Below are 238,878 nucleotides of genomic sequence, written 5' to 3'. Positions count from 1 at the left end.
CGCGCCTGTGGATGAGTCAGATGTGACATTTAGTCTGTACTTCAGAATGATGTGAGAAAGCCATCATCACAAATACAGCTCCTCTCTCATGCAGAAGAATCACATGAACCCTGTTCAGGTCACTTCCTACATACCCTCACAAAATAAGGCTTACATCAGCTTCAAACTAGCGTGTGGGCTGCAAATTTCTCCATTAAAGGTTAAATCTGGGTTAATGTGACACCATCTCTGTAACTTGCCCATTCGACATGAGAACATGCCGCGTGTTTGCCAGTGCTTGAGTGCTGTGTAGCATGGCTGCATGGGCAGGGCCAGGAGGGAAAAGTCATCCTGGGAACCATGGCAGCCTTTATGAATAGGACATGCCTGTAATGCTACCTCCTTGTACAAGATAAGAGTTTCGTTAAGCAGAATTCAAAATCAAACAACATTGTAATCATGCTTTCCATCAGCTTTCCATCTATAAAAGCATCTTGGTATAATTGGAGTCTAAAAAATAGCAAAAGGCTGAGACTGATAAAGATGCTGTCATTCATTATCTTTAAATAATTTTAAATCCTCCAGTAAGAGTTCAATAGGAGGCAGTTCATTCCTGGTCACAGATACATCACATCTGTTGTGTGAGTTCCATTAACTTTGAGAAACACCGTCCGTCCTGCCCTCGTGTGCCATAGCTTCAATCCTCTCCCAGTCTGCTCAGGAAGCTCAGGAGCTGAATGTACCCAAGCCTGAGCGTTGGTAAACCTGGTTGGCACTGGGCTCATATTTGCAATATTTCAAAATGAGTGAGTTGTTCTGTTGGGACAGCATGAGGCAGGTTGTTATGAGTCTGCTGTTTCATTTGGTGGCTGCTGCAAGGCTGGGTCTGAGTATCAGATACAGGGACAGAATAGAGAAGTTCAGCGGCCTCTTGGCTACTGGGACAGCTGGAAAAAAACCCTTGGCTTCTATATACGGCTATAAATTCTGATTGCATGAATGAATTTCTAACTACAACCCTCAGTACAAATAAAATCTTTCCAAATGTGTTTAAAAAAATATCTACTTCCCTGGAAGGCAAAGCTCAGTGCCGGCATGATGATACAGAGACAGGTTGAACCAGTTTGGCGTAGCTGAACTTCTGAACCAGCATTGGATCCCATCCCAATGCTTTGAAGCACAGAAGGGTGTAGCCACATGACTTTCCCCACCAAACCACATAAAGATACCCTCACAGTCAATTGTGACCCGAAGGGCTGTATGGGACACACGAGCTGTGTCTGGGAACAGCGGCCTGGACAGAGCAGAAAGGAAAACTTATGGTGTAATGGTGGGATCAGTGGGGACAGCGGGAGGGCAGGGAAATTGAAAAGGTCTTCAGTATCTGGAAATCTTCAATGCCTGTATCTGATGGGCAAGAGGGAGTTAAATGAATATGGCTTTGATGCACAGTGTTGATTCTTCCTAGCAAATCTCAGCGGAGCCAACAAGAGTGCTTTATGTATACGTGCCTAAAATCAACTGCCCTTCATATCTGAAGAATATAAGTGGTGGAGAACAGGCCGGCTCATAGAGTTGACACCAAGAGAAGGCTCTTTCAAGACCCACTTCACCCCCAAGTAGTTTGAATTGCTGGGCTCACACTAAGAAGCATCTAAGTGTGTCAGTACTGAGGCTGTCCAGGGGCAAGGGTACAAACAGACTGATTTACCCCATGCTTCATCTGTGAAGAGTACAGAGGTGCCTCTGGCTAAAGGAATCCTCAGAGGTTTGGCTTCAGGCTGTCTGTGAGGCCCATCCCTGCAGAGGGGTGTTGCTTCCTAGAACAGTAACTTGAGGACTTCAAGGGCCTCTCCTGCTTTCCATGGTAAAGCTTTCATTTAGGTTGTTTAGTGGCAAAGATTAGATTTGGGGTTTTCTCCAATAACCTACTACATCATCATTTACTTCCATTACTAATACTCCAACAGATTTCAGTGACCTTTATGAAAATAAAATCGGACTAGATTGGCATATTTGCTTTAGAAGATACTAATCAATATCTATTTTGTTAGCCAATATGGTCGTGTCTCCTGTTATTGTGATTTATTTCGCTTTTGTTGACCAAAGGTGGTTGAACGGGTGACAACAGTATGGAAAGTGGCAAGGGTTAATAAATTCAGATGAGGTTGTCATCTTATTACCAGAGTGCAGGAAGTGAAGCACAGCCATTTAATTAACCTAGTCGCAATGAATTTCATGCAACATGCAGTTAACACTCCATCTATTAAAACGGCAAAGCAGATGGTAGCGAGCAGTTTTGTGTGCCGTAAATAGGATACCAATTTAAATTACTTGCTGCACAGGATTTTATAGGACAAAATTATCTAGATATTAAATGGTGAGATATTTAATAATCTCTTTCTTTTAAGTCTGCATATGTAAGGCTTCTGGTCCAAGAGTAGAAAACTCGATTATTTCCATGAAATCCCCAAAACAGAGAGCTAAAAATAAAAAAGACAAAACTTTGATTAATTGGCATTTCTTCAAAACTTCAAGGCCTTCAGTAGTCCTATCTGCTGGAGAATAAATGCCCCATTATAAAGTTTTACCCAACTTTATCTGCGTACAAGATTTCAATTATTCCCACAATAGATAGTCCTAGTCAACTATTAAAAGACCACATTTCTCAACACACCAATAGTTTCTCTCTTGTTCTTGAGAAATGAATGAGATAAATATTATCAAGTTTAATATTTTCCTATTCATTTCTCACAGTTACAAAGATTTATGTGAGCTCATGACTGCATAAACTGGCAAGGGACTATGCATCAAATACATACAGTGAGTGGCCATTTTGCTTCCACTGGTAGACAAACTGTCTCTTATCCCATAGAGAGGAATGAACACTTTAAAAAAAAATGTGATACAGCTGCATATGCACATAATGATTGAGATGTTTTCGGATCTTACCAGCTCTTGCAATGTTTTTGTGTTACAAAATTGCTGCCCTCACAAAAATACAAAGTACAAATACTAGGAAGAAGCAAAGAAGCTCTCCTAAAACCATCATTGCCTCAGGATTGCATGAAATTCATTTGCCAGCAGAAAAGCAAATGTTTGTTTGGAATCAGAACAGAATCAGAGGAAGAAAATTGAAGCCTGGACCAGCAGAGCAAGTAGGTCACTGCACTCACAGGAGCTCTCGACTTCCCAAATCCAAGGGAAGGGCAGAAAATTGCCTTTTGGCTCCTTCAGAGAATACAAATCTGGTAGACCAACCTCTTTTGACATTCTCCTTCTTCCTTCGAAGACAGAGGCTTGACAACAAGGCTCTGCTTATGGTGAATAAGGTTCATTAAGCCCGCAGAAAGCTAGAGGGTGTGCATTCATTTATTTGAATGACTCTCCGAGACTCCTTTATTTGAATGACTTTTTCCTTAGAGAGGCAGAAGGCAAGTGTGTCCTTTGTCACCTCCTCTGATTGCTCTGTCCACTGAACCGCTAGCAATAGCTATCAGAAAGTCTCCAGAGATTCAGGGCATCACAATCCATGACAAAGGACATAAATTGCTCTTTTCACAGATGACATCCTGCTTTATCTCAGTAAAACACAAATCTCTGTTCAATGCCTAAAGAAGACCTGGAGCATTACTTCACTGGGTCCAACCTTCACGTAAATATGACTAAATCAGAGGTGATTCTTACAAAATCACCCACCAAGATGGGTTTTTTCTTTTTTCTTTTCCTACATCGCTGACCCTCAGGCACATTCTAGTTCTTGTTGTGACCAGATCCACCTCATTTCAGCAAACTGCCACACTCTTCTGTTAATCCTACATATCTAGATCTATCAAGGGCAAAAAGAGCTTTAGTTGCTGCTGTACACAGAGGAACAGTTTTGGTTTGACTTGATAAAAAATGGTTCATATGTACAGTACTAAGCAATGAGTGACACGCAAAAGAGATCAGGACTCAACTTTTTGAATCTCGGGTAAAAAAGAAAGAAGAAACATAAAGCAAGCTTTCCGCCCATAGGGAAATTTTGTTAGTGGGAAGTTTTACCCATGCCCTTGGAAAGGGTGTGCAGAAATCCAGCCCCCTGCATAAGGAACTGTGGGAGCACTTGAATACACCTTGTCCTTCCTGGGTTAACTGTGGCTTATGGACTTCTTGAGGAAAAGAGGAAGATCTATGGACTACCAGACTCTTATGGGAAAAGGCCACTAGCATTACCCTTTTGTAGCCACATCACCTCCAGGCTCCCACTGGTCACTACAGCAGCACGGTGCTTAGAAGATGGAAAGAAGACTGATGAAAAGAACATGATCTTTGTTCAAGACCATAACCTGCAGACCTTTGGCAGTTCAAAATTACATTTGATTCTGTTTCTTTTCAAACATACCCTGAGCTATTTCCTTCCTGGACATCACCGCTGAAGAACAAATAGATGGACAGAAACCAGGAGGAGACAGAACCCTAAATCCTAAAAGGAGGTTCATCCTAAGTGAGGAGCTACCACTGCTGCAGGTAGCATCTCTCTGTCCTTCTTTTTTACTCGGAAAAAATAAAATAAAATAGGCATGCTAATGCCTCAGGTTCAGGAGCAGCAGCTTTTGAGCTGCTATAAATTACTGTCACTCCATGGATACCAAAACACATTGATAACCACAGCTTGATAATACCTCTGCTCTTAAAGCATTATTAGCAGGGTTTCCTATTAAAATGCTTTAAAACTTGGAAGATTTTACAGAAAGGCTATAAAACAAAGAAAAACATTGGTAAGATATCAGTGAATATTGATTCATACCGACATTGATTATTGCTTGGACATTGATGCATTTGGTTAAGACCTCAACGTTATTGGGCAGCCTAAGATAGTGAGGCATCTAAAGGCAAAGCAACCAGCTCAGGCCAACTCAAAAGGTCAAAATCAGCCCTAGAAAAAAATGCTGTCCCCTGCCTGCCAAGTCAGTGCTTTGTCAACAAAGCACATTGCTTTCTAGTATATTCATTTATAATGCATATTAGGTGGGTGAGAGGGAAATTTAATCATTTAGAATGACTAATAACTATGCTAATGTGTTCAGATAAAATAAGCATTCACATATGCTGAAAGCCTTTATAGTGCAATAAACTTCTGTTATCTTTTGAGGCCTGCAGTACTTTGGTTTTCATATACCAACTTCTCTTTATTTCAAGTGCAATAAAAACATATTTCATAAAGGAAAGAGAAGCTAGCAACTGCTGATCCTCTTATCAATAATTCTTATGTGAAGTGCTGTCACACTATGCAAAACAAAGGTCTTGGGGTTTTTTTGGCTGGTTGGTACTCTGTACTGTCTGGAAAAAATTGTCAAACCAACTCAAAGACTTGGGTTTCAGAAGTGACAAAAAGCTTGGAAGGTGCTGATTTCATAGATTCATAGAATCATCAAAGTTAGAAGCGGTCCCTGAGATCACCAACCACCAACCCATCTGTGGTGGAAATGCTGTCATGGCCTGAACCAGTGAGTGAGAGCCTGGTGGGAAGGCAGGGCCAACCCAGGGGAGCTCAGGTACATGCAGTGCATCTGGCTCTTGTCCTGATGGGGGACTTCAACCATCCGGATATCTCTTGGAAAGACCACGGTGAGTTGCAAGAGGTCTAGGAGGCTCCTGGAATGTTGATGATAACTTTCTGGTCCAGGTGTTGGACAGAGGTGAAGCGTTCCTGGACCTGCTGCTCACCAATGCGGAGGAAATCATTAATGGTGTTAAGGTTGGAGGCAGCCTGGGTTGCAGTGACCATGCCCTGGTTGAGTTTGTGATCTCAAGGGATGTGGGCCTGGAGAAGAGTGGCATCAGGACCCTGAAGTTTGGGAGAGCGAACTTTAAGCTGTTCAATGGACTGTTGGCCAAGATCCCTTGGAATGTTGTCTTTAAAAACAAAAATGCTGAGGAGAGCAGGTAACTCTTCAAGGATGCCTTCCTGAGAGCGCAAGAACTCTCCATCCCTCTGAACAAGTTGTCGGAGGAGGTAGGAAGCCGGCGTGGCTCAGTAAGGACCTGCTGGGCGTGCTGAGGGCGAAGAAAGGTGCGTACAAGCTCTGGAAACAAGGGCGTGTCACCTGGGAAGAATACAGGGATGCCGTCCGGACTTGCAGATGTGGGATCAGGAAAGCCAAGGCGCAGGCGGAACTGAACTTGACGAGGGACATGAAAAACAATAGGAAGACTTTCTACAGGTACATTGGCCAGAAGAGACAGGCCAAAGCGAGTGTACCTCCTTTGGTAAATGTAAAAGGAGAACTGGATTCAACGGACAAAAAGAAGGCTGAGGTACTGAATGAGTTCTTTGCCTCGGTCTTCACTGGCAGCCAGGATTCCAGTACTTCTCATGTCCCTGAGCCCTGCACCCCTACACCTCTGGGTGGGGAACGGGGTGGTAAATCCCCTCCTGCTGTGAGGACAGAGCAGGTCCGAGACCGCCTCATGAGACTGAATGTGTACAAGTCCATGGGGCCAGATGGCATGCAACCCAGGGTTCTGAAGGAGCTGGCTGAGGTGGTTGCCGAGCCGCTCTCCATCATATTTGAAGTCGTGGCTGTCAGGTGAGGTCCCAGGTGACTGGAGGAAAGGTCACGTCACTCCCATTTACAAGAAGGGGTGCAAGGAGGACCCCAGGAACTACAGGCCAGTGAGTCTCACCTCTGTGCCTGGGAAGATCATGGAACAGATCATCCTGGATGACATGCTTGATCACATGAGGAAAGGGCGTGTGATCCGTGACAGCCAGCACGGCTTCACCAGAGGAAGGTCATGCTTGACCAATCTGGTGGCCTTTTATGATGGAGTGACGGCATCGGTGGACAAGGGAAAGGCGACCGATGTCATTTACCTGGACTTGAGCAAGGCCTTTGACATGGTCCCCCACCACATCCTTATCTCCAAACTGGAGGGATGTGGATTTGATGGGTGGACCACTCAATGGATAAGAAACTGGTTGAAAGGCTGCAGACAGAGGGTGGTCATCAATGGCTCTATGTCCAGGTGGAGGCCGGTAACGAGCGGCGTCCCCCAGGGATCTGTCTTGGGACCGGTGCTCTTTAATATCTTTATCAATGACATCGATGATGTCAAGTTTGCTGACGACACCAAGCTGAGTGGTGCGGTCGACACGGTTGAAGGAAGGAATGCCATTCAGAGGGACCTTGAGAGGCTAGAAAGGTGGGCCCAGGCGAACCTGATGAGGTTCAACATGGCAAAGTGCAGAGTTTTGCACTTGGGCCGGAGGAATCCCAGGCATCCCTACAGACTGGAAGGAGCGGTCCTTGAGAGCAGCCCCGTGGAGAAGGACCTGGGGGTCTTGACAGATGAAAAGCTTAACATGAGCCAGCAGTGTGCCCTTGCGACTCAGAAGGCAAATGGTATCCTGGGCTCAATCAAAAGAGGGGTGGCCAGCAGGGACAGGGAGGTGATTGTTCCCCTCTGCTCTTGTGAGGCCCCACCTGGAATACTGCGTCCAAGTGTGGAGCCCCCAGTACAAAAAAGACAGGGAGCTGTTGGAGAGGGTCCAGAGGAGGGCCACGAAGATGATCAGGGGGCTGGAGCACCTCCCCTGTGAAGACAGGCTGAGGGAGCTGGGCTTGTTCAGCCTGGAGCAAAGAAGGCTGCAGGGTGACCTCATTGCAGCCTTTCAGTACCTAAAGGGAGCCTACAAACAGGAGGGGAATCAACTCTTTGGAAGGGTTGATAACTGCAGGATGAGTGAAAACGGTTTTAAGTTGAGGGAGGGGAGATTTAGGTTGGACGTCAAGGGGAAATTCTTTACAGAGAGAGTGGTGAGGTACTGGAACAGGCTGCCCAGGGAGGTTGTGGATGCCCCGTCCCTGGAAGTGTTCAAGGCCAGATTGGATGGGGCCCTGGGCAGCCTGGTCTAGTATTAAATGAGGAGCTTGGTGGCCCTGCATGTGGCTGGGGGGTTTGAAGTTTCATGATCCTTGAGGTCCCTTCCAACCCTGGCCATTCTGTGGCCATCCACCCCTTCCCAGACCTCATTTAAGGTTGGAAGTCTGCAGCAAGGGCATCCTGCTGGAAATCCCTGCCTGCCTGAATCCTTCCAAAGGTAAGCAGCTTTTGTTTTTTTTTCCTTTTTCCTTCATTTCTGCATCCTCAGCTGCTGCATTTAGGCTCATGCTCATTTGCTGCAGCCAAAGACTTTACAATCACACTATTACCATGATACTTTCCGTCCCATTTTGGTGTTACACCATCACCACCATGCCTGCTAACTATGCCGCTGAGTGCAACATCTCCATGTTTCTTGAACAGCTCCAGGGATGGTGACTCCATCACCTCCCTGGGCAACCTGTTCAATACCTTACCACTCTTTCTGAGAAGAATTTCCTCCTAACATCCAACCAGAACCTCCCTTTCACAACTTAAGGTCATTACTGTTATCCTATCAGGTCAACAAATCTGAGGGTTCACTCTGTGTGTACGGGATCATGAATCCCCATTGAGTTTATTTCTATTTACACAATTCTCACAACCCTCCTTTCTTGAAGATGGCTGAACACCCACTTAGATCTTTTAACCAAATTCCCATCATTGTTAGCCATAATGCAAACACACTTTCATGTCAGGCACCACACAACGTTTCAACAATTTTCCTCTATTGTTGCAGATGCTGTGGGCCCAGGATCACATCAGACCCTTGCAGCCTCACCTGTGCTTACAAGTTTCATTCTGCATCTCTCACACTTCAGCCACAGATCCCAGGGTTAGAAGCTGAGACAGAAAACAGAAGGAAGCCTGGACAGGAAAATGCAGCTCTTAGACAGCTTGTCAGGTGAAATTGTCTGCATGTTCACATCTCCACAGTGATGCACAGGTTGTGTTTGGTACTTTAGATTTTGTCATTTACACCCCACTAACTATTTGCTTCTGAGAACCTGCATCTGAATTGCATGGTTCATCAGTCATGCTGGAAAGCAGCCATGGGAATGTATGAGTAGATGGAGTGACTGACATGTCCGAGCCTTTCTTTAAATAGGTGCTGTTAGCATTTTCTAAGCTAATCTAGTTTTAGAAAGATGATTTGAAGGACTAAAGGGATTCAGAAAGATGCGCTCAGGTAGACTTGGCAGCTATCCCTTTCCTAACACTTAAATTTGCCTGTGAAAGGCATTTGGATGCACTTCAGTCCCTTTACTGTTGTCCAGTTTTATAGAACTGGGGACAGGACAGCTACCACATACCATTGAGTTGGATGGTGAAAGCTGACCCAACACTTAAGTATATACATTTTCTTAATTCCACTGCACTGACACCTTCTTCACTCAAAGGAGAGCTACCCCTAGATTCCTCCTGTCCCTTATGTTAGGTGAAGAGGTTTGGCTGCTGGGAGCCAAAGCTGATGCTGATGCCACCACCGATGCCTCTCTCCTTCTGAATGAGACTTTTGTTTCTTTGGAGCTTTTGATGTACTGTTTTCATCTCAGGCTGTGTGCTTCCAAATTTGCTGGTAAGCTTACAGTTTTAAAATCCAGATTGCAATGGCTGTATTCTTTGTGCAGAAGGTCCATGTGAAATGAAGGGTAATGGAAGAATTTTCATTATGAAATGCTTTTATGCAATCACAAAAATAATCAGGAGGAAAGCCAGCGCTCCCAGGCAGCAGGCAAGCTGAGGACAACAAAAGCTCCCAGCAGAGCCCTGTGCTGCCTGCTTCGATCTGGCACAGCCTCACTGGACAAGCAGAGATAACAGTCTTAAAAAAGGTGTTTCTTTCACCTCCTTAGCAGAAATGTCATAAGTAAATGCCAGGTGGGAGTATTTAGGAGGAACATTTCCTTATCTTTTAATTAGGAATGTTATAGAATCATGCTTTTTTTTTTTTTAATTTTCCATTTTGCAAGGTTGTAGAGTGGTAGATTTTTCCAGTCCAGCCTTTATAGGCCAGTCATGTGATATGCAGTGGGAGCTATGAGAGGCATTTAAATCATCTCGTCTGAGCTCTTTTTATCCTTATTTTAGTTTCAATGGAATTGGGTCTGTTCTGTATGTCCTGATTCACTCCAGGATGCTTTTTTTTGTCAGAGGAGTGGCTCTGTTTGATCAAGCGGTCCTGACCTCATTTGTGAAAGCTGAGCGTATGGGGAAAGTGTCAGCCTTGCAGAGCTTCTAGCCAAAAACCTTTAAAAAAGAACAATTTATACAGGTGTTACTCAAACTAAGCTAGAAAGAAAAAGGCATTATGCAATGTCCTATTACGTGGACAATCTTCTGTTCACTTGATCAGAATTTTAATCAGAAAATAAAACTCTTCTGGTGCTCCAGGCCAGGTTGAACAGGGCTTTGGGCAGCCTGATCTGATGGGTTGTAACCCCGTCCACGGCAGGGGTTGGTACTCAATGTCCTTTAATGTTCCTTCCACCGTATGCCATTCTATGATTCTTCACTCTGGCTTTTGTTAATACACAAGGTGCCAAAATAGTAAGGTTGAGTAGTTCTTGGTCTTGGCTTTGTATGCGTGAGAAAATAGATGTTACTTTTATCTGTCTTTTACTATTCCCTGTGCACAGGTAAGGAAACAGAGGCAAAAATTGCACAATCATAACTGACAAAATATTACACAGGTAGATCACTAGGTCAGCAGCTCAGCCCTTTTAACAGCTGTAATTTCTTCAAAGCTATACCACAAATGGTAAAAAAAAAAAAAAAGTTAAAGATATATCTGGGGTATCCTCGATAAAGAGTCATAAAAATGTTGATTAGAATACAGCCTAGTACTATATTTAGATATATCCCTCCCTAAAGGGTGCAATCACCAAGTTAAAGTATTAACAGTGGTTTATTATGCTGCTATTTCCCTTTTACTTCCTCACTCATGTGCCCTGAACAGACTGAACACTCACTGGGGCTCATGGGGACAGAGGAGGGGATGCCAGTACATAACAGCACATGGGTTCAGCGTGACACAGTGCCCACGTTGTATGGCACTCCTCCTGCTCAGAGAAGCAGAGCAAAGGTCTCCTTCCTTATGGCCAAGGTCACCAGCACAGGCAGTACGGAGCTGCACATATTAGAGCAGATCCTTTTCACTCAGCTTCTTCATCCAGTGGAAGCCAAAGGGCAGGGCTGAAGGCTCGTAAAGCAGGGGTGGTTCAGATCAGAGCAGACCATCTGATCAAAAAAAATGAAGCAATTTTTCCCCATAAGCTGGCCCTGAGGGCATCACAAGGGCTATGTGCCCAACACCATCCTCTGTAAATGTGCTGTGAGGCTTGGCAAGGGAAAAGCACAGCTCACAGCTGCATCTCAAAATAGCTGTGGCAAACTATTCTTCCTATCTTTCCATGAGAAATAAGAGACAAAATACTTTGTCCTTCTTGGCTCCATTCACCTGAACAAGTCCTGCACAGATCTGGTGCCACAGCACATGCATCTCTGCTGCTTGCAGTGAATCAGCTCTGAAAAACAAAAACCCTCAACTTGAGCACGCAGCCCTCAGCAAAACCACCACACACTCAAGTAGCATCAGCAGCTGTGAGCTCTTCCCACTGCCTGCAGCTCCGTGTGTCCCCTGTCAATGTGCAGTCCCAGCGAGCGAGTCCAACTGTCCATGTGCCCAAGCACCCTTGTGCAGTTGTGATCCAGCAAAAAGTCTGAAGGAAAATCCTCCTGGCACTGACAGATGGACCCTGCATCACCTGCAGCAATGAATGTGGCAGTTAGTTTGTAGGAGGGAGGGAGTAGTGGCACTCTTCTTAACAAGGAGCTGGGAACAGAGAGGCCAATTGCTCCATTTCTCATGCCTGAGCATCCTGTCATAACCTGCTTTAACACAGGGAAAATAAAAAGCATGCATAAAATCCAACAAATTATGCAGAATAAATCTCCAAAACAGTTATGCAGGGAGGAGATATTCACAGGGCCTCCTTCCCTCATGACCAAAGAGGGGCTGCAAGAGAGTTCCTATAAGTGCAGCACTGCTAACACAGCCCAAGTCTAGATTTACATCCTTCTGCAAAGCATCCATGCTTGGCCATTGTTAGAAGCAATACAGTTTGGATTTGTGGCATACTCTGCTGTGGCGATTTCTGCTGCAATGAATTTCCAGGAATATGGAGAGTTTTGTTAATGCTGGAGCCGTGGCAGCATCCTCTGAGCTGCCTGTCCCAGCTGTTAAACAGAGAATGCTTTCTGCCTTGTTTCTTCATGCTGATTTTATATGTAGGAGATGCACCTGATTAAATAAAGTGTCTGGTGTACAGAGATCATATTTTAACTTCAGGGTCTGTGAGAGGGAGACAAGTAGAATGAATTATTTTTTGAATTAGTGTTTGTAACAGCCCCACAAACCCTCAGACAAATTCATAGTCAAAAGGAGAGTGTCAACGTTTTATTTAAAAGCTTCTTTAAGGAGTTTCACTGCCGTATGTTGAGAATCTAAGCTTTAAAAATGACAATGTCTGAAAGTTTGGCTTAATTCTCAAATGTGTCAATTGATATTTTCCTTCATTTGACCTATTTATCTTTAAACATTTATAATCTGTTGGGGAGACGTCCATATCTAAATGTCCAATTTGGTTTGTTTGTTTTTTAAATCTGTCGTTCTGTTGCCAAGAAATTAAACAAACAGATGCCACTCTTTTTGAGGGGCTCCATTAAATACAATGTCTTACGCACCATCTGCTGGATCTGCAGCAGCAATTAACAGATACGCTCTATTCCCCGGGCAGGGCTGACATCAATTGATGGTGCTGGGATGCTGGCAATTTCTCCTTCCTGCTCCTTGTCCTCCTTCTTCCAAAGTAATGCAATATTTCTGTGTTTGGGTCTGCTGTAAATAAAATAGTTTGATAGTGAGCTCGAAATACCTGGATGAGCCACCGTGAATCATGAGTACTGGGAGTGATTGGTGTGTGGTGTTTGACAGACAGGAAGCTTCATACCAACAAAAAAAAAGTCTTAGAGATTGAGGTTTTATTGGCAAATGGCCTTCTTGGTCACGGGATCACATGGAGCTCATGGGCTCACTGTACTGAGTGGGTGCCAGCCCATTGCCCACTGCCCAGCTCCTGCCCAGCTGAGTGGACAGACTGTCCTAGGGAAAAGTTCACATGCTCTTATTCTCAGTGTCTGTGCCCACACCAGTGTGACTTTTCATGGTGTCTCAGTCCTGAGAGATACACTCTGCCTGCTCCCAGCCCCTGATTGGAACAAGTAGGCTCTGTGGGCTTCTAAGGGCACCAGAGGGCACTTTATTAATGTACTAAGAGGCAATTGCAAAAACCTCAGCATACCTGAGGCTTCAGGTTTCCTTTCAAATTGACACAGTATGTACCGTTCTGAATACACCAGACTGCCTGTTCCCATAGCTGCTAACATATCCCTATGACCAGATGCCTTCTTGCCTCCAAAATTCACTTACAAAGCTCTTCAGAAGAATGTAAATCATTCCCGGGGCATGGGCGTGCTGTTTTTACTGTGGGTCACAAATGCACCTGCATTATTTTCAACAAATTGTTTGTATTGCTGCTTTAGTGGAAGGATTTCTTTGCCTCCATTTGTCAAGCCTACACTCAAGAAAAATGATTTCTTCTCTGAAGCATGTAAGAAATAGAGTGATCTTGTGGTTTGACATCTCAGATACTGGGCATGGGAATGGGATTATTGCTGAAAATGAGTCCTCACCCCTGTAGTATCTGTGGTCCAACACTGTGGCTCTGGGGCCACGCTTTTAGTGTGGAAAAATTTTGTCTGATGGGATTTTGGTGGGATTGATGTTGTAGCCCTGCTCTGATATTTCTGCCTTCCTTATTCTGAGGCATCTTAGTTTGTATGGGATAGGTGTACTGTGGTATTCATACATTGTGAACAGTTCAAAATAGACAGCTGGGTGTTATTTTGGAAATGAAAATTTCCACCCTAACAATAAATCTGTATAGTAATTATTTTTATTGCCCTGTATGGTGGCCATCTGCAATGGTGATCTGAACTTTGAAAGAGTGTCTCATAAATCAGATGTAATCTAAAATCTTCCAATAGTTTGTAAATCTACCCAGGAGTTAGGAATTAATTGAAGGAGACAGCTTAATACATTAACCTCTCACCTCTGTGGAACTGTGCTCAAAAGATGGCTTTGGCCAAGAAGTGAAAATGGGATTGGTAATTTCATGGTCATTGCTAAGGGACATGGCTGCTCTTGTAAAGTCAGTGAAGGAGCCCATGGCAATTCACATGCAGTCCTCCTATTGTGGCAACAGGAGACAAGGAGGGAACAGAGCTGCCAGCTGCGTGAGTGGGGACATCAGTAGAAATCTTTCAGAAGGATGACAGGATGAGGCATAAGGGCACACAAACATGTTGCAGTTCATAAGAGCCTGGCGTCTTGCTAATCTCCTCCACCCACTCCCAACCCACTTTGTGAGGGTTTGCTTTGGGGCTCTCAACATCCACCAAGGCACTCAGGTAGTCAAAGTGGCACCCACTGTGTGGGGCCAATGGTGGTTGGCCCTTGCCCTACGCCAGCAAGGGGCCACAGCCTGTGGTCCTGGTCTGTCAGCAGCACCTTCACAGTGACTTAGTGCTGACTGCTAGTGGCAAAGCACACCAATCTGTGTCGAGATGGGGGACAGAGATTGAGGAATAGCAGTGTCAGAAGCAGACCTCTCTGGGGAGCTGAGCACTCCCTGAGTCCCTATTAAATAGTTTGCACACGGCTGGGAGCCACTTGACAGGACCATCCCTGTCTATCAGCCTGTGAGCATGCTTGTGTGGATTTATGGTCCTCACAACCTCAAGACCACCCCTGAGAAATACCCATCCAAACAAAAATCACCCGTGACCCTTGGCTTTGACTTGGTGACCTCTCCCTTTCCCTTCCACATGCCCTGTCTGCCTGTGATTTGTCAGCTGACTAACCAGGTCGCGTGCAATCTCAGCTGTTAATGGACATTTGAAAAGAAAATGTGATTCTCTGGAACCCACAAGCACCTGCAGAAAACCTACCAGTACATCTCTGTGTGGGTTTTTTGGAGGTCTGCTTGGAAAGAATGTCATCCTGAAGAGTTTTAACCTTATATCATTATGCTCCTGCTTTGTGCAGGTTAGGGGCAAGAAGGAAAGCATGCTCTGAAACACAGTAATAGAAAACTTAATCGTATTTTTTTTACCTCATATCTTTTCACTTTTTCCAGTTGATTCTGAAGCTCTTGGAGTCTACTAGCAAGGATTACGTGATACAAAACAAACCTTTGCCAGTAGTAGAACCAGATCAGCAGAAACAAGACAATAGTCTTTTTCATGCCACAAAAATGCAACTAAGCAGCATATAGTTTCACGTGTGCTTCCATTTTTCCCCTCCTGATTAAGCTATGAAATGCTATTTACTCACAAACATTATAGTTCACTTTTTAAGGGAATTAATATGATTAAAGGCTTGTTTGGAAGCGATGATTGAAGTTCCAACTATTAAAATGCACATCAGTGTGCAGGGAAAATAAAAAGGCACGGAAATTCTTTTCAAACCCAAGCACCAGGTGCATTAATTACATTTCATTGCATGTTGGTTTATTACTGCGGTCACTTGTGCCTTATGATCTGCATTAACACCTGCGTTCTATGGATATCTTGGTATTTCACTAAACAAGATGAATATTGGCCAGATGGTGACTCCAGTAGGAAGCATTTCACATAGATCTCCCTGCTCTGCACAGTTGCCTGTAAAGGAATCCTGAATGTCACACTAAACCAAACCAAACAAAAACCGCACAACACTAAATTTGAGATTAACTGCCTTGACAGTGAATTTGCAAAGGATCAGAGGACAGTGGGATGCAGGTCCCCTAACATGGACCTTGCTAATAAATCTCCTGCATGTAGTGTGCTGCCACCATTTGTACAAACATTTCCCTCCATGGGGTGACCCTGCCTTGTACAGAAATTCTGCAGAAAACTGGGTCAGCCTGGCTCTCAGACACATAGCACAGATGACCTGGTGGTTTCTTGTGTGTGTATTGCTTTTAAGTTGCATACGTGACCTTTCTTCCATGGTACAGGTTAGTTAATGTACAACAGGCATTCAGTCCTGGAGAACTGCCACAGCAACGTTAGTGCCTAAACCTGACCACCCCTGGCACCTTGCCCTTTGACCAAAGCAGACAGTGCTCCAGGTACAGAGGAGAGGTGGGAAGGGACAGACCTCACCAACCTGGGGCTGCAGCTGCCTGGCTCGTGTCTTCTTGCTGACCTGCACAAGAAAATAGCAACAGGGCTCAAATTCCACATTAGCATGCTATTGCACTATTAAAACCTTGGACAAACTTTTCAAAATATGTAATCAATGCCTACATCAAACCCACAATGACTAGAAAACCCAGTATCACTCCAAGTGATAGGAAGCTGGAGCACAGAAATTAATAGCAGACCAATGTCCTGCTCTTGGGGGAGTGTGGGCAAATCCTATTACAAGTTAAGATTAACCATCAGTCAGGGAACTTACCAGTGTCGAGATCAAATATAAAAAGATGTATGTTCTGTGTCTTCTGTTTAGCAAGCTTAAATTAGCTCGCATGGGTGGATGGTGCTGGCCGAATGGCAGCACATGTGCTGGGAATGGAAATCAGAGTCAGAACAGAATCCTGTGGGATACCCCAAGCAATTTTAAAGCAGCTATCTTATTACCTAGGCAATTTTCAGGGACAAGCAGAATTCAGACCCAGCCGACACTGCTCTCCGATCCCACCTTAGTGAAACTACTTCATTATTATTTCAGTGGTGCCTGGAGAGCCCTGCCTGGCGCTCTGGATTCTCTGCAAAACCCCTCCTGACAGCCCACAACAAAAGGCATCTCCCACAAGGAAGGGCTTACAGTTTAATTTAAGGCAAGATACAGCAAGTGGAAGTAACAACCAGACAGATTAGCAGGGGAGAAGGATGGAAATGGTAAAAATCAGTCATCCCTAGTGTCTCAGTGTGTGTACACATGCATGCTACATATTGATTAATGTGTACACAGAGGTTTCAGAAGCCCCTTAATGTGAATATCAGGCATTCAGAAAGAGTTAATAAAAGAAATACAAGCATGGATGGAGGGCTGGAGGATGCCATCCCCAAAGGGTTGCACACCAGCCCACTGGCCACACAGGGAGTCAGCATGTGCTGGACCTTCCATGGGGGCATAAGGGGCACAGAGGGGTGCAGGGGTTTAGGCCAACTTCTCAAGGCAACAAGGTGTGTTGAGCCCTCTTGCTGCCACCTCCCCTCTTACTGCTACAGGAATAGATATTTCAGGCACACATATCTCAGGAAGGATGCCCTAAAAGTGAAAAGCAATTTGCAGAGGTACTGATGGCAGCAGGATGCTTTGAGCATTTCTAGGTTTGTGTTTGCTCAGGGCTCAGAGATCCTCAGAGGAAGCACGGTAATATTACTGAAGTGCAAACCGCTATGAAGGTGACTGATGTAATCAAAACCCAGCTCCAGTTTAGAAGCAACATCTTAAGATGCAAAGAAATAATTTTGAAGAGGTCACTTACAGATATACTTATACATAAATACATAAATATATATCTATATATAAATTCCTCCGAGTCAAAAGAATCACATGCATCACTCCCAGAGGAAGAGATTCCTCCTTGCTCCTAGCTCAAGGAGCACAACATGCAGGCGTTTCTTATGCAACCTTGACTGTGTGTAATAAAAATTCACTTTGAAAGCAGAGCATCTCCAGTGGTGCCTACATGCTTTTGACTTTGCTCTTTCCTTCAAACACCACTCATGATGCTGAGCACTCATTCTCTTGGCCTATTTGTTCCTGGCAAACAAAGAGCAAATTCCCCTGGGTACAGCAATCCATTTTTAACACTGTAATTATTTAGAAAAATGTTTTGATAGGAGCAATGAAAAACTGGGGCATTTCAGGTGTCCCTGAGAAAGTTCTCAGAGCACTATGTGAAATGGGAACATGGAAACACTTCATTTATGGCAGTACTGGGGGGGGGGGGGGAAGGAAAAAAAAAAAAAAAGCAAAACACAGAAAAGTAAACCTTTTCAGCTGTGGTGTTTGAATCTCTGGATATTTGCAATTCATGGAATAGCCCCATCTGCCCTGTCACCTCCAAGTGCTGAAGGCACCAAACCCCTGAGGGTCCACTGGAAGGGGGGAAGGGGGAAATAAGGACTCTGCCCCTTGAGGGCTGCCAGCAGGCTGCACAGACAGCGACTGGGGTCTGGAAATCTATCTGTCTTTGAGCAACTGTCTCCCTCTGTCCTCCCAAAATCTATGGGGCTTCATATGTTAATGTACCCTTTTGGGAAGCCCTCTGATGGAAGGCATTACTGCAGAAAATGTCAGAGTCCTTTGGTGGAGGCTTGCAGCACGATGAGTTATATGGCCCAAAGGCACGTGAGCTTCATACAGACAAGGAAATGTGTCTCCTGACGTCCTTTGGCCAGCAGAGAACATCAAGAATGAAATCTAGATCCTAAATGTCAATCCCATTTTGAAACAGGGGTGCATTTCTCTTTGTAGAGGGAATGGGCAGAAAATCAGCCAGCTGGTAACTGCACACATAGTGCCTGCCAGCTTCCATGAGTCACGCACACTGTTTTTCCTTTCCCAAGTGTTTCTGTTCAGCTCCTGCAATGCTGTTTTACACCAATCTGTAGGGTTTAGCCACGCATATCAAGAAAGTAAATGGTAGATGTTGGGTGAAGGAGACATTATGCAGAGGAAGGAGTTATGGGGAGGTTATAAATATGAGCGATGGAAAAGGAAAATTAAACAGAAACGAAAGCATTATAGCTCAGTTGTCCTCAAAGGACCCGTTATCTTTCAGAGAGTACAGACAAGTGAAATAAAGGGGGAAAAAACCATACTCAGCATACTCACTGCCATCTCCTGGTGGACAGAGAAATAGCCCTATTCCTCCCTGCCCCATTAGCTGCCCATATCCAATACTGCTTTTAGGTTTTTTTCAGAACTGTAGATTCAAATACTGTGGTTAGGAAAGGGCACTATTCATATTTTGGATATGTGTCACGTGCAAAAAGCAAAAGAGAATCAGGACTCCAGGATCCTTTGCTGAATCAAATTCCCCTGGAGCTCAGAGGGATCAGGGCAGATCCCAGCGCTGACCATACAGGTCTCTGTGATGACTGTGGTAGGAAGGATGTTTTGGCAAGAATTACAGATCTGTCAGCAAGTTTTTCACCTTTTGCTGGCAGATTTTCAGCCTTTACATATATTTTGTTGTTTAGAAAAATTCTTGAATGAAATCAGGGCCTGAGGAAATGTTAAAACAGAAAATAGATGGTCCAAGATGGATGACTTGTGCTGTTATCAGTGGATTGAGATGTCACTGTTTCCAGCAACATACAGGTTCTGTGGCTTTATATGGATCAAAATGAATCTTTTTCCATTACATATCTTGCATAAAAACATTGTACAGATGCAGAAACTGACACAGGCAGGAAACTGGTGCAGAGTTGCAGGACATAAACACAGGGGAAAACCTGGATTCCCCAGCTCCTGGGCCATCATTCCTCTCTGCCTCTGCTTCCATTTCCCACCTCCGGAAAAGCAGCTTGAGGAGCCAAGATCAAAGCCAAGGAGGAAGGATTTGACTTTGCCCCCAAGACAGGTATTAGAGTAAAGGAAATCAATGCTTGCAAACACAATTCAGCCAAGCTGCTGCTGCTGGCACAGTTTTCAGAGCAGGCACTTTTTACCCATCTCTTCCCCATGGAGGCAGCTCTCAGGCATTTGCTGGCTCCCCAAATCCAACCACTCCATGTTTCTAGTCATATCAGCAGTCTGATAGTGATAGAATAAGCAGGAAGGACTTTAAACTAAAAGAGAGGAGATTTAGATTAGATGTTAAGATGAAATCCTTTACTCAGAGGGTGGCAAGACAGTGGAACAGTCTGCCCAGAGAAGCTGTGGATGCCCCATCCCTGCCAGGTTCAAGGCCAGGTTGGATGGGCCCTGGGCAGCCTGAGCTGGTGGGCGGCAGCCCTGTCCACGGCAGGGTGCTTGAAGGGCTTGAAGGTCCCTTCCAACACCAACCATTCTGTGATTCTATGATTCTATGACTCCATGACTCTCTGAAGTGACCTTCTGGAATGCCACCCCTCAGAGCTGGCACAATGCCGCATTGGCACGTTGCTGCAGGGCAGACCCATCACACAGGAAGCCATTTTACACCTTCAGTTGTCACTTGCAACTACAGGAGCTGGTGTTTCACACACCTGCTGAGACATGAGAACTCCTAACTGGTGGCATTGGAGGGGAAATATTGTAGCAGCTTTTATTTCTGGTGAAATACAGCCAGGTAACTGGGTGTGAAAGCAGAAGGGCAGACAAAAGTGGATCTGTGGTGAGGGAAATCTGTTAGAGCATTTTCCCGCTATTGCCCTTTCCCTCTCATGCTGTTCGCAGTGTTTCCCTTCCATTACTTTAGCCTCTGGATAAAAATATAGAGAGCCTTCTAAAAGAGAAGATAAATCCTTTCTATAGTGAATTGTAAGACATTGATATCACCTGGCTCCAAAAGCAAGCTGGGATCTCCAACTGAGGAAAACTTCTGCATTGAGAAAAATCAATTTTCCTTGGTCTGCTGTGGTAACTTAGGCCACATCTCCATACCCTTGGGTGACAGTGTCCTCCATAGGGAACCCCAGAATGGCAGCCTCTGCCTTTTGCTCCGTGCATCAGTTTGGGCACCAGAGCACTGCCCCGATGAGCAAGTTCACTGGGACATTGTGATAGCAGCTCTGAGTTGTTAGGATTTAGGAAGAAGAGAAGCTCCCTTCCTTTGCAGCTGTACTGACGTTGGTGCCTGCAGCTTTGGAGCCAAATGATTTCACTGCAGTTCTGATCTGATCAGTGCTTTCCACCCCCTTTGCTTATTTTGCACAGTTGCAATTGCTTTCATAAAGATTGGGCAGAGCTGAAGATACTGCAGATCTTAAAAGAAGAAATGATGCATTGCTAATTTCTGAGCATTATAGAGAGAGGTCATATCTCACTGATTAGGTTAAACCCTGAGAGCCCCACTCATATCATACAGTTATCCTAATTAATGTAGTTACAGCACAAGTACGGATTCTACAAATATCCTAACTGTCACAGTTCATCATGCAATCCATCTTACAGTTCCTGATTTACTTGCCCTTGCAAATAAAATACTTTCTTACCCTTTTTTTTTTTTTTAAGCTTTTCACGAATATGTCAGAAGTCTAAGCTCATTTCTGTTGGCTCTTCTGTATTTTGTTACTCTTTCTGTTTTACAGAAGGCTTTAATACTGGGTTCATCCAGAAATATACATCTTGGAGAATACTGAAAGATGTCTCTAGGCTAAGTTACTGATATGCCAGAGCAATTAATCTATTTGAAGAAATATGAATTTGTCAGCAAAGGCTTCCTCTGTGCTGGGAGCGGGTCAGAGCCAGCAGGCACTGCACTGGGTGCTGAGGCAACGTGCAGCCAGGATGAGATGCTCCAGGAAACAGTGACAGCTATGTCAGAGCCAGCAGAATGGTGTTTGTTGCACACAGATATAAACTTTTCCTCTCCTATTTGCTAACAGGAGGAATGTGCCCAGCTGAACAGGTCAATAGTCTTGATGTCAGTGATATCTTGTGGTTATAAGCACTGTAGGAAAGTTTTATTAGAGCTGCCCTTCCCCATTCATGATGACTGAATTAAAAGAGACTGCTACTTTATATGGTTTGTTATGTTGTATACCATCCTCATACTCTTAAAGTCCTCCATGGCCAATCTTTCATGGTTTTCAGTGGAGGCAGAAATGAGGCTATAAAACAGGGGAGGAAAGATGGCTCCTTGGTTTGTGCTTTGGGGGATGCTCAATGACCTGCAGGAGATGGAAAGTCAGGGGAAGATGAGAGGAAAATCATGGAATCATAGGATTATAGGATCATTTAGGTTGAAAAAGACCACTAAGATCACATAATCCACCCATCAACCCATCCCCACATGCCCACTAACCATGTCCCTCAGTGCTGCATCTCCACATTTCTTGAACACCTCCAGGAACAGTGATGACTCCACCACCTTCCTGGGCAGCCTGTGCCAATGATTTATCTATCACTCTTTCTGATAAGAACTTTTTCCTAATATCCAACTGGAATCTCCCCTGGTGAAACTTAAAGCTATTACCTCTTGTACTGTCAAAATCTGGGAGCATGGGTGTATAGAATAGTATAGAAATCTCTCCCTGCAGCAGCCTTCTCACAGCCTCATTCCTGCAGCAGTGCTGACTTTCATCACCATTCACTCTCCCTTCTCTCAGATACCCTCATGTTTTCCCAGCTGCTTCTGTATGGGGAAGAAGAGAGGAGCCTATGTCATAACTTCACCTGCTGCACAAAAACTTGATGCTGCTCTGACCCTCCTGGCAAAGAGTCAGCTGTCAGACTAGCCAATTACAAACCCAGACTGTTGCTGAACGTTTTGCAAAGGATGCTCCTTTCCTTGTTATTCTGTGCTGTACATAGACACTTTTCCCATAGATATTTTTTATCTGCAGATTACAAATAGCTGGTATAACCTGCTGATGAATCTGCAGGTGTTCAGGTTTTGGGCTGGGAGACTGCTGGCTCCAGCTGTGCTGCAGTTCTGTACGGTGCCTGTCAGGCCATCTCCATGGCACAGGATCTTTCCATTCCAGAGAATTTTACCCTTTCTATTTTGCCAGGCGGCCAGCTCAAAGACAACTCAGTCACTGATCTGAACTCTTAGATGTTGCTATAACACTGTTGCTGAGCAAAGGCAGGCTTTGATTTAAACAGAGTGGGAAGAAATGTCTCAGGATTCGACAGTCTGCCTGTTTTAAAACTCATTCTTAGTGCCCATAAATTATGTTGATATTAAAAATCAGTTTGGAGCAGAATGAATATGTTGGGGGATGTTGTCCCCCCCCCGTGTCCTGTTCTTCCACCTCGCATTGTGCTCACATCTTTCCGTGGGATGCAGCATTTCCAGGGTTTCATGCAAGAAGATTTTGTGCTTCCATTTGCGGTTTCGGATACAATTTTTTTTAATGCTTCCATTCTGGGTTTGGGAAACAGAAACACAAACCACTGCAGTTCCTGTTTATACCAAATGAATTTGCTTTAACCTGATATTTTGTTTAATTTACTGAAGCTTTAGCTGTAACACCTGCAAGGCACAACCTCATATAATTTTCCAACAAGGACAAAATAATCCAATAGGGAAATGAGTTTCCTTTTTTCTCCTTTTTTTCTTCTTTCTTTGGTGCAGCAAAGCTGCTTTTCAGTAAGGATGCCAAAAATTTCTCTGCCCCAACAATGAGTTTAGTGTGTTTGGCTTTGGGATGTATTTTCATACAGTTTATAATCTAGTGTTATTTACTAACAGTTTTACCCAGTTTTAGGCTTTTTCCCTATGCTACTTGGAGACTGTGGACAGCTGACAAGAGTTCTCAGCAAGTTTCTGTGTGCCTGCTATTTGCCACGTACATTTGTGCTTGAAAATGTGAGGGCAAATTGGGCTGGGTGATAGAAAGCCTATAACTCATAGCTACAAAGAAAAACCTGAAAATATGGGCTGATTTGAAAGACTCAGAAGCCAGAAGGAAAATGAAGACTCTCCCATTTATTGTACTTAACATTTTATCATTTAGGGATGGGAATAGCTGGATTCATGAATTCTGAATGTTTGGAAGTGCTGTTGTTATAGCCTACATCAAATGCGAACAGCAATAATCAGATCTGTTTTCTGGAACTCATAGACAAGGGGAAAAAAATAAATTACTTTTAAGTGTCCAAATGAGAGCTTTTCAAATGATCAGATGAGTAAGAGAGAGAAAGAGGGAGAGAGAAAAGAATGACGCAAAGTAAATTTCAATTGGGGCTGCAAACAGTTTGATCATATATTCCAGGCATGTACGACCAAAGCTGTTACAATAAACCCTTGATGCAAAAAACGGAACACGCAGTACAGGTCTGCACATCCAATGCTAAAAAATAGACACGTTTTTTTTTTTGATAGAGGTCTATCTTATCACTGCATTTCAAGGGGTAAACCAAAATATGTTATGCAGTAAAAACAATGCATTTAAATTTTCCAAGGCTCCGAGCTGCATTTAGCCCTGCAGATGCAGCATGCCTGCATGCACGCCAGCCAGAGCAGGCTGTTGTTGTAAAACTGGAGCTCTCTCCTGTGCACATCACTGGTCTAGTTTTGCTTTACTTGTTTTGAAGATAAAACAGCCTGTCAGCTGCAGAAATTAAAGGTATTTGAACATCACTTTCACTGTAATTAAAAAGTCCTTCAGAGATGTCACGTAGGATGTGCCTGGGATATATCTTCTTTGCCTTCTAATTGAATGACTTTTATATGTGTTATAATTAATCTATCACTTTTTTAAGCTAAATGTTAAAATAGCTGTATTCTAACACATTCTACATTTTTTCACCATTGTCACAAATAAAGCACATACAGTAGTACCACATCTGTTGTATATTCTACGTCCTGTTTTGGCATGAATATCCCAAATTCAGTCTGAAAACTATCATCTCCATTTCTCTGTTGTACCCTTCAGAACTTGTGAATCTCGTAACAGTTTATCTGAGTTTTGCTTATGCTTTGATTTTCTTTTCTTTACTCTGACATGGCAGTGGGGCTTTCACAAGCCCTCCTTGCCAGCCAAACGCCTCAATAATTTGAGTCTCAGTGATATGTCATCCTTTTTAAATGAGCTGTTGAGCTGGAGATCATGTTGCGCACATCTCCAGGTCGTCCTAGAGATCTCTCAGCAATCCACTGTGTCTTATTATGTAAGATGAACTGTAATTATACTGCATTCCCAGATTTGGACTAGACAGAGGCTGGGTTGTGTGTCTAGCCCTCCTACCTTTCCAATTTTACTGGATAGGAGGTCATGGGGGTAGGTCTTGTGGGTGGTAGGTCACAGCGTCAACCATTCCACAGCAGAACTGCACCAAAGTGTCCTAGGGGGATGAGTAGGGAGTAGCTGGACCGTGCAGTGAAATTTCTTGCCTCTGCTGCTCTTTCATAAAATGAAGATAAAAGCACAAGAGATGTTGTAGGGAAAGATGGTATAAAGATCATTAAGTGCTGTGTTGGGTTTTTCAGCACCTCAGCCATTTTTTCCCATTCTGCATGGGACTTTAGTGTAGTTGAGTCTCTCTTTTGTATTTGCAGTTTGTCCTTTTCCTCCATACCCTGACCTCAGCTTCCCTAATTCACTTCATTTACAGTGAAAAAGGAAAGTGCTACTTGCAACATTTTGAAGCTTAAAAATTGCTTTTCATTTCTTGCAAATGGGCAGTAAACATATACCCATACCGCTTCTTCCTTCTTACTTCTTTCATCCCAAAAAGCAGATAACATTGTTTTTCTGCATGTGGAGGTCAAATTGTTGTGTTTTTTTTAATGATTAACTATAACAGCAACCTGACGTTCCACTTTCACAAATAAGTTTATTATTGAAGTTTCTGTATCATGTTACTGATTTAAATTTTTGTAAGAAGAAACCACAACAGAACACTGTGAGCTTGATATTACAGAAGTAAAATAAGCATTTGATCCTACTCAGGAGACTTCCAGGTGCTGGCAGGGACCTTGAACAGCTACTGAATTCACATAACTGCATATCCAGAAATAAAGAGAGAGCTCTGTGATACACTAAGACCATTCTTAGAGTCAAATGACAAGCCAAATTACATCTTAGCCTTCACTGGCAAGATAGAGATGTGCCATTTTGCTGTTGCTGAAAATACCAGGGGAGATTAAAATCTCAGATCTCCAAATGATAAATTGGAGATGTTAACAAAATTAGAGAAGAATGTACTTCTTTGAGCACAAAGGCTTTGAAGCAGACTGATGACCTGCTTTCTTCCTCCCCTGTTTTAGAAGACCATGCTGTATAACGTTTCCCTGATCTAAACTCCAAACCTAACTAACCCCTACAGTTTATCCCTGTTATTTGAAGGTCGTGCCGTCGGCATATTCATCTCCATAATCAGGAATTAATTCCCCAGACTAGTTCACAACCTTAAGGAATACGTACAGATGTATTTTCTGCTTTCTCTCCACAGGAGAGGATGCAGCGTGGGGATTCAGATCTGTTTCACATGCACACTAAATCCCCTTTAAGGTCTCTCTTTCCTTTCCTCTGCAGCTTTGCCTTTTTTCCCTCTCCAGCCAGCAGATGCCTCTTGATCCTTCCAGGCATCTGTAAGCTCCTCAGCCCTTTCTCTCTGCACATCTCCCGCAGCTGCATATCTTCCATCTACTCAGACCAGCACGTTTCCTTCAGTTCTTTTGCTTGAAGACTCCCACCAGAAAAGCACCACAATGTGCTTTTCTCACTCTGATCCAAGGCATTCCCTCATTCAGCCTGAAAGCTGAGAAGGTGTCTCCAGGACCATCAGTCTTAGAAATGCTTGGCTGGCTTTCTTCAGGTGTCCCCTCTGGGCTAGCACAAAGCAGGGCTCAGATCCGAGCTTTGCTTCTCTGCTTCTTTTTTTTTTTTTAGGTCTGAACCATGACTTAAAAGAAAATGTTATTTTTATTATTTCTGAACTTTTATGAGAGAGGTAAACAGGTTGGGAATAACTCAGTTAAAGGGTTCCAACTGGAAGCCCAGAAATACATCTTTATTGAAAGGGCAGATCTGCTTTGCAGCCCCAAAAACAAAGGACAGTGTTGGTGTACTAAGACAGCTTGGCTGCTGTCTCATTGCTGGAACAGAGAAACCCATATCAGCTGTTTCATTGGGTTTACTGCTTAACACAGTTAGCTGCTAGGTTTCCTGTGCTGCAAAGAAAAGTTCTCACCTGGCTCTGGGCAGCCTGGTCTAGTGGTTGGCGACCTTGTCCACGTCAGGGGGGTTCAAACCAGATTATCATTGAAGTCCTTCTCAACCCAGGCCATTCTGTGATTCAAAATGACACGTTTAAGGCAGGAGCAATGCTGTGGGCAGAGGTATTGAAGGTAAGGCCAGCCTCACATATCATTTCATATGAAAATTTTCTAAGCTTTATTTTACCTAGAAAAAGGATGCCTAGCTGTTTCCATGGTGCAGTGAACTCCTAGTTTTGGTCCTGTCCAGTGTACAGAAGTTATGCCACGAGGATGTAATTCTCTGTTTGTAAGGCAGATCAGCCCCATCCATCTTCATCAATGTACTGGAGCAACCAGTTCATTATTACCTTCAGACTTCAGAAAAGTTCTTTCAGAAACTGTTTGGAATAGAAACCAATAACTGCTCTCAGCTTGTACACAGGATGAGGGAATATCCTTTAAAGATTGTATTTAAGTGCACCCAAAAACAAGGAGAGCTGGCAGAAGGCAGGTTGACTGCAGGAGTTTCCACCCACAACTTATTAAGCTGTTGAAACACCAGTTCAAAAGCCTTAATGATTAAAAAAGGAGTTTTTAAATGCTGGTAAGAACAGAAAATATGTTTTATCACCTCCAGCCCGGGGTTCCACAAGCTGGCAGCGCAGTCAAATACAGATGTAAGGGGAAAACATAACGGCCGGCTAAATGGCCTTGGCAGTAACAACTACAATGTTGATGGTGTTTTAAAAAGTGCCAGCAGAGGGCAATACTAGGCAGAAAAAGAGCTAGCCTGGCCTGCCGGGCACGGGGTGCTTCCCGCCTCCCCTCCAGGGGCACCCAGAGCCCCGTGAGCCCACAGCCGAGCCCGGACAGGAAGGGCTCGGGGCTGCAGGCTTGATGCTGTAGGGGAAAGTGGATTCTCATGCACACAATGCTACTTTTATGCCACAACCCGCCCCTCCCCTGACACAGCTCCATGCCGTTCCCTCGGGCCCTGTTGCTTTCACGCAGAGCAGAGCTCAGCGCTGCCCCTCCACTCCCTGTTGCGAGCTGCAGCCGCCATGGTGCCTTCCCTCAGTTCCTCTGCTCTGGTCCCTCACCAAGGGACTTCAGACACTGCTCGTGCATCCTCTAGACTCTTCCCCATCTCTGGACACTCTCTAACAGCTTTATGTCCTTATATTGTGATTCCCAAACCTGCATCCAGTGCTCAAGGTAAGGCCACACTTGAAACATCCCAGAACTTTGAATTGCATTGAAAAGCCAGGGTCTTATTGAAATATTCACTGCATGTTCCTGCTGCTGCCCAGGTATCTCTTTTACTGCCAGCCACAGCAGGAATTGTGAAAGGCCCACAGGCCCACACCTCTCCAGCAGGACAAGGCCCTGCTGGAGAGAGACGTTTGAGTTTCACATTTTCAGAGATTTAACCCACAGATGGTGTCTGTGAGATTTTTGGGAGAGGTGACTTTGAAGGCTCTTTAAAAGAGATTTGGAAAGCAGAGAGAAATACCTGCTTAAAAATAGCAAAGATACCCCATAAAAGTCAGTCAATTTTCCAGGTATTCCATCCTCACACTGAGGACAGGCTTTTAGATGAAGAGACAGTGTCTAAAGAGCTACAATTAGAGCCATGGCCATGCTGTCTACATTCTGGGGTCATTTGGGAACCAATTTTGTCTCTCAAAGATGAGCCTCATAGATGTGAGCCCACTCAGGTACTTCTGCCCCAGTAGAGGAACCCTTAATGAGCCCTCTTATATGCTGCAAAGAGGCACAAAGAGACATTAGTGCAATTATTATTTCTTAGCAATTCCTAATGATGTAACTTCTGACTTGCAGTACTATTACTCTTGGGCTGTTTGGCTGCAGCCACTCGGGAAGCTTCAAGAAACTCTGAAAAACAGCACTACAGAAATGAACAGTCTCTCTGGTATATGCAAGGATAAATATTCACAGAGCAATTAGTTACTGTGGAGTTGTACTGTCCAAGAAATATAAGGGGTGGAGAACAGGGAAATTCTGGAACCAGAAGAGAAAGAAACTTAGAAATTTTTAAAATAGAAGCCCTATAGAAAGCAGGTCACATGGGACAGAAAGAAAAAAAAAATCCTCATTTTTCATCATTAAATGAAATAGCTTTGTAATTAAAAACAGATTCCAGAGTGCTGGTCTGTTTATTCACTGTAGATGAAGTGAATAAGCAATTGTTTAGGAAACACACAATGCAAAAAACTGGACATAAAATAAGCATATATAAGGCTGTATTTTTCCTTTTTAGACTTCCACATCCACATACACGTCTTTTCATCTAGGACTGTACTTTCCCATTCCTGCTGTAGTCAGCTAGCTGAGTATCTCAGCACTGGCCAGAATTGCAACAGAGATGGTCTTTGCAGCTTTCCAGGGTTTGTTACCATTCCAACTACTGCCTTCTACTTTTCCAAATTCTTTGCTGTTGTTCCTGTTACATTGTACCTTCATTTCCAAACAGTGAAGCCCCAGCAGGACTGCTGGGAAGCCTGCATGGAAACCTGCCTCCTACCCCAGTTCCACTGTTCCTTCCACATCCCAAAACAAAAGCCCAAGGGAGCCCTAGGCCTACCTGGAGACACAGAAGCCCTAGGATTGATGGAAATCCTGCTTGGGCCCCTGAAGCCTGGGGAAATTTGTATGTTTGCTGTATTTTGCTAGGAAAAATTTTTGGATTACCTGGAGTCCATTACAGCAGTTTGGTCTGCTTTGTGCTACTCTTGTCCTTAACCCTATTTGAACCTTGGATTAAGTCCACCTGTGGACAGCAGCCATGCTCCAAGCTTTGTTATGGGAGCAGTGGACTAGGAAGGAGCAGGGTTTTCAAGCCCTTTCTCTTGTGGTACAATGTCCTGGCCAGAGCCAGGCTGGGCAGCCTCTATCTCAGAAAGGGATGCTAAGACTCATGACACTGTGGAAATAGTACTCTTCTGCTCGAGGCACTTCACTGAAAACCTGCAATTAATATTAGAGCCTTCAGCTGTTCCTGCTCACTCAAAGGACCATGAGCTGGGGTGTCTGTGCCACTCTTGTGCCTTGCGGTAAGAGATAAGCTTGTGCATTTGGCTGTTCCTCCAGGCATGTGTCACTTTACATCCCTAATTTCAACTTCTGTCCTTTTTGATGCATGTATGAACAAGTGAAAGAAAGGCCTTTCTACTAATGAAAATGTATGTTCCAACTTTTTAAGATAAATTACTCGTGCTGATCAGTGCTGCTATGCTACCTCTGTAGTTTTAAGTAGTCAGGCTAATTGTGACAACAGTGATTTGTTTGTTTTGATTCAGATGTTTCATTTCAGAAAGTTGTCAGCTATATTTTGTTACCATTAATGTCAGGGAACTTGTACAGGTCAGGAAATGTGTATAGCCAACAGCCTACTCACTTGGAAAAGCATCCATAGACAATAAAGTTTTATGAACAGAAATTTAATGGCATGGATCTTTCCAGACTTTCCAAAGAGACTGAACTGAATTGATTGTTTTTGATGCTGAGCCCTTGTAGTTAGGTATTCTGCTGCTAATGCACATCACATCCTGTTCCACTGCTGTATAACGGTGCCATCTGTAATCAATCGTGCTTTATCCACCCTTAGCTCTGGGGGGTGGTATCAATTAACAATTAAAAGAATCCTCTTTCCATTTAAAAGAAGAAATGGCACCCTCTGATAGCAGCTCAGCAGCTGGAAAGTCAGCCTATCAGACAGATGGAGAAGGAACAGCAGAAATGAATATACATGCATATATTCATATATAGCCTTTGGTTTTCTTGAGCAGTTGCCATTTTATCTTGGAGTAACCCTTGAATCATTTGCAGGAGGATGTCAGATAATGCTCTCTTCAAACCCAAGCAAGCTGTATTTGCAGTCAGGGAGAACCATAGGGTGCCTAATGTGCAAGGCTGATATTTACTGCATTACGAAAATAGCTCTAAAGACTGTCTGGCTGTATCATTGCATGAACACAGAGCTGTACTCTGCTGCTGCCCTTTCTGCCCAGGAAGCATACTGATCAAGGGCCACATGAGGTGGGTTGGAAGAAGGGACACTTTCTGAATTGTGTAGAACAACTGCCCTTTTTCAGGGAAGAGGACATTTTCACAGCAAACACTCTCATCAGATGAAACAAATCTATATTTTTTATGTTTTTGCCCTCCTGGTTATGCACTGCATGAATTCAAAATGATTCCTATCCTTGTCTGAGGTAAACAGTCTTCTCTTACCCAATTCTCTTTGACTGTAGGGAATAATGGCTAGAACATAATTGTAAGATTTGAGACCAGGTAACTGAACTATGAGCCAGCCATTCAAATGCCATTATTTCTGGCAGATATTCAGTACAAATTGTCATGTACACACAGTTCAAAATTCACTTCTTCTGTGTTTGAATTTCTTTCACAGTGAGTTTTTTACCTATCCTCAAGCTTGGTATTACTTGAAACTCTTTCACAAACAACGGTTTTGAGAAGTTTATGATGTTTCTCTGCATTTCCTTTACTCTGAAGAGCCTACTCCTCATAAAACATGATTAGTACAGATGCAGCTCTCCACATCCAAGTGGTAATGTTCTATAAATAACATTTGCCCAGGCAAATTTTATATGCAGGTTTAGCACTACCCTGAGCCTGAGGAAGCTCAAGTCCAGACCTCCTGCTGTTTGGAAGGTTGCTTGGCCACCAGCCTATGCGCTCCTCTGCCAACAGGACAGCCCCTATCCCTCTATTAAAGCTTGGTCATTCTGCAGAGGAGAAGCTGTGATTTATTTGCTCTATATCATTTTTTCCCCTCTTCACATTTCTGGACAAAAGTGAGGATGGAATTGTCAAAAGAAATAGTTTGAATTAGACATGGCTCACCAAGGAAATTACAGAGTTTGGTCTTAGCTATGTTAAATGAGAGAAGTTGCCAATGTAGTCAGAAATGTACTAGATTAACTAGTAGACCTTAGATCACCGTGGGAAATAGAAATGTTGACTGCTTTCTACCAGAGATTTCATAAGATTCTTTTCTTCCCAAAAAGATTTTTCAAAAAATGTAATATAGTCATAATTTGTCATCAGCCATGAAGTTCAGGCACCTTAGGCACTTTTTCAGATTCTACATAATCTTCAATGTCTAATATACTATGGGAAATACAATGAAATATACCCTGCTCCTAATTGATTCCTTTTGCATCACATTTTTCACACAGGCTTGGCTGTTGGCCTTTCTTTGCTAAGTGAGAGTTTCAACAAGTAGAGAAGATGGATGGCCAAACCAATCAGCTACAGAATATGCAAAAGGTCAAAGCACTCAGCTAGCACATTGCAGGCTGCTTCAGATAAATGAAGCATAATAAATCGAATAACTTTCTCTTTGAACAAACAAAATAAGGAAACTTGAAAGTAGTTCAAGCTGATGTTTTCTTTATGACTTGAAGTGCTACATGTATAGTCCTTTGGAGTGTGGGATAGGATAAAAGTCTTTTCCTATCCTGTCTGGTTGAAAGAGAAGATAGAAAAAATAAGTAGTTTGCATATGTGAGGTTGAATAGATTTGTGTCATATAAATTAAGACTGGTGTGTGCATGCAAGGAAAAGTTGTCCTTTGTGTATGTATGTCTGTAGCATTCTTCTTCATGGGGATTTTGAATGAGGAGCTTGTAGAAACAACCTCACTAATGTACCCTTTCGTCCTGGGCAATAAAAAGAATAAAACCAAAGGTTGCTAAGTTCTTCAGTACAGCTGTCCTCACTATCTTTGTTCATGATCTCCAATACCCGTGGCCCAACATTTCTGTAGAAATGTTAAAGCCCAGGGTTTAATGTGTTGGAGGAACAGCAGTGGGGCTGGTACTTCACCCATATTTGTAGGGCACTGACAATGGTATCATGAGCAGAGAGGATAACAGTGGAGGTACCAAAACAGCAATGCTATAGGGCCAGCAGAGGTGGCTTTCCTGCAGGTAGAAACTTCTTATTTGTATTAGTGAGAACTATTAATGGTGCTCAGAGGAACTGTTTTGTTTCCCAGTACTCCCAAACCACTGTGTGGGCTAATTTTAAATGAATCTGTTACTTTCAGGCTTATCTTTCATTGCTTCTGGGCTTGCACTTGGCAGAAGAAAAATAAATATAAGCTATTCTTATTACACTTGCTTGAATACCAAGCATGTTTTCATTCCATCTAGCTAATATGAGTAGAAGATAAACTGGTGGCCTATTTCCTCTTTCTCTTCCAAAATAAAGGAGAGTGATAAGCTGAGGCCTCTTGGAGAGGAAGCTGAGATGCCTCTGGAGGGTACAACTGTTTAGCCAGCTATGAAGCAAAGACAGTGACCTTGTTCTGCAAGGGATGTGAACTGACAGATATGGACTTTATTTCCCTTTCCACCATAGACAACTATGCCCAGTGATACGAACATGACATTTTCTGAGTAACATAAATGCCTAGAGTTTGGAGAACTATTGGTCTGGAGTACAACATAGTGGAATGCATTAAGATAAATAAAAGAAAAATAATAAGCAAAAGACAGAGAATTTTACTAACTGAAACCAGATAGTTCTGTAGTACAAAAGTGTTATTTCTGCTGTTTGTTTAGTTCTGCATTTGGAACAATGGTCACTCTCTGTGCTTTGTGAAAACAGATTACTGGAGAGAAAAAATGAGATAGGTGGATAGTTTAGCTAAAGCATTGCTTTTTGCTGATGTTATTTTACAAAACACTATGCATTTCAGAAGCCTTTTCCTATTTGTCAGTCTCATTGAATTTCCAGCAATGGCTTAAGACATCAGTACATTTCTGCAATTCTGTGCTTTGGTCTGTAAGACTCCTGATGGAAAAGTTTGCCACAGAAGAAAAAGAGGGGAAAAATAGCAGGAGAAAAGCCTTCCTCATCTTGTGGAGAAGTATGTAGGTGAAGTGGGAGTCCTACTGACCTTGTAATTACTGATAAATAGTGGAGGAGATGGAGCTGCAATGCTCTACCCTAGTAAGACTCTAAGCCTTACCACTGGGTTGATCTGATTCACTGGAAGGTGAGAAAAGGAATGTGCTGCACCACTTGCAACAAATGGCACTCCATTTCAGAACAGTACAGTATAGCACTGCTGTTCCAAGCTGCACCAAGCAGATAAGATTTAAATCCTGCTTGTTAGCTCTACATTGGTGACTAATGATTGAATGGAGGTGCAGAGCTGAGCTGATTTCAGTATGGTAATCTCATTGGGTAAATGAGCTTTAGACTAAGTTTTCTAGCAAATTTAGGCTTAGAATAAATTTTACTCATTTGAAAAATCTCAAGCTCTGTTGGAGTTGCAGTTTGCATTCCATACGGATACAAAAATACATATGTGGAATTAATCTATTGGTATCTAGATGCCTCCCTGAAGTGTGTGGCCCTAGCAGCTGCCAGACCTGTGCTGTTCCTCATGGTCATATCCCACCCTGTAGCCATTCACCTGTTGGACTTCTCCAGGTGGATGCACCAGCTGGGGGTTATGAAAGCAGGACTCCTTAAAAACAAAGCAAAAACTGTTGTGTGTTTTAGCATAATATTTTCTTGTAACATTTGATTTTCATGCAGGGCACTGGACAGTGTCATATTTCTGTTTACCTGAATGAAGTTCATCTTCATTCATATCACTCCAGATGAGGAGAGAATAAGGCTTCTGGCTGTTAGCAGCTTTGTGACTTCCTAGAGTGCACTGTGCTATATAAACCTTCTCCTTCTCTCAGTACCAAGATGAGTCCTGAGCAGTTACATTAGCATTGTGACAATTGGATTAGATATTATCTGGATGTAAATGCATTCATCCATAACAGAGAAAATCCTAAATCCCAGCATCAAAGGATACTTCATTTTTTAATGCCTCAAAGTTGTAATTCCTTCCTGCCAGTAAATCTGCTGCCTAGTGGTTCACTGCAAGAGAAAGGTTTTGTTTGATTCCTGGCTCAGATACATGTGTTGGAAATGTCCTTGATACTTATTAGAACCTGCTGAATCTTAAAATACTTTGGTCAGAGAAAGAATTAAAATAAGCCATCAGAAAAACATCCCAGCTGCTTTTCTCATGAGAGGACAAAAAATGACAATTTGTCAAGGATCTAATGACTATGTTCCTTGGAGCACATTCTCTCTCATTCATCTATTACATGAATTTCTATTTTTTTGTATTCAAGACACAGCAAACTGTTATGCAGTAGATGTTCGCATGTAAATGACCATATGAAAACTTGTATTCATCAGCAAGACAAGAAGATAAATCCAGATAAATCCAATATAAATTCCTGCCAGTCTTCTCTAAGCCACTAATAAACATTTTTGTGTTGTTTTTTTTCCTCTGTGACAGCGGCGATATCCTCTGCTGTCCCAAGAAATGAATAGGAGTAAGATGCAGCAGCTCATGTTTTCCTAGACTGGTGCAGAAAGAAGCAAGCATGAGAATGAGGGCTGTGTTCTCTGAATGATCTTTAAAAATTCAAGGTAATTACTATAAGCATACCAATACAAGTTTACAGCATTGCCTGTGCCTAAAAGGATATAAATAATTCCTGCTCACAAAATTAAAATTGAGCAGGAGCTTCTACTATACATTAAAGTGATATGATAAGGACAGTATTAGTATTTCACTATACTTTCATCTGCAACTAAGTTCACCAACAGATCATTAATTTCTACTCCATTGAAATAGAATTGGCTTTCCTGAAATCCTTACTCTCATCATTGGCAGCAATATTTTGTCTGTATTGATTGAATGCACAGGATCCTGTTTTTAATTCTTAGTAAAAAATATGAAATATTTAATACATAGGTTGCTACAAAGCTAATGCCTCCTATTTATTTCCATGAAATCTACAACAGATACACAGATTAGAAAACACTATTTGATAGAGCAAATTCTCAACAACAAAACACTATTTTTCAACATAGTCACCACCATTAGCTCTGCATTTTTGCCTGAGATGAACAAGAGCCTGCGTGCTGCACTTGTAAAAATTTGTGCCAGTGGAAGTGGTCTGTTGTTATTGTCACTGCTGCTGAAAGGCACCACCCAATGCCTCACTGTGCTCACATCCACTATTCAGCCTCCATAAACATTCAGCAAGCATCGATGAATGTCACTGGGGGCAATTTTTTTCCACCTGGAGGAATTCAGTGACAAACTTTCATCTACACTTCCATGAGGAGCCATTTTGTCAGAGTGCCCCTCTGCTGCCATCTGTTGCATGGTAACAAGATGTAACAAAATACTGGTGGGATGGTTCAACCTTTATTGCTATACCACCAACATCTGCCTCTGGTGTCATAGGCCACCATAATAAAATAGGAGGCATTACTTTTGTAGCAGCCCTTGTATTTAGGTGTCATGTGAATTAGCATATATGAATGAACAAGATCATCTATATTACTTCACAAGTTGCATTTTGACTTTATCTGATTCTGTCATATGAGATTGATTTCCTCTTTCAGGTGCCTCAAACACTTGAAAATTTCAGTTTAATTCAGTCTAATGAGCCCATCCTAGCTTACGTTAGTTTTGCAAGAAAATATGGCTGACAAAGCAAAAGTCACTTAATAATGACAACAGTAATCCTTATGTCATGTTAGCATGAACAGATCTGTTGCACAGATTTCCAGAAGTGCTCGGTATTTTGGTTGGTTTTCAGGATCCTCATTTCAAGACAGTACCCAGCATAAGTGTCTGCAGAAGTTTGTTATCGTACTAACATGGAATTTGGGTGCTGAGAGACTGAAATTTCCAAAATCACAATGTATTATAGTTTAGGCCTAGATATTGATGCCTTTTTGTTTGCTATTTTTACCTGTATGTTAAGATTCTATAGAGAACTTGTATTATCAAAATGGGAACTTCATTCATTCATAAACATGCTTCATGTCATGCATGTGGCTGGTTGAAATAAATTCCTCTCAACAAGGAGGAATTATTCTCCTTCCACATGAGCTCAAACAGTTCTTCTGCTTGAATTACATTTCATGTGCTCCACTCTCTTAATGTGAGCAAAGCAGAACAGTCATCTCCAGTATGTTGATGCCTTTGAAAGTCATGGTTCTGTTATTAAAACTTGACGATGTCTCAGAAGATAGAATAGCTGCCATGACTTTCTTTGAAAGTCTCTAAAATCACAAAGGACACGTTTAGGACCTCAGTTCCTCTGCTGTGAGAGGAGCATCTTGTATTGCAGCAGAGGAAGCCCAGGAGAAAACTCTTGGACCTGTCCCCAGAGCCTCAGAAGAGGGACTGCCGCCTCTGAAAATACGGGGAGCCTCCTGTCTGAGTTGGGGAGCAGGCTCCTTTGGCAGCTCTGAGCACTTGGTGCATTTGAGGCTGTTGCGTCTTCCTTCTCTTTGAGGCAGATGGTGCTCCTCCCACACTGAGCGGATGACATGCCAGAAAGAGTATGATTTTTTTCCTCTTCTGTGTCTTTACTGAGGAGACAACTTAGCTGATAATGCTTTCCAAAGATGATATAACGTTACCTCGGGGAGGCTATGCCCCACATCCTGCTAGGAATCTGTCCCACCTCTTCAGTCCAGAGCACACACTTGATCGTTGCTCTGCAGTACACATTGAGCTCCTTCCAGCAGGAGTTTTATAGCGAGCAGACAGTTGCTTTAAATTAGAAAAGTTGGCAAGTGTCCGAGGAAAGGAGTGGGAACTTATTTAGCTGAGACAGGCAGTTACAAAGCTCAATACAAGAGCATCAAGCTTCAAATAAGTTTTTGTGAAGTACATTATCTGTCATCGAGGCATTCAAATTGGCTTTAACGGATTTGGAAATACCAACAATTACCTGTTGGCTTCAATTTACAGCTCCTACGGCACGACCCAAAAGAAGGGTGTTGCTTTTCCTGGAAAAAGTAGGTGTTATCTACTCAAATGTAAAGGTAAGTTGCAACAGATTCTGTTTTCCTATTCTGACTTCCTTTCAAAGAAGGGAATATAACTTTCAGAAAAAATGCGGGTTTTTGCTGGGATACACAATTCCATTAAAATCCATTGCAGTAGTTCTTCTGTTAAATTTCTTTATGTATCTTGTAAGAAAGAAAGACTTTGACATGTATGCACGTAACCTTCCTGTCAGACATTACCAGATAGATTTTTTAAAAATCAAGGACACAATTTTCTGGTAAAAAATTCTTTATAAATGTCTACCTTTCACAAGGCATAAGGTGATGTAACTGTTTAAGATCTTTTGAAATATTTATTTCTATTTAGCTTTAATCTTACATTCCATCAACCCAAAATAGATATTATAGGCTTTTTCTCTCGTGAATGTTTCCAGCATCATTCCAAGTATTCACTTGAACCTTTGTTGCTATGGTTTCATAGAAATTTGTTTTGCAAAAAAAAAAAATCTATAAATACCAAATAAATCATTTTGCTTCAGGGTTGTGGTTTTGCAAAGTTAATCTCACAATTTTAATTTAGTAAGCTCTCACAAAAAAAAAAAATATCCATTTGTTATTCTGGTGGGGCATTTATTCTGTTGCAGTTTTCCTTCCCAAGGTCATTTAACTTTTTGTGTTTCCACTGCTACTGGCAGCATGTTTTGTGGCTATGTGCTACAGACAGTGGAGAGAGTGGGTGTTGTTAAATAGAGTGTAAGTGATTGAACACAACCATGGTCTGAGTAGGTGAGAGTGTAAGTGGATAAGCAGTTTCTTGCTCTCTCTTCTCCCCTGGGTCTCTGGTTACCATTATTTAGATGAAGCTGAGGCAACGCTTGCTTGCATGCCAGCTGCCCAAAACATGATACTCACAATGGTGACTAGTTTTTCTAACCCACTCAGTTTCAAGGAAATGATGAAGATTTTCATGCTGCTGAAGTTTTAGGAAAATATGGGTGTGAGCACAGCATTACACAGTCCTTAGAGCTGTGCACGCTATGGTAATTTGCTATTACCAGCTCTTCTGGTGAATGGAGAAACAGCAACATGCTTCAGAAATCACACAAACATAGTGCACAGTGAGTTAAAGAGACAAACCCCCTCCTTCCTGCAATCCCCTGCAATCTGTTCTCCCTGACATAGATAGTTTCATCTGTGCTACTGGAGTGGAGTTTCCCTTTCAGAGTAGGTGGAAATACAAGGCTATCCCACTGAACTCCCATGCAGCCCAGCCTGTGGCTTGTCCCCATGGACAAATGCTCCAGCTAAGGAATCTATTTATGAGTAGAGAAATGTGGAGTGGGAAGGGCGGGGGAAATGGTGTGGAAAAGCAAAATTGGATGCAGAGAAGCTGATATGCCTGGCCCACTGGAAAAAAAAAGGAAATTCTGAGAGCCTATTTTCCTCTGAGAATCCCTGAGTTAAATTTTGTGCCAAGAGGGAATCCCAGCGTCACCATTCTTTATGAACTGTGGAAAGATAGGACTGGAGGTATGTCCGACTAAGATCAGATGGGCAAAGAATATATGGCTCAGGGCAAAGGAAGTTCATTCCCCTTCCTCCATGGCTGTCTATTCCTTATCCTGGAATTCATATTATTCCTTAACCTGGTATTCATATTATTTCATTTCCACTGTCATCTCCACATTTCACTGTAATGCTTATATACGCTTACAAGTAGAGAAGGTGGACAAAAATCCACATAGGAACAGTGTCCTGGGGGCTGAATTGAGTGTCCTGTTCAGTGTGATGAAGTTGACATACACTTAATTCTCTCTAGTGTGTCCACTCACAGGTATGTCATGTGTGCTGGAAAACCTGATGTTCAAGGTACTTTCACCAGTGCTAAAGCAACATTACACATACTGTCACTGCATGATGAAATAAAATCCATGTTCCCAAAGAGACACACTGCAGATGATAAAATGCAGAAAACTTAACCTCAGATCTCACTTTCTGATTCCTGCAGGTTACTTATCACAGATACAAGAAAGGTCAAACCCCTCTTTTAACTGCTGATGTGGATTTTTTGTTAGTTGAAAGGACAGCAAAGCAGTTAGTGTGATTTCCTTGGCAGAAAACACTACACACTCAGCAAGCTTGCCTTTTGTGTTCAAACAGGAAAAATAAAGGCTGTATTTGAGATAATTACTGGGCATGCTTACATTTTAATGATGGGCATCAGGCTGCAACTGTCAGCAAAATGTTTTCATCTCTGCTCATAGGCTGTATAAATTAAGAAGTGCAGATCTGTAAAGCAGTTTCTTTCTCTTTGGAGCTGAAGAAGAAATCCAGATTAGTCTGATTTCACAATGCTAAAGTAAATTGTTCCAGTTCTTCATATATTAGGGTTTAATTTTTATTTTGGAAAAGCAGCGTGGATCTGGTTTTGGGTGTCTAGTCCTTATACTAGATGTGAATTGGAAAGTAATGAAGGCATTATTGTGAAGGACCTGACTCAGTACTTCAGAGATGTTTTACAGTTTCACTAAATGTTGAGTGAGAAGGGATAGAATCATAAGATTAAATAGTCTGTACAGTTCTGTCAGGTGTAAGCCTTGGGAAGGGCAGCACTGCTAAGTATAAAACCAGATCTTACTACAAATAATAAAGGGATTGGATTTAAAGGGAAAGATTAGGCTGTACATAATGGCAAAATGCTTCTGGCAATGAGAGGTGTGTGGTTATAAAACAATCATCTGAGAGAAAGAGGGGAAAAGTCTCAGTGCCTGGGATGTTTCACTTTGGGCAAACCTGGAAGAAGTCTGTGGGGAGAAATCTTTCCAAGGCTGATAGATGTGAGAGTCCATATGTTGTGCTGGCTTAAATTTATTGGCTTGCGATCAGTCTATCTGCTGGATTTGTCCATCTGTATAGCATCTCTCAGCCCCAAGCATGGTGCAGCCTACAGAAGTGGAGGCCAAGTCTCCAACAAGATCTAATTGAGATACTTGGCTGTGTTTGAACACCATCAGGCCACCCATCCTACTTTTAGCTTTATGCTCTCCCCTCCCCCTTTGGAGAGACCCCAAACTCAAAATCAGACACCCTGCTATAAACAGGAACATCTGGCAAGAGTCTGAGGTTAAAGCTGGGGAAGGAAGGAAACAGTTCCGCAGTGAGAAGCTTTTTAGTATATATTGTAATGCACTCTGTTTTATTTCTCTGAGGTTTTTTATATTCTTTCAATAAATATATATTTTTATTCAGCAAAAATGATAGTGGAGAGGAGATATTAATAAGGAAACAGGACCTGAAACACAGTTTAAAAAATGAGCAGTAAGAACAGGGAGTGATACTGCTGTGAAAACAAAAAGGGCTCATAGGGCAGAGCTAAAGAGGTATGTGTCAAGTCTGTTCACTCCACCTCTTTCCTGTTGTCCTGTGAGCCTCATCACTGGTACCAGGCCAATGCGGGGGACCTGATTTGGGAGCTGCTGAGTGGGACCTCCCATTTCTTTACATTTGGGGGGAAAAAAAAACAGAACTTTTTCTGTGTTGGTCCAGGAAAACTCTCAATTTTCTTGGAGGGAGAAGCTCCCTCCTGATGGAACACGTGCTTTCTGTTCTTGCTTGCTGTTAGGACTGAAGACCAAAAGTCTTTTCCCTTTTCAGCAGTCTATAAAAACTTGATGTTACGCCAGTCTTGTTAGCCCTGCACTGATGTTCCTGCACAGCTCTGGTCTGCTGTGCTTTCGTGTACCCAGGGAATAATTCCACACCCTGACAGTGTTGATTCATGTCCTTTTTCATATATAATTTCTTTTCATTGTCACTGAACAGTAGAAACATCTCTCTTAGGACTTAACAGAAAAACACCTAAGTCACTTTCTGCATCCATTGTTCATTCTGGACACTACATTTATGCTTTGTTACAGAGCAATTGACTCCTTTGAGACTTTCCAAGGTCCAGTTATGCATGGAAATGCTCTGCAGGTTATCTGCCAGAGCCTGCACTTTTTTGGCCCTAAACCACAAGAACAGCCTTTGATCACAGCCCAACTTTAGAAACTCTCTCAGTTCCACACGTATTTATTTGTCTCCAATACGTCTTCAATTCCTCTACCCTTTTCCTTCCATATATTACCTGTATTCTCTTTTTTGTAGTTCTACAATTTTCCTGATGCCTCCATATACTCACCCAGGGATTTCCCCTTTACCACATCCTTGATAGAGCCCTGGAGAAGAGATCCTTTTGGCATCCACTCTTTCCTGAAGCCATGGTAGTAACTGGGAAACCCTGTAACCCCCATTCAAATAATGTGGGAAGGCAGTGTTGCTCTCAAGCTTCCAGTTGGCCGATTTCCCAATGGCTGGGAGGAAGACCCAGGCTGCTTTGGCCTCTCTGAGTTGCTGTTGTTATTCAGTGCAGGAGTTCCTGCTAGAAAGTGGCCAACGTGTCTTGAGCACCAGCTTTGAGGTGTGGCAGCAAGAAGTTGTTCCAAAGAGAGGTAATGATTTTTGGATGGGAATAGGATGGTCTGTGCTCCTGCAAAGCAATTCCCATAAAGACCTGGAGTGCAGGTCTTCTCCTAGTGGAAGAAAATTTTCACTTTTCTCCTCAGCCATAATGGAAAAGAAGGGAAATAAATAAATAGTTCTTTATTTCAGTATTACTTGAATATATATCAGAATGCTCCCTGTAGACATGCAAAGACAAAACTTCCCCCAGGTGCATTGCAGCATTTAAAAGTACATCATGGGCATTCAGGAAAATAGTTTAAGCACAACAAAAAGTGATTCTAGCTGGCTGTGAAACGTGACATCACACCTGCCTCTCCCCTCCTTCCATCCTTTACCCTCTGAGAATAGGTTCCCTCAAGGGTCTCTGTTTCCCACTTGAGTGGCTGAGTGATGCTTTCAGTGTTGAAAGAGAGCATTGCACCAGGCAGTGAGGCTTTGGCTTCTCTAGAAGAGTATCAGCTACATTTCACCATCTTTTAAATTTTATAGTGGGGTTACACTGCTTTACATGAGGTTTTTGGAGACTGCATTTTTTTGAGAAAAAAGACCTTCAGTATCTCAAGGAGAATGGAGTTTTCTCTGTATTACTGAATAGGGCAGCTCCCCGCACACAGCTCAGCTGTGATTTTCTAGCCTTCTTTAAGCAGAACTGTGATTGAAAATTCCTATGCCTGGCATTTCTCAAGTAGAAATGATTTTACATTCAACACAACTCAGTGATGCCTCCTAAATCTCCAGGAGGTGCCCAGCTCATCATACCTGTACTGTACAGCCAACATGCAGTGACTCTGCTAGGGGTTTCTTGCGCTGACAGAAAGAGACCTAATGGGTTATTTGGAAACCTTGGATAAATGCACAATATACTCAAAGCTATCTGGAAAAGACAGCCAGGCAGAGAAATAGGGCATCTTAGGAGCAGGAGCTCTCTGTTGGAAACCTCCTGGCATCACAGTTTCTCCCTTTCTCCAGGCATGCTCTGTCCTTGCAGTCTAGGGCTGTTGATTGAGAGTTTTGATTGTCAAAAACTGGAGCAAAAACCTGACGAGTGTGTGTAAAACATCTGGTTCTGCTGCCCTAGTAAAACTCTGCAGTGAGATCCAGGCGTCTTCAGAGGGGCCACATAAGGGGATGAAAGGATTGGGTTCATCATGGGTGCAGCTCTGTGGATGCCCAGGTTATATTTGGGTTGCTGCATCTGGCAGGATTTTGCCCAAGCTTTCCACTTTGGCTGATAGTGGCACACACCAAGGAGGGCTGTTCTCATACCTCCTGCATGAGGTGAAAGCCTGTGCAAATGCTTTAACACAGTGCACCTCCTGGCCATTTTCAGCCTGTCTCAGAGATCTGGAAGTTCTGTCATCCCTCAGGAGATATGCCAGGGCTGTAAAACATCTTAGTCCTCTAACCTGGCACCTTTTCCCTCATTACAGGAGATGGCGGGACAGTGCTCTCTGCATATGATCAGTGCCATCACTGCTTATTCTTGAATGACCTCTGTGATTATTCTGGAACAAGGTCTGGATTCCTTGTGATTAAGACTAGATGATCCCATAGCAGAAACAGTTTTGCTTGCCTGGAAGAATTGCCAAGATACCCTTAAAAGGCAGGATCTGTCTAGCACACGCTGCTGGAAAACTTCACTGCTGCTGCAGCCTGCCTCAGACACCAGCCAGGCACAGCCCTGCAGCAACCGTGGGCCTCCTCTACCCAGGGAAAGGCCTAATTTTCCTAGCCTTCACAGCTGGAAATGGGCAGGACCATGCCCAGTCTCTGGGACCCAATCCCCTCCAGCATCCCAGCAGCTCGCCCTGCAAGTTTGCTGTCTGTGCTTTCCTTCCCAGTATGTCAACGGAAGCAGATGTTTCTAATTTATTACTAAAAACAAACAATCCTAAAAATATGCAGCAGTGGGGGGAGAGTTGAGAAGGGGCTTCCACTTAGAGCTCATTTATAAATTGGATGATTAATATTAATTTGTCCATGAATTAAGTAAATGTGTGTCAGATATTGTTACCAGTGCTTCCTCCTTGTCATTTTTGCAAACCCTTGGTACTGCTAAACGTCCAAAGTCTTTGAAACCTGAAGTAATGAAACACCTTCCTGATCTGCTGGCCAAAAGTGCCTGGCACTGCTTCCTTTAACCATTAACTATAATATTTATCTATTCAGATTGTAGGAACGTTATTTTTTGTATAACAGGCACTTCAGCCCTCTGTCTCGTAAGTGTCAAAATCAGACCTGAGTGCACAGCCCTTCTCGCTCCTGAAGACATTATTTCATCCCCAGCTGTCTGAGAGCAGCAAAGCACACTGCCCAGGGAAACCCAGACCATTACTGGTATCACCTGTAAAAAGAAGCAAGGCCAGCAGGTTGAGGAGGTGATTCTTCCCCTCAGCTCTTCTTTCAGGAGATCTCACTGGAGTGCTGCATTCAGCTCAGGTTGGAACCAGATAATCTTTAAGGTCCCTTCCAGCCCAAAACATTCCATGATTCTCTGATATTGTAGCAGTGTTGCAGACCTCAGCTAACCTCAGAGAGCCTGAGCATTTGCACTTATACTGAACCTTTCAGCCTACAAACAATATATGTACCGTACTTATGCTGACACCTACTTCACACCATCATTCTCTACTGCATGAAGTTTGTTTTATTATTCATTATAAAAGGCTCTTTTCCAAGAAGCTTGGCACCCAGCCATACCATGTCTATCATGCACAGGCAGCATTGAAGTAAAAGCATTGCAGTAACGTTAAAAAGACCTTAAAAAGACACAAGAGCAACACTAGCTCAATTTTGCAGAAATGCTTTATTAGGGAGCTGCTACCAGAGTCCTCTTCACCTTGGGCGTCTGCAAAAATTGCTGCGCTGAACAAAGCTTATTTTTTGTAAGAAATGGATGACCATATTTACTGACTCCTTCAGTCACAGAATCATAGAACCACAGAATGGCTTGGGTTGCAAGCAACCTTGAAACTCATCCAGTTCCAACTCGCTGACATGGGCAGGATTGCCACCCCTCAGATCAGGCTGCCCAAGGCCCCATTCAAACTGGCATTGAACACCACCAGCAATGGAGCATCCACAGTTTCTCTGGGCAACCTGTGCCAGTGCCCGGAATAAATAGTTTCTTCCAAACATCTAATCTAAACCTCCTCTCATTTAATTTGAAACTCTTTCCCCTTGTGCTGTCATAGTCAGACCATGTAAAAAGTCATTCTCCCCCCATCTGTAAGTTCTCTTTAAGAACTGGAAGGCTGCAATCCTAGGAGCCTTCACTTCTCCAGACTGAACAAGTTTAGCTCCTTCAGCCTTTCTTCATAGCTGAGGTGTTTCAGCCCTCTGACCATTTTCATGGCTTTCTCTGGACCCAGTCCAATAGCTCCCTTACCCTCGTGGCTACCCCTCTTTAGATGCAGCCAAGGATAGAGGAGGCCTTCTGAGTTGCCACCTTACAATGGAACAGTACTAAGGCTGTGGAGCGATGCTGCAATGACCAGAACTTTTCTCAGCAATGTCCACTGTGGTGAGCAGTGTTTCCTTGATGCTCCTAACCACTTGGTCTCTGATGAAGTAGCAGTACCTTAAAATGAGTTTTGCTTTCAGGTGAAGATAAGCCTCACAATAAAAGAATGAGACTGTTCTTGCTTCTAAGCATCTACAGTCTTCATCCATACCTCTAAAAGGCAGAGCAGTTTATTGCAGAATCCTTTGACCTTTGAATGGAGGATTGCACAGTTCCTGACAGGCAGATTCAGAACATTTGTGTATGATTGAGATGTGCTTCTGATGCATTTGAATGGTATGTGTTTACATTCTTAAATTATATACTCAATGAAGCATTCAAAAACAAATGTTCAGCCCCTGTGAGGTCTGATAAAAACCCTAAAGATGAACTTTGATGTATTTATAAATAGATATATGTATATATATATGTATGCTTCTGCACATTTTTGAGCCAGTACTTCAGCTGGTGTGAATTAATTATGCAGCCTTTGCAGTCCATACAGCTGTATCAATTTATGCCAGCTCAAGATCTGTCCATTCAGATTTCAAGACTGAGAAGTTGCATGGACTAGATAGAGTATACTATGGGTTTAAAAAAGAAATGCCAGAATTCTTTTTTTTTTTTTTTTTTTTTTTTTTGAATACGTAATTTAAAGCCTCAAGAGGAATTTGCAACTCTTGAGTTCTTGACTGTTAATCATTAGTTCAGATACTAGCTGAGACCACGTGAGTAGCATTAGCATCTCACCTTAATTGAGATATAGCTACAGTCCTGACTTTGATGGCTTGGCAAGTCTGAGCAGGCAAGTCTGAGCAGGTAGCACAAGTTTGAAGACTGGGGATTGATAGTATGGAGGATCCACATATGGGTTGCAAAGAACCTTACCTGGATAGCTCCAGGAAGCAGAAAAAGTCTAGCATAGATCAGTGACCCACACTATATTTCATTTTTCTCCAGATACAACAGACACTGTTGCCTAGTTACATGTAATATATTAGAGGAAACCATGCACAAATAGTCCTATTCGCCAAAAGCGAGATGTGAGATTGAAGTGAGAGTGCCATGCATATAAAGCAATTATTTAAATGCTTTCATTCTGCATTCATATTTCAAGACTGTATTGTCTTTCAGTTTGTTACAAGCCCTCCTTATGTATGAACAGAATTTCAAAATAGAAATTGATCCCAGATGTCTTAAGTATGTTTTTCCAGGCCTGCAATTTAAACAAGTTACAGCAGTATTCACCTTCATATAGTTTTTGATCATTATAGTATGAATTCTCACTGACAGCAGTGGAGATTGTGAGGACCTTTCCTGGTTTTCAACACCAGGTTTTACTTGTTTGGATTCCGTTCCAGATTGTCAGACGTGCTGTGTGTTAAGGAAAACCACTCATCTGATGATGTGTAGTACAGCTGCGTACCACATGTACAGCAGCAGCATTAGCACTTTTTAATTTTCCCCCTTTCAGCTCCAGCCCTGGAATCCATTACATAGCTAGCATCTTACCAGTGCTATCTTACTTTGACCCTTGCCTCAGAAAATGCTCCTTTAATAACAGGCTGGCTTACAGCCTTCCTCTAGCCTCTAAATTTAAGAGAGGAGTGTCCAGCAGGTAGAAAGCTGTTGGATGTCTTAGAGATGAATACTCAGTTTCTTTCCTTGCACAGTCTGTGATGTGTGGCAAATAAGGTCATCCTTGTGCCCTAGATCCATATTTGTAAAATCAGATACTTTTTTTCTCTCTTTTTTTTTTTTTTTTTCTGCTTCCATGATGGATAAGTATAATCAAACAATCAGATACTGCAATAACCAAGAGTTTGCAATTACCTGGGATAAGGTGTGCAAAATGCCTCTGAATAATAATAATCATTGAATCGTTGATCTCAAGAGTAGTGATCATGGCACACTTGAAAAAGCCTGCCTCTGTCACAGATCAGCTACATCATGAACACACTGAACTCATTCAGTGTAGCTCTGTGTCTTCACTAAAAATATGTTTGGCCCCAGTCTGATACTAGAAACTGTGTAAATGCTCTTAGGTAGGAATGTACCTCCAAGGAGCCAATGCAACTCTGAATCAATGACATAGTACTTCTCCAGATGAACCACCTAACATACTGAAAATATACTGCACTGGGAAAAAGCTCTCTAGTTCATGTTTACCTGCCATGTTATCTGACATGGCCACAGATTCGATGTTTCAGCCCTTCTAGCCCAGCTTTTACAGGCAATACTGAAATTGAGCCTAGAGGTTCCTATTGACTATAGATGTTGTATCTCTCACTATGTAGCCAAATGTGGACTTCTTAAAAACAATCGATGTGACACTGGAAATAATCACAGAATAGTTGAAGTTGGAAGGGATCTCTGGAGGTCATCTGGTCCATTCCCTCCTAGCTCAAGCAGGGCCATGCAGTGCCAGATCCAGATGGCTTCTGAACATCCCCAAGGAGGAGACTCCTCAGTGTCTCTGGGCAACCTGCGCCAGTGCTCCATCACTAGCACAGCATAGAAGTCCATTTTTGTTGTTCAGAAGGAACCTCCTGTGTTCCAGTTTGTGCCCACTGCATCTTCTCCTGGAGCTTGCTTCATCTTCTTTGCATCCTCCCTTCAGGTATTTCTATACATCAATGAGATGCCCACTGAGCCTCATCTTCACCAGGTTGGACAGCCCCAGCTCTCTTGGTCTTTCTTCACAGGAAAGCAGAGCAGTGCTCTCAGCCTGCAGGTGGCACAACCCACTCTGTCTTCTAAAGAGTGTTCAAAAAATGAATGAGAAACATAAGTCTTTAATTTATATATGTCTTAACACTTATTGTAAGAAAGAAAAAAAAAAAAGAAGAAAAAGAAAGATTTTAAGCTGGTGGTAGATCATGGTACAGGCTTCACCTGGCAAGTCTCAGACACTTCTGTATGCATTACAGCTTCTGGGGTCCTGGCCAAGCTTCCACTTTCATATTTCACATGACAACTGCAATTATAGCTGTGACCCTTAGTTTGTGAACTGTTATCTTAACTCCTATATAAATCCATGTCTGTGAATATATATACAATATGCAGTAAAGTCAAGAATATTTTCAGTGAGGGAACAGCGTGCAAAGGCCACTGCTGTTTCCTTTTGTGAGATATGATTACAAGCAGCCACAGTAAATCATGATGCCCTGACATTCACACAGCTTAGGCTGTGTTAGGGCTGAAACAGACTGAGGTGCAATGCCACAGCCCATACATGTGGTGCTGCAAGTGCAGTGCCCCTTGGCTTGACACATCCTTTGAGTAATGCCAAATCCTAGGGTCAGAAGCAGAACCATATCTGGAAATAATTATCTTACACTCAAACTAGTGGTGTATATACTGAAAATATCATTCTGAACACAAGATTTGGTTCTCAAAAGTTAGGTGTATATTCTGTTTGCCTCAAAGGCATCACAAAGAACCAGATAATAGATCACAAGCAAGTTTTGGAGTTTAGCCTCTTGTGATTATGGTCAGCAAGATGGATGAGATCCCAGTGCTCCATTCATGCCTTCTGCAACCTGGGTGTGTGTGAATAGTCCTGCCAAGTATTGTCCCTACAAACCAGGTCACAAGACCTCTGTATCATCAAGCAAGGTAAAAGAAAAAAAAAATCTCAGCTTTTTTCTAAAAATAGAAAAGCTGTCCTGTGAGAAAAGGGAGAAAATGCTTATTTGCTGACAAGCTAGTGGGGAGGGGTCTGCAATAACGATTTACAATAGCTTGTCAATCAGAAGCCTGTAGAGACGTGGGTTAACACATGTGACAGTGAAATCAGTGAAGTCTGTGTGAGCTCCAACCCAGATGCTGCATGTTCCTGGTAGCACACCATGTCATGAGATATGCATATATTCTCTGATGGTAATTCGTATTCTGAAAGCACAAGTGGAGAGAATGAAGGGAAAACAGTAAGAGCTGTTGAAAAGAATTAAAATGAGTTTACTGTAGACTTAGAGTTTCGGCATTTGACAAAGGAAGCGGATATAAATGGAAACTAAACTGAAAGTGAGTGAGGTTCCCTTTGGTCAACACAGTATATCAGTGCTACTAGTCAGCTACAGCTGGGAGTGACTGTTTATTTATCAATAAACAACTTTGAAGTTGTCCACATGTTTCAGTGACACTGTAATCCTGAAAAAAAGAAAAACAAAACAAAACAATAAAGTTGAACTGAAGTCTGAGGTTCAAAAAAAAAATGAACTTGAAAAAACAAATGGTAAATGTGCAGGAGATCATTCAAGTACATTGGCACGCAAAAGGAATAACACAATGGACCAAAGATCATTTGGCAATTTTTCATTAAAGATACTTTTCTTAAGCTAGGAATCCTAATTAAAACTTTTGAGGGCTTTTTTTTAAAAATCCTTATATTTTATGAAGCCAGGAATTTTGCATTTACAGTATCTTAAGGTTTGATTTCACACTGTTTCCTTTTTTCACTCATTTGCAACTGAATACAAATGAGGACGGAGGTTTTATTCCTTTCTTATCTTTTTGCTATTCCTTTTATTCTGCCTAAAATACTATTTTTTTTCATCCTCTCCACAGCACCTCTGTTCTCATTGTCTGGGATTTGAATGACTACTTCTAAAATAATGCTTTTATTTTTGCAAATATAATTTTACAGTGGAGCAGGGAACTGCTTCAATGCTGAAACTTTTCATCTGCCTGTTTTAAGCTACATCATTAACTTCTCGTATTTGTCCAAGTATTCATTCTACAGAATGTTCAATAATTTTAAGCAGACCAAAGGAAAGTGAGGGGGAAAAAAATGAAGTAAACAAATATTTCAAAGGATGAAAAAAAAAAAGTCTGGAAAAAAAAACCTCTTCATTTTGCTTGCCAGTAATTCAGTGCATTTATGATGTCATAAATGCTCAGTTTTATTTTGGGTTACATTTTCTGGCTGAGATACAGAGATTCTCAGAAAACTGACATTTGAAATAGAAAGTCAGCAGTAACCTAATTTGGAATGTAATGAACCTAAGTAGAGGGGACAGAACTGAAAGCTCTGCCACTCGGGAGTTGCAAAATGCAATAGAAAAGCCTGTCATCTTTGTTTTATTCTTAAAATATGTGAACAAAATAAACACTGGAAACATGAATTGTGTTTTCATTTTGCTGTGCCTTTGTTAGAAGCGTTGTTCACACACCCTACCAATATATAACATGACATGCCACAGTTTCTGCACTCAGATCGTTCACTCTTATGTTACTGCTCAAGTATGCATTCAGAAAAAAGCCAACAGATAGAGTAGATTTATTCGAGTTGTTGAGGTCAAGGGCTCCTTTTTTTTTTTTTTTTTGGATTCAGCTGAGAGGGAACTCTTTCCTTAGTAACAACAGAGAGACTTTCTGCTTTGCAGTCCACTCTCAGTGTGCAGCACTGATAAAGAAAACTATCAGAGAGTATTTTCAAAGGAAAAATCAGGAGATTATCTATCAATAAGAAGTACCAGTGTGGTCTCCAGTGCCAAAGCCAGGGGACTTTCTGCGAAGCACAATATCTGCATCACTGTAATTCAGAGACTGCGGCAGCTGGAAGTTCTTGCAAGTCATGTAAGTAAAGGGCTCTGCTTTGCTGGAGCAAACTTCATACAGTCTCTTGTCTCATAAAAACTCTTCAATAATCTAAACTTGTGATGAGTGTCCTAATACTGGTAGTGTTGTTTTATCTTGCTGTGTTCTCTTGAATAATGCATGTGTGGAGGCACAATAAACAACTTACCTTTCTAGACATGTTTTGCTCTGAGCAGTGTGAGGAGCAGATCTGTATGTGGCTCAGGCAGACTCTAATTGCTTTTATGATCACTGGCAACCACAGCTCTCCATTTATGATCAATGTGGAGAACAGTCTGATTTCTTATAGTTCTAGACACTGTTATTTCAAGAACAATGGGAAGCTGGCAGTGAAATACAAAGTCTGTGCAAAGGAAAACACAGAGCAGCGGGATTGTTTATAGAGCAGTCAGTGAACCCGAAATTGTTGTGCAGCCCCAAAGTTGAACTTGTCACCTTGTGGGAGTTTATACCCTTTCTACAGAAGTTTAAGGGGTCACAGATTATGTGACGCAATAAATATTTCAGTTGCTTTATAAAAATTTGTCTTGCTGATACTTAAATTAGTCACTTCCTATGTAGTTATTTGGGATTTGTTGCAGGGGATGGATCAACTTTCTCTGATCATCACAACATGATTTAAGATCACAAAGTATTTCCTTGTTCTCTATTCATTTCATGTACACATTGCACTAGTAGCAACAGGTAATGAAATCCCAAAGTTCTCTTGTAGCTGGTGGGATTTTCCCTGTCCCAATAGCTGCCCAACTGCAGGTAGCCTGGTAAGTTAAAGAAGGGTGGCTGTTGTGCCAGGAAAGCTTGATTAGCTGCACCTGGACAGAGTAAGAAATTTAACGGTTCCAACTGCAGGTAATCCAGGTTCTTTCCCAGTTAACTTGTGCTCAGAGCTTCTAGCTGCCCTCCAAACCCACATTTTTGAAAGGTGCAAACTCTGCACACAAATCCGCAGGGCAATATCAACTTTTTCCTTTTTAAAAATAGGCATATTTTTTATACCTGGATGCCAAGATAGTGAGGCAATTAATAGACCTACTGCAGTGTGGTGTGCTGTTCCTAGAGAAACAGAGATGTTATCTCCTTGGGTGAGATTGGGTCACCAGTAGACCGATTACATTTGGGTGAAAATCATCATGTTTGGAAGGTATGTTGGTAGGAGTTATTTGGAGAACAAGAGAGAGTGTGACAGCCAGATGCCTCTTCTGCTGATGGAGGAAGATGTTGCTTTTCAGGAGTGTTTGGAAAGTGACAGAAAGCTAATTGGGAGCAGAGGCAGCTCTTTTATTTTCTTTGCAACTCAACTTTTGGAGAAAATAGCAGTTTGTTATATTTTTGGAATTTATATGTATTTGTGTGTTCCATTAGTCTCTTGGCAAATGCATCTTTAGCTCTAAAACTTTCTGAGCCTTTCATACAGTTCTCTGCTTTGAAGCAACAGATGTCTGCGATAAGCAGATGGTTATGGCTTTCAATGTGAACATCTTTAAATACGTTGTTGTGTATATTTTATGGGGAGGAATGTACTCAATCTTACTATGCAGAACTGGTGCATTAAATGAGAAGTATCCATGTCTGGATACTTATGTCACTTCCTAGCTTGCAAAGCAATAAACCACATCTTTCAGGATTTTTTGTTGTGGGATACTTTCACCCTATCGTTCTCCTTGTGTTTCAAGGCACAAGTCTGATGTGGGCTTGGTCAAAGCAAGCAAGCAACAAAAAGGGCTGGAGGAGCTACCCAGGTCGTGAATTGCATTCTCACTCTAATGCATATTATGAGCAGGCTGAAATCTTCCTCTTGTGAAATTTCCCCAAGGAAATAACATAGCACCTATAACTGAGAAGAAATCTTTTATCTTTCTTACACTAAAATTTCATTTTTTTTAAGAGGTATGAAATTTTATGTGCAAGGAATCTAAGAAAATAAAATCTTAGACCACGAATAAATCTAGTAATGCAAATGGAAAGAATTAATCTTAAATAAGAATGCAACTCTAACTTTCTTTCAAGAAAAAGAAGTCAGATAAACAGATTTCATCCCAATGTTTTGCTACTGGGTATTCATTTGCAGCTCTAAAGAAATATAGTTCTTCTTTCTGTCTCCATCTGACTTTCAGACTTTAAGAGTTTGTTTTTCAAAGAAACTTCTTCAGACAGCTTTTGACATGTGAGAACACTGTTTAAACTTGAATTAGTTGATCTTACGAACGGGTTATTGCACAGATTATCAGAGGCTTTAATCATAATGACACGAGATGTTATTGCATGTAGTCAGTGCTTACTCAAGGCTCCAGCATGACCTGAAAGAAGAGAAACAACTCATTTCAACCAAGCTTAGGAATTTTTACTTCCACCTTTGAGAAAGAACAAGGCTGTTGAAAGGCTTGTGGTGGTGGAAGGGTATTAAAGGGTTCCATGTTGATGCAGGTATGCTGTGCCTTTCCTTTTTTGTTGTCTCTCTGGGAACCTTCTTTCTAGCTACTCCAGCATGTAGTAACCCCTTGTGGCAGGCTGCCCCAGAATGCATTTTTTCTCCTTTGACACATCAGATCGACCTTTGTTTGTTCTAAGATATTAAGATTAGGGATGGAGGAAGAATCTGATGAGGATGCCATTTCCATGGATAGCTGGTGCTCCAAACTATCTGCAGCCTGGATGTGAGCAGCTAACCACAGTTATAAGCAAAGAAAGCCCACATGTGATTAACATCATTATTGCTGACCCTTGTAATCTGTTGCTCAGTAGCTATGTAGGTACTTTAATTACTGTCATATTAGTTGTGCACTTCCTGGTGGCTGCCTCAACCAGATGCCTTTTACTAAGGGACTGGTCATTACCAAGATGACAATGAACTAACAGAACCAATAGCTTCACCAAAGACAGCAATACCTTAAGATCTCTTCAATGTCCAGTACTGTAGGGTTAAAAAAAAAAAAAAAAAAAAGAAGCAATGAAGGGTTCTGTTTCATAATCTTGATAGCTGTTATGTAATGATAGCAAGTTTAAAAATCTACATATAAATGAGAATAAGTTGTGAAAACTTACGATTGATGTACTGTCTTTGTTTTTGACAACTCTAATTTGATTTTTAAAATTGCAAATCATCATAGAATCATAGAATGGCCTGCAGGACTCTATGTGACAGCAATGTAACTCAGAGATAGGTTTCTCCTAAATAAATGATATGAAGATATTGCATTTTGATGCATCTTGTATTTTTCTCTCTCTCTGTGGAGCCCTACTATGGTATGGTACAGCACCTCAGCACATGTGTATTTCTCTGAATGGCACCTTTGGGGCTTACATACCTGAGGACTGAGGCAAGGCTTAATGGCAGTTGAACTGAGATAATACTTAGTCTGCGAAGATGTGAAAAACCGAATGTAGTTTTCCTGAATTATGGAAATCTGTGTCCATCCATCATCACCCATAAATAATAGATCCTTTGTAAAGAGGGAATGGAAACAGCTTTCAATCTTTGCCATGCTGCTGTGTGCCTATAGTCTTTCTGGTGGATTAGAAACAGAAACAAACCCTCCAAGACAGCCAGAAAGCTCCCAACCTTAAATGCTGAACAAGACAACAAAAGATCAGAAGGAGCAAAGAATTCAGAGCTGCCTAGTATGGAGAACCCAGACAATCACCACTACTCTAGTTCTGCAGGAAGCTCTTGGCAGTTGGGGTACTAAAGTTTGCAGCCAGAAGAGAAGCCTGGAAGCTGCTCTAAGCAAGCTGTAGAAACAGAGGATTGCAAAGGGCATATGCCCTTTCTGCTCTTAGGGAAATCAGCCTGCTGGAATAAGTACAATCATCTCTAGCTTATCAATAGAGCTAATAGCTAACATAATCTATCTTTGAGTGATGGCCTATTTCTGGAGTTCAGTCAAGTAACTGACAAGCTTAATACCGTAAATATAGATATGGAGGGGAAACTGCCTGTTCTAATGTTCCAGAGAAAATTATTTCCGTTGTATTTTTAACATTTCCTCTGTGGCTTTTAGTATGTTTTCTAAAATCTATGATTACTTTCATGTAGCATTTGCCTCCAGTTTTTTCTAAAGTAGTGGTGAAGCAGACTATGTGGTAATTAAAATGATTATTTCTCTGAACTTCTCTCTTTTGGCTTATCAGCTGATTCTCTAGCATGCTCATTCTGCCTTGATGGGCTATGGATAAATAGCTCACTGAGATAGCTTATAGTCTCAGCTAACTTGACTCTCCTGGGTCTGTAATAAAACTGAGAGGGGAAAAAATGGGTGCTCACCCCAGACTGACTCAGGCAGCTGTCAGTACTTCAGATCCTGGACAGCACAGAAAGCTATTGGTAGAACATCTAGGAAAAGGTGACAGTGCAGGGACTGCCTTGGATTCTTTTTGGCCATGGGGAACCAGCATCGTGTTGTTACAGCACCAAGAGCACTGCCAGCACTTCAGTGCATGAACAACCTCCCACCTATCTGTAGAGTGACATTAGCAAGTCCTCTGAATCTTTCTCCTCAGAGGAAAAAAAAATCCAGAACAGAGAATCCTGGAAGATGACATAAAATCTTCAAGATTCAAGAGAGCCACAGCATGAGTTTCTGAGCATTCCAAAAGGGCAGAACTATTCCCAGTTAGAAGACTAAATATTTAGACATTATGTGAACACGTTGTGTTGGCCATAACAGGGCGGCTTCAAGACAGTGCTCTGTATCTGTGGCCATTCTTTGTTCAGGAAGGAAACTGTTCAGGTTTCCCAGTTAAAGTGAGCACAAAAGGTTGTAAAGAGGGTAAAAATCCATAGAAAACCAAGGTATTTTATCATTATGACTATTGACAGCATACTCCTGAATTTCTGTAGTCTGCAAGTGGGGATCAGTTCTTCTTCTATTTATGTATGCTTTTGAACATCATTGAAATTCTTGTAGGCAAAGGAGGAATTAAAAAAAAAAAAAAATGAAGCTTTTGGAGGTTTCTTCTTGAAGCAAAGTAGTTAAGGCTAAGGAAGGAAATATAAATGAAGATAATACCTATGGGATTGATCGATGATTTAAATATACTATTTTTTAAGAAAAAGCAGACTCGGCATGTGAGAAATAGAGTCCTCTTCATGTTGATCTTCCTGGTTGAAGAGCCTGATTGCATGCAGAGATGCTTGGATGAAGGCATTGCCAAAGACCATCCCAATAGTGCTTCTGTGCCATGAATATCACACTAGAAATTAGCCAACAGCTATGTCATCTTGATTTGCATGCTAATACAGATGATGTGGTAAGGCTCTGGAGAGATGCATCCATGGTTAGCTGGCAATAAAATTTGTGGCTTTTATGAATCACTGGAATTTCAAAACTCTCAGGAGAGTATTTATCAAATGTTGCACCTTGCCTCTTAAATGAAGAAGCATCTCATTATGGCCACATCCATGATGTCAACTCTTTAAGGAGAAAAAGATGTCACGCTTCTTTCTGAAAACAGCAAGTGGAGAAATGGAGTTTCAAATGTTTTCCATTTATATGACATAGGACAAAAGCTTGATTGCTATCAGACTTCTGGTTGAGAAATAAGCCTATGTTCAACACTACCAGACCCTGAAATAGAAAGCAGGTCCAGTCCCAGAAAAAAATCTACTGAAGGGGAAATATGCAATGTTTTTTCATGAGATGAATGCTATTTTTGAGAAAATCCCAATAGAAAGTCTTTGAGCTAAACGGCCATTTGAAAAGTGTGAAAGAACCCTCTCTCCATTTTATTTTGTGGATGGGAAAGGAATGTGAAGATCTGGAGAGGCACTTCTGAATGTAAGGTGGTGGTGACTGGTGCCCTCCCTCCTTACGGCAACTTATGGAGTTTTTTAATGTCTTCGGCTCCCTCAGTAGTTGACCCTTGTTATAATGAGGTATTGAGTGTCTTTTTCCCTGTTAGTTCAGACCAACGGGTGGTATTTTCCAAATTATGGGTGTTTTTTGTCTAAACTGACAGTGTGCTACAGATTGTAGTTTTGTATCATTTTATCTCCTTGAGGACTCAGCTTTTTGCAAGTGCCTAAAGCAACTCTTGAAGTTCACGCTCTAATGTAGATGGACTGGTTGTCCAATTTCTGCTTCAGATGGCTTCTACCATCAACTCTTCGCTGCTGCCAGTGTTTTCTCTGGCTTCCCTGGGGACACCAGATGCATTGAATGATTCCAGTTTCCAAGCTGAAACAGATCATGGACAGCAGCCATGTGTCGTTCACATGCTTGCATGGGAGGGAGAGATCTTTCTCATTTTTCTCTTCTGGACCAGTTTGCTCAATAAGAAATTGTTTCAGATCAAACTGGTATCACTTTTAGCTAATTCCAACCTTTTCTAATTGTTTTTCTTAAATTCTTCTTATTATATCCAAAAGGACAAAAGATTATTTGAAAGGGAACTGGAGAAATGGGACAGTGTACTTTGCTCCTAGTTTACGTGATAGGACAAGAAAAATATTTAAACCTACAAGTCAAAAGCTGTAGCCATTGAAAAATAAGACAACAGCCACAAACATGCTTGTCTCCAGTGTTGCATAAGTAGACATAACGCATAATGTACTGCAACATCACAGCAGGTCTCCCAAATTGAAAACAAGGAGGAATAAAACACTACCGTACCTTGGCTCTTAAATCCCCTGAATGTGTCATCTGTGTTGATTAGTTACTTTGATTTGTGCTTCCCGGAACAGTTCATTTTTCCCTTTAATAAGAGTTTGGGTTGTAAATTGTCACTTGGATTGATAGTATTTGCACCAAACAGTGTAATTAGGCTGGAGCAACAGAATATATTACATTGTTTGTTTTCCATTATGTTTATTCCAGATGGTTTTTGTCACTGACTCTTTTTCTGAGCTGAACTGTTAATAAACATAGGATAAATCTAAAGAATAAATTTTCTGCACTTGGTATCAGTGGTTGTGGCTGTGGTGGGGTTATGCCATGAAGTAATGGGCTCTCATTAGAACTGCAAAAATGTTAATTCTCACTAACGTATGAACAGGAAACAGAGTGCATGGGTAATGACTGGTTGAAGAAGATGCTTTCTTTTTCCTTTTGGAAGTCATCTGTTTTGGTGATGAGTTCAGTTGTAGTGCTTTATTGCTTCTTTGGACAAAATAAATCCTTAATGGTAAAGCTGCAGAGTGAGTACCTGAGTTCAAGTCTGTCATCTGCTGGAAAGCTCCTCCATGCCCCTACACAAGTTATTTCCGTCTGTACCTCGATTACTATACCAGCATTCTGAGATACTTTTTCTCTTCTGCCTTTTGTTCAAAGTTCCTGTTTAGGATGGAGATGCAAAAATGATTTTAAAAAGGAACACTTTAGAGAAGAAAACTCCATACAAGATGGAAACACAGTGTGGAAGTTATATGGCACTGAGACTGTCTTAATCTGTTCATTTTCCAAAGTAATGTTGATTGGAGAAAACTGAAAGCAAACTAAATGATGTCACAGAAGACTTGGAAAATTCATATCACTTAAGGAGTTTTCCAGTTGTAGCCCCTGTAGTTTTTCCACCAGAAAGACACATAAGAAAGCACAGGATGAAACAAAATAGGGTCTATCCTATCATCTTTTGAAAGCTTTAATAAGGTATCTCTATCTCATTAATATCCCAATACTTCATCAGGTAAAAAAGGTGAAAATAAAATTGTGGCTACAAGAGTGTTGATTTGCCAAGGTTAGGAAGAAGAAACTGCCTTGTTGGCTCGCATAGGCTCATCAGCAAAAGGCCAGGAAGCTCAGCTGTTGCCCTGAGCTCGGTGGCAGTGGGTCTCTGTATGATGGATCTCAGACCTCTACCAATGTGGCTGCCCTTCACCAACTGGAAGAGAAGGGAACAGAATTTTCACTTATGAAATGGCAGAACATCTTCCTTTATACGTTGCTTCCAAATGTCTCCTGGAACAAGTAGTGACAGATCTTCCCCTCAATAAACAATAAGGTCTCCCCTCAGCCTCCTTTTCCCCAGACTGAACAGCCCCAGATCCTTCAGTCTCTCCTCGTAGGGCACATTCTCCAAGCCCCTCACAAGCCTTGTTGCCCTTCTTTGGACCTGCGCCAGCACCTCAATTTCTGTACTGAGGTGCCCAAAACTGAACATAGTACTCGAGGTGAGGCCTCACCAGTGCCGAGTACAGGAGCAGGATGACTTCCCTAGTCCTGCTCACCACACCATTCCTGATACAAGCCAGGATGCCATTGGCTTTCTTGGCCACCTGGGCACGCTGCTGACTCTCATTCAGCCAACTGTCCATCAGTACACCAAGGTCCCTTTCCATCAGGCAGCTTTCCAGCCACTCCTCCCCAAGCCTGTAGGGTTGCCTGGGGTTGTTGTGACCAAAATGCAGTGGTGAACTGAGAAAGTGAGAGCATGGCTGTTTTGGTCATTGAGGTAGTAGAAAAATGAGGAGAGCAGCCTGTGCCCATGGTGCTGGGTGTCCCTCCCAGCCAGGCTCTAAGGCATGAAAGTGTTAACCCTTTTGGAATCAGGACAAGACATTCCAGCACTTGAATTCACACAGTAAAAATAAACCTCTTGCAAGGCGTGTAGCCTATGGGGGTTTATGCTCTGTCTTTTGATTCAATCATTTAGGAATGCAAAGCCTTTCTACCAGGTCTGGGCTCTGAGACAGCCTTTGCTTTGGACTGCTGCCGAAGGTGAAGCAGGCCTGCAGCAAGGGCATTACAAAGGTCTGTGTCTCCCTGCAAGTCACTTGGTCATGCTATTTCCAGTGGACTGATTAGTCTATGGCCAGTGCTGTAGAATCTCTTTTTCAATACTGAGGAGAAAAGGCTTTCAGTCCCCTGTGCAGTACTCACCATGTTCTTCCCAGTGTTCACTTACATGGTAGGCAGTGGTAAGACAGTCATACAATGCTATTTTCTGAGAAATAAATGAAAGAACAGCATAGTGCATCAAACCCATGAGTGTTTAATTGTTTGGATAGGATAGCTTAACCATTCTCAGGCAGCTCACTATAGACAGTGTCAGACTAACGTGCAGCAAGGTGTGAGTTGGATAACAGCTTTTCCCAGATAGACAGCAGCTCTGCGTTTTTTTTTTCTTTTCCTGCACTGGCCAGGATAGGACTTGGACTTCATGTTTTTGAACAACAATAATAATAGTTCTAGCTTCTGGCATGAAAACTTTGTTTACTGCAATTCCCAGGGCTTACAGACCTCCAGTCAGAGTTCCACTTGGAAGACTTTGAGACAGCATCTGTGATTGCAGTTTGAGCTGGCCACACAGCAACAGCAGTAGGGAAGGCACCTGCTTACTGCTCAACCCTCCTCTGCCTCACAGAGCTTCAGCCCAGATTGGCAATGCTGGTGAAGGAAATCAGGACTGGGGAGAAACTTCTGCCCTAGTTGATGTTGGGAGCATGTGCAATTAGATGGCCCAGTTCAGATTTCCATCTCAAAACCAGCTCATTTAACATCTTTCCCAATTACCCTCCTCATTTTCCAGCTGACTATCATCAGACTGCCAAAATGTTTTTCCTTACTCTCTGCTTTTTTTTCTGTTCTTCCTGGCTCCTCTCTGCTCTCCTTCACTGCTTCCTACAAGATACTTGCAGTCTCCTACACTGCAAGTTACTGCTAGTTACTTAGCAATTCCTATATTCTAATACTGAGAGATGGTCTACCAAGAAGGCACATGGAAAAAATGTTGTATTTCATACTGCTGACAAGTGGAGAGCACACATTATGGAATATTCTCATTGATTTATTTGTGGGTAGTTTCTATGCAAGAGAGTGGAAGAGAGAGGCTAGGAACATTGGATCAATTTCTGTTTGGTTACTCATTGGAAAACTGGAAACAACTATGTAGTTCAGATGGCTTACTCTAGACTTAACACAAGTGCCAGTAAGAACATAATTTAGCCCACTGATTTTACTTTGCATCCCAGTGGACATGGGCAAAACACACAACATGTGAAAACCTGAAGATTATATAAAAATGCATTTTCTTCCTTCATGACTTCCATTCTCCTTCTTTTGGTCTTAGTTAGCGTAGTATGGTGAGGTTGCAATTGGACTTGATGATCTTTAATCTGAGCAATTCTATATTCTGTGATTCTATGTTATTGTCACCATATTGTCTAAGCACCTTGGTCACAGAAATGAAAAGCAATTGCAAAGCCATTAGTCAACTTGATGAAGTATTTTGCATTTCTCATTTTATTTATCATAGTGTTGTGTTGTCACCTTAGATTTTCCTTGTCTTGTCTATTTAGCTCCAGAATGGACTTCTGTATTTGGAAATTTTTCATAAGGAATCCATAATATGCAATAGTTATATCATGACTGAAAAAATTATTTTCTCTCTTTGTGAAAAAGATATCCACAAAATTGTAGCATAAGAAATGTTTGTAATAATCACTTGATCTCCACATTGACCTTGCTAATACCTTTCAGGGTGATATTTAACAACTGTTAATGAAAATAGTTTTACTTAAAGATCAATTGCATAACAGCTTTTGTAGCAAACTCAAACTGAAAAGTGGTCTAGGTCTATTATTAGCTCTCTCCAATTCTACTTGTGCCACTAAAGATGTTTCCAAAAACACTGTATGCCTGATCCAAGTAGCTTTGCTGCTTACAGATGGCATAAAATCACAGTGCACGTTCACATCACTACACTGCATATTGATGTGTGGCAGCACATGCTGTGGACCAGAACAATGAATACCTGCAACTGACAATGTGTTGACCCCAAAAAACAAGAAGGAGGGGAAAAAAGCCCATGCTTTCACAGGAGTAGAAAGAAGTTAAAAAATAAAAGAGAGCAGAAGCCCTCTCTGGATTTGGAGGTAACAAGACCTGCACCTTGCAGTGAAAATTTTGTGAGCCTTCTCCATTTAGTTTCATCTCAGTGGCATGCTAATGTGTTAGCTTTGCAGCATTAGTATGCTGTCAGAACATTGCAAAAATTATGTTCAGCAACAGATGCTAAGAAAGCTTATTGAAATATTACTAAATAAGGTATTGTGCATGTTCTACATGGGAAAAATAAGTAAATTCTCTGAGTAGCAACAATAAGGGAATCTCTTCAGTCTGTTAGATATTTGTCAAATGCTTATACTGCTTTATAGTGTTTTTCTTCCTTTCAATTTAATTCTCCAACTTTCAATCTCCACTTGATTATTTGGGGGGGAATAAAATCTTTTCTAATTTGCTATCGCTTTATTACAGTCTTAATTTGAAATTCATGTTGAGCAATTTAGAGGATTAATGACATATCAAGATTTCAGTATCTAGAAAAAAATAGCATCAAAAGACAAATAATTTGGAGCAAAATGATGCTAAAGTCTTAAAGTTAGTATCATTGCTCTGTATATTATTATATTTCATCTACGAAAATTATATTTTAGGATCACAAAACACTTTCTGCAGGTTGCCATTAGGTAACTCTGCCTGTCACAGTCTTTGGCGAGAAAGAGAATGCTGCACTCACTCCTGAATTTGGCAGGAACTGGATATGAGGACAGGACATGTCATGGTTCCCAAAGGACCATGAGGCTAACATCCAAAACTGGAATCTAAGAGAGATTTTTCCATAGCAGCATATTAACTGCTGGGGATAACTCAGTGGCAGTACATCCACATCGGCCTGGCTCACAGCCCACTGCTGGAGGGACTGTGCAATGCTCAGCCCCTTCCTCCCACACCATTTTCCTGCAGAAGACCTAAGGGACTTATCCAGCCCTCCCAGAATCCACATAGTACATAGGTGTCCAACCTTTTGGTTTGCCTGGGCAGCATACACAAACATTGCTCTGAAAGTAATGCCTCCTATGTTTCCATGGAACTACAGTTGATACAAAGAACACAACAATACTATTTGATAAAGCAAATTCTCAGTTACAAAACACTGTTTTTTAACAGTCACCACCATTATCTATGCATTTTCACCAGCAATAAATAAGAGCCTACACACCACGCTAGTAAAAGTCTGTTCCAGCAGAGGTGACCCACTGTCACCACTGCTGAAATGCACCACCACCACCTCACTGTGCTCACATCCACTGTTAGGTCTCCATACATGTTCACAAGTGTCAATCAGTGTCAAGGGGCAATTTTTTGGCATTTTTTTCCATTTGGAGGAATTCAGTGGCACACCTTTTCATCCACACTTCCATGTCAGGAGCTGTTTTGTCAGACTGTCCCTCTGCTGCCATCTGTTGCACGGTAGCAAAATGTAATGGAATATTGGTAGGAAGATTCAACCTCTATTGCCATACCACCGACATTCACTTCTGATTTTGTAGGCTACTGTAGTTACATAAGAGGTGTTACTTTCAGAAGAGCCCTCATAAAACGTATAATATAGTTAATGTACATAAGTAACCAAGCTTATTTTAATTTTTAATATTTTTAATTAAAACAAAGAAAGAGAGAAACAGAAACATAGAAGTAAAAGAATATGTGACCCTGTTTTTGTGAAACTAATGCATAGTTTGATGGCAGTGGCTGCAATTCTTAGTGAGTTCTCAAGGTGTGTGTTTGTATGGTAACTGTTGAGTCATGGCCTGAACCACTGATTGAGCACCTGGGGAAAGGACTGGGTCAGCCTTGGGAGCAGAGGTGAAGGCAATTCAGCTGTGTGACCAGAAGGGGTGGAGCCTGGCTGCACCTTTCTTAGACCTCATTTAAGGGCTTACTAGCACTGGGGAAGGTTCTCTGGTTGGAGATCCCTCTCCTGTGGAGTTTTTTCTGTGAGCCTAGATCTACAGAGGTGGGGCACTTTTCCTTTGAATCACTGTTCTGTCCATGCTAGTCCCTTTGCTGTTATACTCCTGTATCACCCTTCCACCATGTTAATCTTTCCCACTGTAGCAGTGTCGGAAACTGCTGATGAAATTTTGCTCTTCCTGTGCTTCATCCTTTATAATAATTGTTATATTAATATAACAATTATAATATATATATAATTATTATATAATAATTATAATAATAAATGTACATACTGCCAAAAAGCAAGGACATGAATCAGGCATGATTGTGAAGCAAGGAATGTTTTTTCTCTGCTAAGATGGGGCTTATAAAAGTAAAGAGATATGGTCAGATTTTTGAGTTGAATGTCTGTTAGCAACTCTGAAAATTTGTGAATTGGACATGCCTGTCCTAGCATATGAGCAAAACAGGGCTTGTGTCACTTGGGTGTACCATTGGACCCACTCCTCCAGTGCATGCAGAGCAGGCACATCACGATAGCAGACAACCTTCCCCATATGGCCACCCTTCAGCATAGAGTAATGCAACGCAGCCTATGAGGCCTAGGGTACCATAGCTGTTGCAGGACAAGAAAAAAAGCCATTAAGATACCTCCTTACATTTCCCATCCATGTGAAGGACTTCTGTATGCTTCTGAGGGTGTGTGCTGCTGACTGTCATCTGGCCGTGCTTCAGCTTCAGTGACAGTGGCGTGGGCCGAGTTCGAACTAAACCTTTGTATAATCTAATTTCCACACACCTTCTCTCTACTGCATTAGCTCTCCCCACAGGCTGCCAAGATTACATTATTTGCTTTTAAAAGTCTTGCATGGAAATCAGAAAGTCTCCAGTATCATCACTAAAATGTGCAATGGGGACAAGCAGAAAAGCTAAATTTATCATTGGAAGAACAAAACTGATGTTCTTGTGTAGTTGGAAATCATTTTGGCATGTAGTTATGGCACTTCAGTATCTTATTTTTGTTATTTTTTTTCTTCTGTTTTCCTCAAGGCCAATCACTAATCATTTGTTTTACTGAGTGTGTTTTGGTCTGACAGTTTTCAAGTCTCCTTCATTCACATTCTGATTCCTCAGCTTGCTAAAGGACAGCTTATAAAACTCAGTTTCAGATAAACCAAAAATCACATTTATGCCATAAATACCCTCTGTGATTATGGGAAGATGTACAGTCAGTCTCTTTTCATTGGCAGTGAAATAAGCATACAAAGCATGCTTGAATAGCATTTTTCATTGGAGCTGCATTGTTTTCTCAGGGATGTCATGCCAAATTTTCTTTCCTCAGTATTGTCCTTATATGAACCTGCAAATCTTTTCTTTCTAAATGATGAGATGTTCCAGATACACCTGTTAAATCCTTTGGCTCTCCTTTGGATATTCACATCTGCTACACACAATAAAGAATAAAAAGAAATACGTCATCTCATGATCATAGTAGTCACACAAACTGCTGTTGTGAGTCACTGGTAATTTACAGTGGATTCCCTGCCCTTTTCATTTATCTTCAGAAATGTCCTGGTTTGTGGTCTGGCAATATCAGGAGCTGCTATAATCAGATTAAATATTTCAGAGGTAAAATCGTCCAAAACCATCGGGCTTAATCCTGAGGTATGCAAAAGATGTTACCTTTGACAAAAGCTGCAAAGCCTTTTGGATAATTTGTAGTTTTAATTATGAATAAGCAACTGAAGCAGAGACTGAACCAAAGTTTCAGATTTCAACTTGAGATTTCAGATCAACTGGAAGGAGAGAAGCTGGACCACAGGTGTAAATCAAAGGCAGTTCCAGCCCCAGCCAGACTCATCTTTAACTCTGAAGGGGTTTGGAGAGCAGCAGTCAGGCTGTTTCTGTTTGCCATGAAATTTCCATAATGAATTACATGGAAAACACAACAACAAAAAAACAGTTCTTTCAGTAGTATTTTGTCCTTTGAGTAGCATTCAGTAATATTTCTTTCTGTATGTCTTAAATTTATTCATTCTCCATAGTCTTACTATAGCTGTCATATTGGCACAGCACCAGCTGGATCGTGCAGGAGAGACAAACCTTCCCTGCAAATATCTTTCAGGAGTCATTAGTATTTTTCTTCTCTCCATTTGTGCTTTATGAGTGTTAACTCCTCTGGCACCACTGCAAGGGAGCAAATCATTGCCCTTCATATGGGAGTAGAGGAATGAAGTGGATTATGTGATTTGCCTAAAGCTACAAAGAGAATCACCATCAGAACCAAAATGAGAATTAATGATTTACTTTAGTGCTTTGTCCTATAATCCAATTAGCAGAGAAACCTCCTTCCCCCTCATCTTCTGCTGTTTTCCTGCACCTGGGAATGGCACTTACTTCAACAATGCTTGTTATTTGAAACTGCATTTTGCTGGTAAAGTTGATTTCCCCTCAAGAGGATAAGTCCTACCAATATATTTTTACATCTAAGAGAAAAAATAAAATATACTTTTGAAAAAAAGCAATGTAACAATGCACTTTAACTAGTGTGAATCAGACATTTCATGATGTTTCAGCAACAAGCCGATGCAGGCAGCTGCATTCTTTATGCCATCTGGTGGTCAGAGACCATCAAATGCCAAGCTCAAAACAAGCATGCGACCCATGAGGGGCACCACTGCAAATTTAGCTTCTGCTCTGATGATGACTTCTGAGCTATTTATGTTTTCATTTCTTCTGCCTTTCCTGTTCCTTCTCTTTCACTTGCATGACTGCTGGGCTGCTAAAACTTTGGAAAGCTTCTGTAAAACGTGACCTGAAAGCAGGCTTAAGTACATGCATATTCTCAGGAGCATTCCCAACTTACAGAAATGCCATATTTCCATGGAATAAGGAACACACTTTCTTCACTGCTTGGAGAAGGAAACTGACAAAACAACCAAATAAATAAAGGTAGCTTCTATACACAGAAGATTAATCACTTGTGTTCCAGAGACAGTTGAAATGAGTGGGTTCCTTAGATAATGAAGACAACCAAAGTGACTTGCATTGCCTTCTTACTGTCATTAGAAATGAACAGACACAGAATTTTATTTTATTTTTTTCCTGCAGAATGAATTAATGACTTCCTGCTGCTATACCTTAATGCTGGGTAGGGCTGTGATGAGTTCTGCTCCCTGTCCTCATGCACTGACAGCTCCTCAGGGCTGAGGCCTTCCTGTGAGGACAAGCAACAGAATGGCAGGACCTCAGGAAATGGATCCATCTTTTTGGATTCACCTCTGGAAGAACACAGGGAGGGAAGAGAGAAGAGAGCCTTCTTTAATAATAAGCCCATTCTTTGAACAATGGGAAGAAACTATAAAGTTGAAGTAGCTGATAGATCAGCTCAGCAGCCAAATGCTATTGCCATAAAGCTGTGTTTGCAAGGCAGTTAAAGTATCTTTAAGCTGATACATTTCAATTGAGAATTGTTGAAATAATAGATATGATAATCCCTAATCCTAAAGAGTTTAAGATGTGAAGAGCATGTTAATTTTCCACAGTTTACATTACTATTACGTAAAATGTACATTACTGTCTCCTAAGATCAGCCAACTGAAGACAGCTTCACACCAGACTCGGTCAACGCTGTGTCATACCTTGTGCACATACTAACACATTTGGTAAAGATATAACAACTAACCAAGAAAAGCTTCCTTGTTTGGACTGGACAGCCTTTAAAGTCCTTCATTACACCCTGCAGCCCTAGCCCAAGTCAGTGCCAAGGCCTTGGTATGTGAGCAGCCTAAAGCAGTTCAACATATTGGGCAGAGGCTGTGGGTAGCTCTTTCAGTGGATGTCCTTGATCAGGTCCAGCTAAGGCTAACAGACTGTCCCTTGTGGCTTTGGCAGCAGGACAGGTTTCTGCTCCTATCTTCTGGACCCAGCTGGGCCAAGCCTAACTCACCTCAGTATTTCCCCCCATCCCTCACTCCTTCCCAGGCACAACAAACCCAAGCAAATGCGAAATCTGTCATTCCAGCTGCCTAGGTCAACCTGGTCCATTTTGTCTAAAACAGGCCAGAAGATGGACCCTGGTGAGTCCGAAAAGCCTGATGCTGTGCTAAGGAGGCCAGTGTGCACAGGGAGCTGGTAGCCTCTCCAGCTGTCACCTCCTGAGTAGTGTGATGTCATGTGTGCACCTTATTCAAGCTCAAGAGGGTCTGGTATGGCTCAGCCAGCAGAATTGTGAGGGTAATAACCTCCAGCAGCTTGGCTTGTAATCTTCTTCTGGGATGGCTCTCTACAAAATGAACATCTGTCCACAGCCTAAAGATATGTTTCAAAACTGATTTAATTAGACCAATGCAAGCACCCATCTGGATACTCTTAGTGCTTTGGCTCCCATTCACCTAGCAAACAACAGTGGATGAAAATTCTTATCACCTGCCCATGTTGCAAAGTGGCCAGAAGGAAATAAAGATGTATCAACCACTCCAGAATGGCATCCTTATGATTAAAAATTCTGGTGAATCCCAATGAGGTTATTTAAGAAGGTGCTGTCCACTGAGGTCTCCTGGGTACAGTGGCTACAAGCAGACGGACCATCTGACCAGGGCAACATGAAGATCCATGTCATAGCTGGAAAAGCTGATTTAGTGGACTCACTGAGTGTAGAAATGGTTTATACTGCATTATGCCCTGGTCAGTTACTTACCATGTGGGAATGCTTCCCTCCCTTACCCAGCTGACTCTTGTGTTCCCCTACTACTGGACCACAAAGTCCATTTTAATACACAGTCAGATGGGCTAAAGAGCCCATAGGAGAGGCTGATCCACAAAGAGAGCCCAAAGGAATGGCAGAAACAAACTGCAGACAGATAGTTACATATTAAATTGGTGCACACATTTCTGCTGCCAGTGCCTAACTTAGGCCGCATAAGAATAAATTGATTGATTCTAGTTCAATTAAGTTATCCACGAAGGATCTGGCATTTATTTACATTACTACATTATTTGAAGATAGACCAAGGAAGTTTATGTATAAATGTTAGGAAAGCGTATCATACAGATTAAATGAGAAAAAATCATTTTGACAACTGAGAGCACCATCATTTTTCAGAACCATTTGGAAGCTGAAGGTCTCTAACAGGTTTTTTCTAAACCTTTAATAAAAAAAACACCTCAGAATTTCAATTGCTTTCATTTCACCTCATGCTTACTACCCAATACTAAAATTCTTTTTAAGAAAAACAATTGGAATTTTAACTAGTTACAGATAGTAGAGATAAAAATGGTCCTTAGGAATCTGTATTTGAGGTAGGATTTGCAGGGAAAGTCCTGTTTATGTTTGCTAATGTTATCCAGACTGTCTATTTGTAAACAAGAGTCAAAGGTCTACAAGTTTTTGCCTGTGGTGAAAATAAATCAAAAGAATGAGGGAAGACTGTGAGCTTTAGAACCTCCTGTAGCTGGAGCTGCTTTATCTAATAACAGCATCTTTGACAGATGCACTTCAAAAAATATTCGTTGTCTTTATGAAAAAAACAGTTCTGGTAACTGGTCTCAATCTCTGGCTCTATTCTCTGGCTACCTCTGTTTAATAAAGGTGCACAAAACCCAGAAGCTATGCCCATTTGTTGCTTTGAAATGGCAGAGGCATCATTGCTTTGCACCTGCTGCGAGGAGCAGGTCTTGGCTGTCCATCCAGCTCCACTATTGGAGATTTTCACCTCCAGGCTCCCTTGGCTTCTGTGTGGCATTCACCAACAGGGCAAAACTAGGAAAGTTTGGAGAGAAAAGGAATATATTAAAAAAAAAAAAAAAAAAGAAAAGAAAAAAAAGAAAACTCTGATGAAACTCCAAAGCAGAACAATTTCTTTACTTAATGGGATTCTTGTTTTTGCCAAAACCACTACTTTTGCTAACACGCTGTGAGTCATTATTGCCCTCTCTGCAGTTGAGGGCCTCTGGAGAAGAACTTGTTTTGACTGTGATTACTTCTGCAAAAGTGGTACCACCTGCACAGAATCTCCATTTTCATGGTCTGCAAGACACGATTAGTCTGTAAAAGTCCACAAATGAGGAGAGGGCAGAGCCAGCACGTTGGGGCTTGGGGCTATACTGTGCACACTGTGGCTTTCCACCATATTCATCATCTGTAACTGTTGGCATGCTACATCCCTATTGCAGGCTGAAGAGAGATCTCAAAGAGAGAGAAAGGACTGTGATATCTAGGCTCATCACAGCATGAATATTCACTATAGCAAACAGTCTACTTTAGCTACATTTCTGGCAGGAAAGAGAGTTCCACATCTGAGATTTCCATGTAAAGACTTTTCTCTTTCAGCTTGGCCAGCTGTAGCATCACTCAGGGTGGACAAGGCTTTTCACTGACACAGGCAGTCAGCTCGTCAACACCTTTCTGCTGCTCTGTGGACCACTGCCCTTTTCTTTCTGTCCCATGAGGACACAGAGGCAATCTGGAGGGACATCCAAAGTCACGCCAATACAGCCCTCACAGCTGCTGCATGGTGATGCATCTCTCCTTCATTCTCACCTTCATCCTCAGTGTCTGGCTATTGGTGAGAAAATCTAGAGCATTCTATATCCCAATAGACTTGGGACAAAGGGAAAATGGGTTTTTCTACCATATGTCTTCTGGGAGCAGGACAGATTTTGATCTTTGCTCCTGATGCTCCAAGCATCAGGAGGAGAGCTGCTCAGCAAAGCTCAGGAGCCTGGCAAGGAGAGGGGACACAGGAGGAGGATGAGGAGGGCAACCCTGACAGGGATGGTGAATGTCATCACCCCATAACCATCCAGTGCTGTGTCTGTGAGGACGTGGTCATCAGTAACACCACTGCTTCCAGCAAGATACTTTCAAAAAGCAAAGCAAGGACTGGCATAATTTTACACTGTGTGGTTAAAACATTAAAATAAGCAAACTTCATTTTGAATAACGATATACATCTGTATTAAAAAACCATAATTATTTTGTTAGAAATATGCCAACAAAAGCAATATTTTACAGAGTATCCTCAGAACTATCCTTACCGCCATTTTAGGAAGCACATGACAGTTTACACAGCTTTAAGAGATTCAAACTGGTGTTGTTCTTTTCTATAAGGGCCATTTATGTCTCCTGGAAAACATTATATTTGGGTTTTATTACTTTTCTTAGATTTAAGTACTGCAGAATGCCAATCACTGCAGCAGTGACATCTGTCCTATGATGCACATCTTTGGCAGAGACAAGATAACAGTCTCTGTCTGCTGCATTTTTGCAGCTGCACTTCTGCATCTTTGCTAGATACAAGGAGTCTACACTGATCCAAGGACATGGTATGAAACAGTGAAGGTGCTAGACCTGCTAGACTTACACATCTTTCAAAATCTTGATTACTAATCTTAATACACCAGAGGAAAAGAGCAGATGATTCTGAAAATTCATCTGATCACATAATTGATACAATTCTTAATTGCAAATTCAAGTTATTCAACAAAAATGTTTGTGCCAGCCACAAGGAGTTTAAAGTTACTGCTTTTCTGAGAAAGATAACACATTAAAGAGCGGGCCTGTTACTGTCACTGCCCGTCACAATGCAAAAAATACAGGGATCCAATGAGATTATCATTTTAAAAGATCTGTGGAAGACAAAAAGCTTGAAAGGTGATAAATGTGTTCTGTATGTAATTAAACAAACAAATTTACTAATATGGAAAGCCAGAGTTTAAACTGGTTCCAGGTTTATGGATAAAGAGTCCAGCAAGGCTGACAGAAAGCAAAGATTCAGAAAATATCTCCAGTTCTTAGCTGCATACCAGAAGTAGGAAGACAGCCCCTGGGCAAGGATCACCATATGCTTCCCACATCCTCAGGAAGGAATGCAAGAGCCTGCTGAAGGGCTGCCAGGAAGCAAAGGCACTGGGCTAGAAGGGCTTTTGATCATATTTAGCAGAGTCATTCAGATGTAACATTAATCCCAAAAAAGAGACATCATGAAATGTCTGTTATGGATGACTTCATAATTGCCCCAAGAGAACAAACTGGGATAGCAATTAATTTTATGGAGAACAGCAGAGGCTTATGAACTTCTGCAGAGACCTACTTTCATGCATTAATAAAGCAAGTGGAATAAATAAAATTTTGGGATAGAAGATGCATCAATAAAACTGTCTCCAAATTGTGTTTCCACATTTTCCCACATAAGCTAATAAGTTCATAAATCTTTTTTTAAACTTCATAGTGTATGTGTACACACATATATACATATGTACATTTAAACTTTCCCAAAGAGTAAGGAAAACCAGAAGCCTCACAACACATCACAGCATCTCACAGAAAGAAAATGGAAATTCTAAGCAGGAAAGACATGATGTTTGAATACAAGAGACTTTTCAGCTGCAATTATCCTGTTCAAGATATAATGTGTATTTTAAGCCATAAACAAAATCACAAATACTAAAATAGCACTTTACGTAATACCCAATGAAGATATCTATCACAAAGATAAAAAGAACAAAGCAGTTTATTACATGCCAGCTTACTGCTGTTTATCAGCTAGAAACAAATCTAAGTAGATCAACTGAGGATATCAGAGAATAGATCTGCGTTAAAGAAAATTAACTCCATCAGTCAAAGTCAAATAGAAAAAAAAACTTTAGTAAATAGATTTGACATTAAATGCAACCACCATGCTTCAGAACCTTAAAGAAAAGCTAAGTGACAATCAGAACACCTTTGGCAGGCTGAGATCAGGCCAAATTTAAGTGAAAATGAGATGAAATTGGTTGCTTCTCTTCTACTTTCTGACCACCCAGAAATGCTGACTTATGTCCTGAGTAGACCCTGCAGAGGTCACTGTGCAGAGCCACACACATGCAAAGTCAAGGCAAAGCCCACTCTCAGCAGGCAAAGGATTCCCTTCCTACTATCAAGTGTCAAGCCAACTGGCAGCGGCACCTTCTTCATACTATTCCCTTGGAGGGCCAGGGAAACAAGCAGATAGGATGCATGACAAAAAGCAGGAAGGTTAATGCCACGGGAACTTAAGAGAAAGCACACCTTCAAGGCCATTTATAAGTATGAGGCACCTGTTTCAGTGGTGCTATGCCCAGATACGTGAGGCCTGAATTTTGTTCCCAGTGGCAAGCAGGGGTATGGCTGATGCTCTGATATGAAGTCAAAATTGACTGTCAGATCCTAGGCCTCATGCTAGAAGGATGTAGGAAGAAACTACAAGAATTATGCCTACTGCATCCATTTTAATCTCCCATGAGATAATTGATTTGAAATACAAAATGGTGGTCCCATCTACTTAGAAAAACCAGAATCTGAAAAGTGCTTTTGAAGTAACCAGATTTTACATCAGCAGAAAAATACTATTTCTATTACTATTTATGTTGTTATTTTACTGATGAAAAAATAGACGCACAAAGGAGTAAGTAATTGCCACAGAATAGATGTTCAGATGATGAAAGAATGTATCTCCTGAAAAAAATTCTGTGCTATGTTTTCTTTTTTCCTCTCTGTGAGACTGATGAAACACCTTTAATAATAAGGATTGGCATTTGATTTCAGTATGTACTGAATCAGGCTGACAAATGATCACATATGTCAAATTGATGTTACCATATCACAGTAAAACTTGCATTCTTCTAAGTGAATATATCAAACAAAACTTCCCTTCCCTTCCCTTCCCTTCCCTTCCCTTCCCTTCCCTTCCCTTCCCTTCCCTTCCCTTCCCTTCCCTTCCCTTCCCTTCCCTTTTTCTCTTTTCACTTTGCCCCATCTTTTCAGTATCTTATACACGTTAAACTCTTTTTAAAGATATATTGTAATTAGTATCTGTAGTAGGTTATAGTAAGTTGTCAGAACAGATTAATAGACTCATGCTTATACAACAGCATGAGTCTGTCCCTTCCAAGGTCTGGGTGCAATATAAAAACGTATAAATGAAACAATACTTTTTTTTTTCTTCATAAGATTTCTCTATAGAGATTTGGAGCTGTCTGCTTGAAATGCCCAAGTCAGAAATACAAAAGGAAAAAGATTAGGCAGTGTTAGAAATTCAATAAGCAAAAAGCTCTTGTAATAGATTTTGGCTTTTTCAATGTGTTCTAAAAACAATCCAAACATTTCTTCATGTCAAGGAGTTTGACATTACATCTTCACAACCCAGAGAAGCTTGTACATTTTAAAAACAGAATTTAGACTGAGATTCTGCAAATCCAAACATTCAACCACAGAAATGGTTCTCATCAGGAGGCTGAAAGAGAGCAAATCTTGAAGAGCAAGAGTTGGCCCTGCAGCTCAGTGAATGCCACAGCAGGGAGAGAGGAGTAGGAATCCAAATGGAATTAAATAGATCTTTGTAAGCCTCATGCTGAAAATTGTTATTTCCATATGTGTACAGTGGATGCAAGCTGCCAGATCAGGATCATAATGCTTTTTTTTCCTTCTTTCAATCAGTATCAACTCCTAGAGTCATGAGGGCATTAGTAGGATGGGTTGTTCCCACCCTGCCAAGGCGCAGGACCCCACTGCAGTCCAGCTGAACCTCACCCACGGGCTGATGTCTTAGCTTGGCCTCAGCCCATCCCACAGATGTTCCTAGTGCCCAGAGCTGGGGGTGCCACTGTCCTGCTCCCTGCTGGGTTTGTGGGATGGGCAAGATCCTGCTCTGCCGCCCCATAGGAGCCCGTGACATGCCCAGATTCAGGGAGCAGCCAGCTCTTGCCTGATGAATACACCTACACAAAATGTGGAGCTGCAGAAAATCAAGCCCATAAACTAGAAACACAGGAACTGTGCAGCTGCCTTCTGGGTATATAAGCTGGGTTGGCAGAGGGTCAGCTTGGTTGGAGCTGGCATTTCTGAGAGGCATGATGGGGGCCATGAAGCATTATTCTGTCTTCTACATAAACACAAGTCTTTCTTTCAGTGGATGACACTATAATATAGAATTTAAATTTTTTCTTATTTCAGTGCTCCAGACTGTTTGGAGCTGTCTTTCTAACATGCACGTCCTTTTGTCTCACAGACAGAGCTTAATTTCATTGGAAATCAAGTTGTTATTTACAGATTTGATTTAATCAGGCAGAAGTATAATTAAAAATGTGCTATTACCCAAAAGCAGACATTACATAAATTTCTATTTTTCACTCTTCCTGGCTCCTATCTCCGGAATCTGACATTAACCATAACAAACACAAAAATGGATAAAACAAGCCAAATTTCCCTTTCTCTATTCCAGTGTAAATGTAGGAGTAATGCTGTTGAAGTAATCAATTTGGGGTAGAATCACTCCATGAGACCAGGATTTTCTCTGAACAGCCACTAATTGTCAGGAAACTTTGCTGATCTTGAGGCCAGATTTTTATCTTGTGTGTTGATAAGTTCCATGTAAGAGCACTGGCGCGGATGGGACCTCTGGGGTGCACACTGTGGGACAGCCTGGAAATCCCAGAGCTTGGGGACACCTGCTGACATGGTCCTGTGTTTGAAGACGTAACTCAGCTTGTGGTGTGGCATTCTGAAAAGCATATAAGGCTTCAGTGCCCTGGTGCTGTTTTCAAAATGCATTAATTTCTCAGAAGGTTGAGCCTCATTTATTTACATTAAGTTTCAGCTTTTACATGCTTGAAAATGCATCTATCATTTCTGTAGAGACACGGTCTCCTGAGACCTACACCTTTGTGAGATTCAACTTCACAGCCATCACCTCTCCCTTAAGTTGCACTTAATGAAGTTCCATTTTGAGGTTCTCCCTGTGGTATTTCTGAGCATGACAACGAAACTTGATGTCTTTCTTGTAAAGAGTGGTCCAAAACTGAACAGAGTACTTGAGATGTGGCCTCGCCAGTGCTCAGTACAGAAGGATGATCACTTCCCTGCTCCTGCTGGCAACACTATTTCACATGCAAGCCAGGATGCCATTGGCCTTCCTGGCAATCTGGACACACTGCTAGGTCATGTTTTGCCGAGCGTCGACCAACATCCCACGGTCTATTTCTTCCATAGACACTCTGCCCTAAGCCTGTAGCATTGCCTGGGGTTGTTGTGGCCAAAGTGCAGGACTCGGCATTTGATTTTGTTGAACTTCATCTCATTGGCCTCAGCATGGAGATCCAGCCTGTCCAGATCCCTCTGCAGGATCTTCCTATCCCCAAGCAGATCATCAGTTCCTCCCAACTTGCTGTCATCTGCAAACTTACTGAGAATGAAATCAGTCCCCTCAACTAGGACATCTGTAAAGACAATGAACAGGACAGGCCCCAATACCGACCCCTGGAGAGCACCACTCGTGAGCAGTTGCCAGCTGGATTTAACTCCATTCACCATCACTCTCTGAGCTTGGACATCCAGCCAGTTCTTAACCCAGAAAGGAGTGTACCCATCCAAGCCATGGACTGCCAGCTTCTCTAGGAGAATACTGATGGAGACAGTGTCAAAGGCTTTGCTGAAGTCTAAGTAGACTATGTCAACAGCATTTCCCTCATCCACCAGGCATCCCTCATTCCCTCATCCACTCAATCATAGAAGGAGATCAGGTTGGTCAAGCAGGACCTGCCTTTCATGAACGCATGCTGGCTGGGCCTGATCCCCCAGTTGTCTTGTACATGCCAAGTGATCTCTCTCAAGATGATCTGTTCCATAACCTTATCTGGCACTGATGTCAGGCTGACAGGCCTGTAGTTCCCCAGATCTTGGATACACGAGTCACAGTTGCAGACCAAAAGCAACTGACTTAACTTCTCAGCTGTCAGTCAAGACAACTTCTATCAGATTTTATTTATCTCCTTGCATTTTCTGGTACACATCGAACCAGACCTCATGTGAAAATTCCCCCCAGGTGAGGCAGTCTATCTCACTGATAAATGCCTTTATCATATTCTAGGGCATTTTTAGTAAAAATGACCTTGTAAATAATAAGAATGGATGGATTTCAAGTGAGAGACTGAGGAATAAAATGAATCCCACTGCTTTGATATTTTGAAAATCAAACAAATTGATCTTCTGGGATCGACTATAAGCTCTTTATTTTTTGTGAAGGCATTAAGACATGGTTGAAGAATCTGACCACATTCAACATAGTTATGAGGGAGACTATTTAAACATGACTGAGTGCACACTGAAGCAAATCAGACCATTAAATGTCAGCACTGCTAATAAGGCCTTTATGGATTGTTTTCTCAGAAATATTTAGCTAATGTTCTTTTCCACTGGCTGATCCCTCTGGGCACCATCAGTCATTCTGGGACTAGCAATCACAAGTTCAGACAGCTCAGAAAGTTTCAGGTCACTCTCCCTCTCTTAAGGGAAACAAAGACAACATAAAACTATGTGAAGATTGATGGCTCTATAGCTAACCCGCAGAGTGTGGCAATGGCCAGCTGTGGACTTGATGTGTACACCCCACAGCAGGGATACAAGGTAGTGATGTGAGGTCTTAAGAGCCTCTGCTGTCTGAGAGGCACAGATGCACTGACTGTTGTGTTCCGCACTACTAAGCCATTGTGAATTTTACAGATAAGAAAGGACAAAAAGTATTAATATTTCTCATCTACACCTTTTTGCACAAAGAAGTTAAATATATCTTTCCATCCTACTCAGATGCCTGTGTACTTGTCCTGGAAGTGAACTCAAAGCTAGCAAGGAAACATAAAAGTAAGAATACAGCCAAGATAGCTTGTGACTAATAATCGCTGGCTTTTGACCCAGTTTTTATTTATAAAAGATTGATGGGAAATCTCTGATGATTGTTTCAGAACAATGCCAATTAGTAAATTTAAAAATTAAGATGTCCATAGCTGGATAAGGGAGGAAGATTAGATCATATACCAAGAAGTCTCAAGACTGGGAATTTGCTACAATTCCTTAATTCTTAAACTTAAAAAAAATGTTAATGAGTACAATCTGAGTATATTGGTAATGCATTGAGATTTCCTAGAAACTTGAGGATACAGATCCTCAGTCCAGCATGTAGCTTCAATAGGAATGTAATACATGGAGTATCTTTTCATGGTAGATCTGTCATGTCAGCAGATCTGCAACAACATATCAGAATAACTTTTAGAATACTTTTCTGACATTAAAAGAATCAGATGATCTTTCATGTTCATGCACAAGGGCAATGACTCTGCTACTTGTGCAATATAAAAGGGATGAAACAACTGCATGTGCCACCCTCACTTAGAAAAGCTGTTCTAGAAATCACCTCACATTAGAAGCGATGAGCTTGTCTATAGTTTTCCAGTGAAAGCTTTGGCATGTGCTCATGCTCCGATTTGGTACCTATTGAAAAGCCACTTTCTAAACTTGGAAGAACATTCTAATCTTTGTTCATATCATTCTCTTTATTATCTTTGGTGCTGGCTTCAGTGAAGATAATTGTAATTGTTGTTAACATGAATAACATCTGCTTGTTCTGATTTTTGCTATTTGGATAAAAAAGTGAACTTCTCAAGTGTTGTTTTTCCTTGAAGAAACATTATTTGGCACATATAAATGACATTGTTTCCTATTCCAACTTACAGACAAAAGTGTACGTTTTTGAAAAGGACAACTAGAAAAAAAGAAGTCTAATTTGTGACTCACTTTCTGCCTAACATTTAACTCTATGTGATCAAGTACTGCACTGGAATATAGGTGACTCCTGAAAAAAGAATCTGGGAAGTCTTACTCTACCTTCTAACTCCGTGAGTCTCAGTGAACTGAAAACTCTGATTTTGGCCTCCTCATTCAGCCTGAAATTTCAAAAGCATGGCCTTAAGTTATTGTTCACCTTCAGACTAACAGTTTATTTTTTAAAGCAACGCCCAGGAAACAGGAGGTGTGGGTTCAATGCTATACATCCTCTCTTGGTCTGAGGTGATTCACACTTCCCAAGAGGCTGCTGCAATAAAGTGGAGACGCATCCTTCACTCCTCCTTTTAAAACAGGATTGTTATGCGTGAAGAAATATAAGAGCCAGAAGTCAAGGCCAAAACAGGTCCTGATTCTGTGGCCTAACACATGGCTTCCCAAAGGTCATTTGTTTGGGGACCACTGTTGGAATTAGCTGCTTCTGCATTTCCCCTAAGCCTAAATTTTGGACTTTGAACATCATCATCTGAACCTTATTACCATTTTCTCCTAATCTCATCTCTATTAGCCTTCCTACAGTCCCCCTATTTTGGTTCACAGCCCCATCTTTCCTTAAGAACCGCCATCCCAGTGCTGAAAACTTTTCCTGTTCTTTATTTTCCAACACCTGTGTGCCCTTCCCTGGCCAAACTCACTCTCAAACCACAATGTCCCACTAAGGAACATCCTTATTCCAACAACCCTGTTCTCCCTGCCTTCCCCAAACGAATTTTTCCCAGAGCCTTAGCAGAAACACATGTCCCAGGCTAATTTATTTCCCATAGGCACATGAGAAGAACAGCAGGAGAGATATGGGAACTGGAGACAGCTTCACACATCAGTAGGTTACTGGCCAGCTGATGACAGGAGCAACTGTGTGCCAGCTCTTGTTGTGTTTTGTCAAAGATCTTGGACAGGCAAAACCAGCAGTTGCAGAAATTGTTTCTGCTTGGCTGATGCACAACACAGTGTGGGAACACCTAGCCTACTGATTCAGGCTTTGATCTGGCAAAAGGTAGTTTTTGTTCCCATCCTTGGTTCTTAGGTCATGTCTGCTTCTCGTCCATCAGCTCTGTGTAACATGCATAGGCAGTCTTAGGCTTCAGTTCCCACCAAGATGCTCCCTCCTGGCCACATGATTAAATTGTTCCTCTCTGCAGACAGCATTGCTGTCCCTGATTTAAGTCCCATGAAAATCCTTGAGCCTTATTTGGGTACAACCAGTAGTATATCAAAGCAAACACTGCTGTAAAGTTTGTGCTTATAGTTAACTACTGCCTTGGAGTCATCATTTGCTGTTCTCCTCTAATGCTGTACATTCATATGTTAATTCACTCTTGGAAGCTGTTGTGCCTGCCTACACTGTAAGCATTTATCAAATGACAGCAAAATTAATAGTTTGGTTTCTGCCAATTTGATATAAGATGTTTAATATGAAAAGAAGAAATATAAATCACTGAAGATAATTTTGGAGCATCACTTACTTCTCTTCAGTAATCTTTTCATTCTTCTTTCTTCATTGCATCAATATCAAGATGTAGCCTCTCATTTCCTACTCTTGGTAAAGAGTGTGGATGTGGAAGTGCTGGTCTTTTTCCCTGCTGAATAGTTTTGGTCATGCCATAAATCACAGCGTGGCCGTGGAGATCACATGAACTTTAGGTAAATATGACCATTTGGATTTTCAAGTCAATCAGCAAAGCCAATCATATAACAGAGTAGGGAATGAAAAGGATTTCTATACTGATTCATTTTTTAATATAATTATGAGTTTGAGAATGAAACTGATTTTCACTGTAAAAAGAGTTTTATGGTATTTCACAGATATTTTTTTGAATCCTTGACCCATTTCTTCTCTTTCTCCCCACAGAAACCAGTGGACTTCAGTTTGCTGTGCTGTAAGTTGGCTCTGAAGGAATGGACAACTCCAATAAAACCCCCCACAGACATGCTCTGAGAGTCCAGCAAGTGAATTAGAAGAAACAACTCAACTCACTCTATCTCACCTGACTCATGACTGAATCTCAGCTAATGCAACGCTAGTTTTGAGCACCTTTGTATATCAGGTACTGCAACTCCTCAACACATTTCTGTTTGTGCAGTGTTTTTTTCTTTAACCCCTCAGTATATATTATGCAACAGAGAAATCCAATTTATTGAATTGTTCATGAAAACATCCAACCACAAAATATAATGCTTTAATTTTCTTGCAAGATATTGTGATGTAGTTCATTTCACATGGCAATCCAGCTTAAAAAGAAAGCCCTGTTAGCACCAGAGCCATAGGACAGTGGTCTGCTCCCATCTGGCCCATTACAGCGAAGTAATGGTGCTGTGGTCACCAGAGTGTACAACCAAACAATGAAGCTGTAATTCTCTTACTGGTGTCCCTTCTCCAAACTTGCCAAATTCCTGCTACGGTTAGTCAGGATTTAGATTCATTTGCAAGGATAAGGGCTTCAAAACGAAGTAAAGGTACATGCTTTTTCCTCACTAGAAAATGCTGCTCCCATTGGCCATCTGAATGGAATCAGAGTATCATCATATACATAAAGTCTTCTCCATATGCACTTTTTCCAGATTCAATGATGTTTGTGTTGCTGTACATTACAAGTTTTGCCATCTACACCAGTGAACAACCTCTTCAAAACCAGTTCAAAGGAGAGAACTACCATACCAGATACATCTGCAGTATCCCTGGGTTGCCAGGTCCCGTGGGCCCCCCTGGAGCTAATGGAGCCCCAGGGCCACATGGACGCATTGGTCTTCCAGGAAGAGATGGTAGAGATGGCAGGAAAGGAGAAAAAGGTGAAAAGGGGAGCGCAGGTATTGAATATTTGTGTCAACTAACATAATAGTGCATCAAAATCATTACTATTACACATATACATATGATGAACATGTGTGCGTATGTATGTGCCTGTGTGGGTTTAGTGTGCATGTAGTGAGAGAAAGAAAATATCCAGATATATTTTAGATATGTCTAATGTGCATATAGTCTAACGTGTGCAAATAAATGTAATTGCACAGTCTTCCTGTGCACAGATCCTAAACAAAAAGGGGACATTGCAAAGGTATGTGTGGCAGCACTGGTGTCAAATAATTAGTCTCATTTGTGCTGTTAGCCAGGAATCAGAAATTAACAAGTTTGTAGGTACAGAATAAAACCACTGAAATAGTAAGTAATATTTAGTGCATTGGCATAACTGTATGGGTAACCATACTACTGTCCCCTACACCAGCAGTACCCATGCAATGTCTGCAATGGATATATAGTTCTTCAGTGTTTAATCAAGGCGTATGAAGAAAACTAGGAATATAAAACAAAGGACTCACAGGCTGTGTAGTCCACTGCTCTGCTTCAACTTGCTATTCTTTTCACAAACTTATTTAGAAGGTTTTGAAAGTATTTTTGAAGTATTCTGAAATTCTGACCTTGCTTTTCCTGTCTGTTCAGATATACCCAGTAGCCTATGCAATCATTTACTGAGATGATAATTGAAATGATTAACTAACTTAAAATGTTTTTGAAGGTTTAAGAGGAAAAACTGGGCCATTAGGACCAACCGGAGAGAAAGGAGATCAAGGTCAGTCTGGGAAAAAAGGACCAGGAGGACTGATTGGTGCCAAGGGTGAAGTAGGTCCAGCTGGACCACCAGGACCTAAGGGAGATAAAGGAGACCGAGGAGAGCCAGGTGCACCAGGGGTCTGTAAGTGTGGGAAGATAGTGTTGAAATCTGCCTTCTCTGTTGGCATCACCACCAGCTACCCTGAGGAAAGACTACCAATTGTATTCAATAAAGTCCTCTTCAACGAGGGTGAACATTACAACCCTTCCACAGGGAAGTTTATTTGTGCCATCCCAGGGATTTATTATTTTTCTTATGACATCACTTTGGCAAATAAGCACCTTGCGATTGGGCTGGTTCACAACGGGAAGTACCGCATAAAGACATTTGATGCAAACACAGGAAACCACGACGTAGCTTCTGGATCCACTGTGATTTACCTTCAGCCAGAAGATGAAGTATGGCTTGAGATCTTCTATGCTGACCAAAATGGTCTCTTTTCAGACCCAACATGGGCAGACAGCTTGTTTTCTGGGTTTCTCTTATATGTTGATACAGATTATCTTGATGCTTTGTCAGACGAAGATGAGCTCTGAAGCAGATAATGTCAAATCACAGCCAAATGACAAGCCAGCACATGACTTTATCTAGCTGTGTGTGGGACACAAAGTGGAAAATGAATAACCCGGGAATTTATTTTTGCTTTGACAGGAATCAAATCTGAGTTCAGATGGAGATTTGTAGAATTGAAGCTGGATTCTTTACCGAGCAACAGGGATATCAAAGGGAACTATAATTAACAAAAGACTGCATCACTCCAGGACAGACTCCTCATGGAAGTTATGTTTACGATACTATTTAAACAAATTTAAGATACTGTACATTGGATTTTATATAAAATATATTAAGTTACAAAGTAGAATTGATATTTTGTATACGGTATTAAAGAAAAATTGAACAACTGACAGCAATATTGTCCTTGGTCATTATGAGACAGGTAATATATTAAAAACAAAGAAAACTTAAACTTTTTTTTTTAACAAAGGAAGAAAATAGAGATGTCTGCTAGACAGGTCAGAGGCATGTTCTAATCTGATACTTACACCAACAAAAGATATTTGTGAGCAGTTAACCTCCTAATATTTCATGAAATTTTCTACCAGCTGAGGACAGCCTAATTGCAGTCCAGAAAGTACAGAATAAATATATTAAACATACAAAATAATTAAAAGTTGACTAAGCTAAAAGCACGTAGGTATCAAATCAGTATTCTGCTTGGTATTTTCAGTGTAAGTGGGTTTGCTATTATTGCAATGTTATTCAAAATCTTTTTCAAAAATGTGGAAGAAAATATAAACCTTCTGCTGGAAAAAAAAAAAAAAAAAAAAAAAGCCAAATAACTGATAGAACAGTAACAGTAAGGAGAATAAATTATATGGAACAAATTGAGTTGCATCACTTAAGCAGACTTACTTGTACTCTGAGATGGCCAAATGCAATAAAATAACTTTAGGTCACACATGAGATGGAATACTGAATTCAGGAGATCAGTGAACCTGGAAAAGATACAGGGGACACTGTGGATAGTCAGCATACAGGTCATAAGAGTAGGCTGTTGCTACAGTGCTTTGGATGTATGATCAGTGGAAATTCAAGTAATGAGTAGTATTCATAATAATTCATAACGAGTAGTGTTACTTATGAGACTGCTACTTATATTCATGTTGTGCTTATAGAAAACTGGGGGAAAAAAAAGGCTGCAACTCTACTAATGTACTCAGTAAATCTAACAAGGCCAATTTATTTTTCTTGTCAGTGGAATAGTTAAGAAGTGATGTGCATGATTTCTGGTAGTAGTTGTCACTTCATTCTATCAGACAAGGGCATGGCAAGATCCACCACTGAGAAACTATAAATTCCCACTGGAAATCCAGAGCACATTTTACTAATGGTAGTATCAATTATTGTGAAAATTGGCTAGGAGAATTGTGTGTTCTTCAGCAGTTAACACTTGTAGGTCAAGACTGGCCATCTATAACTGCATATTTAGAGACGTACTTGCTTTGCAAGAAATTACAATCTTGTTTTATTATATTAGTTCCAGATTTACAGAACTCTGTTATTTCTAACAGTTATGCAAATAGTTTTCAATGCACTACAATTACATATGGAATATCAACCTGTGCACCCGGCATCTAATTCCTTATTTTCCTATGCAACAACACACATGCCTTTGAGAACATGGTTGTTACTTATGCAGTGAACAGGTGCAAAGTTCTGCTAACAGATCAAACTGCCAATGCCTGTACAATCCTCATTTTATTTGACAGTACGATAGAAGATGAAAGTGGATGTTTTTCCAACTTGACATCTAATTTATTAGTGTTATACATGTGCTGTTTCTTGTGGAAAATATGGAAGAGAACATTTACAGACTCAGTTTATCACTGTACTGTACAATCATTTACGCATCTGCAAGTCTAGCATAAAATGAGTGCAAAATGCTGCCCAATCATCATTTTTACATCAATGATTTATGCCACTTTCTCACAGACAGCACTGATGATACAAGGCACAGACAACAGCTCTCAGCAGTGATGTTCCACAGGTCAGAACAGACAGTCACTATGCACACATAACGTGCAGGATGCATAACTCAACAGATAAAGGATTGGACCTATTCTGAAAAAAAACCCAACTAATGAAAGTATTTCATTACATGTTTAATTTACCGAAGTAATATGGAAATAGTTCTACAACATTTGACTCAACAGAAAGTTTATATTAGGAGTTGTAAATTAATTTTATTATGGTGAAACTTACAGATATTTCAGATCTTCAAAATTAAAAAATTCCTATAGACCATCCTTATGACAGCACAACAGATGTTCTTCAGACTGTCAGAAACATATTTGATGGTTATAATAAATCTGGACTTTTTCAGGAAAAACAAAATTTTCACCACTGAATAGAGAAAGAATATGGCATTAAAATGACATTTCTAATTAAGAGCAAACTGCTTCCCTATGATACAAAAATGAATGAAATATAAGAGATATATTTTAACCATACCTGTGTTGAAAATGACATCATGAGTATAAGCAAACCAAGAGTTATTGCCTTCCTTTGCTTAATAATTTTAAATTTATGTTAGTACAATCATAGAAAAGTCATTTTAGCTTCCCTAAGTTTCCCTATTTGGGTTATGTAGCTATTTGAATAGTCTGATATTTTGGCATGAACTGTTAAAAACAAGTAATTCTGTTGAATTATACCTAAAGGTTTCTTGCTAGAAGTTTTTTATTACATGAATGGACAACATATGTACACAAGTACCATGTGTCCCTGCCCTTATTCAGAATCTCAAAACATTTTCCTAAAGTAAATCATAGTTGTAACTGCTATTTTTCTTGAAAATAGATCAGCTTTGATGACATGATGTTTCCTTAGACATATTCCCTCTCTCTACATTTGAATTTACAGTGAAAATATCTTGGGCTGAAGTCTCCCCACTGTTTATGCTATCAGGTGAGGGGATAGGTTGGGTTGGTTTCAAGATGATCCAGAATAACAAGGAATCTCTTTAGGATTAAATCTGAGCTTAATTAGGTCAGTGCATGTGCCGTAGTGGCACATGAAGTTAGGCATCTGTTCTACACTTGTCATCTACATCTTTGTCTACAATCAGCAGAGAAAAAATATTATCAACAGGAGAAACTCCCAGAAGAAAGCATTATTTGTTGTAGCACAATCTCTTAGGCTTTCTGAAGGAAGATGCAGAACTCATACAAACCTGATACCACCCAGGAGCTTTCAATCTCAGTGTTCCTGAGATTCCTGAGATTAAAAAAAAAGCCCACATATACTTACCTGGGATATATGTATGGAGATATCCATAAATAAAAATAAAGTTGTTTGAAAGAAAATACCCCCCACAATCTTTTAATCTCTCAAGCTTTCTTTATACATGGTAGAGTGACAAAGAAGATGTCAGCTGCATGTTGATAAACATTTTTAACCTAGATAGCTAATTAAACATTATAATCATACTGAAAACTTCATCTTTAAACTTACATCTCTTTCTTTGAATAAATACCTTCACTTTCCTCACTACTGCTTTTCATATCCACATGATTTATACTGCCATAATTTTTTTCAGATGCAGTAAATATAACCAGTCCTAAAGAATTTTTTTTCTATGCTCACAAAATACAGAGAAAAAAAGCTACTAATGCATATCAGGATTGAAAGTATTACCTACATTCTTCAAAGCTTCATAAATCTGCCTAACAGCATTTATGCATTTTGGCGATGGCAAAGATACAAAAATCTGAAAAGCACCTTAATGTGTTCCCTACTGAGTATGTTTCTATAGTTGGTGCAGTTCATATAATACTTCATTTTTATTTACTTGCTAGGTTATTATTTACCGAATACAGTTTCACATTTACCAAAATATTCACTCATCAGTCATCGGTCTAATTTATCCATTGGCACGTACTTCACACTCAGGATAACTGTAATGTAATGCAGGCAATTTAGCCAGTAGGAACCTTAGTTTTATGCGGAAGCATGGCTTATTTAATATATGTATTTCAGTAGGTGGTGAATCCCATCCAAGAAATAATACAGGAGAGCAAACAGAAGATAAATAGAGTTGAGAAAGCAATGCATCACAGAGGCTGATGATATTTCACCTGCTCAGCTGCACTGTGCTGCTTCATTCAATAGGTGTATCTTTCTCAGTGAGTAATACATTGCTTTCAAGAAGCAATTTATTCATTTCAGAACAAAGCATTTATACTTCAGCTTGCAGAGCATTCAGAGGTTATGTTCTTTTCCACATCACTCCTAAACTCAGCACTCCAAATTGAGGTTATGTCAGTATTTCTGAATTTCAGAGGCATGATTTGTCCCCACGCTGATGTGCACAATGTTCCAAGCACTTGGATGAAAACCTCAGTGTTCTCAGAGATGCTTTGTTTTATGCTGGTTGCAAACATCTGATCAATTCATGAAAGTTACTTCCTAAGGCAAAAGAAAAATTAATTAAACATGTTATGCAACTATATTTTAATATCATATACATATACAAAACTCTTTTGGATTATTTGCCTTTAGCTTATATCCCTCAATTCTGCATGTAATTTTTCTTACATGATTGAACAACTACCTGTTGGAAGAGCTGTAAGGAAGTTTTTTCCTATATGGAGATTGTTCTTGCAGCACAAATCATTAGTGTGAAATTATCTTCTCTGACATTAATGTCTAAAACATCATTGCCTAGGCTAAATTAGTTGCTACCTTTCCTGTCACCAGTGCAGAGAAATCATATAATTATAGAATGGTCTGGGTTGAAAAGGACCACAATGATCATCTGGTTTCAACCCCCCTGCTATGCACAGGGTCGCCAACCACCAGACCAGGCTGCCCAGAGCCACATCCAGCCTGGCCTTGAATGCCTGCAGGGATGGGGCATCCACAACCTCCTTGGGCAGCCTGTTCCAGAGCTTCACCACCCTCTGCATGATTATCTGGTACAACTGAAAATACAGCTGAATAGACAAGAATCACTTTGATTTAGAAATAGGTGGGATAAATCTCAGTTCGGACGTATTCAACACCTGCTTTAAGAAAGGAAGGGGCTGGAGATACCTGATTCTTCATATTACCTGTATCTAAGTGATGAACTGAGGTTAGCATTCAACTTTCGATGGCAAAACTATGATTGCTGCTCTTAGACAACAATATAAGTGGAAGAACTGGTGTAATTTAATACTGCAATTTACACGTCTCTCAGTTAGAAGATATGGATTGATGAGAAGAACACAGCAGTACCTTTATAATGATGCAAATGACCTCTTGGCAGACCTTTCATGAAGTAATGCTCCAGTTCTTCCTTGGACAGCTTCAAGTGCAGTAACTTGGCTGTCCTCCCGAAGGTTTTACCGTATGTGAAGGTGGGCCAGATAATGTGCCCAAAGTCAACATACTTAAGAATTTCTAAGGATTATTAATTACAAATTACAAATAAATTACAAATAAATAATAAAATCATTGCTTTTCAAATTTAAGGCGCCTGTCAGAATCGTTAATACAATATAAAGCATAACACCTTGTTCATGAAGTTGCTTCTGTGAAAGAACAGCCTTGCTTTTGTCACGTTAACAAAGGGATAAGAAAGACTGAATTACTGAAAAACAAAATAATTGTGTTTCTCAAGAGTCTCCAAAAGTGAACTCTTAGAGAAAAGCAGATGAGATTTCTAGAAATGAGTGAATCATATTAAAAAAAAAAAAAAAAAAAAAAAAAAATTACCAGCATTCTCTTTTCGTTCCTTACTTTCAAACAAGCGTTATTCTTAGGTTTGGAAGATAGTGGAAGGCATTTAAACTTTGAGTTGAAAAACAACCTCTTTAATCATCTGAAAACTTGTCTACCACTGCTGCTGCTGCCAAAGCAGCAGGCTTTCCTCCTTTCCACACCACCTGCATCTTCTGGCAGATGGTCTGATAAGTGAACACTGATTTTTCCTCCATGTGTGACAAATTTCAAGGAATTTTATTTGTGAATTCAGTCATGCTGGAGTGAGGTGCAATCAGTTTAAAATAATCACGCTGAGCAGAGTTTGTTCTCCCTTCTTTGTAACCTCTCTGAAGTTGAGATCACTGCAGAGCTGCCTATAGTAGTCAAAACTTCTATTTTAATAACACAACAACATGTAGTCTAATTTGGGAAGATCACCCCGTGGCCTGCCTCATTTGGGGCAGTCAGCACAGCCTCTCCCTGAGCAGCAGATGTAAGGTGCTGTGATGAGATGGTAGTACCAAAAACAGGGCCCACAGCCATGGCCCCAGCCATAAAACCCGAAGGCTCTCTTTTTCACTAAAGATCAACATTTTGCTTTTTATAATCATTTCCTTCTAGAAGCTCCCACAGTTTTTGTCTGCTCCAAAGGCTATGCTTGGCAAAACATCAGTGACAGTGCTGCACCTAACAAAGCAAAGCTTCTCACATCATCTCATTTAGAGCACTGCATCTGCTGCACGGTGCAATCAAAGACACTGGGCTTCCCTGTTTTTATGATGCTGACTGAAATAAATGTGTTTTTCTCTCCTCCACGAATCAATATGGCTTAAATTCTGTCTTACTTCTGGGAGTGGAATTATGTCTGTCCTGACATATGTTTTTAAGTAGCTTTTCATCCTGGTAAGCAAATGTTCCCACTGTTCCTTTAGGGTACTACTTTAATGTTCCTTATATAATGCTGTTCATATTTGTCCATCATTTAAACTGTTTGCACAACTGTTTCTGAGAACTGGAATAGATAGCTGGGAGACAGGCTTATTAGCAAAACGAGATGTTTCACCTGAATCGTTGCCAAAAGCCTGTATGAAGGTTCACCCACTGGATGACTTCCATAGTCTCAGATACAGTGAGACTTTGCAGATATCAGAAATTGTGTACTGGACACATCATCTTCAAAAACCTGACACTTCCATTCTTGAAAAATATTCTCATGCCAGCTCTTTCTAGCTGTGATAGTTCCACTTAATTTAACTAAATGTCCATACTACAGATCTTTTATCTTCTGTGACTGTTTACTTCTTCCCATGACTTTTTATAACAGCATTCAGAAATAGGAAACAATTCAGCCATCTCTTTTCATGTGATTCCAGCTATTAAAGCTTTGCAGAACAGACCTTCAAAAGTTATAGGGGCTGATTGTACAGGGACAGTTACAAACAGGTCTAGTAACAACTCCATTTAGTACCCACAGAGTTGTTTATTCTGGTTGTTATAAAGATACTGCTGCAAATGTTATTGTAAGAAATTACTTCTTAACAACCTGGCTCAGCAGAAAAGATCTGTCCAGATTTTTTAGGAATACTATAAATTGCTTTGTACCTATAAAAATTAGGAACTGTATGTAAGACAATCCACATTTCTACAAACTATCTGATAGCACTGACAGCTTTCTGCCACTGATTAGGATAAGGTACTGTCAGCAGGAGCTGCAATCACTTCTTCATCTTCCCTGTATTTTACTTATAGCTTTCTCTTTCCCTCTTACTTAAAAAAAATTGTCTACAAAACAAAAGAAGTCTTCCCGAATGGCTTTAGTGGTAGAAGGAGCAAAATCTGAGCCTTTCTCTTTAAAAACCAGAGCAGCCTGTTGCTAGGGGAGGCTGCTGTGCTTGGCTGCTGGCAGTCCCACAGCTGCTGCATCAGAAAACCCAGGTAGGAAACAACTATTTTCCTTCAGATATCATATCACAGTGATCTGGATGTTTTCATGGGTGAGAGATTTAGAAATCCAAAACCCTCAGAGCGGTGTTCCATGTACTTCTGATGTAACTCATTTTGAGAAGAGGAGTTAAAGGAACTTCTGTTTGTTTTGGGGTTTTACTGCTTTGGAAACAGCCTCTGAGCTAATGGAGAGCTTTAGTGTACTTGCTTTCAGTTGTTCACTACTTCTTTTTTTTAGTGCTGCTCTTGTACTTAATTTCAAGAAATGATAAAGAATTGTTAAAGAAAGTGGCCATAAGGCCCTTCTGGTTTGTTGCCAGCATTCTCCATTTTCATGTGCCTTCAGGAGATTGTTTAAATGTGATACATAAAAGTTTGATATGAAAAAGAAGTTTATGAGCTGAGCAACGAAAACACTGCAGTTTCTTGCAGTGTTATAATTTTTGTGCCACAAAGCTGTTATCTAATTAAACTCACGTGCAGCCAGGAAACACTGCAGTTTGCAGGCACATCGTGCTTAGCACTTGTGCAAGGTGCTGGTGTAAATGGTGCTAAGGTGAATGCAAAGGTGCTTAGGGAGCGTCCTGTTTGCCTAACAAAACCACTATCTTAGGGCAAGTTCAGTTCCCTGTGCAACCTGAAGGTGCTGTTTAGCAATCTGAAAATCCTTTGGGGAGAGCAGGGAATACGCTTAGGTGGAAGATAACAAAGTCATTTCTCCTCTGCCTGTTCTGCCTTCATACTCAGCATTTTCCAACAGTTAAAGAGTACTGCCTGGTTTGGATGCAGTTTTGAGGAAAGCATGCATGAGCTTACATATCCAGTACAAAGAATGGATGGTGAAATAGAATAATTTGTGTAGGTGCTCTTGCTAAAGGAGGTGCAGCAGGGTGTGGAAAAGCTTCCTGTGTTTTACTCCTGTGAGTTATTTCACAGGATTTTTAAAATACAGACTAAATTATGCTGTTGGGTGGTAGATCAGCACAGTTGGTGCAAGCTTTCTGTGGGGAAAAAAAAACAACAAAACAGCTGAGGTGAAGCAGTAGTAGCACTCAGTGAAGGCATGCTGTGCTACTGCAAAGGGAAATGGTTTCAAACTAAAGGATGGAGATGTAGAGTGGATGTAAGGAAACATTTTCTTACAGTGTGGGTAGTGAGGCACCATACCAGGTCACCAGAGATGTGGTGGCCGCCCTGTTCCTGGAGACACTCAAGGTCAGGATGGATGGGGTTCTGAGCACCTGATCAGCTGTAGGTGTCCCTGTTCAGTGCAGGGTACTTGGACTAGACAGCCTTTCAAGGTCCCTTGCAGCCCAAATGATTGCATGGTATTTCACTGAGCGACAGGCTCCTGTGAAATATGTTTGTATATGCAAGAAAATAATTAATAACTCAGTAGTGTCCATTAGGCTCTTGTAATCCCCAGATCCATACAATCACTACTACTGTCGTAACGCAGGTTTGCAGTTACACTTTATTCCTGCACGAGCACATCACTATCAGCCACCATAATGCCGTGAATTGCATCAGTGTAAAACAGAACTAGTTAGAAGTATGTAAGTTAGTCGGTTACTTTATCTTCCGATCGCTAGTTAAACATATTTTGTCTCAAGTAGGTTAGGAGAACAGTTGTCCTGCTTTCTGATCTGTAGAACTACTTTAGAAATAACTGTGCTCGAACTGAGAACTCATCAGTACGGCAGGAGGGACAAAACCCTCCATGGACACAGGCAGCCGCTGCGAGGAGATAAGCTGTAAACAACGATGCCTTAGGGATGTGAGAGACAAATGTACGGCTGTGTTTTCTAACTGCGCTGAGTTCCAGGGTTATGGCCTACTAAAGGCCACAGTGGGGCAAGCACAGGGAAGCTCCTTAGCCGGGTTCTCACAGACCAGCGATGACACCTGTGGCAGGACGGGGCACACAGCGCCCTAAGGCTCGGCGCTCCGGAGGGCGAGCGCAGCGCCCCGCGCACGCGCACACGGCGTTGAGGGCGACCCGCGCATGCGCGCTCGCGCTTTTTTCCCCTCCCCTTTGGGGTCGGGGGTCGTGCCGCCGGCGGCCGGCCTGCTGAGGCCGCGCCCCGTCCCGTTCCCTTCCCCCCCCCCCCCCCCTCACTCACGCGTTCTCCCCTTTGTTTCTGTCCCGCTCCAGCTGCCGGGACCTGCCGGCCCCCTCGAGCCGCGGGTGGAGCGAGGGAACGCCGCCGACATGGCAACGGAGCCGGCGGCCGCTGCCCCTCCGGCGCTGCGCAGTGAGTGACTCCGCCGCGCGGGGCGGGGTGGGCGGCGCTGCTGGCGTGGCGACGTGGGGGGACGCGTGCGCGGGCTTTCGCGACTTTAACGATTCTACGGTTTTCAGACGCGCTCTTTTAAAAGAGTTTTGCCTTGGGCAGAAAGGATTTGCGTGTTTGAATGCAAGGCTCGTGCTTTGTGGCTGAAGCGTTCGGTGATCTGCGGTCGCTGGCGGCCGCTCGCCTCCGTTCTCAGCGGGATGAGGGGCGTGCGGGAGCGCGCGGGAGCGGCCGTGGGGGGCGAACGGCCCGCTGCGGAATGGGGCGGAATGGGGCCTGCTGGCACCCCGGTAATGGTGAACTTCTGCAGCGGGATCTCTGCGATATTCCTGCTGAGCGCTTCGGGGAGCCTTAACCTTGTGAATCCAAGTGCTGAGCTTTATGGGCTTACGTAAATAGGCGCAATGAAAAAGTCAACAAAACCCAAACCCGTTTCGGGTGTTCATCATCAGTGCCGAGGTGAAACGTATTGTCCTCAGGCTTATTTTACCAGAGTGTGGTATTTGTTGTGGGCACCTGCGGTGTGGGAGTGTTTGCTTCTCTTTGAAGATCTTTGTGCCTGCCTGTTCCAGGAAGGGACGTGCTGCAGGCACCTGGAGGCCAACAGCTGTCAGACTGTTGGATCCTGTGAGGAAACCGAGAGACACCCTCTAGTGACGGTGGTTTTATTTTGCAGAAACTCCTTTTTCCGAGAATAAAAAGCACAGCAGTGCACTGAAAGGAGAATTGGCCGCTAGTTCCTTTCTGAAAAGCGTTTTGTTTCCTCTGAGATTCTACTCAATAAAAAGTCAATTTCTTCTGAAATCCCTCTTCTCTGGAATTCTGTTAGCTTTGTTGTGATGGAGTGAGAGCATGTGGTGATCTGAATTAAAGTGGTTTGCTTAATAGCAGTACAGTTCATCCGTCTGTTTTGTTTGTTTTCCAAAGACTCTCATCTTAAAAAAGGAATAGCTCTCTACTTCTTGTATTGCTTCCTTGTTTGTAGTGCCTCTGTGGTGTTAAAATACACACACACAGACCTTTTTATGAAAAGGGAACTGTATTTTAATGCAAGTGGGTGATGGTAAACAGCTGCAGAACTTTCACTTCATGATGTCCCTCAAGGGTTTGCTTCCTTCCATGCTTGTGTTATATGTTCACATTCTCTTTCTGCTCCCGTTATGGCAAACTTTCCTTAAAAAATATAATGCAGCTATTTCTTCTTCTCATAGTCACGGCAGATGTTGTTTGTTCCTGTTGGTCTTCAGCAGTTCAGTTAGAAAAATAAAGAGAAAAGACTAACGCAATCAATGGTAGAACTTTACTGTTTTCATTTAGTATCATGTTGTGCCATTTTAGATGCCTGTCTACCTTTCTTAAATTGAAAAATGTGGCAATATATCAGTCCAGTAGTCAGAATAACAAATCACAATTCCAAATTTTGTCTGTGTAGCTAGCTCATATCTGTATGGAGTGAAATACAGAGATATTGTAGGATAATGGTGCTTCCAATGTAAAACATGGTGTGAACTGCTTTGATGCAGTCCTGAAAAGATGATCTTGCAACATAGTGCTTTTGTAGATGTCTGTCTTCTCCCGCTTCATAAATATATCTTAAAGCTAAGAAGAAATTAGTTGGCTGTAGAGCCCGTTCACATAAGCAGGATAAAATTCCATGCACAGAGAAATAAAGTAAACATTTGTGTGATCTTTCTTCCAAGGAACTACAGAATCTCACAGTAATTGATGCATTGATTTAATTTTGCCACAACTATTAAAGGCTTAAAATGTTTTTCGTTTCATACAAAAACCATCATTCCCCTGTTATCACAAGATATTGATTCATTTATGAAGAAAATCTTCTACATGCGGAACATCAGTTCTGCAGATGCTGTAATTGATGGCTGAGTATTTCTGCACTATTTTTGAATGTTTACGTTGTTCACTTTACCCTGACTTGTCTGGAAGCATTTGTGGGGAATTGTCACGTATTTCAGAAAATTGAAAGCAGATTCTTATCTGTTGCTTTGCATTTTTCGTTAATTGGGATGAAATTGAAATGAAACAGTTGCTCCAATGAAGTATAGTATGTTTTTGCACACTGGATTAGGATCGCTTTAAACACAAAAAATACCATGGAGACTTGCAATGATGAATATTCCACAGCTGATTTTAGAGGCTTGTTATATTGTAATTAAGTCCATCATTTCCCTCTCTGGGAGACACACAGCCTTTCTGCGTGCAGGAACTTTCTGTAGGCTTCAATTTCACAGAATCATAGAATGGCCTGGGTTGAAAAGGACACAGTGATCATTTAGTTTCAATCCCCCTGCAACGTGCAACCACCAGATCAGGCTGCCCAGAGCCACATCCAGCCTGGCCTTGAATACCTCCAGGGAGTAAAACAAACAGAAAATAGAACAGAGTTCTGTGAAAAAGGATTTTATTTTTTTTTCCTTAGTTCCAGTAGCTAGGAGTGAAGTCTGTCAGTAAATGGGACTTCTGATACTTTTTGCCTGCTCATCTTGTACACAGAATCTTCATTTCAGCAGATTCTGAGAATTCCTAAACAGTATGGACTTGGAATTTAATAACTGTTACTTGCTCATCTTTTTAAATGTAGTTTTCTAGTGACTTCCAGGTCTCAATCTATATGCACCTCTTTCTGTCAAAATATTTCCTAATGGCAGACATTTTCTGTAGTACATACTCAGAACCTGTTCTTTTCCTAAACCATCTCAGGGCTGGATAAAATGCCTCTTGAAGAACTCTTGAAGAACAGCTGGCTTGACAACTTCATCTTGGCTCATATAGGCCTGCTGTTGTTTCTTACTGTCTTCTAAATATTTACAAATAGGCTGGTTCAAATTGGCAGATGAGGAGAAAATGATGCAACTAGAATCTGTTTCATTAATGAAGAGATTAATGAATTCTTTTAATAAGAGAAGCCTTAAACTGATCACTTTTCAAGCTGTTAGGTTTCTAAGCGATGTTCAGCTAAGATATTCTAGAGGGTTTTGTGAAGAGGATAAACGTGACCCTCTTAATGTGGTGGTGCAGCCCAATCAAAGGGAAATGGGTGCTGCCTCCAAGTAACGTGTAGAGCACAAACGTAATTCTGCTCAGTACGGAAAGTTGGTGGAACTTCACTCATTTGGTTACACATGCAATCTCATTTATAGTATACACTGAATCATTTGACTTCATATGAGAGGGTGGGTTGTAGGCATCCACTCCTTCGTGTTTCTGTCCCCAAGACCGTAGTTTTTTCTAAACAACAGGATAATTATTTATCCTTTCTATTTAGAAATTGAGGTATACAGTAGGGTATGAGATCACTCTACAGAAGTGGCTTGAGTCTGCCAGAAGAGATCATTATTTATTTGATGTAGAAGGTAAGGGGAAGGAATCCCATCAATCCTGAAATTAAAATGAGGTTTTGACAAGTTTGATTGGAGATGAGTTCTCATTCACTTTAAATTTTGGAAAGAAAAGTCTGGACTTTCTGGGAACACTAATTTAAAGGCTACAACAAATAGGAATTCTGTAAGAGCATATTGTAAAAGCTAGATTTGTTGCCACGAAAGCATTTAAATTAATGGTCTGTAAGATCTGAATTGCAAAAACAAACAAAATTCTATTTCCTCACGCTTTTTGTTGGAACATGGGAGTCTGTGGGCTATAAATAGGCTTATTTTACGTAATTTAAGATGTCTTTTACAAAACAGTCCATTTAATCATGTCACTGTATGTTTTGTCTTTCAGGCTTGCCCCCTGTGCCTTCTACATCAAGAATGGGATTTTCAGAACTTTCCATCAGGGAGCGTATGAGAGAGAAGCTAAAAGCAGCCAGGGTGCGTGTCCTTCAGAAGTCCTCTTTGGTTGGCTATCTTCTTCGAAGTACCAACAGCTTCAGTTTGCTTTCCTAGTGTTCTGTGTGACTGATTGGATTATCTGCTTTTTTATTTCTAAGGCTGAATTAATATTTGATTGATTCTTTGGTACAGTTATTTTTCCAGTGACTTTCTCATGCTTTGTTTTGTTTTTGTTTTTTTTCCTGAGGTTTATATTTCAGTTGTTTCTAATACAAAAGTTATTCTTTGTAGTAATTAAAATTATGAAATTGTTACAAGATTCTTGTATATTTTCATCAAAAATGTTGTTACGCTCTTTTGAAATGAGTGGATTTGCTTGCAAGTTTACTCTGCAGTTTAATAAAGAGTATTAACATCTAGGTCTAAAAAGCACTTAAGCTGATTATTATGGTTAAAAGATTCAGTCCTTAATGCAAGCATGCATGAGATGTTGAGTTCCTGGGAATTACTGTAGCTTTGGTACCATTACATTTTATATTACCACTGAGCTTTTTTTTTTTTTTTTCTTTTTGCTTAGACAAAAGCAGAAGCTGCTTTATCTCAAGAAGACCTGGGTCCACGGCCAAGGCATTTAAAAAGCATCAGAGAAAGGAAAGCAGAACTCAGACTGGATGAAGGGGTAAGTGCTCTAGGGCTCAACTACAGAAGATCAGTTTCATTCACTTTATTGTGACTAAAATTATATTGTTTGCTTTTGTTGAAAGGAACCTCTCCAATTACTGCTTTTAATGTGGTTTTTTGCTTGCTTTTTTGATGAACAGTTGTGTTAAAACTTATATATTTTTTTGGTTCAGTCTGGTGATAAACTTGGAGAGATGCAATGGGATGAATCTCTCTTATCATCAAAAATGAAGTTTTCTGATTCTGTGAAAAAACTCAAGCAGAAGTCACAGGTAAGTACCAAGTCTTTCATTTCAATAACTGACATTAATTTTATTTAAGCATTATATGGCTTTGTGATTCTGTTTGAGTAAGCAAGCAGAACTTGGTCTTTAACAGTGAAAAGGAGTTTGTGTAATTTAAAAATTCTCCAACAGTATGTGCTTAGAATTGGAGTATGAGATAGAAACCAAACATAAGAATGACATGGGGTTATTTAATTTTATAAAATGAAGTATATCCATTTGTACACAATTTGTGGAGCTTGGAGGAAAATGTTCCTTCTTTTAAAATCCTCTCAATTGAATGCATCAACTCTTAGTTAAAGGAACACAAATGTTTATAGTCAAAAAATGTTCATGTTAATTCTTCTAATGGAGCTTTCATCCTGACACTCAAAGGTGCCTCAGTCTTGCACAGGCAAAATACAATTATAAATTTATTCTTAGGTGATTCATCTGCATTTTTATTATCCATCATTATATAATGATATCTGTATTATAGCCAGAATTTAAAACATTGCTTTTCTCATTGATAGTGTATCATTTAAAAATGTTTCAATCATATAGAACATTTGTGTGGGGTCTCTTTCAGAACAAATAGCTATCCAGTAGCAAGTGTTTATACTTGCCATTACTGTTAATATTAGTGGAAAGATAGTTTTGCTTGCCTTAAGTTTCTTTAAAAACATTTTTATGTGACTTTTTTTTTTTCTTTTCACAGGCCCAGAATGATTATCCTTCTGCTGAAGAAGCATATAATTTCTTTACCTTAAATTTTGATCCTGAACCAGAGGGTATGAAGGTGGGAGCACAGAAAAGGAGTGAATTAAATGAAGAAGAGGCAGAAGAATATGTAGAAACCCATGAGGAAGAACAAGAGGAGGATGAAACGGTGTGAGCTATGGAATAAATGTTCAAAATTTTAATCAGACTTGAATTAATTTTAATTATCTGATACAAAATGGCAGCTTTTGTTTCCTTAGAAATTCTGGAAGTATACTTTGTAAAATTCTCTACTTTAAGAAATAGGTGAACTAATGGTAGTGTTTGCACCTGAACCATAGGATGAAGATGCACGCCTAGTTAAAGATACTGATCTGTTCATTATGGGACAGACAGATGAAGATTTTCTAGTAATGAAGCCTGCTGAGTGTGAAAGATACTCTGAACAACTGCAAAAAGAAAAAGAATTTCTGTTCATTCCCAGCATGCAAACAGGTATGAAGATGGTGCATTCAATTTTCTTTCTGGACTTTGCATAGAATTGCACTCTTTGATCTACTGAAAAATTGTGTTTCTGACTGGCAGCAGGGAGAGATTTAAGGACTGTGTTTGACACTGATCATCCAGGTAAGTCTGTGTTTGAAAAGATCTGACCAAGTGGGCTAACAGTGATATGCAAACCTTCACAGATCACCATCTGCCATGCTGGCACATTGGTTGCTCTGGAGTATAACATAGTGCCTTCTGTGATAAATGGAAGGTGGCTGGCCCCTTTTTCACTGGGCTTTAGCTATTATGCTATTTAGCGTATACAGCAGGTTACAGTGTACGGTACTAAAAGTGATTCATGTGCTCCATAATATATGGTATTTACTTGAACACGTCTGTAATTTTTTCCATATGACAAGCTTGCCAAGAGTCGTTTAATGATTCTGTGATTCTATGTATGTAACATCAGGATTTCTGTGATTGTAAGGGTATCACTTGCTATTTAATATTTGAAGTGAAAGAAACAGAAATGAGTTTTGTCCTGGTATCATTTTAGTTATCTACCATTACAGCTTGGAATGAAATACCAAAATTCTGACATTTGGTTCCTCTCCTTTTTCGTGTCTTAGTCAGAGTTCTAACTGCTTCCAGTGTGTTCTGCTGTGTTCTGATGTAGGGGATTGCTGTACTTACTGTATTTGTTGATATAATTACTCACTTCTTGGATGTAGGCAGAGTGCGCTCTTTAAAAAAGTACTGAGCCCATACACACCAGTGAAGTCATGCTGCAAATCATGTTTAAAGAATCCTGCCTGCTGTTACTGGTTAACATGAATTTTTATGCATGTTCTGTGTTTTGTACGAGTAGCCTGAACCAAACTAGCAATAGTAGTTAAAGCTTTACTTTGTCTGAGAGTGGCTTCAGAATGTTTGTGTAGTCAACTGTTACTGCTAGAAAGGTTTTACAGGATTAGAGAAGAAACTATTAAAACAAAACTCCACTGAATTATTAAAAGAATATTTAAAGCAAATGTTTAATTATCTATTTGGAGGATCTGTGATACTTTCATGATAGAATTAACCTGTGGATCTGTCCTGATAAGAAAAATGACCTATTTCAGTTGTATACTTTTTGTTAGTTTTACTTAAGAATATACTCCTGGCAGTATGCTTAATATGGAGTACCATTTGTTTAAAGAATGCACAGCATAGGCTGTTACAGAATAAGCAGACTGGAATGGCAAGTTTAAGATATTTTACATGCTTTTATGTATAATTTCTTATTAGTGCCTACTTCTCAGAAGATGCCTGAAAACATGCAGCCTAGATACCTTGAGGATGAGGGTCTTTATGCAGAGGAAAGGCCCTATGTATCACCATCTAATCAAAATATTTTGGAAAACAGAATTCTAAGACAGGAGCAAGTAAGTCATCATTGTATTCTTAGCTGTCTTCTTCAGACTTCTTATTTATCAATATTTGATTTTGCTATTGTAGGCCATCAGTAAGTAGAACATCGTGGTAGTTTGGGGCTTCCATCTTCAAAATGTATAGCTATGTTGGTCTTCAAGCAATGTGGATTTTTGTTGGAATGTATTTTAGTGTTTCTCAATACATAGAGCATCAGACTGGGTCTTAGAAAACTGGTGGTTTCATGGCTTTACTCAGAGCTTGTTGAGGGACAAATCACTTTGCTTGTACGTGCCACAGTTTATTTTCCTCTAAAATAGGAGTAAATACAACTTAATTTTTTAATAAGAGAGCTAGTGGTGTGTATAAAGACTTAAAGTCAGGACAGGGCACTCTAGCCCTGTCAAAAGCAGTGTGGAATATCATCCATGTTCACTAAAGGTAACATGAATGATGTACCTGTAGAAATTTATTGATCAGACTGTAAGTTTAATTAAATGTTATGTAAATTATCTGGTTATGTTTAAGAGTAGCTGATAGGATAGCCTGAGAAGGTGCTTTGGGTAGGTTTTATGCTGTACTAAGTGGTGTGTAGGTTAGTATACATTTAAACTAGAACATAGCAGTTGCACTCTGTATTTTCTTATGGTTCATAGAATAACTGAATTTGGAAGGCACCCGGAAGCTCACTAAGTCACTTCTTTAATTCTGTCAGAAGTGACTGTGGCACCAAGCTTTTGTGAAGTTCTTTGACTTTCTCCTAGGAAAGGTTCTTTCATGAAACAGTTCAGGTCTAAAATGTATGACTGTTTGGTTTCAACCACTTAATTTTCTGGACTGCTTTACTTTGTGACTACATCAGTGTATTTGGCTCTAGCTAGAGTCAGTTTAAAACAGGTGTGCATAAGAGGGCAGCCTAGCATCTTTCAGCAACTGCACTAGTTTAAACTTTACTTGGATTCTGTTCATGAGAGCAAAGGGATGAATTAGGTCAGTGGTTCATCTGTGAAGCATGGATAGCAATCATCACCTCATCTGCTTTTATAGATGCTGCTCCTTAATTAGTTCAGGTTTCAGGTTCTGGACTGGAGAAGTTGAGAGATGCTTGGATAGATGATCCCTCTGAGCTGTTGTGTAGTTTTATAATCCTTTGCTTTATAATTTTTATAGTCCAATTTAAAGATGTGGGTGGCAGTCTTGTGTAAAACTACAATTCTTTGAATTCTAGCCATTTAACAAAATACAGTGTTTAAATATTGTGTTGATTTTTTTTTTTCCTTTTCTGAGTCTGTTAACGTTCAACATTGAAAGAAAAAAATTAAGTAAATATATTTGAGCAAGCTCTTGGTCCTGTGACTTCATAGCTTATCTTTAGTCAGAAACGGTTCATAGTCACCTTTTCTTTCATAGTTATTTTTTTACAAGTCACTTAGATATGGAAGAAACAATATATTTTATCTTCATTTGTAGGGGAAAGAATGGTTTGGTGATGATGGCAGAATCTTAGCATTGCCTAATCCAATCAGACAGTCTTCTACTAGGCCTCCAGTATTTTCAATGGAAGAAGGCATTCCACCAGAACTTGAAACAATCTATAGAAAGGTAGGTGTTTTTAATTTATGTTATTACTGAGAGCCTGAACTATTTTACAGCTTAAGTCTCAGGACTTGTAAATCCATTTACTACTTTATTTATTTACTTTCAGGCAATAAAAACAACAGCTGCCAATCAGTATCTCGTTGGACCTGGAGATTTTCAGGGGCCGTTTCAACTGGATATTGATATTTCTGGACTAATATTCACACATCATCCCTGTTTTAGTCGTGAGCATGTGTTAGCAGCTAAACTGGCTCAGTTGTATGATCAGTATTTAGCCAGAAAACAGAAGAATCTTACTGAACTTCTCACAGACAAGGTATTTTTGGGCCTTCTAGTACTTAAAGGGAGTGTATAAACAGGAGGGGGAATGACTGTTTAAGTGGGTGAATAGTAGAAGGACAAGGGGGAATGGTTTTAAACTGAGACAGAGGAGGTTTAGGTTACATATTTGGACCTTTTGGTCCTTATTTTGGAATCAGTTATTCTTTGTTTCAAAATCTGTTTTGAAATCCTCTTTTTCTTCAAATGCCAATGGGATTCATTTGTAGTAGCCAGTGTATGTTTTCAGTGATATGCTTACTTTATTTGTACGATCTCTCAAGTTTGTTCAGTTTGTTTAAACAAACTGTTCCTTGATTGTTATTTCATTGTTCCTACTTTGGTTGTATTTGCTTTCTTTTCCAGCAGATCTGCTAGCCATTCTGGTTTTACATTCAGTATTATTATTAAGAGAAACTACAGCCATGTGATAACTATCATTTCATTTTCTATCACACCACTTTTTCTTATATTTATCTCCTATAGTCAGTCTTCTGTTTTCTTTTGTCTTCACAGCTGTGGATAGTTTTTGGACAGCTTTTTTAGGAGAATGCATCTTGTATTTACTCATTCCATGAGGAGATCTCATCGCTATTTATAAATATCAAAAGTATGGAAGACAAATGGATGGGGCCAGGCTCTTTTTAGTGGTCAGCAGTGACAGGGATAACAAGCAGTAACTGGAACACAGAAAGTAGGAATAAATTGTTTACTGTGAAGATGACAGAACATTGGAACAGGCTGTCTACAGAGAGTGTAGTCTCCTTCTCTGGAGATATTCAAGATGTGCCTGGACCTCTCCCTGTGTAATCTACTGTAGGAAATGTGCTTTAGCAGAGGGGTTGGACTTGATGATCTGCAGAGGTCCCTTCCAACCCCTGTAATTCTGTGATGCATATCTTCTAGTCATAATTGAAGGTGTGGCCCCTTGCAATCAAAATATGGTTTCAGAAGTATATTTGAACCCATGCTGTTGTTCCCAGGCCTGTCTTGTCTTCACACCTTCTGGTCTTCCAGTTGTAAAATGCAGTATGTTACACTTAAACTCTTGTGCTGTTGCCCAGCTTCTGTAACTCACTCATCATGTCCCCTCATTTTTCTTGTTTCTTCACTTCCTGGGCTTACATCCTGGTACATTTTCATCCCAAAGAGCTCTTGTAGAAGCTTCTGTTTTGTTGTGGTTTGTTTGTTGGTTTTTTCCAGGCTCACCTTTTATTGTTTTTCTTCTCTTTGCTGAGCTCTCATAATCTGTCTTGCCACCTTGTCTAGGTCTGACACAGTGGTCTGAGGCAGAAGATGTCCCTTGTGTCTAGGGATCCAAATTAGAATTTTACCTTAAAAAATCAGCACCTCACTGACCTCACATCAGACATGGCAAAACCATAATCTTCTAATTAAAGAAGCAAGATAATTCAGAGATATATTGTACTGTACGCCTCATAAATGTCACGTTATCTGTTAATTCTTTTGTTTGTTCATTTAAGCTGCGTGCTTTGAGGAATGCTGTGCAGCGTAGCATAGACAGTGCTGGTGCTTCTGGTCCTACAGCACAACAGAGCATACCTGAATACAAAATTGAAATCAGGTAGGTATGGATTTGCTAACTCAATGCTTCTAAAAACTGTATTCCTTTTCTGTTCTGTGCTGGATCAGAATATAATTTATGCCGAACTTTTACATTCTTGGAAATGGTTCTAGAAGAATTTTGAAGGCATAAGAAATTTTACCAATAAGTTGATTAAAAAAAAAATATGAAGAAAATATAGTGTGGGTAGAAATCTTATATTCAAAAGTAGTCTAACTTGTTTACTACGTATTGGTTACTTAGAAATTACTGATGTTCTTTGCACAATTAAAGTTCAGTTAAAATAAGGTCAGCTGACACATGGAAGCTGACACAATACTGCAAGTGATGAGCAGATGTTTGAACAGACAAAAAAGCTTGTTTTTTTTCCATCTCCCTTGTTCTCATTACACAGGGCACTTGGCATCAAAACCGTTCTCTTGATTCACTGTGCATTTTTAGGTGTGTTGGTCATATTTTTTTTTGCCAGTGGGTTAATATAAAATGGTAGAGTTTTCTTTTACGATATTATAGTTATTGTTCTTGGACAGTAACTGGATAGCAAAAGTATCTTCCAGCTTTTGGCTTGGTAGTGAAAGTTAGTATTTATTTTGGCAGCTAGTGAGCCCTAAGTATGAGCAGCATGATAAAAACTAAATTATTTTGGAAATCTAAGCTGAACAGCCTTTTTACTAGTACGTAGGTCGCTCTGGAAGTAATGCTTCCTATTTATTTCTTTGGAACCTAAAACATATGAAGAACGCAATAGCACACTGAGAGAGAAAATTCTCAGCTACAAAAGGCTATTTTTCAACATAGCCAATTTGTATGAGCTGATCAAGGTGCTCTTCATCTTGTGAAGAGGTGTGACAGCTGTGCATGGCTGTCTGGAATATGACTTGTCTTTCATGTTGCTGTCACCACTACTGAAACACCACCCACCACCACACTGTGTTCACATCCACTGTTTGGTCTCCGTAAACATTGTGTGTCAGTCAACAGGTTTCTTTGTCCATGGAGGAATTGAGTTCCAAGAGCCTTTGCTTCATCTGCATGTGCCCTTTTGTCAAACTGCCCCTCTGCTGCCATCTGTTGCACAGCAACAAAATGGAATATTGGTGGGAAGAGTCAACTTTACTGCCATCCACCCCACATCCACCTCTGACATCGTGGGCCAACACAGTAAATTAGGAGGCATTACTTTTGGAATCTGAAAGTTTATCAGAAGTTTGAAACTGTGCAATAACAATTTAAAAAAAACAAAAAACAAAAAACCACACAAGTCTAAAATGTTATGGTGTATCACATAAGTAATACTATTTAAATTAAAATCCACATTCTTTTTTGAATCACAATTCTATGCTATGGGACTTGGAACCTTCACCAGCTTATACTTATACATCCACATTACTCTTAGTTTGGGAGTTGCTTCTTCATATTTTCATCCTTTATGTATGCTGACTTGCCATATATTGTTATCTGTGCAGGACATAATATAGTATAAATATACTCCAGTATTCATACTGAAGGACAAAGTCTCTCATCAAAAAAATTTTTTTTAATTAGTATTTCAACACATCTGATAGGAGCAAAAGGTGTGCAATTACCATGCAGTACCTTAGAGACAGGAGCTCTCACCAGGGAAAGCAGATTAGAAATAAGAGGGTTCACTATGAAAGGGTGGCTCTTGTATTCTGGCACAAACCCAGAGCCTTGCTTTGTTGTTAATCCCAATTAGAGAATTCCTTCTGGATATCTTAAGACTTTTCTAGGTCTTGTGTGCTTGCTTCAGCTTAGTGTCACACTTATGAATCAGGAGAAACTTGACTGAAATCAGTGAGATCAGTGTTGTGGAAGTAATGTGAGATGAGCTTGGCTGGGATTACTCTTGGGCTTTCATATCTGTAATTCTTCTTGGCAACAGCTCTTTTGGAAGCTGTTGCACATGAGGCTCAGGTAGGCTTAGGATTCTTACTGTCCTGCTTTTACACCTAACTGGGACCACATATGTAGGTAAAAACATCTGATCTGCCTTGTCTCGGTTTTAAGATTTCATTTTCCTAGAGGTCAGTGTAGCGTACTCATGAAGAACTGCAGATGTGAAGAGAGGGTAGCATCAAAAAGGATCTTTATAATACTTCCTCCACCCTCTAATAACGTAATTGCTGTGTTCTCTTCACTGTCTAAACATCAGAGCTGTAGTTTTCTGTTGATTTGAGTAAGGAGTGTCAGCTAAGTGTGGAAAAGCTTTGCAAACAAGTTTCAGCTCTTCTGTCTCCATTTGCTGAAGAGGAAATCATTGTATGCTTCAGATTGAAGGTTTCCTGCTCTTCTGGCTGATGTATTTCAGAAGAGGGGATTCTCTACTGAACGGTCCTGCTTCCACATAAAATAAATTACATTGGCATAATTACTGACTGTTGTGTTCCTGTTATCCTTAAGCACCTTCTTGTCTTCTGGCTTCATCTTGTAGAATAGAAAAGAAAGGGATTTCAAGCTACGTGGATAAGTAATAACTGCTAGCTAATGAAATGGAGCAATTGCTCATCTTACTTTCCAAAAAGTCTGTATTTCAACTTCTGTATTGTTTTTGCTACCTCTGCTTGTGCTTTTAAATAATGTATTATGTGTTACTTCTCTGAGCTGTAACTCAGGCTCCCTTTCTTCCATGCTCTCCAAGTATTACAAGTAATGTTTTAGTTGACATCTTATTTTCTTTCCTTTATCCCACATGAGTAGTACTGGGCATGTTTAGCTATCAGGGTAGTACTGGAAAAAGTCTGTTGTTCTTGACGTCGGAGTGTGTTCATTATTAAAGGTGCTAATGAATATCTGTTCTACAAACGTTTTGAAGGGTGGAAATGTGAAATACCAAGTCTGAGGCAAAAGAGCCCTGTTAATTTTTGTTTGTGTAAAGAGTCTTGTAGGGCTACTACGTTACTACGTTACTTCATCTTTACAAGTGCTTTTTAGTGGAACTGGAAGCATGGTAAGTATAAAACATATTTTGTAATGTGTGATTCTAATACACATTACTTCATAGCAGCAGCATTGGTTTCCTGGGCTATTGTTTACAGGCATTGACTTTAAAATGATTTTAATGATATACAGCTGTAATAAGTATTTCAGAAGACTTAGAAGCCTCTAGAGAATGAACTGTAATTGAAGTCAGCTTGTCCAAAGTTCATGAGACTAGAGCCTAGAGTATTGATAGTGAAGGAAACCAAATCCTGTCATCTTTAAGTTCATCTGGTTTTTATGCGCCTTGGATTTAAACTACTGCAGCCATCAATCACATTGAAAACCACATCAATTGGCTTTTGGTATCTAAGCTTTTCACTGTATTGTTCCACTGAGTTTACAAGTCTGATTTTGTACATATGTTTATATATTTCTAGGCAAACCAGAAGACTTCGTGATGCTGAACAAGAAAAAGATAGAATGTTGCTTAAAAGTATTATAAAAGTTTGGAAAGAAATGAAGTCCCTCCGTGAATTTCAGAAGTTCACTAACACACCCATGAAGCTTTGTTTGAGGAAGTATGTTTTGATAACATTCTTTGTATTTCATTTGCCAGTAGTGAGGTTTCAGTGAGATAAGCTGTTTTGGGATGTGAAGGGTGCAAAAGTAAGGATTTGAGTAGTGTCTGTCGCTGGTTGGGCTTGCCAGACTTGGAGTAGGGAAGAGTGTAATGACTGTAATAAAGTGACACTTCTAAAATCTAACAAGTAAAGAAAAAGTAATTAAATTCATTTTGTATGGTAGCTATCTGCTATCAACTCTTGTAGACTGTGCTAGTATTTTTTAACGTACCGTGCTTTTGATATAATGGAATTAATTAATGGAGAAGTGGACTTATGCTATATATGATAATCTTTAATGCAGTGTTTACATTAATTTATACATCATGTTTGTACAACTGTTTTGAAGGGAAGAAGTTGATCAGAGATCAGATGAGAAAGCATATGAAGCAGAAATTCAGGCTGAGATAAGTGAATTACAAGAAGAATACATGGAAGAATATGAAAAGAAAATGGAGGAGTATAAAACTGAGTTACAAGAATGGAAGTCCTGGAAGAAGGCACAGGTTTGTTTAAATCATTGTTGACATCACTGCTTCACAAAAATTAGATTACTACTAAGTATGTTCACAGCTTATCCTTGTAACGCAGAGAGAAGTCAATGTCAGAATAGGCATGACTAAACTTTCTAATGTATTTGGATATATTCTGTCTATGTAGAACATGCTAGTGAATTGCATGGCGTGGTTGGTTTGGATTGGCTGAACATCCAAGTAATCTGTAAGTTTGCAGAATTGCTTGCAGTTGTCTAAAGCTTGAACATGCATCTGAATGCTGGAGTTGTTTAGGAGAAACTAAGAAGTACATTACATTCTGCTCATTTACTTCTGTATCTGGTGTAGAGGGAGGGCCTCATTTTGCACTGAGATGCTGCTAAGCTAAGAAGTTATTACTGCATGTGCGTTCACTTTGTCCATCTATGCAGACAACGCATCTCAAAGAACTGTAGCTGCTATTTGAGTAACCTTTTCTTCACTCCCAAGAGAGCACATATGGTAACTTTGAAAGGGATATCTGCTGCTAACCAAAACATACAAGAAACAGTTGCTTTGTATGTTAAACGTTAAGCAAATGTTTTGTTTGAAGCACATCATATTCTTGAAGCCTATCAATGAAATGCATGGCTGAATTCCAAATCTGAAACATACTACAGAATAAAAGAAGTCTTCTTTCTGTGCGGTGATCTATAAAATTACACCATTATTCCCTGTTCAGCATATGCTGTGAATCAAGAGAGCAAGAGGAAAAAAAAAAAGCTATACTGATCAAAATAGTACAAGTAGAACATTATTATATCTATATGCAGAAGTCCGAAAAGAAAAAGAAGAAGAAAGACCTTCAAGAAGAAGAATCAATAGAAGATTATGATCTTGGTGAAGAACCTGTGAAACCCGTCCCACCTAAAATGGTTGATAGCCTGCAAATAGAGCAGCAGGTTAGAGAAAAAGCCAACAACTTCAGAAGGAAACCTGGAGAGCCTGCTTTAATTCCTGAACTGGTCTTGTCAGGAAGCATAACTCCAAGTGAGCAGTGTCCTCGGTAAGATAAATAGTGTAATATACTTCTTACAGTGATAATCCACTGTTATTTATTTGATTCTTACCTCTACAACTTCCAAAATATGTGCTTGCCATTCTGTTTAGCTTAATGATTAAAACCTTAAACTTCTGAAGCTGATATAACTTAATTATTTTTCAAGTCGCGTGTAAACTTATACATACTGGCTTGAAGAATGCATAACTACACATTCACTTCGAACCTTCTGATGTTTCTTGAGCACCTTTGTAGGACAGTGGTGTATGCAAAGAATTTGGTTGTGGTTTTGTGGTGGTGCTCGTAGATGAAAGCGTAGGTTACTTAGGACACTACCACTCTTGCTAGCTAGTCCTTTATACCAGCCAACAGAGAAGAGAAAGATGTCATGTAGTTACCTAAAGATTTCACTGTGGATAAAATAAATACTCTTCTGTATTACTTTCTGCATTTACACACGCAGTGCATCTGGCAAATCAAATTCATTTAAAAACTGCTTCTTTTCATCATAACTTAGTAACTAGCCTCATCAAGGATTAGGGCTTGGCTGTTCTTGTCCTAGTGACTGAAACCTTAAGAATCTTAATGCACTGTGATAGCATATCCTGTATCCTGGTGGAAGGAAACAAGGAAACTTTTTCCTTAAATATCACCTATTATATGGAGGTAGAGGTTGTGGATCTAATATTTCACCTGTTTTTAAATAAGCTTTAAATAATTCATGGGAACATAAAGTAAGTGCTGAATTATAGATCTTAACTCAGTGACATTTTTAGAAGATTCCGTTTTCATGCAGTTGACTTTTATTTCCCATTAGGCATCAGGTTCTCATTAAAAATAAAAACTATAAATATTATTGAAACTGTTTTCACCACTCATTTGACACTTTTACAGGGCAGAGGTTTTACGACGAGAAGACGTAAACAAACGCTCAGCATTTATAAAAGTCTTTTTCAACTCCAAAGAAGTGTCAAGGACTGTTACTCGACCACTAAGTTCAGATTTCAGAGTTCACTTTGGACAGATTTTCAATTTACAAATATTCAACTGGCCAGAGAGTTTGAAGCTACAGGTGGGTAATGATTTATAACAGTGTTTTTTGAAAAGATAATGTGAAGTGCAATTCCTTCTGTAATGCCTGTGTTTTGCTCTGCAGCAGTGTTGGAAAGAAGGATTCTTTCTAAATTATCCATCTTTTATAGCCTTTGCTTTCCTAGTAGCAAAATTTTCAGTTTGCTGCTATGTTTCTGATACTTACACTAAGATTGTATTCTTGTTATTATGTTTCTTTTAAACTTTTGATCTGGCTGTTGTAACCAACAGAGATTTGTTGTCAAAGTAATATGTGTAATACATATATGTTACTATGTATATACATGCCTATAACGTGACTGTGAGCTGCATGGGGGAAGTTAGTAATTGGGGCGTGATTAAATATGTTAGCAAAGCAGCCTCTTTCAGAAAACCTGGTTTGTATTGCAGGTAAACTTTCCAAAATATTCTTCTTAGTACACTCTTATCCACATCATAAAAACGCCATAACATTTGTTGGGAAAGAAAAAAAAAACTCAGTACAAGTAATTTCAATTATTACTCTGTTGACCATATTAAGTGCAGTGAAGTCCAAAGAAAAGAAAATAAAACAATCCAAACAAATGACAACAAAAGCACAGCCAAAAAAATTGTACCTCTTGTAAGAAGTATGAATTGATACATTAGTCAGTTGATTGATTGCTTTCTTTTTTTGTCAGGTAACTTTTATTACTGGCAGCCCAGAGGAGGGTGTATAGTCCTCACCTATCAATTTGTGTAACACACAGCACGAGAGGCATGAGAAATACCATCTACTTTGATTAAAAACATTTAAACAGGGACTGAGAAATCGCTCTTAAGCCCTCTCTATCTGAAACTGGCCAGGAAAGAGCAAGGGAGCCTGCTGTACTGCCAGAACTGAACTGTGTGCCTTACTTGGACTGTCATGAGACGGAATCCATGGTGCCAGAATCCCTTATACCAAGCAAATGCATGTTGTACAGTGATACTCTTTTAAAGCCCATAGTTTGCCATACATCATCCAGCAGTGTTCTCTTGCAGCCCGGAAAGCCAACTGTGTTCTGGGCTGCATTAAAAAAGGGGTGGCCAGCAGAGAGGAGGAGGTCATTGTGAGGCCCCATCTGCAGCACTGCGTCCAGGCTCAGGGCCCCCAGTACAGGAAGGACCTCTTGGAGTGGGTCCAGAGGAGGGCCACTAAGATGATCAGAAGGCTGGAGCACCTCTCCTATGAAGAAAGATTGAGGGAACTGAGCTTGTTTAGCTTGGAGAAGAGAAGGCTCTGGGGCAACCTCATTGTGGCCTTCCAGTACTTGAAAGGAGCATATGAACAGGCTGTTTACGGGAGTGGATAGTGATAGGAGGAATGGTCTTAAACTGAGACAGGGGAGATTTAGGTTTTAGATTTTAGGTTTAGGTTTTTAGATATTAGGAGGAAGTTTTTTACACAGAGAGTGGTGACGCACTGGAACAGGCTGCCCAAGAAGGTTGTGGATGCCCCATCCCTGCAGGCATTCAAGGCCAGGCTGGATTTGGCTCTGGGCAGCCTGGTCTGGTGGTTGGTGACTCTGCACATAGCAGGGGAGTTAAAACTAGGTGATCATTGTGGTCCTTTTCGAGCCAGGCCATTCTATGATTTCCATACGTGTATGTTAAAAAGGCGAGGGGGATGTAGTACTAAGAATTCAGTCTGAGTTAGCAGTTAATAGTTGAAATGTCTACTAATTATATATTTTAAAAAGCAAATGAATTTAATTGCTTTAAATGAATTGTTTCATGCTTAAGTCATAACAAAACCTTTTGTCCAAAGCTGTGAAGCTCAAACTTGTATTTGGTCATGATTGTTTTAATTAACGTTTTTGCTTCCTTTAGCTTTCAACTTCTTATCAAAACATCGTGAAGAATTTATTCATTTATTTATGTCTGTCACCATGGATTTTTCTAGATCTATGAAACAACGGGTCTGAGCAGTACCACCTTGCTGGCTGAAGTTTTCATACCTGTTCCTGAGACAACCGTTCTGACAGGCAGTGCTCCCATGGAGGAGATAGAGTTCAGCAGCAACCAGCGTGTGATGCTGGACCATGAAGGAGTTGGGAGTGGTAGGGAACATTGCTTTTCCTCAATTCAGTACTTCAGTGCTGCTCATTTTGCTGAAACCACGTAGAAGTAACAGGCTGGCATAATTTTCAGAGTAAATTCAATTAACACCAATGTGCATGTTTATTACTTGGCTTATAGAGTTAGAGAAGCTCTACTAACTGTAGAAGTTGCGTGGTTTTTTTAATTGTTTATTTAGTACTTAATCAGGCCTCTGACAGTGCAGAGCAAGCATATGGTATTAATCAGCAAAGCTGCAGCAATTTTGACACTTCAAAGCACTGAAAAACTGACTGTATAAGTGTATATGCAGATGAAGTCTGCAGTATAATGACATCCTGTAAAACATTTAACCATTGGGATTTCAAAATGGAAGATTAAAATGAGGGAGAAGTAGGAAAAAGGAGAACAAGAACAGTGTAAGACACAGAGCTTTTAGTTTATATAATGTTTGAACTGCATTATGGGATAACTGACATGTAAGGGTACAATCCATGAAATACAGGTAGAAATAGAGCAGAATAACAACTAAAAAGTTGTCAAGAAGAGCACTGAAAGGAAAATTTTTACAACACGTTTGTAAGGGTCATTAACTGTGATGACTGTATGCACAGTTGTGTACCACAGACCTTTAGGACTGACTTTTCAGATATGCATAATTCTTTTGACTGTGAATTTCTGTCTCATTAATAAAAAGAATACATACGCTGAATCTGAAAATTACCAGAAATGTGAAATAGCATGCATCTGTGAAGGAGAGGAGAAAAAAAAAAAAGCTTTGGCTTACCTTCAAGGCACAATGTTTCTTTGTGGTGCAATGGAAAGCCTTTCTGCAGGCAGAATGGAATCTTTCTCTTTTGTAGAGTGGAGTTCTTCTCTACCGTCTGCAACAGTCTCATTGTTTTGTGTAACCTGTGCATTTATATAGAAGGAGTAATTTGACTACTTATTTTTGGGAAGTTTTTTTAAAACTACCTAGATACTGTTTGAGTGGAAAATATACTATGGATATACTATAAACATACATAAATATACTACTTTCCTTTCCCTCAATAGATGTATCCTTTTCATTTGAAGCTGATGGTAGCAATCAGATGACTTTAATGACTTCTGGGAAAATATCTAATAGTGTTTCTTGGGCAGTTGGAGAGAAAGGAATCCCCCTAATTCCTCCAGTATCTCAGCAAAACACAGGAATTCCAAGGTAATGTGATACAGATTCTCAGTGATTCCTGGAGAAGTGTTACAACTACTGTTTAATGAAATAGATGGTTTTCATAGTCAAGAATAGTCATAGCTTTTTTCCTTCAGTTTAAATACTTTATTGTGCACCTGTGGATGTTTTATGTTACACATTTTGATAAAACAAACGACATTTCTAACTAAAGTCTTTTAGTATGTTATTCATAGACAATGTTAAACAAGACTCAAGCTGATTAAATTCCTTTTTATGGTACTCAGAGACATAGTGTAGTCCAGATTTTGCTTTATATTGGTAAGGAACTTTCCTGTAATCATTTTTTTGCAAAGAATAGGAGCTCCACCTTTTTCTTCTACAAAGTGCATTTGGAGTGGGTACTGGGACACTTATAAATGCCGTTTTTCCAACTAATGATAAAATTATAGTATGGAAACAATAGAAGTTAATAAATTAGTTTTAAGTAAGAAAGAAGTTAAGAAGTTAGCCACATCTGTATCATTCCAAGACAATGTTTTTAATGAATTGTCCCATCAGAAGTGTGTTGAGCTGCAGAAATTAGTATGTTAATATATTACTCCACTCAGAACATTCGGATTTGTGCTGTGGCTTCATGTTGGACGTGGTAGTTTACTTGCCGATTTTACTGTTGCTTTTTTTGGTATAATTCTGATAAAATCATAAAGTATGCTTTTGTAATGACCTCAGGTAACTTCGCTGTAAAGCCTTAAGAATTGTACTTATTAAACTTATTAAACTGAGAAAGTAATTCTTTCAGCTGATTGGATTTTATCAGACTTTTTTATTTAGAAGCTAGACCATGGCACTTGCATCACTTTTATACTATTTTTGACTCAAGCTGCAGCCATTCGAGTAATTGGCTGATCAGCAGATAAATAAGTTGCTGACTTCAATGAGACTAGAATAGCATAAGATAAGAACTATAAAGATGCATTTCCAAAGGCTGACTTCAAACTTGACAGACTAAAATTACAGTAGTTTGTCGCTGTAGCAAATGGGGAAAATTTAGAAGGATGTTCAGTGTAAAACGCTCTTATTTGGATCACCTTTTAGAGATGAACACCATCTGTGACTTTCCATTGTCTGCTGTGAAAGTCTGCTGCAAGATTTACATGCCTAAAGTTAGTCTTTGCCTGTTGGCTTTTCAGCTCAACTGTGATTCAGTGTATTTGTTCAAGATGCTCTAATGATAAAATCTTAATGTTGCTGCTTTATCTGCTACTGCAGTAACTCCTAGATATGTTGGCTGGTCCTAACCAAACTTGAGAATGATCTGTAAGTTATTAAACCATTCTTAAGAATAGAATACTTAGATAAGTAGAGAGCAAGGACCCCTAACAAGAACCAGGCCACCATCCACATTCTGTGGTATACAGCTAATGAGCATGCAGATATGCAAGTCATTGTACAGATGTCCTCCTGACTACCTCCCACACTTGACTACTGTGAATACAAGTAGGTGAGTACAAGTGAGAAGCCAAGGTCAAGCCAGCACAGTGCACTCAGTGCTAGGCAACACATGGCCCTACAGGATCTGAATGTGGCAGGCAGAGCAGGGTTCTGGCAGCAGTTCCAGACCTGGCAGGAGGATGAATTAGGTTCAGGTTCTGTCTAGAAACGCTGTTCAAGAGACAGACCAAAGATGGGATTTTAGACACTGCGTAGACAAGGGCTAGAAATCTGGGAAGTTCCCTTAAGTATGGGTTGTATGAACCCATGTATGTTAGGTAGACTCACAGAAATCATGGAATCCAATAATCAGAAACATGCAATAGTGTAGATATGATAAATGTTTGAATTACTAAGTACCTTAAGTCATGGAGAGTGTGCAAAAACATTTTGTATTTGTAGAAATGTAGTTAAATTCCGTGTTTCAAATGAGGTTGTAACTGAATGAAAGTTTTCTGCAGTGAGAAAGCTTGATCAAAGTTCCCTTTTAGCAGTTCCTGCATTTTTCTGCCTCGCTTTGCTTTGCAGTTCACTACTCCCTCAGCTGCTTAGCTGCACTTTTGAGTCTGCATGTCTTGTAAGCAGAATCACAAAACCTATGCGGGTTTTGAAGATGCTGCTTCTACATCACAGCTGTTTGAAGAGTTGGTTGTGTGCGTCTTTTTTTTCTGGTTTTTGTTAATTTTTGTTTGCTTTGTTTACAATTAATTTAACTTCAGTCAACTGTTCTACGCTGTGCTGACAGAAGGAATTACTTCATTTCAGCTGAAGTGAAAAATGGCATAGGGGTGTAAATGAGCAGGTAGGGGAGTGGATAGAAAGATTTCCTAGAGTCAGAGGTTTGTAGTTTAAGAATTGTGTAATGTAACTTATTTTCAAGTTATAGGGCTTTTTTATTAGTTTTGTTTTTGTTTTTCCAAGATTGCTTTTTTCTTATTAAATGTTTTTGGTGGAATCATCTGATACTAGGTCTGTCTATTGTCTTTTAGTGCTTTAAAAAATATTGATGCTATTGCATCCATTGGCACATCGGGCTTAACTGACATGAAGAAATTGGCTAAGTGGGCAGCAGAAACAAAACTTGATCCAAATGACCCAAACAATGCAGCTCTGATGCAGATGATTATGGTAAGTGGCTTTTTCAGAGCTATAGGATAATGGAGCTGTGAAACACCAGCTCCAATTTAAGTTTCTGATGGATGTACTTGTGTGAATGTTAAGAAGCATATTAAAAATATGATTCATTAATCCATTAGTTTAGTAGATTTTTAGTGGTGAAAAATAGGTATTAGAGAATATGCAAGCTGATTAATTACATGCCTAAATGGTATTATACTATACAATTTTTAATTTTTTTCTTAAAGGTGCAGGAATATTTCCTCTGCACTTGCATGTGTTAAATAGGAATTTGCTCATCAGTCAAGGCTGCACAAATTTTAGTTTATTGCAGAAGCTGAGACTTTGCTAAGCATCAAATTGGAGAACTGTTTATGTAGCTGAATTTTGTAAAAGAATCACCTTTTCAGTACAGTTTCCTGGATCACTCTGCTATGTTAGAGTTTTGTTACCCTTCAGTGTTTTATGTGTAGAGGAGATAGCATTTTTCAGTATTCCAAAATGTATTCTGTGTTCTCATTCTTTGCTCAACAAAAGCCTGCTTTAAAACACTACATGTTTTGTTCTATGCAGAAGAAGTTAAGATGGATCAAATTGAGAACAAGAGCATTCTTGCAATATGCATGTAAGACTCTGCAAGTGTTATTTTACAGACTTGTTTTCTTAGTGCAAAAAGAGTAATAACCTTTTGTCTGATTTAGGTTCCTAGTAGTGGAGAGGCAAATATTCCTGACTTCTTCCGACTGGAACAGTTGCAGCAAGAATTTAATTTTGTTTCTGATGAAGAATTTAATAGATCAAAGAGATTCCGACTCTTGCAGCTCAGGAATGAGGAGGTGGCAGAGTTCCGAAACTATAAGCAAGTCCCTTTACATGAACGGGAAATCAGTGAGAAAATTTTCCAGGTAAATTGTTATCTGAAAATGTTTCAAGTATGTTATCCTCTAGTAAAACATCCTCTTTCTTTTCTAGTTCTGATGTTAATATTTGACTTGCAAGTCAGTTAGGCCCTTAGAGAACGTACAGCTCTGCTGACATTTAAAAAATGGAAACTGTATTCTGTCAGTTTTTTCTGGTGTTATTTTAATCTAATTAAGACAGCTTCCTTCAAAGGAAATGGTTGTGCAACTATGGTGTGGAAGCAGAAGAATACAACACAGCAACTACTGTAGGCATAAATGTTCTAAGGTAGTTTCTTTCAGAGGTGATTTCAAATACAGAAGGGTAGTACAGAAGTTGTTCAGCTTTAAGCTTATTAATTTTTCTACTATTCTTCACTGGAAGGGCTCAAGCAGTGATGCTGAGTATTAAAACCTTTTTATGTTTTACTCCAGTTTATGTTGCAATTACTTCTGTTTTGGTACATCTAGTCCTGTTTTCCACAGTGATGGGGCTGTTGCCAGGACTAGGTGAGGTCAGCTGTGTGTTTAGCTAGCCAAGTCTTGAAAAGTGGGAGATTCCACTGCCGTTGTGGATAACCTGTTCTGGTGCTGCAGTAGCCTTCTAGTGATTTTTTTTTTGTCTGTTAGATTATTTTTGTTTGTTTTTCCCCATGTCCATCCTAACCTTCTGTGTTGTATGTACTGGCTGTATTCCCTTGTTGTGTTATGTGGCACTACAGATAAGAATTTCATCCTGTCATCTTTGCAGTTGTCCCTTCCCTAGCTGTGGGCAGATATTGGATTGCTCTTTAGTCTCTTACTCATGAGGCTTAGTCACCCCCTGAGTTTGTGTAATCCTAAGCAGACAAGTCTAAGAGGGAGATATTACTGTTTCCTTCAGGTACCTAGTGATAGGGTGAAAACAGATCCAGACCTGAAGGTAAATTTTACTCAGTAGCTTCTGTATGACAGCTGGGATCTGTGGCTGTAAAGCCAAAACAATTTGTGTCAGATGTGAAGCTAACCAGTCCTGGGACACTCTTAGACTTCAAGACTCTGTATTTTCCCTGGAAACTGAGTGCTTCTAGCTTAATTCATGAGATGTTCTCCTACACTTGCAAATAGAAGTTGCTTGTCAGTATTGTTTTCATTGTAGCTTTGAGGTCCACCAAGCAATAACCATAATCCTGGATCAGTGTTCATCTCAGTCCATCAGTTGGGCCACCAGCCCTTTGATCAAACCTCAGGCAAAGCAAAATCCTCACTTTCTCACTATCTGCAACCAATGATTTTATTATGCTGTTGAATCTCTTTATTTCTTGAGTGCAGATTCAAAATAGCTCAGTAATTGTTTCACAGCAAAATTTCTCACAGTTCAAATGAAAGGTCATCTTCCACAAATCCCATATCTCTTCTATTTGTAAATAATTCATCCTACTGCAGCTGCAGTAGCAGGAACCATTTCTGGTTGATATGGAATTTCAGCTTACAAAAACAGGTGGAAGGTCAGGTTTAGAACAAGGGAGGGAAATCTTCAAGTTATTCCAAGTGATTTAAAGCACATGAATCTTAAGGCAGTTCTGTTCTCAATGCATAGAAGTTGTGCAGTGCTATTACTGTATACTGCATTAAAAATAGCCTTAAATGTCTGACATCTGTTTTTGTTTACTTTGATCCACACTTTAATATTAATGAAATATTTACCTTTTTTTTTCTTGTATTCAATAAAGCATTGGATATTTATCAAATTACAAACTGTAGTAAATATTTCAGGAATATGAGAAAAGACTACATGAGAGGGATGTGATTGATAGTAAGCATTACCTAGATGCACGCAGAGCCGTTGTTGCCAGCTATCTACAAAAGGTAAGCTGCAAAAATTAGAAATCCATGGTATTTCTCTAAATTATGTGTTGCTGCTGTATATGGATGCTCAATGTTCAGGAATGCTGAAGGCAGACGGTGGCAGTGTAAAAAGGTAGATAAAGTGCCAGCCAGCAAAACTAATGTTAAGGTTGATTTGGTGTTGGACAAAAAAAATTGCTAATTAGCAATAATAGTTTGTAAAAGAATCTCATCGTAAAAGACAATGGAGAGTATTTAAAACATCCAGGTTAATGCTAAAACCCAGATTCAGTATGGCAATTATTTAAAAAAAAAAAAAAAAAAACACTTCTAAATGAGCTGTCACATCTGTGTCAGCCTTACATGCTTTGCATGATATTTCCATGTGTACTGAAACATGGTTATGCAGTGCACTGAATGGCAGTACAGCAGGAGTTAAATAGCATGTAATACCTCTGTTTGTCACTTAGATAAATGCAAGTGGTCTTTTTAAAATGAGCACTTGGATATTTTATGCTTATATATGTTGTCAGATATGCTAGAACATGAGATTGCTGGTGTCAGGTCTGAAATTCATATCAGTCTGAAATGCAGTCTTACTGTCACCTCAGCACAATGAGTGATTTTGCAACTTAAATGAAAACTTTTAAAGTAAGGAAAGGAAATGTATATTAGAAGTTTTTGTTACTGTTCTTCTGCAGCTAGTCTTATAATAGAACAGTATGTAAAGACTTGACTAGCCTTAGTAGAAGGAAATAAAAGGACAAAGGCAGTACTCCTTCACTGCTTCTACGCAGTTGTTAAGAGAACAGAGGAGGGAATGCTTTCATCTCTGCTTCACTCTGTTACCGCAAGACAGAAATGAAAGGAGCTAAGAATTTTGAACATCTATTTGAAACCATAGGGTTAGTAACACAGGCCTTCCTGATTTCCCACAGTCCAAAGTGTTGCCTTTAATCTCTATAATTAATACTATAGATTTCTTTGCAGTCTTTTCTGTAACTTCATGTAGGTGCCTGAAAGAGATGTCTGTCGGTGATGTTTATTGTTGAGATTGTTTCTGATGATGAACTGTAATCAGATAAAAATTGATTTTCTGTTTTTCTGATGTATGCTTTCATATGTTTACATCTGGCTAGCTGGTGTGTTTCCACAGCAACATATTAGTAAAATAAGCTCATATTATGTTATGAGAGAAGAAATTTTTTCTGGTAGAAAGAAAACTTTCCTTGACATGACTCTTTCAATAAAAAGGAATAAAATAAAGAATGTGTTTTTGAGATTCGGGTGTAGTAGACAAAATGCAAGTGTTTGCAGTGGTTTGGGATTGAAGTTTCATTTTATCTCTCCTTCCTCCACTCTTTCCCACTCACAGGTTCGAGAATCAGTAATTAACCGTTTCCTAATAGCAAAGCACCATTTCCTTCTCTCTGACCTGGTCAATGAAGAGGAGATTCCTACTCTGGGGTAAAGGAACTGCCTTCATTAATTCTATGTCAGTTAATGTAAAGTTGTCTCTGATACTTCTTTGCAAAGTTTACTGATATGACCAACTGATGAGCTACTGTATGTTTAGAGTGGTTGTTCCGTCACTATAGTAGTGATTTTTGCTTACTTTCTGAAAGTTAACAGAACATAGAAATATGTAAGAAACGTTACTGCTTCGTGCAATGATTTCTCTTTTCTAAGATTTATTTGTTTTATTGCATATGCACTGGCTCTGAATTTTTGTTACAAATCTCCTACTTAGTTTTGAAATTTGAGTAATTACCACAATGATGATTCTTAATTAGTGTTGCTGACTTAATCTGCATAAGTCATGAATAGCAGATACTTTTCTTTCTTATAGAAGTTGCTCATGTTCACTCTTATGCATGTCACACTTGTTAATTCAGAAAATGTTAGCTATACTTCAGTATAAAACTAAACAGTCCCATCTGCTGGCGATGCAGAGACTTGCTCTCTGAAACAGGGCTCATGCGATTTTTCCTTCATGCTTTCACACTGCAGAATGGAAAAACTTGAGTGAGACTGTAGTCAGCTTTTGAAGTCATTTCAGGTCAAATGCTTGACATGTTTTCTTAGTATCCAATATGTATCTGTATTCACAGTGCTTGTTAATCCATGCAGTTAGTGAATTTAAAATACGCCATTATTTGTTTAAAGTGTTTATTTAGTGCGATTTCAGTAATTCATGGTTTTATCTTAGAAGTAATTAATGTGATTGTTTATTATGTGCAAGGGGATAGTGCTGTTGGCTCATCAGTTTTTAAAGTAGATTTTGGGATGTCTTCTGTCATCTAGGTATTTTTGCAGTTAACATCAGTGACGTGTAAAAACGTGTATCTGCTTTTTATTCCTTTCCTATTTGTTTTTTTTCCCTTTGGTTTCTGCTTTGCCTCGGGTTATAAGTTCTGAGGGTCCAGGGTATGTTGTGGCATATTCATTCTGCTTCCTTTCTGTAGCTGTGTAATTAGATTTCTTACATATTTAATGCAGTGGTTGTTATCATCTACTAGACACCTTGTTAATAGCTGTAGTTTAGATCTGTTCTGAATTGTCTTATTTATATCTTACCTAGTTTTGGAAATTAAAAAAAAAAAAAAAGAATTTAAAAGCTCTTTTTTCATATTTAAGTTGGAATTCATGAAATATAAGAGAACTGGATTGTATAGTACTGAATTATTTAAAGATTTTGACATTTCTTAGAGTTTTGTATGACACTAACAGTGTACGTTTCCTTTTTCTGCTAGTGCGTAGTTTGCATGTGTGTCATGGAAACAAGAAAATTCTGGATTCTGTGCAAAAATGACTAAATGTCTGTTTTATGATTGTTAGTATTTTGGGACTTGGCCTCTTTAAACTGGCAGAGCCAAAACGACCGTTAAAGCCAAGAAGAAAGGAAAGGAAGAAGGTCACAGCACAGAATTTATCAGATGGAGACATTAAGCTGTTAGTGAACATCATTAGAGCTTATGATATCCCAGTGAGAAAAGCAGTCACAAGGTATGCTTCAGTGCTTGTTTTCAGTGCAGATTTATTTTGTGGTTTCTACTATTTAAAGGCAACTGAAGTAACTAGTTTAGAAATTCAGCCATGTCTGTTGTTTTGATCCTCATGATAAAATACATAGAGGTTTATCTTGTTAGATAAACTGCTGTTTTCTGAGTTCTTGGAAGTGTGTGATCATTTATCAGTACCTTCAGAATTCAAGAAATGTTTTACGGCTGCATACTTGCATAAGGAAAACACTGTCTGGAAGGTAACTTAGATCTTTGACAACATTGTATCATGAATAGTATTGGATTAGGTATGTCTTAAATGAGTTACACTCGAGGAAAGCTTAATTCATAAAATCTTAAATATAACATATATATATACACGAATATATATAACGTGTATGTATGTATATATATATGTGTGTGTGTGTGTGTGTGTGTGTGTGTGTGTGTGTGTATATATATAACATAAACTCCATGTCTTCATTCTGTATTTACTTCCTGAGTACAAGTTGGTGATCTTCTCAAGAACTTCATGAACTTGGTTGTTTGAGGGAACAAACTGATCCAGGTTAGGCCCTGGCTAGTTTTCAAATGATCACAAACTTAGCATGTTAAGACAACATCTCTAAAGCATTATGCTGTGCCCTGTAGAGGTGTTTGAGTTCTGACAGTCTGGTTTAGTTTCAGAAGCAGTGTATTAGCACTGTTCTCTTTATTCCAAAATGAATATGTCTTATGTTTAATTGGGAAATGTCTTCATCCTGAGTAACTATTTAGCTAACTAATTAAGCACTTCTGCTTTTTTTTTTTTTTTTTAAACTTGTTTAATATAATAAAGGTTCTGTTGAATTTCTGTAAATGAGGTCAAACTGAGAAATAATCACATTAGAAATACACTGACAGGAGGGAAAAGACAAATTTTGATTTGCTATTGGTATTACAAAATTACTTAAAAACCTCTCGGGTTTATTTATTTATTTATTTTTGATTATCAGATACCTTATTTTGAGCTGCTTTTTTTATGAATAGTTATTGTTTTACAATCTCTATTGTGTGTTATTACAAAAAAAAGTTAAGATAAAAAAAAACATGGTAACATTTATTTTTATTTCACTTCAGGATTACCATCTGTGTGGTATTCATATGGGTTTAATTTTGTCATAGAGATCTTCCATGAATACTGCGAAGTCTGTCCAGTTTGTGAATTTTTCAAGGATTCATCTCCTTAAACTGAAAAATCTGTAGCTCAGGGTGATTTGTCCAGGGGAAGCAAAAAAAAAAAAAAAAAAAAAAAAAAAAAAAAAAAAAAGGAGAGAGGTATTATAAACTTGTCAGAAGAGAGCCCTGAGGCATGGAGTACTTTTTACAATGATGCTTACAAGAGCCATATGCTCTCTACCCCTCTCTGGCAATTTTTTTTTCCTTGTTACTTGACTGAATAATCACCTTTCCTAGGTTCAAGTCAGAATATGAAGAAGATAAAAGAACTGTTTCCAGAACTCTGTATGGTTAATACACAGTGTGAAGATTTTCTGTTTGGTGATAAGTTCTGTGCTTTTTCACAGTGTTGTTGTCTGTTGTTGCCTTTCACAGCAAACTTCAACCATCCAAATCTTCCAGATCCTTTAATGAGATGTTCGCAGCTTCTCCATCTGCTCAGAGCCCAACCAACAATGTAGATTGGGCATTTGACCAGGTATATTCCAAAACTCATTAAATCTATAACAGTCATTTGTTTACATGAAGTTGTGAGCATTTCTCTCTCTTTTTTTTTTTTTTTTACAGGCAGTAACATCATCAGAAAGATATTTGTTAGTGAGGTAGGCTTGCTCACTCCTTGATCTCCAAAAAGATAGTTAAGCTGCATAAGGGTTCAGAGAAGGATGATAAGGTCATTTATTGTCATAAATATGAAATGGCTGTTGTGCAGTGAAAAATGGTAGGGCTTTTCAGCTGGAATAACAGTGATTTCTAGTAGGGGAGAAGGAGGACTAACATTGAGATACAGAAAATAATGGGTGGATTTGGATGGGAATTGACTATTCACTGATTCTTTATTAGGAGACTGAGGGATCATTAAATTAAGCTGGGAGTAGTTAGGTTCAAATTGTAACTCTTCATGCAGCAGTTATGATGTGCACAAAAAGTTGCAAATAGATATTGTGGCTAAAAGAGGTTTGCTTCCATTGATGTGGATGTTGAACAAGTATTTGGAAGAATGATGTACTGGAAGGTGCCATATAGGAAAATTGTTGCAGGCTTAGGAAAGTCCCTTTACCTTAAGGCATTTGTAGTCATGAAGAGCAATAAGAGAACCTGATGCTTCTGTGTTTTGACTCTGCTGTATGTTTATACTTGTCTGAACTTCGGGCTCGCTGCACTCTTTGTGTAAACCAGCATGGCTGTTACTAGGACTGACATTAAAAATGCATTTGCTTGCTGTTGATAACTAGATTCAGCATATTTCTGAATGAAGATGGAAGCTTGTTGTGATGGGGTTTTTGTTTTTCTTAGGATGTTCTTCAAAATTAGGTCTTGAAATCTAGCATAGGTTCTGACGTATGCATTTGAATGCTAATTAAATGTTCCATTAATGCATTTTTAATCAAATTGGATGTTTGTTGTGTCTAGTAAAAGTTGCTTATCTGCAATATGAGAATACAGGGACACTTTTTCTCTGAATCACGTTTGTTTCAGTCTTTCTTTGATTAGTTAGCCAGTAGTTTCTGTGGAGCTGGAGAAAAAATTGTTTTCCGTGTGTATATATGAAATATTCTGAATACACATCACCTTCTTGAATACAAAATTATTTTAAAAGCTTCATAAATGCTTAGAAGCCTGTAAACTGCAATGTTTGAGGTATAGTAAAGAGTTGTGTCTGGGCTGGACCAACGTGACCACCACAAAATATGTTTCTTTTTCTAAATACATAAAAATATGTAATCGAGCACGTTCTGATGAATGTTTCCTTTGTTTGGGTCTCTTTTTACAGGTTTTAGTCCGTCCATTTGTAGAAGTTTCTTTTCAGCGAACAGTCTGTCGGACAACAACAGCAGAAGGTCCAAACCCCAACTGGAATGAGGAACTTGAGTTTCCATTTAGGTACAGCAAAAATGAAATCAAATTTTTTTTCTGAGCGGTAACGGTTCAGTGTGAACACATGGATTTATCAGAGTTCTCCTGCTTTGTTAAATCACCTCTTTTTGTTTAACTTTTTCAGAGCTCCTAATGGTGACTACAGCACCCATAGTTTGCAGTCAGTGAAAGATGAAGTGTTCATTAATATTTTTGATGAAGTGCTACACGATGTTACAGAGGTGAGTTCATAATTGAAGGACAGTGTACTTCACTGAATATTGCAAACTTCCTGAACTTGTCAGAGTAAGACTTTCCAGTGTAGCAGCTCTCACCCTCCTATGCTTCCTTTTTCTCTTCATTATTAATTATTGTGTTATATCTAGTCAATATTGCAGTGTTCTTCAAGGGAGCAGTGTTTGTAGAGTTAACTTTTGTCTGCACAAATTAATTTTGTACTGTGTAATCTGCTGCTGAAGGTCAGCATCTGTATGTTATCTGTCTTATATTTAAAGACTTAGGAGGTAGTAAAATTGGGAGTCAGTGTATGAATAGTAGTCTTAATTTTGTTCCTAAATTTGATACAGGTTCTTTTGGTTGCTTGGGTTTTTTTATTGTTCTTTTTGTTTGTTTGTTTTAACTACATGCCAGATGACTTACCAAGGTCCTGCATTCTTTAACCTCTACCATTTTATGTTCTGCCTTACTCTTTTTTTTTCAAGCTGTTAGGTGAAAAACTGTCTCCATATTGGCATAACACCTTTGCCTGCTGAAGTCAGTGAAAGCTTTCCCCAGTCATTTCAGCGTGCATAAAAATAGCAGCACTTAATATTCTTGAAAACATAATGCAGGAATAAACATTACATGCATCTAACTGAGAACTGAATTTTGCCTTCAAAACTGAAAAGGTATTTGATGAAGCAGGAGGGAAAAAAGTATAATCTAGAAATTCAGATATCACTCCAGTATTCTGGGAACTCTTCCATTTTTGAACTTACACGCTGATTGTAACTAGATCAGGAAATCAGAGAGCCAGTACACGTGAAAACATTGTTTTAATTCCACAGTATTTAGTTAATTTTCATTCAGTTTTGAATACAATTTTTCAAAGTCTTTTAAAGGCTTTTTAAATTGCAGTGGAATATGTCACGAGAAGATCAATTTATACATGTGGAAAGGTTCTTGTGGAATCTCTGTTAAATTTTTGAGTTTTCCATCAGAAGTTACAGAAGACTTGAACCCTGAAGTGCAGTCACACTGTATCACTGACTATGACTACTTTGTTCAGCACCTGACATGCTTGAAAAGCAGGCAGAATTGTTATCTCCATAATACTAGTTGAACTTACGCTTCTAGTGGGTTAAATTGTTAAAAGCAATTTAGGATTTTTTTCATGCCCTGATGAGACTGCTGATTGAGTGAAAGGAAATGAAGTTGTCTTACAAATTATGTTGCCTAACTTTTTAATAGGATGATCGTGACAGAGGACGTGGTATCCGCACTCGTGTCGAGAGGCACTGGCTGGGATGTGTTAAGATTCCCTTTACTACAATATATTTTCAGGCTAGGGTAAGTGTCAGTAACTTGAAATGTTTCTCTTAAAAACAGAGTGGAAAGAGGCTGGTAATGCAAAGTCAAATTTAATTATGTTCTCTGTACTTGTCAGTATATTTTTATTGATTGATCGACAGTATCTTTGAAACTGCTGTTCTTTGTCAAATTTGGTGAATATTTGCCAATGAGTTCAACATTTGGAAGGGAGCAAAGACAGACAAACATATTTCTGTGCTGACAGTGCTGCCTGGTTTCCTTCAGTGAAATGGAAATTCTTTAGATGATTTTGACAGTAGCTGTTGAGATCTCTGGTACTGCATTGCCTAGATAAGTGTTTAAATAAACCTTGACCTGACTCTTCTTTTTTCACACCTCTCAAATTTCACCTTTCCCTCCTTTCCTCCTTCAACTGTTACAGGCCAATAAACAAAGAACAAGATTCTTTACTCTTTCCAGGGAAACATCCCATGCTGAATATAGTACAAGGTAGTCTAAGGATTGCTGTCAGATGCGCTCCTGACTCTTCGAGAAGATGGTGTATCCAAGGGCTCTCAGACAGAAACGAGTGCCTTCAAGATCTTCCTGGCACTGTTTTCACATGAATGGGATTTCTTACTTAAGTTGAAAGTGTGATTGGTTCAGCAGTAATAACAAGGTGTATCTAGCAATTAATCTGCAGTGGCAAATGAACTATTTCTTCATCCTGTTCTACTGTATCATAGCAGAAATTCTTGAGTGATTTATTTAATCTTCTTCTAATCAAAACATAATTTTGTTCTTAAGTATTTGATGAGCTAGCCCAGTCAGTCGTCTGTTCATCTTCTGAAGATGTCTTTCACAATGGCTGTCATCCTGTCCAGAAGCATGGAGACTCACTGCTATGGCCAGTTCTTCATATATAGCATCTCCTAAACAGCCTTAAATTTTGCCTCAAATGGTATCTGAACTCTGCTCAAATCCAGAGGTTAATCTTCTTGCTTTCCTTTTAAGGCTGTGTACTCTTGAGTTTTGCCTGAGCAAATGCTGGGCTTGCCAGCTCCTTTCTGATGTGACTTTACCCAAAGACCTTACCTTGTTTGTGGCTGCAGAAAGACAGAGTCTGCCAGAGCCCTCTTCTTAGGAGAGCTGGCTGTGAATCGTCCCAGTTCCAACTGCATCCAAGAAGCATCAGTATTTTCTGCCTGGAAGGTGCCTACCTATGAGATACTGCCCAGGTGTGCAGTATAATGCCCAGGTGTGCAAAAGCCTATGGTGTGCTGCTGCCTTCAGAAGGATAGTCCTGCAAATCTGTGTTTTTCCATTCTGTCATTCTTCCAGGTAAACACTGCTGTGTTACAGCACTGCTACTTAGACTCACCAGCGGACTGAAAATACATATTAAAAAGACTACAAAGAAAAAGACTGCATACCTATCATTGAGAACAGTTACATATGTGTGGTCATAACTTACTGTCTTCTCCCTTCCCACTGAGCGGCGCTTTGAAAGACTTAGTAGTTTCACTTTTTGGTTTTATGAGAAATGTTTTGGATTTGTTTGTTTGCTATAGTAGTTAGTATGTATGTACTACTGCTTGTCTGTATTTGTTGTAGATTGATGGTACATTCAAAGTGAATATTCCTCCGGTGCTCCTTGGCTACAGCAAAGAGAAGAACCTGGGCATTGAGAGAGGGTATGACTCTGTGCGAAATCTGAGTGAGGGCTCCTATATAACACTGTTCATTACCATTGAACCACAGCTCGTTCCTGGAGAGTCAGTCAGAGAGAAGGTAAGTAATCCATAATTAATCATATCCTTGCCATTTGTTTGCAGTGGTGCAGCTTTTGAAATGTATATAAGTAGTTAGGCTTAGTACACTGCAGTATTCTATGTCAGATTTTTTAGCTTGGTTCAATTTAACTGTATTCACCAGTAAACCAGATGGACACTTAACGCACGAGAAATAAGCAAACTTGCATTCACTATCTCTGAGCATGTAATTTTCTCATTACTTCTGTTAGCAATAAAATATTCATATAAAGATTTGTGAACCATGGGCAGAAAGGAGGTTACAAGTATATTTACAGTATTTCTTGCTTCTGTGTTTATAGTAGTACATAATAAACGCTATTTTTGAATGTTTCATACTTGTCTCCAGATCTTGAAAGAATTACTTCTAAACATCAAATGAGTGTTCTTGCCATATTATACAGCATTCTGCAATTAACTGGAGATTCATTCAATAAGGATGTATATTTTTCAAGCACAAACAGCAGCAGTTGATATTTAAAATTTTTTTTGCAATGTAGAACTAGTCATTTACTAGAGACATTCAATCTTCATTTCATTTCTTTACCTATTTTTCCTCTTTCTGCTGTCCTTCCTGAATCTCTGTAGATGAACGAAATGCTTAAGAAGGTACAATTATTAATAGTTTAAATCAACTGAGAGATTGTTGTTACTCCCTGCTGAAGAGTAAGCTTGGTGTTGCAGCACTCTTTTTGCAGTTTGTGTTTCTTTACTATGACGTTCTTTATCAGTGATATTTGCAGTGAATTGCTATAATGGAATTCTGAAAGTTCTCAAAGTTTTAAGTTTCAGCTGTTAACTACGGTTAAGAATCACCGTTGTCTCTCTCCTTTTCTGACATGGAGGTCTGCCTACAGAGTGCTGCTGTTCTACCTCTCTTGCGAGAAGAAGGGCAGCAAATGCTGAAATTGATTTTGAACTAAAATACTTTCTGGAAAAGCTCAGCTAAAAGCTGTGAAACATTAGAGCAGTCTGAATAGTAACGGTACGTCTGAAAGTGTCCTGGACCTTCTCTGCAAATATTTTGATGCTGTGCTGGACTGTCCTAGCAATATTCATGTGAAGATGACCAGACTGTTGTGCATTTTGTGTTAGGATGTGAAGTTAGAGTCATCCCTGCAGTGTGCTTGGCCTAACTTTCACTACATTTGTTGTGCTTTAATCAAGCCACCTTTAGACACGGTCATTGTTTGTTCTTAAGTAACATAAGTAATTGCTTGGTTTTTTCCCATTGCCTTGAGCTTTCTTCTGTGTCTGTGAGCCTACATATGTAATGTAGGGGAAGCTGAAAAGACTGTTGGGAAAGAATTTCACATTCCTTTTATGCTACTGCAAATGGTGAAGTAAGGTCAAACTTAAGAAAGACCTAAGCCCAAATTATCAGTAGAACTATTTTCACATGAATTCTACTGTCTTTTGAAGTTTGATACCCAAGAAGATGAGAAATTGCTTCAAGCAGCAGAAAAATATGAAGTTGAATGTACGTCGAAGTTTCCAAACCGTCAGTGCCTAACAACTGTAATTGACCTCAATGGGAAAACAGTTTTTATTACCAGATACATCAAACCTCTCAATCCACCCCAGGAGCTCCTTGATGCCCTCCCAAATAGCTCTCAGACAACAGCAGTAAGTGTTTAAGAAAGATCGTGGCATTTCTGGGTTATAGATTTCAGTGTGTGTTTTGTGCCTGCATGTACACACATACCAATGCTATGTTTGCTGTACAACTACACTTAAATTTATGGGAAAAACTAGAAATACAAACTAAAGTAGTAGTTTGATTCTCTATGCGTGATAAACAGGAAGTGTATCCATGATCATGCTTTTTTTATTTTTTAAAAATAGATATATGAATGATTTATGGCAAGTCTCAGTGGGAGTAAATTGCAATTTTTAATTGTGATTTAGAAATTGCTGTAATTCCTAAAAACAAGTTATCTGATAATATTGCAAAGTTACTCAATGCTTTATCTTTGGTGTCTGGGGAAACAGCACTGTGCTTCAAGTCTTATAAGCCTTTATATATGTAGGTGTAGTGAGCTGAAACTTTGTTTTGGTTTGTTTGTTTTTTTTCAGGAATTGGTGGCTCGATATGTTGCTTTGATTCCTTTTTTGCCAGATAGTGTATCATTTGCTGGGATTTGTGACCTGTGGTGTACATCAGATGTAAGTAATGCATTAAACAGTCTTCATCCTCATGAATGTGATATGACATGCAAGTGAGTCCCTCTTTTGGAGCAGGTTAGGCTAGATAAACTCTGGAGGTCCCTTCAGACCTTATCCTATTCTGGAATTCTATGATTGCAAGGAGTGATTTTTCTTCTTATGTCATTTAAAGTGGAATATCTGAGGACCAGTGTTTGAGCGAAGTTGCTTGCCCTATTTGCAATCTTATGTTTGCAATCTTATAAATGACCATGAGAAAACTTCAGAGTTCTAAGCTTTTCCTGTTTTTCTCCCATATAAAAAAAAAAAAAAAAACTCTGAATGGCTAGTTGGGCACAAGGGAAAGGATGCTGACTGATGGAGACTTTAAAACTACACTTGAAATTGATCATTGTAATGTTTAGGAACCACAGAGAAAACATGGCAATGTGCTTAAAAAATAAATAAATAAAATTGTTGGCAGCAAAACATCAGTGTGTTATCACTGTTTTAATCAAAAATCCCAAATGCAGCACCATACCACCTGCCATGAAGAACATAAGCTCTATCCCAGCTGAAACCAGGAGTGTGAGAAATGAAGAATTACCCAGAAGACCTCAGTCCTTGTAATATCTCAGATCTGCATGATGGATTTTCACAGCATTTATTCTTTCTTTGTGCATTCTGCATGTTGAAACAGTGCCCAGTGAAAAACTAAGATCAGTTGCAAAGATCCAAGAGAATTTTTTTGCTTCAGAAGTGTTAGGAAATATTAGTTAATGTCATAAGTCAAAATCACCAATTATAACTACATAGAAACCTTTTTTTTCCCCCCTGAATTAGCAATTTCTTGATCTTCTGGCGGGGGATGAGGAAGAACATGCCGTGCTCTTGTGTAATTATTTTCTTGGTATGGGGAAGAAAGCCTGGCTTATCATTGGAAATGCTATTCCTGAGGTAAAAGGATTTCTTCATTTGGTCAGAATATTAATTTTCATTCTCTAAAGACTTTGGTTCCCATCAGTTGATAGAATTGTCTCCTGCCAACACACTGTTTTCCAGGTAGTAATCTAACACTGGTGCTACTCAACTGATTTTCTTCAGAGAGAGAGAGAGAAGAAATACAGTCTGTGTAGAGATGAAATCTGTGGTGGTTTTTTTTTCTGCACCCATTGTTTTGATGCTCAGCCGGGTTGCGGCTGCTGTACTTGTGGTGCAGTACAGTCTGTAAACCTTGACTGGATTTGGGCACATATGAATGCTGGAAAAATGTCCTGAGTCCATTCACAGCCAGGATTTCTTCTACTTCCAGAGTACCTGGGATAGTGAGTGCAAAAGCGGTTTAGGGGTTCCTGATCTTTCTTTATTCCCTCTGTGGCTGAATGAGGAAGGTTGGTGGGTTAGGTCACTATGTGAGCAGTCCTTAAGTCAGAGGTTGCCTGGGTTTGTGTTGTGGCAGCAGCCACGGAGGACATGCTGATGCTAAAGTGGCTCACATTAAATGTGCCTGGGTATAGAATTTCCCATTGGCTCTAAGCTGACTAAATATTTTCAGAATTTGTATTTTTCGAATGGCTGAAGGTGGTTGCATGTTAACATTTAATTGCCACAGAAGAGACAGAGGACACATGATGTAGGTGTTACTTGAATTGTAACAAACCTGTACATTCTTTCAGGATTTTGCCAAAAACATACTATTAATCTCAATAGTAAAAACATGATATTTCAAACACCACACAGCATACTATCATTAAAGACAATTCTAAAGCATCTTTCTTGTATTTTTTTTCTTTCTAGGGACAAACCACGTACGTATTAACTTTGGAGCAGAGTCAGTATGTGATTTGGAATCCCAGTACTGGCTGCTTTTACAAGCACTATGATACTTTCTGCCCCTTGCAAAGCGTGTACTGTCTGATCAGCTGTGATAATGTAAGTGAGCTCTGTGTCTTCTCACATTGCTGCATCCCATACTGTTGTGCATGCGACATTTTTCTTGACTTTCTGTATTGTGCGTTTGTCAGCTTCATATTACAACAGCATCAGTGTAGTTGGTGGTACTGCAAAATCTGAAACTGATGAAACAATGGGAGCTTAGAGAAGAATCCCCAAGTTTTATTCAAATGGAAACTAAGAGGAGTTTAGAAGTCTAGTCATCAGGTTTTTTTTTTTGATCCATTGTAAGAAAACAGTGAGTCAGGCTTCCACTGCACACCAAGATGCAGCTAATGCTTAATTCTTATTTTCTGTTTTGAATACAGACAGGGTAGAAGTTCTGAAATATCATGCATTTTATGTGGTTAGTTGTTGGTTTTTTTAATTATTTTCTGGGGGTTCAATCCTAAACACAAATAATGAATTTGGAAAGAATATTCTAAAGGATATTTATTGTAAAAGCATCCATCTCTTATTGAAAGTGTTCTGGGTATTGGTTTGGTTTGTTCTGGTGCAACACTTGCAGAGTTAGTAAGGAAAACTTAGCTGTTTCTTCTACTACCTATGGAAGTTAAAGACTTCAGTGCTGATGTCCTAATCAGAAACCTCAAACTACAGCACCAACAAAAAGTTTCAGGGCAGGCAGTTCCAATCCACAGTGAATTGTGGTTGAGCAGGTGCCCTGCCAGCAGCATAATAACCAACTGCAGGCCCAGCCCCAGGGCTTGGGAAGTGGTGTCATAGAGGTTGTAAAAGGAACCATCAAGTACAAAAGGTTCCATATTAACTATTAGAATACCTTGCATCCTAGCAGTAGTTTGTTAAAGGCCTGTATGTATCTGCAGGCACAGAATGTTACAGATGAGCACCGCCCCCCTCTTGGCATGAGAATGTGGAAGTTGGACAGTTTAGCTGTGACAAACATGACTGCCTTGTTTCACATGAATACAGGATGGTAATTGGTTTGGGAATTCAAGATCACATAGTATTTTATTGCCATCTAAGTGTTCCATAGCTGTGACTGTATATTAAAAACAAACTTGCTTTCTTCTAGATTTGGTTTAATATCCAACAGTGGGACTCTCCAGTAAGGATAAGTTTTGATATCAGCAAACCAAAACTTTGGAAGCCTTTCTTTTCAAGAAGCTTACCATACCCTGGGCTCTGCAGTGTTCAGGTAATAATACACTTAAAACCAACTTAATGGGAGGAGCTGAGAAATCACAGGACTAGGGAAGAGAAATTCTTTGGACTGCTGTGATTAGATGTCCTCCTGTGCTAAAACTAGCTTTTAAAAAGACTTTCCCACATGTGCCTTTAAAATTTAAAAGCAGGAATACTGAAAATTTCTCTTTATACAAGATGAATGCAGATCTGTTATCTTCTAAATACTTGTATAAGGACAACACTAAACACTGGGACAAATCTTTAACACAACCCTAAAGAAAAAAAGAGAACAACTTCTGTCTTACAGCCAGAAAGGTATTATTTCAAGTTGTTTATGTGTCCTTAATAAACAAGCAGGAGTTCCTCTACAATTAATGGAATTTGTAAGAAGTAGTAGAAGTAGTTGAAGCTTACTCAGGGAAAAAATAAACACATTACACACATATCTACCTAATGTTTTTATTATGTCTTTGCTACAGTATAGATTATTTTGGTGTAATTGTCAACTGTTCATTAACTAACTGCCAAGATAGTAATACCTGAATTAAGTTACACTGTTGTATAGTTAGAGATTGTGCTTTTAATATCAGGGTGTTTTACTTTGCTAGCCTGAAGAATTGGTGTATCAGCATTCGGACAAGGCTGCTGCAGTGGAACTACAGGGCAGGTACTCCTTCCACTAAAACAACTGCTGTCAAAAGGGAAAGAGTGATCACCAAGTGGAGCACATTCATACCAACATCCTAAAAATGGGCTTTGAATGCTGTCTAGGAATTGAGAATGACTTAAAGACCCTTAAAAATACAGTTTAAGTTCTCTTCTTTTAACAGAGTTCATCAGATAGGAAGAACTGATTGAGCACTGCTGTAGTTTCCTAATAAGCTAAAATGGTGTAGAAGTTTAAGAGGCTGAGAGAGCATAGACTAAAAACGTGTGTAGACCCCTGCTCTCCCTTTACTATTAAGCATAGGGACACAATTTAGCTACACTGGCTACATGATTTTTTTTGTAGTTTTAGGCAGTATTAAGTTTTAACTAAGGTCATTTGTGTTGCTCATAAACTGTAAAAAGTGGGTCAAGTGAGATCAGGTCAGGTTTGAATAAAGAATATAGTTGCAATAACAAGTGTATTTTATTATAGGATTGAAAAAATACTGAAAGAGAAAATTATGGAATGGAGGCCAAGGCATTTAACTCGCTGGAACAGATACTGTACCTCCACCCTACGTAACTTCCTGCCTCTGCTGGAACAAAACCAAGGCAAAGATGTAGAAGATGACCATCAGACAGAGCTGCAAAAACAGCTTGGAGATTACAGGGTACAGTTGTGCATATAAATAATTTGTACTGTATGTGTCACTATATGGAAATAGCAGACCCAACCTGTGCTAAGGAGCTGTGTCCTGGGCTACTTGTTCCCTCTTCTACCAGAAGTCAAAAGTTGTTATATTAAAGATAAATCAATACTTTTACAAAGTGAAGTAGTGATGTCTGCTCCATGTGAAAATGTAAGAGATGGATATAAATACAAGTATACTTGCCTGGAATGGAGGCAGTGACTGCTGTGGTACAGCAGCAGCAGAATAATGCAGCTTGTTATATTCAACAAAGTTTCTGACAGTTCTAGCACTATACTTACTTACAGGTTGATTGGTACAACTGAGCTCAAGTCTTGCCAGTAAAAAGCTGGCACTGTAAACTTACAGGCACAGAAGTCCATACAACAGCGTGTTTTACTGAAGTTTCCTGCTCTTTTAGAAGACAAAGTATGCATAAGTATTCACTGTAGCCAATACACCGTACCCATATTTCAAGGCTGTTATAAAAAATAAATCCTTCCTTCTGCTCCTTCATGTAAACCAGACCTGAGAGGGATACTATATGGAAATGGAAATTTTGAAAATAAGGTTTCAATTCCTACCTGAAAATGTTTATGGACAGATGTCTGCCACCTCCCATTTCCAGACAGAGTACAATGAACAGTATTCTCCAGTTAAGAGGCAGAAAAGTAGCAACACTATGCTCTTTGTTCAGTAACATTTTTTTTCTAGTTGATTTCTAAATAGCTTCACTTTGAACTTAACCTTTTTCAGTTACGAATAATTGCAGAAACCTACCTAGAGTATAAGAAATAGAAAGGGGGTATTTAAATTCAAAACTACCTTTTTATTGCATCTTCTCATGCCAGCAGAGAGAAACTCATTTTATCATGCCTGTAAGTTGAAGGTGTTGCATTTATTCAGACATCTTCTTACCTTGTGATTCTTTTCCCTTCTCTCTTTCTTCCAGGTATCTGGATTTCCTATTCATATGCCATTTTCTGAAGTCAGACCTTTAGTAGAAGCTGTACACAGTACTGGAGTTCATACCATTGATGTTTCCAATGTTGAATTTGCTCTAGCTGTGTATGTTCATCCTTACCCCCAAAATGTTCTTTCCACATGGATTTATGTTGCTTCACTTGTACGGAATCGGTAGTACAGACCAGTCAGAACACCTCAACTTTGGATGGAGGGGGAAATAAGATTTCTCACTGCTGATTTGAGCTATCCCAGGTAGCTTGAAAATCTAGCAAGAACCTGATTTTTCAGAAGCTTCAAACGTTTAGCTTTTTTCAGTTTAAAACCACAGGAGATAACTTAACCTCGACCTGTAATGTTCTGGAATTTCAAGTAAGTTGTCAGTTTCCTCTTTATTTCTGTACATTACTTTATAACTCCCTGTGGGACTTGCCATGCTTAAAAGCATTAAAAATGCACATATTTAGTTAGTGAACTCACTGGTAGAGTTTGTCCTTCTTATTTTGAGGTGAAACTTGGTTCCTGAAATTACACCTTGCAGATGACTTGTAGTTCTCAGTTGTCTTCATTGACAGCCTTTCCTCCTGGTTAGAGGGGCTGTCATTCAGATCTGACATAAACTGTTGCAGTTTCTCATTTCCTGAGTTCCTGTACAAAAACCGAGCTTTATTTACTCCCAAGTAAATTTCATGCACCAAAAAAGCAAGCATTGAAGACCATACTTCCTTTTTTAAAAACATTTCTCTACTCTGTGTCTGTGTCACAGCAGCAGCATTCAGGTATTTTCTTTAAAGGTCTAGTAAAAAATATTTATACCAAAAAATAAATGTTAAAGCTCATCCATTTTGTGTAAGAATTTGATTAAATCACTTAGAGCACAGAATCCTTTACTAGGGCTACCTGCAGATAATAATCTTTTAGTGATCACTTTAAAAATTATGTAAAAGTAGTGGTGTTAAGAGTTGATGCTTATAAGTATCCTTTTCCTTCAGGTACCTTGTTAATTAAACTCCTCCAAGTGAAAGTAAGGGTGGTTTCAGCCTAGGAAGTATATTCATCACAACATATCAAAGTTAAGGTAGAGCTTAAGGCTAAAGACGACTTGGTCCATCCATTAAATGCTGATCAAAAGTTTTGGTTTAGAGCCTGGGATAGCCACAGATTCCCTTCTAATCAACAGAAAAGCACCTCTACAGAACTGACATGAAGCACCAAGTATCTGCACTGTAATCACAGTGCTTTGCTTGAACAACATAAGTTGATTACATCTCTGAAGTCCAACATCTTTTCAGAAAAGGGTGAAAAAAGAAAACATGGTCTACTCACACTATTTTCTGTAGCTGAATTAGCCCTCTACCAGTCTGCACAGGAATCAGTAACTAATATCTAGTAGTAAGGACAAGAACCATCCCATCTGCTCCTTCCTCACCTCAGAGAGGCAAGGAAGCCCACACATCTCATTACTTCTCTCAGAGCCAGAATGAGAGGCCATTTACATCCAATCTAGGCTTTGGGCACCAAAGAGTTTTTAATGCAGTTTACTTAAAAGAACAGTTGCTATGACAACAGTATCCTTTCATACCTCTCTGGTAGGCTTCCAACTGAACACTGCACATACTTCCTCTAGCTGCTGTCTCTGCCACTAACTAAAATTCAGTAGTGTTTTTTGTCAGTTTTGATGCAAAAAAGAAAATGCTCTCAAACCTTGGAAGGGTGGGTAGGTGAGATGGTATCAGTACAACAAACTGTCTCTTATCTCCAGCTGTGCCTGCAAGCTGACCTCCCACACTCAATCTACATAAACCACCTGCACTGCTGCTGTCTTCCTCAATAATTTATCCAAGTAATAAGAAGTGTAAAAATTACTAGTTTGGCATACTGTCAGCCTGCAAAACTAGCTTTTCTGCAAGGCTGCCAGCTACACCCCCTGCATCTGCTTGAAAGAAAACTAACAAACCTGAGCAGATGACCATGTAGATCACAGTACTCACCCTCTCTTGCAACAGCCTCTTCTCTTCTCCCAACACCCCAAAGAGAGAAGTGCTGTCCTCATACATCACTCCTTGCTCTTTTTTAGCATAGTTCTCTCAGAGCCCAGGTCTCTCTCAGCCTAACAGTGGCTTCTCTGCATCCCTGCTGCTCCTCTCTGCTGTTCAATGAAGTGGTTACTTTAAATCAAAACAATGGGGAAAACATCACCTACAGATTTCTTATGAATGAAAACTGACTTTCATGGAAGTTGCTTAGAAATGCAGTCACTAGAGGTAGGAATGTGTATTTTCAAGGTTCACAGTATGCTACCACCATCCAGCCCTCACCAAACCTCTTCAGCTTATCAGTATTTATCTCACACCTTTATATCACACTTCAAAAGCATACATATTCCACTGCTACATCAAGTTTTTAGTGGTGGGAATGTTTTATTTGAGTATGTCTTTCAAGCCCAAATACAAAACCAAATGCAAAAGGAAAGTGGGAATTACCCTAATTTTGCAATATAAAGGACAACTTCAAGATGAGAGGAAAGGGGGAGAAACAAGGCTCCTAAAGATGTATTACTGTTACCCAAATGCAAACAATACATTTCAAATTAGCCGCAGAGCTTTATATTGTACTGATGGATTAAAAATAAGAAACCATTCACTTAACACAAAATAATCCATTAAAGTATATTTAAGTGCCAAACTTGGAAGAAAGTGGCATTAAAAAAAATCTGCATGTTTTCCCATCTTCCCAAAATAAAAGGAAAACCCAACACCTTTCAAACCAAATGAGATCGTGAGATTGTTACAACACTGTACAGTACACTTAAGATTCTGAAGTTACGGGCAGGGTCAAGGCTAGTATAACAGATCTCACTCCAAGGATTGTTAACACAAGATGCAAACTGTAAGTAAAGTGCATGAAAGGAAGCCTGCTCAGCTAAATGAAGTAGACTGAAAGATCAGAAGTCAGCGGTCATTCGCCAGAGCGGCAGCAGGCCCGAAAACCACACTGCAAATTCTGGCATCCACTGGCGGTTTCAGCATGAGGACCTGCACAAAAACAGAACAAATGTGAAAAGAAGAAGATAGGCTTAGAAGATATCTTCTAACCTTGTAATTCATAAAACATCTTTTGTTTGTTTGCTTAAACACAAAACTTCATCCAGCATTGGGAACACCTGAAATACCACTGCTGGTATCACTAACACCTCCCTGAGTTGTTGTTTTTTTTTTAATAGGTTTTCTTTTTTTTACACTGACAGCTTAGTGCCATGAGTGTAACATTCAGTGACACAGGTGTGGGATGAGCAACCATCAATCTTCAAACTTCAGAAAGCACCCACAGCTGCCTTTTAAAGTCAAAGTACATTTCCATAGCATGTATTTAATGCCTGCTTTTTTCAAATTCAGGGGATGCCATCATGGCATTACAGAAAACAACCCATCATATGGAAACAGTTCTCAGTCTGGAGCGTTTCTCCACAAGCACAACATAGTTGGCTACAGCTCCTGTACTCTGACTGGAAATCCAGGACTAAAAGGAAAAATCTGCAGTGACAGTAAAGGTGCTTTATCAGAAGCCATAAAAGCTAAAACAGTTCCTCAAAAAGGAAGTTGTGAGCACAGACAGTATAAACCAATACTGTAATACTACCCACCTCCACTTACCTTCACTTACTGTTCTCCCTTTAATTTGAAGTGTTAAAAGTGATCATGAGAAACTATAAAATGTATTAGTATAGGATTTTATTTCCTGCAGCCATACGCCTGCTTCAGAAACAAACATTTGCATGTGGGTTGGCTGAACTCTGGCACCCAACATAACTCAGCAGCACGCTTCTAATTAACTAAAGCAAACTGGTAAAGAACTAACCAGGACAATCCATTTCCCCCCCTCCATATGTGAAACAAATCAAATCCTTCTGAAATGTGTTTCTAATACATTTATGAGTAGCAAAATAATGTAATAAATAAGGGCACCATGCTACATCTGGCTTGTTTTCCCCCTTGAACAGTAACGTGAAGTCATAATTAATCCCCCAGAACAGTGTCTTCAAATCAGTTTTCTGCTTCACACCACACGTCGAGGAGCAATATTCTACAAAATAACTAAGTTAGCATGCATGAGACTGAGTAAAATAAACCTGAAGCTATAATCAAGGACAGTGGTTACAAATAAGGAAAACAGCAATACTTCAATTTGTAGGTGAACTCATTTTCTATTCTCTCTGTTCACCTGAGCTACATTTTGATTTTTCGCATCACTTACAAGCTAGAGTTTGAAAGCTTCTTCCAAAGTTCTTTAAAAAGAAGACTTGACGGTTCTGAATAGTTGTTTTAGCAGAGCATGTTCTGTGCAGCACTTTCCAACTCAGAGCTGACCTTCCCCATCACTGCCACAGCTAAGCAGCACATCACAGTAATCTGAAGCAACCGCCACACTTCCAGTAATAATACTTGTGACAAAACTAGCAGAACCACAACATCCCAAAGAAGGACATACTCACTATGTTCTGTACTGTGAAGTGCTTAAGTAAAATGAAGTTTGGGGTCATTCACCTGGAGAAGCAAAGTTAATCAGATTCTCATCTAACCTGCCACTGTCTACATTACTGGTTTAGCTGCCTCTAAACTGGATTACCATAATGCTCTTTAAACATACATCGGATTACTTCAGGTGACCCAGAACAAAGGTTTACCTCTTCCTCCTGAATAGCCCTCAGTGTTTTCAAAACCTGGTAATATGAATGTGTCTGGCTAAGAAAGAAACATAGCTACCTGATTACTTGATTTTGTTTACTTTTAGTAAGGCATACAAAGTTTCCTAGAAAGAAGTAGAGCATTTTACACAAAACGCACTCCAACCCAAACTGGGGTGGAAGAGTCACTCGTGCAAGGCACAGTTGGCTGCTGCCACCACACCCCTTTAGCTCTCACCTTTGGCAGCAGCAATACTTGTGGTCTACAGCAGGACTGATCCCCAACCCATCTGAGATGGAAAAAGGCCGCCTGCTACCCCCAGTTCTTCATTTAGTTTACCAAGCAGCTACATAAACACTGACAGCAGGAAGGCAGCAAAAAGGAGCTGTCAGAAACACAAGGAGGGAAGGAAAGATGCCTCATTTCCACAGCCACCACTGCAAAGCCACAGCCCAAAGCAGGGGGAAGAGTTGCACAGGTTTAGAACTGCAGCTCAGTGAGAGGCTCCTATATTCTCAACAGCAGATACCACATTGGATGGTAGTGGAGCACATTACAAGGGAATTACAAGAACGTGATCAAATTAAGCACTGATCTTGAAAACATAAATGGAGATTTAAAATTAATATTGGCCTTAAGTGCTACTCTTTGTCAGCCTCTGGTGAAGTTACACATCAGAACATTATCACAGTGCCTTTGTTATATGGAGAATTTATGGAGAGATCAAACTCCTAGAAGTCTAATATCAATGCACCCCTGTATAAATCTGCACACGGGAGTCCACAGATCTAAACAGAAATTGCTAAGTTCAAAGTTCCATTGCTGGAAGACAGATCCAGCTGTGACCAAAACATTTTTAAGTGTCAAGAGAAGAGTGAATCATCAGAAACTGCCACAACTTTGTTTTATTAACAAATATTTTCCTATTCCTTTAATCCCAGCACATGAAAACCACATTTTAAAAAGCCAGTAGAAATTAAATCCTATGTGAAAGCAGCAAGGTACTACTACAGGAACTACATTCTAACCCTGAAGCTGACTGCATTACAGGCTTTAAAACTGGAAGTATAATACAGAGACTGAACACAGCTAAGACAGAACAGGACAAAATGGGGGGAAATAGAAATTTCTAAGTGCAAGAGGTAATTCAAACATTCAAGTTCTCTTACTGAGTTCAGCACAACTGGAGAAACAAATGTGTTTCAGGCATCCAACAAAGTCAGCAATTAGGAGGAGCATAACAGATTTGTTTTCAGCTGCAGCTGAGGGTTATTTAACTCCAAGTGTCCAGCACAGAGTGAAGCAGGCAGAGGTTCCAAACTAAGTGTTACTATGCAAACCAAGAACTGGAATCATACTGACAGTAAACAAACAAACTAAATCTGGAGATGCATGCAAGTTTACAGGCTCTGCTCATATGACTGCTGTACAACAGCTGTGACTAACGCTACAAGATATGTACAACAGCTACATGTATAATAGCATTTGAAATGAAAGTCTGAAAATTGCAAACACGCCAAGCAAACAAGTCCAGCAAGATCTCCACAGTGAACATGAGTGAAGCTGCATATACTGGGCCCTCTGTCAAGCTCAAACTTTATAGAAAAAAAATTCTGAGAATAGGCTGTAGGTGGAAGTAAAGCCTTTATATTTCAAAGATAACAGGGTATCTTTATTACTCAAAGATGGCTAAATTCCATGCTGTTGGCTCCATTTTTTGTTCTGCAAGACTGACGGGTTTTCCAACGTGATCCCAGAACAAATCTCCTTCCCCGAAAACATTCCCTGATCTGCTGGTGGGCAAAGAAAATTATGAAATTATTCTCTACAGGTCAATAATTTTTGCACAGCACTTAATGTAATCTATACGAGCAAAGAAACGTAAACAGTTTCTGATTGAAATTGATTTAAACTAAACAACTTTTTACTTTCCCTGCAGTTACTTCAAAAATATCAAATGTTGTCCCAGGAATCCTGATGCCCACAGAGTAGAACAGGTATTTGCTCAGTACTATCACAGTGAAATTTAGGTAAAAATAAAGAACAGTATCCTGATAAAGCTGCAGAGAATTCAGTTATAAAAGGCTATTTCTCATTTCAGAGTTCTGCTAGGATACCTACTCTCATAAGAAAGAAAAAAAAAGGAAAAAGGATAATTTCATCAATCATTGGGACAATTTCACAAAATTATTCCACAGTGTATTCTGTTGAAATATAAATAATTTCTTAAGGTTACTATGGAACAGTCAAGCTTTAAAGCAGTGGAGAACTTGCACAAGTGATTCTGGCTTTTTGAACTACGATGATGCACTGTATTTTAGAGACTAGAGCAAGGGAGACAGACAGAAACAGCTAAAGACAAACCAGGACATCAAATCTGGTATTACTGACAAGTGGAAAAAGAGAAAATAAGAAAAAAGGAATAAAATGAAGGAGGAAAAGGCTTCTAACTGGTCTTTGGAGACATTGTTAAATTCAACCTGATGCGGGAAAGAGTCAGTGAAGGATTCTAAAAAGGTATTAAGAATTTTCAGATTGAAATGCAAGGAGATGTTTTACAAATCTGTGGTCTAGATGGAAAGAAACTTGGTAGCAAACAGCAAAGGCTGTCAAAAAGTCATTTTAAAAAGTGTCATAAAGTCATCCAAAAATTATAGAAGCAAAAATGATTTAATACGTTGACTAGCAATGTTAGGATGCAGTCCAGTAAAACACATCACCTCACGTGAACTTCAATGGATGCAATATCCAAGCATCAGTACAGTTTCACTCGCAGTACCAAAGCTGTGGCATCCTGTATACCTGCTGTGGCTACATCTCAGTATAGATGCAAACTGAGCTCATTGCCATGAACTATCGGGGAAATATAATGTTGTTTTACACACAGTTCTTATAATCCTGTGAACTCAGTTTTCCTCTCTTTCCATTCTGTTGCACTTACCTGTTTTAAATTCACACATGGAATAAAATCACACCACGGTTCCCATCTCTAATGCTACGAACGCTTACTGGACCTGACATAATAGACTGGATTCCAGTGCAGTAAACACTAAAAAGACTTCCACCACAAACATTTTATGCATTTATCCAGATCCTTCTCCAGCTGAGATTCAACCCTAAGTAATTCAAGCAAAACTAGAAAAACTAAGTTACATTTCCCACAAGGATACATGATAGCATTCTACACCAAAACCACTTTAACATGTCAGGTTTGCATAACAAGCTCTGCCCCCTCTGCCCATCCCCCCCAAAGATCACTTTACTATCAATCTAATGATAGCTCTGTTTCAAGCACCAGGAAGAAAGCACTTAACTACATCATTTACAGGGAAGAGATGAAGAGGACCAATTGTGTGCCAGTTATATAATTACTTTCTAAGCCTCTATTACCTACACCAATCTGAAGTAAGAGAACATGGACTAAAAATGTCTTCCCCTTAGGCAATACAGAACTGTATTAGACTTCAATACCAAAAAAACCACCCTGATATAGAAGTTTTGATTTTGTAATTAGTATTTGAATTCAGTGTTACGCAGCCAAGAAAAAGAGTTTGCAGGCTTTTTTAGTTTTTGTGGTTGTGGTGGTGATGCTGTGTGTTGGGTTTTTGTGGGTTTTTGTTTTTGTTTTGTTTGTTTGTTTTTGTTAGTGGTAGTGGTGGTATTTTTTTTTTGTTTCTAAAACATCCTTAAGCCAGACAGTACTCCCCAGACAAGGATCACATCTTCATAAAGACATTACCGTTAATGTTGTCACAGTAGTAAAAGTGTTCATCATTTAGAGAAGGGCATGCAGAAACTAAATCCTGCAGGCCTGCACCAGTTACAGTGAGACAACCCGAGAGATTGAGGTGCTCCAAGTGTGGCAGTCCTCCTCCCAAAGTCAACGCCCTGTTAACAGACAGAAAGAGGGGTGTTAAAAGCTTGCACAGCACTACACTGAGAAGTACTCCCATATATCACCAAGTCACATATTTACTAACATCTTGCAAAAAAAACCCACATCTCTAATAAGCCACTCAAGTCTGGCATCCCATACAGTTAATCAGCCTTGAAGCCACACAACAGGGCTGAAAAATGAATCCATCTCTACAGAAATTAACTATTCCCTTTGACAGAAATACATTTCAGTGGGAAATCATTGTTTATTAATGACTGGGGATGACCAAGTACTTCTAAGAGCCAGCATGACACACTTCTCCAATACACTACTGGTCTTTGGTGAGACTTCCATGGTGATGTATATTTCTCAACACATCCCAAAAACAGAATTGTATGACATTCCAAAAGTTTGGTGTGCAAAGCTTCCAACATTTTGAGTACTGTTTCTTATTCGTCAGTTCAAAACTCAGAGTCATGTTTTCTGAGGTCAGATAAATCTTTATCAGTGGAGCCTCTCTCTGCCAACTCACCACTGCATGCTACTCAAACCAAATTCTATTTTCCCTCCAAGTGCAAGAGTTCAACTGCAGATAAAGCAGCCTCAGGGCTGTGGTGCATCTGACCCCTCACTCTGCGTTAGGCTGACTGCTTCTCTGCGCTCATAGGGCAGCTAACCGAGTTCAATCACAAGCTCACCCATCGGAAGGAGAGAACAGACAAAGCTACTCATGCTTCAATCAACATGTTTCAGGTTCAAGCAAAGGCCTTTTCAGTTTTATGTCCTAAGAGCATGAGTATACAAAACTTTCCGTTGTCAGCAGATGGGAAAAAGAACAACTAACAAAACCAGCTATAAAAAAAAAAAACAGTATAAAGTTAAGTTTATATGAAATGAACTGCCAAATATTTACATTAAAGTCTCATTTTCTCTTCCAGGACCCAAAGTATTATAGAAATGCAAGAAGCACTTACTGCAGAATATACCCTCAACTCTTAACTCTGTATCTAAAAAGCACTGATGTGAAACTGGCACAACTAAACACTCCCTGTGACTCAAAAATCAAATCTTCCTTTGATTCTAGAGGACTCAGTGAGGAATAACACCAGTAACACATCAGCTATATGCAGCATTACCTATCCATTGCCAAATGAACCACTGTCAGCAGTACCAGCCTGCTCCGACACTTGGACAACACCAGGCTCAGATACAAAGCACAGCTATCTGTCCCAAAATAACTGCTAGGAGACATCTGAACTTCTAAAGTTCTTCGTCAAAGAGGGGTGAAGTATATGGAGAGGCAATTCAATGCCAGCACTCCTTTACAGAATTTGTCCACAGACTACAGTGTACAGTACAAGTAGGTATGAAGTCTCTGAACTGCAAGCAGCTCTAATTAGTCCCAGGAGCTATAGCACATGTGAGCAAGTGACTGCAGCATTTTTGTCTTGTATCATTTTCATTATGAAGCTGTAACCACACATTTCTGACATACTACAAAGCATCAATTGCACAAGAGGGAATGGTTTTAAACTCGACAGGAGGTTTAGGTTAAATATTAGGAGGAAGTTTTTCCACAAAGAGGGTGGTGATGCACTGGAACAAGGTCACCCGAGGAGGATGTGGATGCCCCATCCCTGGAGGCATTCAAGGCCAGGCTGGATGTGGCTCTGGGCAGCCTGGTCTGCTGGTTGGCGACCCTGCACATAGCTATGTGAAACTAGATGAGCACTGTGGTCCTTCTCAACTCAAGCCATTCTATGATTCTATGAACTGTCACGAAGCTGCCTCAACACTCAAGATAACTTCAACTAAATTCTATGCTTTACATAAAACCACTTCTAACATGTTCTTACACACATACAAAATTCTGTCATCAGCCAGACAAGTTAAATGCAATGTTACTCTGGTTTGGTTTTAAAGCTTGAAGAGTATTCACAAGTTTGGCAGGCATAACAGGAAAAAAAGAAAAAAATAAACCAGCACTGAATTTCCTAATAAGAAATCACTACAAATCAAATCTAAATGAGTAGTAAGTTATGCTTTTATCTACTGCAAGCAAACTTACCAAAATGCTTCATTTCAGAAGAGCTAAAAGAATTTTTTTTAATGCTTTCATTCAAAGGAAGAGTTGGAAGAAAAATTTCACATCTGCTATTCTCAATACTTTGAGATGCAAGGACTGCTTAAGATATATCAGACGTTCTCAATAAAAGTGTTTAAACTGAAGCTAGGTGGACTCAACACAGAGCAACCCAACCGTACAGATAATACAAAAACCACACTGCAGCAAAACAGCTCAGAAACATCTTTTCACCTGAGAGCACGATCTGTGATCTGGTAACACCCAGACAGACTGAGAAACTGAAGAACTCGTGCAGTCTCTTCATCTGGTTTGTCACTGCCAGAGTATGCCAAGTCTTTTTCCTCTGACTGTTTAGTCCTTGTTGGTTTTTTACACAGTGCAGAGGACTCTGGAAGTGCTCGAATAGTTCTTAGTGCTGTTCCACCACAGCAAAATGAGTGACCGCAGTAAATGAAGTCAGTAGAAGCACAGTGCTGCTGCCACCCTCTAGTCCTTAAACCATAAATGTCTCTACTGCAGCAAGATGCAGCACAATTAATGTGGGATGCCGGCTCCACAAGACAAAATCCTTCAACATTTCTGTGTCTCCACTCTGCAGCATCTTCAATATCAGCTAAATCATCCGCATTCAGCATCCACACATACGCAGAACTGAAGTTTTCAGAGCTGTCAGGTTTAGTCCAATGATGCTTACTGTCTGTTCCCTCAATGAGGTTTTCATTGTTGATTTCATGCAAGCAATTATACTTCTTGTTGGACTGCAGAGTAATCTCTCTGTTTTTCCATGAAGTCTTAGCATTCCTGTTTCTGCAGCCTTTCAGAATGCCTCTGTTATGGTGAGTTGATATGATACCCAAAGCTCTGGAAAACCTCTCTATGGCCACATCGGTGATCTTTTCACAGCCAGACAGATCAAAGTGGCGAAGGTTTTGACAACAACCAATTGAAGACCAACTGAAATAAAATGAAAAGCAATTACTTGTTTTTGGTCAGAAACAGATCTTGTAACTACACATACAAAAAAACATTTCATAAGGGAAATACTGATATTAATTCACAGAACATTAAAAGTTCCCTCAGATTACAGGTTAGGTTTGACACTGCAAGTAAATATGCCTAGAAGTCATGCCTAAAGAAACATGAAATTAATCACAAATCAATAACACCGTACTTTTCCATATATTGAAATGTAAGGTGTCCATGTTTACTAAACCTTGAATAATCCTTAAGAAACTGCAAGCACCAAATACATGCAACAGTTTTTTTCTGCATATAATGCTGATCCCTAAAGCCAGGTAACTCAGGAGAAATCAAATATTTATCAGAAAGCTGAAAAATGTGAACTTAATGAATTAGCAAATTTCACTGAAGCAAGTGAAACACCTGTAATATTCAGTTCTAAGTATTTTAATAGATGTAGTTTATTACTGTTTGAGTTTCTGAAGCTTGCATGCCTACACTATCAGTGGTCTCAGATCCTATATCTTTCTCTCAAGAACTTCCTGTTTCTTTCAGAAAGAATATCTGGTCTGCTGAAACACTCTGTATGGTATTAGTTATTCTGTAGGTGATTAGCCTTAGCTATGGACATACTTGCATATTAATGCAAATTCACCCCTTCTATGTCTTATGTTTCAACTGAAGCAAATTTGATCTACAGTAGTACTGTTGCATTATTAACTATAAAAGTGTACAGTTTTTACCACAGTTAATGGAGAGTGTTAACATCTACAGCAAATGAAACCTATTTCTGAATTACAGATTTTAAGATTGGATGTACAGATATATAATGAAGGAGAAGAATATTTAACGTTTACTAGAGATTGACAAAGGCTCACAAAGATCAAATTCTGAACCATGTAAATTCCATTAAAGTCTTCATTTCAATTTAAACTTCTTGTACAAGTTGCAGAGCACTCATGTGAGCAACCATGCTGGTAACATTTTAAGGTGCTGTTAATAAACAGAACTTAAGAGCACTGTATGATGAAAACATTGCATAGTGAAACAACCATGGAGTTCCAGCATCATACAAAGACACTTCTGTACAGGTTCTGCACACATACATCATCCCACTGATGCTAAACGTATTTTCTGCAGACTTCTGTAAAACTCAGGAATCCACAGTAATACACCTAGGCCCTACAACTTTACCCACCATTTGATCTGCATCTTAAAAAATAGTGCTCCAAACATTACCTGATACGTTGGAACAAGAAGTGCAATAACTCCTAAAAATATATCTATGAATAATTTCAAGTTATTAGAATTAGCATGAAATTAAATTGCTATGATAGCTATACTTTGATGGGTTTTAAAAATAGCTAAGACAAGGATTCTAAAATGGCCATTACCATGTCAGACTTTACTTACTGTTTCATTCATTGTTAATCTGGTTTATTCCTTCATTATGTGTGAACATAGACTGATCTCTTTATTTCTCATACTTGAAACAGAGTAATAGATGCTTGAATGCTTCCTCCCCATCCCTTCATTTTTACTCACTGATTTTCAGGAAACAAAAATTGACTAACCTTTCAAATGCTGAGTCTGAAATATCAGTTTGAGTGAGATCCAAATATTCCAAATTGGGGCAAAGCTCCAAGATCTGTCTAACCTGAAAAAGGAAGAATAATCAGCAATCATTAGCCAAGAAGACCACAGTGTCAGAGTCAACATGCTCAGTTAAATTCTTCTGAATTGCAACTTGTTTTCACAACCATTGTGCTTTAAACTCAGACAAATCAGTTATTAATTATAGGCTGCAAAGCCACAATTATTAAGTGCTAGCTTCAAATTACATACCATTTTGCTAGACACTGCAGAGCTGTAGGCCAGTACTAATGTCTTCACTGAGGAGCCTACATGTGGGAGAACATTATGAATTAAGCCATGAAGTAAACGCTTCTCCATCTGTGCTATATTAATGGCAAGTGAATCTTCTGCTGCTTCTTCTGCAAAATAAAACCAAAGAGAAAGACTTAAAATGCATCTGGCCAATTGGAATCCATGCTGTCAGCTTACATCACACAGGTTATCGGGAAACCAAAGAACCTCTAACACCACTTAAGTTTCAGAAAGCACCCTGCCTCAAAACTCCTGCTGAATTTTAGCTCCATTCTTAAGTCCTATCTTGAAAATCTGTTAAACTCTTCAGGACTGGCAGAAAGACTGACTCCAACAGCAAGTAAAAATAGTCACCTGGAACTGCAACTTCCACTGACTTGCTGTATACAGTGAAATACTATCTCACAGGCCACTTCACATGCTGTGATATAACAGCTTAATACAAATCTTACTTTAAATTTAAAATACATTAGGATGCAACACGATTCATCCAAGCTTCCTAGAGACAAAGCATCTTTTTTCTCCTTTTAACTCCTGACATGTCCCCATAACTCTTCTTTCACCTGACTCACATTTGCTCTCTCCTAGATTAAGTGATTCAGCATGTCAAAATCAGCTGCCTTCTTCCTGTTGGTGGTGGTGAAAATCTCCCCTGGCTTCTTGACTGAACTGAGAGTCAGGATGAGATGAAAATAGGGAAAAGGCACTCCCTTCAGCAACACCAACTGGTTGCTAGACAAAACTTCTGAAGTTCTTTCTCACTGCCTAAGTCTGCTTGGCTTAGAAAGCATTTACCTAGATAGAATGTGTTTCTGCATCTGTCATTATCTTACAGTACACAAATCAAATATGAAAATCCATTAGAAACAAAAGATTTTAGACAAATGAACTCATTTCATAAACTCTCTATAGTTACATAATCTCTAAGAAAAACAATTTCACCAAAAATCTGAGTTTACCTACCAGACTCATCTATGTCAGCATCTTCATCCCATTCCTGGAAAGCACGACTTTCATCTTTTCTATTTTTTACCCATTCTTCATCAGGTTCCATCTCAAGATCTGCTGCAGGACCACTGTACCAGTCACCTGCTCACCCATTTTAAAAAAAGATGAAAACAAAATTAGGAGGAGAAAACAGCAGTAAACACATGACCATATCAACCACTTTGTATTTTTTTGTTCATTTTTAGTCACTACAACAAATACATGATCACAGAACTCAAACTCCACAAGTAGCCTACTTACAACAGCAATATAACATTCAATTATAATTTACATAGGATAACAAACAATTTTCTACAATGCCTGGATGAATGCCAACATCAGCTCCACTATTTTATTTGCAAGGGTACCTTCCTTTCCTCATGGGCTACCACACAGGGGCAACATACTTTCAGTTTTGGGTATGCCGTAGTGTTGGGTTCAGAGTATCCCACTACCTTACTAGTAGGAAGTCCTACTAGACCCAAAGAAAAACAACCCCTGTTGAATGCTATCAAGAGTAAGAAACCTTTTGCCTTTATCAACACAGACAGCAACTGTAATATCCAAATTATTTGTCAGCCACCTATAAAGGAAAAGGTTTCATTACGTTTCTCAACTAAGCCTGTAATTTTATGCTGTTTTCAGGATGGAGCTTTTTTGTTTTGTTTTGGGTTGTTAGATATTTTTAGGCTTAGGGTTTTTTTGCCTTTTTTTTTTTGAGAAGCTTCCATCCAGTTTAGGGCACTTCTCCACAAGCAACTGCATTAGTATAGACAGTACGTCATGGGAATGGCTTCCTGCTAGGCCAAAAACAGGTTTAGGAACACGCCAATTTAGGCAGCTGCCAATTACCTCTTTTGTGTAACATTTACACATCAATTTAACTAAGTTTTAGACAAAAATTCAAAGAATTAGAACTTCAAAACCCCTCTGTAGACAGTCAAATCCATTGCAGCTCTGGGATCAATCTATAATTTTAACTTAAATTGATACAGCCAAAGAAATAATTGAGACCAGAAGGTCACTTAACTCCTCTCTGCCCTGTAGAGATTTTAGAAGCCACCAAGGTACAACTAGAAAGAGTTCCTAGCTTTTAGATCAGAATTTTAGTTACATATTTTAAAATTTTTAATAGAGAAAGTTAATAAAGATTCATTAAATATAGCTTATTAAAAACAAAAATCACTCAACCACATACACATGGCATCAGTTGTGAGGCTTGCAATGAGATACTTCAGTGATTGTTTAATATTCACAGAGATCTGGACAAAACCAAGTATTTTAAGCTATAGATACACTCTGACTTGTAACTGGCCTTAAGAGAATAGGAAGATTTTGTCTGTCTGAACAGACATGTTCACAAAAAGTTGTATTTCTCAGTATGGAATGTATAAGAAACAGAAATTGTAATACACCACCTTGTAGTCCTTACTGCAGTACAACTCAAGATATTTAAAGAAATGACAATAAAACTGACCCACGCAGTTTCTTTGAAGTCCGAACATAAAAATTAAGCAAGAATAGGTTAGGACCAAGTGCTACAGTTCTGCTGTTTTGAACTTCAACTCTGCAGGCACATGCGAAGCACGGAACAAACTTCTCAAAGGAAAACAGATTAGTCGGGAGCTAACAAGAACATTCTATTTCTACCTAATAACATAATGAAATAAAAATGTTACTGGAATAGTTGCAGCAGAAGCATTTACAACTCAAACCCCCTACTGTAATTAAGATGTGGTACTACTGAACATAGTCATTAGCAGTGATGCAAGACAACAAACCTCAGTAAAACTAACAAGCTCTTGTATGCAAGAGCTACTCATAAGTAATGACCAACATTCAGTTTCTTAATACCTCCATCTTGCAGATTTTAAAAAATTATTTATTTTAACATTTTACCAAGTTTCAAGGCAGCCCCTTGCCAAGAGGGTACAGCCTTCCAGCATGCTCAGCTCTCAGGACTGCTGCCTATGGCATGACAGCTGATAATAAAACACTTCATTGTCTTCTACAGACTCAACTTCTGTTACTGACAATGTTTCCTTGAAAGGACTAAATTTAACTTACCTCTGGCCCAGCGAACAGGATAAAGATGTTTCCAAAGAGATCCAGTTTTAGCCAGCTGTGACCATTCAGTGCTTACTTGGCTACATTGACATAGTTCCTGGGGGTTAAGGTAACTGAAAATGGTCACCATCACTTCAGGAGGAAGATTAGTAATATTTGTTGTGTGCCCGGTTACTTCAGCTTCTGAAACACAGAAAGGTTGTGTTCTGTGAAGCACATGTAGCTTTAAATAATAATGGTATAACTTATATTTTATCATTTCATTTATTTATTCAAAATGCATTTAAAATTTTTTAAACAACTGTTTGACAAAATACATGAAAACACACACATTGCTTTGCCTTTAAAAGCTTCTACTGTTACATTATCTTAATACAAAACTTTAGGTCTTCTATATGCTGTTTTCCCACCTGGGTAGCTTTTTTCCCCCTGACTCTGACCCACAAGGCCTCAAAAAAAAGTCCTGGACAAAAATAAACTGCTCCTCATGCCACATGTGATATATATATACCTGCTTTGTCAGATTTCCAGTAAACGCTCACTGAAAGCTCTCAGCCTCTTGACTGGAACACAGCAAGAAGTCCACACACAGCTCTTGGCAGCTGTCTCATTTTTATTTCTAGCTTTTACTTCAAGTTTAGGCAAAAAAATTTCATCTTCTGAATGGTGACAAGTCATTTGGGCCAGAAGGAAAGACTAAGAATTAGGTTAGTGACTAAACATTAACTACTGTATTCCATACATCCATGGACAACAGTAGGAGTCATCTCTAACAGCTTTCTCTCTTATTTACACCATGCTACAGAGCTGCAAGTATAGCACACAGGTCACTCCAAAATTAATGCCTCCTATTTATTTCCATAGAAGCTACAAAGATCCCAATAACACTGCTTGACAGAGCAAATTCTCAGATACAAAGCACCGATTTTCAACATAGTGATCACCGTTAGTTCTGCATTTTCAACACTTATGAAAAACAACCTGCATGCTACGCTCAACAAAATCTGTACCAGCAGAGTTGACCCAGCTGCAAAGATATTGTCACTGCAAAGAAAACATTGCCCACACCATCCATCTTTCATCAGCACAAGCAAATGGAAGTCACGAGGCACCAAATCCAGACTACAGGGTGGGTATAGGACAGCCCAGCCAAGACTGGCAATGTGCTTATGGTCTTCAGACTGGTCTGAGGCCTGGTCTTATTGCATTACAAGAGAAAGATTGTCTTGCAAAACAAAATATTTGGTGAACATGTTAAGGTTGTCTTTTTTTTTTTTTTTTGCTATTTTAGAGGATTTTTATGATTTGTATACAGTCAATTTACTTTACTTCAGAAAAAATATTTCTGAAGAGATTTTCAGCAGTCCTTAAAAACAGCGAGTTTCAGAAATCAGTAAGGATTTAAAGTTAGAACTTGACTGTGAGACAAGGTTCAGGTTTTTCCTCCTTTGCAGGAATGCTTCAAAGGTGACTAATGTAAAATAATTTACCTTGTGATAATCTGTTGCTATTTCAAAAACAAAGATGGAATTATAGTTTCACTTGATGAATCAAGGTGTTTATTGGGGCATGTGTCCAGTCACTGCACACTGACTACAGGGAATTTCACACTAAAATTCTCTGTTAGAACTGTGCAAGGCTACAGTTGTGAAATTTCCTCCATTTTTAAAAATTGAAAGATATTCTTCCCTTTCCCTGAAGTCCAGAACACAGTTGTTGCAGAATTAGCACTGTCCCAAAACCGCAATTCTGGCTAGACAAAATAGCAAGTAAAGCCATAAAGCTACTTCTGTCATATTCATCTGCTCAGGTACAACAGTATTTCACACCATGAATAGCAGACTCTTCTGACCAGTTAAGTAGCTCAGAGAAGTCAAATATCATCAGAAAGAACGGAGCTTTTCCTCGTTTTCCTGATGCGAGCACCACACCTTATCAAAGAGGAAGCTATTCGTCAGTTTCACTCCAACATTATATTTTCGACACATTAATTCCCCTTTGCTACATTAACTCTTCTTTAGTTAGGAGTGAGAACCATAAAGACTGAGGTTGTAGGCTGCTTCTAGTCATATAGGAGCCTGAAGTGCACTTCAGTAATCATCCATTCAGACTAACAAGGATTTTCCAACAGGGAAAGCAGAGTTACACAAATGCAAACAAAACATCCACTTTCAGAACGCACGTTTCATCTCATGTATTCACACAATGTATGGATTCATTCCCTTGCATCACTCTACAAACACATCTTCCTTTCAAATTCCCAAGAGACTCAAGGAAATTAGCTAGCGCAGCAGGGGAAGGCAAACTGCTTTTTAGTTTAAAGTTTGCTGGCTGGCTAACTACTCTGTGTTACTAAACTATCAACAGAAAAGCTTACAGGGCAGGCCTGAAAAACCAACAATTAAAGGCAGGGCCTGGAAATAGAAAATATACTTTTGATGGAAGGAATTAAAACTCATGCATCATTTCTACCTGTTTATCATACAAAATATTATAATGGGAGTGAGGGAAGAGGAAAAAGCTTGTGAAAAGATGAACAGTATCAGTCACAAGTTGCCAAAAGCCCACAGCAAACAGAAGCCATCCAGTTTCTGAACTGTTTTGAAAGGATTTATGTTTTATAAAAACTATTTTATCTACTCGAGATAACTAAAGTTACATACTATGATGTGGCTTTTTAAACAAAATTGCATTTGAAAAACTGTTTTCACTTTAATTAAATGCCTCACCTTGATCTGTCTTCTCATCCACAGAATATTTAAAGACCTTCTGAAGCTCTTCAGCTTGATTCCACTTACTAAGACCTCTGAATTCTGCAGCTTCCTTCTGTGAGCAGTGTTGTGCAATTACTTTCTTCTTAATATCTTTCAGTTCTTCGTAAGTGAAGTATTCCATCAACATTGGCTGAAAAACCTAAGGCAAAAAAAACCAGTCCAACACCGACAAAGACAAATCAATAACGCTACAGAGATCTAACAAGACAAAAATTTCCTCTTTCCAATTCTCACCAAGTAAATATGGCATACATGAATAAACTTAAAGACAAGATCACGTAACTTCTACATTCTGACCCTGTGCCAGTGGGTCGCTGAATAGTTTCAAGCATGCTGTTACTTGTTTTCTCCAAAAGGAAAGGGAAGGGACACACATTGCTTAAACTAAATAACTTATCAATGTACTCACATGGAAGGCAAAGTGGCAGGGCAAACAAACATGAGGGAAGATTTCTCTTGGACAGACTTTGGAAGATTTATTCTCTCTGAAGATGCTTCTCAGTTTTTGGATACCCATAAATCATCAGACTGGCACTACTAGTCTTTAAGTTTCAAATATAGGTCAGAGGCTGTCTGGGAGTGTCAGTTTGACTCATGAAGCACTGGCTAATACAACCTTTTAAGTTTTGCTAGGCCATAGGACAATTGCCCTTTTTAACTTTCAGACCGGTACTATTTTACATTTACAAGTTGTAAAAAAAAAAAAAAAGTACTATAATTTTAAAGAACATTGGATTTTCAAATATTTCTTTATAAAAAGAGGAAGAACTTATTAAAAAAACAGATGTGCAGATTGAGCAAGTCACAATAACATTACTAATATTTAGAATAGCATACTGCATTTCTTTTACTTACTGTACCCATAATTTTAAGACTGTCAGGCCCCTTTATACTACATCTTCTATTTTATAAATTAATTTTTGTACTGTTAGCCTATATGACAACAACTTCAAGAGAGAGAAATTAAGCACAACATCAGGTTTCATATTCTTTATTCTTTATTTAAAGTCTACTGTGATATTCTATACACTTTATATAATATTAAACCCTTACTAGAAAGGTTATTTGTGACAAAAGCATCTGTGTGTAGATGAATATAACACAAACCTTGATTTATCACTGTAATTACACAACACTTTAATCATTTCAACTTTTTAGCATTATTTTAATGCATCACCACCAGTCAAAAGGTTATGGAAATGTACTGTGTGATAAGTAACCATTCAAAGGCTGTATCTGCAATACACAAATCCTCACCCCAGTGGACTTCTGTTACCAATTTTCAAAAGAACCAGAACTTCACTATAATTTTTCAATATATTCACTGTTCTAGAATGTGTCACATACCAGTCAGAACTGAACAATGACACCACAGTCCTGAATGCAAATTAGCACAAAAATAACAAAAACAGAACTGTGGGAAAAAAAAAAATCCAAGTCCTTTATGTCTCTGCTCAATGGTTTCAAACACCAAGGAGTTCAGCAGAGTATCTGAGAACGACCTACCTCCTCTTCCTCCTTCATATGAGGAAGGAAATCCCTCGTAAAGGCTTCCAATCTCTCCTTCAGTTGTTTCGCATAGTTTAGCTGTTCGTATTCATTCTGTAAAGAATGCAAAAAATTTAACTACTATCTAATCTTATCCATCCATAGGTTCACTAAACAAGCATCTCAAGGTAAAGTCTATGTAATGCAGTTTGCTGTATTTCCTAGTAAAAACACATCAACTTACAAAGTTTGATAACAATCTGACAGCCTGTACTGACCTGTTGCCATGCAGAACAAAGCATTCCACTCCCACTCGACAGCAGTTTATTTTGTTATCAGATATGAATTAGCTTGTCTAAACACATTTTTACTTCGAAGTAAAGACTGAAGCCTGCCAATCTACACCCTAACCCAAAGTTCAAAGCAGTTACAGGCTAATCCAAGTATTTGCATGTTTTGCCTAAGCATACATGTAGTATAATGGCAACATGGAACTGACAAATTTTACTTAAGTTATTCCACAGTTCTAGAATCAAAATTATAGTAACAATTTATAGTCATGTGCCTATATATATTTTTAATATATTAGTACATATTTACTTTTGAAATTCAAAGATCTTTAAAATAAGGACGTGACTTAAATGTTAAATATTGACCAACTTCATCTATCAAATTACTAGCTTGCTCTTTGTTCCAGTAATAGATTTGTTATATGGTCTGTCCATATTGCAACACGCAGTTCCTCATGGTTCTTCAGCAAATGTTGTAAGACCTTCTTCTCAAGCTTCTACAAAGGAACATTACTACACAAAAATCTTGTGCCAACAGTTAATCTAATTACACAAAAAAACATTTTTACAAGTACATCAATATAAGGCAACGGAATAACATTAGCACCCTTTCAGAAAATGTAAGTGTTAATTTCCCCCTTTCCTTCATGTTCCTTCATTTTACAATTACTTAAACAAAACTTCAAGGTTTGATATTCACAGGGAAAAAGATATTTGTAGGATTCTCAGCTCAAATATCACTTCAGACGTTAGGAACAGTTGATTGATTAACTTTGCTACTTTTCTTACTGAGAATATGTTAACGTGTGCACTACAAAAGCACAGTGAGATATCAAACTATTAATACAGACTATAGTGCCTAGAACTGAAGAAGCGACAGAGTTGTGCTATCTGCTGCAGAGAAACAACACAGCAGAATTAAGTTGAACTCCTCTTCAGCATGGCATGGAGCTGCAACAGGAGAGGCTCAGGCTGGGTGTTAGGAAAAGGTCTGGCACCAGAGGGTGGCTGTGTACTGGAATACGTTCCCCAGCACACAGCTCTGAGCTGCCACAATTCAGTCAGCGCTTGGACTCTAAGATATCTCCAATTATGCAGAGTTTAGACTTCTCTAGAATCCTAAAGAGAGTTTTTAATAGAATTTTAATAACTGCAGTGAATGGCAAATCACAAATGCTTCACTGCTTTTAATTTATTTGTAGAGAAAATTATGAAAAGTTGAGGCAAATGAACATCATCACAGCACACTGTCCTTAGGACAAGTCCTTGTCAGTCTATTTACCTTTACGTTCTTTAGCCCTTTCTCAAAAAGGCTGAGCATCTCGGAGAGTTTGTTGTCTGAGTGCACATTGTACACCGTCCGGCTACGCTGCTGAAGTAAACCAATGATGCACTCATTTTCAATCTGCTCGTGCATTTTAAATTCCTTGAATGTGGCATACAGAGATTGCAGAAGAGCCCGAAAATCATTGTTGTTGGAGAAGTTGGTCTTGGACAGCTAGAATAAAGGAAAGCCCACAAAAAAAAAAAAAATCAGTGAAGATCATACCAAGGTCAAATTAAATCATTTGGACAAGTATTAGCAGCCATTATTTGTTGGCCCCATTACTTTCAACAGAAAAGCTGAAAACACTGTCTTATAAAGAGAACATGTAATAATGCGAAGTGAATGTTCAACTCAATTCACTTCAAAGATACCAAAAGTGAGGGTAACAAATACTATGGAAGTTTCAAATTTTCAAGAACATATCAAAATCAGATTCAGTACGTATATGTAGGAATACACAAACTAGTTTTCCATTTTAATAGAAAACTTTCCCATAATTTATTTCATTACTACAACAAAATATAATTTAGGATAACATCTTCCAGAAGTGGGCAGAATACCGACACTTGAAACATTGCAGAAGTCACATTAATATGACTTCTGTGAGCAATTTATAACATCCATCACTATTTCAATCTTCACGCCTGACCTGCCATTTGATTCTGATTCGTTACTAGGAACTGACAAGAATTCCATACAAAACCCTTCTAGAACTTTCAAAAACTCATACGTGGAAGTCATACATCATGAGTTTTCCTCTTAATATTCATTAAAACAGTCGACCATCCACATTCCAATTCGTAATTCCCCACAGTAAGTTACCGAAACAGTTTTACTACAGTGTTATGCTTTGTGAATAAGGTTTCAGTAACATAAGGGATTTAACTGCAATTCTCTAACTTCCAATGACAACTACCTATTTCCCAGCAGAAGCTCTGGGAAATAAATAAATAAAATCAAGCTATAAGCCCCAGAAATATTACAACAAACTAATGACAAAGATAACCACAGAAGTTTAACAAAGCAGTTGTGAATAAAAGCAGTAAAGCAAGATTTGAGAAGAGTTCGTAAGTTTCCAAAATTCAGCTTACATCTAACAATTCAAATTCTGATGGCAACTGCCTCATTCCACATGAATAAACAGAACTTAAGACTGTGCCTAAGTAGAACGGTAATTTCTTTTAAAGAAAATTATCGTTGAAGGAAGAAGGTAATTACAGCATTAGTTTGAAGAAGCAGTAAAATCAGTTGTACTCAAGAAACATAAACCAATCTTGTGAAACTCTGAAATAACAAGAGTAGAAAAATGTGCACTGATTTCTACCAGAAATCTCCCCAGGTTGGTAGCTAACTGAAAGACTCAGCCCCATTCCCAGGCGTACTTGTTGTACTTGTTGGTGCATGGCTGATTATGGACTACCCATAAGGAAGGCCTGATCTTACCAAGCACACACAAAGTAGTATCAGCTGTTGGAAAAGGTTTGCCATGGACCAAGAACCAAGAAATGAAGACAGCAAGAAGATCCAAGTAACACAGTAATCCATTTTTACATGCATACAGTCACCAGTGATAACATTTTCAGACTACAGTTTCCTTTGGTGTATGTCAAATAAGTATGGAAAAATACCATATTGTGTGTAACAGCATACAAGAATAAGCACTCTAAAACTGCAAATGTTTTCACTTAGTTCAGAAAACATGTCACTGAAGTATTCACAAGTGGTTTTGTTTACAATAATTCCAGGAAAAAAAAGGGGTTTAGTAGAAATGGAAATGAGAAATATGTTCACATATAATACTTGCATACCTAAATACGGCCATAAAATAGACAGATCTAAAACACCACCTACCATTTGTGTATTTAAGAAACACACAAAACAAATGCACTTATTCATTCTGACACTGCATTGTCACTTCCTGGCAACCAGCAGCAACGCAACTGAAACACGCTGGACATCTGCCAAGCACTTACACAACTGGCAGGCAGCAGCGCCCACTGTGTATTACATGAACAGCTGCCATTAAGAAAGCACATTTATTTTGCCTCAGTTCAGATCAGAAATAGGACAATATTAAGGTGGGCTTTTTTTTTTTTAAGTACCTTTTAGACCAAATATTGACAGGTCGGGATCAACTCATTAATTATGCACTGTGTTTGGATCTGAACCTTGAGTTGTTGCGTACATAAAAATGGGAAAAGACCTGGGCTCCTCATCCCATTTCTGTTCTCCACTTCAGAGAATGCAACATACAGAGCACAGGCACTAGATGAAACTGCAGGCTATGCTTTCTACACTGACAAACAGAAGTCACAGAATCATCGAATCACAGAAGCCTTAGAGTTGGAAGGGATCTTTAAAGGTCATCTCGTCCAGTTCCCCTGCAACGAACAAGTCAGTGGTAAGGGAAGTACAGAAGTCACACAGGAACACTCCTCACTTTCAACCACTTATCATTCAGGCTTCCATGATAGTGCAGTTTGCTTTCTAATCTAGCATTTATCGATGACTGCTCACCGAATCCATAAGGTTCCACAATACCTGGAGTCAGCTCCAAGAACCCTCTTCCCCAAGAATCCCATTTGCAGCCAAACACTTGGCACTCTGATTGATGTAAATACTGAAACAAGACTGATGAAGTGTATAACCTGAAGATCAGAGAAAATACATATTTTGCCACCAGTTAAAAGAAATCACAAATCTTGTTCTGATACAAAATGGTATCGTCATCCTCCTGACTCAAATCTTTTCAACACTCAACACTTCCAATCTTTACTGACCATCACGAACAAATTTTGAACAAAGAATCCATCTGGGCATTCATATTAAGTACTTCTATCACAAACTCAGTTACAGTAGCCATTGTAACACGAAACATTTGCACATTAACCTCTGCTACCGCTGCTCCCTGTAGATACCTAGAAGATTAGACACCGTGAAAAAGATATTGAAGCTTAGTGCTTAGTGTCTGTATTTGAATCAGCAACTGGTAGATTAAAAAGGTCAGATGAAGCTGAGGAAAACTGGCTTTTCAGAGGACAGGTAGCCTAGCAACAAAGTCACTCTGTCAGATCTGTAATTTCATTAGTGGAACTGATGGAGTCTTACGATGGGCACCAAGACTATTAGCAGAGGGCAGCTGCTCCAAGGTCCGCTCTTCCACATGAGCACAACCAATGCAGTGGTCCAGTAGTACAAAAAGGAAACCACCTGCCCAAACTCAGATGGACAGTCCTAGGGGCACCACAAGATCAAGGAGATGGATTGTGTTGTATTTGTCAACTGCTAAAAATATGAAGCATAGTATGAGTGATGCATCAGCAGACTTCAAACACCAGCACTAAACTCACAATCACAGCTATAGGTATTAGAAACACACAGGAGCTCATTGTTTGAACATAACACCTTCCAAAGGACAATTCTGTGCCTCGAAGTCTTACACAGAGCCTACAGCATGACTGCTTTTGTTCGTAAAACCAGTAATTCAAGAGCAGCGTCACAGATTCTAGAAGAGAAAAACCCTGGGAGTCTCCCAGGAGTTTGTAACATTTAAGAATTACATACTGGAGCTTCAGAAACCAACAAACAGCCCAAGCACCAAGCCAAACAACAGGAGGTCAGTCGCATTCCAAAGTATGTCTGATACACTTCACAGACCTGTGAGAGGAGTATACAAGCAGCCAGCAGCTGTTAAAATTAAACAGGAACTTTGTTTTAAACCTCTAAGGAGAGCTCTATCCAGTTATCTATCACCTTTGTTTCACCTGAACTGTGGAGAGGCATCAGTAATTCAAGGGCAGCAACAGTGCCAGTAGTGATGTGAAGTCACGTAACTTACCAGATCAATTCCAAGTAACGATGTGACAGAGATGCTGACATGCTGACACAAAACTGCTGTTCTCCTCTAGAGTTAGTTGTATCTAACATGTAAATACGATACCTGAAGAGTTTAATAAAAATCAGAAATATAGACAATGCTGAAAGAGACGTGCGTTAAGATTATGATGAAGATTTAAAAACATCCTGCCATCAATTCAACATCAGGTAGTTCTAAACATCCTTTACAGAAAGGAACAGTAATGCTGAATTAAGAAATCACTTGATGGACATCATTTTTTAAACCTTAAATCATTTATTTAAAGATGACCTACACTTGAAAAAGATCTTCACTCTTCAGACATTTTAGGTGGGGCCCAACTCCACTGGCTACAGAGCCAGTGACATAGTGTACAGTGTTACATTTCTGTACAGAAAGGCAGCAAACAATTCCTCGTCCTTATTGTTAGCTATCACCTCAGTTTCGTGCTCCAAGAACAAGATGACAGTACTAGCAAGCCTAACAGCGAGGACACCCTACATTGATCGAGTGCACTTTCTACAGCATTTCAGCATTTTCATTATCATCTGAAACAGAGCTATTTCTAGGCATAGCAGATGGACATTGAATAAATAAATAAGCTGAAGACTGCTTCAACTGCACAGCAGTTCAGTCACTGAACAAAATATAGCATTTAGTTCCTTTCAGGAACTTCTTCCTTAAGAACTCCCCAGCATGCAACCAATAGGCAAGGAGAAAATACCTTGCAGAATAAGAAGTATCACCCCACTCTTAGACCACTGGTTTAAATAGAACAAACAAAAAGAAACACCAGCATTTTTACAGCAGAAAAGTACTGGGGGGGGAAAAGACAACATGGCATCCCCAGTCAGTCGTGTTTCGCTCTCACATTTTTAAGCATAAGCACTTCACTTACATCACAGCACTAACACTCAAAAGATAGAAACTTGGATGCTGCAGAGATTAACTCAATTTTATGAGCAAGTAAATGGGGGGAACAAAAATTAGAACAAGGCGTGTCTGCATCAATACCAAGAGCATGCAGTTTCATGTTGTACTTAATCTGCTGTAAATTAGGGGGTGGGACAGATGAAGACACACCTAGAAGCAGCAGCCCTGCTGTTGCTTCCAGCTGCACATTCCTAGCCCTTCCCTGGAATATTCTCTGGCAATTACACAGCTGCAGGACAAACCCTATCAGTTTACCCATCCAAGAATCTGCACCTTTTTAGCAGGTTCGTTTTTCACCTGCTCAGTCAGAGTGGCAGTGTGCAGCAGCATCCAGCCACACACAAGGTCTGTCCTTATACTCTGTCAATACTGTCCTCAAGGAAGACAGACTGCTGAGGCAGCCTACCAAGATCACTGCCCTCTCAACACCACCTGATCGCTGGCTTATTCCTTATGTAGAGGTCCATGACGTGAACTGTAAGATAATTAGCTAAACTACTTCATGATCCAGCTTTTCACATATATAAAGCCTTCAATCAGAGGACTAATACTGGTTTTATTACCCAGGGTCCATCTTTTGCCTGTAGGTCAACCCAAAATAATGACTAAGGCACACAGGACAGGACCTGGCCCAGCTCAAGGAAAAACAAAAGAAATACCAAACTGTCAGAAGCCCATCTGACTTGTTCTCTGTAATCCTGTCCTCTATATAAACTCATCAGCTGTTCTGTAGCAGATCTACAATCTTGAAAGAGGTTTTGAGGAAACAGATGATATTAACCAAGGATCTTGTAACAAAAGTCTTTTTTTTCCTGCTAAGAGCACAGGCAATAGGGCAGGCAGTTTTGTACTCTGTATTTTGAGAGGCTGAGGTCAAGCTGATAAAGGCCAGGCATGAGAGCACAGAAGAGGTTGAAAAAATGCAGTATTCCTGTTTGTATCAGGGTCTTTCATCTCTCTCTTGTACTGCATCCACAATCAATTTCACGAAAGGAACATGAGCAGAAAGTTTTGGAATCACAAAGGACTCTCCACACTGACACTGTAACTACACAGAACTGACTGCACCAGAATTTTCAAGGAGGCAGTTGCTACAGTGCCAGGTCTCCTCAGAGACTAGCAGAGAACCCAGCTTGGGATGCAAAGATAAAGTCAGCTGAGCTTTCATTATCATGTGGTTTCCACAAGAAGTTACCAGAGGTTTGCAGATAACAAACCAAAGAAACATTAAAGAAAAGTCCAGTAAAGATATGAAACAAAGAACTCTTACAAAAGCGCGAGGATTTGCAATGACACTTATTCTAAAGGTACATAACAGGATTTCTCATATACATGTGATGTGTCTTTCTTTCCTACCTTATACTCTCACATTGGTAGATTCCTAACAAAACACTGCTTTTTGTCCTTCCGTCAGGGAATATCTAAAGTCCTAAGAGCAAGTCAAAGGTTTAAGGCTCTCTCTCCTCCCTCCCCCTCCCCACACACTCTCTAGCTGCAGTAACTCACAAATGACAAACACAGCAAAAATACCTTTGTCTCCCTGCATTATATTCATTGCAATTCCCAGTGGACAATGGAAAAATTTATTCTGGACTCTAAATGTAGAAATAAAGAGCCAGAAGTCCCTGAAGAATTACAGCTTATACTCTACTTATTTAGTTCTTTCAGAAATGACCACACACATCCTCAGGTAACCGCATAACCCCTACATATACACACCGATTAGTCTCAAGCTTTTTAGAAGGCATCAGGTGGGCTTTTTTTTTTTTTTTTTTTTACGTTTTTTGTTTTGTTGGTTTTGTGCCACAAAATAGGAAATAAATGGTTTCTTAAGAAAGGAAAGGGCAAAAGTGGCTTATTATTGCTGTCCACTGCAGGTTAGAAGAAAGCTCAAAAGATTATAGCAACATATGAAGACTAAACAGAAAACTTTTTTTTCCTGTTATTCAAAGGAAAAAGTAGGGGCTGAGCAACTACTCAAAAAAACCTGCTACTGTGTCTGGTGTAAGAAAAAGCCTAGGGATACGTTCTTAGAAATCAAAAAAGAGAGACAAGGCAGTGAAGCATCCAATAATGAAGAGCTAGAAGGTACTTAAATTGTCCTGACAAGAGGACTGAAATGGTTACGCTGGCCTGAAAAGACTCAAGCACTGCTATCTCCCATTCTACATCCTCTGGCACTTCACTTAAAATGTGTTTAACAGCAGTCATTTAAAACACAGTTATTTCCAGATTCACCTTGAGAATACTCAGGTGAAAAATTAGTCCAAAGCTGCAACTTCCCAGTAGGTATAGTGGGAAGTTACTAAATTATTCAGAATCTAAAGCTAAGATGGAAAGTGGACTCGTGAAGTCTCTAATGAGGAACTCAGAGGCATGGACAGCAAGCTGCTCACATATCTCTGGACATGGAGGCTTAATTCCATCCCATCTAGGAAGAAGAAAGGCATTTCCTCCCACTTTCTGTCTGGAAGGATGCCAAAACAGTTGATCATTTGCATCTTATTAACACTGAAGATCCTCATTAGCTGTTTACTCATTCTAAACCTAGGTAGAGTGAAAGCAGGTTCTTGATGCATCAAAATGTTAATTGGTAATAACCAAATTCTACAACTTTTTAAATCAACACACCCATATTTGAACATGCAGTGAAAAATGAATGGCAATGTATGGAAACACTGAAAAGATATTTCAGTAGTAAACTAAAAATTTTACCTTTTTTTTTTAAATTAGAAACAGACCTATCTTCATGGAGCAGTTGTTCTGTTCTTCAGGGCATCAAGCAAAAAATACTTCTGACTTGAAAACAGGAAGTCAAAATGCTCATTGTTTCATTTTTCAGGTTCCCTCTGTCATAAAAGCTGTTGTCATAACCTGGTCCACCTAATTCCCCAATCAATGCTTTACAACATCAACTCTGCTTAATTCAGGGGTATTTTTCACTCTTAACACAGTCTATCTGTAATATTCTTGTTGTAACAGCATAAATTTAACACGTAAAACCTGTTTGTTCTCTTCAGCAGAGTGGAAAGCTTGCAGCAAAAAAAATGGTTGAAGCACAGAAAGCATTTTTTTCAGTATTTCAATAGCTCTAAAGGTGAAAGATATTTGTGTTATCAAAAGAAATAATTATCAAGAAACGAAAGGAAGTTTTTAGCTAGATGGATTTTAAGAAAAGTACTATGAGTAGCAGAATAGGGCTTAGAATACAATTAATACTCAGCCACAAGTACCATAGGACAAAAAATGAACAGCGGAAGAGTTTACATATGCTTAAATTAAAATAAATACCATTACATACACCTAAATATAATATTTAACAGGAATGGCCCAAGTACAACAATGGCAAAATGTAATGTCATATTTACTTTAGACTTCACGAAGAAGTTAATGAAGTTATTAACTTCATGAAGTTAATTAGGACAAAACATTTATGGCAATTAGTTTTTAAGGAGTGGGAAGAACAGGCTAGAAAAAGAAGTACTCGTTAAATATTTATACAAGTTCAATCAGAGCAAGTCAGCAGAACATGACAAAAGATTTCCTGGAAGAACTAGCCAAAGTAATTATTGAACCACTAGAAACAACTGCAGAGATCTTTCGTAGAAAGTTGAGATTACAGAAGTCTGAAGTTAGGCTAACATAAAAAGGGCCTCTGGTGCCTCTGATCCAACACCCAAGGTTGCACAATACAGCTGAGTTATTAACACAGAAGTTTACGACTTCAATGGACAGCCCTATTCCCTTCTCCCACACTGACAACCCAGTTCTGGGCTCGGCTGACATCTCAGGAGCCACCTGTACTCCATCACCTCTCACTCCAGCGACCCAGCTGCTCACCAAGAGGCCAGGAGGGTGTTCACAGCAATCCACCCTTGCAGAGCAGCCAGCCATTACAGCCACGCACACTCTGAAGACTCACACTAATTTTTGTGAGACAGACATAAAGACTTCAGATACAGTTATCAAAAGCCAACACAGCATTACAGTATTCAGAGCATAACTATTCATCCTACTTGCCCCCACCTCCCACCCCCAGAAAAAAGCCTAAGTTTACAGGGTAATTTATCACGTTCATCTCAGGAAGGTCTGAACTCCTGCTTAAGACAGCATACTCTTCAGCTACAGTAACACCGTGAGAGAACCACGAGTTGAAATCCCATAGAGGTATCTCATCTGTGGTAGGCACAGCCAAAATTACATTCAAAGTGTGCACCTAGAGCTGAGTCTGCTGCTGGAGCAGCCCTGAACTTGAAGCTAATAAAGAAACATTCAGCCAGCAAGGATTTCTTCAGAAAATATGATCTGATTTCCTTTTGATAAGGTAACCAATCTACTTAAGGGGAAGATGATGCAATACACGTTACAGGCCATGATTTCCCTTCAGGTTTTTTGAGATTTTCTTGTTTTACAGCCTTTCAACAAACTCCAGAAAACCACACGCTGCGTCACACACTGGGCAACAGCGATCTCAAATCACACCTACCAATTTTTCCAGCTAAACCAGAATGGGATTTCTAAGACACAGTTAGCTGAAGTCTCTGCTGTCTCATGACAGATACGATACTTTCAGCCACAGCATGGAAAGCAGGAAAGCCAGTAAGTAAGTAACAACCTGCAAGCAGTGCATTCTGGGGTGTTGGAAACACAATGCGTAATCCAACAACAGACGTGGTCTCTACTGGATGCCAGCTCACAGACTTGGGCCAGTGCAAACTACTACATCCCAGAGATAAATGACTCTCATGAGACCAGCGAAAGGAAATTCAAGTGTCAGTCTTCAGGTAAGCACAGGGAAACAGCAAAGCACAAAGCCTCTATGCAACTGTTAGGAAAAAAGACTGCAGAGTAACATCCAACATCAGCTCAACTCATGGACAGCAGTGATTCATCTTGCACAACCGATTTCAGGAAAAAGTAGGCATCATTAGGCAGAGGTTTTACAGCAACTTAAGCCAACCTCACTGCTGGCTGCCACAGCCCCACCGTCTGCCTCGCATCGGCTTCAGGACTCATCTGGCAGCTCAATATCAGCAGAAAAATTACCCTGCTTGAAAAAAGAAACTGTTTTCAACCAGCATAAAACCACAGTGAGTCACTTCAAGTGCTGATGGGAGCAAGACAGGCACACACTTATGAGCAGCACCAGTCAGGTACAGCTTCAGCCGTCACTGGAAGCCGTTCAGGCACCCCCACAAAAACAAACACTGAGGTACGGAATGCATGACCTATGCCATACAGCGCGGTGGATCGGTTTACTTAGTCCAGAAAACAGGTAACTAAGATGGAGGGTGTGACTACAGTATCTCACTGGAGATGAGAAAACACTGTCTGCTCTATTTGTAGCAAAGATGATGTCAGGCATTATGAAACCATTTCAACTATACAATCTACACCAGCACTCGGCTCCCTGTGGGGCGTACACCCTCACAGGACTCACCAGAGCACATGACAGCTCTGACAGTTTTGTGGGTTTCCTTACAAAACAGAATTTTGGTTATCCTTGCTACTGAAGTCCACGGCACAGCGTACAATGCAGCTGAAATACATCTGAGGATGCGGCAAAGGCACACACAGATCTCTGCTAGCAACAATTAAGAGAAGGGGATAACTTTCCAGACACATCAAACTTCTTACATGTCTGATTCACTTTTCTGTCACACGCTGAATTCTGCAAAACCAAACCAAACCGTGTCTCAGTCCTAAGGCATTATTTAGGTACCTGCATACTCCACCTATTATTAATCTTACAGATAATTCATTGAAAAGCACAGATGCACCCTTACTAACATTTGGTGGAATTTCCCACATGAAGACGCTAACTGATAACAGCTATATTGCAGTGCACAGGAACACTGCTTGAGGAACAGCACACCATATAAAATTCACAAAACTCAAGACCCCTCAAGGACAATCTGAACTTACGAAGAAAATGGCTTTACAGATTATAATTAAGATGTAAGCAGAACTAATGTCTTATCTAGTTACAGCATCTCGGTCACACAAAGGAAGTCAAACAGCTCACAGATTTTTTCCTGATACAGATATAGTTCAAACAGCAGGGTCATGGGCCAGGCATAGCTTCACATTCCAAAACAGGCTAAAGGATGCAAAAATTGATGCTTCTAAAATAAATTACCAGATGAATCCTCATCCACATTCATGCTTACACTTCTTTGAGAGAAAAAGGAAACAAGCAAGCACACTCCTGTATGAAAAGAAGTAGAAAACGAGATTACCTTTGTTACAGACTAGGCAGTTTTAATCAATGTGCTAGTACTTAAAAACTAACCTTCTTGCCCATTTAGTTTTACTTTTAGGAAAGCATGGTAAACTTGATCACAACTTTGTGCAATCTTCAAAGCAACAGAAATACATGTCAAGGGAACAAAAAAAAAAAAAAACAAGGAATATCAGCAAATGACTACAACATTGGGCAGTCCTGTCAGCAATGTGGTTTGCACCCTGGCAAGGGGTGGGGGAGAAGAATCCCAGGTGTCACAGAATGGTCAGGGTTGGAAGGGACCTCAAGGACCATGAAGCTCCAACCCCCCTGCCACATGCAGGGCCACCAACCTCCACATTTAATACTAGACCAGGCTGCCCAGGGCCCCATCCAACCTGGCCTTGAACACCTCCAGGAACAGGGCATCCACAACCTCTCTGGGCAGCCTGTTCCAGCACCTCTCCACTCTCTCTGTAAAGAACTTCCCCCTGACATCCAACCTTCCCTCCCTCAACTTAAAACCATTTCCCCTTGTCCTCCCATTATCTTCCCTTTCAAAGAGTTGATTCCCCTCCTGTTTATAGGCTCCCTTTAGGTACTGAAAGGCTGCAATGAGGTCACCCTTAGTTGCCTTCTTTTCTCCAGGCTGAACAAGCCCAGCTCCCTCAGCCTGTCTTCACAGGGGAGGTGCTCCAGCCCCCTGACCATCTTTGTGGCCCTCCTCTAGACCCTCTCCAACAGCTCCCTGTCTTTCTTGTACTGGGGGCTTCAGATGTGGACACAGTACTCCAGATGGGGCCTCACAAGGGCAGAGTAGAGGGGAACAATCACCTCTCTATCCCTGCTGGCCACCCCTCTTTTGATTGAGCCCAGGATACCATTTGCTTTCCGAGCTGCAAGAGCACACAGCTGGCTCATGTTAAGCTTTTCATCTACCGAGACAGCCAAGGTCCTTCTCTGCAGGGCTGCTCTTAAGGACCGCTCCTTCCAGTCTGTATGGATGCCTGGGATTCTTCTGGTCCAAGTGCAAAACCTTGCACTCTGCTGTGTTGATGTGTATATCGAGTGTCTGCTTCCTTGTCTAAAAGCTCCTACAGTAAGGCAGCATAAACTTTCAGGCAGACATAAAACAAACAAAAAACCCCACAAAACTCAACGGCACTCGGAGTAAAAAGGCAAAGTCGAACTGCTCGCCCGGCCTTCCCCGCAGCCCTCCTGCGGAGCTCGACCAGCACAGCAGAAAGCTGCTGGCACTCAGCGAACCGAAGGAGCCCACCGGAGGGCCGCACGGAAGCCGTGCGCGGCACACGCGGAGCGCTGCGGGAGGAGGCGAGGCCGGCCCGCCCCGGTGCGCAGCGGGCTGCCTCCACGTAGCCTCACCTTCATCCCAAACGCCACCAGGCGCTTGAAACCACACAGAGCAGCTGCCGGCCTGCGACGGAGTCACCGCTCCTGCGGGCGGGACCGCGGGCCCCCAAGCGCCGCCCGAAGCTCCCATTACACGCAGCGCCGCAAAGTTCGCCTCGCAGGTGACGCACCCGGCTGCTGCCAGCCGCCCTGATGCAAGCGCAGAACTCGCTATTTGCGCGCAGCGAAACCAGCAGCACGCACACAGCGCTGCCCGGGCATCCTCAGCCACGCACGGATTAAACCCATCGAAACGAAGCGCTGCGTGCAGGCTGCCGGTGGGCGCGCTCATGCACGCATGCACACACATACACACACACGGCTGTCTCCCGCCGCCCCCGCCCCGCGGCCGGGCCCCTCCGAACCGCACGGCCCGGCCCGCAGCGCGGCAGGCGGCGGGCGCCGCGGGGCGCGCAGGAGGGGCAGCCCGGGGCAGCTCGCGGCCGCTCCCCCTCACAGGCGCAGCGGGGCCGGCGCGCTGACAGCTGCGCACTCGCTCAACCTGCCCTCGCCCCTCTAAGGAGCGGGCTGAAGGCCGCCGCCGCTCCCCGCCCGCCCGCCCGCTCTCTACCTTGTCGCAGTAAAGCCCCACAAGCTGCTTCATCCGCCAGTGCGGAGCCGAGAAGACGTCCACCTCCTCAGGGAAGGGAGCCATGTTCTCCCCATAGAGCCCGGGCGCTGGCGGCGCTAACGGCGGTGCTAACATCCGCCCCGCGCATGCGCGGAGGGCGCCCCGCCGGGCCCGGCGCCACGTGACCGTGGCCGCCCCGCCAGCTCCGGCGTGGTTCGGGCGCGGTTGCTGGCGGCTGCGCTACGCGCACGCGCGGTGGGAGGCGGCGGCTGCTTCGAAGGCGAGGCGTCGTCTCGTACCCCGCTTCGGGGCGGGTCGGTCTCCACCCTGCGCAGCGAGTTCCTCGGTCGCTCGGCTGCGCGGCCGGCTGGCGCCAGCTCCGCTCGAGGGCAGCGCGGCCGGCCTGCGCCTTTGCTGCCAGCCAGGCTGCTGCGTGCAGAGCGGTTGAGCAGAGCCGTGGGAGCGGCTCCGAGTGCTGCCGGCCTGCGCCGTGTGGCGGGCAGCTCTGGGGGCCTGGCGGGCGTCTCGTGTGCTGCAATCGGCGCGTCTTAAATCTACTGTTAAATAAAAAATCCTTGCGCGTTTACACGAAACGAAGCTAGCTTCTCACCCCTAAAAAATGAATAGGTCTGAGGTGAAGGAGGAGGGGGTGGGCGGGTGAGGCGCGCTGTGTGAGGAGCGCGCTGCGTCCCGGCCGGGCTGCCGTGGCTGCGCCAAGCGAGCAGCAGCTGCTAATGGAACCAATGAACCGTCAGTAAATTGAAATCTCTTGGGTGGAAGCACGCCTGCGTTTTAGCCCGGTACGTGTCAGCGTGCCAGCTATTGGGAACAGAGTGTGAAATCATCGATTGTAAAATCAGTAGATAACGAACGGAGAAGAGAGGACAGGCGATCTGGGTTATCTCGATCGCCCAACGCGATAATCCCTTCTGTTCTTTATCTGAGGAAATGATCCTTAAGCAACTGCTGTAAGCAACTGTTGGGTGTTGCCTTTTCCGTTCATCCTTTCCGCTTCAAGAACTTTTGAACATGTTGACCTATTTAATCGTATTCGACAAAGGTGTACAAATTTTGGAAGATTAGCCTTGTGCAAGCCTCTGAGAAAATAGCAGTTACACAAGAGAAGGAAAGGAAGGCAAAACAGAGGTATTACACAACTAACCACCCAGCACACAGCTGTATTTCTCTGTGGCTAGTACACAGAGATCTGTTTTTGGACCTGGTAGGCACATTTCTTGCATAGAGAAGTATCTATGCAAGATATACAGGGGCACAGGGCAACCCCAACTTTGGGGTTACTGCTCCAGGTTGAATTTATGAACCAAAAGTGCAAACCCTCAAGAAACAGTGTTTGGTGAAGCATATGTTGCTTGCTAATATGGGCAGTTCCAAAGTCATATTTCAAAGCCTAAAACATGAGATCACACAGAATTGGGGTTCTTCTGCCAGCAGTTCATGCCTCAGTAATAGCAGAGGATTAATGCTCCCACCTGTTAATCTTCCATCTGCTGGAAGTGACTGCTCACATGTTGCAGAAATAACAAGAGAGAACGTGTCCATCCTCATCTTCCAGGCTATCAGAACATAAACATGATAGTCTGAAGTAATATTTGCTTTGTGAACTAGAATATCTCCAGTGTAAATGTGCTTCAAATTTTGATGACTGCTTGCTTCATGGGCAGACTTCTCTGGGAGAGAGGGAAAGAGCAGGTGGTCCACAGCCACTATGAACTGCTGGAGCTTGGGGGGCAAAGTGGACAGACAGTTTATGGCACTGAAGTGCAATGGTACCTGAGAAAGTGCCTGATGATGAGATTTAAATGTTACATTTTTCATGGACAAGTTTAATGGAAGAATTGGTCATTTTCTACAACTGTTTACACAGAGAGAATATAGTTCTGAGGGTGGATTTTTCATTAACATAATAGAAGAAGACATAATGAGATTCAGTGACTGGAAGCTGAAGGAAAACAAGTTCAGGCCAGAGGTATGACTCTTAAGGCTATCTAACCATGGGAACAATGACCCTGGAGGCCTATTAGATCAGCCATCACATGAAGGATTTAAATCAAAGCTAAGAACATACAAAGTAAAGTGGCTCTGCCAAGTCAGATCAGAGCCACGTTGTGTTTTTCCAAGGGGTCAATGAGGACAGAAAGCTTGGCAAGCAATGAGGTGGGGATCCCAGCAATTACTGTACCCGTTTACATTCCCTTTGCCGTGTTCAGTCAGTTTGTGCAGCATTCTGAAAAACATCCTTTTTTTGCAGAACATCACCGAGAAATCTTCCCATTTTCTTCATGAAATTTATGAGTCCTAAACTGGCGTGTCCAGTAAGAAAAGCAATTCCAAAACTCTGTCTCCATTTTTTAAAATTACACTGTACATATTTTTAAGCAGTAGTTGTAGTCTTGATGCCAGAAATCCCATTTCTATATAGAAGATCCCATCAGTCATACCTAAGGTATCTCTTATTCCCAAAATAATTAGGCAAAATGTGTCTGAAGTGAAGCCCATATTAAATTTTTTTTCCTTGACTTCTGTGGGTGGTTGCACTGTCTAATCCTAACCCAAAGCAGTAGACTTGAAATCATGTGATTAGTGTGCTAATGCCCTGTCAATAGGTCATCCTTTAGAGAGACTGCATTTGCTGTGTCTCCACCATGCTAAGCCCAATATTGCACATCTATGACTGGGTAAATATGGCTTTCCTAAAGAATTTGCAGCAGATAATAAGCCAACATGTTGCTGCACTTACAGGATAAATGCATCAGTAGTAATTCACTTGATGAAAAGTAGGATTTTACCTTCAGCATAATGTATTATGTGAGTACTGTTATATATATGTATTAGTATATTCATATAGTACAGATATACAGCACATATCTAGCATGATATCAATAAATACAGAAATAAAGAAGATGCCTGTATTCACTGAGGTGTGGAAACTGCTTAACAGAAAGAAAGGCTGCGTTTCTCAAAAATGTGAATCCATACAAAAATTTCTCTGAAGTTGAAAAAATTATAAATTATTTTAAAGAGAGAAATATTTACACTGAGGAGTGCATTAATTCGAACCATTTGACAATCTAACAGAGTTCTTGAGGGAAAACAATTTGGAGGCAAAATAAAAGCAAACAGAAGTTGAAGATATTTCTTCTATGCACAGAAGTGCCTTAAGCCTTTCTGGCTGTCATAATCCTGCCTGGTTTTGTTCACAAAGAAGACAGTAAATCACGCATCATCACATCGACATTTTACTGTCAGTACCCAGTGGAGAGGCAGAAAAGGAACTGAGTAATGATATCCATATGCATGACCAAAGATCACATGAGAATTTGGTTTATTATTAGATCAGCACCTATGTATTTCAATTTCTTTGTTCTTCATATGTATTTCAGCATTTATTTTTACCTAATCCATGAAAAAAGTGCAACCCTTTCTTGAAACTAAATGAGACTGCTCTAGAATGTGCTGCTTGTAAGCACTTGTGGAGTTCTAGGAATCTGTAGTATGGCAATTAAGCAAACCTAAGGTATTGTAAATACTTACATTGTAAATGCTGAACAGTAAGTATACTGAATATTAAACTATATTGTAATTCTTCCCAATTATCACCAGGTGGCAACATCAGAACCGTAAAAGTCTCATTTTCCTGAAGTAGAGGACTTTCAGATAGAAGGAAGTGATGTGTCCCTGGTTGCGGTCAGTTCAGGAAACAGTAAGATTACATTGTCCGGCAAGGTTCAGGTTTCTGTCCAACTTTGTCAGTTGTGTACAGAGTTACAGCTACTACTGAAGATATTAATTGGTTTCCCTTTAACTTGTATAATTTAATCTGGTCGTTTTTGTCTTTTTTTTTTTTTCTTTTAAGAGCTTGAATTGTAGAGAATTCATGATGAAGAGCCTTTTTTTGTCTTTCTTACTAGGCTCTATTCTGTTTATGAACAACTTTTCAGAAGTGCAAGGAAGAAAATGGAAAGGTGAAGGTACAACACAAAACCTGGAAAGCATAAGCATTGGAAGGTGTTATGACTATATTAGAGTTGTGAATCCTGCTGTTGGGTAAGTTATTGCATGTTTCTGGAATAGTGTTTGTCTTCTGTACAAATTGGTCATTAATCAAAAGTCTGATGTTTCACTCTAGCCATGAAAGTAATCCTGCTGAAACCGATGTGTGTAGCTTTCTGGAAACAGAAATTGAACTTTGATGGATGTTGCAATAATACCAGTAGTGTAAATAAGCAGTATTTTTAATGCTTCAACTATTTTCCCCTAGTAAGGGTGTTCTATAAAGAGAACACTGCACAGAAGTTGTGGAAATGTTTCTAAAGCATCAGATCTCCTGGAAAGACCGGCATTACTCTGTGTGTATTGTAGGTCACGTCAAGTAACAGGGTGCAGACCACACTTTACAGATATCCTATGCTACTGAAGTAAATTGCTTAACTCCAGGAGAAAAATCAAGTAGTAATCAACTCAGTGAAGTACTTTTACCTGTGAGTTTTCATTGTCCATGTCAATTGCACAAAATTGGGGGAAACACCCTTGCTTAAAATGACCATGTTTTCTTTCTTCTTTACATTGTTTCGGCTTAGTGAAAAGGAAAAATCTCTGAAGGACAGTCGCTTTGAATTCAGTCCAAAATTGCTCCCGATAGTTTGAAGGTATTTGCAGAAGGAAGCTGTCTGGATTTCTGCAGTATTGAATTGTGGTTTTGTATAGAATTCAATAAGTTGCAAAATATTATCAAACACCATCACCACCACCACCACCTTCCCCCAACTTCGCTTTTTCATTTCCTCCTGCAAAACAGGAAGATTCAGGACTTGCCTTGAAAACAGACTTATGATATTTATGATATTTAACAGAGGCAAAACAACATTTTTCTTAACGTATCAGAACCTTTTTTTTTTTTTTTTTTTTTTAAAGTTCCATAGGAAATAAAACCTCATCCTAATGCAGGTAATTCAGTACTAAATTCTGTCATAACAGATCCAGCATGCCAAATGTATAAATGCATCACAGTGGATAGCATCAGTAAACTTTATCTATATGTTCCTACACACCTACAGCATAATATAAGCTAAAAATCATGTTAATTAAAAGTTGTGTAGGTAACTAGACAAGTCTTATATTGCGACAGTTAAGAGATGCCATTTCATTTCTAGCAGAAGCAGGACTTTACTAATATATCAGAATACTCTAAAATGAGCAACATAAAGGATGGTTATTGTGGAAATGTTTGCTTTACCATGTAACTACAGTAGAAAGTATTTATATATTACTGTTTTGTGACATTTTTGCAGTATAAAGTTGAGGAGTCTGAACATATCAAATTATTCTTAATCTGAACAGCATAAAGCAAGGTTGGATGTTAGCATTGCTTTCCTGAATTAAGGATCAAACAGGCAGTATAAAAAGAACAGCTGCACAATTTATTTCATATAATTTCATATTATATTTTTATTCTCTTTCCCTGAGGTCTATAAGAAAATACTATAACATAAACAAAATTGAAATTTCATATTGCACAGCTGCAAGCCAGATATTCTAATTATTTATAATCCTTTTTGTTCATTGCCTGCTTCTTAATTGCCCCCAGGCTAGCTTTTACAGAGGCATAGCCACCTGGATAGGTTTTGCTTCAGAATAATTTTCAAAAATACTTCACTAACAGAAGAGAATCTGGCAAAACATGTCTTTACACTGCAATACAATTAAAACATAAAAATGTTTATAAAATCACAAGAAGAACCTTACAATAAGACAGAACATACAAAATTGCAAAAGAGGTATTTTACAAAAGCAGAAGTGAGAATTTTGAATGAAAATCATATTTGAAGTTTTTTAATGGGAGTATGCTATATTACACACACACAAGTGTTACATTAACTGCCGTATTTTTGTATAGATAGCATGTCATGAAAGCTTTTGGGGAAAAAAAAGTATTATGAATTAAATGTAATACAGCTTATTTTTGTCTATTAAGATTGAGAAGAACTGTCCTGAACTAAGTCCTTCCCCACTCTGTTGTTTATGAAGTATTTTTGCCAACTAAGAAATTCTGAGTTAACAGAAAAGAATAATCCTTTTGATTTACAAGCTGTTCAAACCTGAGATGAGAAGACATGAAGTGAAAAATGCAAGTGAATTAAGCAGAAAATTACTGCTAGTTTCAACTGTCAAGAAAGATGTTAAGAGTTCAGCTGATGATAATTTACAAGCACTAACATGAAGAGTGAGGGCTGACAGCACACACCTCATCTGCAAAACAAGACATAAATATACAGTTGTCAGGAGCTAAAGTTTAACAGCTTGAAATTAGAAATAGGGTGCAAATCCTTTTATCAAGTAAGCTGTTTAATCATTGGAACCACTGACCAAGGGTCATATTGCATCATTGAAGATTTTCAGGTCAAGGTCTCATATTTGCTTGAAGTATGTTAGTTTTTAAAAAGATGTTGGAAGCATGACCAGTTCTTTGCATGGGACCAAAGTTTCTTTTTCCTGCATGGAAGCTGGGTCCTCTAACTTTAAATAATCTGGGATCTCTGCATCTCAAAGCAGCTGCTTATGAGAAGAAGCACCAACAGAAACCCTGCTGCATATGCATAACATTAAATGAACTAAACACTCAAATGGCTAAGTTTAGTTTAGTTTTAGAGACTACTTTTATTCAAGCTTCGTAATTACAGCCACTCACATTGGGGATGCTTGATGCATGTAAAATACATCTTTCTGTTGAGCAGAGTGTTCCCAGCATAAACATTGTCACAGCGTAAGTGGGGAAGGTACCATGGGAAAGTGATGAAAGCAGCAATTCACTTTTTAATTACTTCAGGCAGGTTCAGAGCTTTCACAGATGAGCTCATGAAAATCCAGAGATTTAGGATGCTTCCATCCCTGGATGGCTGGCCCTGTCCTGCAAGAGCTTACTGCCCCAAAGCAGAGCAGGCAGAAGGGAACTAAATGCACAACCTTGCGTCTTTTTTCAGCCCACCTCTTCGTGAGCAGTTTAAATGCTGAATGCTAACAGTACTCTTGCAGCTACTGCACAGTGACAGTACATGCCCCGCACATCCACTGTGCTCATTCCAGAAGTTAAAGCTGCATCATCCTCGAGTCTGCTTACACTGAAGGTGTTCTTTGTTGAAACTATTTTTCTGTCATCAAAACTGTTAGTAACTCCTCCTGCACTTGAATCTGACATTTGAAGAGTAATTTTTACATTCAGTAGCTTTGCATATTTAGCTGTACTTTAAGAGAAGTGGCTTTTTGAATCTCTAAGATTTCTGAGAAAGCTGTTTGGTTCTTTTAGCCTTTCTACCAAGCTGGATAGCAGAGCTTATTGTGAATACTTTATATTTTATGAAATGTATGTATGTCTAATTCCACACTGTAAATCCAACTATTTTTATTGCATTTCACTTCTGCATAATTTCTTTGGAGAGGTGCTGCAGTAAGGAGGAGAAAAATGAGATACATGCTCTTCCTTGGTTGCAAATTTTCTGTGTTAATCTTGTGAGGGATTTACTTTGTAGATTGAAAGAGATGGGGAACAAATCACTTTCTTGTTCTGCTTTGGAAAAAAAAACAAACCAGTTCTGCTATTTGTTTTGACAATTGCAGTGAGAAGAACTGTTCGGAGTTATGGGAAGCCTTTAGAAATGCTTTTATTAACAAGGATCCTTGCAACATTCTACCTCAAGACTTTGAATTATTTTTCAAACTGTCATTGCATGCAATTCCTGCTGGCAAGGTAATCATTATTAATATTTTGATAACAGTCCAGTATATCTAGCAGATTTCCCATCACAGTCATTCACAACCAACTAAAAGTCATTCTGTGGCTGATAATTCATTATTTTGGCCCATCTGCAGCTTATAAATTAAACTGGAGCTGAGTGCAGTGCATTTATCTGCATTTCTTGTAAGCAGTAAAAAGTAACTTAAGCAGTAACCTTCATATTTCTCTGTACTAGTTTACAACTCCCTTCCCCCATGCAGGAGACCTCGATCCCCCTATCAGTCCTGTCCCCTGCGGTTCTGGGTGTCCTTTGTCTCTGCCTTCTCCTGTGCCAGTTGCTCCCTGTGTCTACAGTGGTTGATTATGTTAACATTTCCTCTTCCTCACTGTTTTTGCAGTGAAAGCCTGGGATTTTTGTGTCTTACTTATCTGTGTTACTCCTTTTCCATGCTACAAATGTCTCCTGTTTTTCCTTCTGTGCCAGTAGTTCTGCTGCAGACCCTGACCTTGCACAGCTACTTTACCTCAGGCTAGATGCTCTGCCTGCAATGGCTGTGTCTGTTCCTTCTCCTTACACACCAAGTCCCAGGGTGCTGAATGTTCAACTCTGACATGTTAAACATGTTAAACACATATAAACAGAAATGAGATAGGGTGCTGTAGTATCCCATCAAAATGTGTATTCTAGCCTTCTCTAAAAGGTAGTAGTACAAAGCAGTTTTTCTGCTGACACAATTGTTCCTTATCTCTAGGTGATACAAGCTAAACCTATAAATGCTACTGACTATGTAGATTCATTAATGAGAGCATTTTGCAAACATGAGAGTAACAGTGTAACATACAATTTTTTCTCACACCATAAGCCAGCTGAGAAATATTAGAGAATTCCCTAAGCTGTATCTGGCTTATGAATACCTCCTCTTTTTCTTTCTTTCCCTAAATATTCAATGAAGAAAGCAAAGCTAGGCCTCATTATATTTAGTATAGATATGCTTCCAGTCTGAGTATGGTAGAAACACCCCTGAAGCCTCTAGTGATCAGAATTACCACCACTGTAAGAATTAAGTTTGTTCCTATAAATAGATAGCTAACATTCCTGATTCTTAGCTTGATTCTGAAACAAATACCAAAATATATTTTAAAATGTTTTCAGTACCACAGAAACTCGTTGTGTCTGCACCCAAGCGATGGTTCATTTCTTCTGTATCTTGTTTTCCTTTTTAATTTAGTCTCTCTTCTGGGAAAATAATCAGCTGCTAGTCAACAGCTTTTCAGACAGAGCTCGTCGCTACATGACTCTTGGTGATACTCTGTTTGGCTTCTTTGGAGATTTTCTAAACTGGTGTGGGCAGGAAAACAGCACTGGTAAGAAGACAATGAGTGCTATATTATACACTTGCCTGTAAAACTATAATGGAGACAGACTGCTGTGTTTTGGAGGTTTTAATTTTGCTTAAAAATTAAAAATCGGATAGCTCCACTGTCTTCTCTCCTGTTTCGTGTGAATACTTAAGAGAAGCACACAGTGAAACAATACTGCACAGGAGATAAACCGTGGAATGTAGAGCTGTCTGCATCCCAGGTATGGAGTTATAGCCATTTCAGCCAAATTATTAAGTCCACAGCATGTCACTGATAATGTTAACTGCAGAGAATGGAAAATGCTAAGAAAAAAATAAAGCAGTTAACAGTTTCCTGTGTCATGTCAGACTATCTTGTGTGTAGTTGCTTTCTGACGTCACTTTTTGTAGTCATTATTATGTCTTTAACAGTACATATCACATGCTTCCTGACAGGACTGGACTATGAATCCTGCCCTACTGCAGCAGAATGTGAAAACAATGCAGTGGATGCTTTCTGGAGGATGGCTTCGATGACTGTAAATAGTGCATTAACACACACTTTGTACATTAGTGAGCACATCCCTGGTGGTTTAGGAAAGCATTGCTGGGTCAAAACAGATTTAAGTCTCATACTGTGCTAAATTATTTCCTCAGGTACAAATAGGCTTTTCTAGGCTGGGAATGGTGTTTAGCAGGGGGAGCCTGACTTTCATCCTATCTAGCTAACATGGTCAAATTCTATGTTAGCTGTGTTAATACATACTAAGAATATGCTAAGCACAACAAGCACACTAGGGACTTTAGGAGACTAGGACAGATCAAGCCCACGGAGTGCCAAAATTCAGATCAGGAGTGTTCCGTTCATGACCTGAAGAAGTTGTTTATAGGTTTGAGAAAATAATTTGAGAAGATAGATTGAATTCATGCATTGGCTGTATAATTCTTGTCAGCTTTACTGGAATGAGCAGGCAGTTTGACATTATTTTCACAATTCTGATACTGCTCTGGTAAAATTTTCTTCTTGGTCATCATTACATGCAAGACAATACCAAGTCATAGAAAAAATCTGTAAAATGAATTCTGGGAAAGAAATATTCTGTTATGTATTGCAGTATGCACAACACAGTTCTGGGGTGATACATGTCTTGTTGAATGGTTCGGCAGAAGGAGGAGCTTATCCAATCAAAGGGTAAGAAAACTGTGTGTGAACACAAAATAATGTGTTGAAGGTCTGATGTCTGCAAAGAAAAAGTCCAACCAGTGGTTCTGCCGCATGTTTAAACAACTGGTTTACTGAAGTCTGTTTTACATTGTTCTTCCTGGGCTTCTGGTTCCTCTCGTTAAAGATCCCATTAAGTTTTGGAGGAATATGCATTTTTCCTGATCATATATGCATGAACAGGCAAAAGAGTTAAAAAATAACCCAAATCCTGTTTTTTGGTTATACTTTCACTATTTTAGACAGGCTTGAACACTTTGGACAGGCAAATCTACTATTGCCACTAGAGATCTCTGGTCAGTCGCAGCCATACCAGACTTGTCTGGAGATGGTAACTGTTAATAATAGCTTCCACTTCTCCAGAAGTTTAAATTAACATGTTAACTTAATGGGGAGGTCTCAGCTGGGTACAAGCAGACTTCAGTAACCATCCCAAGCCTTGTGATTCCTCTCAAAGCAGCAGCTGCTTGCTCAGATGAAGAAATTTAGAAAACTCACGACAGGCAAATCAGATCACACACATGGGCTGGGGCTTGGATCAGACATTAAATGAAGACACAGCCATTACAGGCTTTGTTATGGGAGGTGGGAGCACAAAGATAAGGTCGGAAAACATGACATCTTTGCTGGAGTGTTAGAAATCTGTGGCTTTAAAATACCTGCACCCAAAAAAAAAAAAAAGCAGACATTAAAACAATCTGTTGAATTTGGCATTTTCTATTTGATGTCAGAGGATTTAGTTTCCATGTTATTGTCCTGTTTTAACTGATAATTGCCTAGCAAAGTAAAATTACATGAGGCAATAAAGTAGAAAATTCATTCTGGGCCAGGGATAAACACAGCTAGAAGTTTCTCCTGTATGGTCTTATGAATTCTTAGATCAAATCTATCATCGCTACTGCCATGGTATCGTATCTGAAAATCTATGTGTCTTGTGGCTGCAGTTAAATTTTATTTAAAACAAAATTGTATTCAGTCTAAATGTGGTAACTACAAGAAGAATCCTTTGTTGGCTAAAAATCAAATGTTCTTTGTTTTGTGTTTGCATTTTAAAGTTCACTTCACTCTAATTCACCTCTAAGTCATAACTTTCTTTAGTTAAGCCTTTCAAAGATGAAGAATATAAAAACAAAACTTCAGATTAAATGTGTTTCACTTTGTGCACGTTCATAACATGAATCAGATTTTTTCAACTCTGTTGAGTCTGATCATAAGATACAAATCTAAAAGCAAGCAAGCCCATATCCCACAGCAGGATCAGAGGTTTGATTTTTGCAGAGGGATTTTTTTCCACATAGTTCTAAAAAAATGTTTCTCAAATCAGTTTTTTTGCAGATTATGAAATCCCTTATCTCCAGAGAGACAAGATCTCGCAAATAGACATCTGGGTTGTGGATGATATTGAAGGACCAAATATGTAAGCTGTATCTTCCTACAAAAATCATTCTTTCTTTTTAAGCCTGTCTTTAAAATTTAACCTTAGCCTTCACTTTTACTACAGTTGCTCAGCAATTAAACTAAAAATATTCTAGATGCTTTTGCTAACACAGGAGGCACTAGCTGGCATTCCCAAAGAGTATATATACCAGTATAAATACTGGTATTTATTGTATAAATACCAGAAGTAGACAAAATAAAAATAAATTCTAATGTTAGTTCTGATGTCCACTTAGTTTGAGATATGTTTATGTGGACCTTAAGTGATGATATAGCACATGCTGTTTTACTAGGAAAAGGATCAAACTGAATTTCAGATTAAATGCTGATGTGAAGTATTGCTTTTGCCTTTCCAAATACATTATTTTCTTTTTCACTTATTTTAACTGTTCTGGAAATTAATAGAAGTGTGGAAATACCACAATTGGGCTTATCTTCTTTCAGAACTTAAAATCAATCCAAGAATAAAAAGTAAGCTTTAACAAATCTCATTCTGTTGTTAATTTTATTTAAAAACAAACAGACAAACAAAACAGTCTAAAAAGAATAATCAGAGACAAAGTAAAGATTTTCAGTAGAAACACGTAGAAAATGGACTCTGTAGGTAACATAATTGTTATGCAAGGTGATAGGCCTTGGTAAAGGAAAGATTAAGTGTCTATTCATTATAAATTCTGTGGTGAAAAGTTCTCTCACTATGAGAGAGAATCAAGCATAGATGAATCAAAGATAGAGGAGTAGAAGAAGTAAGCTTTATTCCAACCATCTCCACAGTCCCTGCAATTTACTATATCGTATCTCCTTCTATGGAGATATTAAAGACCCATCTGGATGCCTACCTGTGCAACCTATATTAGGGTACCTGCTTTAATAGGGAGGTTAGATTCAATGATCTCTTGAGGTCTCTTCCAACCCCTGTGATTCTGTGATTCTGTGGTAGCTCTTAGTTGGTCTTAAAAGTGCCCTGGCTGAAAGGGACAAGAAAAACAGCCTCAGATGTCACCATAGCAGTTAAATCCCTGATGTCACATGGATTCTTTGGAGTCTGAGGATGCTCTTCTTGAAACTATCCATTTTTTATCCTTCTCTTTCACATCTCATCTCCTTCCATTTGCTTCTCTTTCATTACATTTTGCTGTTGCCATCCCAGAGCACATATTTGTAGTTCTATGAAATCTATGACAAGAGAAGCAAGTATAAGCATGTTTTATGTTAGCATTTCTGAGCCTTTCTTTTAAAACCAAGGAATCATATCTGGAAAAAAAGTATAGTTCACCTTTGCAGAAGTAGCCCTTATCACAAAGAAGAATTAGAACACACACTGAATTTATACTGAGTTTATATTTCAGTTTGTGTTCAGCTGGATGCATGGGGATATTTGTATACTTTATTAAAGTGAGTTTGTTGATACCATATAATTTCTTTAGAGTCATGAGTACTGACTAATGGGTAAGTAATAGTGGCCTTACTACTTGACAGTGATACAAGTTTTAGAGATCTCAGTAGGTTCATTGCTATGCCAAGCTTTCTTTGTGGATTGGACCAAATAAAAAAAAAAAATAAACACTAGGCACAAAAACTGTGGTTAGGATTATTCCTGAATTTTTCTGTGTTCTCATGTTTTAGCATTGTATTCAAGAAGGGAGGCAAGCTTTTAACTACAAGAATAATTCTAATTTATTACATCCAGTTTGTTCTGTAAAGACACCATCAACTTTATCATCAACTGAATACCTGCCAAAGAGTATTAAAAATGAAAGCCTTATTTAGTATTCTACAAAACTGTCTCTTTTCCTGTTTCTATAGATGGAATCTGAAAGATTTCTGGTTAATAGAATCTGCAAATGCTACACAGCCAATCTTCAGTCTGTGCAAACTGAGTGTGTAAAATACTAAACATCTGTAAGCAAATGAAGGATTATAAATAGCAATCTGCATCAGTTTTCTCTGTGTTTTAAGGAATACAGAAAAGAAAAATAATGGGGATTTACTTTACTAATTCCATCAAGTTCAGTGGGAACTAGATAATATTTCAAAGGGAAAATAGAAAATAAAATAATTGCAATAATATTCAACTTCTTTCTGACAGAGATTCCTGTGGATATAATACTGTACAGATATTAGAAGACAGGCTGAAAGACCTTGGTTATGATGTCACCTGCACTGACAATTACAAGTAAGTGAAAATCCTTCATAAATGCAGTGCATTTGCAGAAGCAACTGATCTAACTGATCTACTTTAAATTATTGTTTCGCTTCAGATATCTAAGTGCCTCTGAAGTTGTGACTCCAGTAAGAAACTTGTGTCTTAGAGAGCTGATACCACATTTTTTAGACTTGGCATTTTCGAGCAATGAATTAAGCAAAGTACTACATCTTATGTATGATTGCACAATTAAATGGAACATTGTACTTATCCAGGTTTAGACACAGAAGATGGCCTCATATTCCAGTTTGCTGTAAAATGTTTATTTGGACTGAAAATCTAAGCAGTAGTTTAAATCTGTTGAACATCTGTAGAATTACTATTTATTAACAATAATATTTATAGCTCCTGTTCAGAGTATCGTTGTAGGGAATCTTCAGACATGGTAGTGCTGTTGAGTTTGTTTGGTTTCTTCATTAGTTTTCCTTAGTTTTCAATCTGAAATGTAAAATAAAACCATCTCTTCACAGGCCCGTAATGTTCTTACTCTGCTTGGACAGTCCTGACCATTCCAAGTGTACCCTTTCATCGTAAGTAAAAGAAGCTCAGTCCATCCTTGGTGTCATTATAACCATGTGAAAAATGCAGAAGCCAACAATTAACATTCCATCTCAATCATATATATGTAATCCATAAGCAATGTGCATTATTCCTAGGTTTATTACTTATTGTATATTGAGTAAAAGATTTGTGTCTACAAATTGTGCACAATTGTCAGCGAGTCCCTGCTATGGCAAATTAGGTGTAAATTAGTTCTCTTTAATCACACAATCATTGTCTGATGGTATGAATGAAATTTGTAAACATGAGTGTTCTAATGCAAAAGCTATTCCAAATCTTGAATTATTTTTGTTAATATGCATAAGTAATAAAATAATGAAATAATGGCAATAGAACTAGAGAACATTTCTCCAACTACTGGAACTTTCAGTTCCAAATTTTGTGGAAGATCTTTTATCTTCCATTTTATATGCAAATTCAATTTCTACATTTTAATATATTTACTTTTGTCCAGTAGGTTATTTGCAGAGAATGCACATTACATCCAAAATACACATTTTTTACTGAGCAAGTATCACTCCCTTAATGTGTTTTGTTTTCCTTCCAATCAGTATTGTTCTTTACTGCATAAAGAGAAGTAAATTAATTTATATTTTATTTCAGTTAATTTTACTTGAAAGATGGTTGTTTTAATTTGTCTTTTAAGCTATATGTTGTTTCATGTATAAAATATTTGATCATCTGAATATGAAAGTTACCTCATAGTTTGGAAAGTTGAAGGATACACAAATGTGAAGTTGTTCTCTAGTTTTATTATTTTTATTCACAATCCATACATTTGTCCACATTCTATCTTCTACTGCCCTTCCTGCCTTAATTCAGACACCTACAAATATTTTGTATGTTAAAACCCATGTAATGCTGCAATAACTTCTGCTGTCAGTAGCCAAATTTGCTCCCCGTGGATATGCCAGCACACAACTCCTACATGCAGTTTTGGATGCATTCTGCCTGCCTCTGAACTGAGACTGTGCGGCAGTAATACCTCACTTAGTACAACAAAGGAGGTGTGTTCATAGCGTTCATAGCGTATGTTCAATTTTTAATACACCCTTACAGAGAAAATGAGTACTCTGTTTGTTCTGGTCACTCATCACTTGGCAACATTTATTCTTACATCAAAATTATGTCCCAGCACCCACCCAAAAATGTACAATGAAAACAGTGGGATTTTAGAAATGACTGATAGCTCTAGAATCCTTTCAGTTACTAGATATTAGAAACAAACTGCTCCTGACTTCTTGAGGCATTTATTTATTATTGGATACCACTTGAAGAGTTGATTAAAATATGGTTTCCTTGTTCTGCCAGTGAATTATAAGGTTTTGCTCATATATGTCAAAGGAAAATCCAGTTGTTCCATGCAAAATCACAGCTGTGAACACAGTGATGATATTCACAAACTGGAGAAAAGGGTTTTACAGGACTTTATAAAATACAATATTGTGAACTCTTAACAGAAAACTATTCTCTCCACTTAGGTTTTAATCCATTTGTCTCAAGGGTTTGTCATTGAGTTGCATTCCTCAGCTGAGGAAATCTGGATGTGAAGGCTTTTGGAAACCTTTTTGTTGTCTTCTTTTCAATTAAGGGATGAGCATACAATTTCTGCAGTACCACATACTGTTTGCAGGGCAGCAGCGACCTCTTCCCATCCATCCTTGTTGGTACTAAAATGAACATAATCACTAGCACCAATATCTTAAGCACCAGTTTCATACTCTCTTGAAGTAATTACTAAAGAACGCACTGATTATCCTCAGGAAAAGTTTCCTTGCTTCTTTTCTTCCTGAGCTTTCTATTCCCTCTTATGTGCATGGCAATGCAATAGGCTTAATGCACTTCAAATCAATGCTATCCCTAATCAAGACAGAGCTTCCCAATCTGCATGCTAAATATTGTTGCCTATCCCAGAAATTTTAGTAGCCAAAATACTTAACACAAATGAATACTTATTTCTCTGTAAAAATAACATCTCCATTAAAATAGGCCACCCTTTCAAAAAGAACCCTTATGCAGATATTTTATAAATTATTTGATGTTTATCTTATAGATCTGTTTTCTCTGTAGATGAATTCTTCCTCTGTGATGGTCCACTAACTGGCATGGGGACAGTTTGGTCATTAATGGTATTATTATTAACAGCATATATCCCAGCAAAGGAAGGACATGGACCTGTTAAAGCAGGTCCAGAGGAGGCCACAGAGATGATCAGAGGGCTGGAGTACCTCTCCTATGAAGCGAGGCTGAGAGAATCAAAGTTGTTCAGCCTGGAAAAGAGAAGGCTCTGGGAAGACCTCATTGCAGCCTTCCAGTATTTATGTATAGGAGGCTTACAGGAAAGATGGAGAAAGACTTTTTTGCAAGGACATGTAGTGATAGGACAAAAGGTAACAGATTTAAACTAAATGAGGAGAGATTTAGGTTAAGTGTTAGAAATTCTTCACCACGAGGGGGCTGCGGCGCTGGCACAGGCTGCTTGGAGAAGCTGTGAGTGCCCCATCCCTGAAGCTGTTCAGGCCCAGGCTGGATGGGGCCCTGGCCTGCCCGGTCTAGTGAGACATGTCCCTGCCCATGACAAAGGAGTTGGAACTGGATGATCTTTAAGGTCCTTTTGTAACCCAAGCCATTCTATGATATTCATTAAGAAAAGTCTTCCTTTGCATTTTGTGTACTTAGTGTACATGCATGACATTTTAATACAGTAATAAATACTGAGGGTAGGCATGCAGGCTCTGCTGCATCCCCTGCCAGTATGGCTGTTTGCTGTTACAATCCTCATACCTTGTTTCTTATCTTCTGGAGATTAATGTCTCCAGCTCAAAGCCATCAGTTATGCAAGTGACTTTTTTGTGATCACAGTTCCTGTTACCTCAGCATTGCAAAGGAGAGGGCTGGGTCAGGGTAGCAGAGGAATGGCTTTAAAGGTGCTGTGATCCACGTGGGGCTTCTTGAGTGTGAACTTAACACCTGTCCAAATTTGAACTGTGTTTCTCCTGAGCCAAAATTTTTGAGCTTTGTTACCTATTTTGAAGAAAACATGTAATCAAAAAATTACCCACTAGGTGGCAGAGATGTATTACAAACATAAGCAGAAAGGCAGCCCAGTGCCAGCAATTAGTAGTGATATTTATTACTTACGTTTTTGCAATGTCAGTGTGTCTTGGAAATAGACCTGGGTACTGTACGAAGACTCTAAAAATATAGACCTTCAGAACTACTGCCACCTAGAAGAGCTCTATACTGTCTCAATTGTAAGCCAGAGATGGTACATGGATATGGAGATAAAAGAAGGTGCAGGTAGTATGGACAGACAAGGTAGAAGGAAGTGTTCCCAAGGCTCTGCACGCAGGTAAATCTGTTTATAAAATCATGACAGCTGAAGGGAACCTGGTGTCAAGTTTACAAAGAATCTTCTGGGTTAGTACTTGGACTGCAAACTTCACCCTTGGCAACAAACCTCTGCTATTTAAAAGAATCCTAGCTCAGCCTTGTGCTGTGAACATCCTGTTTGTTTTCTTTTCTTTAGATCTGCACCAGCAGCACAAAGAAGACCTATATCTTCAGCCAGAGGAAGCAGCTGGAACAAGCTCATGTTTGTTTCTTTTGTAGGCTTTTTGTTTAGATCTGCTTTAGTGCACTAAGTGAATAGACTGAATCCAAATCCTCTCTTGACTTGGCTGACTTTAATTAATTTCTAACCGCAATTTCACTCAAGTTCTGGGACTGGCAAACATGCATGTTAAAATCCTGCATACTTCTACCCAGATTTCAACTACTAATAGTACAAAAAAATTCTACTGCTGCTAGAAAGCCTCACCTATCTTTTCCTTTTTTTGTACAGAAGAACTCCTTTACTATCTCCTATTATCCAAATTCTCTAGAATGAAACTGAGAATAATGCTTTCTCTCTATTCATGTATTTCAGAAAGGAAAACAAAACAATGCCCCGTAGGAGGGTAAATGGGAGCAGGAAATAGGATTTCAAATGGGAGAACTTACGATAACTTACCTGACAGAAAACATAATAGGTGAGATAGTGGGAAAAATTAAACTCATTTTCCTTAGTAGTGTTTGAACCAAACTTAACTGAAACTATTATATGGATGTAATAGTTACAGGATATGCAAGGCACACATTCTTACATGCTGTATTATACTCTCAACTGCTTGCAGTTGAGAGTATCCACACAGCTGTTCCTCAGCTGGCTATTTCCTGGCCACAGCGTAACAGCAATATGGCCAGCATCACCAGGTCTAGAAGGCTCTACATGTCATCTGCCATGATGTGAGGGAGTAGATTTATAACATTTCAAATTCAGACAAGAATCTACCTTTGTTCAGTGGACTTATGTCAAGACTAACATACTCAGAAACATCTTGCACTGTTTTCTCATTTCTAATATTCTTGCACTCTTTCCCACTACATCAACTCAGCAGCAAAGACAGCAGTTATTTATTTCCAATATCTTTTGAATAAAGTGCCTTAAATGTGTTGGAAAAGCTTGGGAACATCTGTAGAGATTTTTAGCAAACCAGCAAATATGGCTGGAAAAGAAGGCAAAGTTTTAGATGCATAGGCTTCCTCAGATCTTAAACACAGCAAATTTCAAGCTGAGTATGGATCTCTTCTTCTGAGTTAAATGTAATTGTTTTAATTAATGTGAAAGAACAGTGTAGCCAGCATCTCTGAAGCAGCAGGGCAGGAATGTTAGCAAATCAAGAAACAATGAGGTCATTTGTTACTCTCTGGGGAAGGGAGAGATGTTAGCAAAAAATTGCAAGCAAGAAAATCCCTTATCTCTCATCTATTTCTACAGCTACACACTAGGTGCATAGTGCTTAAGACTTGGTAAATGCTCTGACTAACAATGCCTCATATAAAAGCTGTGGCACATTCTGAGAAATCATAATGTCTGAATGCCTGCTGATGTTCAACAGGGTGGTTCAAATACAGATTCAAAATGTTCAGTCATCCATACTTTGTACTTGCAGTGCTGGAAATACAGCTGTCTGAAACTGCATTTCAAGGGGGAAAATGTTTTAAGGGGTCAATATTCATATGAAGACATCATATCTATCACTTCATTTTGAATCTAGTTTGATGCCACTATTTGGAATAGATCTGTTAATACTCAACTACTCATGGCAAATGACAGTATCACGTACCATGGCATCACAGGGTGCTTTGCATTTATGCAGACAAACCTGTGGAAGCTACTGATACTAATTCAATATTTCCTATCATTGCCCATTTTTTGGATCACTTGTAGACTCAACTGTGTCGCATTCTCAATTACTGCAAGGAAATGAACATCCCTTCTGTTAACCTATTTTGTTCCTGCTGCATGTGTTCCCATTGTATCTGACAAAAACAGAACTGTAATTCAGAATAATTCATTTTATCAGCATGTATGTGCATGAACACAAATACATCTGCTCTTGTCTGCTCTACCTGTTCTTAAATGCAAACTGTTGAGTGCTCTGGAGTAAGAATTAATGCGAATAAAGCAAGGACAACTTGTTTACCTCTCTGCCCTTTTAATACTGCTGGTGTTTATTTTTGTCATATTGGCCTGGTGAGATATTCAGCTGACATGACCGTGTTTCCAATCAGCCATCTCAAATGTAGTGAAACATCCACTTCAATCTCAAGAAGCTGTGTTACACTTAGTTGTTCAAAGAAAGCTAACTTCTATGATAGTTTTCTTTATAATTTGTTAGAAATAATTCTGCTGTATTCTCCTTTAACAGCAGACAGTGTAAATTGGAAGAACGGTGCTCTTAGTGGAGCCAAAAGGTTTGGCTTAAAATAGCTCACTATGGCAAGGCACAGCATCTTAGTTTAGACAAATGTTAGGGTGGCTCAAGCAGCTGACAAGTGTTGTTCTAATTTTCAGGTTTTTCCTAATTCCAGTTTCTGCCCAGTCTAAATTTACTTGCCATTTTATTTAAAAGGTGAAAATTATTATCTGCTGATTCTTGAGGTAGCCGAATTCCTGTATGTCTCTGGGAATTACAAAGGCAAGTTCAGAGGAGACTCTGTCTCCCCTGCAGCAGCGCCGCTCAAGTGCAGGCTGGCAGCCAGAGGGGCCCAGAAACTAGAGCCTTGGAGCACAGCACATACCTGGCCCTCACACTGTGCCAGAGTATCCACCTCGTCTGGGCAGCCCCTCATCATCTGCCTTCTGCTATTTCCTGCCACCTGCAGCAAAAGTGAATCTGATCCTCAGTTCAGATGAGTTACTTCATACTTTTAGCAGAATATGGGTGAAACATGACAATGTTAGAAGTTTTATAAAAGGGAAAAGAAGTGGGAAATTATATTTGATAATACACACTTCTTTAAGTAACAGGTACTAAGGTAATTAGTCCTTTACTTGTGACCATTTGACGAGGAAAACCTGTATTTTAATGAAAGGTGCTAGAAAACTCAGAGCTGATATTTCCACAAAGCTGAGTGAAGTCTCTTGGCTGTCATCTTGACTTTTGTCACCACTACCCAAAAGCATGGGGTTGAATAAAATAGGAGCTGCTGGAATAATACAAAAAAGGACAATAATTACTGGTAAACCGTATGGCATGTATCATACAAAAAGAATCTAAAGACAGTAAGAATAACTCATAGACTTGGAAGATACGGCATCTACTCCTGGACAAATATTTAAACACACATATACAAAAGCATATGGCTTGTTTTTCAGGTTTCCTGTTTTATGTTCACATTGATCTCTTCCAAGTGGCACATCTACCCCCTGTAGTTCTTTCAGGATAAACTTTGCAATTTACACAACCTTGAGCCTGCACAGCACACCTTTATATCAACTTTGTTTCCTTGACCACCACAGTGGGAGGGCAGCCTGCTGGGTACTTTGCTCCAAAATGTGTAAGTAGCATAATAATTAGCACTGGCCAGGAAACAAAAGTAGTACTGGCCAGAAAACAAGCCCTGGAAAGCTGGTGAGATTAATGCATTTGTTTTTACACTGCTCTAAAAGTAAACTTTGAAAAGTGGTTTGCAGTAAGAAGTACAGCGACCTCATCAGCCTATTAAACAGTCCCAAGCTGGATGCCTGCTCATGCAATCAGAAGATCCCTACCTACTAAGTCACAGCTTTGTTATATCTCTAACTTTCTGGCAGTTTCTTCTTTTGCAGCTGTTCCATTCTGTATAAATAAACATTTATTGATTAAAAAAAATTACTTTCTTCACAACATGACTTATGCTGAATTCATTAAATTTGTGCCTCCTAGTCTGCAAATCGGTGAATTAAACACTAAATTCATGAATGTTTATTTAAACTTTGTCTAAGCCATTACTTTCTGACACAGTTAAGTAGAAAGGCATATCAATAAAAGGTGAAGGTGATGCAGAAGAGTGAAGCAGCTTGTTACTCATGCTGTTCTGGAGTTACTCCACAGCTTGTGGGCTTACTGCTCCAGCAGTGTGCTTGTGTGTAGGGGAGCTGTTAGCACATTGCACAAAGCCTAGCTATGGCTTTGTTTTGTTACAAATATGCCATTTGGCCTGCATAAGAAACTGTGAACTGAAAAATGCAAAAAAGTAGTGCTGGTGACAGAAGGATGCTCTCCAGGCACCAGAAAAACTTAGGAAACACCTATAAAAGTGCCAGGCTTTCCAGTTGGAGGACAAGGAGCAGACAATCCAGCACTCAGGAGAGCTAGCAAGAAAACAGCATGGAAATGGGAGGAAGAAAATCGGTGTCTTGCAATAAATAAAGGACAAGGTCAGTCGTAAGTGTGTGTTAGCCTGTCCTGCACTGAACTGTAAGATTCTGCTGTCATAACCTGAGCTTCACTGCAGCAAGAAGAAACACTTGCAGCCACACAACAGGAAAGGAACCAGGCTAAGCAGAGAGTTATTAAGTAACAGTGATTCCCAAGCATCTCTTTTCAGAATGCGAGCTTTAAATGCACTTCTCATCATAATGTTATTAATTTGTACGGCGGTCAAAACTGTAGCCTAGTTTGAAACATTGAAGCTGCAGAACAGATGCTACCACTTCTTTGAAAGATCAGGGTGTATCTACATTCTTGCCAGTCTATCTCACAGGATATTTGATCCCACTGAATAAATCTCGCTGTCCATAAATGATGTCCTAGAAACAAGCAGCATAAAATCTAGTAGCTCCAGTGCCATTTCATTGGAATACAACACTAAAGGGAAAAGCAGGCCACTAATTTAGGGATTTTAACCTCAGCCATGAAATTAATTGTGAAACAATCGCACATCAAAGATCAGAGCTTTTTTTCTATGCAGTGTTTGGGTGGAGTTTCCTTATTGAAAAGGTTCTTAGAAAAAAATTAACATGTTCAACTGGTAGTGGCTTTCTAAATGTCCCTGAATCATTACTTAAGAATGCAGAAAAACTTCACAGGAAAACAGTAATAATTAATCCAGAAGACAACAAACCTTACCTATCCGGGGGCATTCAGAAAGATTTGGAAAGTTAGGTGTACTAATAGGGAAAAATTAGCACTTCCTGATAAATTTCTCCTCTATGCTAAAGCTCAATGCTTGAAAGGAAAGAAACACTTGGCTTCATTTATTTCTTTGATTGTGATCTCCCATTTAAGAGTAAGGACATTTGGAAGCACAAAATAGGATGAGACAGAGCTTGCCTTCCAGGACTCAAAGGGAACTGAAGAGTCCTCGGCCATTTCTGTTTTAACAAATCCCTAATGGAATTCATTTGGGAAAAAAAAAAAAAAAAAAAAAATAGGAATTGAACCCAACACAGATATTCTGTGTGCTATTCATCAGAGCTTCCCTTCATCATCTCATTTCTTCAGAAAATACTCATCTAAGAGGAAAGCATTTCTTAAATTTTTTTTGAAATGGCTGATGGATGTGTATCAGAAACCTCGAGCTGAACAAACAATGGGATCAGAAGTCCCTTCTGACATACGTTGGTGAATGATACCATGAGTTTTCAAAAAATGGCAATTACTGAATATTTTCTTTCTGGAAGAGACATACTTTGTCTCCTTTTCTGTTTCACAATGCTAATGTCTAACTGGCAAGACGGCTTTATTTTTATAACATATTTAGCTATCTATGCATTTTTAGCAATCAGTCAAACTGGATGTGTTTATTTTAAAACCTGATGGTTAACATCACTTGCTCACCGGATCAAGCTTTGCTGGTGCTGGCACTCTCATTACACAGCTGCAGTCACTCCAGTCACTGTGCATACAACAGGCCCTCGAGCCTGTGGGCTGAATCCAGCTAACCCTCTCTCATCCTACCTTCAGTTCTTCCCCCTAAAAACCCTGAAGTAAGTCTTGTGCAGTTCACAAAATGCTCCGTCCCTGCATCCCCTGAGCAGCAGCACTCACAGTTCAAGGTGATCCATAGAGCTTCTCCTGATGGCCACCATGATGGATACCACACTGGTACAGCCCTGGAAGGGGCACAGGCAAGGTAGTTGACCCTCCAGAGTCCTTGATCTATGTTCCTCTTTGTCTTTGTGTCCCTGTGCTCTGTTGTGCTTGTGCAAATGGGCCTCTGATAAGTTCACAGGCCTGGGAAGAGCTCGGCTGAGTTTTATTTCCACTTCCTCACCTACCATTGTCTCTTTGTGCTTGTTTGTGGGAATGCAAATTAACTTTGCCACATAACCTAAATTCTTGAGACATGCTTCTACATTGCTCCCAGGTATCCCTCTTGCACTTTCTTCCAACATTTAAGTTAAGCTCAGTCAGGGATTCCCAGTTCAGCCGAGCTGGAGTCCTGCCACAGTTCAGCTTCCTGCACATCAGGACATACCATGTTTTGGATTTGAGGAGATTGCCCTTGAATCAACTAGCTCTTGTTTTTTTTCTTTTTTATCTTCAGTGTCCCCTGGGTGCACCCTCACCAGATCTTTGGAAAAGCCACAGTCATTAGGTCAGAAGTGTTTCTATCAAACTAAACAGAGTGCATCTCCAGTTCTGTATCTTTTGGTGTTTTTTGTGTTTTTTTTTTCCTTCATGAGTCAATTTTTCAATGCTTTTTTCTAAGTACTCATTGCTGACCAACTGTCAATTCTGATCAAAAAGCCCCTCACGCTTCTAACAGTTAGAAACTGGTCTCTGATTCAATCCATCCCTACTAAAACACAGTGGAGAACCACTCCTCGACTGCACCGGTCACTGAATGCCAGTGCTGGTGCATAGCATTAGAACATTCAACCCTGGGAGGAAGATTTTGCCTGTGCCTATCTAAGTTTATTCTCAGTTGCAGATGTGACAGATGATGGACAGATGGACCAGATCATGCAGTGAGTCATGCATGAATTAAATAGGAATTAAATAGCTTTGTGCTGTTTGCCTTAAGACTTACTCCACCCTGCCCTTCTGTAGTATTTTATTTGAGAAACCGGTGGGGAGGAAGGAGAAACAAGTGGCCCGAGTCTGTGTAAATACAAAAATGTTATTTTAGATGTTGCTCTGTCATAGGCTGCTGGGCTGGCTCTTTCACACTCTGCAGTTCAAAAATAGGGCATCTACCTCAGCATACAGTACAGCATTCATCCATATGCCTCCACAAATTTTTTACACTGAAAGCAGAAATACCCATGATAGATTTGATAGATTTTATTGATACTACTCATTATTGATATCTATATTTTTTCTCTGTTACTTTATTTCCTCTTCTTTTTCTTCGTTTTTTTTTTTTTTTTTTTTTTTTTCTTTCCTTCTTTCTTTCCATCAACTTCCTGCAGACGTCACGGGATGAGACACACTACTGATAGTCAAGAGTGCATGTAGGGTGATGGAAAGGTCACTGGCAAAATAAGACAAAGTGGTGACGTGGTCCTCCCACACTGTCACAATGCATGAAAATACATAGGGAAAAAAAAAAAAAACAGTGCATTCCGGTCAAGATGGCAGAATGCTTTGCAGAGAAGAGACAGGCATCATGAATGTCAGCATGTGCTGATCTAGGATTTTCATTTCTCCCTTTTAAAGCCCTCAGCAGCATATGAAACAAAATTAATAAATTCCGAATGGAAAAACAAGCTGCTTAGCAGTGACATGGATAAAAGAAACAAAAAAGCCCCAACAGCTTGTAGTGGGTAAACTGCAAATAATTGTTGGATGCTGCCTTTCTACAGGACATTTTATCACACTCCAGGTGTAGCAGCTTGAGCTTCCAGTCAGGTGGACTTGCTCATGCTTGCAGAACCCATGGTAAGTATGATCTGAAGAAGTGGAGGTAACTTTGCAGTTTCAAACCTACATGCTGCATTAATCCCAAAGCATGTTATCAGTATGGAAGAACATGCATGAATCCCCAGTTAGAGAAGAGTGATGGGACATGGTATTTCTCCCACAACTGTTAACACGTACAGCAGCACATAATGCTGATGGTCCCTCTGCAGACCTCCTATCCTACCTAGGAAATGTATTCTTGAGGATATAAAGAAATTATACCTTTGCTAACAGCAAATGTAAGAACAAAGTGGCCTATCCAAAAGCTCTACAGAGTGCAAAATTAGTTTTATCTGGACTTTCTGCTCTGCTGCAAATTCTAATAGTGTTTCTATTTGAACTGAAACCGTCCCCTGGGTGCTCAAATATGGGTGAATTAACAAGTTCAGAAATGTCCATTAGAAACTCAGTTGACAATTAAGGCATTATTGATTTTTGCAGCTAACTATTTTCAGGGGCATCTCCTCACACAAAATTCACAATGGACAGCCCCTCCCACACATACAGCATTTTTACTTTGGAGGCCTCCTGCACAATGAATTTCTCCATGGTTTTTCACAAGATGAGTTCAGGCTGGAAACCTTATAGATTTTAAAAGCTGCAAGTGTCTACAATTATAAGTTGAAAATGAAAATAAATGCATGTATGTTTAAATAAATACAGTAGTCAGTTTTGCATCTATGTTAGCAACTGTTTAGGTGATCTACTTAGACATAGCTTAGGTGCAAATAATAGCCATTCAAAGAAAACAGACAGTTAATGACAGAACAGAGTTAGAGGATAAATGCATCAAACTCCTCCACCCTTGCTACACAATTTAACACATATTCACAGAGCCCTGCATTCTGTATGCAAACTACACAGGAAAACCAGAAAAGACTTGTGAACTTTTGAATAGCTTCAAAGCATGCAACAAAGCAGAAAGTTCAAAGCAGTTCATGAAATTTGTTCTCACAGAATTGACAAAATGCTAATGATATTAAAAACAGTAATAATAATACATATATATTTTTAAAGCCCACCAAGATGATGAACCATTGCAGTATCAGATTAGCTGACCAAGGTTTGAAACCCAGTTGCCTAGTTAATCAGTTGTGTTTGCTGCACCTCAGGAGGAGCCCTGCTGTAGCAAACTGACCTGCAGTCAGCAATGTCAGCACCTATTCTGTATCACCACGCAGCACTTTGCATCACTTGTAAAGATGCTACTGTAGAACAGTTTTGCAACCTTATAAGTGGGAAGATGTTTTATCTTCAGCCTGGCTTACAAATGAAAGGAGGCATGCAATTGCTTGATTTGCTTTTCCATTCCTCTGTCAGTCCTTTCCCTTCCAAAGACTTGTGAATTTATTGACCAATATTGTCCAAAGTCTAATGTGAGTTGCAGAAGTTCTGCTCTTGTTACTTAATTCACACACATTCATTTCATTTTGGTTATATTTGTTTTTTTTCTTACTGTGTAGGTAGGGTGAATGATGAGCTATGCTGTTCAGAGGAGGTAAACCCTCACTACAGTCTGATACTCCGACTTCAACATGTAGAAATGTATTTTTTCTTCAGAAGTAATCCTAAAGAATTTCCATTGGAAGCAAATGCAGTCAGAGTAGAAATTTGTATCAAGCAACAACAATCCAAGCAAGATGATAACAACTGAACAAGACAGCTGGGTAATGGCAACCAGCTGAGAAAAAGAGATTTGGGACAAGGGAGTGCTGGTGTTCAAACTGTCTCACCCAGCAAGTGAGAAGGTAAGTCAGCCCATGCTCCTGGTAGAGGCATGGCTCTGTCAGAAGGCATGGCAGAGATGTCTGGGTGCTGAGACACCTTGTTGCCGATGCTTTGTTCACAGTAGTGGGTGCAGGGCTGGACGGCGTGCTGCTCTTCACAGCTGTCACTTTGCACTCGCTGTTCTACTTACCTCAGCCCATTTCTCATTTTCACTGTTCATCTCAGCCTTCTCTAAATGTTATGACAACAGTTACCCTGTAAAACCAGGAAGCTATGAAAAGAACAGTCATTTCTATTTCAACAAAAGGAAAGGAATAATTTCTTTAATTATTTTAAAAGCCTTTGCTCTTTTCAGTTCAAATTCCCTTATTCTGATGTTCTGCTGAGCACTGACAGCTAGCATTTACAGGCGTCCACAGTCATTAGTGGCACTGTGCCTACTGTGCTGTCATCATAATCCAGACCATTATGTTGAAATGATCCTTCATGATTCCTAACCTGACTTTGTAGCCTTTGAAGCAGCCTATTTCCTACCATCCAGAGAACTTCAGTGCTAATGTAACTAAGTTTAATTCCATTAAAGGCAGTGATGTTATTTCTACCAGAGCACACTCACATGAGAAACAGAATATTGTGAAGAACAGCCAGGGTGCAGTCAAATTCTATCAAACTTTTTACTCACTGAAGAAACTGAAGAAAAAACATTTTCTAGAGTTTTAACCCAGGGCACTGAAAAGATACACAACATACTTTTTTCTTATTCATATTTGCAGGTTAGTGTTATTTGGTCCTACCTGCTGCCAGATATTTCTTTCATGAAGGATTTGTATCCTCAGCCATATTTTGGTGCCAGGACTATCCGTGCTTGAAGTAAGATGCTAAATAATAAGTGAAACTCTTGAATGGGTTGCTGGGAATGGCTGGGGGTGGTTTGTGCCTTGCTGGGTCAAAAATGTGATCCATCAGGAGCAGTGGAAACCAGCTGCTTTTTTCTTATGATATGCTTAGCAGTACTAATGCAGACTAGTGAATTATGCATCATATAGTTGCATTCTTACAGAAGCCTCCTGCTGCAATACATGGTATCAAAGCAGAGACTGGCACTTACGTGCTTAAAGCATGTCTGTCTTCTGATCTTTTATGCCCACTTTCTGATCCTCCCAGGGATTCAGTGTAAACAAGCAGAAGAGCAGACACATCTTGCCCAGAACAGTATTAATTTAGTCTTGTCTTGGAAATTCACATAGATCCAAGGGGTCTAAATCCTGGAGTTTTATCAGACATGACTGCTTAAAAAATATCACTTTCCTGATAGAAGGCACGTGTAGCCACTAGCACATCAGTCTGAGAAGCATGCGGATACACAAGCACTTCACTGCAGTGACAGTTATTGTATTACTTATGCCTACCCTGGAAACCTCTTGTGCCAGAACATTTCCAAGGAGTGAGTTCATGCTCACATTCACACTGAGAAAGAAAGAACCATTTTCTGAAGCGCTGGCCTTCCTGCCACCCCCTCATCTCTGCTCGGTGCTATAACTGAGGCTGATCAGGCAGCAGAGGCTTGCTGAAAGGAGGCTTGGCATTTACTTATCTGCTCCATTCCTTATGCAGCTTGAGGAGTTACAAACCAACAGCAAAGTCAGCTTTCAGAGCAACTCAGCCTGCACTCACCTAATTTATTTATTCTTAACAAATTGAAAACAAATCAGAAAAGAAGGAAAAGTTTTCCCATAACAAGTTATTGATAAACAACTCTCTTTAAAAGTTTTAAACTTTAACTATTCCAATTGTGCCACTCAAAAAGTAACTGATTTCAGACTTTCTGAAGATAGGCATCTTCAATCCCTAGAACAAGCAGAGAATGCAGTTTTATTGTGTAAATTGTTTAGAATAACAACTTCTGTTTTTCCAAAGTGACATTTCCTTAGTTAATAAAACTGAACTGCAGCAATTTGAAAACACATGCAAGAAACATTTTGGGGAAAACAAAACTCATTGAATCACAGAATGGTCAGGGTTGGAAGGGACCTCAAGGATCATGAAGCTCCAACGCCCCTGCCCCATGCAGGGCCGCTAACCTCCCCATTTTGTACTAGACCAGGCTGCCCAGGGTCCCATCCAATCTGGCCTTGAACACCTCCAGGGACAGGGCATCCACAACCTCTCTGGGCAGCCTGTTCCAGCACCTCTCCACTCTCACAGTAAAGAATTTCCCCCTAATATCCAACCTAAATCTTCCCTCCCTCAACTTAAAACCATTTCCCCTTGTCTTGCTATCTACCCTCTCAAAGAGTTGACTCCCTTCCTGTTTATAGGCTCCCTTTAGGTACTGCAATGAGGTCACCCCGCAGCCTTCTTTTCTCCAGGCTGAACAAGCCCAGCTCTCTCAGCCTGTCCTCATAGGGGAGGTGCTCCAGTCCCCTGATCATCTTTGTGGCCCTCCTCTGGACCCTCTCCAACAGCTCCCTGTCTTTTTTGTACTGGAGGCTCCAGATGTGGACACAGTACTCCAGATGGGGCCTCACAAGGGCAGAGTAGAGGAGGACAATCACCTCCCTGTCCCTGCTGGCCACCCCTCTTTTGATGGAGCCCAGGATACCATTTGTCTTCTGAGCTGCAAGGGCACACTGCTGGTTCATGTTCAGTTTTTCATCCACCAGGCCCCCCAAGTCCTTCTCTGAAGGGCTGCTCTTAAGGACTGCACCTTCTGGTCTATCTCTTCTGGGATTCCTCCAGCCCAAGTGCAAAACCTTGCACTTTGCTGTGTTGAAGTTCATTAGATTCACCCGAGCCCACCTTTCCAGTCTGTTGAGGTCCCTCTGAATGGCATCCCTTCCTTCTACTGTGTCAACCACACCACTCAGCCAGTTCTCCTTTTACATTTACCAAAGGAGGTACACTCGCTTTGGTCTGTCTCTTCTGGCCAATGAACCTGTAGAATGTCTTCATACTGTTTTTCACATTCCTCGCCAAGTTCAGTTCTGCCTGTCTTGGCTTTCCTGATCCCATGTCTGCCAACTCCAGACTGCATTCTTGTATTCTTCCCAGGTGACACGTCCTTGTTTCCAGAGCTTGTATATAGCTTTCTTTGCCCCTCAGTTTGCGTGCCCAGCAGGACCTTGCTGAGCCATGCCTGTTTCCTGCCCCCTCTGCCCGCTTTCTTTTTCAGAGGGACAGAGAGCACTTGTGCTCTCAGAAAGGCATCCTTGAAGAGTAGCCAGCTTTCCTCAACACTTTGACTTTAAAGACAGCATCCCAGGAGATCTTGGCCAACAATTCCTTGCACAGCCTGAAATTCACTCTCCTGAAGTTCAGGGTCCACACCCCACTCTTTGCCAGGCGCAGAGTTCTTGAGGTCACAGACTCGACTAGGACAGTTGAGCCCAGACAGCCTCCAACCTTAGTGCCTTTAATGATCTGCTCTGCAATGGCAAGCAGCAGGTCCAGCAACGCTTCACCTCTGGTCTGTCTGTTCAATTCCAGAATCAGAAAATTATCATCAGTGGATAACCTCATGTGTATAATTTATTAAACAATCATAAAGTTCAGATGCAAATACCTGTATTATCAACAATATAAACAAGGAACAAGGAAAGATCAGTAACCTGGGGCTGCCAAAGCAAAAACCACAAGCTTATTGAAAAGATTTGGAGAGAAAACTTCCTTTGTGAGCTCATTGGTAAACGGGAAGAATTCCCTGCCATCATCCCAGAACTTCTACTGAAGGTCCATCCATAGATCACATCCAGGCAACCTTAGCTATTATTCTGTAGAGAGTTTAATTCAATTTTCCTATTTATAAATAGAAAATCTTTCATGTATTTTTATCAAGTTACCAACATTTTTGCAACCTACTGTAGGGAACCTGTTTCAGTAGAGGAATTGATCTCCAAAGGTCCCTTCCAACCCCTTCGGTTCTGTGATTCTGTGAAAACAAACATTAGCAATAGCTATTTAACTTCTTTCTGTGATGGTAAGCCAGACAGCTTCATTTTTTTCAGCAGAAGGAAGGTGCATGGCAGCATTTTCTTGGCTGTCTCACCTGATCTACCTGCTGAGGTTAGGAAGAGATACGCTGCTTCAGAAGTGAAACTTCAGTTCTGAAAAGAACTCCTCCAAGTTGGTAACTCTGAAAACAAGATCTCAAAACAAAGATAAGTTTATATGCTTACATACTGCTTACCACTGAAGGCTTTGTCAGAGCATTTCTCAGGTCTTCAGAACTACAGGAGCTGTGTTACAAATGCCCTTTCTCACACAGAACCCATTAAAGACAGATGCTTTGTGATCACTAACAATTTATAGTTAATATTATAGGGACATACAGAAGTTTTGTCTATTTTTACCTTGTCTTTCTCTATTTTTAGTTTATTTCAGTCTATTTTTTTACATTGGTTTCTGACTTAAGGCAGCAGAATTGTTCCATGTAGAGCAGGAACTTCCCTCCTGCAGAGCCGTACCTTGGGTTATTTCACACTGCCTCAGAACCCTCAGTGTGCACAGCTGTTTTTCTGGGAAATTCCCATGACAGCCAGACCAAAGCCATCTGCAGGGGCGAGAATATTTCCTTCTTTCTTAATTTCTCAAGGGATGACAAACCAAGCCTGCTGTTGTTGATGACCCAAGTTATATTTTTATGACTGCTGTAAAGTTAACGATTAACTGATAAAGTGGGATTCAGTGGCTGCCATTTAGGAAATTAACGTCGGGAAACCGGATTGTGGTCATCCTAACTCGGGTTTCACTCACTCACGGGTGGCCGCAATGGGAATCTTTATTTAAAACAAAACTTCGAGGAGTTTCGCTTTTGACTGACTTTCGGACTTCGCTCCCGAGAGGCAAAAGTTCAGCACTACGACCAGGAGAGACAAAACCACAAGCAGAAGTCGCAGCAGCCAGAACAGCGGCTTCTCTCTAAGAAACGCTGCGGGGCCGCCCGGGGGCGGTGGGCCGTCTGGGCGCTCCGGAGCCCGGCCGCCAGAAGGGGAGGCGCCGGGCCGCAGCTCGGTGCCCGCCGTCCCCCCGCCGCCCCTCTCGCCATGCCCTCCTCACAGCGCGGCTCGGCGCGGAGGCGGCAGCGCTGCGTGCTGCTGGCCGGCATCGCCATCCTGCTGATCGCCCTCGTTCTGGCCGCCGTGCTGGCCTCAGCCCTTACGGGGCGCAAAGAGGAGGCGAGCCCGGAGCCGCTGAGGTGGCAGGGCAGGGGGACGACCAGGAACCTGCGGGAGATCGTCCTGGGGAGATGCTACAGTTACCTCGCCGAGGGGCGCGTGGAGCTGGGGTGAGTATTGGCTTCGCATTGTGCCGGAGTTGAGGGCAGCTCAGCCTCACCTGTGCTGCTTGCTTCTGGCTGGGGGCTGTGAGACAGCGCGGTCCTGAAAACCCGCTGCATCACGGGGATGCCAGGTTGGGCACTGGGAGAGGTCCTGCACCATGGGATGCGCTCCTAGGGCTCCTGGAGTTCAAGGAGAGTTTGGGCAGTGCTCTCAGACACGAGGTTTGGGTTTTGGGTGGTCTTGTGTGAAGCCTGGAGTTGGACTCAGTAATCCCTGTGGGTCCCTTCTGATTCCGTGGTTCTGTGGTTCCAATTGTCTGTGCCCAAGTGGGGTTTTTAAGGAATCTGTGCATGGAAGGAATGTGAACATCAGTAACTTTTGGTCAAGAGCCACCTGTAAGTATCTATTGCAACTTCTGGACAGGCAGCTAAGCCAGAACTGAATCCTCGCAGCGTGGTGTAAGGAGAGGTAATTCACTAAATCCTGTCTTGCCAAAAATCCTGAAGTGTTTAACTCTGCATTCTCGTAACCAAAACTAAACAGGAAAAGGAGGTGTTTTGGTAAGGATTTATAGAATGACAGAGATGTTGGGAAATGCAGTGGAGTTATTTGGAACAGCTGTTTTCAGCTTGTGGGAAAGACTTCATCATTCGTGATGGGATGGTGAGCAGTGCTGGCATGGCAGCCCCTGGCACAACCCACAGCCAGGGCCCTGCTCAGCCCATTGGAGCACTGGGTGCTGTCAGACTGTGGATCCCCATCAGAAATTAGAGCTGAGAGCTAATTTTCTGCTTTCTGGCCCCACAAGCAAAGGCAGAGTACAGAGTAAGGAGAGCCATGTGTTCCCTGCAGGTAACGGGGACACTGAGCATTTTGGGATGGTTGGCAGAGGATGCACTCCAACCATCACCACTGAACCCACTAAACCACATCCCTGTGGCACCAGCCACCCTGTCGTGTGTCTTCAGTAAGCTCCAGTGGGCATTTCCACCACTGTGAGCCTTCTGACATAAACATCCTGCTCTTCATCTGCAAAAAGACAATTGCAACCTCTCAACCTCAGTGTGTGTTTGCAGCCCGGCAGGCTAACTGTGTTCTGGGCTGCATTAAAAAAGGGGTGGCCAGCAGGGAGAGAGAGGTGATTGTCCGCCCCTACTTGGCTCTTGTGAGGCCCCATCTGGAGTACTACATCCAGGCCTGGGGCCCCCAGTACAGGAAGGATGTGGAGCTCATGGAGTGGGTCCAGAGGAGGGCCACTAAGATGGTCAGAGGGCTGGAGCACCCCTCCTATGAAGAAAGGTTGAGGGAACTGAGCTTGTTCAGCTTGGAGAAGAGAAGGCTCTGGGGAGACGTCATTGTGGCCTTCCAGTACTTGAAGGGAGCATGTAAACAGGAGGGGGAACAGCTGTTTACGAGGGTGGCTAGTGATAGGACAAGGGGGAATGGTTTTAAACTGAGACACAGGGGAGGTTTAGGTTGGTTATTAGGAGGAAGTTTTTCACACAGAGGGTGGTGACACACTAGAAGGGTTGCCCAAGGAGGTTGTGGGTGCCCATCCCTGGAGGCATTCAAGGCCAGGCTGGATGTGGCTCTGGGCAGCCTGGTCTGGTGGTTGGCAACCCTGCATGTAGCAGGTGGGTTGAAACTCAATGATCATTGTGGTCCTTTTCAAACCAAGCCATTCTGTGATTCTATGATTCTATCATTTTCATAACGTTGAGCCAATGAAATCCAAGCTGTTTATACTTTGTTTGGATTTTGTCTTCTCTTGGACTGCTCAAATAAGCTGGTTTGCAGCATTTTAAGGGAAATGAGCAGGTGGAAAATTATGGCCAGAGTGCACAGATTTAACATGTACTACATATTAAACACCCGAGTGCTTGCAGTGTAGATGAAGGAGCTTCTCTATTTAAAAAGCTCCTGAAGCTTTTGCAACATCACATACAGGTTTCTAAAAGTGCACATTAATTTATTAAAGAAATATGGACTCAGCTTTAACTCAGAAATCTTTGTTAAAGTGTTTTTGTTCACAACATGATTGCTAGGAATCATTTGTTTACTTTTTTCCCCAAGTACACTTTTAAAATCGCAAACTCGTGATGAAAAGTTTTCTAACAGGAGTGTTTTTCCAAGGCGTAATCTTTTGTGCTGTGTTTAATCCAGCAATGCTTAATAGCACAAACAACTTGTCTGTTGTGGGATTTTTTTAAAATATTATTTTACTTTTAATAAAGAAACTGTGAAATCTACCTAAGAGAGCACCAAAAAAGGAAAAACATTAACATGCACTTGCAATGCTCAGGAGTTTACTGGACAGAGAAGTAAAACCCAGGAGCCTTTGGGAATCTGACCTTAGATTCCCCATTTCTGGTCCTACTGAGATAGATGTAGGTTGTAATGTAACTAACTGCTCTTATTGCTGGCGCTTTCTGATAATAAAGCCGGTGCCTTTAGGACACATCAGAGAGCCCTCCATCTTTCATCCTGTGCTCTTTCATCATTAACGTAGGCCTTGGATCTTCCATTGCATGGGATCTTTGGTGTACTTCATCAAAGAAAGGGAGTAGGAGCGTGGAACTGAAACTCAGGCATTCCTGAGAGCTGATCAAGCTGTGTCCTGCACTCAGCGAGGCCTTTTGTTGCCGCTACTATTGTGGGAACCCCACTGCTTTGCTTAGAAATCTTATGTTTTCCTCATCAGTTTGTCCATAGTGTGTTGGAGCCTTTTTTAATCTGTCACTAATGTGTAATTTTTTAAAAGCTCTGCTTCTGGTAAATTCTTGTGTTTTCTCATGGTTTTACTTTTTTTTATACTGAAATCTCTTGTCTTTTCTGTTCAAAACATGGCCCCAAACCCAGCATCAATGAGGCTCCTGGAAGGACTGCTGCTGTCTGTTGCAGAGTTTCATAAGCACCTCATATGCAATCAGATTTTATCACATCAGTTTGCATCTTCAAAACCAACCAAAAGTCCAGGTGCTGCATTGCAGTTCCCTCTAAAAGCAGTTCCCAAGTAGTGCATGTTGTTTTACTGCCTGTGTGCAGTGAAGTCTGGGGATTGCTGCTGCGAGAAGCAGGCAGGGAATATTTAATGATTCTTGTCATGTGTTTGGCTCAATTCTAGGAAGCATTACTGACCACACAGGAGCAGGCTTTGGGGGTCCTGCATGTGACTTGCATGGTCATTACTTGCACACTTAGGTGTTCATATTAACACCTAAGTGTTATTATTTTTTTCATATTGTTTCTTCTTGGCTTCCCAAAAATACTGGCTGATGTGAAAAGACAGAATTAAAGCAACAGTTTATCACATCTCAGTAGACTTACTTTCTTTGGCATTAACAAAAGATGCACATTTTATTTTCACTGATCTTGCTGAGTTCCCATACTCATCCACCTCGGCCATTGGTATGCTCTGTAGCTTTGAATAACAGCCAGAGGCGGTTTTGACCACAGGAAGGAATTTGACCTCAAATTACTCCTTGTCCCGTTTCCCAGTTACACAGGCTCCCTCTTCTGGCTAACCGAACACATGTTGTCCCCAAGCTCCAGATTTCATGCAGTAAGAACTTGTCAGGAATGTAACTCGGTGTAATCAGAAGAGTTTTCTAGCCGGGACAGGATGCTACCTTGTGGCAGTTTTCACATATATGCTTCACACATCCAAGCTCTTACGGCCATGCAGAGCCAGGGCTGACCTCAGGTGCACGTTATGTAATCCATTGCTTAGAGGATATTTTTCAAGAGTTCTGTATGTTTTTCCTTTCTGGGGAGAACAGATAGTAACAGACACAGCATAAAACCTGTTGCTATGAAGTTAACGGCTTTGATTTGTCTCTGATGTGGGTTTGGGTACAGTTAACATTTAGTGACCTTGTGAAGGAGAGGGAAGAAAGGTCACAGTCTCAGAAACAAAAGTAATGTTTCTTTTTCAGCCTAGAACTGAACTCATCTGACATTTGCAGCTCAACAGACTTGTTATTTGCAGATAGTCACTACTCCCCCGCAGATGTGCAGTTGCTTTCTGATTCACTCAAGCCAAGTCAAGTCTCCAAGGACCTACTGCTTCAGCGTGGCTAGAGACAAGACAGATAGTTTTTATCTAACTTCTGCCAGTAAGAGAGCAATAGGGATGTAGGCAAGGAGCCACCTTGGAAGCACATGTGGCTGTGCAGGCCCAGCCATCGCTGTGTGTCAGCACAGCAGTGCAAAGTGGTGGAGGTGCAAAGTCTTTCTCATGCAGTTCTACATGGACATATACTGTAGATGCCCCCCTTAAAAACAGTTGGCACAAATAATAGTGGTAGGATTAGGTACCACAAAGCTAGTGGTAGGATGCTCCTTCAGGGACATGGTTTAGTGGGCAATATCATTGTTAGGCAGATAGTTGGACTAGGTGATCTTAGAGGTCTTTTCCAACCTTAATAATTCTATGATTCCATGAAATTCTGACAGTTTCTAATTCCATTAAACTTAGCAAAAGCTGGTGCATACTCAGGAGAGCTTTCTCTTCTGTCTGCATGACCATGGTGCATTTTTTTGCCTTTCCATTCCTTTGCGTGCTATAGACATGGTGCTTTATTTTGTTAAAAAGAACACGTGGTGCCATGATTTGGTGTGAGATATTATTACACTTGTGGCATCTTTCCCTCCAGAGAGCAATCTGTTGGGGTTTTTGTATGCTTGTTTTTGCATTATGCCTTCATGCTCTGCTGGGCGTTTTTAATTTGATTCCCATGCTCACTGATTGCTAACACTTTCACGTGGAGCATGGTGCTTCACAGCAGCTATGATTTGATTCAGTGTCATGCGAAAAAAAACACAGCTTTATCTTGTGTACCATGACATTATATTTCAGCTTAACTGAGGTTTGATTTTTACATGAAGAAAATACGCCTTGCTTTGAGAGACTTTTACTGAATCAGCCATCTGGATAGTGCTATGTTACTACCTACTAGTAATGCAATAACACCTCTTTTGGAATGCACCGCAGGCTTCCAAAGCTTATGAATGTAGTTTGCATCATAGTACAAGGGATTCATCTTTCCTTGTTTATTTAAAGAACAGCAACGACAAAAAAACATAACAGGTTTTTTTTTTGTTTTTTTGTTTTTTTTTTTTTTAAAGGAATTGTTACAGTGACCTCTTCTGCCCCTCTGCTGGGCACTGCTGAGGCCACACTTGGAGGGCTGCGTCCAGTGCTGGGCTTCCAGTACGAAGGCATCATGTCCAACGAGTGGCCACAGGGGTGATTAAAGGGTTGAAATATCTGAACAGAGGAGAGGCTGGGAGAGCTGGGGCTGTTTAGCAGGGATCTTATCAGTGTGTATAAGTATTGGCTTGGCAGAGAAAAGAAGAGGGGGCCACGTTCTTCTGAGTGGTATCCAGCTGCAGGACAAGAAGTAGTGCTCACTAAACAAAGTACAGGAAAATCCATTTAAGCATAAGAAAAACTACTTTAAATTTGAGAACTATTCAAGAATGAAATGCGTTGCCCAGAGAGGTTGTGGAAGTTCTGTCTTTGGATATGCTGAGAACCAGACAGGACATGGTCCTGAGCATCCTGCTCTGAGCTGGGCTGGGTTAGACTGTCTATTTGATATGTATTCTTCCTATTTGATATATATTTAATGTATATTCTATTTGATATATATTCTTCCACCTGTTCTTTTCTTTCTCTCTTGTTCACTGGCTATACAGAACAATAACTGGTGGCCATCTAAGTTCAAGCAACACACTAAGATTGAAATCACTGTACATTTGGATGAGGCACTCCAGTGCCTTGTTGGTGGTTAAAGGGGCAGTCCTGTTCCCTCTCACCTCTCTCTGCTCTCGTTCAGTTCTGCATGTGTAGAGAAGTCAGTGAAAAGAGCCCTGCTCAGGGGGTCTTGCTGATGGTTGCCTTCAGCTGTCATTGCTCAGACCTGGTGAAAACTGGAGAACAGTTTAACAGAGCCCTGAGGGGAAATAACAGTGGTGGTGAGGAACTGTCACCTGTTCCACATCCTCCCCTGTAGGTGAACACAGCCCCGGGGTACACCAGAGCAGAGCTCACCTTCCCTGGCCTCCAAACTTTGCACCTCTGCCCTTCCAGCAGCCTTTCCAGAAGTCATCTTTCTGAGATGGAATTTTGAAAGTCTCTCTATCCCCAGGCAGTTCTGCAGTTCTTTCTTTTCTGGCTTTTGAACTGTTTCATTTACAGAGAGCAATGCTTGCAAAATCAAGATGTCAAAAAGAAAAAAAAGAAAAAAAAAAAGGAACCATTTATCAAAACTTTGAGGTAACAGACTACTGTAATTAAGCTAAATGGTAGTGAGATGCTAGTACTCATTGAAGAGTTTGAGACTGACAGCATCTCTGTGACTTTTTCTTTCATTCTCTCCCCTGGTAACTTTCCCCCTTGTTATTATCCCAGTGCTAAAAGCACTGCTTAAATCAGCTTTGGCTAATTTCTCATTTTTTTTTTCTCACATTTGGAGGTAACTTAGAGCCTGCAGAGAGCGCCTTCTGCCACTTGATGGCAGCGTTCGCCTGGCCTTAGCTCCTCGTCCTCAGTTGCACGAGTCCAACTGCAGCTGCCGGGGCTGCGCTTTGCTGCAACACCAAAGAAGTGACACGACAAGGCTGGGAGAAGGCAAGGGGCAGCACGAGCGGGAGCAAAAAGATTCTTGGTTACAGAGGGATTCCCCTCAACACAGCATACTTTGTGTAGTATTTGAGCACGTAGAGAGAGTTACTCATAAGTTCACGTGAAAAATAAATTGGAAATGAACATATAAACAGCACCACTGGCCACTGCGAGAGGCAGATAACAGTGTGGCACGCTGTAGGGAACCTTCTAATGCAGGGGGTTGGACTCAGTGATCTCTGGAGGTCCATTGCAACCCCTACAATTCTGTGAGTCTGTGATAAACTGTGATAAACCATTGCTGCATCATTTAGTCGGCATGCAGTCTCCAGGCATTTTATTCTCAGGTGCTTTAGATGTAAAGAACAGTATGAATGCTTCTCATGTGGTTCAGGAGCTTTGTTATAACCACAGAACTTCTCACTCACTTTTCAGTTTCTAAGTGCACAGGTGTGTACTTGCATTATTATTTAGGCTGAATGTAGCAAATGAGAAAGGTGCTGGGGTGAGTGCCTGCACAAAGCAGCACCAGTCCTGATGAAAGCCAGCATAACTTGCCAGCTGAGGCCAGAGCCTCCCACACCAACCCCACAATCTGCCTGCCCTGTTTAATCCCTGCAAAGCCCAGTTTTATAAAGGACCTTACCATCAAAGACTGCAAGAAACCACAATTAAAATCTCTTTATGGCCTGAAGACATTGTTTTGTGTTAGAAAGGAAACTTGGGATCCTGGGAAGCCAGCACAGGAGGCCACGTTTCACCAGGGCGGCTTCTTCACCCCTGCAGAGGGGTTTGAAGAATGTGGTCAGGACCGACTGAGCTCTCCTGACCAAAGCCTGAGAATCATTTTCACTTGAGAATTTAAAATGGATTCCATACTTCAAACATCTCTCAAATTTCTGAGTAAAAATGTCAAGGTGTCACAGCTTAAGGAAATATTGCTCTTTATAAGGTGTTTTTAGCTTCCACTGTCAGCCCAGTGATGAACTTAAAACAAGAGGTTCTTCTTGGTGCAGCTGAAGTCACCAAGGATGTAACTCATCCCTGATATTATACCAAATAAATCAATTTCAACTGGGAATGAATGTGCTCTGTCATGTCCAGTTTTTTTTCTTTTTAAAGAATAAAATAATACTACACAAAATTAATAGTGATTTCCCAGGTAGCTCAATGCCATTGTATTCCTTTAAGTGAGAGGATGCTCTTTCAAGGTTAGCCAGATCAATGTACTGATATGCAAGAAACAATGATGCAGAAGCTGTCCATTTTTATAATATGCACATTAAAGTTTGGCTTCTAGGATAGCTGCTAATGGAAATGTTCTTGGCCCCAGATTCCTTTTCATAAATTTATATGATGTTCATAAAAAAGGTAAATGGATAGAAACACTCAAATTCATTGGAAAATGCAACTTCCACTCAAATGCAGGGAAAAATGCAGGATATGCTTTGTTGTATACATAACCTTATTTCAGAAGGAAGTGGGGTGTTGATGATGTGTATTTGTATCTCAGTTCTTGTTTCTTGCTGTACTCAGTGCAGGATACAGAGCCTCAGTTTGCAAAAGGCCGTAAGGCCCAGTTCTGCAATCCCTGCATTCCAGAGAACAGGCTGTAGCTTCAGTTCCTGATTTTACAGCAGGTTCCAGTGTTTCCTTTAAGCTTGTTAAGTGTTATTTCAAATTTACCAACATTTCCCAAACTATGCTCATGAAAATACGCATTTGAAAAAATACCCAAACACATAAAATGTGTGTGTGTTTATTTTATCTGTCAGTGAACTCGGCTTAAATATTTCAGATTCTTTAGTAGAATAAAAGGCCTTAAATATTTCAGTGTAAACAAAGTTAGCCTTGAGGGAAGAAATTCATTATTGCAAAAATAAATGCATATGATGTTTGTTTGATGCAGAATTAATATACAATCCAAAACACACAAAACCAACCAAAACCAGGGAAAAAGAACATAAGAGTCCTGCAGCCGTGTGGCAACCAAGCACATTCACCGTGGTCTCCTGGCAATCTGTCTCCCAGCCTTCCTTCTGTAGACAAGTTAAATGAATCCATTCTGTGATGGAGAACTTCCCAGTTGAAAGATCTTTGACATGGCAGATTTTTTTAGGTTTGGTGGATTGAGACTCCCACAGGCATTGCTGTGTTCCTGTGGGAGCTCTGAGAGGGAAAGAGGAGGCTGTGAGTGCTCACCTCGAGCAGCCCAGGCCATGCAGTGGGTAAAACTCTGTAGCACAGTGAAAAAGCCAACACTTCTTTTCCGACTGGCTCCAGGAGATCTGCTCTCCCTTGTGCTCAGAGCAGGCATCAGAGAATTGTTCATGTCACAGATTTTTTTGGCAAGAGATGTGTACATCTTTCAATAGGAAGGTGCTCTTTCTAGAATTGTTAGCAATACCAAGTGCCAGCAGACTTCCCATAATATCTTCAGGACAACCTGAGCTTCAGCATGTCTCTGCCCTTACCTTTGCTGAATGTGTTAAGTACTACACAGCAGGCAAATGTTTTCTTTCTTTTATTTCTAGTGTATATATCAATAGCGAGGCTGTAAAGAATTCCATCTCTCCCAGAGCTGGGATTCACAAATCCTAAAGCTTTCTCACTGCAGCTGTGTATCAGCCGAAACAATAATTCTCTCTGGCTCTTAAGATGTGAGGTGAAACCTGTGTTTCCTACCAGAAAAATAGCCTCCCAGAGAACACCTATGAGTTATTTTTATTATGTAAAAATTGACATGTTGATAGGAGAGGGTAGTGAAATATTCTTTAGCTTTTGTAGATTTGTTTGTTTTTACTGTGAAGATCTGTGTTTAGACTTCTAAATAATGCTGGAATTGCTGAGTTTTCAGAAAAGTCCATCTTTATGCCTTATCATTCTTCTGTGTGGTAGAAATAAAAATCCCACACTCATTACCAGCTGTAGAAGAGCTTCCCTTCTTTGAAGGCTAAGCCCTACCTGCTCTGTGACATTAAACATAGCTTTGCTCAGTGCTGTCAGGACTGTGGCTGAACACTGCCCTCCCAGACACTTCCCTGTGAGGTACCAGAGTTAAAAGTGATGAAGATTTCTCTGTGATGCTTACGGTTTGCATCCAAAGACAAGCTCCTTGAGAACAAAATATAATATGCCAAGTTAAGTTCTGCTTTGACTTGCTCTCTGGAGCAACCAGTTCCCTGGATCTGTAGAGGCCCAAGAGATGCTAGTTTCTGTGCTTTGTAAAACGTGTGAATGCTCCCTCACATGACCCTACCGCAGCAAAGTAATCTGCACACTGTGATGATAAACCTTGGGAGCAGAAAAGCAGCTGTCTGTAACACCAGAGGTGTTCTTAAATCTTTGGGGCAGCCAACTGTGGAAGGAGAATGGCTGTAGCCTTGTGGGAAGGACAAGAAGTATGTTACGATACACAAGTTGTAATCAAGCTGCCAAATATGAGTAAACCATATTAATTAGTTTGAATCAAATAACCAGTATCAAATAAGATGATAACTTAGTTTTGCCACTGCATAAGGAAAGGCAGAAGGAAAGAAAGGCCAGGACAAATTGCCATGGATTGCCCAATCCTTTCTGGTACGACACATGCATGGGCCCCTGCAACGTGTCTGGTAGGGGCACTCCTGATGCTCCGTGGGGCTGCCAGGTGCTGGAGCACTTCTGGACATATCTCAACAACATCAGACCTTCTCTGCCTGTGATGTTTCTTCTCCATGAGGCTTAGGAATGAGGGAGGGGTGTTCATGTCCAGGCACATCCCAGCACAGTGAAGAAATGGCTGGGAGCTGAGAAGTGGTTCTGGGTCCCACTGTCATGACATGGCCTTCAATAATACAAACAGCTCGTTGTATGTGTTTCACATTAACTTTCTGATGCTCAAATGGCAATCTGGATTAAATTAAGCAGCAGGAATCATAGAATCGCCAAAACAGAGGATGGCTTAGTTTGGAAGGGACCTTACAGATCATCCAGCTCCAACCGCCTGCCATGGACAGGGTTGCCACCCACTGGGAATATCACAGAGCTGTAAAATGTTCTGGAATCCTCAGTAAACTACTACCAATTTCACTTAATCCCTTTATAACTCTTTTTGAGGCTGATCACATTCCACCTCATGCCTGTTACTTGAGTACCCACAGGTAACAAAGCCTGCAGCTCTGTGTCACATACTAACTGATCCCTGCAGTTTTTACAGTGCTCTGAAGGCATCGCTGTCTTCACCAAAGACAAAGGCCATTCTTCAGACTGGTTCTTCAGGCAGTGGGAACACCCCAGGAGGAGATTACAAATAGTGGAGAAAGAGTGGATGAGTCAGAGTTAGCCAGAGCAGCTCCTTTCTGCATGCAGACAGTGGGGCAATACAGCTTTTTGAATTTACATAAAGAAAGGGAAGAGAAAGCTGTAAAATCACTGTCCGTGATGTCTGTCAGTGGCAGGGGCAGGCTTTCAAAGTGGGCCTGAAATGAGTAGGCAGACAGTAATTGGGAAATTATAATGTAAGATTTTTGTTATTGCTTCATGTATATGAAATCAGATGCCCTGAGCAGACTCACATCTTATGTGCTGCAGTGTCATGGAGCATGGCACTAAATTGGTGCACAGAGATCATTTCTTGTCAGCATCATGCAACAGTTTCCTGTTAGTGTGGTACAAGAGGAGCCCTGTTTCCATGAGCAGAGACATGCATTATTTCCTGGGCTGATGAAGCAACAAGCTAAGAGTGAATGTAGACTGAGGTGTGTCTTGATATCCACTGGTTCCCCTCATATAAATGCAGTGAGATTCCTCTGACTCACACCAGTGAGAGCAAAAGGGCCAGAACTGCTAATATGCAGAGACTGAAAAAAGATCCCCTGGAGTTGGAGTGCACAATTCAAATCTCACCTATACTTGTACAAATCCTCTATGGGCTTCAACAAAGTGCTTAGCTGAAAGCTTGTGCTTAACTGCAAATAACACCAGGTCCAAAATATCCAGACCTCTGCTTTTGTTTTTTTAAAAAAATCAGTAGACTCATAGAATTGTAGAGTGGCCTGGGTTGAAAAGGACCACAGTGATCATCGAGTTTCAATCCCCCTGCTATGTGCAGGGTTGCCAACCACCAGACCAGGCTGCCCAGAGCCACATCCAGCCCGACCTTGAATGCCTCCAGGGATGGGGCATCCACAGCCTCCTTGGGCAACCTGGAACAGCAGGTAGACTCTGGGCATAGTTTTGGCTCAGATGAGAGGTGTTTTAGAACTGCTTGTTCCTCACTTTATACTTGATTTGCTGGAGATACTCTGCTTTTTTAATGCACAATGTATGTTGATGCTTGAGCACAGTCAGAACTCTTTAAAAATTTATCTGTAATATCTGAATTTAACAGAAGGAAATTTTTTTCACAATCATAAATATTAATAATTATTAAAGATATTTAATAATAAATATAAATTAATGATGATTCAATCTTTCAGCAGAGATAAGGATTGCCTTAAAATATGGGAGTCGTTAAAAGCTGCATTCATTCACAAGAATCCCTGTAATGCTACAACAAAAGATTATCAGCCTTTAATGGAGTTGGCAAGTCATCCAGTACCCTGCAACAAGGTAACAGCGGGATGCATGGTGGGCTGTACAAGGGGATTGCTGGGGAGCAATGTGTCTGTACAGTGCTCTGGGAAGTGGATCTTTTCCACAGTAACTGTCAGTAGATGGACATGGCTGATTATTTTGCCAGGGTCATCCTGGTTATGCTGCAGAGATGTCCCTGTTCCCTGAGCTTGCAGATCTTGGTAAGGAATATGCAGTCCTTCTGTCAGAGGAATGCAGCTTCTAAAAAGCTGCTCTCCCATCTGTAGTCAAAAAGTGCTCTACAAACTGTATAAATATGCTATGTGAACTAGTAAACAATTTTCTTTCAAAATGCTTTGCAGGCTGAATGCATCCATTTCTGTGAAAAATAATCACCCAAAAAATTTGGAAATGGGAGGAAGGGCTGTGGGATTAAGAATTGATCTTCTTATGGGAACGTGCAGCATTTAGATAGGAAACCAGAACTCTGTCACACTTAAGAAAACTTTCTGTTTTTCTCCAGGAAAATTTCCTGACCAACTCAAGTATAAATATTATTTATTGCACATTGTATCTTATTTCGCAGTCACTGTTTTGGAGCAGGACGTATGACCTCGTTCATCTTTATTCAAAATCCAATCACCATTTCCTTACCTTGGAGGACACGTTCCTGGGTTATATGCTTGATGGGCTTTCATGGTGTGGAGACCCCTCGGCTCCAGGTAACAAGTCCTAACTTTTGGAAAACAAAACACACATAATAGAATTTCAGATTATTATTTTCTTTCATATATAGACATAAATACTGTCCATTTTCACATGTTTTTCTTTTAAAACCATAATCATTTTTCTGCTCTCATGTCACAGAAGACTGAAAATAATTTAATTTAAAAAACATATCTTTTTGGCTACAAAGAAGACATTAAATGCTTCTGGGACTAATGATCACTTCTAGCACTCTTTATCTGTGTCATTTGGTACCTTCCTTTAACTTCAGTGGGACAAACTGCAAAATAAGAATTCCATTCAAAAGAGTCCTGGTTATAGGCCAGGCAAAGTGAGCGGGCAGTATGGAGGGACCCAAGGTTATGCTGCCCACACTATTCCTGACTGTTGATGCCTAATGTTAACAAGTTCTAAACTGGGCTGGAATTACTGGAAAAGTTGGGCAAAATTTGATACAGTCAGAAATTCATTAGTCACAAACCAACCTGTTCTGCATATTTAGAAATATGTGTTTTCTGTACTGGGTTTTCTGAGAATTATTTGCATATGGGGCTGCCAGCTGTCTCACTGAGACGTGTGAATAAAGAGGAAGACCTTTGAACACATGCAAATTCTCTTTCCTCCTAGAACTTCCTCATGAGGCCAGCTTATTTTGATAGGGAACAACTCTGTATTAACATTTTAACAATATTCACTCTAGTCTTTTTCTATAAATATGTTTCTTCTCAGGAATCAACTATGAATCTTGTCCAAAATGGAGTGAATGTGAAGGCAGTTCTGGCTCTGTATTCTGGAAAATGGCATCCAAGATGGTAAGGTCTAGAATAAATTTCCTCTCATCTGAGAATGTTACAAGGCATGAAGTTCCTGACACTGTCAAAAATCTGAGTTTCCAGATTGGACTTAAAAAAATAGAAAAGTAAAAGTTCACATGAGTTTTAGCTTTAGATGCCAGAAAGTATGAGTATGGAAATCTTTTATCAGACTTTACTTAATGGGACCAGAGCTGTTAGCAGAGTTGGGCATTTTTACTGTGGGCAGAGACTACGTGCCAGAGTCTAGAACAACACTTGGCAGACAGCTTTACAAATAAGGCTTGCAGTATTAATTATAATAAAAGCCTTAATTAAATCACAAGACTGAAATTACAAAAGTATAGAAACTTAGAACTTGTTGATGCTGAGAGCAGCTCCCAACCTAGCACAGCAACTGGCTGAGAGTCCTGTTGCTCCTTTCCAGCATACTCCTGAAGAGGATGTCCTCCCACAATGTTACCTTCTGAGGTTCCTATGATGTGCCCACCTGCATGAATGTCCCAGGTCTGATCAGATGAAGGAGACATTGCAAGACTGAGTTAAGCAGTTGGCCTGGTTTTGTGGAATCAGCACTTCACAGAACGCTCATTTCACACATCTGCCAGAAAAAAAAAAAATACTCTCCTTTATCAGTTTAATCTTATGTGTCTCAGAAGACTTTAGTCTTGATATGACTATTAATAGATAATTTTCTAGGTGTAGAACAAGCATTAATGTGTTCTTAATATCTTATACATCTCATGTAAGAAAAAATCTTCTCACCATTAAAAGATGTTTTGTGTGCAAACTAGCATCCATAAAGTTTTCCTAGCTCAGAACAGCTTTGATGTACAGTTCTGGGATCTAGGAGGGATAGACCACCATACAGAGTGAGGCTTCTGAACTACAAGCTTTTTACTCCAAGTAGATTTAAGATCTGCTAAAACACATGCTTACTGTGTTGGAAAGTTATACATAATTAAACTCTCCTTTAACTTGAAAGCTCTCAAGCTGGTTTTGAGATACATTGTTTATAAGTAAGAGGACTTGGTGAATTTGATAAGTACAGTCATCTGCATTAAGCTTTTCAAAATTGTTTAAATATCTTTGGGTTATGTATCTGGAGTACTGTGACTACATCATGTTGTGATGTAATGGCCTTGAAATATTTGGACACAAATTTAAAGAACAAAAGAACAATTACATGATCCAGTAATTTAACAATCAAAACTTATGATGAGTTTTTCTAAAATCACTGGAGAGAAAAATTCCAACCACAAAAGTACACGGAGTGTGAGTCACGAGGTAGCAAGTATTCCATGGTTTGCACATCCTTAAACTTGCAGTACTTCTGTTGTGGTGCGATCTCATTACTTGAGTCCAGGCAGTCTGAGAATTACTCTAAGTTACTGAGAAAGCAGGCAGCCCCATCAGACAGCTATAGCTGCTGGGGCTCTGGAAAGTTACATCCCATTTTATAAACTGAAAACAGTGACAGCAAGGTGATGCAGCTTTATGTCAGTTTTGCTGTAAATTGTGTAGAAGCTTTTATTTGCATGGGCATATGTAGAAACAGGGTCCAGATTCTCTACCTGTATAAGTCAGTTCTGATGACATCTAAGAAGTCAGAAAACTCTCTGGAGGTGTGGCATGCAGTGTCAGATTATAATGTCCATTTGTTTTGGTCAGTTTGCAGAAGCAGCATGCGGTGTGGTTCATGTGATGCTCAATGGATCAATAGAAACAGGAGCTTTCAGAAGCAGCAGGTATACCCAGCATTCATGTTTCTTTTGGGCATGTGTGTTTGTCAGCAGGTTCTTGTCAGCAAGTTCTGGTGCAGAATGGATTTTGGTGAATTCGTGTGGAAATCTAAACCATTGGCTGCTGTAGAGTTGATGCACTTAACTCTCAGTGCATATAGGTAGATCTCTAGTAGCTTTATTACATTTAATCTAGGTTTGCATGTGCCATGCTATAGGAATTACATGCTTCTAACTGCTCATGGAGCTCTTCAGTTGTGCTTGCTCATTTTACCCAGCAGTAGCCTCATACAGAAAGATGAAGTCTATTCTAGTCAGGAGAACAGCCATGTTCATTTCCCTTGCACCAAACAAAACCCACTGTCAATAAAACTAGCAGGAGAATAAGTACTGTAGGTGGAAAAACTTGAGTTTGCTTCTATCTGCACATAGTTTCAGAAGCTGTCATGAAAGTAAAATGAGAATGGAGAGAAAATCTTTTAGCAGAGGTAAGTGAATTGTCTATGAAAATCCAGCAGAAAGATTCATTCACTGAGGATAACAGCAGCACTAACAAGCAGTAGTAGTTGGAGAACATTCTCTACTAAGAATGTTTACATTATTAAAATTCTTACATTACTAAGGATGTTTCATGTCCCATTCTTACAGTGTTTTTGGAAGTGTTGAGATCTTTAACTTAAATCCAGATAAAATTTCTGAAATACGTATTTGGCTTATGCATGACATCGGTGGACCCCAAAGGTAAACCATTCTGATACAAAATGACTGTCTAACACTAACCGTCTTAAACCTGCTCTGCATTCTCTCTACTAGCTATTTACTTTATTGGAAAGAATAACATTTTTACAGTTGTTTTTATTAGTGTTTGTATGGGAACTGTTAAGTCACAGCCTGAACCACTGATTGATCACCTGAGGCAAGGACTGAGTCAGCCCTGGGAGCACAGGTGAAGGCAATTCACCTGTGTGACTGGAAGGGATGGAGCCTGGCTGCACCTCTCCTAGACCGCATTAAGGGCTGACTGGCTGTGGAGAACGATCTCTTTCTGGAGATTCCTCCTTTTGGAGTTTTCTAGTGCAAGCCTAGGAGATGGATGAGCATTTCATTTTTGATTGTCTCAACCATGATACTCTTTCTTACTATAAACCTGCAAAATGCCATCCTAACCATGCCACTCTTCTACCTGTACACTTGTTAATTGTTATAATGCATTGTAGTGGTTTCTCCTGTTCCTAAGGATCCCGCATGCCAGAGGCAGCAGCTTTTACACAGTGAGTCAGTAAGGAGGCCGTGGTGTATCTCAGGAAAGAGTATGTACCTGGGAGAGACTCTTGCTCAAGCAGCAACAATATCAGTCACAGTGTCTGCTCCAGTGTTGCAACCCTTCCCCTAGCATAAGCACTGACACTCAGGAGTATTTCTTTGCCATACAAGCTGATGTGTCCATCACAGGCTCCCAGTCGTGTGCCTGTCATCTCGTTGGCTTGCCAGACATTCTGGTGACCCTCAGCATAGTGGTTTGCTGAAGAAAAGGGCTCCGGTTAATCTGTGCATTAATTTCCCTGTATGTGACATTCAGTCCTTTCTAGCATGATTTCCCAGCATCAGAAAAGCCATTACATTCCTCTTTCTCAACAACTGCCACAATCTGGTGCCCTGCCAGCCCTCTTGACACATCTTCCTCCTGTGCCAAGTTCACAAGTGTTTCCATTTTATTTTCTGTTTCAACAGCAAAGGAGGGGTAACTCTAAGAACATGTATTGCTTTTATCTTCTGATTGTATTTCATGTTGGATAAGTAATAATATCTGGTAAATCCTGTGAATGAAGAAAAGCTGGCTGTTTTCCACTAATGCCATGTGTTAGGAACAGTCCTGGATTTGCCGCAGTATTGTCTTCATTTGTGTCCCATACTCCATACCAAGAGGTGATTTTTTCCCCCAAGGTGACAAGTCTTTTGCAGTGATTCTCTGAGTCTCGGACATTTGTCAATCCTGTCACTACAACTGGAGGCTCCTTGAGCTAATTCAAACTAATTATGCATAAAGATCTCTGTTGGTGGAACTGAGTTATTTTCCATAGACTTTCCTGCACAAAGGTTTTCACACAAGTTAAACAATTGAACATCATATATTTTCTATTGGCAGAGGCCCAATGGTAACCAAAGCTCCGCAAACCAGAATAGATTTTACAGCACATTTTAGGAGATCTGATCTGAAATAAAATGAAATGATGTAGTGTGGAGTTCAGCTGAACTTCTCATACACACAAAGATCACAAGTAACAAAAGACTTTTCTCTCCAGTGATTCCTGCTCAGGCTATTCCATAAAGAAGTTAAGAAACATCTTAGAAGAACGAAACTTTAAGATCACCTGCGAAGATAATTACAGGTAATTCTCATTGGTGTCTACTTGCTAACAAAACTGATGTCCCATCTCTCTCTCTGCTTGACATTGTTTCCTGGTTTACAACAAATGAGCAGATTGCCCTCTTATTTCCATCACATCTCTTTAAGTAGCTGTGTGCTTTTCTGAGCCTCCCATTTGTTCTCTTTGCCTTGTACTCCAGGATGTTACTGCTGCTGGCCTTGCTTAGTTGCCTTCAGCAAAGGAGCAAGACAGCCTCCTGCAACAGATTTTCATATTATCAGGTTTTTATGTACACTAATAAAAGCCAAGTAAGCAATTTTCCTTCCAGCTTCATGCAAATAATACACTGTGTTAAGCATAGTCCTTATTTCCTTCACTATAATTTGAGTTTCCATTTCATCCAATTGCTTTATCAGGGAGTGAGACATAACACATGATAGATATTAGTAATTATTACAATTCCCCATTGTCAGGTGAGTCCAGGAAACAGGAGTTCAGGAAACAGAACAGCCCAAGTTCTGACTTGACTGAAATCTCTGCCTGCCTGCTGAGGAGTTTACAGAGAGAGTGGTGAGGTGCTGGAACAGGCTGCCCAGAGAGGTTGTGGATGCCCCATCCCTGGAGGTGTTCAAGGCCAGATTGGATGGGGCCCTGGGCAGCCTGGTCTAGCATTAGGTGGGATGGTTGGTGGCCCTGCATGTGGCAGGGGGGTTGGAGCTTCATGATCCTTGAGGTCCCTTCCAACCCTAGCAATTCTGTGATTCTGTGATTCTGTGAGTTACAAAAGCTTGAGAGCCGCTGTCCCTCTGTGTCAGTTCAGGGACCTTTACAAAGATAAATAATGTCCTCTAGTGACCTTAAAAAAAGTGGCTAGAGTTCAGTTTTACTCATAAAGCTCAATAATCATATCTTATCTGCCAAGAACGGTTTTTCAAAGCAGATAACTCATACTTTGATAGGAACATTTCCTAAATAAACATTTCTATAAAGTACAGAGTTCATGACACTGGTTTTAAGTAAGGGAAAGGTTGTCTGCAGAGGGAGATATTTGCCTTGCAAATACCCTATGAAGCACTAGGATTTTACTCATGAAAGCAGAGCAATATATCCCTGTTTAGATATTGCTGAACCTGATAATGAGTGTTCTGCACGTTGTGAAAAAAAAACAACATTGGTGTGGTGCATAAATGTACCGAATTAGGGTGCTCACATACTCACTTTCTCTTTGGAGTACTGTAGTCTTTAACCAATACTTCAAGACTTGTAAGCAGGTGCAGACTATTCTAGCCTATGCTGAAATAAGCTAAGGAGAAAGGAAGGAAGGGGAAATATGTAGTAATTTAGATTCCCTTTGGCTCAGCACAAGAAGAAATCTTCATAACTTCATGAAGGATGTGTTGGCACACTCGTTACTGTGACTCACAATTCACATCTTAAGACAGAATAAGAAGTAGGGCTTTTTGTCAGCACTCAACTGACATGCGTAAGCAACTATACAGAACAATACAAACACTTTAAAATTAATTTGTATACAAAGCAATAATAAAATAATTAATTTATATGTGCAGTAAGTCCACTCTTTAGGATGGACTGGACTGAAGTCATGGCAGACAGAACTTTGTGGATCCTTATCGGCTCAGCATCTGGCATTCTGTGACATATAGCAATTGACACTGGTCATTATTTCTTGCTTTTGTTGTTTTCATCAGTGTTTTCCACGAGTAGTTCAAGAAAGGGGATGTACTTGTGCCAAAACATCTAATCATACAGTATGTTTTTAGCAACAGCTATGTAGGATAACAGTCAGGGCTACCATTAGATAAGCAAGATGGTGAACTTCCAGCGTGGCAGCAACTCTGTGATCAGTGAAAGGTGTCTTCTTTTTGTAATCACTTTTGCTATCACAGCATAGCTGGCATGCGGAGTGTTCACACCCTGCTTTACTTCATAGGCATCCATTCTTGTCTCCAACCCCTATAAACACCAAAGATATGTCTGCAGCATTATGCAAGAAAAGTTATCTTAAGAAAAGACATCCACTTGATAAGCACAGGTGTAATATACACTTCGACTTTCACACTGCATTTAATACCTGTGTGGTTGCTCTGCTGTACTTTCATGTGGCTACTAAATATTTGCTTTTGTGTCTTATCCCAGGCCAGTCCAGCTCCTTCAGTGTGTACATAATCCTGGCCACCCAGACTGCAGTCTTTGCATCAACAGCACGGAAGCTCCTTGAAAGAAAGTACTCCACACTATATAAGACTTGATTTGTGTGCAAAACTGAAAAGGACGTGACTATGTAGCTTGCAGTGATAAATAGCACCATGGTTGTACAGAGCCAATAACCAGGAATCCTTGCTGTGATACTAACAGCCAAGTCGCAGGAGGTGGTATTTTAGCTGTGATTCCTGTACACACACAGACAAACAAGCATGCTGTTTCAGAAGGGCCAAAGGCGTGCTCAACAACTGAGGACAGAAGATTTGTTCTGCTTTGTTCCCTCATATGTAGCCACACAGAGCATCAGGGCAGGGGCTGCCTTGGGCATGCACAAAGAAAGTTGCCAGTGGAGACACAGTTTGCTATGATCTGTATGCTGCTTCAGAAGGGCTGGAAGGGAATTTCCCTGAGCAGGGATATTGTCCATTGGCACATGTCATAGATGCCCATGATTTGTACAGGGTAGAGGAGTCAGTGAGGAAGACCTGGAGATTTTCCCCTGTAGCTGTATCTGAAGATTGGATGTTTTGTTTCCTGGGCAGTCCCCTTGAGTCAGGCAGAGCCAGGCAAGGCTCTGACCCTTTCTCCCAGGGACTGTGGCACCTCTGAGCAGGCAAAGCAAGTAATGGAAAAAGTAGAGCAATTCTTACCTTCTAGTGAGTAAGCTGGTTAGGAAATGGCAGATCTAAGCCAAGAAGAAACCAGAAATTGCTCAGAGCATTGCCAGCATCTGTAAGAATGCATTTAGTGGGTAGCTGGAAGAGAAAATAATAAGACTGACTCAAGCATTCCTGTTAAAATCCTACTGGAAACAGTTGTGGCTCAGATATCTTTTTATTCTTAATATAGCAATAAGTGTAAGCCTTCCAGCTTTCACAAAGGGCCCTCAGGCCAGAGCTTGACCATCCACTGGAATCAAGACAAACATCCAGAGGCTGCTGCAGTGGGAGCCTCTCCTGACCCCAGCTGTAGAGGTGAGGTGATGATCTGCTGTGTGTGACTCACAAGCAGCAGGCAGAACGTTGTAGTGCCATGCATTTTAGTGACCATGCAAGCTGGTATAACTTTGAGCATCTCCAGATAGACCTTTGCTCTGTAATACGGGGTCTTGTACTGGGTGCAGCTTGACCACACCCAAGACTTCACCCATAATGTTTACATGAATTACATGTTTGTTTGTTTTTTAATATGTGCAGTCCATAATGTAATAATTAGCTACATTGACTCAGATGCATATTAGTGTTTTAAAATAGGCTATTTCTAATTGTAAGTCAAGAATCTCTTTTCATGCTCACTTTTGTACCTTTTCTGGTGTAATAATAAAACGTTGACTGTCCAATCAAGGTTTCTAATAAAATTGATGATGTTGCTCATTCAGTTTTACATTCTAGTGAAAGTGGCCCCCCACACCTGTGGTTATCTGAAAGCAGTCTGCCCCATTTTGGGCATGACCAAAGAACAAAAGAGGTCAAGCTTGTGGAAAAGTATGATGTGCTGCAAGGAGGGGTGTACAACAAATAGCTTGGGAATGTTTTGGTTTGATCAAGTTGCATTAAAGTGCTCACAACACAAATCTGCTAGATGCATTCTCAGATGTTGAAAATATAGTCTTGTGACTATCGGCTGTATAACAGCAGCCAGAAACACACTGGAAAAACAACTTGGAAATTCACTTAAAATATGAAACTCCACATATAATCACCCAGGAAAGCAGAGACAGGCCATAGGGCATATCCTCCCCAGGCTGCACCCTTTCTCCCTCCTCCATCATGCACAGAGAAGTTATTGTCTCCATAGGTGGCAGAAAGTGAAACTTCCCATCTTTATCTCAAACACAGATATCCAGATACATCTGCTGTTCTCGGCCATATTAGCTAAGAAAGATTACTGTTCTTATCAGGGGTTGTGTAATAAATCTTCAAACCGCAAACCTGTGCTTTTGAAAAATGCAGTGCATACTCAGTGCAGGCATCTGTACTTGAGTGAGTGACAGCTGTGTGACACAGGTGATGGGCATTAGCATTGTTCCAGCAAAAAGCCTTACAGGTGTGCGAAATAACGCGCTCTCACAGAAACCTAAATAAAATGAGAAATTAACGATGCATTTTGTTCCACTGCCTAGAAGAAAAGTTTCTTCATACATTTTGAAATGTGCCCAGTTTTGAAAATATGCTTTCAATCTGATGAAGAGAGCCTCTGTCACAACTTGTTCAAGATAAATGAGCCGGGTTGTGCCCCAGGCCCATAGCAAACAGAGCCAAGAGCGCTGCTCGGAATGCTTGTTACTGTGTGATAAGGTGCTCCCAGCTCCCAGACCCACACCGTGCTGTGCAAGCTACTTCTGTGACCCTTCTGCCACACTATTCGTGCTCCCTCAGCCCTGGATGTACTTCACCTAGCTAGAGCCTGCTTTCATTACACTTACTGTAGAGATTAGAAAACTAATGAAATACAGAAAAGTCCGTTTTCTTTGCCAGTTGTTGCTTGACCATACGTGTTTGCCATGAATCACAGTGTTTGATTTAAAACATTCTGGTCTCTTGTAGGATCAGGAGACTCAACAGGAGAATACAAAAAGCCTGAATTCCACTTAGGTCCTTATACCTCATATTTGCTTGTGGCTGATGCCCACGTTTCTCGTCAGTTTCCCTACAGTCACCCCACAGAACTGCTGGCTCCCTCCACGATTTACGTGTGGGGACAGAGGTGATATCAAGCTGTGAAGGGTTCTTGGTTTTGTTTCTGTACGTTTTGGCAGTATGTAATGCAGTGGACTCAGATGCCCCTAGACATTGGCAACAGGGGTCTGGTTTTGTATGGGACTTGACATAGCTGCAGTGTGCTGGGACTGCCAACCAGGGGCAGAACCTTCACCTGGGCTGTTGTGGGCCATGCTTCCTGTATGGACATGGGGAGACTCCCTGATACTCAAGACAGTGACCCTCAGACATTTTCTTACATAAAATAGCCCCTATGAAGGAGTAGCAAAATGAGATCAGTGAGATTAAAGGTAGGAAACCTGCCAGGACAGCGAGGAGAATGGGCTGCATCTCAGGAACTCTCTCTTAATATCTTAAGACAGCAATTAAATGTTCTAGCAGGCTGATCCTTCCTATTAGTAGTTTGGAAGAAGGAGTATGCTGGCTAATCCAAAGAAAACACTTTGCATGTAAAACATGAACACACATGAAAAGATGATAATAATAGTATGAATGACAGAAAATAGGTGAGAGTTAGACTAATGGTTTGTATAGGAGTGAGGGAAGCTTCAGGGAGCACATTTTTTGCTTTCTTACTCTTCATGAAATGCTGACAGAACCATTGGCACTGCGGCCAGACCTGGGACTTCCATGGCTGAGTTCCAAACCCTGGGAATTTCAGCTAAAAGTCTCCTTCTATCAGCAACATGGCATTCTTTGTGGATTAAACACAAAGGAAATGTAAAATTTACCACGCAGACAATTGTAGCTAATATAATAAATATATTTATCATGAGGCCTTATATAGAGCTGTATTTTTGTGCTATGAGATACTACAGAGAAAGTTATGTGACCAGCGATGTGGTCTAGGCAAATATAGATTACAGAAATAAAGCAGTAATAAGACTGTTTTTGCTCTAAAAATATGCTAAAAACAGGAAGCAGGAAAACTGTGACAGTTTCCACAATTTTCTATCTGTCTCAAAACTTTTGTGTGTAATACCAGACACTTCACACGTACAGAATAACAAATAGCTCAGTACATTTAATCAAGTCTCGGGACTGACTGAATCCTTTTTGCATTAATCAACTACATTTTCCTTCGAGCTGTATTGAATGCAGAGTTTTGGTAGGGATTTATTGCTACTTCTATTAGGGAATTGCTCTGAGGTACTTGGCAAATGATTTAATACATAGACTTGAGATTTCCTGCCTGAATAGGAGGAAAGATGAAATCACATTTTTAAAAGTTGAGGTCATGAGGGTGAACATAGCACCTCAGCTGATTTTATGAATACTACAGTTTTTTGTTTTGTCCTGTCATGCCTCTGTTCTGTCCTCAGATTGTGCATTAGGATAATGCATCTTTCCAGAAAGGCCAGTAGCTTCATGCTGTCTGATAACATCAGGCAATTAAGTATCTGTTCATTCCCATTGTTTCAGTAATTACCCTAATTGAAAGTGAAAGTAGACTTTGCCAATATTCAGGTTCCAGCAACTTCCTGTTCTGTACTAAAGATCTTTTGTGTTCTTGGGAAGGTTAGCTTCTGCTCTTGAAAAGAATTCTGCCTTTTTTTTAAAAAGTTGTTGAATTAAAGAGATCAAACCTTTAAAAAATTTAAAGATTTGCTAGAAGTAGTGACTTTTTACTTCCCTCTCCCATTCTTTATTATTCTTTCTGCAGAGTGGAGAGACATCTTATATCCCCTCTGGCATGCTGACTATTGAATTAAATTGACATAGCTAGACTGAAATTCAGTCCTTACTTTTACTGTGCTTAATGCTGATGAGTCATAATAAGATGATTACAGAAAGTTTCAGGTTTATTAGACTAGAGATTGATTTTTTTTTACTATTGAACACCAGATGAATTGTTAATCTAACACGCCCTATCAGAAGAGGGTGGACTTTGTGGTCAAAAAATTCAGCTGAAAAAAGAGCATTTCTGCATAATAATGTACTTACAATACAAATTATGTATATAAATTAGCTTTTATTACTTATTAGCCTTTCTGAAAAGCAAAAAGACCTCACCAGCATCAGCATATCACTATCTCAATTTACAAGAGAATATAACAACAATCCTGACAAGTTAATGACATTCTTACCGTCATCTGAGATGCTTCCTGATGTAAATACTAAACTGAAGCACGCAAAGTCAAGTAAACATAGCTATAGAGCTGTTGATACTCTAGGCTTCTCTTTAATCCCCCAATCCTGCTCCAATGCCATACATGTTCCATCTGGCTATAATTCTATTCTTTTTTCTTGTTTATACCAAGATTCTGCTCAATCCCCCAGGAAGTAGAGATCTCTGTAAGTAAACCAGAAGGAAAGAACAAGTATGAGGACTATAGCATATAACTGAACATTGAAGCCAAAAACACATGATCAAAGAAGATGAACAAAACTACTTAATATCTGATGCCTTTTTGGTTCGGGTTACTTGTGTTCACAGTCTCAGAATTTTACCAGAAAGTATGTGAAACAGAGAACATTTAATGGGAGATGACTGATTTTGATCTGTAGATATACAGCATGACAAATTATGTCAGAGCAAAGGTAATTGCTTTTTAATTACAATGTCAAAAATTATACAGCTCCACAGCAGAAATACTCTATTCTGCATTTCTAAAATTGCCGTTCTGTTCATTGACATTACATTCAATTAACTCAGGCAAGGTTACTTGGGCTGAGACTTGGCTTGATAAAACTTGACATAGTAAATTAAAAATTGATTGGAAATTATTTATGTATCTCCTTTGGTACTATTTTCAGCAGTGTGTGGGTTGTACTAAATATTAATAGCAGTGAAAGTAGAAAATGCCTGGGCTGTCCCATGATTTGATAGGCACTTACTGGTGAATAAACCCACAACAGACTCTGTTGCAAAATGTTCCTTGCCAGAGATAAGAATGTCGTTAGTGTTATCAGTTAATATAGTTATTTGTTCTTTGTACTGACTAAGACTGAACCCAGCCTTTTCGCAGAATCACAGCCTGGCTGAGGTGAAAGGGTCCGGGTGGCTTTGAAAGTCTCCAAGGAGGAGACTCTACAGCCTATCTGGGCAATGACACATTGTTGGCAGTGGTGAGTTTTTCTTCCTGGTGTGGCTGTCAGGATTTTTGATTGCTTCTGAGAAGTGTAAGCCTTAGAGGAGGTCAGTGCTTGGGAAGAATGCATACTCACTGGAAGGTTTCATTGTGGCCACTGAGGCCATACCTGCAGTTAGGAAATTTCTAGAGAGGAGTATGAAATTAGCCAGCATCTCTGTCTGCTTTCCCATTTGGCACCCAGCAGTGCCCTTCAAACAGATGCATTTTTGTGATGATCAGCATATTGGAAGGTGCAGGAAAATTAAATCCAAATTCAGTGCTGGAATGAAATATTACTTATTGGCAATATGCACTCCCACATTGCTAATTCTGATGACAGACTAGCAGGCCTAAAGATCTTATATTTTTATAATTATAGTTTTCCCTCTATGGATAAAGTGACTCAAAACAGGTCTCAAGAAACCTCTACAAGCTCTTGTTATGAACTGGAACAGAACTGGCTGTCCCTTGCTGAAAACACTGCTTCTTGGGATGTTCCTGCCTATAAACTTCACAAGATAACCACAGCTCTTTTTTCTAGTCAATTCTATTTGCAGTTTTCTGGTAGTCACACTGTGAGTAACAATGGATTTTTGATTCCAGTTTTTTAGTTTTCTGTAGACAAGATCACCATTAGCAGGTCCTGTGGACAATGTGCTGCCTGTAAGCTGTGGGACAGTTTTGTATGTTTTGATTCAGTCTTTTGTAGAAGTAGCACAAGAATAACAGAAACTCAACCTATGACCTCTGGCGCCTTAGGCAATAGCACACATCGAATGTGTGTGTCACAGGCAGCATGGGTAAGATCAGCATATGTGTCACACAGCCCTAAAGCTGTGGTAGGCTTGCACATGGTCTCTGTGTTTCCTACAACAGGGCTACTGGATGCAGGCAGCATGTGAAATGAGGTCAGCATGTCCAAAATTTATTAACTGTGCGCATGCTGTTCTCTCCCTGCTCTGCTCAAACTACTAGATGTCCAAAGTCTTCAGTAAATACAGGAGGTTCTCAGTGAATTCCAGGACAACACTTCACAATGGGAGATGAGATGAAGTTTAGGCAAGGTCATGTTTATTTCCCCAGATGAAAATCATGCTGTGGCACATTTCCTTTCTCATTTACATCTCTGCATTTTTTATGATATTATGCTCTGTTACTAGCAAACAAGTTATTCACTGTCATCCTGTGACCTTCATGGCTGAGAATGACTATGCAGGTGCTGGTGGTTTAAACCCATGCATTCTGCATGACCATTGCTGTTGCTCTGCTGCTGCTCTTTATTTTGCACGTTTTTCCTGTCCCACATCGTACTGCTGTTAGCTCAAAATGCCAGTAGCTTTCCTTATCACAGGATTCTATGCTGCTACTTGCAACTAAACACTGTGGAATTTGGTTAGTATGTTACACGCAGTCAAACATACTCCTCATATGTCCCAAGGCCCTTCATCTTTCTTCATTACCAGATGATATATAATGAACGAGTAATGAATAATTTTATGCTTTTGACTTGATAGGATGAGAGGGAATGCCCTGAAGTTGTACCAGGGGAGCTTCAGGTTGGATATTAGGAAAAATTTCTTCTTGGAAAGAGCAGTGAGGAATTGGCACAGGTTGCCCAGAGAGGTGGTGGAATCACTGACCCGGGAGGTGCTCAAGGAATGTGTAGATGTGGCACTGAGGGACACAGGTTAGTCGGCAGTATTGGTAGTAAGTGGACAGTTGGACTAGATGATCTTACAGATCTTTTCCAACCTTAATGAATCTATGATTCTATGATTGTAAACTGGAGTCTCAGGCACAGCTGTTTGAATATTCCATTCTACATTTGATCCATCTCTATATGGATGCCACTAAACAAAATGTCTAACAGTGGGTACCACTGGTTGAATTTACTTTATTTTTGCTGTTTGCTTTTTCCAAAAATATGGATTGAATTAATTATTTGCATGCCACTGTGCTAACTGTGGGCCTATTTAGGCAGAATTTAACCTTAACTCATGTCTTCCTTCCAGTAGGAGCCACCAGTAAGGGCCAACTGCAGGGAGTGTGAACCGCACCTTCACATGTGGGAGCTTCTGTGGAGTAGTGTTCTGTCTCTGCGGCAGGATGGAGGTTGGGGATTGGAGATTCATGATCCTTGAGGTCCCTTCCAACCTGGGCCATTCTCTGATTCTATGATGGATAGTACAGACTCGCTCAGCTGTCAGTGTAATTTAGCAATTTAAATCAACAGGGGTGCCAAGGAAGAAGTTTATTTTGTCCAGCATACAGACTTGAGTGATTTATATGTGGCTGCAGAAGACATAAAGCTTTTTGAATTGTGCAGAAAAATGAAATCAATGCATGTGCATTTCAGAAGTGCACATAGTAGTGTCCTGAATTGCCAGCTTGCTTCATCTAATTCACCCATTGCTCGTAGATTTAAAAGTTCCAGCCACTAAGGAGCCCATACTTGAAAGTTTTTCACACAGAGGGTGGTGATGCACTGGAACAGGCTGCCCAAGGAGGTTGTGGATGCCCCATCCCTGGAGGCATTCAAGGCCAGGCTGGATGTGGCTCTGGGCAGCCTGGTCTGGTGGTTGGTGACCCTGCACATAAGCAGGGGGGTTGAAACTAGGTGATCTTTGAGGTCCTTTTCAACTGAGGCCATTCTCTGATTCTATTTCCGCATGAGTGAAAAAGGATATTTTTCTACCCCTTTTCCCTACCTGGCAGCTCACCGTCAGTAAAGTCTTCATTGCAGGCTTCACTCATATGACAGCCAGCATCTCGGTGGGAGGTCTCATTTAATTTTCTGGAAAAAGTAAAGAAAATCATTGTTCATATGTGCTGCTTGTTGCCAGCCAGATGCGTATCCAAAGTGCAATAGATCAACTTGGAACAAGTGGAGCACTGGTAATTGTTTTTCCATGGTGATTTTCAAAGGAGATTTCTTTTAAACCTTCGGCCTGGAGCCCCTGAGGCTCCTGCATGATATGCACTGCAATGCATCACTCAGATTGTGCCCATCATTTGTGGTTTCCTGTGCAGCAGCAGTCTGTCTTCAGTGATTTAGTGCCATATAATGAAATGGCACGTGCTACAAGGAGTGCTTAGACATCCCACATCAGATTTCTGAGAAATAATTCACCTACCTTCAAGTCATGGATCAAATACAAAGGCTCCCAGCTTCCATAAATATATATTTTCTAATAGTATTCAGAGTTCAGAGTTCAAATTTTAGATTCTACTAGCTGACTTCTGAGGGAAGTCTGAGGCATATTTGGAAATAGATATATCTATACAAAAACTACTGGCCTAAGCCAAATACATATTCTGCTCTCTTAGTTTCAGAACAGATGCAGCAAATAAATAAATAAATGGTATCTTTCCATTGTTCCCATGGATATCCCAAATACAGAAGAATACTACAGAATTATCTGGTCTTGAAGGCGTTTCCAGCAATGAGCAGGTATGTTGTGGCCTCCAGCACGCCTGCAATTGGTAGATGGAATCTGAGGTGACCGATGAGCAGGCTGCAATTGGGCACAACTACTCACTCGGTGCAGAAAGAGAACATTTGAACTAGTGGGAACATGCCTAAATAAAGCAAACAGTTCAAGTGTTGCTGGAAACAGGGAAGTATGTTTCTTTCTGTACATACATTAGGAAGGATATTGTGACATAATAGAAGCTACTGCACTGTTGCTTGCTTGCTGCCAATAATCAGTGTGATCTCTGGGCTGCAAGGGAATGGCGTTCTTCAGAGCTTCCCACCATGAACAAAAGCAGGAGCAAACAGTTCAGGAGACTGAATAACATAAATGCATCTCCCAGTTGCAATACAGGCCAGAATAAATGTTTTGGGAATTTTAGGCAGACAGATATTTTACATGATTTATATGGTTTAAGTGACTATGTAAGCTTAAATTGCCTTCTGCTATATATTTCTGTTCATTTGCCCAGTTATATAATCTGCATTATGATTTTAAGTTGCCAAGAATTTAAAGTTGATTCTTTTGCTTGTAAATTAAAGCTATTTGGTTGATTTAGTGAGTAGAGGGGATGGTCTGCTAGTAGAAATCCAACCAGGTCTAGATTCTAGAATGAGTCAAATCTAATGCAGTCAGTCTATAAGCACAATCCAATCCAAAGGCCCTATTATAGGATAGGATTGGATTGTGCTTATAGACTGACTGCATTAGATTTGACTCATTCTAGAATCTAGACCTGGTTGGATTTCTACTCTGAGATTGTTCATATTGTTTATATGCAGCCACATATCCATGTAAACATTTCTAGCTTCTGGAGGAACTGAGAAGCCAATACAAGCGTTGATATTTTGAGCTCTTGGAAAGTGTTGGTGCTGATGGAAGTCAAGAGTTTACAAGGAGAGCACTGTTACCTCCATACAGACTGACCAGAAGCTGTAGTGGAACTGATAGCTCCTGGTCAATTGGCTTCTTGATGTTCCCTAGTGCAATTCCATTGCGACTCAAAGAAATGAACGCCCTGAACACTCAGGCCAAATTAATACTGAATGTACATCCAGAAACTTGGATGCACTCAAACTAGGAACAGATCTAACCTATCAATTCCACTGTCTTAGGCAAGTTATTTCAGTCTTCTGACTCTGTTCTTCTATTTGTAAAGCAGAAATAAACTCAGTAATATGAAAGAAACCCTTCATATTATTGAGAAACAAGAAAAATTGATCTTCTGAGTAAAAGGCTTTTGACATTTCATTTTGACAAGAGTGTGACACTGTAAATATTTGAATCGTGCAATTTTTCCCTCTGAATCTATCTACAGGTACGTGCATTCCTGAATACACATATATATGCATCTGGACTGTTGCCCTTGTGAAAGTCAAAGATTGCCAGCAGGAAATAAATACATATGTCATTTCCTCTGCCTTTCTGTACACCACAGCACAATTTTTTTTTCTACACTGGTTACTGGATGTTGCTAATCATATGTTTCAATGTGCTCCAGAACAGAAAGCTGCAGAATGTCAGGCAAAATAAGTTTTGAATCATTCTAAAAGTTTTAAGATGGACTCTTTGAGCTGGGCCTTTAGCATCTGGCTAGCATTTTCATATATACAAAATGCAGCTAATTCTTGTTTAGCATGCTCAAAGCGAGGCAAATTCTTCTGTCATTTCAGCTCCTCAGGAATCATGAAAAGCAATGATCTTCGGAACTGCAAACAACTCTTGCAAATACATAGCAGCTTCATCTGCTTTACAGCATTTTTATGTACTCCATTGCTCATATCACAAACAGAAGAGCTTTCAGCTTTCTCAGAAGTTATAGTTCCATAATCAAAAGACATTAAAAAAGGGATAATGATCAATTCTACTGATTCTGCATTTTTTTTACCTAAAAGGGCCCCAGGTTGTTTCCATTGACCAAATCTGAGCATCAGAGAAGCTTCTGTTGTTACTGCAGCAATGCTCATTTTGTCTTTCTCCTCTCAATGCTCTTTGCTCTGTGAATTCCGTAATCCATGATGTTCATTAAAATTTCCTGACATATCTACTGCCAGAAAAAGCAACAGTATAGTGTTTATCTGAGCAGAGCAAAGCCAACAAGTATACAAATACTATTCTACATTAATTGCACAAGCTCCCTTGGATGAGAACAACTCCTTTTGTCATGCAATCATCTAACAAGCCAACATTAGGAAGTAAATATTATGTACTGCAAAAACTATCAATCCTTCCAGACCAGACATTTCAGTCAAACATGAGAGAGAAAGGCAAGTTCCAACAGAATCGTCATTTGATATGATCAGAATCATTATCAAAGTGGAAGTTTTATTGCCTACACATATTGCTCAGTATGCTGCCTGCAACTATGAAGAGATGAGAGATTCATTTTCTTGGAAATGGAAGAATTTCTTACCCATAACATCACCCTGTCCAAAATCTTTGGTGAGTTCATGTGGCAGCTGTGTCTTTTATTCACAAAGAAGCCCCAGAAATATGACTTTACATTAACCAAGAGCACAGTCTTTACTCAAACCTTTGTGACTTTCTCCTTTGGTCCTGTTAACAGCTGTTCAATTTGTTTTATTTGAAGCAGTTAATTATTTGGGCACCTCTGACTTACTGGTCCATAGTAAACTACAGCAGCTATTTCAAAGAATAAGATTCATCATAATGACACACTATTAGCCAAATTTACTTCTGAGTAGTACTTGCATGAGTCCAGAGGAGCTCCATTCATACTGATGTATTTGCCCAAAAGCAGTGTTTTTATGTCAATGATTGAACCTCAAAAGTGAAACACAGGGCCTCTCAAGGAATAAAACCAGAAAGTTTTTAAATGCAAAGCAGAAGCCAAATTCAACATTCATTTGGATAGAGATAGGAAGGGTGATATGAAGACTGGTGCTCCATAGGAAGGTAAGTTTTTATCACTAAGTAAATCTTATGCTGCTTCCAAAGACTAGCCAATACAGTAAGTACTGGAAATGTCAGCTGTATCCTTGCCAAAACTAACTATAGGAACAAGCATACAGCAAATTCAGAACAGCCTTATAGGCATGATCCTGTATAATCATCTCCTAATAAAAGCCTAAATTAAGGCATTAAGGTAGCCTCAGAACTGCAATAATAGGCACAAAAAAGTTAGGAAAAAGGGATGTCTTGAGTTTTTAGAGTGAAAGATTCAAATATCTACTAAGCACCTGTTGACTCAGGAGCTTGTAATGACTTACCAAACCTCACTAAGCCTGCTTTAATACAGTTGTTTACTCTTTTGTTTTCCATATGCTCCTGATTTTGTGTGTTCTTCTTAGAGAAGAAGGAGACATGAATTTATGTTACATACTTCTGTATGGGTTATCCTTGTCTTTGACAGGTCTTGGTTGATCTTTCATTCCCACACAGGCCCGTAAAACAAGTTGCTGCTTGAATATCCACACTAAGATATGGGATAGGCTTATAAAGTCAAGAAAGAAATATTACATATGATAGCAGCGGTATTCAGCTAAACATTGCCAGCTTTTGAAAAGGGAAACTCCACCTCAAGTTTACTCAGAAACATACTCCTGCTGGATGAGGAAAAACTGCATATTCAAAGTCTAAGAATTATTTCTAAAACCATGAAGCCATGACAGCATTTGTTTTACTTCTGGTAATAATATTACTGTATGTTAAAATAGGTCTTCCCTCTTTTTTATTCTTTCCCCAAATAATGTAGCAATATACTTCAGACTTTTATCTATAGAGATAGATTTTTTGACATCACTCCTACAGAATCTCATGTGATTATTTCTTCACATTTATTTTGTACGTATGTTTTCTTTCTTTTTAGTTTGAAAAAACAAGCCAAGTTTATGCATGCCACTTCTGTTAATATTGCTCCAATTCCATGGCCTGGAGTTTCTCACTACATTTTGCCAAAGGTGCAACAGATTGAAATTCTGGAAATCATTTGGACAGAGTGTAGTTACCAGCTGGACTCTGGCCAGGATTAATGTAATCTCTCTTACAGTGATGGTGACCAGGGAGCTCCAACAACCCTTTCCAACCAGCAAGCTGATTGTTAACCAGCTGCCAGCTCCAACAGCCCTTCTGCAGCAGTCCATGCAATCCCTAATGCTTTGCTCATTGAATGCTCAATGAACTTATATGATGTCATACACAAACCAACATCCCCTAGTGTCCCAACTTTTCTCTGTCCACAAACTGACTGCTTTAGCTCACTTTAGTGTTGTTTGAACATGTAAATGAGGAATGAAGAATCTCTGAGATCAATGCTTAACTGGAGTCCTCCCTGTAGGACCTAAGGTCTGCAGGCTGTCACACATGCAGGGCAACAACCACGTTCATGCCTAGAGCCATATAAGACAAAATGCCCTGTAAGCCTGCACTGCAGACATGCAGCTATCCATGAGAGGGCCTTTTGGAACAAGGAATAGGAACAGCAGCTGTGGAGCAGCCCAAAAGCACTCCAAGATTTGCCAGGAAATCACACCACCTCTCTCTCCAGAAACCATGTCACTTTCAGGCAACAGATGTAAAGGTAACTCATTATTTTTAAAATATCCTGTTATCTAAGCACTTATTATATGTAATTACTACACATATTGTTGATGTATAGGATACATTGCTGTTACAGATAATATTGTAATTCCTGGACTTTAGGATCCATCTTAACATCAGCTCCTCTCCCTTTGCATACACAAAGCACCACAGTGCTTACATGTGCATACTCACAGGCAGCTTTGGACATGTTGCAGTCTCTCATTATATAATGAGGTCCCTTTGATGTGTCTGTTTGTTGCCTGGAAATCAGCGTAATGCTTCCAGGGGACCATGGAAGCTTCAGAATAATTAAGCTTATCATTTCTACATGGTGCTGGGGCTGATCAGTATCTGAGGCAGCCAGGTGGCAACAGGCTGATGGGAAGTCTTCAGAGTTCTGTCACTTCTTCCTTACCACTTCTTTGCCTTAAAACAGCTATTTCAAATGGAATCTACAACAGCTCTGGAAGAAGTCCCAGTAATGGTATGAAACACATACATCACATGGATAGGAGCATGTTTCCAGAGAAACCTGTTACATCAGTCCTCTTTAAAGAGAGAATTTCAACTCCAATGCATACCTTACTGCTAGCAGTTGTCCTACAAACAAGTAAAATGGTCTGTGACATGGCCAGTCCCTTCTGCTTACAGAAATCCCTGTATTGTCTCACTGCTGTGGTGACAATGGAAGGAGCTTGTGAGGCACCAGAGTAATCTTTAGAAACCTTGATCGTTTCACGTCTTATCACTCAAACCTGGTCAAGGTTCTTGTAACACTGACTTCTCCTCTCTTGTTCTTTGAGGGTTGTGATGACTGCAAGTGGAGTTCAGGGATCCCCTGTCCTTTCAAGGGAAAGAACTGAAAGACACTGAAAGACATTAGAACACAGGACTACCTACAGTGGTCTTGAGATCAATAGGACTTGTTGGACTACCAACAGTGCTGCCGTATGTGCTCTAGTGAGGGAGGAGGGTGACAAGGGTGACAAGACTGCAAACAATCTCTTTTGCCTGGAATAGCCTCAAAGATGGGTCTTCCTATTTGATCAAGTCCCAGTGTGCAAAACAAATTGTTACCATTCTTGGAAATAGCCTAGAGGAACACACAATAATATACTGAAATGGAATGAGATCTGGGGAAAGACATGGGTGAGGCACAGCAGCTACCAACAAGTATGGAGCTGCCTTGCTCAGGGCAGCATCAGAAAAGAAAAAAAAAGAAAAAAAAAAAAAAAACCAAGGAAAAAAAAAAAAAAACCAAGGTAAAAGTGGAAAAGGGAGTGGAATTTGTTATCTAGGTTGAACTATGCCTACATGACTTGAGCACAGCAGTGTAAAATATGTCATGTCTGAACACCGAGTCTCTGCAATGGTTGGCCAAATTCAGGTGAGGTGATATCAGGCGGTAGGCACTCATTGGCCCCCTCAGGGAAAGAGGAGGGTAGGGCCCTCTTGGGAGCAGGAAAGTTGACTCACCCAGCTCTGTTCTCCTACAAGCAGCCATTCAACAGGAGAGATTAGAGGTATAATCTGTACTGCTGCCAAAGTGGTAAATGAATAAAAGAGGTTGCAAAAGAAGCGGAAACT

General features: G+C 40.2%; 5 protein-coding genes and 1 long non-coding RNA gene across 17 annotated transcripts; 4 read left to right on the top strand and 2 right to left on the bottom strand.

The window, feature by feature from the left end:
- The first annotated feature begins 19,846 nt into the window (after nucleotides 1-19,846).
- C1QTNF7 (C1q and TNF related 7) lies at nucleotides 19,847-83,219 on the top strand. 3 transcript variants are annotated; one of them, XM_090139657.1, is made up of 6 exons: nucleotides 19,847-20,282; nucleotides 35,167-35,300; nucleotides 37,651-37,724; nucleotides 80,447-80,642; nucleotides 81,157-81,402; nucleotides 82,110-83,219. In XM_090139657.1, the coding sequence occupies exons 5-6, from the start codon at nucleotides 81,162-81,164 to the stop codon at nucleotides 82,739-82,741; spliced, it is 873 nt and encodes a 290-aa protein (XP_089995783.1). In that variant the 5' UTR covers nucleotides 19,847-20,282; nucleotides 35,167-35,300; nucleotides 37,651-37,724; nucleotides 80,447-80,642; nucleotides 81,157-81,161; the 3' UTR covers nucleotides 82,742-83,219. The 3 variants fall into 3 exon arrangements, with proteins under 3 accessions (XP_089995783.1, XP_089995782.1, XP_031444260.1); XM_090139656.1 differs by lacking the exon at nucleotides 19,847-20,282 and adding an exon at nucleotides 27,531-28,019; XM_031588400.2 differs by lacking the exons at nucleotides 19,847-20,282; nucleotides 35,167-35,300; nucleotides 37,651-37,724 and adding an exon at nucleotides 51,042-51,273.
- Nucleotides 82,713-92,657, bottom strand: LOC116225811 (uncharacterized). 2 transcript variants are annotated; one of them, XR_016466208.1, is made up of 4 exons: nucleotides 92,519-92,657; nucleotides 84,969-87,173; nucleotides 83,619-83,701; nucleotides 82,713-82,796 (listed from the first exon to the last, which is right to left on the bottom strand). It is a non-coding gene; the product is annotated as an uncharacterized LOC116225811 (long non-coding RNA). The 2 variants fall into 2 exon arrangements; XR_016466209.1 differs by lacking the exons at nucleotides 82,713-82,796; nucleotides 83,619-83,701 and having other exon boundaries at nucleotides 84,854-87,173.
- On the top strand, nucleotides 92,312-135,737 carry CC2D2A (coiled-coil and C2 domain containing 2A). 2 transcript variants are annotated; one of them, XM_031588393.2, is made up of 34 exons: nucleotides 92,313-92,650; nucleotides 96,434-96,522; nucleotides 97,061-97,162; nucleotides 97,338-97,436; nucleotides 98,146-98,316; nucleotides 98,489-98,642; nucleotides 99,924-100,060; nucleotides 101,517-101,648; nucleotides 101,752-101,961; nucleotides 103,448-103,548; nucleotides 106,926-107,066; nucleotides 107,458-107,614; nucleotides 108,415-108,647; nucleotides 109,536-109,713; nucleotides 111,637-111,793; nucleotides 112,848-112,995; nucleotides 115,449-115,587; nucleotides 116,277-116,480; nucleotides 118,230-118,322; nucleotides 119,677-119,768; nucleotides 121,140-121,307; nucleotides 122,897-122,999; nucleotides 124,296-124,405; nucleotides 124,524-124,620; nucleotides 125,849-125,947; nucleotides 127,523-127,699; nucleotides 129,142-129,345; nucleotides 129,796-129,885; nucleotides 130,708-130,821; nucleotides 131,662-131,796; nucleotides 132,854-132,976; nucleotides 133,575-133,633; nucleotides 134,108-134,285; nucleotides 135,256-135,737. In XM_031588393.2, exons 1-34 carry the CDS (start codon nucleotides 92,401-92,403, stop codon nucleotides 135,442-135,444), a joined length of 4,833 nt encoding a protein of 1,610 aa, XP_031444253.2. In that variant the 5' UTR covers nucleotides 92,313-92,400; the 3' UTR covers nucleotides 135,445-135,737. The 2 variants fall into 2 exon arrangements, with proteins under 2 accessions (XP_031444255.2, XP_031444253.2); XM_031588395.2 differs by lacking the exon at nucleotides 130,708-130,821 and having other exon boundaries at nucleotides 92,312-92,650.
- Nucleotides 135,738-136,164: 427 nt separating this feature from the next.
- Nucleotides 136,165-170,868, bottom strand: FBXL5 (F-box and leucine rich repeat protein 5). 4 transcript variants are annotated; one of them, XR_004166161.2, is made up of 12 exons: nucleotides 170,688-170,868; nucleotides 157,650-157,865; nucleotides 156,096-156,191; nucleotides 154,545-154,728; nucleotides 151,816-151,998; nucleotides 149,725-149,850; nucleotides 148,720-148,868; nucleotides 148,449-148,531; nucleotides 146,146-146,868; nucleotides 143,691-143,839; nucleotides 141,121-141,744; nucleotides 138,224-138,301 (listed from the first exon to the last, which is right to left on the bottom strand). XR_004166161.2 is itself a non-coding variant. In XM_031588396.2 (11 exons), the coding sequence occupies exons 1-11, from the start codon at nucleotides 170,820-170,822 to the stop codon at nucleotides 141,641-141,643; spliced, it is 2,148 nt and encodes a 715-aa protein (XP_031444256.1). In that variant the 5' UTR covers nucleotides 170,823-170,868; the 3' UTR covers nucleotides 136,165-141,640. The 4 variants fall into 4 exon arrangements, 3 of the variants coding, with proteins under 3 accessions (XP_031444256.1, XP_031444257.1, XP_031444258.1); XM_031588396.2 differs by having other exon boundaries at nucleotides 136,165-141,744; XM_031588397.2 differs by having other exon boundaries at nucleotides 136,165-141,741.
- A 2,869-nt stretch (nucleotides 170,869-173,737) lies between these two features.
- On the top strand, nucleotides 173,738-190,994 carry LOC116225809 (ADP-ribosyl cyclase/cyclic ADP-ribose hydrolase 2). 4 transcript variants are annotated; one of them, XM_090139655.1, is made up of 10 exons: nucleotides 173,738-174,392; nucleotides 174,617-174,752; nucleotides 178,320-178,449; nucleotides 179,667-179,802; nucleotides 180,234-180,316; nucleotides 180,893-180,969; nucleotides 182,324-182,416; nucleotides 184,526-184,612; nucleotides 185,113-185,172; nucleotides 188,733-190,994. In XM_090139655.1, the coding sequence occupies exons 2-10, from the start codon at nucleotides 174,631-174,633 to the stop codon at nucleotides 188,845-188,847; spliced, it is 903 nt and encodes a 300-aa protein (XP_089995781.1). In that variant the 5' UTR covers nucleotides 173,738-174,392; nucleotides 174,617-174,630; the 3' UTR covers nucleotides 188,848-190,994. The 4 variants fall into 4 exon arrangements, with proteins under 4 accessions (XP_089995781.1, XP_089995780.1, XP_089995779.1 ...); XM_090139654.1 differs by having other exon boundaries at nucleotides 173,738-174,408; XM_090139653.1 differs by lacking the exon at nucleotides 173,738-174,392 and adding an exon at nucleotides 174,401-174,437.
- An 11,750-nt stretch (nucleotides 190,995-202,744) lies between these two features.
- On the top strand, nucleotides 202,745-224,929 carry LOC116225812 (ADP-ribosyl cyclase/cyclic ADP-ribose hydrolase 1-like). Of its 2 annotated transcripts, none has more exons than XM_031588401.2 (8): nucleotides 202,745-203,431; nucleotides 215,517-215,646; nucleotides 216,197-216,332; nucleotides 217,066-217,148; nucleotides 218,820-218,896; nucleotides 219,539-219,631; nucleotides 221,194-221,280; nucleotides 223,417-224,929. In XM_031588401.2, the coding sequence occupies exons 1-8, from the start codon at nucleotides 203,190-203,192 to the stop codon at nucleotides 223,496-223,498; spliced, it is 930 nt and encodes a 309-aa protein (XP_031444261.1). In that variant the 5' UTR covers nucleotides 202,745-203,189; the 3' UTR covers nucleotides 223,499-224,929. The 2 variants fall into 2 exon arrangements, with proteins under 2 accessions (XP_031444261.1, XP_031444262.1); XM_031588402.2 differs by having other exon boundaries at nucleotides 202,750-203,431; nucleotides 215,514-215,646; nucleotides 223,417-224,927.
- Nucleotides 224,930-238,878: the final 13,949 nt, after the last annotated feature.

This window comes from Phasianus colchicus, chromosome 4 (assembly GCF_987193195.1).
Source record: "Phasianus colchicus chromosome 4, bPhaCol1.hap1.1, whole genome shotgun sequence".
Classification (NCBI taxonomy): domain Eukaryota; kingdom Metazoa; phylum Chordata; class Aves; order Galliformes; family Phasianidae; genus Phasianus; species Phasianus colchicus.
Note: the sequence above shows the minus strand (reverse complement) of the source record. Positions and strands in the feature narration are given on the sequence as shown.

Coding starts and splice junctions, on each gene's coding strand:
- C1QTNF7 (XM_090139657.1), top strand. CDS start 81,162: ATGATGTTTGTGTTGCTGTACATTACAAGTTTTGCCATCTACACCAGT. Junction 81,403..82,109: donor AGGTGAAAAGGGGAGCGCAG/GTATTGAATATT, acceptor ATGTTTTTGAAG/GTTTAAGAGGAAAAACTGGG.
- FBXL5 (XM_031588396.2), bottom strand. CDS start 170,822: ATGTTAGCACCGCCGTTAGCGCCGCCAGCGCCCGGGCTCTATGGGGAG. Junction 154,729..156,095: donor ATATGAAGGAGGAAGAGGAG/GTAGGTCGTTCT, acceptor TTTTTGCCTTAG/GTTTTTCAGCCAATGTTGAT. Junction 148,869..149,724: donor TGCTGACATAGATGAGTCTG/GTAGGTAAACTC, acceptor TTTATTTTGCAG/AAGAAGCAGCAGAAGATTCA.
- LOC116225809 (XM_031588399.2), top strand. CDS start 174,583: ATGATGAAGAGCCTTTTTTTGTCTTTCTTACTAGGCTCTATTCTGTTT. Junction 178,450..179,666: donor ATGCAATTCCTGCTGGCAAG/GTAATCATTATT, acceptor TTTTTAATTTAG/TCTCTCTTCTGGGAAAATAA. Junction 184,613..185,112: donor ACCTGCACTGACAATTACAA/GTAAGTGAAAAT, acceptor ATCTCTTCACAG/GCCCGTAATGTTCTTACTCT.
- LOC116225812 (XM_031588402.2), top strand. CDS start 203,190: ATGCCCTCCTCACAGCGCGGCTCGGCGCGGAGGCGGCAGCGCTGCGTG. Junction 217,149..218,819: donor GGAAAATGGCATCCAAGATG/GTAAGGTCTAGA, acceptor TGTTTTGGTCAG/TTTGCAGAAGCAGCATGCGG. Junction 218,897..219,538: donor GGAGCTTTCAGAAGCAGCAG/GTATACCCAGCA, acceptor CCATTCTTACAG/TGTTTTTGGAAGTGTTGAGA.
- CC2D2A (XM_031588393.2), top strand. CDS start 92,401: ATGCGCGCTCGCGCTTTTTTCCCCTCCCCTTTGGGGTCGGGGGTCGTG. Junction 111,794..112,847: donor CCATGAAGGAGTTGGGAGTG/GTAGGGAACATT, acceptor TTCCCTCAATAG/ATGTATCCTTTTCATTTGAA. Junction 130,822..131,661: donor TTGGAAATGCTATTCCTGAG/GTAAAAGGATTT, acceptor TTTTCTTTCTAG/GGACAAACCACGTACGTATT.